Source organism: Scardinius erythrophthalmus, assembly GCF_964197995.2.
Source record: "Scardinius erythrophthalmus genome assembly, chromosome: 22".
Taxonomy (NCBI): Eukaryota; Metazoa; Chordata; class Actinopteri; order Cypriniformes; family Leuciscidae; genus Scardinius; species Scardinius erythrophthalmus.
In genome coordinates, this window is record NC_138242.1 from 27,700,043 (window position 1) to 27,951,795 (window position 251,753).

The following is a 251,753-nucleotide window of genomic DNA, read 5'->3' on the forward strand; positions in this document are numbered from 1 at the left end:
AATAATGTATCGTAAATAAATAAATGTTCTTCCTTAAAATACAGGGTGCATAAGTTTGGACACCCCTATGTTAAATTCCCATAGAGGCAGGCAGATTTTTATTTTTAAGTATTTTTTTTATTTTATTTTTTAGGATACTATGCATCCTGATAAAGTTCCCTTGGCCTTTGGAATTAAAATAGCCCCATCATCATCATATAGCCTTCACCATACCTAGAGATTGGCATGGGGTACTTTGAGTAAGATCATCTATCAATGCAAATCAAACCAGCTATTAGGCTAACTGAAATAAAACCATGCCAATCTCTAGGTATGGTGAAGGCTATGTGATGACGTGGGGCTATTTTAATTCCAAAGGCCAAGGGAACTTTATCGGGATGAATAGTATCCTGGATCCATGAAGTAACTGGCCTTTAGAAATAAAAATCTGCCTGCCTCTATGGGCATTTAACATAGGGGTGTCCAAACTTATGCACCCTGTATTTTAAGGAAGAACATTTATTTATTTACGATACATTATTCATTCATAAAGAAAATTGGTGTCCTTAAAGGTTGGATTTTTCCTATTTTTTTAAATTAAGGCATTAAGTTCAGTTTCCAAAAGATGATTTTTTATTCCTCTTTTTAGTTAGCTTTAGTATGGGTGTCTAAACTTATGCATAGCACTGTATTTTCACAAACACATTTTACTCTAAAACTGTGAGAAAATCAAAGCCATAGATCTAAACAAGATGTATCCCAAATTTGAGGTTGATATCACAACAAATGAGTTTTCAGTAAGATTTGTTTTGTGCACAGTACTAACCATTTCCAATAGATAAAATTCATCTCCTATTCATTTCCAATTTAAAGCTACAATATGTATTTTTTTCGCCGCTAGGGGACGCTAACCTAGGGCTGGGCGATATGGAGCAAAAAATATATCTCGATATATTTTGCTATATCTCGATATACGATATATATCTCGATATCTTTACAGGAAAAATAACCCCCCAAAAACTACTGCAAAAACAAATATGCCAAATACCACAGTCTTTTTTTATTGAAGTGCAAATAGGTAGGCTGTTCATGTAGGAACAAAGTGCTTCTGCAGCATAAAAAAAAAAAAAATCCCTGTATACAAAAATAATAATTTAACTGTAAAATAAAGGAAGAAATAATACATATTGTACTATTTTTAATAAACCTGTATAGAAATATCATTACTAATTTTGGCAAATAAATAAAAAAAAATGCCATATATCCCCCAAAAACTGCACAACTGTAGAGTAAAACATTAATTAAAAAAAAAAGTGATAAAAATGCATCTAAAAATTGACATGATTGTTACAAAATAACACTGTCTGGGGCCTCTGGGGAACTCAGAACAACTGCTAGCATAAAGTTTAAGGTAAAAATAACTGCCATTAAATTATAGTATCTGACTACTATGCAATTAGATAAACTGTTCATTCATTACATCACTTTACCTCTGTCTTTATCCACCTTTATCTTCTTCTCTTCTTTTCGGCACTGTATATAGCAGAATAGGTAACTTAGGCTAATGCTAATTTATAATGTGTCATGTAAATTCGGCCATCCGTCACAATCAGGAAACTTTCAACGTGTCTAGAGCTGGCGCGAGCTGCCAGGCCCGTTTCTAGGGGAGCATGTTAAGTGTGAGTGTTAAGCGCCCTCAAACAAAAGCAATGCGGCGAGAGGCGACGCTACACAAAAAAATACCAACAACAACTGATCGCGCGCTCACTGTTTCTGACGCACTTCAAGCACTCGCTGGGCGGGAAAAGATTGATGTGCCTGACCGGACTCGGGGGACTTGAATGAGACAACACGCGAGGGCGGGGGCGAGCACAGCACAGAGAAGGCAAACAAGCAAATTGGCGAAATCAGAATTAAATATAAACAATATATCGATATATACGATATGTCAAAATCCATATCGAGTTTAAAAAATATCTCGATATATCGTAAATATCGAGATATCGCCCACCCCTACGCTAACCTCTTACAATAACAAAGGCGTAGATTGATGAAGCAGAGATAAGTGGAATCATGGAACTTGCTGTCATGCTGATGGATCTAATAATGTTTATGGATGAGTGAAAACATTCATGTTTGCTAATGAGAGACAGATATCAGCGCAACACGCGAGTCCCGCGGAAATAAAGGAATAAGGACATTTAATTCTACCGAACTACCCGCAAGTGCTGAATTACTAGTTTATTTGACTAATTAAACTTGTGAGGTAACGCAGCGGTGTGTCACTTGGTCTAACGTTACACTATCATACTAAACAGCATTTGAGTGTGTTGAAAGTTATAATGTTATTCTATGTGTTAGCTTGTTGGCTATATGAGACTAGCAGTAAGCCACGCCTATTGACCCTCATTTTAGTTCTCCCTTTGTCCCAAAGTCTGCTTGCCATGATCCACAATGTTTGAACGAAACAGCGTACCGCTAAACATTACGCAGTTGTCCACATCTGTCGCCATGGTTACTACGGCAGTACAAGCAAACGCGGATATTAAGTCATTGACAGGCGACCAGGGACGGGCACTATTTAAAATTGTAAATTTCTCTGAATTTACAAATTCTTGGAAATATTTAGGATAATGTAAGTACACAATTGAAAGAAATATAACACTGTGCAAGTGTTTTTTAGATATTTTGATACAAAATTTTTACATGTTGTACCTTTAACCTTTTTGAACCATGTTCATGATTGTTTCTTCTTCAAATAACAAGTGCCAAAACCTTTACCAAGTTTTATACCATTCCGATGAAGTAAAAAAAAAAAAAAAAAAAAAAACACGTTAAATTTTTCGTAAAATTGACGAACCGAACAGCACTAGAGGGTTTAAAACCAAAAGAAGAAGAAGAAAAAGAGGAAGAAGAACAATGATAATAAGAAGAACTATCTAGACCGTGTTTTGGGGATCATTGTGTGCTGCCAACCCAGACAGCATGGCATGTGATGTTCAGCCCATAGCGCCCTGTCTACTTCAAGAATCAGCATCAGTGAGCTGCCTACCTTAGCAACAATTCTGGGCATCACGTTAAAAACAAGCACATTTATGATTTACGAGTTGATTATTTAGGCAGTTGTGAAGGTTTTGAGACACGGCTGGCGAGTGGCACGCGTGTCTGCAGCAGTACCTGCTCTTTTCTCTTCTGCCAGCGGCCACACGGACTCTCCTCCACGATCTCACTCTCATCCTCGCTCTCGTCCTCCTTCTCCTCAGATCCAGAGTTTCTCTCCGGGACCGACATGGTCATTGTATGTCACAGAATGAATGACAGGCACACAAACGCAGCGCAGCGTCGCGAAGGAAACAGCGTTGAAGTGACGCGCTGCTTTGTGGACGTCCGCGCGAGATGACTCGACGCTTGTTAATACGCCTCCGTCTATTGACATTATTTTCTGTCAGGAACAACTGATGTCTGTGTCGATGATTTCCTGCGTGCCGCGTTCATTTTAATATTCAATGAAATGCAAAAGAAATTACAAGCTGGTTTCCATAATCAAAATAAGAGTTGACAATAAGATGTCCTTTTGCAGACAGTTTACCGCTTTAAAACACGACACACGCGCACACACTCACACCGAGCGCAACTGTTGGCTCAGATTACCGTAATGACTGGAGACAACACGACCATATATATCCACATCAGAATGAACAGACATCATATTATGCAGACATCCCAACCTGCAAAAGTTCATTTCAGGGAGGTACCCCCCCCCCCAAGCCCCCCCCCCCAACCCCCCCCCCCCCCCCCCCCCCCCAAAAAAAAATGGAAGGAGGACAAGGATATGACATTTCACCACAGAGTTGTTGTCCCTAAAATATATAAAAGCATAATACATAATGTCTATAGGCTATAGGCCTATGCATTTATTTGTTCATAATGTTACAATTTGTAGATTACTTTTACTATTTATAAGCTGCTTATACTATTCATGTAAACTGCTTTTATTTATATTCCATTGCAGCTTTAAACAGGTCTAAGGAATAGGCTAATATGCACATGAATGAAATGAAAGTTGTTGAACTCACCTCAACATGTCTTTTACAATCATTTAACCCGCCATGGGCAATGCTGAAGTCACTGTTACAAACTTTACAGCGTGCAAGACTATCATTATGTTTTACTCTTATAAGACAGGGGTACACTTTCATGTAGTCTGCCGTAAAATGTATCTTATACTTTCGTTTTTTGCATGTTTTTTTGTGGCACTCTCCCGTTGCCATGGCGCTCCTGTTTCTAGATACACTGAACTGATTAATTCGGTTCGGGAGAAGCGATAAAACCCGCCCACACTGACAATTGATTGGTTGATTTACCGAAACAGGCCAATCAGATGCTCTCTATCTTACGTGCGCACACACGCACACACGCAAGGTCTCTCGCTCCCTCTCCCTCTCTGCTGTGCACGCGCGCTCTGGCTCGCTCGCTCTAGATTCCGGGAGATTTTAACTCATTTGCGGGTATCAGGGAGCCGCTATCAATATGCGGGAGACTCCCGGAACTTCCGGGAGACTTGGGATGTCTGTATTATGTAAAATAATACATACTATTATACCGTAGTATAGTATATTACTATCAAATGGCACAGTATAGTATACTCAAAAATGGCTGCATTTCATGTTTAATGTGAAAAGGCTTTGTTAATAACAAACGAATATTGGACAATTCTGCACACAAATTTGACTTCAGCTCATTTTAAATATTAATAATATGCATATACACGATACAACAATACACGATTTAACAATTTTACAAACCCCATATAGGGTGGGATCTTATGCTTTCAAAGCTAGCTCGCTATTGCTAGCCTCTCTGAAAATTGCCTATCCTACCTTTAATCCTTCCTCAGCATCTTCAACATCTAACATCATTGTTTGTCAATTGAAAAATGTAAGAATTTTCAAGCATATCGTTGATGTCTGACTGCATTAACTCTATCAAAACATTGTGAAAAAGCCTGTTTGAGGACGGAAAATCTCAGCATAAGCAACTAAATCTGCTAAAGTCACCTTCACCATCTATAAAAGGCATATATAAACTTATTAATAATGTCACAGGTTTGCAGAAAGGTGCTGTCCAGGGTTCTGATCAACCGCTGAATGTTATTTCTGATTACTTTGGCTTATATAAATCAATGGAAACAACCAAATTTCCTAAATGTGCACAAGATGCACTCAAACCTAGTTTCTAAACAGGCATCTAGAGCACAGAATGACCCTAAAGAGAGACAAACCATGCCAGAACATGGTTACAAAAGAGCAACAGTTCAGCCAAGGGCTAAGCAAATGCCTTACTAAAAATTGCACTTGTTATTGTTACATTTCATAAATGATGATCTGAATTGTCAAAGCACTTTGGGGTCAAAGCAGTCTCCTCTCATTAACATTACTGGAGTGCTGGAAGACATGGTTTGTGTCTGAATAAAGCCATAATTTGATACTGGCTTCAACTGTGGTTGCTATAACAGTGAGTGCATTCAAAAATAATGTTTTTTAAGAAAACATTGCTCATTATTGGAAACTTTGACCCTCAAACACTGTAGTTGTAGCTGAGACTGAAGAGTTTGGTTTGTGTTGTCGATATGTCGAGAAGACGCTGTTTTCTGCGTTGCGAAAGTAAATCCACTTTGCTGCACTTCCAAAGGATGAGGACTTGGGCTTGAATTGATACGGTAAAACAGACGGCATCTTTACTGTTCATATCACTGTGTATCAAGCGCTGAGGAAGATCCGGAGCTGAAATTCAGATATGGTAATGGTTGTTTCGTTTCCAACGCCCACTGTAAGCAGTTGACCATTTTAGACACTATGAGAAAAAAGTTGATTGTGCAATGTATATTATGAGAAAATTCAATAATATTTTGACCTAGGATGCATGTAAACCTATCGAAGCAGATCTCCAAAAAAAATTGGGAACTTTAAACGTATACACTATGTAATTTTTTTCGCCCCTAGGCGTCGCTAACCTCTTACAATAACAAAGGCGGAGTTTGATGACGCAACACTTGCTAAGAACTATGGATCTTGTCGTCAACGTCAAGCCGACCGATCTAATAATGTTTATGGATGAGTGAATACATCGATGTTTTTATCATGACTGTGATATGAAGCAGTTTGGGATTGCTAAGAGACAGCTGTCAGCTCCACACGCGACGCGAGTCCTTCTACTGAACTACACGCAAGTGCAGAATTACAACTCACAGGCCAGTTTATTAGACAAATTAAACTTGTGAGGTAACGCAGCGCTGTTTCACTTTGTCTAACATTACACTATCACACTAAACTGCATTTAAATGTGTTAAAATTTATGTTATTCTATGTTAGTTTGTCTGTATGAGACTAGCAGTAAGCTAGATCAACATTAGAATAACATACAGATCATATTCTAACATCTTATCAATGTTGAACTATATAACATTGATTAGTTTTATGTAAATGTGCTCACCTGTTTAAAAAAGTACATGAAGCTTATATACGTTATTGTCTATAGGAGCTCTCTAGGCATCTCGAAAACACCGCGCTGATATTGATTCTCGTTTTAGTTCTCCTTTTTTATCCAAAGTCAACAACAGCGTGCAAATAGACATTCCGAACTAATGTTGTCCACGTCTGTCGCCTTGGTTACTATCAGAGGGCTCTGCTTGCTATGGCAGTACGAGCGGAAACCAGGGATAACGTGGATATAACGTCATTGGTGGCGACAAAACGGAAATAAAGAAACGGGACGTGTCTTCGAATTAAATTACAAATTTCTCCTGGTTTGAAAGTTGTTGGAAACAGTCGGGATAATGTAAGTACACAACTAAAATACATACATAACATAGATATAGTGATTTTTGCTATTTTTAAAGCAAAAAAGTAACATATTGTACCTTTAAAATAGCATAGGAGCACTTTAAGAATTCTGATGGTGTTTACTGAATAAAAGAAACAAACAAATGGCATCATTCATATGATTGACGACAAGAGTACAATATCCACCGCACTAATTTTAGATGCACAGAGAAGTGAAGAATGTTGTCTATTTCCGATAGTTATGACTGATACCTATAACTGAATACGTAAACATTATTAACAGAAAGTGATGTTAAAGTGTGATAGTATGTTTAGTCCTCAACAGACACCATTAATGCCACAAGAGTGGAATATCCATTTTCAGAAAAGTCCACACAAAAACATTTTACAAATGTTTACCTCTTACAAAAAAAACAATCATTAGCCATGTATGACACAAAAATATTTCTTTATTTGAAATAGAGCATAAAATACACCATTTTTACCCAACTACCAAACCAAATTACCTTGTGGTCACTGTGAATATTAAATGAATGAAAAAAATCAACGTCTTATGTAATCCTGTAGTAAAATCATATTAAAAAAGTCTACTATTTAAGAATGTTTATGTTTTTTATGATTAAATGAAACAAACAGCATCATTCATAATTTCTACTGACACAGAGAAGTGAAGAATGTTGTCTATTTCTCATTATAATAAACAGTGCAAAGTTACTCTTTAGTGTGACTGATGCCGATTACTGAATTTGTAAAATTAATAACAAAAAGTGATATTAAAGATATGTGATATGTTTCCTCCTCTAAGGCTTCCTCGCTGCCAGGAGAGATGGAGATCCATTAGAGTAGCTCTCTTTTTTGCAGTGTTCAACTCTCGTATTCAACAATTCCTGAAATGAGAATAACAATGCATTTTCAAAGATTTCAAGAGTTTGAATAGTAATAAAAAATAATATGATACACACATCATCACACTATTTTCTTTTTTTATCATGTCAGTAGTATTATTATAATACTGTATGCACAGAACACAGAGTGAAATCAGGGCACAAAAATATTTTTTTTGCATTTTCACAAAGGTGTGGGATGAGGGAGCAGATTTCCTAAAAATTGCATTACAAGGTTATTTTATTATCAGAGATACTAAAATGTATTTATTTATTTATTATTACATTGAGATTTTTATAATTTTTTCACTTAAAGGTGCTGTATGTAATTACTAAATGAAAATGAGAAATGTTGCTTTGGCAACTAGAAGATATTAAATAAGTTTAAGGGTTTTTTAAGGGTTTATTTTATTTTATTTCAGTTAACTTCATTATAACTTTTTTTATGGTTTTAGTTTTGGTTAACTAAATAACCCTGCGTTGCATTTCTTTGAAAATGGGATCTTTCTCGGTTTCATCAAATGTGCCTGATTTCAGTTTCTATTCTTTGCTTTCAGCTCGTCTTATTTCTTGTAAATCAACAGATTTTGTTTGAGATAGAAAAGCTCTTGTTCAAAAGTTCACTGTGAAAAACAGCACAACATGATTGGTATCAAGTCCAACAGTTCACAGCCTGTTTACAGTGTTGATTTTGGAGTAAATGGCAGTAGGTGGTGGTGGTGACATGTTTGTGGGATGAATGACCTGTGTGAGCTGCGGTTTGTGAACACAGTGCACGTAAGGCTTCGGTTCACTCTGGATCTCTCCACCGAAGGTCTTATAGCAGATACCACAGTCAATCAGAGGCTACAACATACAAACGAGAAACATATGATCGATCATATTCATGCTAACACATTTGAAGCTCAATTTAAGACTGTTGAGATGGGTTAAAATTAGAAACAACTTGAGTAGAAATTATTTCACATGTGCATTCCCAGCTAACAGGGAACATTCCCACAATTTTCACTAACGTTTTGTAAAGGTTATGAACAAGATAAAACATTCTTTAAAGGTATGCTACGTTACTTTATTTTGTTAAGTATCACAATTTAAATAATGAGTCAATTACATAGCCTACTTTTTTTTTTTTTTTTTTTTTTTTTGTCTAACCCTGATGATTCACTGGTAAGCCTATTATAAATAAATGTTCATTTTAGACCTGTCGGGATGGTTTTCGTGGGAAATCGCGTGCATACGTCACTCGCCGGTGCGTGTCTTGTCATATCCGTAAATAGAGAAAAGGTGCTCCGGCTCTTTTGACGCGTGTCTTATGTTTGAGTTTGAGTGGCAGAGGTTGTCACAATGAGCGAGAAAGATTGACATAGGTCGATAAATCTGCAACCTCCGTAGTCTGGCAAAAAAAAAATGCGACAGAGCTCGTAATAAATCAAGAATCAACGCTTTTCGGAGATGGTGAGAACAAAGGGATTTGAAATGTTGTAAAAGCGACGCGAAGATGGCATTGTTATTACTCAACTGGTGAGTAAAGTATTTTATTCAAGGTATGGCCTACATTGCTTTAGAGGGGCGATAGTAGTCGAATACATTTTCTTTCTTTTATTGCAAATTATTTTGTATGCTTTTTTAAAAAATAAAAAACACTAAAATACAACAACAAAAATTGTTCTCTAACAGAGTCATATTCGTCCGTACAGTCAGGCAGAGCCGAAGCACAACCAAAATTTCTTCCGCATATGTTCTACCTGTAGCCTACCGGTAAGGTTAAATTACATTTATAGATGATATTGAGAGAAAATGTTCTTAGAACAATCAATTTTGGAACATACTTATAATGTTATTTGTACTGGATGAATGTTCTCTTAATGTCCTTACCTTACGATGTAATTGATATTTGCTGTTATCATAAGAAAACAGGACATTTTAAAGTTTTAGAAACATTGCAAATCACTGTTCACACAATAGTTTTAGAACATACATTTGTTAGCTTGACATCATGAATTTTTAAAGGAACAACATAAACCAATATAATCATGTGAAGTGCATTTCAAGTTATGAAAAACTTACTCTGTCATTTCTGAAAGCACATTTAGTCGGGTTTGCATTTGCAGTTCCTTTAGGGCATTTGGTGGCTTTGAGGTAGAAGTGATGGTAGATATAACTCACTCCAAACCCACCCTAGAATAAACCGGGTTATTGAATATCATAACTTCAGTGTACATTAAAACTCAGCATTTATTAAAAAAAAAAAAAAATCATAGGGCTGTTAATCCTTTGCAGTTTAAATGTTTCTGTGACTCAGACTTGAACATCTCCAAGTAATGCAATTAACTTAATAAATGTAAAAAAAGAAATAAATTAGCCATTTGAAATGATTTAAAGATCTGCAAAGAATGTAAGTTATAGAATGCTTTACATTGTAAAGTGTTGCCTTTTAATGACACTATTAAAACATACTGATTAATGCAAAAAAGTTTATTTGAAGCTGATATGTATGAGGCATTTAAAGGTATATTGATTGGAATGCATGTGTAATGCCTTATATTTCACTTAATAGTCATTTGTATGTTCTTTTCAAGTGAATATACTTACATCAATGTCAGATTTGTCCAAACTCTTGAAGAAAAGAAAAACGCTCTTGATTGTCTGGTGTGAGTTGAGTTGTTCCAGAGCCAGTTCAACACCTTTCCTGTAATTATCTGGAAGTTTGTTGAGATCCTCCTGCGCCTCCGACGTGTCCAGAAAGACTCCAGCGCTGACCAGGACGAGCAGCAGAAACACAGCCATCTTACACAATCCAGAAAATCCCTATCTTTAGGTTACACACAGTTATGTACCGCAAAAATTCCGAAGAATGTAAACACTGAGAGATGTGTTGTCTAATCCCAGTACACGAGGGAGTGAGAGGCGAGAGGGAGAGATTGTGCAATGATGGGATGTTTTTGTGGGGTGAGTCCTCTTCCTTTCTGTCTTTGTGTGTGTTTTTACTTTCACATACAGAGGGAATGAATGTGAAATCATGGTCTGAGCGAGCGGACTGCCATCCAGTGGAGAACAGACACTAAAAACTAGGATTTTGGTTTAATTGGAGAGAACACTATATGTAGGTCACCTTTTTTTTTTTTTTTAACAAAGTGTTATCTTGTGTTTCAGGCCAATTCTAATCTAAATACAAGTCAGTGAAGTGTAAACAGAGCGGATTTGATCCAGTTTAATGATGAACGAAAGGGGAAACAATGGTCTTAACAGAAGAGATTTCACTTGATAAGTTTCTTCATAATATTTATTTGTATTAATTCATCTATGCAGTTACAAAGACATAAGAAATCCAGTGGACGCTCTTTAGCTTCAGGTCATTTGTAGGTGTATATTTTTATTATTTTGAAAAAGCAACAACTCCAAAACAAAAAAACAACAGTTAGCAATGTAAATCTCTACATATTTTTTATTATTATGAAAAAAGTATAGAAAAGTCATTTTTAATGGTAATGCATTGCAAGGTGTCATTAATACATTAGTTAACTATAAGCAATATAGCTAAATGTCTAACATTCATTAACCTTTGTTGATGTTAGTTAATACAAATATAATTGTGTTCATTGTTTGTTCATGTTAATTCACAGTGCATGTTAACAGATACAACTTGTAATATATTAGTAAGTAGAAATTAACGTTATCTAAGGTTAATAAATGCTGTAGAAGTATTGTTTATCATTAGTTCATGTTAAATGTACACTGTAACGTTCTGTAACGCCCTCTAGCTCATCTGTTGAAACGTAATCTTCGCGTCACTTTTACAACATTTCAAATCCATCAGTTCTCACCATCTCTGAAAAGCCAAGCCAATGTTAAGTCTAGTTTCATTACGAGACTCTCCTCTGCGTTTGTTTAAAATGGGTAATTCCCTGAAAATTTGAGGTTTAGCTGCTCTATGTCAATCTTTCTCGCACGTGACAACTAACCTCTGCCACTCACACACCATACACGCATAGGAGCTGGAGCAACTTTTCTCCATTTATGGATATGACGAGACATTTCACATAGTGAATCAGGGTAAGCCAAAATACATTTTGAAAGAAGGATTGACGATGCATTGACTCATTTATTATTCAATTATTCGAATTTTGAACTGGTACATAGTGTACCTTTAACTCTATGTAGTTAGTTAACAAAACCTTATTGTAAAGTGTTACCTTTTTGAATAAGACACTATTAAAGCATTGAATAATGTTAAAAGGCTGGTATGTATACTGCATATAAAGGTGTATATACATCGAAATGCATTTAAATGCTTTATAATTCACTTTATAGTCATTTGTATGTTCTTTACTTGTAATCAATACATTGTAACATTTACCTATGGTTGTAGCTTTAAAGACTATACAGTATGATCATGTCTTATAATGCAAGATGCATCCATTTATAGGTATGCAATTTAAAATGTATAACTGTGAAAACCTAAAGTTAAGAAAAGTTAGGGTCACAGTGATGCTTGATTGTGATAATTAAAGTAGTAAATGTTACCTTTACTATCACTTCTGTTCTTGTGAAGTAAATATGCATGAAGAAAGAAGATTTGGCACTAAAGACCAGTCAAAAAAACAGTTAAGATCATTGACACGGTGTTCTTCAAACCCTGAACATCCAACCGTCTCCAGCGGTTCATTCACCTTTGGTGGCCAGCAGGGTGGGGGATCCGCTACTGTAACCCATCTTATTACAGTGATCCATTCTCTCTTTCTGCATGACCTTGGGTTCAAAACAATGAAATAGTGTTAGTTCATGATGAACATAGATCATGCAAAACACAGCAAAGATCATTTCATGATCTTCTCTGGCATACTTATATTTAGAATAAAAGCTAAATTACAATCTTACTGTCTTAATGAAAAAAAAAAGAAGTTTGATGGGGTTTGTTAAAGAACTCTAGGGTTCTTGCCTCAATTTCTATGCCAAAAAGGTTCTATATAAGGAGAAATGCCTTAAATGATTGCATAATACTGTCATGTTTAACGGGTTATTTAATTTTTTTTCTAGTGATACATTGTTTAAAGATGTGTAATTCATAAAATTTAATTAAAAATGAATCGAAACAAATGTAATGAATTAAAAATAAATCCATAAAATGATCCCACGATAGGAACCTATGATTCTTCATGGAATCAATGCCAATAAAGAACCTTTATTTTGAAGTGTGTAAAAGCCAGGTAATAAAGGCCTGACAGAACTGTTGAATCTTTTCTTCTAAGAGTGAGTATGTGCAATGTTTACCAGAAGGAATGGATTTTAATATCAGTGGTCAGGTCTGTATTACTTGAGCAGATGATGTACAGAGAATATGAAGCATAGAGGCCAATTCTGCACAGACAAAACGCCAACAAACACGTTTGTTGGGTTTTGTCGGATCAGTGTGTTACCCCTGTCGGGGTTTGTTTGCACCTGACTGAGCATGTTCGATCTGTGTATGTTTGTGCCTGCTGGGGAAGTGTACGCATGACAAGTTATTTTTCATAAATTTCTAAATCCAAACGGCCAACTTGTTTGCTGGCGTTTGTCTGTGCGGTGTGAACTGGCCTTGTGACACACCTCGGTGAGAGCAGGTTTATGCACACAGTTCACATATGGTTTGGGTTCTGCCTCAATCGCTCCAGCGTAGGTCTTATAGCAGATGGCACAGTCAATCAGAGGCTGTAGGGATTAATAAACACAAGTTTAATTGTATTCCACATTGAGAAATGATTTCCATCATAAGGTACAATAACACGCTCTTATTGAATTGCGTGTATGTTATGCATATAACCGCAGTTGTTTGTGCGATGTTAAAGCCTCAGGCTCTGTTCACGAATTAAACCGGTATGTGCCGAGGTGGAGCAAATCATTTTCTGTTATTTTACACGATGTAAACCTCACTTACCCGATCATTTCTGAACGCACACGTGGTTGTATCAGCGTTCTCAGTTCCTCTTTGGCACTGGGTGGCTTTCAGAAAAAAGTTATGGTAGATGTAGGTGACATCAAACCCTGCCTACAAAGATGATATTCGTTCAGTTAGCAGAACATACATCAGGGTTATTATTGTTAACTAAAACTAAAACCATATAATAATAATAAAAAAACATTTCCATTACGTGAAATAAACATCAATTGAAATAAAATATAAACGAAATAAAAACTTAAACTTATTTTATTCAAATTGTATTAAATTTATTAAAAATGAACAGAAATATAGTAATAAAATTAGAATATTTAGAAAATGCTTATGTAAACTTACAATATCTGATAAATTGGGGTGTTTTTGGCTTTCAACCAATTCCATTTCCCAGCACTATCATGGTTATGATATTGTATATTCAAACTAGGCATTTCCCACTTTATGTGCTCTTCTGGAAGCACGTTACTTATACTTTACATCCTACAAAATTCAATTTTAGCTTAGACTTTTTGACCTAAAAAACAATTATGACATGACGTCATGCCGAGCAGTGTTGCCAGAAGTGCGATAATTATCGTATTTGTACGATAATTTTGACCTATGTAGCCTACGATAAATAATGGAAAAAAATCCCATAATGTACGATAATTTCAAGAATTGTGTGACACTTCAAATGATGGTCGTACATTTTTTTCCCATTATTGATGGTACATAGGTCAAAATTTTCGTACAAATACGATACCGTGAGAAGAACGTGTTACGGTACAGTATCTTCCATCTCATCGTTATGTCTTCTCGGCCAGTGATCGTGGAGAATGACTCTCTCATAAGCACAAGTTAATGTTCTTTTTGTATATTGTATACAAAGTTGTATATCATTAACATATCATCTCTATGTTTTGCAAGAAGAAGAAAAAAAGTTAAATAAATAAAAGCGTTAACTCCGCGGGGCTGAGGTCAGTTTTTTTTTCCCAATCTGAGGTCGATATTTTAGCAATAAAGTCATTTTCATGTCATGTCAAAAAGTTGTTGGTCAATAAATAGCTGTATTCTGAACGTTTGACTCGATCATTTTCTTCCAAATACCGATAATTTTGAGTGTACGATACTTGGACATTTCCAATCTGGCAACACTGATGCAAGTTAGGCTACATCTTGGAAAAGACAGTCAGTCAAAGAAACAAAGAGAGAAAGTCTTAGTTACAGTAGCCTACCTCGATTTGCGACTTCTGAATGGTTTTAAAGAAGAGAAAATGCTGCTGGACGCCTCCGTGCGCATTGACATTTTGCAGAGCGAGCTCCACTCCTTTCTTGAAGGAGTCTGGGAGTTTGCTGAAGGAGCTTTGCGCCTCAGCGGAGGTCAGGAAGACTCCAGCGAGAAACAGCAGAGCAAACGGCAGAGACATCTTCAACCAGTCTGAGCAACACCTCCCGCTGCTCTCACTGAAAAACACACTCTTCCAGGAAGCCTGCCTTGTTTTTGTGCCGTTGTTGGGTAACACGGTGTAAAATGGCTGATTAGTGAGGTAAATCACGAGTTTGGCAGGCCTGTTCAGTTGCATTTATTTGCCAAAGGGGTTTAGTTTCTGGTATAAAACGACCAGTGTGCGAAATACGGGGGGGTCCGGGGGGGCTCGACCCCCCCGATTAACCCATGAGACCCCCTGAAAGCCTCAAAAGCAAAATTTGAAGGGGGTCTCAAATTTTACTTAAAAAAATTTAACTGAAAAAAACACCTACTGAAATGTGTTTTTTTTTTAAATAATAACTTGACCAAAACCACTTTTTTGTCAAATAAAGGAGGAGACAACATATTACAGACTGTTTTTACGAGCGTTCATGCTTAAGGTTGCCAGATTTCAATAATTTAAACACCTGTCAGTGGTTTTCTGTTAAAAGAACACGTTTTCTACTCGGTCTTTTCAATAGTATCTGGCAACCATGCGCGCGCTTTCTACGCTGCTGAGGAAGTGCGGATGATCTGAAAACACCAAGGGTGCTTCTCAATTCTTATTTGTGTATCCTCGTTTCCTCTCCTCGCTTCCTTTCCTCGCGTCTCAGCTCCGCCCCCTGTAGGATGCGAGGGAAGGCTGCAAGGAAAAGACGCGAGGACAGAGGAATCGAATGAAAGCTTTTTATATATATTGGAATCCTTGATCACTCGAGCGTCACTTGACCGCGTCATCAGCAGCGCTCAGAGGATCTGCCCTCATGTTGTTGAAATTTGTTTATTTAAGAAATTCATAATAAATAATAATAAAGCAAGATACCCTGTTGAAATATGTGAGGTGTGAGGTTTATATAAACTGCAAAAGTAAAGTATAAATTAAAATTGTCGTGACCGATGTGAAGGGGGAGGAGAATTTATACGTGCGTCACGTTTTAGTCGATAAAACTCTTCCGCATAGGATGCACCTGTGTATCCTCGCTCATGACTCCTCTGGAAGCCTCCTCACTCCTCGATCCTCGACTCCTCGCAGTGCAATTAGAGAATTGAGATGTCCTTCAAGATGGCTGTGCTCGATCGGTTTCCGGGTCATAGGATGGAGGACGGAGGAGAGAGGAGACGAGGAGGGATATTGAGAAGCACCCCAAGTGTGCTGAGTTCAGGGGCGGACTTTACCATTAGGCAAAGGTCGGCAATTGCCTTGGGCCCCGAGCTACCTAGGGGCCCCCAAAATGCCCTATTAACTTATGCTTAAGTTTTTTTTTTTTTTTTTCAAATTATATATTTCTAAAACTCCATTTGCGAAAAATGGCATCAATCATTAGTGTCGCAGACAGGAGGGGGCCCCCCCGCCTCACTACATTGGACTATTCCATTATCTCACTTTTACTGCACATCTGTGAAAGTGACAAGGCTGTGCCAAAAAAACTGACGGAGAAAAAGAAGTGATTGACAGACAGAGTGTACATAGTAGACAGAGTAAAAATGAAGCGAAGCTAGCTACCCAAGCGGTGCTGAAAAAAGGAGGAAGCGGGAGGAAAGCAAAAAGTCAGAAAAAGTGCGCGGCGCGAAAGATAAACAACACGCAGTAACAGGAGAACTGGGAAATAGAGCAATTGATCCCCAGAGCAAGACGAGTCTAAACGCGAAAATTTAAAGTTTCGAAGTTACCCAAGCGGCTCAAATAAAAGAAAAAAAGTGAAAAGATGCTGATAAGTATTTGGGAACGCTGCCAAAGATGACAAACTTTTTTACGGCTACTGTGGGGGATACAGATCAGGAACAACAACGTCCAACGCACAGAAAAATCGTGAAGCAAAGAAGATCGACAGACAAAACTGAGCAGTTTATGAATCATGATATTTAAAAAAATCTCAGCTCTCAGATTCTGTCAATTCTATTACGAAATTCAAATAATACCGTTTTGCCGTTTTAATGTGATGTGACAGATTCCTATAGCGGCACGTGAACTGATCTAATTCTAAAAACTACCTAATAGTAAATAAACATGAATTAACAATGTTGAAAGATACCGTATAACTTACCGAAATGTATATTCCTTATTCATAATATCGATCAATAAGTGTTTTTCAACCGCGGAAAGAGGTAAAACAGCTGGAGAACAATCGTCACATAACATTTACCTCAGGAAAGCCATTTAATTGGCTAGAAAAAAGAGCTATAGAGAGTATTTGGCTAAATATGTGTACTATAGGCCTATTACTTATTTTAACCTTAAATTATACCAGCTGATAGTTTTTTGGTTTTTTTTTTTTATAAAAAGTAACGCCTGTCTTGTGAAACGTTACCTAATATTTATCCAAATGAGTCAATATTGAATCAAATCACAAGAATTGAATCGAAATGGTGAAATTTGCCAAGCAAAAAAAAAAAAAAAAAAAAACATAGCTTACCAGAAATTGTACCATGTAAACATTGTAACATGTTTCTGTTTAGGAGTAAAGAAGTGTAGCCTATGCAGGGTTTAAAGGGGACGTTTTTTCTCCTCTCTAATCTTCACCTACCCGTAGATTAGCTTTACCTCCCTATCCACCATTCAGTCGGTACATATTTTTTTCTTTCTCTTTTAAAGATTGGATGGGTAGGGGCCCATAGCCTACCTTCGCCTTGGGCCCCCGATTTGCTAAATCCGCCACTGGCTGAGTTCAATTCCATCAGAGTTCCACGATCTTCATTTCAGATTTTCTACTTAAATTAAAGTGTCATTCAGTCGGTTTCCGTTCTGTCACGAGCCGCTTGGGTTGTTTGTGTGACTAAATCGGCGAACAAAATGCAGGCTGATATTGTCACATCACGATCGGTCATTCATACTGCAGGCTCTCATTTACAAGTGCACTGATTGCGTGCCATGCTCGATAGACTATATTACCTTAATTATTATTATTTTTTTCTCGATAGGCTATACCTGGCATGCATGAAGTTGATTGCTCTTGTAAGTGCGCCAGATGTGCAAATTATTGTCATGTCTGCATTGTAATGCACAACTTTACCTCACCTTGTTATAAAACAATGTGCATTCAAACAACTTTAGCCAATGTAACCTCCTATGTCAGTGTTGCTTATATAGCATATGATATTGCATTTGCGTTTGTTTGAAATGTAACATCTATGCAAAATAATCCTTGAATAATTTCTTAAGGCCATTCCCGTTTCGAATATGTGATTTGTGTATTGTCAACAATAAGCATAAACATTATGCATTTCCATTTTGTAGTGTGGATCATTCATTGCAACAAAAATCAGTTTTCTTATAAAAAAACCTTCATGCTACTGCCCACTGACATGCTTTTAAAGCTACTGTTGTCCCTTTTTTTGGCCTTCAAAACTCCTTAAAATGCACATGTCGAGATCGGGAAAATCTAAAATTTTTCGGGGGGGCATGCCCCCGAACCACCCTAGCAAGATCATTTTTGGGACATATGTATTTATACAACTCTAGCTGCATCGGCCCTGCACCAAGTAAAGACAGTGATGCAGTGATCCCTTGAAATATTGTAATGTTATAGGCCTACTGTATATTGAGAAAATTTAGATCGGTATTGCGAAACAATCGGGAGACGGGGACCCCCCCGAATATTGACGGGTATTTCGCACACTGAAAACGACGAATAATAAAAACAAATATGCAACAAGCTTAAAGTCTGCGTTATTTACAGTGTTGTAAATTAGCTAGAAATATTATTTTTGTATGTTCAAAACTGAAAGGAAAGAGTCTGAATTCACATTGAAAAGTGCTGCTCTATGATCAGATTTACTGTTTACTCACCATTTTTTTTTTTTATGGAATATTGCAGTATTTATTATAAATGATTTATCTGTCATTCACATGTGATCAACAAATCAAAGCAAACCACAACCATCCAATCAATTCCCCATGGATAAAAGCATGTCTCACCCTACATTTTTTCTTGTTCGAGAAGCCGTTTCACATGGACATGTAGGCTATGGAATAAAACAATTTAAAAGATAATTGTGACTTTATATCTCACAATTCTGACTTTTTTTCTCTCACAATTGCGAGTTAAAAAGGCAGAATTGTGGTAAACTCGTAATTCTGAGAAAAAATACAAAAATGTACAAAATGCTGCGATTGAAACGTAGGGCCTGATATACTAAACATCATTAATCATTAGTGCATAATAAAACAAAAACAGACATAATATGCACTATGACGTTCTAATCGTAAATAATCACAGAAAAACTGAAACGTATTATTTTGTAAAGTATTTTATTGCACTGACAAACTAAATCACTTTATTGGATAGTGTAATCGGCACTAATATTATTTATTTATTTATTTATAATGACATTCATTAATATTTGAGAGGTTAAAGGAGTTTTAGGAAACTCTGCTTTGTTGTTTGCAAAAAATCTTCTGCCGTTGAACAAACATGGAATGTTCTTATGCAACAAACATCCCGTATTGATTTACTGTAGAAAATGTGACTAAAACAGTGCAATGCTCTCTTTAGTGCTTGACAATCAGATGAACCGTGATGCAAGAGTTGATATGGAACAGAGCAGACATGCTAAAACATGCTGTGTTTCAGATTCCTTCACATGAGATGTCAGATGAAGCTTCTCTAGGATCCAGTGTATGCCACAGGAGTCGGGGTCAGGCTGCCAAAACCCGCCTGGTAACAGCCAATCTCTCGCTCTCTCTTGCTTTCCTTGAGTTCAAACAATCAGACAAAGGGTCACTTCTACATCCTGGGGTTCTACTGCATTAAATATGTTGGGAAAAACATTTGCAAAGATGGACATTATTTTAGCATTAATGATAAAATCAAGTGTATTTCCAGCTAATTAACTGAATCATTAAAAATGAAGAACATGAAGAGGGAATACCTTCGAGAGCGTTTGTCGATACATACAGTTTAAATAAGGTTTGCCACCAATTTCTCCAGCAGAGATCTTGTAGCAGATCACACAGTCAATGAGAGGCTGGAGGAATATGGAAATTGACTCAGTAAGTTTAATTTAATCTGCATTAAATTTTGAGTGCTGTGGTGTAACTATATATATATATATACAAATATATATACCCGCCAGATATCACGTGACTGCAAAGTATCAATACTTACATACATGCTTGTGTGTGTGTGTGTGTGTGTGTGTGTGTGTGTGTATATATATATATATATACACACACACACACACAAGCATGTATGTAAGTATTGATACTTTGCAGTCACGTGATATCTGGCGGGCAACAAACGCGGTTAGTGCATCCAATCGCACAACAACTATCTGACATGTCGTGTACACCTCAAAACACCAACTTTTGTATATTAAAACTGGCAACGTCCTGGCAAGATCCTTGATTAGTTTACTGGTTTTCGTTGCTAGAGAATGACGTTCTTGCCCGCCAGCCAGTACAACTGACGTCACGTGCAAAGTATCAATATTCTCTGTATTAAACCTGGCAACACTGCATGATAGTGTACAGTACTATCATAACCCTACTTTCAGACATATTTATTTCAGCTACAATATTGCTGAAAAGTTTGGGTTCAGAAAATTAATACTTTTATGTACTAATACTTTAACGGTGACAGTAAAGACACTTATAATTTTACAAAAGATTTCTATTAGTTAAAAAAAATGCTGTTCTTTTGAACTTTATATTGAAAGAATCCACAAATATATTAAGCAGCACAACTGTTTTCAACAATGATAATAATAAGAAATATTTCTTGAGCAGCAAATCAGAATATTATAATGATTTCTGAAGAATCATCACAGCCATAACAGGAATATATTATATTTTTAAATATATTAAAATATTGGAATATATTAAGAAAAGTTATTTTAAACTGTAATTTTTCACAATATTGGTGTTTTTACTCCTTTTTGGATCAAATAAATCATCCTTAGTGAGCAAAAGAGACTTTTCAAAAACATCTTACTGATCCCAAACTTTTGAATGTTAGTTATGTAACTATTAGAAATTGGAGATTGCAACATGCAACAAAATATAGATGGTTCTTTAAAGCACCCCTTATTTAGATTTAATAAGTGTTTGGAAAATGTAATTTACTCTAGACATGAAAAACAGCTGATCTTCATATTATGACCATCTATGGGTTTCTAAAATGCGTATGTGCTTTAAATGAACACACTTACCCGATCATTCCTGAACGCACACGTGGTTGTATCAGCGTTCTCAGTTCCTCTTTGGCATGTTGTGGCTTTCAGATAAAAGTTATGGTAGATGTAGGTGACACCAAACCCTGCCTACAGATAGAGGATTTATTCATCCACAGTAAATGAACACAGACATTTCCACCAAGTCTAAATTTAGCAACTCCATTCTGTCCTCTTTTTTTTTTTTTTTTTGGGGTCTCCGGAGATGTTGATATTCGATTTCTGACCTAAAAATGACTTGGCATCAAGAGTGTTTAGAATATCTGACCTACTCCTGCCATTCAGTTTGGGTTATAATAGCTTAAACTACTACCAAATCATGCAGTTAGTTTTCAGACCATCTTTTCCCTGAAAAGAGGATGAAAAGCGGAAAGAGAAGAATGCAGTTACCTGAATTTCTGCCTGATGAATAGTTTTAAAGAAGAGAAAATGGTGCTTGATGGAGTGACGGGCATTGATCTGATGTAAAGCCAGCTCCACTCCTTTCTTGTAGATATCTGGGAGCTGTTGTGCGTCATTCGGTGAGACTCCAGCAGTGAGCAGCACGACCAACAGAAGCAGAGCCATCTTTAACACAGTCTGAACTTCAACTCCTCCTGCAAATGTCTGCTTGCCCAAAAAAACCAGGTTAAACATTCTCTAAAACAGTCACTGTTCATGTGGAGCCCTGGCATGATGCCTAGAAGTCAGGGACTAAATGATGAGAAGAACATTGGCACAATTATTAATTGCTTTGAAATTCAGCTGTAGTAATGAGGATTTGTTTGTCGTTACCGCACACACTAGAACCAGAATATAAGTCTAATTAATTCAATTCAATTTGCACATTGCTCAACTAGTCATTTTGGGCCATGGCAGAAAAGTTCATTGACATGTATCTGCCAAATGGCTAATGATAGCTGTGTGTGTATTTTATATATATATATATATATATATATATATATATATATATATATATATATATATATATATATATATATATATATATATATATAAAATGCGTATGTGCTTTAAATGAACACAATACAAGTCACACTTACCCGATCATATATATATATATATATATATATATATAGCTATTATTGAGTTATTAGCTTTTTTGTTGCTCAAATGACATTTCTATTAGCATATTTAAATGTTTTAAAATTAAATTTATTCCTGTGATCAAAGCTGAATTTTCAGCATCATTACTCCAGTCTTCAGTGTCACATGATCCTTCAGAAATCATTCTAATATGCTGATTTGCTGCTCGAAAAAAAAATTATTACTTTATACTTTGTGGAAACGGTGATACTTTTTTCTTTCTGGATTCTCTGATGAATATAGTTGAAAAGAACAGCATTTATTGGAAATAAAAATATTTTGTAACATTAGAAACGTATTTACTGATTCACTTCTGATCAATTCTTATGCATCCTTGCGGAATGAAATATGAATTTCTTTCAAGAACAAATCTTACGGACCGCAAACTTGTTTTCTTTTTTTGCAGTACTGTTTAAGTCACTTGCACTTTTTTCCCTAAAGTTCCAATAAATAAAAAAGTAAACCAAAGCAATTTTAAAAACTGAAATATAAACACAAAAACACAAAAAATATGAATAGCCAATTTAAATAGAAAAATCAACTTTATTGGCAATATTTGGAATTTACTGTAAATATTGCATTATGTACAGTGGAACATTTAAAAATCAAATATTTAACAAATAAAAACAAAATGCATTAAAAAAAGATGTCCACAGATGGTAAATGACCTTCACTTCCCTTTGCCATACTTTTGTAACAAATATCACCAGACTTTAAAATGACCAGAATGTTCCAGCATTAACCTTCATGAACAGTCTTCATGAACCCCGTAAAGCATCCATAATAAATACCATCTTCAAAAGTGCTGCAGAGAATCCACACAGTAAAGATCCAGAAGCAGAACAAAACCTGCATTCACACAGAACCTCAAAGTGCTGCTCTACCATCTGATTTCCCAGAGTTCTGCAGGCCTAAACGTGTCTAGACGCGAAACCTGGAACCAGTCGCTGAACACGGGCAGAGGGAATGTCCAAGATCAACAACGGTGACAAAGTACAACGTACTGAAGGTCCTGATTCACTAAACGACGACACAGACAACATTTTATAAAAATATTCTCAAATCAATCGCATGTACGCTAACCAATTCCTAGTCGAATAAAAATAATCTCTACACAATTTCATTTTCAGTCATTAGTTAAGCGTATACATAAGCTAATGCAACATAAAACTTGCATAATAAGTTCCTATAATTAAAATATCCTAACATACATCCGATTCTGGAATGTAAATAGCGCTCAAATGAGCTAAAGCACTTGTTTTGTAGCATGTTTAAAGCACAATGGTGTGATCAAATCCAGGAATTAAAGAAAGCCAGAACAGTCCAAATAAATGTGTACTAAAATAACAAACATAACACATGATTAACTGAATTATTTAACCGTAACCAAATAATTAAACTTGTTAATTTCATTCCTGATGGTATTTGCGCACCAAATATTGTGAAAGTGAAAGTGCAATGGTTGAATCTTATTAGTGCAGATTCACCATCTAACTGACCAAATAGTGAATCAGTGGGATGTTAGTGAACGGTGGGGGAAAATTAGTGATATTATACAGGAATTCTGTGGCAAAATCCCTCATGAACTGACATAAATAATACGGTTCCCCTGTTAAACGCATAAATAATTAGTAATTAATCAAAATCTATACGGTGTATCTGCTGAGAACTGGTGTTGAAAAGAACATGATTCTGTTTTAGTGTTAATTCAACGTTGTATGTGGAAAGACTTTAAAAATGTGCATTAACCAAAGCATTGTTAGCCAAATATGGACACAAGTTCAGTTGAAATGTGTTGGTAACGATGGAACTTGTGTGGCTTATCAGGTCAACATGTTTAGTTCTTACAAACGAACCGTTATAAACTGAATGCTACAGTTTTGGGATCATCTGTAGGGACGCTCCCGTTCTTTTTCTTAAAATGGGTTTTAGGACCCCAAACTAGGTCGCTAGTGAATGCATCTGGGATTCACTAAAACTAATCTGAAAACCGCTCATGATCACCAAAATTGACACCAAATTCATCCTCTAAAACAGAGTTCACTCACTCTGATCACGTTTGCTCCATGTAACGGTCAATATAACATATACTACAACTGAACATTTAGAGTTTTTGTGAGAGTGTGACTTTCATGCATTATAAAAGTGAAAACTACTGTTTAGAAATAGAAAAAAAAAGCTGTGAATGCACAGCAACAATAGACAAAAATACTGTCGGTTGTGATTGTGTTGGGTCATAATCACAACAATAAAAAATAAGTCAGTAAAACTATTAAAAGCACAGACATACATGATATAAGATGAAAATGGGCCTTGGCAATCTTCCTTGATCATGAATATATACTAAAAACTACATAAAATATTGCATGGGCCCTGAATGGTGCTGGGAATGTCCAGTTAACCCCATACGATACATTCGTTTTCCTCATAGGCGACAAATGCACTTGGTAAAGGCTAAACGGTGTGATAGCAGCTCAAACCCTCTAAAACAAGTGAAATGATTCTCTGGAAATGCCAGATTTCACATAATATTTCTCTCCTCTACAGCATGTCAAGACTCACTGTGCGATTTGGTTTGTCAAAGTTTAAAAAGCAACTGTCCTATTGGCCAATAGCCTGACTGACAGGAAGACAGGTGAGAGACGGACAGCTGTGGTCGTGGCTCAGACTGGCATGTGCATCTCTGTGTATTCGTCGTGTCCCTCCTTCTCGTCAAAAGTGGGCTCTGCATCATCAGCGTCCAACTGGAGAGAAGGGAGAAAAGTTACAAAAATAGTATGTTAACATGAATTTGAAAATGACCTACTTTCTTAATGGCTTTTTGTGCATATTCATCTGTTCATATTATTCCAAAGGGGAAAAATAACACTCCGTCTCCAAGACGTCATCAAGTCCTCTCAAAATATATATATTTTTAAAAATTTAGGAATTAAAATGGGGTTGTGAACACCATTTCAAATGGAATTTAAAAGACATTTTATGTTTCCTAGCTATATATAATTTTGTTAGTTCACTAGAAGACAGTAAGATTTTTTTAAATGTTTTTGAAAAAAAGTTTATAGAAACTGTTTTCTATAGTAATATATTATAAAATGTAATTTATTCCTGTGATCAAAGCTGAGTTTCCAGTATCATTATTCCAGTCTTCAGTGTCACATGATCACTTCAGAAATCATTCTAATAGGCTGATTTGTTGCTCAAGAAACTATTTATAATCGATGTTGGAAATAGTTAATATTTTTTTTGAAAATGTGATGCATGTTTCTCAGGAATCTTTGATGAATAGAAATGTCAAAAAAGACCAGTATTTATATGGAACAGAAATCTTTAGGAACACAAATAAATGTCTTTACTGTCACAATAAAAGTTTTTTTTTTTTTTTTTTTTTTTTTTTTACAAATCTTACTGACCACAAACCGATAGTGTATCCCTAAGAAGCAAGAATGTCTTTGTGTGTGCAAAGATCCTTACACACTGCATTTCCCGAGCGCTAAAGATGCGTGACAGAAAAAACATCTTGACAGGGACGGTCATGATGAGAACGAATGGGAAAGCCAGCGACGCCACGGTGGACATGACCACCCAGAGGACAGCGAGACACACCACCTGTATCGCTGTGTACAGATGCATACGCATGGTCCGCACCTGAGGAACAGAGATTTAGTCAACATATACAGTACAAAAGATTTCTTTACAATATCTGATACCATTACATGTTACAGCCAGTCCTTTTTAAGAGCATTATTAATAGCAAAAACCAGCTTGGGGTCCTGACCTTGCGCACGTAAATGTGGTCGGGGTGGTATTTTGGGGGCATCAGCAGGAGCAGGATCCGTTCTGTCAGCTGGATGCCATTCAGTGACATCACACCCATGTACAGGAAGATGCCAAACAGCACAGCGATTGGGATTTGACGGAGCAGATCACCAATTACTATTGAGAGACCTACAGCCAACAAAATTTGCAGAATGACTACATTTATAGGCCTGTACTTCATTAAACTCATGTTAACACATACAACAGTCATTTACACGGATTTATTGTGCATGTAATAAAATATTACGCATCTTAAAACAACAAGATACTACGCTTTACCTTGATTGTACCATGGGTAAAGGGTGTTTTTACCCATTTAAATTGTGTTAAAAATCACTGTAATGCTCGGAGTCAGGTTGCATATTGTTTTTCTAAAACGGTGGCAACAGCAATATGATAAAATACACAAATTTCCAATATATAATTACATTTACCTGTTTGATGATGAGAAAAATGTATTTTAAATAAATAAATAAAAATGTATTCCAACTATCCATATCGGTAGCACTTTATTTTGATGGTCCACTTTAGGCATTCTACTGACTATAAGTAACTTTGCAACTACATGTCAACTAGCAGTCATTAGAGTATTAGTAGACTGTCTGTTTAATATCTGCTAACACTTTATTTTGATGCAAAGTTACTTCTAGTCAGTAGAATGTCTGTTCAAGTACTGTACATATCAACTTATTGCATTAACCCTAACCTTAACAAGTCTACTAATACTCTAATGTGAGAGTTAGTTGACATTATTTGAAAAGCTACTTACATTATACATCTACTTTATCTGACAATTCACTATTCATCAAGATTGTATTAATCGTTAATGAGATTTATTGATCTTATCAGTAGTTTGTGTTAATCAGGTTGCAATAAAATTGATAATGTTTGGAATTGTCATTGTTGAAACACACCTACAAGTATCGCCACCAGTAACCCGGTCACCCTCTGCTCCTTGACCTCCTGGATTCGAGGTTTGTCTCCTGGGGCGACGGCTTTGCTCATCACGGTGAGGGCGTTGGCATGGGTTACGGAGCGCACGGTGGCCGCGGCCATCCACGGCAGGCCGAACAGAGCGCTGGTGCCGCCCAGAGTCACGATGATCAACAGGTCCAGATGGAAACCAGAACCCTTGACCAGCATGCGCTCTTTCTTACTGACTATCAACCTAGAAGAAGAGAGCGTCTTTAATACTGCCATGATTTAAACGTGGAAAAAAAACAGCAGCATTGCAGTTAGATTGCAGCTTTATTACAAATTAAAACCTATAAATAAATGAAAACATGAAACACCACATTTTGAGATTAAAAACTAATGTGAAAAGATTTTTTCTAACACAAAAAATACATTGCTAAAAATATTTTTTGAGCTCTATAAACGTAATTATAATGAAACAAAGCATGACGATGGACTCACGTGGTGATTTGCGTCTCCATAAAGATGAGGATGAAGACGAGCAGAGCGGGAAGGATACTGGCAAACATCATCCAGATGGGGAACTGACCATCACTGCCCAAAGGATTGACTATCCAACCACGCTTATCAGGACTAGTCACTGAAAAACCTCGTGGGACACTAAGTTTCTGTAGGGTGGAGCATTCATAAGGTTATAAATAAATTAATAACAATAAAAAACATGATTATTAATTATTTATAATTTACAGAGCCCCTAAAGGAACATTGTGATGAAAAAAAAAAAAATAGATATTTTTTGTCAAAGCTTTTGCGTTCTCTTGCAAATGTTTTGCGTTCCCCCGAGAACCTTGGTGTTCAGTCGCAGAACCTTTTGAGAGGGAACGCAAAAGCATCGACTTCCCTCCCATCTCATAATTTTTTTCCACCACCATGTCCCTTTAGGGGCTCTGTAGTAATTTGTTATTTATAACAAGTAAAAAAGAAAATAATAATAATAATAATAATAATAATAATAATAATAAATAGAATAATGAAAAAAGTATTCATAAAATAATAATAATAATAATAATAATTAAATAAAAAAATATGGCTGGAGCATTAAAAATGCACATATAAATTAATAATAAAGATAAAATAAAATATGAATAATTAAAAAGAATAGATAATAAAGTATGTGTGTGTGTGTGTGTGTGTATTTGTATTTATTGTATTTTTTATTTTACTTTAGTTCTTATTTTCTTCTTCAGTAGCACAAATAGTGTAAGTTTATGCAACAAAGCTTAATATTTAGGGTCCCTAGCCTGAAATGTGCAATAGTAATAGAGTTGCTTGACTTAGCAAGCACTATTAATAAATTCAAATCATCTGCTAATTGCTAACTGTCCATCATCACCTGTGAGTACGTGTCTTGAATGCTGTAATCTACCAGAACCATGATGAGGATGGCAATAGGAACTCCAAAATCTCCAATAACTCTTCTCAACTGTAAAAAATTAGACTTCTTTTAGACAGAAGATGATACATTTCAACCACATTTTTCTTTGCAATGTGTTAATCACTCAACACTGAGTCAGACGGCATCTTACCCTGCCAGGGAAGAAGGCACTGTTTTTGAACTTGCGCAGGTAGAAGGCGATGAAGAAGGTCCCAGACATGAGCACAAAGGACAGCAGAGCAGTATTAGGTTCACCGACCACCTTCAGCGTCTCCGGCGTGCTGCTGTTCGCCACTAATGGACTTAAAGTGCTTGAGTTGTACATGGAATCATTCACATCAACCACCATAGCAGAGCAGCGTCTCAGAGGATGTTCCTGGAATATCTGTGGGATACATCAGCAGTCAAGAGGACTTCATGATTATATACGCAGACAAAACACAATCAAAAGACGATACCTTGATCAGTTTTGAGAAGGTCTCGTAGATGAAGATGAGAGAGATAAGGAATGAGAAGATCTCCTGGGTGAAACGCGAGACAAATCGAACCATGAAGCTGCCTTCAAAGGCCACCATCAACACCACGATGATGATGAGCCAAAAACCGATCCAAACGCGACCTGTCAGGTACTCCATATTATTGCCCTTACAGAACTGGAGAAGAAGAGGACAGAGCGTTTAGTTTTGGGTGAACTTAAACTGAATTAAATAAACACTAAACTAACTTGAGCTGAATAATAACTATTATTATTATATTCTGTAGATCTGCTTTACAGTTGAACTGATTTTGCTTCATAACTGATGAACTTTGCAACATTCACACAAATAGTGCTGGTTTATGCATCAAATTTCATTATTTATGGTCCCTAACCTCAAATATGAACAACAGTATTGACTTGGTTTGAAATCATTTGCTAACTGATTACTATCCATTGTTATCTTTGAGTATGTGTAAAAAAAAAAAAAATCAAACTTGACCTTTAACAGCAGGGGTCGTATCTGGTTTAAGGAACAGCATTATAAACTCACAGAGAAGAAGGCTTCTTCAAACACCAGGATTGGTCCGGAAAAGCCCACCACCAGAAGAGGCTGGGCTCCGAGCAGACAGAACAACACACCCTGAACACATGTGGCCACTATCAGCTCCGACACGCCAATGAGCCCTTCAGTCTTCTCACCTGTACACATAAGACAGACCAGAGCTCCTGAGTCATGAATTATTGAACATCGATGTCAGACACATATGCCGTCTGGAGTTCAGGGCATCTAATTTAAAATGCTTATCAGAATCAGAGCCACTAATAGTGTTTATCATGATGAACCTTTTGTTAAATTAAATTACATCTTCATGGTCACTTACTGGTTACTTACAGTACATCTTCATGGTGACTAATTTAAGTCAGTTCTGGATGAAATTTTTTCAAACAATGTCCGAAACTTCTCATCTTAAAAATTCTGCTCAACCGTGACTGATCACATGCATTTAAAATGATTATTTTGGATGCATTTAAGATCTTAATCAATACGTTTCTCTCAGCAAAAGAACATCATCATAACTGACCCAGAAGGCCTCCAAACGTGATGGCAGGAGAAAGAGCAGCAAAATAGATAAAGATGACAGCAGCCATGCACTGGGGGTTCAGCGCATCCTTGAAGTCACTGATGTACTTTGGGTAACGGCGCTGGGCGTCACGGATCAGTCCACCAAATAGACGGCCTGTGCGTCTTAAAGGGTCGTCTTCTGGTTTAAACGGCGCCAGCAAGGCCTCTGATTTACACATAAAGAGAGAATTTGTGATATTATTAATAAATATAAATTATTAGTAAAGAAAAAAAGAAAAAAAAAGCACAAAAAAGAAAAGAAAAGAAAAGAAAAAACTAAACACTGACAGCACAAAACAAAAAAAAAACAAAATAAATCAAAACAAACACAGAAAAGACAGAAAAGCAATAAGGTAAAAAAAAAAAAAAAAAGTCTTCATAAAATAAAAAAATTAAAAATAATAAAAGACAAGGCCAGATAAAAAAAGCACACTAATAAAAATCTAAATAATCAAAAGAAGAAAACAAATTTGAAAAAAAAAGCACAAAAGAGAGAAAAAGAAAAAAACAAACAAACAAACAAACAAATAAACTCAAAACAAAAGCTCTGCTTAAAATAAAAAACCTAAATGAAAGCACATAAAACAAAACAAGTACACACAAAAAAAACCTAAACAGCAATAAGGTAAAAAAAAAAAAACACTGAAAAGTGTCTAAAAAAAAAAAAAAAAAAAAAAACTAAACAATAAAAAAGACAAAATAAAAACAAAAATCAAACAAATCAAAAAAGAAAACAAATACAAACAAAAATATAAAAAATGAAATAAAACAAGCACAAAAAAAAAAAAAAAAAAAAAAATCAATAAAACATCAATCTCAAAAAAAAAAAAACAGATCGAAATAACAAAGAGACCAAATAAACCAAAACCAAAGCTTAACTGGAACTAGTCAGCCCAGACTGAATCTACCCGGGCCGATGCAGACCTTTGTCTTCGAGGCTCTTGGGCTCTTTGGACAGCATGGCCCCCCCCTGCTCCTCTCTCTTGCGGAGCATCTCTCTTTGGAAGTGAGCGACGGAGCGCAGGAGCTCTTCCCCGCCCAGCTCTGATGGAGGGAGCACGATACTGAGGTCCAGGAAGCCGTTGATGGCGTTGAGCAGGTCCTGGCGATCGTCTGCCAGATATGCAGCTTCGTGAAATTGCTGGAGAAACATCACATCAAGTTAACACTGGAAATAGGCATTATAGGCAATATATGTTTATGATCTTGTGGGTTGGTGAGCTGTCATTTTATTATTTGTAGTCAATTGTATGCTAGACCGAGAACAGTCTTCCTCACTTTGTCAGACATGAGTGTGGAAATGGAACGTCCGATCTGGTGGTAGTCCATGTCAGTGCTGGGAGGACCAAGCAGCACAAAGAGAAACCGAACAGGAACTGATACTTCCAACACTGAGTCCAGCTCTACAGCCTCCTGCAGTCGAACAAATGCCATGGTGGGCTGCTCCAGGAAGTCCACACTGCCTAAGGGAGCAATGCATTTCATTTCCTGCTGCTTTGTGAAATTATGTGCTGATTGTGTCAACTCTATGATAGTCATGTTAGTTCCTGATGCATTTCGTTAATTCGGAATTCATCATTATTAGCAGCCGGTTCAAATGGGATGAACGGAAATTAATAATTTTCCAAATTCCGTATAATCTAGATTCTAAAATGATTTAGGACTGGTTCCAATGTAGCGATCCGACGGGATTCCAATAGGATTCTTTAACAAGAGAACAACTGCTTACCAACGAGTACGACGGTGGCTTCAGCATTTTCAGGAATTTTCTCCAGAAGCTTAAGTTCATGTTTGGACTTGGATTTGTGCATGCCTATAGGTGGAGCTGAATCTTTCTGCAAATAGTGAAACATAAGACGAATCAGAAAAAAAGACCCAAAAATATTTTATGTTGAGCAGCGACTGAAAAATTCGAAAGAAAATTTCACATTTGATATCACGGCACTTCACTATTTTACAGAACGTGCAGTTGCGTGTACTTACCTAAGAAAGTACTGGTTAATATAAGGTTACTACATGGGTTAAGTTTAGGTTTAGGGGTAGGTTCAGGTTAGTACACAGTTATTACCCAGTTATTGTATTTACTATAATAAGTACATAGTACATGGGGAACAGGACTGTAATATAAAGTGCTACCAACGTCACCAAAACACATTCAATCGTTAGACAAGAAGCAAAAACATGATTGGTGAATGAAAGATTTTTCACCAAAAAAATGAATGAATAAATGAATGAATAGTGAATGAAAACGTGGCCTAGGAACTTTAAGATAAAAAATTGTGGGCTATTATCTGTAAATAGATACAGGCTGCCCTCCTCTTCAACTAAAAACATTATCTAATTGAGACACTTCAATCCAATTACCTCGTTCTTCTCTATGTCAATATGAAGAGTGCTGTCTTGACTGGCCCTTGAGGAGCCCATGAGCGGCTCTGTGACGGAGGGTTCGGGGACGGACAGGTGGTTATTGCTGCTCTGGTGATGGGTGATCAGGGAGCCCAGACTGGCAGCCGAGATGTTCCTGGGGAACGGGGAGCTGTGCTCTTTCTCATCGCTCGGGTGACTAAGGGAGGGAGAGCAAGGGAGCCAGCGGGTAAGAGACACTAGAACAGACTGTGAAGGGTCACGTGTGGATCTATATATGGATGGGTGATGTTATGGCGAACAGAAACCATTAGATTATATGAGAATAAAAAAAAAATCATATGTGGCATAAAAGAAATTCAAATGGAAACCAACATCCTTCTGTTATTTCTTACACCATGTCTACACCAGATGCGAGCGTGGCAATATGACAAAACCAAGTAAAACCAATTATAATCAGTGATGCTGTCTACACTGGATGTGGCGCGAGATGACCTAAATCCCGACAGTTAACTGATGCCCCGTTCTATTTCTGACACAGAGCTGGCACAACTTCTGATACGAAGAACAAATAGATTTGCAATGGTCACTTTGTCATGCCTGGAGTAGACATGGTGTTAGATATTGCTTATTGTACAAACATCTGAGATCTACCTGTGCTTGAGTAAGAGAGCGCGGAGGACATTGGCTCTGTCCTCAGCTTTGATCTGGTCTGAGATGATCATCTGTTCCACCACCTGATGGGAGATACCAGGTAGTGTCTTCTGGTCCAAGTCCAAAAGCACAGCTCCTAATGGGAGGAATAAAAAAAGGCCATTTCATTTTAATGACAAAATCAATGCAATCAATATATATATATATATATATATATATATATATATATATATATATATATATATATATATATATATATATATATATATATATATATATATATTTTAGTGTATATATATATATATATATATATATATATATATTTTAGTATATATATATATATATATATATATATATATATATATATATTTTAGTGTATATATATATATATATATATATATATATATATTTTAGTATATATATATATATATATATATATATATATATATATATATATATATATATATTTTAGTATATATATATATATATATATATATATATATATATATATATATATTAGTATACACACATACATCAGCAATTATTAATCTACATTCATGTTTATGAATATACAGCTAACTTTTTTGTTCACAATACATGAAAATACATAAAACAATTAACATTGTACTTAGGTAGTAGATCCATAATACGCATGTTTTATTTATCTATCTATCTATCTATCTATCTATCTATCTATCTATCTATCTATCTATCTATCTATCTATCTATCTATTTATTTATTTATTTATTTATTTATTTATTTATTTATTTATTTATTTATTTATTTATTTATTTATTTATTTATTTATATATATATATATATATATATATATATATATATATATATATATATATATATATATATAATAACGTATAAGCGATGTGCAGATTTTAGATTTTGGGACTAAATTATATTTTATCCATAATCCATATTATTGCTCACTTTTCTGAAGTACATTTAAATAGCAAATTCATTTTTTACAGAAATATTCCCTTAGTAAAGTAATTATATATATATATATATATAAAACCATAGTATACCATAGCAAATCACACTGTAAGATTGGTCATGTAATGATATTGCAATATAAAATGTCACAGCTAACCTGACATATGCTAAACAGAGTTTTATGGAGGTTTGAGCAGGATCTCACCGTGAGAGATGGTCTTCCTCAGCTCCAGCAGACTGCGGAATGACAGCGAGGCGACGTGTGGTTTCCCCCAGCGGTCCGTTTCCTCCTCCACGTCCTCTTCAAACTTGATCCAGCGGGCTGTTTCTCTCCACTGCATCTCCTGGTTTTTATCGATGATCAACTCATTCAGCTCCACAAACACCTGAGGCCAAAGAACATGCAATAAATGAGTGGAGAACATGCAATTAAACCACCTTCTGAATCTGATGAAAACTCCTAAAACACAAATTCATTAAGGGCTTTCCTTTAGAGGAATTTAAGTAGTTAAAGCAACAGACATCATTAAAACGGTACCAACTATGCATTTAAACCTAGCTAACATTGGTTTGATCAGCCCAAAATGTGATATCACACACCAATCGATGCATCCAGCATGTGCATGTACATCAACAGACCATTCCCTGACCTTCTGGTGTTGAGCAAGCCGCCTGGAAAAGTCTAAAAGGACCATGCTGTTCGTCCAGACAGAACAGCGTCAGAGCGCGACTGGGCAACGAGACGTCAGGCAGCGGTGTGAACACTGGTGTTGTTTAGAAGAGGGTCCATGAGTACACTCATTTACCCTAATACGTAGCTGGTTTACCTGTCTGGAGGGGAATCTGAGGGCGTTAATAAAACATGACTGACTCTGAAGGCTTGCGGTGTCCAGTTACCCGAGCTGATCTTTTCTTTATTCTTAGGTGTGTGAAAGGGAAGAAGTTCATTCATTATTAATCAGGTTCTGCCCCCCCAAAATCCTCCTTTTATTTGTTGTGAAGGACAGCGGGCTTGTCAGAAATAATTGGAAATGCAGTGAGCGAGTCTCAATCTGGGAAAAAGGGCTAAACGCGCTGAAAGAACTCATCAGGACTTTCTGAAGGCATCTGTAGAGACATCCGAAACCTAGCTAGTCTTGCGCATTGCAACAACTTTGTCTTAAAATCACAGCCAGAGGGAATGGTGTTGAAAAATGTCCACAGAACTTTTAGCTTAAGCTTAAACAAGCATTTATGTTGACTAAATAGAGACCACATTTCAATAGTGACCAGGATTCCCACAGTGTTTGATAAATCAATAACCATGACTTTTCAATGATCCTTCTGGTTGTTCATGATTACTAGATAAGGATTTATTTAATTAATTAAGGAGATTTTATATACTACTACTAATAATAATAATAATGGCCGATATATTAAAGCAAATAATGGATTATTTCCTTCAGCTGAGACACTTCAGATGTACACTGTTCACCATGATGGTTTTGAATTGCTTGAAATATGATTGGAATCACTTCAAAAAAGGAAAATACAGTCAAGTGCAACATGTGCAGCACAAGTCTGTCATAAAGGCTACATATAATTATAAGGAGAACATTATAATAGTGTGCTTGGGACATGGCATTTAATGGTGAGACTTTTGTTTTTGTAATCAGGCTCTCAAAAATTATATAAAAATTGGAATTTAGATTTATTGGTTATCAGCTTTCAAATATACTGTAAGAATCATCGGCCCAAATTTTCATATCAATGCATCCCTATTATTATTATATAAAAATAAAACAATATTTTTCTAAATAAATTTTAAATAATTAATTTCAATAATTTCAAGAAATTCCTTTCTTTTACTTTAACACAAACATATTTTATAATTTTGCAAAGCAGAAGCAGAAAGATGGACGTTAACTATAGAAATTCCCATGATGACTTTCCAAATTTGTATTAATAGACTTTTTAATCAATTTTATTTTTGGGAACCTTGGGTTCAGACTAGGTTAATACACTAGCTTCAACCAAAGTTCTCACATCAGCTAGTCAAACTCAGACTGTATCACAAATCTCACCTCATGTGGCGTTCGGTCCAGTTTGCGAGTGCGTGTGCTGGGTTCTTTGTGATCTTTGCTGATGTGCACTACTTGACCCTTTGTGCTTTTCCTGACCAGGTGTCGACGCACTCCAGGAACATCTTCAAAACGATGGCCTGGAAGAATTAAACAAAAACATATTATTTGTTAACATTGGTTAATACATTAACATGAACTAACAAGAACTAACAATGATAAATATATTCTTACAGCATTCATTAACCTTTGTCAATGTTAGGTAATACAAAATGTTCATATTAGTTCACAGTGCGTTAACTAATGTTAACAGATACAACTTTTGATCTTAAAAATGTATTAGTAAATGTTGAGATTAACATTATGAGTATTGTTCATTGTTAGTTCATTTTAACTACTTTAGCAAACTTATGTTAACAAATAAAACCTTATTGTGAAGTGTTTCTCAAATAATTGAGGAACATGTTCCAAAATTTTACAACCAATCTTAAGTTTAGGGCTGGTAAGATTTATTTTTTCTTAATGTTTATGGATAAAGTCTCTTATGTTCACCAATGCTGCATTTATTTAATACAAATTTTTTAATTTTTAAAAATTCCTGTGACCAAAGCTGAATTTTCAGCATCATTACTCCAGTCTTCAGTGTCACATGATCCTTCAGAAATCATTCTAATATGCTGATTTGCTGCTCAAGAAACATTTCTGGTTATTATCAATGTTGAAAACAGTTGTGCTGCTTAATACTTTTGTGGAAACGATGATACACTTGTACTCAAGATTCTTTGATAAATAGAAAGTTCAAAAGAACAGCATTTATTTGAAATATATATATATTTTTTAAATAAAAATATGTATATAAAAAAAAAACTTCACCGATCCCAAACTTTTGAATGGTAGAAAGAACTTATCAGATATGGAGATTAACCTGGAATTTATTATATGCCACATTCATGAATACTAAACATGCACTATGACTATACTATAAAATATTTGATCAAATTTCCATGGTTTAAGATTTCCCCAAGGTGCATGTATTCCTCAAATCTGTCAAATGACCACACTCACTAGGTAAAATCATCTTGGCAGAGTTGAGAAGCAGGTCATCGTCTTTGTTCATAACAAGCTCATCAGGGTGAAATTACAGGATGGGCCAGTTGCCAAAGACATTCAGGGTAAAAAGGTCAGGGCGGGACCTGAAGGGGATTTGACTAATTGGGTGATTGTAGGAACAAACCCCAATCAAGAAAAGAGGCCAAAGCCTTTTCCCACACAGCTACTTCAAGCTGCAAGTTGAAACTCACTAACATTCTTAAGAAAACATCTAAAAAAGCGTTCACACCGACAGTGAATTGCAACAACAGATGAGAGCTGACAGCGACTAAAACCGCTGATGATGCAACAAAGTCAAGCAGAGTTTAACATATTATTGTCTGTTAACTGCTGTCAGACATGTATTTGCTTATGAACTGATGTGCCAAAATTTTATAGGTTAAACTAAATGGTAGACAGCAACCGTTTAAGTCCTGTCGTTGAGCATATGCAGCAGATGGGCCGAATTAGTGGCCAGCATAGGAAAACGGAGAAAGCTGATGAGGTATATTACAGGAACCGCTGATATACAACTGACGTCTGAGAAAGGTTTGTCTCTCTGGGGCACAAAAGACTCTTGCCGTGAAACATAGCAGGATGCATGGTACAAATCATTTGAGAGACCATGAAACCAGTGAAAACTCGATCTCACAGAAGACCAGATCATGGATTTTAGTTTACTAGTGCAAAGTGCTCGTGATTTGATTATAACGATAAATTCGGCCAAAAAGAATAGTAGGCTACTAAACTATGTATAAGAAAAAGATGTCTTACTTTCTTTGTTGTTTAATAGGGGCCGACCGCCAAGACTTGAGAGAACCATTTTATAAAGTCAAAAATGTTAGCCATTAATGTTTTGTGTGTAAATAACATTTAAATAAAGTGAGACTCAATTTCCACTGTAATGTAGAAAAAACAAAGACAGTATATTTTAAATAATTGTTTAATGGCATCTTTTTATCACGATTGATGATATTTATCACGATATTTTATCATCAATATCAAGTATCACTGATATTAATATAGCTACTGATGTCTCAATGAAAATTATTTTCCAATTTGGAACATTTATTAGGCTTAAAAAATATAACAAGTTTTAATTTAAGTGAACTTAAAACAATCCTCACATAAACCCATAATTAATGTCATATTTATCCTGTCTAACAGCTATGAAATACAGAAAAATTTGTTCCAAAAGCATTTTTTTGTTATGCTGGTTGAAGGTCTCTTTACATCCTGATAGCAATCAATAAGTTAAGTGGTCTAAATGGTGTAGGACCATAAAATGGCCGTCCAATCGTTGCCCTTGTTCCGTTCCATCAGTCACCGAGCACCACAACCGAAACAGCAGCCGCCTTTTACAGTTCCTCCTGAACCAAAACAACGAGCTTATGCTACATTCATGCCATAACTACTGTAATTTGGAAGAGATGGAAACCCATGACTTGGAATACACGGAACGGTTTGTGACTCAAATTTATGCGTTTTAATGTCAACACTATCAACGCCCAAATGAATCTGCAGCAGTCAGGCGGTACAGGTCAGGGCTCTTTAAGTTGTTTATGTTCATTATTATTTTAATGTTATGTGCTTTGAGACGTAAGGAAGTTTAACACCGTCTCTTGTGATGCTTTTGTTTGCTCCCTGCTGTGTGTGTGTGTGTGTTTTGGAGGAGGCGTGGCTTTGGAGACGCTCTGAAGGGAGGGTGGGATCTTATGCTTTCAAAGCTAGCTCGCTATTGCTAGCCTCTCTGAAAATTGCCTACCCTACCTTTAAAGTGAATTAGAAATCATTCTTTATACATTTTTTGTTAGTTTGGGCTTGTACATACCTCAAGATTTCCTATTATAGCAGTTATTCACCAAACCTGCAAAAGCAAGGTGGAGATTAACTCACTTTTAATGCCATCCAGGTCGGCCGAGGCCAGGGTCCGAGCCTCAAACTCATCAGTGGGGATCCGCTGGTATTTGGCCTGCTCGGTCCCCGTCATGTTGCCCGTGCGACGTCTCTCCTGAAGGTCGTAGCTGCGACTCGACACGCGGGGCAGAGAGCTGGGCTCAGTGGCGCTAGGGGTCGGAGGAGCAGTTTCAGGAGTTCTACAAGAGACAAAACAAGACTGTTTTCATGCCATTAAACAAACAGTTTTCTTTTAGTTTATTGATATTTTGAAATGGCTTTTATTTTTATATTTTAAGTTAATTTTAGTAAAATTTTCAGTCATTTCGTAGTTTTTTTCCATTTTATTTTACTTTTTAAATAGTGCTATTTAGGTAAAAAAAATTATTTCAGTTTTAAGGTACTTTTATACAACTGCGAAAAAGACTAAAATCACTGTATTCTGCTGCCAGGCCACTAGTTGGCAATGTCACTTTGTAAACAAACACTATGCGCTTATTGTTCAGTCTCACATAATATGCATGCACATGACATCACAGTTTTCAAAAATTCACGTTTTTGTGGTTTACAATGAGACGATAATGGTATCGTTTAAAAAAACTTGCACTTTAAAACCCGTTTTGTTTTGTAAGTTTGCATTTCCAAAATGCCACAGTCGTGTAAATGAATGGCCAAAACACATAAAAAGTGTCTGTTTTTAGTTTAAATGTTTTAAGTTTAAATAATGAATTATTTTAGTGCTTCAGCTTCAACTTCAATTTCAGTTCTAATAGCAAAATTTTTGTTTAGTTTAAGTTTTCCAGGTAATATTTATATTTTATTTTAGCTTTATTTCCATTAACATAAACGATAATAACCCTGATTAAAAACAATCCACGAAAGGAGTAAAAACTGCTTTGTGCTCACAATTTTTAAAAAGTGCTAGTGTTTGACTATGATAAATATCTTTTGGTAGCTTTTTATTAATTAGCTCAATAACATGCAGACAAAATATTGCATTTTGTCTGTCCACAACAAAAATAAGATGCATGTCACTAAATTGCTTGAAGAAATACAATATAACTTAGACACACTCAATCATAACTTCACTATAGAGTACGCACTAATTTTCTTATGACATAAAAATCTTTACAGATTTACAGGTTAATTGAAAAGTATTTTGCACTCAATTTTGCAACAAATACAAAATCTTCTTGAGCACTTACCTTTCGTTTAAAATGAATCGTTTTTAAAAGCTTATTAGACCAAAAACATAAAGGACAAAATCCATGTCATTGTTAATGTTACTAAAGAACAGAAATTATATTGACAATGAATCCTGTTGTTTGTAAAGACACTCCTGCATTTAAAAGATGAGAAGGCAGAAAGGAAAGGTGGAGAGCGCTTTATAAAAGCAAAGTGCGGTTGCTAGTAGCAACGGGTGAATGATGTAGACAGCGGTGATCGAGGTCTGGAGAGAGACTGATACCCTGCTGGTCTCTGAAATATCTCGTCCTAGGTAACGAACAGGGTGTGCTGTGCACTGGCATCTAATGATTCAATTTACAGTAAACCAAGAACAGAGAGGGGGACACAAGCTGGAAGTGCATGCTTTATAGCTTGTGCTACGCAACCTGCAATGTCCACCACTTCAGCTGAGCAAATAACAAAACTGAAGACACTGAGAACTTCCCTTAAACAAATGGTGACACAGTTTCCACCAAAATACCACAATTACACAAAAACTTTTACAGGTCACATTTCACAACAAAATGAATGAAACAAAATTGCATGAAGTGCATTATTTTCTCATTATTTTCATGCTCACCCAAGAATGAAAATTCTGTCATTTACGCAAGTTGTTCCAAACCTGCATGAATTTCTTTCTTCTGCTGAACAAAAACAAAGATATTTTGAAAAATGTTGGAAACTAAACCGTTGATGTTTCCCATTGACTTTTATAGTTTGGGAAAAAATAATACTATTGAAGTCAATGGTGTCCATCAAATGTTTGGTTACCCATGTTCTTTAAAATATCTTCTTTTGTGTTCAGCAAAAGAAAGAAATTAATGCAGGTTTGGAAGAACTTGAGGGTGAGTAAATGATGACAGAATTTATCAGCATATTTACACTAAACGCTTGTTGCATATGGAAAGCTAAAGCAAGCGGACTCACTCAGTGGATGTGCTGTCCTGGGGCTCCGAACACACCGCAGACGAGGGGACGATCAGGATTCCTCGTGCAGGGAGAGGATCTGAAGTCTCAGGGGTGGACACATGAGGGTCATCATCGCACACGAAGAACTGGACAAGAGATAAAATGATAGAAATAATGATCTATCTATTATATTGAGCATTTATATACAAGTTTGTGTTCTGAAGATGAATGAAAGTCTTATGGGTTTGGAACGACATGAAGTACTCGACTTCATGTCGTTCCAAACCCATAAGACTTTCATTCAGAATTAAATGATTTTAATTTTTGAGTGAATTATCCCTTTATGTTTACAGAGTATCCATTTACACTAAGTGCAAATAGCCTGTTTTGTTGGCAGAGGCTATTTAAACTAACTCTGCCCATATTTGTCCGGTTGGGCCAGAAAAAAAGTACAAAAAAATGCAGCAGCAATGGCGTAAAGGCGCATTATAGATACTTTTTGATGCCTTTTGCCGAACTTGTTCTTCTCCCTTTTCCCATCGCGTATCAGATTGGAAAGGCATTTATTTTCAATAAATATAAAGAAAATATGTGAAAAGGGGAATTAAAGTGCCTAAGGATATTTATTAATAAAGAGTTTATCGGGTAGGGTTAGGTTTAGGTTTAGGAAGGAAACATTTATTTAATTTACACTTATGTTATTACTCATTTATGTTATTACTGCATGCTGTTTTATAATGTACTAAAACAATGAGGTGCAAATAGTATCTAAGTAGGCTACTATTTACACTCATTGCAAAGAAAATACTGCCATTTTTACATAGTGTAAATAGAATATATCATTAGGCGCTGCCTTACGTTTTTGCCAGTATTTCAGTATGCTGTTTACATTATTATTTATTGTCTTGGATAAAGTTCATTAGATGGAAGAGCTTTCACTAAATTAATAAGACATTCAATTAAATCATACATATAGGATATAAATCCGGTTACCTGAACATTGTCTTTCCTCTCAGCGTCTGTTGTGAGAGTTGGGGTGGCGCTCTGGCCTTCTGAAGCTTCTTCCTCTTCCTCCTCCTCTTCATCTTCACCCTCCTCGATGGCCAAAGCACCGCTGGGGCTTGAACACGCTCTGTGCTCTTTACTGCTGCTGCTCCTCCTCCTCTTCCTCCCACTCTTCTTCCTCCTTCCATCTCCTGGGAGTTTGGACAGAGGATGGTGGATGTGATGGGAGGAGTGACGGTGATCTGAGAATGATTACAGACGAGTTTCAGGTCTGCATTTTCACATTTATGGCTTCCAAACTATTTTCATGTGGAAAATTGTAAAATTGGAATATTTTATTTCGAAATGAGGAAACAAGATTGAAACGTCTTGTGAAATGTGCTCCTGTGACAATGTTGTTATTACTAATACTTTTGTATATTACAACTGTACTATTGCTGGCTCCGCCATAAAAACATTATATGTATCAATGTATATATGTGAAAAAAAAAAAATTATATATATATATATATATACACACACACACACACACACACACACACACTCTAGAAACACTTGAAAAGCATCGAAAAAATAAATAATATTTTTCTAATAAATTTTTTTGAGAAAAAAAAAAAAATGCGAAAAGATGAACTTACACTCAAAATCATCCTCATTGTAGGTGCGGTGCTGCTCGCCGGGAACTCTGGGAGTGGGGCTCAGAATCTGCTGGAAGCGCTGAACACCTAATGCTTTGTTCAGGTCACCATCCTCCTCTTCCTCCCTCTGTGGCACTCGGACAGATGAGGTCGATGACTCGGGCTGCAGGACGACACACAGGATGAGGTCAATGAGGAAAAATGAATTCAAAAGCAAAAGCAAAGTAAAGTCAAATAAATGTATATTTATAGTATGTTTTCCTGATGGCCAACTGTTCCCGGTGGTGCAGTAACAGTATGAATCCTGCTATTAAGGAGTGATAAATCTCTGCACTGCTAACAGCGTCCTTAAACGATCACTAGAGGGAGTCATGGTCAAAATCATTAACCGTCACAGAACACCACGCAGAGTTAAATGAACCCTGTCAGAGTTCCCAGTGATCCAGATTCAGTAGTAAATCTCTTTCTAAATTAAATGGGAATCATGATATAATGTAAAACAAATGCAAACACTAGAGGCTTCACAGCTCATTGGTGCGCTTATTGCAATAACATGAGCAAATATCCTCAAGTCAAAAACAAGCAATCTTATTAGCTCCACCTCAATGGAGCGTTCACATTTACTCAATAATCACCCAAACAAACATATGGAAAGAGACAGGGATAAAACTAATTCACTGTAAATCCTTGCCTGCAATATCTGTCATTTTGCAAATTCACAAAATCTGTTTCCTACATGCAATAAAAATATCTGACACAACAAACCTTTTCCATTCAAAATTTGTTGCAAAATCAAAAATTTGATTAACATCTCATCTAAACCAGTTCTTGCACGTCCACACCACGAGAGGTTTGCGTAGTCTTCCTACTCATGTGCTCACTCACACGGTACATTACACAAGGAGAATTTCTGCCATTCAGCAGTGCTAGATATTGCATTTATATGACGTATGCATGCATTCCACGGCACACAAAGACTTTATTGTTTGTGATATATCCTTCAGTGACTAGAGTAACTGGTCATCAGTTGTTCTGGATTAAATTACCATGCCAGCATAAATTTTCTGTAGGACATCATCTGGGTCTGATGTAGGGCTGCAAATACATTTTATTTTATGTGCAGAATCAGATTCATTCCCCAACAACATTTCCCCAATCATTCTAGAATTAATTTCCCCCAAATTTAACTATTCAAGTCATCCTCAGAAAATTGCTGCAATTTTTATATTGCAGAAAAAAACAACCTTTTTATTATTATTATTATTAAAATAAAATAAAATAAGAACTGATAGAAATGTCTCTTTTTCTTTTACTGATAAAAAAAATTGTGACTGAAATTTAAAGTTTTGCTGTGCTTGTTTGTAGGGCTGCACAATTTGGCCAAAATTTTTGGGATTATATATCAATAAATATATATATATATATATATATATATATATATATATATAATACTACTGCTACTACTACTACTACTACTACTAATAATAATAATAATAATGATAATGATGATAATATCATAATTATACCTTAATGGATCATACAGTATTACTATTTTACTGTTAAAAAAAAAGTATAAAGTATTTAAGATAGTTAATGTAAAATGTTATTTTGACCAAAAACCACTGGGGGTCCTTAAAGAACAGAATAGAGTAGAGATAGAGAATAGAATAAAACATTTGTAATAAAAATTTAATTAAATACAAAATTTAATTAAAATAAAATAAAAAAATAAGTAAAAATGTAATTACATTAAAATAAATAAAATAAAATAAAATAAAATAAGTCATGATTTTTGGTATTAGTTTAATAAATACTGCAGCCCTAGTCTGACAAGTGGTTGATCAAATGGTGCTGGATAACAGCAATGACCCAAGTCACTCAAATAATTGAAACTTTTTTCAATTAAACAAAAGAAAAGAGAACATAAGAGTCTGCACATGCTAACTAGAGTCCACCAATGTAAAGCTTACCATGGTTGCTAGAGCTGGCGAAAGAATCAGTCAGTGCTCACAAAGCTGTGCAGAAGAGCTCATGAGAAAGCCGTTCTTCCCGTATGTCCTCAAGAACAACAAAGTGAGAGAAAACTCATTGTGTTCTCGCTGTCATCGGAGGGCTGTTAGTCTTTCTCCGCAGGGCGATTAAAAACAAACACGATTTGGAAGAAAGGCGCATGGATTCGATTGTTCAGAACAATATAATCTCCTCAGCCACACTTCAACATTTTCCACAGGCAAATATTGACACTCTCCAGAAAACATCCGTCATCTTATGGTCACCTTGCGTCGCCGAGGCTTCAAATCTGCTTTCATTCGTTCTGAGACTTTACGTGGGCGCCTTAAATGCTGTTATTGGCATGTGGGAACAACAGATTGACCAGTCTCAACCAAATCTTCTGAGCAAAACCAGTTACATTTGGTTTTATACAGTTATACCAACTTTCACCAATTACACAAAGGCGATTTGCGCTTCGTAACATCACAGGACAAAGATTATACACTTGAAAGTCCCATTAATAGTCTTTGGTGCTTTGGCTCAACTTATGACTTAAACCATAAAAAAACAAATCTGATTCATTTCAAAGATTGTGGGTAAATCCCTTAAAATGACATTGCTTACATGTTTATATTATGTATCCTTATACTACTGTATTTACATTATTATTATTTTAGTATTAGTATTATTTTTTTTTTACATGTTTATGTACCACTAACCACCAGCCTGTACTCTCAATTATGTCATACAAAAAAAACAAAGAACATTTGTTATTTTAAATAAAAATCGAAACAACCTTAATTTTTTTGCCCTCAGCTTGTTGCCAAGATTTATCATTTTCATTTAGTTTAACTTAATAAAATTAAAAATGATATAGAGATTTAAAAGAAAAATGAATAAAATGACAAACACAGAACAAAAGCACTTAACATTTAACTAAATTAAATTGAAAACAAGATATAAAATAAAATCAAAATATTAATAAAAATTATAGTGTCTCAATGATACTAAAAAAACGTAATTTTTTTAATTTCATATAGTTTCCAATATAACTTTTATCATTTTCATTTAGTTTAACTTGATATACTAAAATAATTACAACTAAAATAAAATTAATTATTATATAAACATTTTAAAAAGCTAATAAAAATGTCAAACACAGAGCAAAATCACAAAAAAATCGATTAAAATTAAACATAAGATAAAAACTAATTTAACTTATTAATAAAAACTGTTATAGTGTCTCAATGGTACTAAAAAAAACATTTATTATTTTATTATTATTTTATGCATTTAATTTTTACGTTTATACTTCATCACATGGCTTTACTCTCAATGCTGATTATTCTGAAAATGCAATAAAATAATTAAATACAACAACAAAAAAATGTATTTGAAATAAAATAAAAATGTAAAAATCTATTTATAATTTATTATATTTCAGCTAGTTAACAAGATAACATTTATCATTTTCATTTAGTTTTTGATATACAGTACTAAAATAAAATCAATAATTATATAGAGATTATAAAAAAGACACAGAACAAAGTTACTAAAAAAATTAAATGGAAAACATAAAATAAAAACAAATATAAAATATTAATAAAAACTATAATAGTGTCTCAATGATACGAAAACAAAACACTGTTATAACTCCTATTATCCTGTTATAACTCCACTGTTATAACTCCTATTGGTTAAGACAAACTTCTTAGTAGATGAAAAGAGACAAATCAAAGTTTTCCTCAAAAGACTTGTGGTCAATATCTACCCACAAGAAATACACTTTCTCTACAGTGAAATCACACTGAGGTTTGGCTCTTCGCCCAGTAATGGACGCACACATACGACATGAACCAACGCTCACAGACCCACAATGCTCAGGCCAACAAGACAGCGAGCTGAACCCAAAGTAAACCATATAACGTCCCACAAGCCCACTCCAGACCAGCAGAATTCTTTGAGGAGAAGCAGTGGCTTACATGGCGGTACAGCGTCTCCTATGCAGCATTAGAGTCAGTTCACACAAAGAGCCAGTGGCCAAAGCAAAGTCTCCTTCACGCGAGCGCATGGCCAGCGAGAGATTAGCCACACAGATCTGTGAGGTTTCTGAAATCCCGCCGACTCAGCAAGACACACACACGCGACACAGGAGGGAGCATTATGGAGAGCTGTGGGTAGAGATGTCCTTACAGAGCTGCAAATCTTGTTTTTACATGCATCTAATAATATGAAGCCCTATATGCTGACTTAACATAAAATAAGCTAAACACTTAAGATAAGCAATATTACTTTTTGCATGATATGAATATGCACATATGTGAGCCTTGATAACTTGTAGAAAAACCTCCTTTTAATATTTACTCAAAACGATGAGGCAAGATCCACCAGCCCTCAGCCTTCCAAAATTACCCTTCTCTCAAACTTTGTTTGCCAAGTATTGATTTACAAGAACTGACCATGAAATATTGCAAAAAATGCATCAATAACAACTCATATCAGAGGGCCATCGACTATTACGCAGCATACCACTACGAGGATGTATGGTCATCCTCAACAGGTAATGCATTTAATACTATAGCTAATTTAGGAAGTCTTTAACTCAATAAATGACTGACCGTAAACGCGTACAGGAAGTCCATTGGTCATCTAAACATGAGGGCGTCCCACAGAGCGAGAAAAATTATCTATTTTTCAAAGCAAATCTAAAAGATGAGCAAACAGAAGCTGTACGCTCCTCCGCAACCTGTCGTCACGTGACCGCAGCAGGAAGAGGATATGGAATAACCCACTTTCGCAATACCAGGTCTCGCTCGAACTCCAATCGCTGATAGTTTAGTCTTCCCCAAAACACACCCCCACATCCACACACCCAAAACCAGCAGTCGTGTCGTTGGGTTGATCATTAACCTTGTGGGTCAACAGTTGCCTGCCATCAAGAGGCCAGCCAATGTCAGTTAACCAGTTATGCTCTGTACTTCTACTGAATTACACTAACTAGCTATGAGAAATTCGGGATTTTTATCGGGATGCACCGAAATTTCGGCCGCTGAAAATCATTTACTGTTCACTGATCCGCTACGCTCTGCTCACATGCTCTGATAATAATAGCTTTGTAGGACTATACATTATTTGGATAACTGGTCAAAAAAGTAAATCTGTTAAATCTGATTCTGTGGCATAGAACTGAATAAAGAATAATATATTGATATTTAATATAAGTATATTTTCTGTCCAATTTTAGAGTTACTTTCAATAAAATTGTTGTTATATTATTTTATTGGCTTGTATTTTTTAAATTCAGTATCATTAAAATGATTGAATTTCATTAAAACGTCTTATATTAATACAATACAATACAAAAAAAGCTATAAAAAAGGAGAGTATTTAAATGATTCATACAAGGTGATTTACCTAATTTACTGATATTTGCACCATGTCTTGCTAAATTGCGCTGGAAATGATCCGGCTGCATCGGTATCGGCAGAACTTTCCACTCCCATCAGCGCTTTTATAATTGGTTTTGAAGCTAAATGATATAAAATAAATGTCAATAAAAATGGTAATGGGAAGGATCAAGCACACCGACAACTATTTGAACTGCAGGCCCAACATAGTGAAGCAGAACTAGACTGAAGAGACTGGATTTGTGTCGGAAGGGAGCTGGCTCTTTAACAGCAAAACCCTGGGAACGCTGACTCAGCAGTGTGGGTTTGGAGAGGATGCAAATCAAGTCACACAAAGTTGCTGCGTATCACTGCAAACAGCTGCAGGAGAAAGAAAAAAAGAGTCAATTTTGCGGGTGAGAAGGTCTTTGAGTTTCCTTCGAGTTGCCTGAGTGAGTTTTATAGTATCTGTTAGTGATACTGGGCCATTAAAGACAGACCGCACAGATAATTACAACGCAGATGTTTGTTTAGGAAGTCTGCCTGGATCTTAAATGCTGCACTCTTTCAAAGAATAAAAAACATGAAAGATCTTTCTCTTGTAAAAAGTGAATGAATGAGGCCACTACAGATGGAAATCTAGGAAAAAAATATTAATAAATGTGCACAAATACCTTACAAAAGAGAACCAAGATTTTTTTGGATACTATGGTTATTCCATGAAATACCAATCAATTTCTCAATATTTATTGGCATCTTTTTATAAAGTACTAGCTTCCTTTACCCTAAAATGGCCATACTTTAGTGCAATTAAAATGCTTAGTTTACAGTTTAAATTGTTACATCTCAGCATATGTATATATCAATTGCTATAAGTATTTGTATTATTAACCTATATCATATGTAAATCTCTTATCAGCCATTTAAAAAAGCCTTTTTGATCAGTTCCTATGAGAGAATCATGTGAATGCCATGGTAATTATTCAATATGTTGCATAAAAAAAGTATATACATTATATACAGTATATATATATATATTAAATATACATACACACACACTACCAGTCAAAAGTATGCAATAAATGATTTTCTTTTTATGTTTCTTATGCTCAACACAGTAAAATCAGAAATATTTTAAACTTCTGCTATTTAAAATAGCTTTTGCTAATAGGCAAGGCAAGGCAAGTTTATTTATTTTTATTTATAGAATAAAGAACATGTAGTTCTACTTAAATGTCCTTGTAAACTTTGCCTTGCCTCATTTAACTATAGCATAATCCCGGCTTAATCTAAGCCCTGTCTGTGAAACCGGGCTTCGAACCAATGAAGCACTTGACTTACGTTGTGAACGAATGACGCCACGGCATTGGTGAGTTCATCTGAAGACACGGGGTCACTCATGGTCGACGTCAGGAGACTGGGGTGATGCAGCACAGGAGACGCTGAACAACACTTAGATCTGCAGAGGCTTTAGCCTTTCTCTTTCTCACTGAGACTCAAGCAGGAGTTTATAGGCAGCATAACCTGTGAACAGTTTGAAATGTTAAATAATTTGTTAGTTGCACATTATTATATTCATGTTACAATGGTGTGTTAAATAGTATGCTCCTCCATTTATGGCATAACATTACAGTCCCCTTCATATCCAAGGGCTGATAACAACCAGATTAAAAAGCTGCTACTGTAAGGACACGCCGATAAGAGACTCATGCTTGAAATAAATAACCATAAAATATTGGATGTGACTGCAATAGTAGATAAAGGTTTGTTCAACTATCATTTATTTAACTGAACGCCATACAGAGATTACAACAGTCGTCTCAAGAGCTTTACTTAAGAAACCCTTCAGGCTGAAGTCAAAACAAAAATGTTGCACTTTACAATAAGGTTAACTTTTGCTAACTACATTACACTGATAAAACCAAACCCTTAATCTGTTCTTTCAGAGGAGTTTCACTCAACAAGTTGAAATGGTCAGTAATACCATAATAAGAGACAATTACACAGAATAAGAATTCTCTAATAGTCAATTTAGCCTACTAATAATACAAAAATGTAATAATCAAATGTAAAAATCAGTATTGTTTTTATTGTATGAATTAAATATAAAATGATTATTACTCAAGTTACTGAAGTTATTCAGAGAAGAGCAGTGGATGATTCTCATTTTATTTTGTTGTTTAGTTAACATTGAATGACAGACAGCAGAAGGTTTATTAGGCTGCTGTCACTTTAAGACCATATACTGACAATAATTAGATACTTTCCTAATTGTTTGTTTAAGCAACTTTAGGTGCACAGAAAACTGCCCGGGAAACCGCTCCTCTTTCGCAGCTCAATACGCTTATCTCTTTTTCTTTCTTTTTTTTTGTATCGAGCACGTCCGGCAGGAGAAATTATATTATATTAAAATTATATTAACTGTATTTATAGTCAATAAACCATCTTTGAGAGCAAGGGTTGTGGTTCAGGGGCCCTACACAACTTACATACTTTGCATTAGGGGAGGACCGGCACTGGTAGTTAACATGAACAATACTGCAAAGCAGCATTTATTAATCTTAATTTCAACATTTACTAATATATTTTTGACATCTGAAGTTATCTTTAACACAGTATCTATTAACAGTTATTGCAACTAACTAATGAACAATGGTCCACTAAAATGAACAAGAAATGTATTTTGCTCTGTTAGTTTATGTTAGCTAATGTATTAACTAATGTTAAAGATCTTACTGTAAATTGTAACCAACAAAATATATTACCTTTAATACTTCCAATTAACCATTGATTTTCAATAGAAAGACATACTTTTTTTAAAAGCATTCTTTTTAATTGCTAATGTGGACACCCTTTAATTAGTCCTGTGTGGAAGTATCCTTTGCTTTGATGCAGAAGTATGTGCAAAAATACAATTCTTCAATTGAGTTGAGGTTTGACCACTAACTGGAACTTCAAGGACGTCAGCATTCGTTTTTCAAGTCTTGCCTTTGTTGATTCATTTAGGTGCTTCCTTTCACTGAAAGCAACAATTGTGTTTTAATCCACGCTCTCTGGCAAAAGGAGGTTGTGTGGCAAAACTTCTTGATATGTGGAGCAGTTTACCCTTTATCGGCCCTGATTTAGTTCCTGTTAAAAAGAAACATCCTAACAGCATGATGCTGAAGTTGTGGTCTTGCATCAAACATGTAAAAGTTCAGCGACAATCTTATCAGACCATAAGAAATCCTTCCACATGGTTTTAAAAGACGATGTATATTCCAACCAAAAAAATAATATACGTTTTTATCATAAGAAAAATGTCAAAATGTCAAATGTCAAAAGAAAGTAATCAGAGAATAAGGCAATGCAACCTCAAATAACTTGACCTTGTTTAAAAGAGACACATGACCTAGAGAAGGACCAAAACTATGGTAAAGTTAATGCAGCTGACAATAGTCACATTTGTATAAAATGTTGGGCCGTGCCCAGTTACTCAAGTTCTAAGTTCAATGCACCCTTATATATATATAAAAAAAAAAATCGTTCTTGCATATAAATATGTTCTCTGCATTATCTTATATTCTTCTTGCAACACAGTTCTAAGAAACTGGACCGCTATATCTTTAAGAGTTATCTAAATATAGAGTGCACTATATTGTAATGTTGCAATGTCTCATTAGATGCTAAATTTAGATATAGGCTGTTCCTCAGTACAGTTACATCAACTTTGTTGGAAGGTTTCTAACAAAGCTTTTCCGGACCAGTTGAATTCTCATAAACTGCATGATTCAACTGCTCTGTGAGTGGCACATTGATCAACATTTCTAAGCTTTCTAAAAAGAAATAAAAAAAATCTAACTTTGCTCAGTTATGAAACTTCCCCACGGTTTCACAGACAAGGCTTAAGCCTCAAGCTGTTTTACCTGAAAGCAACTTTCACTTACTTTTTTTTTTCTCTAAGGCATGTTCATAAAAGATACTTAAGTGCCCTAATGGAACTAAGGCCTAATCTTGGCTTAATCTAAGCCCTGCCTGTGAAACCGGGCCTTTGATATGTATATTTAGATATTTTACAGAGAAAACTGATTTAATAGGGAAAAAAAAAAAAGATTGTCCTTTGATTCATAAGAAAGGTCACTGCACTGTATAAAGAAAGTTGAAATTTAGACTTTGCTAATTGCTTAACTTATTTTGATTAGTCAGATTAATGTAATTTAAGTTGAAATGACTTAAACATCCAAGTTGATTGTACTTAAAATGTAGCAACTTTTTTTTTACAGTGTTCTTTTAGAACAAAGTGCCTATTTTCAAGTAGCTAGAGGTCAAAAATTATTATGCTAAACCAACAAATGTAAACTGGTTTATAATAATGAGAAAAAGTGTTACAATAATAGTGACAAAATATCACAAATTATGCGAGATTGCAAGTGTCTCCAAGTATCCTAATAGCAAACAACCTAATAATCATTTAAACACATTTGATATTAAAAGATGAAGTTTACACATTTGAGATCAGAAACTTTTTTTTTAATTTTGAAGAAGAAAAAAAAAAAGTTAAGAGTGAAGTATGTACATTTTTGGGCCTCTAGCAACACTATTAATGACTGTTTTCAAACTGGTTTCCTGAACACGTATTTTAACATTTTGAAAATTGCACTAAGTTTCTTTGTTCCAAAAAGGAAGTGTTTTTAAAACAGGAAGTATCTATGATTGCACAATGAAAGATGATAAGAGAATTCAGAGAATCCATTCTATGCTCTTTGGCTCACAGTTTTGATTTTGTTAATCAAAAACAACATCTAATGCTTAACCAGGTGTGCATCTGCACATAGTGTATCAGTCTCTATTAAATGGTGTGCACATACCACGTTTGCATTGATAATTACATGGATGTATATTTTCTACAACTAAAAAACTAGTTAATGACTGAGTAAAGGAATCATGTTGTTTGTTCATTCTATTTCCCTCTCAATTTCTTAACTTTGTAACCACTTCAACAATTGAGAAGCAGATACCCACAAATGTCTTATCCACTTTAACTGGTGTGCATATTTTGCTTCTAGCAACGCCAAATTATGTTATCGTCTACTAAACTTAACCATGTACCTTGAATGTGAACCCAAAACAGGATTAGCTCTTGGGTGACATGGACTAACCTGGAAAGAATAAAGAAAGTGGGGTAAATGACACTAATTTCTTGTCAGACAGGTATGCAATTCAATCCACTGGACGAGTAACTTGTAGGTTGTCTAATCTAACTTAAAGTTATCCCACTAACTTCCACTGGAATCCCTGAACGGTCCAAAACAGAGAGCTAAGGACCATGCATCATTCCCAGTTTGGAAAATCCTTTTGCTTTTGTGAAAGGCAAACAGGCTTACTGGATTATTTTCAAGTATGTCCATAAAATATAATTTCAGACAAAGCAAAGACTGCCAATAAAGATGCCATTCTGCAAATAGACTTTCAATCACAATGTGGAAACCTCACCGTAAAAATATAAAACGCTCAATGACTGAGTAGGTCAGCAAATATAGAATTTCTAGTTTACTAGTGACCAACGGCTCGTCCACATGAAAGACATGTTTGTCAGTTGAATTTAAACCTCATACAGAAAAATGTTGAAAAATTGGTTTGGATCAAGAATTATATGGTGCCGCCTTAAAGATCTGGGCTGGTAACTGAAAGGTTGCAGGTTCAAAGCTCCAAACAACTCCCTTTAATAATGTCAAAACACATCTGGGAAAAATGTTGGATAAATCAAGCCTAAAACTAATTTCCAAAATTGTAAAAATTTATTACAACAATAAAACAAACAAAACAAAATGTGAATAAGATGCACTTATAATTGAAGTCTATGGGACTGTTTTATGGATTTTTTTAAAGTTGTTTTACCAAAGTACAATTATAAATGATTAACTCAATAAGTCACAAGTTCATATTAATAGCCAATCAGATGTTTCTAATAGTGCACTGATTTGCAATTTTTATTCAAAGACGCTTTGTTGCGTTGCGTTTCGTCCTTGTTGCAAAAACAGCTAAACAGAACGCAGCCAACTGGAAAAATGCTGAAATGTTTTTAAAGGTTGAACAATTTTTTAGCGTGATGCAGCAGATTCTGGCATGGTGCAAAGTTATTTGGCCAAAGACGTTCATCTGAATATCTGAATGTCAACATCGATAACAACTAGAGCTGCACGATTCTGGATAAATTGAAAATCATGATTTTTTTGTTTCAAACAGAGATCACGACTCTCCCACGATTCTGAACAGACAAACTAAACAAAATGACAATTTACTAGGGGTTCTGACAAAATGTTAATTGCTTTAATCTATTTAAAGGGATAGTTCACTTTGAAATTAAATTTTGGTATGTTTTAGCTTACCTCAAGGGCATTCAAGATGTAGGTGTCTTTGTTTCCGCAGTAGTTTCAATTTTGATATTTTTAAGTCAAACCGTTCTTGTCTGTCAGTCATATAATACAGGTCTATGGTCACTGTCTCAAAGAGCATGCACAGAGAAGTCCAATTTAAACAATTCCCAATCGTAAGTACACATTGATGGCCTAAGACACGAAACGAGCGGTTTGTGTGAGAAAACGAACAGTATTTATATCGTTTTTACCTCTTGTACACTTTCCGGCGCTTGCACAGACTAAGCCAGAATGCACGCACACTTCACACACCAGGAAGCGCGCGCCCTCAGATCACTTGGACGTGGTTGTGTACAAGAGGTAAAAACGATATAAATACTGTTCGTTTTCTCACACAAACCGCTCGTTTCGTGTCTTAGGCCATCAATGTGTACTTACGATGGGGAATGGTTTAATTTGGACTTCTCTGTGCATGCTCTTTGAGATAGTGACCATAGACCTGCATTATATGACTGACAGACAAGAACGGTTTGACTTAAAAATATCAAAATTGAAACTACTGCGGAAACAAAGACACCTACATCTTGAATGCCCTTGAGGTAAGCTAAAACATACCAAAATTTAATTTCAAAGTGAACTATCCCTTTAAAGTGTTTAATTAATTTGAATGAAAAAAAAAAAGAGAAAAAAAGACTCTCATAAATGTATTTTTCGCTAATCCATTTTTAACAGTCACTTGTCGCCACCTACTGGTGTAACGATGAAATTGATACAATCGTTATTTGAAGTGTCAAGTTACTTTCAAAAGGTATTTTGAACGCTTCCATAGACATCAGTGTTTATATCCAAACTATAAACTATTCTCAGTACTTGAATATAATCGAAAAAACCTGAAAGCTGCTAAATATAAATAGTAATGAAAGCTGCTTCATACCTATACATGACAAACTGCTCTCTCTGGATCAACGGCAGCGCCAACACAGATATGAATGGTCCGTTGTGATTTTGTCCAAGGTTTAATAGACATGAACAAATCATTGTCATTTAGGAATGAGATCGTGTAGGTGTTTAAATTGAGATTGTGATCTTTTAACAATTAATCATGCAGCTCTAATAACAACTATTCAACTGTTGGACGACTAGTCGACTTGACCAAACACAATGATTTACAATTATTCCTCTAGCAAAAGGTTTTACACAAGCAACTTGATAATACAGATAGTGCAACTGTATCAAATATCAATTAAGTACTATCATCTACAAAACTATACTTTTGGAAAACAATCATAAAAGCTTTTTTTCATTTTTGTATAACGAAACTTAAACACACTATGGTGCTGAACACTAGAGATGCTCATTGCTGTCATGTTTAATGACTTTATCAAACTCACAAGACACGCCACACAGCCTCTGGGCTGAAAACACACAGACCATTTCTCTAGATCATTAACCAATTAGATTCAAAAGTTACTTAAGTGGAAAAATAAAAGTACACACTGTATGATGACTAGACAATATCAGCAAAACAGTGGACTTTTCACTGTTGACTTGTGATCCGTCATGATATGCTGACTTTTGAATTTCACTTCTAGATGCAAAGTTAGAAATTAATCATCTGGTACATTGAATCTAAACAGTTCGTTTAGAAAAGTTTTATTAATAAAAAAAAAAATAACAATAACTTTACGTATATGTACTCACCATTTAAAGTGATAAAAAGTAATACAATTTAAAGGGAAACTAGTATTTACCAAACCGCATCTAATTTAGATATTCTTAGAAAAAAATTATATGGAAAAACATCTAAAACAAAATTCTGTTTCATCAATTAAAATTACAGAATGACCAGCAACTTTAGTTAACTACACAAAAATAGTCAGTACTGACTTTAAAGAAGCATGATGCAAATCCATTGAAACTCAAAAACATACCTCAAAGTGCTTACTGCAGAGAAGCCGCCGCTGACATCTTAGTGTAAAGCCAACAGCCACTGTGTACAGACCGCCAGAGAGAGAGAGAGAGACACAGTCAGAGAGCTGAGTGAGAATTTATAAAGCACTGCAGCCTTGCCTTCACACACTCAAACTCTAGTCCTGATGGGTCAAACGCTTCCTCTGCTGGATTAGGTTTCCTCCCCTAAACCTCTGACAGCCTGCCATGTGACCGCTGCTCAACAGTGAGTCAACTGTGACACACACACACACACCCATATCCCCACATATACAGTACACTCTCACACCCCTCATACCCATCTGGGTTTTAAATGATTAATAAAGCAGTAAACAGTAAATCTCTCATGTAAGGAATTGTTCACCATGACAAGGACACTTGGTAGACAACACTATCTTTTCATCGCCATAGGAGGAGTAATCAGCACTGTATAATATGAGCAAAAAATAATAATTTATTTAGTATTTACCAATGGTTGATTTCACCAAAAGATTTTGTTGAAATAAAAAAAGTGCCATTACTTGATATTCATGACTAAAATTTAATAGATATGTTGAATTGAATCTTAACCTGAGTGACATATTATTGATAAGGCATTAAGGATTTATTTTTATTCTTAAGCATGATGACCAAAAAATTATTTGCAAAAAATTATTTTTAATTGTTTTATGTATGTATACATTTTGTTATGTATATATGCATTATGTTTACATTATGATGCTTATTTATTATTATTAAAAATAACATATTATAAATAATAACAAAATATAATTATATAATCATTAAAAAATAAAAATAGTAACAGTGTTATTTATGCTAATTTGTTTTGTGAATCAAAAATTTATTTACATTTTTTTTTTAAATCCCACAGACTCAAAGCCACATCTGAAAAAAAAAAAACACCCTAAAATAAATAGAGGAATAAAGTGTCCCAGGCCCTCCTATAGAGTGATTTTTACATCTTCTTCAATAAACTGTGCAACTGTAGAACTAAATATCAGTGGATTCATGGGCACATGTGTACAATACAAAACACTGAAATTGCCTAAAACCTTAAAGTCAAGCTCTGAAGTTGCCATATATGTCTGCAAGTATTTGTTTGAACCAACAGCCAAGTGTGTGTGTGAGTGTGTGTGAGTGTACCAGCATGAGTATGTGTCAGTGGGAGTCACATGGTCTTGGATCAGCCCAAAGGCCACCGAGAATTAAAACTTTAGTCTGCTTCAAAGCTTGGGTTTTCCTCAATCCCAAAAAAGCTTAAGAATAGAAGAACTTGGATTGGTAAGTGAACTTTATGGAGTGTACTTTCAAATCCAAAACCTCCAATTTTACAAGTGCGCACAAGACAAGACAAGACCATACAAAAATGAGAATTCCTCACTGATTCTGATGGATGCGACTCCCTCATGATTGGAACAGTCTGCTAACAAAGGGTTTCCAAACTGTGTCGTCATAAAAGTTAGGCTACGTCATTTAAATAGGTTTGTCATACCATAAGAATGACAAACAGAAGGGTCTCCATTCACAACACTAGCGCTGTAACTCCCACGATATAGGGTGAGGCTAGATACCGAGGAATCTGTGTTAACTAATGGTCAATAGTCCATCTGACTAATCTCTACTATAGTCAACATTTGAAGTGGATCAAACAAGTTAATCAAAGTTGTCCTAAGACAAGAACGGGTATTGTTCAAAATGTATGTCTAATGTTTTGATCCACTTCAAATGTTGACTACTGTAGTATAACCATACTAGACCTTCTACAGGGACTTTTAAATTGTACAGTATGAACATACAACTAAAAACCTGGGGATGCACCAATATTAAAATGTCTGATAGCCAATAATTATTTGCATGCTATGGCCATTAACTGATAAATGGCTTAGATTCAATTCTATACTACTTTGTTGAAATAAATTAAAATCAATCATTTGAATTTAGGCATCACAACACTATATTGCAGAGAATGACAAATGGATATTTAGATTAACATTGTTATTAAATTAGTGGTGTTTTTTTATTAGTTTATCTTTGCCATTACTCGTTACTTTTTACACTCACTTAATCTAAAAGTAAAAAGTTAATTATCTTAAAAACAATTATAAAAAAGTAATGATTTGTACAGCAGAAATCTGATAACACATGCAGAAGTGATTTATGCTTTATTTAAACTTTGACAATTAATAACTAAATGATCATTAGACTACAACAAAAATGTATATGTATATGTATATGCATAAGTTTAGACACCCATACTAAAGTTGACTAAAAAGAGGAATAAAAAATCATCTTTTGGAAACTGAACTTAATGCCTTAATTAAAAAAAATAGGAAAAATCCAACCTTTAAGGACACCAATTTTCTTTGTGAATGAATAATGTATCGTAAATAAATAAATGTTCTTCCTTAAAATACAGGGTGCATAAGTTTGGACACCCATATGTTAAATTCCCATAGAGGCAGGTAGATTTTTATTTTTAAAGGCCAGTTACTTCATGGATCCAGGATACTATTCATCCTGATAAAGTTCCCTTGGCCTTTGGAATTAAAATAGCCCCACATCATCAGATAGCCTTCACCATACCTAGAGATCGGCATGGAGTACTTTCCATAAGATCATCTCTCAATGCAAATCAAACTAGCTATTAGGCTAACTGAAATGAAACCATGCCAATCTCTAGGTATGGTGAAGGCTATGTGATGATGTGGGGCTATTTTAATTCCAAAGGCCACGAGAACTTTATCAGGATGCATAGTATCCTGGATCCATGAAGTAACTGGCCTTTAAAAATAAAAATCTGCCTGCCTCTATGGGAATTTAACATAGGGGTGTCCAGACTTATGCACCCTGTATTTTAAGGAAGAACATTTATTTATTTACGATACATTATTCATTCACAAAGAAAATTGGTGTCCTTAAAGGTTGGATTTTTCCTCATTTTTTAAATTAAGGCATTAAGTTCAATTTCCAAAAGATGATTTTTTATTCCTCTTTTTAGTCAACTTTAGTATGGGTGTCTAAACTTATGCATATCACTGTATATATGTATATGTATATAAGTTCTGGCTAATATGCCAAATAGGTGTCAAAATAATTTATTTATTTATTTTAATTAAAATAAAATCAATACATTTCAATCAGGCAGGGTATGCCTAATCTCAGACAGACCACTGAAAAACCAGCAGTGGCAATCTGATTGGATGGCTGCTACGTACTTTCCAGGACTCAGGGCACATGGGATTTCATCAGTCCACAGGGAGTCTGTTTACAAGTTCCCAGGCCGCTACAATTAGCACCTCCGAGGAATTACTAGCCACTGGATGTGTCAAAGTTTGTGGTTACTGTGAAAAATACTGATGAATGGGACAATATAAAAAGAAAGCAGGTGTTATATGATATATTCAGGGCTTTAGTATTTAAATATGCTAATTCCATTACATGCATTGGATACTTAGGCGAATCATAATAAGACACTTTACTAGCAAGCAAACATGATACATAAAAAAAAAAAAAAATTATTTCCTTTTTCTTTAATCCTCCCTTATCGGGCTTATGCTACTCTGAATGAACTTCGTATTTTGAGCACTTCTTGCGTTGTTTTTGCCTCTTCACGATGACTCGCTTAATTTAGTCCTAATTTGTAAGTTGCTTTGGACAAAAGCGTCTGCTAAATGACTAAATGTAAATGTTAATGCACACCAGCGAGTGAGGTTCAATTAGGTTGGGATGGACATCTATGATGCCAAACGGTCATTTTACGATTTCTTTAGATTTTCAAGTTTGGTCTTGACTTGCATATCTTGGCTGCACGTTACATAATTTCCTAACAACAATCTACCTTTGACACATCAATCTTTAGTCAACACATTTAAAGCTCTGGAAGTAACAACAAGCCCACGATTCAGCAAGAAAAAGTGAGTAAAAACCTGCTGAAAACAGCACATCCTTCATGGTTTTCCTGTCACATTAACTTTTCGTTGTCAGCAACTGCTCTGGTCATGATAAACAGGGAAGTAAGTTCAAGCAAATGCAGGAGAGTGTCAAAACATTGGGAAAGGAAGAGAATCTATTGCCTAACCAGGCAGCGGCACGCATAATGCAAAAGATTGCAGCGGCAAAACATGATCACATCGCCTCTCGAATCTCGATTGCACGAAGACGACAGCATCCAAAACTCCACATTACGGAAGATATTACTGCATTTCTCAATGCTGGTTTTTAAACAATATATTAAAGCAAAGTGAGTTCCCTCCTACAGTCCAGTGCCAGTCACGGTTCGCAGTGCTCCGTAAACAGATTTCACAGTGACCTGGTACTTGGCTAGACTTGTCTTTGGCACAACAGTGTAAAGTTCTACATTGGGAATGTTTGAGAAACATCTCCATAGCCACAAACCGACAAACCACTAACACTGGGAAAGTGGATTAAAATGTAACAAACAAAGAGATTATGGAGAATGCATGAATTCAACTGGGTTTCGCTACTTGAGATAGCCTAGAAATAGATTCACGCTCAATGAGCTATAGCAAAAACAACGACTTGAAGCCACTGTTTTGGCATAAACACTATGTAAACTTGCAACAGATTTTACAATGCGTGGCGGATCGTGACCCAGCCATAATCAAAACCTCACAAACATCTGGGTTAGATGTTCTGTGAATAGTTACGTTTGCTAAGCTATTTCCCGAGGGTTCAGTTTTCAATTACATGGAACATGAGATTTAAATTTTATAATTCCTCAAAATTAGCCTTATAATTAGTTTAAAGGCCCACTGAAGTGGAAACACACAGCCTTATTCAATGTGTTGACGTAATTTCCACTGAAACAGGAAGATGGGGCGGGACATATCGAACAGCTCCTCCCCTTTTTAAAAATAGCCAATAGCGTTTTGTTTCTATCACAGCTCAGCCAGAGCCGTTGAGCTCAGTAAAGCTAAAGTTTCATCCTAATGTCCTTGTGTCGCTTTCAAATATAGCATTCTGTGCAGAATTCAAACAGGTTTGTATGTTTTCTGGTCTGCGCCGACTCACGCATCTGATCCTCTCTATGCATTTGCCCAATTTGTCATGACACCGGCAGCATCCCCCTGCATTTTCTTCTGGTGTTTGGGAAAGAAAATTAGTGCGGACACCCCCTTTAAACGAGTGTCGTTCTCACTTAACTTAATGCTGCTAGAAAGGGATAGAGATTGCAGAAAATTGTTGAAACTTGTGTGTGCGCGTGTAAAAATGTTAAGAGGCACATGGATTTACGCCGGTATTTCAGTTCTACTCAGCCAAAAAAGACAGATCAGGATGAAGAAGGGACAGCCAAAGAAAAGCAGACCGCCACAAAGCGAAAGGAGTTAGTAAAATCTGACTATGAGGTTTCATGGACAAAGGAATTTCTGTGGCTAGAACATGACGAGGTAAACGACACAATGTTCTGCTGGGTGTGTCGTCAATTCCCCACAATTTCTCACTCGATGAGTGCTTTAGTCACTGGAACAGAAATTGTAATTTGTTCATACAAGTTCATAGAAATTTCAGTTAGAACCAAATGCATATTGTATTGATGATTGTAATTTGATTATTTTATATACGATCGTTGATATTTGAGTTTTGAAATTATTTGATGTTTCGACTCCTATACGATTTTCTACTTAATAAAAAAAAATTAATAATTGGGTTAGTTAAATTTATTTCGGGCTACCAAACTCTGAAGAGTGCCTGAAGGGCTATCAGGAATTTGGATATTTTGTGAGCCCTGCAAGTGACAAAAACACAACAGAGAGGTAGCGAAGTCTGAAGTGTCTGAAGCGATGTCTTTATGAACAAATCATTTTTCATGAATCCGACTGATCTGGTTCAACTTACTCAACCCAGTTGAAGAGGCTAACACCTTACCTGAAGAAAAGATTATTAATAAAAATGACTTTTTTTTTAAGCCTGTTCATCACAAAAAGCTATATTTTCATGATGCTTTCATGTCATTTTTTTATCTAGTAGGCGTCAGTGCCAGTTCATTGTAATTTAATAAAAAACAGCATGGAAATCAGTCAACACATGTTCTTCTTTTCTGTTTCATGGAAGAAAAAAAACATGAGGGTGAGTAAAGGATGACAAAGTTTACATTTTTAGGTGAGCGATTCCTTTAGCACCTTTTTCCTTCACCTTCAATTCCTTTTTTTGTTCCGGACCAAACAAACCAAGCGAACCGAACTACAAGTGTGAACACACCCTAAATCTAAACCAAAGCCACTTGAAGGAAAGCAAGCAATGTGAGCCAAAAAAAGCGTAACGCCTGCTAATGCTGCAGTACGCAGGGAAAGAGACAAGAGGCCGTTTTTTTAATGGATGTCAATGGAGGAGAGGCTTCACTACGCCGAATAAACTGTTTTTGTGAGGAAATAGTTTATTCAATGGCTTGACAGCACATCAGCTAATTTTGTAAAACATGTTTGCTCTTAAACATTCGTTTTGGATCGATCAATTTTAAAAAATTCTGTTTTATAAGAGAAGTCACGAACAATTGCGTGACAGGTATGATTCAGTTTACAGTATCATTTCTATGGCATCTGCAAACAGTGATTGACTGTCACACAACTCAACAAGATTAAATGACCATTAGTTATCAATGCACATGTGATCCAAGTTAGCCGTTACGCTTTTTCCAATGAGCCACGGATCCTCGTATCTCCCAACAAGAGTAAGACCATCTTTGTCTGAGATGTCGACCCAGGACGAGCTATAGGACTGTGAAACTTTGGGGGTGTTGATTGACGGGACGCGTTCTACTCCATCTGTGTGTTTTGATTATCATTCTGAATCCGATCCACACACAGTCTTTGTTGCTTTTTTTTTTATGAAACTTGCCTACATTCAAGCATTGAAAAAAAAAAGGAAAATTTTGGAAATTAATTTTTTTTTAAAGCAGAGGCTCTGTTCTTTCTTTTGATTTATCGTATGTTCACAAAATATTCTGGGGGCCATGAAAATTTTGTGAAAATGATCAAAAATGCTGGTGCTGGCAACTTTTTTTAAAAACAATGCACTGTAAAAAATGATTGCTGTGGTTATTTATCACAACTTAAAATTCAACATTAGAATTAGGGATGGGCGATATATCGCATCACATGTTATGCGCGTCTCATCAGTAAAGCCGGTTCCTTGATTAGTGGTAAATCGCCATCACCTGCTTTCAGATGGAGCGGCATTGACTACAAAGAGCCGTAGTTAACTGACAAGCTGAGCCATATCGCATTAATTATAGCTGGCGATACGTCCGCGATATTAATGCGATATGGCTCAGCTTGTCAGTTAACTACGGCTCTTTGTAGTCAATGCCGCTCCATCTGAAAGCAGGTGATGGCGATTTACTACTAATCAAGGGAACCGGCTTTACTGACGAGATGCGCATAACAATATTGTGCGATATATCGCCCATCCCTAATTAGAATAAGAAATAATGCGCTGTTTCAACTTTAAAAAATATGTGTTCATGCTTGACTTAAAATATTAAGTTCAGTTAACTTTAGTTTGATATTTAAGTTCTCAACAAATTTTAAGTTGTTATAACTAATTGCCGTCAGTTAATCGATTATTACTTTCGGTAACACTTTAGTTTAGGGTCCAATTCTCACTATTAAGTAGTTGCTTATTAGCATGCATATTATTAGGATATTGGCTGTTTATTAAAGCCCATATTAATGCCTTATTCTGTATAACCATATTCTACATCACTTAATCCTACCCAATACCTAAACTTAACAACTACCTTATTTTATTGAAGTACAATAAGAGTTTATAGAAGCAAAAGTCTTAGTAAATAGTTAGTTAAAAGTGATAATTGGACCCTAAACTAAAGTGTGACCTTACTTTCAGGCCTACATGATTTTACAGCTTCATAAAACAGATGGAAGTGCTGCGCTACAAAAAAAAAACGTGTTTACGAATGATTCCTGACGTGCAAGACAGAAACTACAGGAGCACAGGTGAAATTCAAACAGCGGTGCGCTAAGATCATTTAATTATCACTTCAAGACTAAACAGCCCTGGGACAACTGTTTAAAGGGTAAAGGAGTTTTCTCTGCACACCGTCAGCAGGGGTTTCACAGACTCAGGTTACCAACACACAAAAGCTCCGTCTGAGTTTCTCACACTCTTTATGTTTAACTTGGAGCAGACAATCACATCTTTGTAATATGACAGCAGTGAACTAACCCAACAAAGCAAGTTCTGACCAGAGGAACACTGTCATTCATACCTTCAGTCACACCAAAATCAACAATCACAATGAAATATCGAACCAGCTCACGACAATGCGAGTACAATAACACATATCCTGGGAAACACAGTACTGTAAAAACCATATAGCAGCCCCTGGTCAAGTGTTAAGTCACGCTACCTGAGGAGGACCAATTCGCAAAAGAGCCATGTAAGATTTGGTATACGTGAGAACAACGGTCTTAAAAATATTTTTCAGGTGATTAGCGTCACCAGCTGGGCACACAATTACAAAAACACAATGCAGAACTTTTGAAAATAACCTTGACCCTGTAGAAGAATAGCAGCCTACGATGTGTGTTTTTTTTTTTTTACGTAATCCAGAAGGGCTAAAGAAACCAGTTTCCAGCTGATCTGCTCTGGAATGCTAGCAGGAATAAAGCTCATTTCATTTTATCATTACTAGTATTTTTTTACATATTAAGAGTCTAGAGTTTGTAAAACCAACCAGCATTTCAGATGAAAAACAGATTTAATAAAGAAAGAATTGCATCTTCCTCTAATAATGTTGACCTGTTTAAAGAAAAGAAAATGAATAAATAAACAAATTAGAGGTTCAAAATTCACAGATGACATTCCATCCTTATTGCACTGAGGATTTTGAAATATTGTTCATGCTCTGGTAAGCACAGATAAAGAAAGTAGTAAAAAGATGGGGCTTGGCAGTATGATGATAAATATAGTTACCACAACAATATAAAATGTCTATCGTTGGAGAATTAAGTGATATCGTGAATTAAAATTTCTCATATTGAGAAATAAGAATTTGGTCATGTCGCCCATCCCTAGAAATATATTTCTTTTTTTCGCTCTACGCTGCTGTAATTAATCTGCACCAATTTTACTGGCCTCAGGCATTATGGCTTAATCACACTGCAAAAACAAAGGCAAATTTGCACATTTAAAGCTTGCAAATACTGGTTCGACCAAGTCATTGCTTTGTTCCTCTAAGAAATCTGACTCCTTGATGGTTTTACAATACTGATCTGACCTAAATCCAGCTGACCCACGGTAACAAGCACAAACCAACCACAGCAGCTTAAAGCTTCAAGGTTTATAAACAAATGATTGTGCCATTCTTCTGACTTACAATTACACTACAAATTGACTACAAATCTTCAACCTGTTGCCTAAATGAATTTATCCTATGTGTGTCAAAAAAAGAATACATTCACATATCAAACCATAGTAGGCTGTATCTAAATATAATATATAAAAAATATGACGAAGTTGAACCATAGACAGATAGATAGATGGATATAGACACATAGTCAAGAAAGATGGATAGACAGATAGAACGATAGAACGATAGATAGATAGAACGATAGATAGAACGATAGATAGAACGATAGATAGATAGATAGATAGATTGATAGATAGATAGATAGATAGATAGATAGATAGATAGATAGTCAAGAAAGATAGACAGATAAATAGATAGATAGATAGATAAACACAGTCAAGAAAGATGGATGGACAGACAGACATAGATAGATAGATAGATAGATAGATAGATAGATAGATAGATAGATAGATAGATAGATAGATAGATAGATAGATAGATAGATAGATAGATAGACACAGTCAAGAAAGATGGATGGACAGACAGACAGATAGAAAGAGTCAGTAGGCTATGTTTTGCGAAATATAGATATAAATATACTTTTCCATACTATATAAACGGTGTCTGTACTCAAATGTACTATATTTAAATGTGAAGTCACTGGACGACTTGGCGGCTTTAGTTCCTTTTCAGCGGTGTTTCAGTAACTGAATATTTTCCCCGTGGATGTCACGTGGCAGTGTGGCTTTTCATGCGTATGTCTGTTCACTCGCGTTTGACAGCAGTCCAGCGACGACCACTCACAGAAACGAGCACACGATACGGAAGCAGAAAGTTTGGTCATTAGAGGACACCGTTTTCTCATCCCATGTTCATTTAAAATTTCCCGGTTTAAAAGTTATTTTACATGAGCGCTAGCGCAAGCTAACTGTTCCCCCGCGCCGACTCGCGTGCACGCGAACCGGTCAGAAAACCACTTTTCATGCGCCCGGACACTTTAAACGTGGGAAATGTGAGCGGAATCCCTGATGTTTCTTATAGTCTGCTCATATATAAGTGTATAAAACACTAAACATGTGTGAAATGTGTCTTACCTCAACCGAACCGATCTCCCCTTAGCGTTCATGGATGAACCACATCTGATCTGATGCGCGCGCGCGCCTGCGTATCGTACATATTTCGGCTGGGGATCTCCTTCCCTTTTCACAAAAAATAAAATAAAAATAAAAATGCAACAGGCTTTTATTTTCATTTTATGCATGCCTGCACACGTCAAATGACAGATACATGTGTAAAATTAATGAACCTAACCCAATTTCTTGGAAATTCCTAAAGCCAACATTTTACTCATGCAACCAATATCTGGTAACGTTAAATTACTAAATTGATAATGATAAAAATGAATAAGACGGATGATGCTTAAATATTACTGCATGTGAAATAAATGCAGCATGTCCCAAGCTATTGTAAAATAAATTGACCAAACAACAAATTTTCTTCAATTTATGGGAACTTAATGTGTTTCAAAAACGTAAAACCAACATCAAATTTTGGTGCAGAATCATACAAATATCTAAACTGTATTTTGACGTATCCCACATTTTAGTAAAATTGTTGCAAATAAGCCTGGCTCATGTAAGATTAAGTTTGACAGTTAACATTTTCTAAATTTAAACACATCGATCCTTGACTGGCCATCTGTTCAAAAAGAAAATAAATTACTTATATTATATTATATTATATTACATTATATTATATTATATTATTATTTACTTATCATTTTATCATTTTATTCCCAACATGGCCTTGTTGACCAAATATTGACATCTGCCGGACACTAATACTTATTGCATGTCAGAAATAAAATTAACCTCATAGCAAAATGGAAATGAGTTGCTTTAGTAGACAAACGATAACTGTGTTTCGTTAACAGAGCGTGTGAATGATTGTTTGTGAGCTTCACTCTAGGTAAAGACGCGCCTGCTCCTTTAACACATTCAGACGACCTGTGATTGACAGGTACAGCTACAGTGGGGGCGGTCCTTAAGAGGCGTTTCCGAATGTCAGTCATCCAATCAGCGTCGAGCGTACAGTCAGGACGGAAAAAACCCTGTGACGTAAGCGGTCACCATTCTACTGTGCGGACAATCAGTAAACACCGTCTGCAAAGTGACAACAAACCGCAATATCGAGTATTTTTGAGGATATTGAATACAATTATGGACTCCACATCGGTAAGCGGAAACTATGGTTAATTGTGAATTGACAATGTTTTTGTAAAGCTTATTGCATTGCTATATTAGCTTGTCCGACATGGATAAAACATGATAAACTGTGATAAGTACATTAGTTTCAATAGAACAGCATCAAGTACAACCTTTTATTATAGTCTCGTTCAGCTTTTAGCTATACAGTCATTGTTACTGTAACTCTAAGTTATAAGATTACAAGGAAATGAAAAGTAGGCCTAGGTCTGCGAGGAAAGCCTCTTGAGACCGTTATTGAAAGCATTGAAAACAATATGCATGCACGTGCATGGCCTTCTCAGATATATAGATTAAGGACAAATGCAATCAAATAATATAAACATTTCTAATTTTTAAGTGTTCTTCAAGTAGCAAAAACTAAGTCGACACACACAGTCGAATATTTAAATGCACAATAACTATTTTGTTAAGCGTTGCGCACTTTAATAATATTTGTTGTTATGAAGAAAGCTTCTTGCTTTCAGAGTACAGTAGCTTAATAAATCAATCGTATATAAATAGCATTTTACGTTGCCTCAGACTGTGTCATGATATCAAACTATAAGAGGTAAAGTCCACTGTGATATATCTGTGGTGACAGCATTAGTACCATGTGCATGATCAATGCTATGAGACTATGAAGTGTTGGTGTTTGTTCTCTGCATGAATAAAGAATACCTTTGCAATGGAGTTCATAATGTTTTCTTGTTATCTAGACCATAGGAGGCTTCATCAGCACTCTCACTGAGATGGGCTTCAGTGGGGACCAGATACAGGCAGCGATGCAGGCAGGATTCTTCTCTGTATCAGAAGCGGCTGAATGGTAAATGTTTTTCAGGATGTCATTGTGAAATAGGTTTAATTGGTTATTGTATCCCCAAAAAAGAATGTGCTTAGTTATATAATAGCTTTCTTTAAATATGTAGTAGTAGTCATAATATAAATACTCACCTGTCTGGATATATTCAGTGGCTTTAAGGAATATTGGAAGTGTTATTAGACGGCATTGTGTTTGGTTATTAAGCAAAAGCTTCACCAGCCCTTGAATTTATTCTCACATTTGCTCTGAAGGCTTTTGCAAGGTGGGAGTCCACGACATAAACTAGTCAAGCAGCCTTCGGGTCCTGTAGAAACACCGTTTTCTGCATTCAACCCTCCCAAAGATGCTCTTTGCTACAACAACAACTCACAGTCTGAAGCAACAGGTAAAAAACAGCAGTTTGTTCATTTACTCTTTTGTATGACAAACGGACTTCTTTCACAAGAGGGTTAAGATTCTGCTGGGAAGGAAAATGTGATTTACTGTGTAAATAAACTGTGACTCACAGTGATTTTGTGCATAGTGCGCTGCAGATCATTAGCAGACTGCATTGAATGTTATGCAATGCAGAGGAATGCATGAACAGCTTTTTTTCTGCTTTTAGGTCCTTCTTTAGTCTTGGCCCCCCCTTCAGCAAACACTCCCGGAGCGAAAGAGCATCCACCCCTGGAAACACGGATCAAGCAGGATAAGAGTAATTTCCACGAGCAGCAGAGACAACGAGTGGCCCAAGAGGCACAGCTAGAGAAGAGACAAAAGAAGCAGGTGAATCAGTGAAAGCTTTCATATTTTTACAATGAAACTCCATAAACACGGGTTAGTTCACCCAAAAATTTAAATAAATAATTATATACAGTACTATGCAAAAGTCTTAGGCATGTTAATACCCCCCCCCCCCCCAAAAATGGTTTTAAGTCAGTTATTTATATCTTTTGCTGTAGTGTGTCAGTAGGAAATAGCAGTTTACATTTATTAATTGTAATAATCCAGTGAGATTTCTGTATGCACAAGGAGTCTGACAACAGCCGGTGTGATCTGATCTCACCATCATCGAGTCCGTCTGTGATTACATGAAGAAACTGAGACAGACTAAATCCAGAAGAACTGCGGGAACGTCTCCGAGATGCTTGAAGAAACCTTCCTGCAAAGCTACCTGAAGAACTATGCGCAAGTGTACCTGTACAAAAGCCGTTCTAAATGCAAAGGGGTCGTTCCACCATATATTGATTTGAATTAGTTAATAGAAGTTAAATCATAAATAAATTCAATTTGTGATTTAAGCATTCTCACTTTACAGCATTTTAACACAAGTGCCAGTACTTTTCACAGAACTGTAGCTTTGCAGGAAGGTTTCTAGCTTTGCGATCAGATCATACCGGCTGTTGTCAGATTCCTTGTGCATACAGAAATCTCACTGGATTATTACAATTAATGGCAAAAAGAGTGTTTGGACATGTAAACTGATGTTTCCTACTGACACACTACAGCAAAAGATATAAATAACTGACTTAAAACCATTTTTAATACCATAAAGAAGTCCCCATAGGAAAACAACCTCAAGCAACCAAGAGCATCTGAGTTTTTAAACATCTTAGTACTATCTGTGCTCCATCTGCTCTCACATTTTCTTGCTCTACAAGGTCATTTTTGGTTCCCAGTGCAGTAACAGTTTGTCCTCTGATCAGGAGCGTGAGTTGGTATTGAAGAGGATAGCAGAGGACCGGCGCAGTCAGCAGGAAAAGGCCCAAACTGAAGCCATAGCCGAGACCTCTCCATCCAGTGCACAGAGACTGGGTGGACGTGTGGAGACGAGCGTGGACAACCACTGCATCCTCATGGTGCGAGATTACTTGTGTTTTTTAACTGCTGTTAGTGGTATTTAGTATGATCTGTCTGATATGTTTGTACTTGTTTCGTGTTATAGATCCGTCTCCCTTCTGGGGAATCAATGCGTGAGCGTTTCCCTGCAGACACTCCCTTAAGTCACGTCGTCGAGTACATTTCCGGTCGCCACCCTTCACTACCCGCCTTCTCCCTCCTGCAAGGGTTCCCTCGCAAGCGCTTCGGTGAAACTGAGCTAACCTGCTCTCTCCGGTCTCTGGGACTGACCCCCAACGCTGCACTTTGCATACAGACCACGCCCCCTGAGACGCCTCAGGACCCGCCCAGTCCAGCGTCCGGATTGGCTGTTGTAGGACCGCCGGAGGTGGAGCCACAGGAAGAGCTGGTGGCACCGCTCAATGAGCCACCACAAGTGGAGGCGGAAGCTTTAGAGGAACTGGAGGTGCCGCCACCACTGCCCCATCAGCTGTGGGAGGAAGCAGTGGGGTATGCTGGGATTCCTGGGGTCGAACCTCCACTGTCAGGACCCTCTCACTTCTGGGGTAAGATTTACTTTACTTTAACTCATTTGTGAATGCACCACTCAGTGTTATTTTAGTATTATTTATTTACTATTAAAATTCTCATTTTCAGTTTTTGTTTTAATTTTAGTTTAATATTTAGTAATTTTATGTGTTTTTGTCATTTTTATTATTTTTTAAATATTATAATTTATCAACAGAAATCAACAAAAATGTTTTTAATAGTTTTAGCTTTCCAATCAAAGCACTCACTGCTCTCTCCCAGCGAATTAGCTTGAACCTTCTAAAATTATTTGTGCAGACCTTTTTTGCATTTGAATAGTTTTAGTTGATGATAATAACCCTGCTCTACACAAATATTCTGTAATTAGATATTTTCATCCGATCTGATAGGACGAGGCCAGAAACTGGTGCAAGGTGATGCAGAAGATGAGGAACATTTAGAAAATGATGAGCAACCAGAAGAAGAAGTTGTACCTCCATTTCATCTCAACGGTATATAATGGTTGTTCTGGGTGGTTTCTTGATGGTTTTGCCCTGGTAAAAAAAGAGTCCAAAGTCTCTATGACATACTGGTCTTTAGGTATGGTTTGAGCTTCCCCCGTAAATCTATGAGATTTTTCCAACTTTTATATTGTTTGATTGCTTAGAATAAGTCTGATCGCTTAGAAAAGTTATAGCTGCATCATTTTTAGGTATTATTTATGTTTGTAGCACGCTGCAGGATGAGTTAGGTGCCCAAGTTAAATACTTATGGTTTGGGGTTTGTTCAAGTATGAGAATTAATAATAATAGTGACGGCTTGCAATGTGAGTAGTTAATAAAACATGTGAAAAGTCGTTTCCCACTAATTGAATCATTACAATTAGCATTGGCTTGATTACAGTCAACTCTGCTTTGGATGAAACTCCACAAACCATTAAAGATAAAACTAGCACTTTAAACCACAACCGAAGGGAATTCCTTACGAGGCCATAAACCAAAGATGTTGATATGAACGGGCTAAAAAAGCCATGCACGCTGCTTTTTGGACTCCAGTGAAGCAGAAAAGGCCATAATCTCTCAACTGAAACAGAAGGAGGACAGGAATGGTAATGAATGGACAGTCTGCCAACATTTCTCTAATCACAAAGACCCAAAGAACTGGCTTTATCAGCTCTCATTGAAGGTCACCGTTCATGATTTTGCCAAAGCTTAGTTGTTGAAATAAATGGAAGTAGATGCCTGACTAAAAATACTAGTTTAGCTGTTTTTTTAATCATATAGACACGCTACGCTCTCAGTCCAGCTTTGATTCACATAACGTTCTGAGAATGTTAGTTTTTGGTTGTTTAAATATAAAACCTAACATTAATTCTTACGTTAGGAGAATGTTCTGTGTTTGCTGGGATGTAACAGATCACATAATGCGTATTATTGATCTGAAACAATCACAGTATTGCTCAGCTGTGCTCGATTTAGTCTGAATCACAGATCTTTGTTCAGTAACCCTGTGGAAGTCCATATCGGGTAAGGTGAATGCCCTTACTTGTCCTAGTTTAGACCCGGTTATAAATAAAAAGCCATTCACCTCGTTCAAATAATGAAAAACGCAACAATTAAGCAAGCCAGTTCTCATGTGTTAGAACTGCTTATCCTCTTTAATTTGGGGGATTTCAGACACGCTGGGAGAGAAAGCAGCTTTGGACATCATTTTGAGATGTTGTGAAGTCGACAGGAGATCTTATGTTAATTTGTACACGAGAGACACACGGGAATTAATTGCAGCTGGATTGGTTTAGCGGGCCGGCCTGTGAACATGCTAATATACGGTAATTAGCTTAATATGCGGTTCCTTCCAGTGCAACTCTTGTGATATTGAGGCTGTGTAATTGAATGCTTGCTTAATTTGGTAGTAACAAGGTGCAATTGAAATTTTATTTGTTTACTTGATGTGCTTATGGGTCGTACAAGTAAGTAATTGTAAATAGTTTTTTAAAGATACATCAACATAGTCATGAAAGACATGGAAATATTAGGGTTTTTTTTATTAGTTTTTTCATTGTGATTTCCAGGCTTGAAATAATTATTGAAATGAATACAATCCTTAAAAGTAATGGATTTTTAAATTTTAATTTATGTAATCTTAAAAAGATATGTAAATGTTTGTTCATATGTAACAAACATTTATAATATACTATATATATTGCACTATACATGTAACTATTATCTTCATGATCCTTCAGAAATGAATTTGATGCTCAAGAAACATTTACTATTATTATTATTCTATAATTTATATTTTTGTGGCAACCCTGATACATTTTTTCAGTACTTTTGGATGAATAGAAAGTTCAAAAGAACTGCATTTATTTGATTTCTTTTTTTTTTTTACAATTTAAAAGTATTTACTGCTACTTGATATGCTATGTTATGTTCATCTCCAAAATATTTGTATATCTGATATATCTAAAATATATGCTAGAAACTGCGCTTTTAGAGCTCTTTTATAAAAATAAATGCCAAATTTCTTATCCAGTAATCATGAAAGATTGAAAAAGTCATGGAAAAGATGTGGGAAACCTGTTTTCTTGTTCTGATAGGGGAAAATGCTATTCGAATATAACGCTTTTGTGGGGTTTTAACCATATGCTAAATAAAAATAAATGTATAAAACTCAAAATACTTGATACAGATTGTAAATGTTCTCCTCCTCGCTCTGGCAGGAATGCCACAGTTGCCCTTCTTCCTGGAGAACAGGGCAAGAGGAGGACTTGGGCCGAGACATCACTGGCCGGAGCAGGGCAACAGACTCCGGTAGGACATGTGATAAATAAAAAGACCACAATTCAGTATGCAAAAAACTATAAGAAAGAAAATCCTTTTGCAATTCTACGTCAATATGTCTCTCTTTCATCATTACGACTGTCAGTTGCTTTGCTCGATTTGTTTCCCAGCCAAAATGTTAGATACTGTACATTTGCTTTAGCATTTAGAAAACTTGAGCAGTTTGCTTTGTCCTTAAAAAAGATGAAGTTTGTGATTCAGTGTAATTGGTTGTGTGTTGAAGGGAGGCGGAGCCTGAAGTCCCAGCAGACCCTGAGGAAGCCCGTGCGTTGCGTGGAGCTGCGGGTCAAGCAGCGGTAGAGCGTCTGCAGAGAGCCGCCCATCACGACGAGCAGCATTCCCCACACGGGCAGCCCTCACCCCCCAAAAAAGCCTTCAAGACCCCCCGCGTGCCCTCTCTCTGCTCCATGGCCACCAGGGCCACCGTTTCCCTCATGACAGGTCAGAAAGACACCAACTAGTGTTGTTTACTAATCACATTAGAGTTAATCCAAGACAAACTGTTAATCTTGCTCTCTCAGCTCCCAGCATGCAGTACAGCAGTAGCCTGGCGTGTCTGACCCCAGAGCTGGCCGAACTCTTGTTGGCTCACATGGCACGTGAGCGTTCACTCCGACCACGTACACTAGAGCTGTTCTTCGGATGCCCGCTGCAGAGGTTTGTCCTAAACTGCTACCCGTACACCACCAACGAGCTTCTGCGGCAACTGAGGGCGTTTTCCTGTCTCAAGCATCTCAGCTTTGTCAACTCTCCACTTATCACAGGTGTGTGAGAATCTCACTAAAAAAAAATGGCCAGACCCTAAAAAAAAAAAAATTGTTTATTATTATTGTTTTGCAGTTTTTATTTCATTAAGAATTTTTACATTACGTTGAATGGTAATGTGTATATATGTGTATGTGTGTGCACACACACACACACACACAAATATTTATATCATTTTTAAAGATAGATTATCAAAGATATATCATTAAAATATCTTTATAACATAATAAAAGAATAAATACTACATTAATGTGAATAAATATTTATTAGTAATAATACTAATACAAATTCTAATGCTAATCTAATACAAATACTATTCTAATAAAACATTTTTACTAATATACCATGTTGTTATTCATAAATAATAATTATTTTTTAAACTTGTAATATGAATAAAGCACAATTTATATTAAATTATACTACAGTCATCGTATTTGTTGTAAAGAAATGTCTGAACAAGATGATATTCATTACTTTAAACACATGGTGACTTTCTGTAACAAAGTCATGAGATTTTTTTGCATTATGGTAATGTGAATTTAGGGGTTAATGTGCTTAATTGTCAGAAACTATTGCCATAATAAAAACAATAATGTAAAAAAACGTAAAGTAGGCTTCACCAAAATCACCAAAATTGAGGGGGTGAAATATGACCAAATATGGCATTTCTTTCTTAAAAAAGTTCTATATGACACATTTTTTAATTCATCAGTGTGTTGGATTGCTTGTTGAGATCCTCTTTTCCTTTTTCACATTGCAGATGCCGGTCTTTCTGTTTTGTCCAACCTCTCAAAACTGCAGCATCTCAACCTGTCATCCTGTAGCAAACTAACAGACAGCTGCATGCAGCATATCACAGGTGAGACGGTATGCCGCGTTGAATGAGCACCCTTCTGAAACCTAAAATGACAAATGGGACACCCTACTGTCTTGTGGACTTATCAGACACACGCATACGTCAGCCATTGTAAGTCCACAAGACTGCAAGTGCACATGAAGTGTGGTATTTGGGACAGGGCCTTGCTGTAGCATCTATAAGAGATCGTCATGTAGAAATGCGTGCTCTCGTTCTGTCTGATCTCAGGACTCCGCAGTCTGACGTTCCTGGCTCTGGACCAGACCAAAGTAAGCGATGCAGGTCTGCTGATGTATCTGCAGTCAGGTTCCTCTGCGCTGTGTCAGCTCAGCCTGAATCAGACGGCCATCACGGAGATCACACTGAGAGCGCTGCCCTCATGCGTGCCACAACTGCGAATGCTCAGTATTAAACACACAAAGGTAATTACACAGATTGTTTATATCATAATATATGTTTATTTTATCAATTTTTTTATAGATAATTTTTTTAAATAAAGAGGTTGCAGTTTTAATCTTAGAGTTTGTTTTGGATTTTACATGCCTTTTATGGACAGGATTATCTAAAATAGACTATATCACAATAATAGACTAATAATAGACTTCTGCTGCAGTCTCTGTGAAAAGTATGCAAAAGAAGAAAAAATATCACCCAATGTGTATATACTAGGATTTATGAATTTCTGTCTATCCAAAAGTATAGTTTATTCTACAAGAAATAAGTGACATATTTTATATTTATCTGATCTGTTGATTAAATATTAATGTTGATGTTAATATATTATTTACACACACACTACAGTGCAAAAGTTTGGGGTCGGTAAGATTTTTAAAATGTTTTGGAAAGAAGCCTCTCCTGCTCAACAAACCTGCAATTATTTGATTAAAAATACAGTAAAACATTAATATTGTGAGATATCACAATTTAAAATAACTGTATAAATGACTTTAAATATGTTCAAATGTAATTTATTCCTTTGATCAAAGATGAATTTTCAGCATCTTCAGTGTCACATGATCCTTCAGAAATCATTCTGATATGCTGATTTGGTGCTCAAGAAACTATTATTTTTATCATCAATGTTTAAAAAACTTGAGCTGATTAATATTTTTGTGGGAACCGTAATAAAAGTTTTCAAGGTTTTTTTTTAAATAATGTTAAACTTTCACTTTTGATCAATTTAATGCATGCTTACTAAATTAAAAGTATATATTTCTTTAGAAAAGAAAAATCTTACTGACCCCAAACGTTTGAACTATAGTGTAAATATACACGGTATACTGTGTTTGTCTCTCCAAACTAGCCTAAATTAAAGCCGTTACAGGGCTTGTTTTTAAGGCTTATTTTGGACCCCACTATATGTTTCCCCTATATTTAGCTTTTGTCTCTTTTTGCCTTCAGGTGAGTGATGTGTCTGCACTCGCAGAGCTCCGAAACCTGCAGACGCTTCACCTGGACGGCACAGGTGTACGGGAAAATTCTCTCCAGTGCCTAGCGACCCACCCTAGCCTATCAGCTCTCAGCCTGGCTGGCATACCTGTCACAGATGGAAACCACGCGCTGGAGATCATTTCAGGTGCAGACAAATAGAATTTAATTTCAGTAAAGTTGTTTAGTCCTCTATGGGGCTTTAGTGTCTACATTGTTTGATTCCTCCGTGCAGGCCTGAGGCTCACCCAGCTCACCCTTCCTGGCAGACACTGTGTGACGGACGCTGGACTTTCATTTCTCTCCAGACAGACTTTGCTCTTAGAGCTCGACCTGACCGACTACACTCAGCTCACCGACCACGGCATTACGCAGCTTGCCAACATGAACAGGTAGAGCTTTAAGCAAAGCCGTGAGTCCAAAGATGTCTAAGCAGGAGATCAAAAGACGAAAGCAGCCCTTGTTCTGGTTTAATTTGGTGTAATGCAAACTTGCAAATCTGGTAATGCTGAAATGAATGTGCAAATTAGCCCCGCCTCCACTCACTCACACCAGCTCGGACATCCACTCGCTGACGATCACACGATGACCTGATTGGTTACTAGGTAGTTATGTCAGAAACAGCAGCGATTTCAAACCGCGTCTTTGGTTCGCTGCAGTTTTAAGGAGAAAATACTCAGCAATGGTGTTGACTTACGAATTTGCACATGGTTTGTCTTAAAGCACATTAAAAACACCACATAGACACATAAACAACATTAAAAACTTGATTTTCACCACAGGGGGACTTTAAAGGGATAGTTCACCCAAAAATTTAAATTCTATCATCACTTACTCACCAACATGTTGTTCCAAACCTGTATGAGTTTCTTTCTTCTGCTGAACACAAAAGATATTATGAAGAATGTTGGTAACCAGAGAGTTGTTGGACCCCATTGACTTCCAAAGCATTTTTTTATCCAACTATGGAAGTCAGTAGCTACTGTCAAATGTTTGATTACCAACATTCTTGTAAATATCTTCTTTTATGTTCAACAAAAGAAACAAACTCATACAGGTTTGGAACAACTTGAGGTTGAGTAAATAATTTTTGGGTGAACTAAGTCACCAGCCATCGGCAGGTGTGGCAAAAAGTTAGTTTTAGGCCCTGGTGGTAGTCCATTTCATAAGGTTCCTGAAAGTCCTGGAAATATTAGAAAATTTCAAAAGTGTGATTTCCAGGAATGGAAAAGTCATGGAAACACATCTAATCTAATTGTGATTGGCTCTTTCTTCAGCTAGAATTTACTAGAATTTAAAAAATCCTTTGTTCATTGGAAAAGGCATGGAAAATCATGGAAATTCTTTGTTCAGAAATTGTGGAAACTGTGATAATTTATGTGTAACAATCTATTCATAATCTATATTTGTTTGGAGATAAAACTCAAAGACCTATACAAATTATTTTCGGCATTCTGAGCGAAAACAAGTGATTATACTACAATATATTGCTATGCCTCTGCATTAAAGCAAGTGAAATTTGTATCGTCTAACAGATTGTATCCTTTAGTAAAACAATTGACTTGTGCTTTTTCGTTTCGCTGTTGGTAGAACCTTAGACCTTTTATTTGCAACTAATGTCGCTATTTCAAAGATGGTAATGAAAACCACGCCCCTTTTTACCTGATAGGCTGAAGAAGCTGTCTCTTAGCAACACTCAAGTGAGTGACATTGGGCTGCAAGGACTGATCAGTCTAAAAGAACTCCAGGAACTGTGTCTCGACCGGACAGCCGTCACTAGCAGGGGCGTTTCAGCCTTGATCACACACTTACCACATCTGCAGGTACAGGATTTAAATACGAAAAATTCTTTTTGATGCATTTAAATTGATCAAAAGTGACAGTAAAGAAAATTTTGTTATGCATTTAGAAATTCAACTTCCATGTTGTTTTTGTAGGTGATGGGTTTGGCCAGTACACAGGTTGGCGATACAGTGATCAGACAAGGTCTAGTACACTGTCCGCAGCTGCTGAAACTCAACCTCAGCAGAACCAGAATCACAGATCACGGTACGTTGCATATTGGTATCCCCTCCAAAATCATGTTCTAGTATAAAGAAACATCTCTAACATCATGTGTTTATTATCTCAGGTCTGAAGTTCCTGTGTCGTATGCAGTTGAGCCAAGTGAACCTAGACGGCACAGGTGTGACTCTCGTTGGCATTGCCAACCTGATCTCCGCCTGCCCTCAACTGACCAGCGTACGAGCCAGCCAAACCCGCGCCATACCCCCGGACCAGCAGTCTGACGACGACGATTACGATAATGGCAACAACTCCGCACGATCCTAGTTTTATGTTTGTTAGTGCCCTTCAGCTGTTTCTCAATGGAAAGAGTATTCAGAGCTTCCTTTTTCCATAAAGTAGCACTACAATCTCACTTGGGTTCGACAATCAAGTTGATTTTGTTTTTGTCAAGTTTTTTTTTTAAATGTGGTTACACAACTTGTTAGTGTTATGAACAAAAAGTTCATATTTAATCTGCGTCTTGTCTGTAAAAGGAACTTTAAATGTGCCATGATATGCACACTTCAAATTTCTATTTTCTGTGGACATTTTGCATTTTTTGTAAAATAAAGTGAATGAAATATCATTAAAAAATATTGACCACTTGTAATACAGTGCAAAAATACATTATGAGGTATACAGCGGTATTAATTTAGTAACGATGATGCTCAAATATTGATAATCAACATTATGCATGACAAATGTAGAAGTATCCTAATCTTTTACATTGAGGATTCATGCATGACCACAATGCTATTTTTATTTTCTAAAAATGAATGACACTTACACTTAGATCTATGTTGGATAAGTGGATTGAAGTGGAAAGTCATTTTAGACTCGGTTGCAATGAAAGTGCATTTAAAGGTGCAGTAAGCGATTTCTGAGAAATGCTGTTGATATTTAAAAATCACCAAAACAAACACACCCCTATCTCGATAGCCCCGCCCCCAAATTCACCAACACGCTATGCAACACAGGCACCTCCCTCTAAAGAATGGACACGCCCCCTACTGCTGATTGGCTAATAGTGTTTTGGTGCTCAGTCCGATCCACTCTCAACAGTTTCTCAGAAATTGCTTACTGTACCTTTAAGTGTTTTTTTATTTTATTTTATTTAGTTAGGAAATTACATGCCAAAGTCTGTCATGTTACTGAATCTAGCAGAAGTTTCATTCCGGATCTTACATGCATATGCATGTTGGACTTATTAGTTTATTAGCATATCTCTAAAATAGAAAACTAAAATATTTATTAGTCTAGTGGCATTAACTGGATCCAGGTTTACACTAACATACTGTACATCTGTCTTTAACTTGCACAGTTTTAAAATGCTACCGATACAATTATAAAGCGAATAGTGAAAAACAAAACCAATGAAGAGCATCATCACAGGCGTATCGAAGCATTGGCGTTCGACTGTTTCTGTATGCATTTGTGTTGTACCTTTATGCGTTTGAATGCAATAACATTTGAAAATATGAAAGCAAAGATCTCGACTATATCTGGAGGTCTAAAAGGTCTATGTATTAAAGAAACATTGTCAAGTTCTAAATTATAAACATACCTTTAATGCTTGATGCTGTTCTGTCTTGACGTGATGCGAGGGTTTGTTTGTCGAAAACCGTCAAAAGCATTCTTGTTTATAACAGTTGTCTAATCTGAATTGAAATGGAAATAGACACAAAACCCTGGTTTTTACATTCAGAACTCAGGAGCCAGTCAATGGTGCATCATAAACATAGTAGCGTCTTTTTCATGTTTATTTAAAATGCTGACATTAACTCAGTGAATGCTGTTTAAAGTTTTAGAAAAAGTTAGTTCTGTACATCCTGTATAGGTAACGTAGTGATGTGCAAGTATACAAACATTTAACAACAATCCATTAGGGAAGCAACTAACAAATTCACAGAATACCACTTCTGATGTGTGTATGTAAGACAGATCGTGTGATGCATGTACAGGTCATGCATTCATTCTGCTCCACATAGTTTGAAGTCTACATGTGCTTGTACAGTTTATTTTACAGGCAACTAGGATGGTTCACAGCATTAATAAAAAATACATTTTGAAATGGTTTATTTAACCTTTTCATTTCATTTTATGGCAACCCTATATATACATATTTAACTCACTTTTTTTTGTATAATGTAAAATGAACACATTACTAAACTGTTATACAACTACCCTGTAATAATAAGCAACATGTAGGCCTACTTAAATGTCATTATTTTGTAAAGTTAGTTAAGTAATGTTTTAAAAAATTTAAACATCTTTAAATCAGGCCAAGGAGATTTTGATGGACCATTTAAATACTTTAAAAATGAGTTGGCGAGTTACCGTGTCATGAATTGAGAAATCAATATTTCCTCCTTCTTTTGACATATAAGAGGTCATTGTACTATAAAAACATCCTGTAAGTTTCAGAACTTCCTCGTTAATCCAAAAACAGCCTTTATTGCAACCACGCTGCCAGACCGACTCGACTTTACATTACATTGTCACATTATTACGTCGTACTGTGATGAAAGATCAACGCTTAATTCTACATCAATGTTTAGTTTAAGTTAAGTTAAGCTTAATACAGTATTTTTGTTTATAGCATATTTTCATTTTGTCCACAAAACTTAATAATTGGGAGACCTCTGTTGATGCACTTAAGTATGCATTTTTTACATTCACAAAACAATAATGATGCTAAAAACTACAAAAATAGTACAAATAGTGACTATTAATGCTGAGTCTTTACAAGCTGTCAAAGGACAAGGGTGTGAACTTGTAGCCGGATCCCTCGTAAAACTTGTTCTGAAATTCAACCCTAAAAACAAACACATAAAAAAAGTCACTTTAACTACATTCATATCACTGTCCCATTTTGTATAATATTTAAACATGCTTTATAAATAGATCTTTTATTATTGTTAGTAACAGTACACTGAACCTCACACTATTAATGCGACATTTGGACACACTTCAAGTACAGAGACATTTGACCTTTGGGCCAGATATACTGTATGTAAACTTAAAAGATTAAAAACAGACAGACAAACATGCCCTAAGTCAAGGGTCACGAACAAGTCAAATACCTTGACTAACACGCAACTTACAAGTGCAAGGTGCAAGCTTGTCATATGTATGATAAAGCACAGAGGGTGAGACTAGGTTTTCTTTGTTAAAGGAATCAGTGGAATCTCGTTGCTTATGAATAATGTGTTGTTCTTACCAATGCAGTCGTAAAGCATGCAGAAAGGCAGACAGGCCCTCCATAATCAGAAGAATGGTCACGGTGAGAACAGCAAAAGCAGCAAACTGCAGAACCAGCATGAGCGAACCCACACCGGAGGAGAGCTTCAGCCCCACCTGGAGAACCATCCGCCAAAGCACCTCCGACAGCTCTACAGGAATAATTCACACAAAAATCAAAGCGATCACATAATTTACTCCCCCTCAAGCCCGTCCTAGGTGTATATGACTTTCTTTCAGCCGAACACAATCAGAGTTATATTATAAAATATCCTGGCTCTTCCTAGCTTTATAATGGCAGTGAATTGCAACCAACAGTTTGAAGCTCAAAAAAGCACATCCATCCATCATAAAAGTAATACAGCCGTTGCTGGAAGCCAGTGATTATAGTTTATAAAGTTTTAAATATGTCCTTACACAATCGCAGAAGGCATTTACTAACCCCCTGCAGTCGTATGGATTACTTTTATGATGGATGGATGCACTTTTTTGGAACCATTCACTCCCATTATAAAGCTGGGAAGAGCCAGGATATTTTTTAATATAACTCTGATTGTGTTTGGCTGAAAGTGGAAAGTCATATACACCTAGGATGACTTGAAGGCGAGTAAATTATTGGATAATTTTAATTTTTGAAAAATTCCTTTAAAAATGTAACTTTGCCGATTCTCAATCCGTGTTGTATTGTTTTTACAATGTCGACAGTATATGTAAATGAGCAATGTTTACTCGTTCTCTGTGTTACCCGGACTGAGAAATTTACAATTATTTATCAGCAAAAACTAAAGAAAATAGATTTTTTTAATGTCTTTGAAAAAAGCTCACCAACGCTGCATTTATTTGATAAAAAAATACAGTAAAAATAGCAATATTGTGACATAATATCACTTACGGTTAATAACCATTTAATCTATTTTAAAATATAATTTATTCCTGTGATGGCAACGGTGAATTTTCAGCAGCTCTTCGGTACATTTTTTCTGTCATGTATACTGTCAAATTGAGATGTAGAGTTATAATGCTAAATAATACCACATAGGGAAGGTAAAAGTAAAAGTTTAAAACATGCTCTGGTGTCGTTGAGCTTTGTACAGAAGGTGTCCTCATAAACTGCACACCTTCATTTTCTCATAAATCATTTCACTGTTGATTCAATCAGTCACTGAGTAACTAATGAAAACTCAAAGAACGGCATGATAGAGTTATTTTTATTACTGTGCCGGGACAAACCTGCGTGAGCCAGACTGAGCGCCCAGAGCCGAAGGTACGAGGCCGTGTTGGAGATGCAGCCCAGGCAGAACTCGATCGTGTGGATGGCCTGATTCACAAACACGTCACCTATGCTCACCTGAGGAAAAACACAGATCAAACCATCCGCCCTCATTTCTTGTTCAACATACTTCATGTAAAGAGCATTTTGTATTTCAAATGTTTATAACATTTAAAGACTTTCCATACAACACAAGCTTACCATCTCATCTTTCTGATGTGAGGAGAAACCCTTATCTGATCCATGCTGATCATTGTTTCCAAACACCTGCAGAGAGACCTTGTTAGTCACTATCACAATCACTAAATATATTATTATAGACACAAAATATATAGATTATTTTTATATGCATTTCAAATTAGAAATATGCCCAAATGTGCCAAATTGAAAATGTAAAATAAATAAAAAGAAAAAAGAAAAATAATAATATTGCTGTATTGAGATATAACATTTAAAAATAAAATAAAACCACTAATAAATCTAAAGACTGTAAAAAATTACATAATCAATAAACAATTTTCTACTTTTTTGATAAGTTATACAAGATTCAACTCATTTTATTAAAGTCAGTTTGATGTAGTCTAAGATGAATGACTTAAACATTTAAGTTGATTGTACTTAAAAATGTAAGGCAGCATCTTTTTTTTAAAGTGATAATCTAAATATTAAAATTCAAATAAAATGTTATAGACTACTGAACTTAAGTACTATTTATGTACTTATACTGATTTTTTTTATATTTATGTATGTTATACACATACAGAATCAGTATATGATGTAATTGCATTTATTTTAAATCATTTTAAATTTAATTATAAATAATCTATCTATCTAAACAGCATTTTTTTAATCAATGTTTCCTAAATCGAGGGCCACACGTTAATATTTTTTATGTATGTAAGGATTTAATTTGCATTTAAATTTAGTTTAATTCCAAATTGAAAACAGTGTTATTTTAGTATCAAGATATTATTATAAATCATAATTTTTATTTATTTATTTTTTACATTTTGGTTAGTTTTAGTAATTTTGTTGTGTATTCTGTCTTTTTTTCAGCTTTAGTTTGACTTATTTTACAACATTAAGCCCTTTGCAACTAAAGCTTTAAAGGTTTTAGTCTTAGTTTTTACCATAATAACCCTGGCTGGTTGAAAGAAGCATTAGCTGATCTTGGGCCAGGTTTGCTCTGTTCTGCTCACCCACCTGGTGTCTGGCTTTCATTCGGGTCCTGTAGATGAGGAGGGGTTTGGCCAGGAGCAGCACAGGAACCATGAGCACAGCCGTCACAACCAAGAAGATCTGAACAGCTTTCTGTAGAGGATAACAGCATCGCTCATAATCTGTCATGCTTTGGCTATGTGAAGCCAGTCAAACCAAACAATGAATCCAAACCTGTCCTCTGAAAAGAAACTTGTGTTCTGGCTGGTAATCAAACATCATCATGTTGATGAAGAGCAGAAGGATGCTGGGAGCCATTTCAGAGCGCAGGGTGATGCACCATTTGTAGAGGATGAGGAAGATCAGGTATCCAAAGAGAGAGAGCATGAAGATCAGCTGTGGAACAAACTGAAGTAAAATGTCCTGGAATTTCCCCAAATGTCTGTTAAAAGGAAATGAGGACAACAAAACAAGATTTCTGACTAACAACTCATTGATCTGGAATTTAAGACAGTACTTTTAAAAATATCAAATACTGTACGACTACCTTTTTAATAATAACTACTTAGATTTATATACAAGTAACTATCTTCTCATTTTTCTTCATTAGACAAAATAAACAAAGCTACATTTCCATATCATAAAATGTTTGTTCTTATAAAACATTAGTATTTTGCCTTTGCATTTGACAATCTAATTGATTTAAAAATGTAACTTTGCCTTAGTTTATATGAGATAATCAAATACTCACACAAAGTTGACCAAACTCAGGGTCACTCCGAGGAGCATATGACTGACTCCCAGTATGACCGACATCTTCATCTTGAAGGAGTTTAGAAAGGATAGCTTATTTGATGCAATATTCCAAACCTAAAACAAAAATGAATTTAACATAGGCTTGTTATGATGTGAATGTAAGTTATCAGGTTTACACAGACTTGATGAATATTAAAGCATAAATTAACATCCCAACCAGACAGTTGACAGCAACCATTGACTTCCATTGTATTTTTTTCCTTCTATGGAAGTCAATGGGTGCCGTCAACTGTCTGATTACCAACATTCTTCAAAATAACTTATTTTGTGTTCAACAGAAGTAAGAAATTCATACAGGTTTGGAACAACTTAAGGGTGATTAAGTATATGATGGCAAAAATTAAATTTTGGGGTGAATTATCCCTTTAATGTACGCATCAGAACAGCTAAATCCCACCACCTAGTGGATGAAACACAGTCAGACAACCAACTTCAATTCTTTTCAATCTATAATTTCATTGTAAAAACACACCAGGATTACATGTAATATGTAAAAAACAAATAAAAAGTGATCACGGAAAGAAATCCTGTATGTAATGTTGAACAAACAAGGTTTTATATGCACTGACCGGGTCAATACCAAACACGTACGGGCGACCAGAATAAACTCCGGGCACAGTTGGGTTCAGCTGAAGATGGTGATTTTCATGCAGTGTTTTGTTTCTGAGATAAAGCAAAAAAATGATCAAAATGGAAAACGACAAAGTAACTTTAAATCCTGCAAGCGTACGTACTGCCAAGGCCCGTGAGGAAAGAACATGGGCCGCACACGCCAGGAAGAGCCAAAAATGTTGAAGGACTTGGAGAAGCAGTCATTGTAAATCAGTCCAGTATATATGGAGAACATTCCCATGAGCAAGATAATGTAGCGTCCACCGACCAGGACATCTGTAATCTGGGAGGAAATCAAAGCTTACAAGACTCTAACCAGGGTTAAAAAGTGATGTTATTATGACACATTGACATTTCATGCCATTCAATACCTCATTTTTCATCTTTCGTAAACATTCGGTCTGTGTAATGAGCCAGACTGCGAACAGTGTCATCACCAGTCCATGACCACAATCTCCAAACATCACCGCAAACAGGAAGGGGAAGGTTACAATAGTGTATGGAGCTGAGAAAATAAAGGAGGCAAAAAAATATTAAATAAATAATAACACACATTTTATACATATATATACACAGTATATACACACACACACACACACACACATTCTTGTACATTTATCTTTATGAGGACATTCATTGACACAATGCAATCTCTAGCCACTTAACCTAACCTTACCCATCACAACTAAGTGCCTAACCCGAACCCTGACCCTAAACCGACCCTTAACCTAATTATAACCTTATCCCTAAAACCAAGTCTTGACCCTCAAACAGGCCTTTAAAGGCTCTCAGAAAGTGAGGACCGGCCAAAATGTCCTCACTTTACTCTCTTTGTCCTCACTCCAATGGTCTAAAACTCAAACTGGTCCTCACAAAGATAGTTGTACAAGTACACACACACACACACACACACACACACACACACACACACACACAGACAGATATATAGATAGATGATTTATAGATAGATAGATAGATAGATAGATAGATAGATAGATAGATAGATAGATAGATAGATAGATAGATAGATAGATAGATAGATAGATAGATAGATAGATAGATAGATAGATGGATGGATGGATGGATGGATGGATGGATGGATGGATGGATGGATGGATGGATGGATGGATGGATGGATGGATGGATGGATGGATGGATGGATGGATGGATGGATGGATGGATGGATGGATGGATGGATGGATGGATGGATGGATGGATGGATGGATGGATGGATGGATGGATGGATGGATGGATAGATAGATAGATAGATAGATAGATAGATAGATAGATAGATAGATAACAGCCAATCACCTGGATTGATCTCCTGATAGGTACCGACTCCATAGGCGTCAATAATGGCCTGGAATCCTTCAGTAAATGTGTTGGTTCTGTTGAAGGTTGGAGGAGTTTGCTGGGTTTGGATGCGGTTCAGGACTGGGGTCACACTGGAACCACTCTGCTCCTAAAAAAACACATGTGAAAATCACACATATATGAGAAACTTGCACGACTTGAGGTATAATTCATGTCTGCAGTACAAACAGTTTGAGTTAAGAGTATGAAACTACGTGCAAAGTGTAAAATTTACAGTATTAATATTTAAAAATATCCCATTCAAGTAAAGTACATAATTTGTAATTAAGATCAGTTTAACTTTAACATTTATATTCAATGTACATATACGATTTAGAATTTTTTTTTTTTACAAATCATTTTTTGCAATATTTAAGATAATTATTTTGTTTAACTTTTTTATTTCTATCTTTTAAACTACTCGCAAAGGGACAAAATTGCTCAGACATTAACTTTAACATGCGACTCACTTTCCTTTGCAGACTTTTAAATAGAACTTTTGAATTATTAGTGATGGTGGTCTGCAGAAACTTTCTTCAAGGCAGTGTATAAACATACATACTGATCCCATAATCAGGGCGTTTTGAACTAAAGCGAGATCTGACACGGGACACCAGATCTCTGCCACGATCAACTTCTGCGTGATGTCTATGTTGCAGAGATTCAGTGTGTAGTAGATGGCCTTCATCTTCTTCACTTTGCTGCTCCACTCCTGGACGTGGTCGGCCGCTCTGGTCAAGACACCACCGCGATATTCTTCAGTTCTTCTCAGGATCTTTAGAAAAAAACACGGACATAGCCATTCCCTATGTTTATTTTTGAATATCGATCATTGGTGGAAAAACACATTTGAAAAGACACGTGGCAAGCAAAAATAATCAGTCATTTGACCCACCATTCGAAGATCTTCCATTCGTGACTTTACGTTGTTGCTCATCCTCTTGCGCTCATACAAACTTTTGGGGCATGAGTACAAGCTGGCGTGAAACCTTTAAGGATTGTAAGGATTTGATGAGGTCATTTCACAGAATTCAAAACAAATCAAGAAAATGCAAATAAGGCCATCAGATAAAATCAGTCATTCATATTTATATATGCATGGATTGTCTTGACCAAGTTAAACTGTCATTCTCTAAATATGGTGACAAACATATCATTAAAAAAATTCAATTAGTCAAGAAACTGAGTGAAACAAGATTGTCTGCCCATGTTGAAAAAGTTATACATTCTTTAGTTCATTTACAGATGTTATTTGTGTTAATATTGGTGAGAACAATTTTCGATTCATTTTATGTTATTGTTAGTGATATTACAACTCTTTTTTCATTTGTAAAATAAAATGAAATATTAAAATAAAGACTTCTAATAAGAAAAATGATTGAATTTTATTTGAATTACAGTTGTTTTTAAAGAATATTTCTACTGCTATATATATTTCGTGTGTGGAAATACCATGTCTCTCACCCTTCACACACTTTTCTGATCTTTTCTCGCACATGTTCTCCCTGGACAAATATGATGAACACGTCCTTCTTCACAGATCCTCTCTGTTTAAAAGAAACATACTTCCTGATCACTTAAGATAAACTGAACACAGACTGTGCATTAGTTTATTCATCATACATAGAGAAATATATATTTCACATATAGTCTGTGTGGTGTGAACTGATAATCTGAGAGCAAGCTTGTATGAGCAGTGAGCACATATTGATAGACATAGATAATGGATTCTGGATTCTGGTGTTGGAGAATAAAGAATAGCATCATGCACTTATGTTGCAGAAGTGTTAAGCAACAATAAAAATAGCCTAACTACAGTCAATCCCTTAAAACTCATCTTTAATAATCCAAATAACAAATGTTTTTCCCTCTCAGAATAATTTATTCATGCCTTAAAATAGCTTGAATGTAACTACACATAGAACTAAACATCACATAGACATATACAGTAAACAACATTAAAAACTTTAAAATACCCATTAAAAATATGATAGTCTCACCACCACTTGGAGTTCCTCTGTGGTCTGTATCTCTGCGTGCCGAAGGACGAAATTTCCATGAAAAAGGCGCCAAAGAACCTTTTCAAAAGCAGGAAACCTGTCTTGTTTGATAACACCTGCAACAAAACTTAAAATGCGTACAGATATGCCTATGGCATTAGCAGTACAATTAGGTTAGGCTGAAAACAAAAATTGTGTTCTAACTGGAATCTTTATTTTAAAGCGTGTGTGTATCAGTTGGACAAAATCTTTTAAATGTACCCTAGATTTAAAGGTCCGGAGGTGCTGGAACTGCTGATTCTGCGGCAGGTTATGTAGGACGAGACAGTCATATACACCGAGTCTTCAGAAGGAGGCTCAGAGTATAGCAGTGACTCGGCCTGCACACAAGCAATTGTCAACACAACTTTAGTACATCAGGCTGTCCATGGTAACCTTTCGCTTTTATTGCATGGAAATGAGTAACTCCTTTCAATCCCATGCAAGTTTGGAACAACATGAAGGCTAGTAAATGATGAAAGAATTTGCATTTTTTAGGTAAACTATCACCTCAAGCATTTGAAATAATGTTAAAAATTGTCCATTTGACTCTTTTCAAAAAGATGACATGGTCATGCAGTGGAGGTGAAACGCCCTGAAGATCAAGCTTAAATCAAATTGATAAATTTAGTTGACTAAATATGCAAATGTTTGAATATTAAGCATTAACTGAGGCCTTAAATTCAGCATGAAACTTTTCTTCACTATTGTGATGTATATTTGAGTGAAACAGATTACTACTCTTACTATTTCTGCCATAGAAATATATAAAAATTAGAAATATTTTTATTTAAAATCATTATTTATAAATATTTTTAAGCTGAAGTACTAAAATTACTGAAACTAAAACTGAAATTTAATCAAAACATTAAAAAGAAACTAATAAAAATGTCAAAAGCACAAAAAACAACCTAAAACTGAAATGAAAAATGCAAATATAAAAATAGCATTTCAAAATAAAAATAAATACTATAATAGCAGGGCTACATAAATATATAAAGTTAAAGGGCTCTGAGATGTCAAGATCTTCACCTCCTCAAAGAAGTCTTCAGTCATCCTCAGCAGAGAGTCGATGTCCATCAGCTCAATGAGGTTCTGTCTGAGTGTGTCGTGGTTACAGTTGATTTCTCGCAGTTCCTGCTCCAACTTCTCAAATGTGGACTAAAGGTTTGAAGACAATCATTATGTCACAGTATAACTTTCTGAATTTCTGTTTCTGTGTCAAATTGTTATACAGAGTAAGAGAGAAGGGGTTTATTTGGTCAATGCCATGATTGACCAATCAGAATCAAGTATTCCAAATAAAAATAGCAGACAAGAGTTGTTTTCACCTCCAGCTCCAGAACATCTCTGGAACAGGGAACCATCTCCTTCTCCTTTGTTGCAGCAATTACGATGTTAGATTTCATCATCTCCTTCTCAAGATATCCTAAATAATGTAGAATTTCAAGAGAAAGCAACATGACTATCTTTGAAGTAAGATAAATATATCCAAAGGGTTTCAAATTAATCTAGGGAACAGTGTTGAGGAAAGTTACGTTTAAAAGTAATGCGTTACAATATTGTGTTACTCCCTAAAAAAGTAACTAAATTAGTTACTTAGTTACTTTTTCTGGAAAGTAATGCATTACGTTACTTTTTCTCACCTGGGCTGGGCTCACTTGCTTGTTACAAAAATAAAAGTTTGTTAAACCTCAAAAAGTTATTTTTGCTTATTAGTATTGTTGAATTGGATCATCAAAATAACTTGCATTATTTGAAAAAGGAAGTCAGATATTGTAATGCATTACTTGAAAAAAGTGCACGTAACTCACGTTACTTGTGATGTGTAACACTACCTGGGAATATGATTCAAGTGTAAATCAAAGTTTTATTGTTAGATCACATCTGCACAATATGTAAAACAGAGAAGATATAGCCTACATTTTTGCAATATTAAATGCTTAAAAATAAATGAAATTTACAGCACAAATGTTTATTTGTGAGATCAGAATATATCATAAGTGTTCAGTATATCAATAAATACAGTAAACCAGCTTGTTATAATAAAGTATACATTCTTACTCAGAATTCTCTCCATTTCTTCACATTTCTTCACTTCCTTCACAAAATGCCTCTGAAATGCTGATACACCAGGATTCAGCTGAAAGATCATTAAAAAAATAATACACATATGAATTCTAACATGGTTTTGGTTTATTTTAGATGACTTAGGATTAATTTACCAACATAATGTACACAACCAGTTGTTCTTGCTCTGCAGTGTTATGCATTGATCGATTCAGCCAATGGTGAGAAATCAAATTCTGTGACAATACAAGCTAAATATATAAACTGAAGAATGATGTAGTAAGTATGCACTAGAAAGTGTGCATGCTGCTAAAATCAGCACACATTTAGAAATCAACAGATCATGCTATTAATGTTATTTGACAATCTGACAAATTTATCTTCCAACATAACATTTAAACTACAAAATAAACCAGAACTTAAAGAGCATTTAGCAGCTCATGGCCTGATGCTCAAACAATGTAATTTCAGTTCAACAACACAGATTTTGTGGTCACTAGACAGTCGAAAGAAGTTACACTCACACATCAAGGTTACTTACATCTTTAAACTGAACCAAGCCAAGATGGCCAAGTTCATTGATGCAATTGTGGGCCGATTCTGTTTGAAAGAACAGCTGCACGAGGCACATCTCCTCACTGCGAAATAAAGAACCCATTCTGAAATGCTTCAGAGAGCTGGAGATTGTTCTAAATAGTTTGGAGGAAAACTGCTCACATACTGCTGGTTGAGCGGCAGTGATTGTCTGGTTTTTGAACTCTGTCTATTAAATGTCTGTATTTGAGATCAATAGTGTGCTTGTGTGGCCTCAGGATCAATATCGACACCACTAGCGCAGCTGGAGCATCCAGAGCGAATTATGATTAGTAACCCTGCAGCAAAGCACACATTTAAAAATACTGTATGTATGATGTAGTGCAAATGACCTCAGAGGACTAGTATCTATAAATTACAGAAACGTCTAGTCTGTCTGTGTGTATGTGTCTGTTATTCGTGTAACTCTCGAACCGTTAGTTCGATGGATTTCAAACTTGACAGGTGTCTTGCTACAGGCACGAGTAAGTGCAGTGCCAAGTTTGACGTTGTTTGGATTAGAAATGCAAAATATATCGTTAAATATCTCAGTAAAAGAAGCACACATTGGCTTTTGCCGCTCTAGCCGCTGGCCACTACCCCTCTCACACTGCACACTGATGAGCACAGTGTGCACTAGAAAGTTTGCATGCCGCTAAAAGCACCACACATTTAGAAATCAATAGATCATGCTATTAAGGTTATTTGAAAATCTGACAAATTAATCTTCCATCATAACACTTAAAATAAACCATAATGTTTTCTCAAGTGTAGCCTGCTCCCTGAATCGTCACGCTTATTCATTTGTGGATGTTAACTGAATATGTAAGTCAGCTACACTGTTTACTTCTGAATATTATATATTATTCTGGTGCGCTTAACGTTATCGCTACAGTGCAATAGTAGCCTATGCTATCCACCAACTAAACATATCCTATTTAATGCGTTCACAGTCTCTTTCCATCATTTGTAGTAGCCTATTCACAAACTGTTTGCTCAAGCGTAGCGTTTTCTCTGTGTAGTGAACCTGCTCCCTGAATCGTGTAGTTCAATTTTCCATATTTATTGTATGTCATTATGTCAGTATCAGTATGTGCTTTCTACCGATTTTTATGAATATGAATTGCAAAATAAACCCTGACGGGGTATTCGATAAACTGTACACTATGGCTAAGAAAACATTTCTATTTTATTGAATTTCTTCTTCTATGACATTAAAGGTGGTGTCAGTGATTTCAGGCCCAAAAATATTTTTATCACATTCATCTAATCTTTCCTAACGATCCGTTATCTGCCCGCCCCATAAGCATGCCGTCAAAAAAACGCGTCTCTGCAGCCTCGGCTCTGAGATCTGCACACAAAAACAAATGGTTTAGCCAAACACTCAAAACCAAAACAAATAGTGTTCCAACCAATCACCGACAGGGGGGGTAGGGGGGTAGGGGTGTGTGTGTGTGGGGGGGGGGTGTTGTGAGGTTTTGAGCCAGCTTTTTCTTCAGCTCTGACTTCGCGTGCAGCCGTGCACGAGCACAAAACCTCACAACACCCTCCCCCTGTCAGTGATTGGTTGGAACACTATTTGTTTTGGTTTTGAGTGTTTGGCTAAACCATTTGTTTTTGTGTGCAGATGTCAGAGCCTAGGCTGCCTACAGAGACGCGTTTTTTTGATGGCATGCTTATGGGGCGGGCAGCTAGCGGATCGTTAGGAAAGATTAGATGAATGTGATACAAATATTTTTGGGCCTGAAATCACTGATACCACCTTTAAGATTAAGGCCTTGGTTTCACAAAAATAGGCTTAGATTAAGCCAGGATTAGGCCTTAGTTCAATTAGGACATGGTTTTTAAAAATGTTTTTTTTTTTTATACATATATGTAAGTAAATGGTGCCCCACAACTGTTTGGTAACCCATATTCTTCAAAATATCTTCTTTTGTGTTCAACAGAGGAAAGAAACTGATACAGGTTTGGAACAACCTGAGGGTGAGTAAATGATGACAGAAATTTCTTTTTTGTGTGTGTTTATCAATGTTAACAACTATACTATTCTCTCATCTATGGATCAGAAGGGGCTGCTAAACGTAGGATTGGCTGTTAAGATGACTAGTTTGGAGAGGGAGACTCGACTGTATCTGGTAGACTTATGCAGCAAATAAATAAGTAAGCCATCCATAGTCTCTCGAAGAACCCTTTTCTCCTCTTGCCATTTGTATGTTTCTCTAAAGTGAGGAAAGAGAAAAAGAAAATTGAACAAAAATAATGTGCCTTATTCTGTCAGATGCATATTTGTATTGTTTTAAATTCTCCCAAAGATGGCTCTTCAGTAACAGGCACTTCATTTGGCAAAGTGTAGGCCTACATATACACTGAAAAGCCGTTTGATTGGATAAGTTCTCATTACCCCATAAATCTTGTCTGTAAATATTGATAATTTCCAGAGAGCTTGTTCTATTAGCCTACTTGCCTTCTTTCTCATCTATGTCCTCAGAGAGGAACGAAGAGATTTCGGATATGTTGTCCGGTGTAGAGCTGATAGAGACGGACTGGAAATCTGCGGAATGATGATTATGATGATAGATGAGGAACGATGGATCCACACACACACACACACACTGCGGTGTTTCCTCTATGTAGATTAGTTAATGGCGGCCCGCCACGGCAAAATTTTTGCCGCCACGGTAACGTTAGGGCTCTACAGTGCGACCATTTCACTCGCATTTGCGCCTAAATATGTCTGTGTGCGATGATCATGAAAAGATATTTAGGCGCACTTTTGCGACTGACCCGATCGAAGATATTTTTTTTTTGGCGGCCGCCAAAGCGTTTTTTTCGTCCCGCCAAAGTCTTATTTGACCGGTGTGTAATGTAGATAAACTGCTGCGCTTGTGACAGCTGGGCGCATGTTTAAAAGAACGAGAGAGCGAGAGCGAGAGCGCGCGCCCTCTGGTCGCGTGCGCGCGAGCACTCTCTTTGCGAAGCAAGGTTCCACTTCCACGTTTTAATGAATGGTTTAACGACTGATCTTTCCAACACTGAACTCACGAGACGTCTGAATCGGTGTATAACAGATCGGTAACACTTTACAATAAGGTTCCATTTATTAAACTCTAGTTATAACTACATTAGTTAACATGAACTTTTAATAAACTGCACTTCTACAGAATGTATTAATCTTTGCTAATGTTCATTTCAACATTTAATAGCCTACATTATTGACATCAAAAGTTGTATTTGTTAACATTTAGTTAATGCACTCAAACAGCTGTATTTTTTATTAAGATTAATAAAGATGAATACATTCAGTAACATGTATTGCTCATGGTTCATGTTAGTAATAAACTAATGTTAAAACATATTGTAAAGTGTTTCAAAAAAATAATTTACAGAACAAATAAGAACCTAAGGTGTGCTTACCCCCTTTAGTACAGCCTATATGGTTAGCAAGATTTAGCCTTAATAAACTACAGCATTTACAACTGAATGGTAGCCTATTCAATTGTAGATGGTAGAAAATAAGACTATTAGTTAAAATAAACTTTTTAATGCTACTTTTTTTTCCCTGCTTTTTTATATTGATATAATTATATACCAAAATAATCTGTTAAAGAAGGATTTTATCTTACAAAGCTATGAAATCCGGAGGTAAAATCACAGCTTTTTTTTTTTTTTTAAAGTGTTGGCCACCGAAGACCATTTTTGACCCAGGTAAAACCCGGCAGGGCCAACCATGTTTGTGTGCGGACATTCACACTTCAAGCAAGAATCGCTAGTGAGGCACGAAATGTATGAATTTAGGTTTTTTTTTATGCAATTTATTTATGACAGCCAGTGTAATTGTTTTTCTAAAACTGAAAATATTTAATGTTCATAAGGTAAACTTTTGTCACACAATGTGGCACAGTAATATTGTGTCGTTAAAGGAAAAAAAAAATTTGGACTGTGCTCCTAAATTTTTTTAATTAGGAGCACAAGTGCTCCTAATAAAACAAGTTTCCATAAAGCCCGGGCTGTACGAAAGCCGTCTATCAGCAGTGATTGTTAAAGTGCATGTCGGATAATCGCGCAGTTGTTCGGACAGACCTGCCCCCACTGCTAAAAAAAATCCTAAAGGAAACACTGCACTGTATAGCCTTAGCCCATACAAATAAGTCAAGAATATACTTTTTATAAAATACAGTAGCCTATATACAATTTTATGGGTGTTGTGGGACTCCATTATCACAGTGGGCCCTGGTCAATTTGTCAATGTTGTGTATCACAGTCTCGAATTGAATCTCAATCTCACCTGCTGAGATGTTGACCTCTAGAGAAATCTTCATGCTAACGTTACCCTGAGCAAGTGGGCTTAGTGATTTCGTCTTATTGACCGTTTTACCTATACTGTCCATAAGGGTGTTATTATGTCTGGCGTAAAGCTGTCAAATATGAACACGCTTTCTCTCACACTAATATGAAACTAGATTGACACTCGGATCTCTTCCGCGGGCACCCTCTTTCACTCAGGTAATTATTATCTGATCAACTGAGAGTTTGCCGGTGTGAGCTTTAAAATAATTAAACTATTAAAGTCTGTGCTGTCGTGTGATAAGTCCATGAGACGAAGAGCAGAGTGTATTTTTTAAAAGTTGAGCCGTTGAATTTGCTTAGCCTACATTAAAATATATCAAATAAATATGGTTGTACTGTATGATAAAACGCCAAATAGGACTACGGCTCTGACAAATACATGAAACTTTGAAATAAAAAAAATAAAAAATCGTGTATACTGTCTTATAAGTTTTACACAATAGAAGAGCAATTGAATTTACATGTGACGTCACATGGCCGCTTGCTCGTCACATGACTGCCTCACGCTTGACGGACGCGGAAGTGGAAACACTAGCTAAAGTAAAAACACAACGCTGCGGATTAATAAAGGACTCTTTATTAAACGAAATGAGTGACGAATATTATCTAGAGCTCAGTGAAAACCCCGTGCAGTTTGAGAACGCGTCGAGCGTCAACAATGTGTTTTTTGACGAGGCGAATAAACAGGTGAGAACACGTTTAATAATTTGAAGTGTAATAATTACATGACAATATAAAGAGATATCAATGCTGTGTCGATAGGCTATGTTTTCCTTTGCAGTGTTAATCATATTCACTGCACGTAGATTAACTAATGCATAACTGGATTAGCCTTTTTAGTTTACGAATATACTAATATTTAGATTAATGTTAACTCTTTCACTGTAACTGTATTATGTGCAATAACTTTGTCATGTATTGTAGTCATCAGGTTTATTGTTTTATAAGTTGATAATACCATAGTCCTTTTGCATATACTTTGGTATTTGATATAATTATATTCATGTATAAAAGTATTTACAATATGCTTCAATTAATATCATGGTACTTCCATGGAACACATTTACAACACATTTTGGTATAAGGGTAAATGATCACATAAGTGTATGTTAGTTATCTGTCATGATGAGTTATGCTTTATGAGTATAATATTGGATGTTTGATGTGATGTAGGTGTTTGCTGTACGGTCTGGTGGGGCCACAGGTGTTGTGGTTAAAGGACCAGATGACAAGAGCTCAGTGGCTTTCAGGTAAGTCAACTTGACTCTTCATTTTTCTATATTCTCATTTGCATGATTTTATTTTTTGTTGTTTTTTTACTTTTACTATTATTAAGTATAGTAATTGTTAATATTTGAATTAGCTGTTATTTTTATTTAGTTTAAATTTTATTATTTCTATATAGCTTTAATAATTTTTTATTTCAGTTTAATAATTTAATGCTTAAACTGAAATTTATTTCAATTAGTTGTCAAAGCAACATTTCTAATTTTCATTTAAGTTTTCCTCTAATATTTTATTTTATTTTATATCAGCTTTATTTTAGTTACTGAAAACTATTTTCAATAGTTTTAGTTAACTATAACAACACTAGAAATGATCCTTAAATTGTGTTTTGTTGGACAGAATGGATGACAAAGGAGAGGTGAAGTGCATCAAATTCTCATTGGGGAACAAAATCTTAGCTGTGCAGCGCACTACAAAATCAGTTGTGAGTATCATTCATCGGTGGTTGCTGTCGCAATAAATGCATCTATTGTTTGCAGGTTCCCTTTAACAGAAATTCTTTCTTTCCTTTTTTTTAGGATTTCATAAACTTTATTCCTGACTATCCACACTTGGAATTCTCCCATGAGTGCAAGGTATATCCCTAAACAAACAAAGATTGACGTTAACAAGTGCTGTTTTCATTTGCTTTCTTTATTTATATGTATTTATTTATGTATATACAGTACCGTTCAAAAGTTTGGGATCATTGTTTAAAAAAAAAAACTTTTATTCAGCAAGGATGCATTAAATTGATCAAAAGTGACATTTTTAATGTTACAAAAATATTTCTATTAAAAAATCAAAGAATTGAAGATTATTCATCAAAGAATCCTGAAAAAAGTATCATGATTTCAGCAAAAATATTAAGCAGCACATTGTTTTAAACGTTGATGGTAATATGAGATGTTTCTTGAGCTCCAAATCAGCATATTAGAATGATTTCTGAAGGATCAGAATTCAGCTTGACATCACAGCAATAAATTACATTTTAAAAGCTATAAAACATTTTTTTTAAATAATTATTTTATTATTAAATAATTTAATTGAATAATGTTAAATTGTTCAAATATTTCATAAAATAACTGTTTTTACTGTTGTTTTGATCAAATAAATGCAGCCTTGGTAAAACTTTTTTCAAAAACATTTAAAAATCGAACCGGCACCGACCAGACATTTTGAATACATAATACATATTTTTGCTATTTTCATTTACCATCCTCAGACAAAGAATGCCAGTATTCTCGGGTTTTGTTGGACCAACTGGAATGAGATTGTATTCGTCACTGACCAGGGAATAGAATTCTATCAGGTGAGGTCTTACATCAAATCAGTAAATTAACTGAAGTAGTTTTTTTAAACAAAATAAGTCATACAGAATCCCTGTGTTTCCTCTGTTCAGGTGCTGCCTGATAAACGAACCCTGAAGCTCTTAAAGAGCCAGAGCATCAATGTGAACTGGTACATGTATTGCCCAGAGACGGCCGTTCTTCTCCTTTCCACCACCGTACAGGGCAATGTGCTGCAGCCATTTGCTTTCAAGGTGAGTTTGGTCTCTTTTTGTTTATTGTTATTTTCAAGCATGAAGAGTTTTGCATCTGCAGATTTGAACCACAAGAGGGCAACAGTAAAACAGATTGACTTCAGTTGTACCCAAACTGTATAAAGTGTTTCTCAGTAACTTTAGGGCTTTCACACTTGAAAGAGTTAACCCTGGGTCATTCTTTGGGTTATCTTACTTCACGTTTCACTTGTTTGTAATTTACCCTGGATTAACAATTAATCGTGGATATTCATAAGCTGCTGTTTCACACTATACACTGCTAAACCTTGGGTTAACGTTCTTTTATTTGCGGTGTCATTGATTGGATGAACACAGCACACATCCTGTTTAAATAAAGGCTCTGCGCATCCTCACATTATATATTGCTGACTGTACTATCATGTTTAGGGCTTTTCGGACTATAAAGGTAATAATAAAATGTTACCTTCTTCCTTCCGTTTGTTGAGTTTTCTGTCACTATTGACCTTTTTCCCCTCAACTTTACTTTTATACTTTATTGTCAGACAAGTCTGAAATGTTTACAACATCCGACATACATTCTACATCGACATACACTTAAACCTCACACATTATGCACAAAATAGCGCAAAAATAGTGCTAACCTCACTCTAAAGCAGGGTTTCATAATCCCGGGTAAAAAGCGATGCTTTTAAATTACAAGTGTGTAACGTTCCTTTACCCGGGGTTAAAAGCAGGGTTTAGAATGGCGATAACCTGGGGTTAAACACAGTGTGAAAAGCCCCTTTGAGTTTCTGATACTGGATTGTTATATCATAAAACTTGCTTCTCTAATCTTAACATGATTTTCTTTAGAGTGCGACCATGTCAAAGATGTCCAAGTTTGAGATTGAGCTGCCAGCCGTTCCCAAACCAGCCAAGCTCAGCCTCTCTGAACGTGACATCGCTGTGGCCACAATGTGTGTATGAGCACTTGAGCCGACAATTGACATGTTGGATTATGAAATAAAATGCAATAATGCATGAAGCCCAGTAGTCACACTCTTTCTCTCAACTGTAGTTATGATCAGCTGTATGTGATGTACCTGAAGCATCACTCCAGAACCACTAACAGTCCTGGAGCAGAAGTGGTCCTCTATCATCTGCCCAGGTCACAATGAGCTAAACAATATCACTGGCCTTCTTTTTTTCCATGTTCAGATCTGTTTTTAAGCATTTTTGTTTTTCTAACCTGTTCCTGCTTTGTTTTAATTGTAGAGAAGGCACCTGTAAGAAGACTCATGTGCTCAAACTAAACACCACGGGCAAGTTTGCACTGAACGTGGTGGATAATCTAGTTGTGGTGCACCATCAGAGCTCACAGGTGAGTTTCACAAGTGCTCAAACTTTAATCAGATGATATTAAAGTGCCCCATTATGCTTTTCTGACATTACCTTTCATGGAGTGTGTAATATAGCTGTTTGTGAATGTAAAGGGTCTGCAAAGTTACAAAGATTAAAGTGCAGATAAATTGAGTTATTGTCTCCCAAAAGAAAGAACTGATTCTGAACTGCTTGAAACGAGTTGTCAGTAATTCTAGTCTTACTTCCTGTATGAACTAATGCAGGTTTGTAACAAATTTGCATAATGCCAGTGTATGGTCTTCATTGGCTGCCTGTGAACAATGTCCACTTTGACCCTCAAACACTGTAGTTGTAGCTGAGACTAGAAGAGTTTAGTTCGTGTTATCAGACATCGTATTCAGCGCTGCGAAAGCAAATCCACTTTGTTGCACTTCCAAAGGATTAGGACTCAGTCTTGAATTGAAACTGTAAAACCGACGCCATCTTTATTGTGTGTATCACTGTGTATCAAGTGCTGAGGAAGATCCAGAGCTGAAATTCAGAAATGCTAATAGGCGTTTAGATAACGAAACATGCTATAAGCGGTCGACCAATCACAACAGACTGTGACATCTGACCAATCAGAGCAGAGTAGGCTCTTGGAGAAGAGGGGTTTAAAGAGACCGAATTCAGACACTGTGAGAAAACAGGTAATGCTACAGTGTATATTATGAGAAAATTGAAGTGGTTTTTTTTTTGTTTTTGTTTTTTAACTTGGATGCATGTGAACCTATTGTAGGAGACTCCAAAACAAAATTAGGAACCTTTAAAATAACATAATAGGGGCACTTTAACCCATTATAATGTACATAATGAACTTGTCACTAACAATGTGCTTTGCTTTACTAATCCTCTGGTATTCAACCAATACAAATAAGAAAAAAATCTCTAATATCTGCCAAGATTGTAATGATGTATTGTGTTTCCCTAATAAATACCAAAGTACTACATAACCTTATTAGCAAACCTGCATAAAATAAAGAACTGATCTGTTCTGTAACTTGTTTGTAATTCTTGTGTCTTTCTGCATTTCAGACATCACTCATTTATGATATAAAACTAAGGGAATTAGATGGTAATGTAAATGTGCATCAGCCTGTGCTTCCTGCGCGATCCATCAACCCCTTCAAGATCCCTCTCACAGGTGAGGAGAGTTTCAGCAAGAGACTTAATTCATTTTCAAAGCGACACCTTTACCTATTTGGTTTCTTCTCTGAAAGTGCAAAGAAGGTAATTTCTCTTTCCACACCCTTACAGGACCTGCGGCCGCTCCAAGTCAGGCCCCTGTGCCCTGTGAACTTTGTATCCTTGCGGGCGAACTGTAAACTGAAACTGAAATGCACAAAACCATATTTACCTTCTCAAATTTTTCCTTAACATTCAAGATTCATCTTCCTGGAGTGTTTTTCAACCAGATATCATCATCAGTGCTAGCGAAGGTACTTTACTAAACAATGCACAAATCAAATCAAAACTATGTTGTGATTGAGAGTAATGATATGTTCTCTGTGCGTCAGGATATCTGTGGTACCTCCAGGTGAAGCTCCAGCCCACGCTGAATCTCCTGCAGGATAAAGGCAAACTCATGGACTTCCTGTTGCGGAGGCGAGACTGCAAAATGGTCATCTTGTCTGTGTGCTCACAAAGTAAGCATCAGACCACTGTAGTAAAAATACCTTATAATAGTTATTTTAGAATAAATTATTTTAAAGTGCCCTTAATATGCTGTTTTAAAGGTTCCTAATTTTGTTTTGGAGGTCTCCTAATAGGAATAATTATTTTCTCTTAATATACATTGCAGCATCACCTCTTTTCTCAGTGTCTGAAACGGTTCGATAAAGGATTCAGTTTCTCTAAACGCTTACTTTCCACGAGCCTACTCTGCTCTGATTGGTCAGATGTCACATTCTGTTGTGATTGGTCTACTCTGCTCTGATTGGTCAGATGTCACATTCTGTTGTGATTGGTCTACTCTGCTCTGATTGGTCAGATGTCACATTCTGTTGTGATTGGTCTACTCTCTTCTGATTGGTCAGATGGCCCAGTCTGTTGTGATTGGTCTACTCTCTTCTGATTGGTCAGATGGCCCAGTCTGTTGTGATTGGTCTACTCTCTTCTGATTGGTCAGATGGCCCAGTCTGTTGTGATTGGTCTACTCTCTTCTGATTGGTCAGATGGCCCAGTCTGTTGTGATTGGTCTACTCTCTTCTGATTGGTCAGATGGCCCAGTCTGTTGTGATTGGTCTACTCTCTTCTGATTGGTCAGATGGCCCAGTCTGTTGTGATTGGTCTACTCTCTTCTGATTGGTCAGATGGCCCAGTCTGTTGTGATTGGTCTACTCTGCTCTGATTGGTTTACTCTGCTCTGAATGGCCCAGTCTGTTGTGATTGGTCTACTCTGCTCTGATTGGTCAGATGTCACATTCTGTTGTGATTGGTCTACTCTGCTCTGATTGGTCAGATGTCACATTCTGTTGTGATTGGTCTACTCTGCTCTGATTGGTCAGATGTCACATTCTGTTGTGATTGGTCTAATCTCTTCTGATTGGTCAGATGGCCCAGTCTGTTGTGATTGGTCTACTCTCTTCTGATTGGTCAGATGGCCCAGTCTGTTGTGATTGGTCTACTCTCTTCTGATTGGTCAGATGGCCCAGTCTGTTGTGATTGGTCTACTCTCTTCTGATTGGTCAGATGGCCCAGTCTGTTGTGATTGGTCTACTCTCTTCTGATTGGTCAGATGGCCCAGTCTGTTGTGATTGGTCTACTCTCTTCTGATTGGTCAGATGGCCCAGTCTGTTGTGATTGGTCTACTCTCTTCTGATTGGTCAGATGGCCCAGTCTGTTGTGATTGGTCTACTCTGCTCTGATTGGTTTACTCTGCTCTGAATGGCCCAGTCTGTTGTGACTGGTCGACTGCTTATAGTACGTGTCAGAAACTAAATGCCAATTTCTATATCTGAATTACAGCTCTGGATTTTCCTCAGCACTTGATACACAGTGATAAGACCATGGTGTTGGTTTTACCATAAGTCTCATACTTTGGAAGAGCAGCAAAGTAGATTTCACAGAGCAGAAAACAGCGTCTTCTCGACATGGTGACAACATGAACCAAACTCTTCCAGACCTCAGCTACAACAACTACAGTGTTTGAGGGCGTGTCTTTGTTCACGGGCAGCCAATAAAAAACATCAGCTGGCATTATGCAAATTTGCTACAAACCTTAGTTGGTTTAACAGGAAGTAAAACTGATGGCTTGTTTCAGGCAGTTCAGAATTGGTTCTTTTGACTCCTTTTATTGTGCATTTTGAAAGTTTGCAGATCTTTACATTCACAAGCAGCTAAATTACACACTACATGAAAGATAATATCTGAAAAGGCATAATAGGGGCACTTTAACCATCTTTTAATCTACTATTACAAAATTAGCAAATATTTTGGTTTTGAACCTGATATGCATTTAAAGACCAATGCATAGCAAGAGTGATTACGGTTAAAGTGTGTAAAGTGGTAAAAAATTGGATGGACATCTAAACTGCATAATTGTTGCAGTTATCTCAGACAATTGCTGTTAGATCGATTGACCAATAATCACGACAGAGCAGGCCCAATGACAATATATGTTAGATATAAAGGGGTGGTTGATTATGATTTCACTTTTTTAACTTCAGTTAGTGTGTAGTGTTGCTGTTTGAGCATAAACAACATCTGCAAAGTTACTACGCTCAAAGTTCAAAGCAAAGGGAGATATTTGCTTTTAAAGAAATCATTTTTTAAGGACTACAACAAACGGCTGGTAGAGACTACACAACATTCCTCCCGGGTTAGTGACATCACCAACCCTAAAATTTACATAAACCCCGCCCCCGGAACACGATTTATAGATTATCAAGACAGAATATGCTAATCAATGACTAGAAGATAACTACACATAAGCTACATAAAATCATCAACTAACCATTCAGAAATGTTGTCTACATGTTGTCACTTCTTCTTGAGTCTCTCCATCATTGTCTGACTCCGGTTTGAACATAAAAGGCTAAAAGGTTTTGAAATTTTCAGTGCATGTCTGTGTGAGGTAAAAGGACACAAGCTGTTGTAGCTCCGCCCTCTGTGCCGGGAGCCGCAGCTCATTTGCATTTAAAGGGACAGACACAAAAACGGTGTGTTTTTGCTCACCCTCAAAAAGAGACAACTTTAACATGCCATATAAAAATATCTGTGGGGTATTTTGAGCTAAAACTTCACATACACACTCTGGGGACATCAGAGATTTATTTACATCTTGTGAAAAGGAGATTATACCACCCCTTTAATAAATGCATTTCTTGGTCTTCAGTGCTTATAGGTGGCGATAAAGGGAACCTTTCTGTGGTGGCTACAGTGTTTGATAAACTCAACCAAGTGTACAAAGAATACCTGGACGCAGAGCAAGCGTACACTGCGGTCAGTATATTCCATGTATGTATGTGTGACTGTGGTGTTCATAGAAAATGTTATTTTTGTGTGAAATGTTAGTTTTTTCTCTCTCCTCAGGCTATTGAGTCAGGGCCCAGCCGCTCCAGCACTACTTATAAAAGGCCCGTCCGGACACAGGCGGTGATAGACCAGTCAGACATGTACACACACGTGCTGTCGGACTTCACCGAGAAGAAGGTAAACGAGGATTTTATTTCGTTTCAGAAGGCAATTGTGTGCACTTTTTCTTTAGTTCTATAGGTCTCAAAAATCTCAGTCTAAAGGAAAGCTAATGTTGTGATAATGTTCTAATGCTCTAAATTGTCTTCTTTGAACAGGACGTGAAGCATAAATTCATCATCGCCGTTCTCATGGAGTACATTCGCTCCCTTAACCAGTGTCAAATCCCCGTTCAGGTATAAACAACACAATTAGGTCTTTAGGAAAATCACTTTTTTACCTAGTAACATCTCATACCTACAAACCAATTTAGAGTACCAGCTATAAATCTTGAATGGATCTGTTACATGTAAACATTGCTAAACATTAATCGTAGCTAGTAGTTTCATACAGTATGTTGGTATGTCCCTCGGAACCATTCATTTCATTTATAAGCTCTGGTATAACTGTAAGTTGTATCTCCGGTTCACCTTAAACTGACCCTCAGGTGTTTGTTGGATGTTTTGCTAGGCGTTGCAGTTGCTTAGACACATTCTCCCTTGAGCTTCTTCAGTAACTGATAATAATCTTTGCTGTGGCCTCCAGCGTTACGCTTAACCCTTCAACATCTTTTATATTGGGGGCGTTCCATAAATAAACTATGCCTTTGAACATAATATGAATGACTATTACTGTCATTTGGAGAAACTTGGAGACACAAACCGCAGGTTCAGCCCCATTGGAACAAATTGGGTTTCGGTGCAATAATTGAACATAGCTTAAGGCTTAACTTTTTTTTATGAGCATTTTAGACTTTATTTGTAGGACAGTGGAGGGAGCAAAAAAGTGGTGGGAGAGAGAGGCTTTACTATTGCTAACAGTTCTTGTTCATTAAAATAAAGCTGAAATAAAATTAAGTATTAGATGAAAAACTTGAACATTAGAAAAGTATCAACTAAATAAAACAAGTTTAAGTTAAAGTAAAACCTAACTTCAAAAGTTACTAAGCTTGATTTCTTTTCATCTATTTGGGTTGGATATGTTTGATTTTTGTCAATCTGTTCAACTTCTTCCTGAATTTAATCTTAAATTTGCGTTATTTAGTAAAGAATCATAATTGAGTCAAATTGCCTAGTTGTCACAGCAAGATTTTTTGTGTGTCGTTTGTGTAATATACAGTGACTCTTTCTTTATCTTTCGTTTCCAGCACTATTTGTATGAGCTGGTTATCAAAACTTTGGTCCAGCACAATCTTTTCTACATGCTGCACCAGTTTCTCCAGTATCACGTCCTGAGCGACTCCAAACCACTGGTGAGGTTTCCATGTTCCAAACTCAATGTCTTAAATTATTGTTCTTAAATATGCTTCAATAATGGCTTCTCATTGATGTTGCTGGCTCACGTTTTCTGCTTTTCTAGGCCTGTCTGCTGCTGTCTCTGGAGAGCACGTATCCTCCTGCTCACCAGCTTTCTCTGGACATGCTCAAGGTATGGAAACCGCTTTATACTCGCATACATGTTCAGTTTAGATGATTTACAGTGTAAGTTCGCTGAACTGGTTCCGGAACAGCAGTTTCTTTTAGTTTTCCCCCCTTTGTTTGGCCTAGAACACTTCACAGTCATCCAGTTTAAAATAGAGACCACAAACATGGAGGTTTTCCAGATTTCCGTCAGTGTTCTCTCCATATTTATGATTCTTTGCCGTCTTTAGCCACTGCCTACAACCCGCTGGATCCTACGGAGCGCCACAAGAAACTTTGCATTCGCTCGCAAAATGTTTGCGTTCCCCCAAGAGAGTTTGGGAGAGTTTTACAGAGTTTTACAGAGTTTAGAGAGTTGACATTATTTTTTTTACTCCATCTCATATTCTTTTCCACCAGCATGTCCCTTTAGGGGCTCTGTAGGATTCTTCACTGGAAACCAAAAGTAACTCACTCCCACTGAAAGTTTACTAAGAGTATTTCCTACTAAAGCAAGGCGGTATTAGAGTATCATAGCAGACTGGTGAGCGTGGCCTCAGACGGCAACATGACAAGTGCATTATGGGTGTTGAAGTTTTCCTATCTATTTGGCAAAAGGCAAGACAACAGCCCGTTCTCTCTGTTTTCTGTGTCAGGTAGCACTGATTTCAATTTTGTTCCACCTTTCTACTTGCATAGACAGCCAAGTTTTATTGAAAGCCCGTTTTGCCAGCGGTGAATCAAGCTTCATTTTGGCTTTCTCTGAGTGATTGACGTGTGTTTTTGTGTGTATCACAGAGGCTGTCCACCGCTAACGATGAGATTGTGGAAGTTCTTCTGTCCAAGCAGCAGGTTTTAGCCGCTCTGCGCTTCATCCGAAGCGTTGGTGGCCACGACAACGTCTCCGCTCGGAAGTTTCTGGACGCTGCACGGCAAACAAACAACACAATGTTGTTCTACACCATCTTCCGCTTCTTCGAGCAGAGGAATATGCGATTACGTGGTAATCCTGGTTTTAACCAAGGTAGGTGGTTTTGATGAATGATTGATGCGTGCTCACGAAATGGGACTAAACTTGATTAGAGCAGATATCAGCACATGATTGGAATTCATTTGACATCATCTTCCTGTTCCAGGAGAGCACTGTGAGGAGCATGTTATCTTCTTTAAGGAAACGTTTGGGGAGAACGCTTTGATGAAGCAAGCCACGGCGTGAAGGACCACGGTAACCGCTAAAACGATGGTCTAACCAGAAGGAATCTGTATTCCATTGAGTAGCAAAATGAAAACCAACCGTATGAAGCTCTAGAGCAAGTCAAGTGTTAAAAAGAGACACTTAACTGTCTTTTCTATGCATGTTTGCCATGAAGTACAGATGGGTTTAGGAGGATAACGCTGTAACAGATTGGTTTCAATGGAGAGTTACTAAAATCGCCAAGTTGCAAGAGTCAACTTAATGATCTGTATGTGAAGCTTAATCATGTAAATATTTGGGGGAAAAAAATGTCTAGCTTTTACAGTATATATAATAAATATATGTTAATAGTGACTATTTGTTCATTTTATTTGCTTTTTGAGATTTTACTGGTCAATTGATTGTTTTAGGTTTAACATTTTTGCTATCGTTAAACCCTACCACCTACAGATCTTTGGGATTTGTAATTAGTATCTTATCTGCCCTACCTGTGAGTTGCCATAGCATTCTGTCTACACAGACTTCCTCTGGCAATCATATATTAAATAACTGAATTGAGCCCACATCACAAGACTTCATTATCACATTTCAACACAATTTAATTTAATAACACTGAGATGTAACAAAGTGTCTATACAGATTGAAACCACATTGATGTTGCTAAATTTCTAAAACAATTGACATTCACAGGTGCATAATGCAGTAGATCTGCACAGATCTCATGAAGATTGAGCTACATGAAGTATGTTTACATACTAAAATAATGCAGATGTTTTTGTGGGCTCTCGCAGTGGATGCAGGTTTGAAGTTTAATCGCTTTCACAGTCAAATTTGCATTAAGACTTCGGTTTTCAATAGTCCACTTTAGACATTCTACTAACTATAAGTGACTTTGCAACTACATGTCAACTTATTCTACTAACCCTAAAAGTCTCCTACTCCTAGTTAGTTGACGTAGTTGCAAAGTTACTTCTAGTTAGTAGTTGAATGTCTAAAGTGGACTATCAAAATAAAGTGTAACAAAAATGTATTCAGCGTTTTCTGAACATTTCCTGTCATTTAAAATGTAGTGGGTGTTTCAATTCAATATTGATGGGACCCTGCAGAGTTAAAATATCATAATGGCCTGTTTTTCCCCCTGAAATGTAAAAGTAGATCGTCTGATAAGTGCACACTTGTGAGAATGTGTCTCAGGGGACAGAAAACAAGCAGTCTGATTTGTTAACTCAGCGGTTTAAAGCAGAATGAAAAACATCAAAAAGCCTTTTAGCCCTTTAGCATTTCTTTCAATTAATATTAAGTGTTTTTCTCTAAGGCCTAGGTGTTAAATTATTAAAACCAAATGTAGATGGTCAGTTGAAATATTCATTTGAGAGTCCATTAAGTACAGTCCAGGGTTCAAGGGTCCTTAATTGAGAGGGTAGCATTTATGCATTGTGTCTGTGAATTTTACTTTTAGACATAATTACATATTTCTTAACTGTTCAAAGCGTATGTTATATTTACAAGCTTTTCTGTTGTTACCCAGACAGTTCTGGTACATGAGAGGGGTTTTCACACAGAATTATGAATATTTGTATTGTCTCAGAAGTCAACATGACGGCCAAATTGATGTTCACACTATTCAAATCATTTGTGCAGTTTATTCTTAATAAAAACATGCCTGTTTTTGTAATCTTTTCATCAAAATTTGACCAAATTGGCTCAGCCTCTAAAACAACTTTCCTTTTCAGCCGACATCTGACTAACCTTTTCCTTTCCAGTCATCAAGAGATCCTCCTTTCCAACCTTCTGACTCAATTCTGGTATGTAACGCACAATTTTTCACAATCAATCAATCAATCAATGACAGTGTAATGAGTTTCTGCCACACATTTTTCACACGTTATTCAAGATTTACACTACCTTTCAAAAGTTTGGGGTTGGTTAGATTGTTTTTCTCTTCTGCTCACCAAGGTTGCATTTATCTGATCAAAAATACATTAAAAACATTTTTATATATATATATAAAAAACAATTCCTAATTACTCCAGTCTTCAGTGTCACATTAAATCATTCTAATATGCTGATTAAGAAACATTTCTTGTTATTATCAATGTTGCTTAATATTGTAGAGGAAACTGATACATTTGCTTAAGATTCTTTAATGAATGTAAAAAAAATGCATTTACAAATCTTTTGTAACATCATATCCATACATGTCTTTACTGTCTGATCAATTTGATCAATTTAATGTTTTTAATTATCTTAAAAATAATTTCTTTAAAAAAAAAAATCGTACTGACCCCACACTTTTGAAAGATAGTGTATATCTCAGAAGTAAAATGGGGGTTGCGAGCACCATTTCATGTTGATATTCTTTAATTGACAGCAATTAAAACCGGTCGTGTGCTTTTCACATTCTCAACTTGTCCAATCCCTGTTATTTAGCTAGTTTAATGTTAACCCAGCGTTTACAAATACTACCCAGGGTTAATTACTAAATCACATTAAAAATGACAACAGTTAAACAGTATGAAGTGTTAAAAGCTGATTTGGGTTCAATAAATTAAGTTATGCTACATCAGACGGCAACATTCATCAAAAGCATTAATTACTCACATTCTAGAGAAATACTGAAATGTGCTCTAGCTTGACATTCAACACATTACTCACAGCTTAATGTCTCATACATTCTTCCTTTCGAGAAGAAGTTCATTACGGCAGTCGCCTTCAAGCATTTCCGGACGTCCTCACAGCGACGTGACTTGCTGATGTTCTCTAGCTGCAATACTAACACATGTTGTGTGTGAGTCCTAGAAGTTCAGGCAGTGCAATTCATATTTTCGTCCCGTTTATCTAACGTACGTGAGACTGCATGGCTTTGCTAAGTCCCAGGTAGTTCAAGTTCTCGGTTGCTGGAAGGAAAAAGACGTCGCTGGTGGAAGAGGGTAGGAAGCTCTGCTGGTAGTCGGGGTTATCGAGACTGGCACACGGGGATCGTGGTAGAGTAGAGCAGGACGTGTTCAGGTACTCCGGACCCTCGGGTTTACAGCGGTACGTGTCTACATATCCGTTTTCTGTCTGTCTACGGTCGTAGTTTGGGTTGATCATATTGCTTGCTATAGTCACGTCCTGGTTCATGTACTCTGTGGGAAAGAGAAGATGAAATGTGCCGATGAAACAACAATATTAATTGCATATAAAGGCAAAAATAAAATGATGAGATTAGAACTTTAATTGCCTAATATATGGGACATGGAGTGTAACCATCTATATAGTATTCTTATTGTTAACAAAAACTTAAGCTAAAACAATTAAATTTGTTTCGGTAACTAAAATAAAGTATAAAATATAAAAATTAGGAAATAAATTTAAATTAAACTGAAAATTGGAAATGTTGCCTTGGCATTAACTGAAAAGTTGTAGTAAAAAAAATTACTAAAAGAGATTTTTTTTTATTAAAGTTATATATAAATATTAAAAAAATGACAAGCCCAAAATTACTATATTAAATTAAAAACTTAAAATATAATTAAAAATATTAATGAATACTATATATATTATATATATATATATATATATATATATATATATATATATATATATATATATATATATATATATATATATATATTACAACTTTTATCTATATTCCCTCAGTTTGGTTTCATAAATCATTTTTAAAGATTATTAAATAACATGACAAGCATAAGAGTAATTCAACATAATACCTGGCAGCATAAGGTCTTTATGCGTGGGGTCCATAATGTAGCGCAACATCACACCATTCGTATAGTTGTCCTTAAAACAATACACAAAATATGAATGAATCATCTTGCATCACGTCTAATGAAGGGTAATTGCCTTATATAGATAATGATGCATTGTCCAGGTGTGAGACAGAGATACTGACGGCTGAATTGTGATACTCAGACACGGGTTGTGTCGACTGGTTGAAGAATCTCTTGTTGGGCAGCAGGTATTCCTCTGCATCTACCACACCATCCATATCCTCTGTGCTGATCCACGACCGGAAGAACTTGGAATCCGTCGGGCTGGGCAGGTATGTGGGATCATCTCCCTGGGTCAAATGGAAAATTGATAGCATCAAAAACTGGTTAATGATCAATCTTCTTATGTGAATTAATTTATTTCTTCTTATGTGAATAAATTTTTTAAATATTTACACTTTTAAAATTCAGTTCAAACTTATAAATATAAAAATATCAATTATTGATATTGAAGCAATTTTTAATATATTTAAACTTTTAAAATTAAGCTCAAAATTGTCAAAAGCATTTTCAAAAATTATAATTATTGAGATAAAACAATAAATGGCAAAAACTGGTTAATGATAAAACTGTTTCTTATGTGAATTATTTTTTTCTAAATATTTAAACTTAAAATTCAGTTTAAATTTAAATATAAAAAATATAAATTATTGGAAAAACAATAATTGGCAAACACTGGTTAATAAACCTTTCTTATTTGAATATATTTAAACTTATAATTAAGTTCAAAATTATAACTAATAGTTTAAATAAATAATCGTAATTATTGAAAAAAAAAATTGACAAAAATTGGTTAATGATAAGACTATTATGCGAATTCATTTAATATATATATTTAAACTTTTCAAATTTAGTTTAAAAGTCTCATAAATATTTTAAATAATTTATCATAGTGATTGAAAATACAATAATCATAAAGTCAAGAAAATATGTATTGCTGCTTTTTTCAGAAACTGTATATTACTGTACAATACATTAAATAAAAAGTAGAAAACCTATTAAATAAATTTCATTTTAATATAATTTTCTTGCATTTTTATTTTTAGTACGTTTTATGCATTTTATTAAATTGCAAAAATAGTCAGTTAAATAAGATTATATTTTTTTTTCATTCCCAGGAGGAAAGCGTTTGTGAAAACTACCTGAACGACAAGGTAGCGAGACGGATCTCGGGCCATTTTTGAAAACTCTGCCACAAGTTCGCGGAAGGGAGGTCTGCTGTCAGCGTCAATCATCCAACCTAGATGTAGATAGAAATGTATGTTCTTTCATGTCAACTGACCTTCAAATGCTGTTATATATTATGCAATTGTTACATACAAATCATGTTCATCTGAAATGTTTATATTTGGGTTAATTTCAATAGTCCACTGTCAACATTACACTAACTATAAGTAACTTTGCAACTACATGTCAACTGACTCTCAGAGTATCAGTAGACTGTTAGGGTTAGTAGAATAAGTTGACATGTATTAGTAGAATGTCTAAAGTGGACCATCAAAATAAGGTGTTACCTATATTTGTAATGTCTATGACAGGATTTTTCAATACTTGTATTTATAGCCACATTATAGCTTCCATATGACATTCTGAATTATGATTGCAACATTAGCACTCACATTTGACCATGATCATATACACGTCTATAGTGCAGATGGATGGCTGCGGTAAACGCTCTCCCTTCTCCAGAATATCTGCAATCTCTCTGGCTGGGATTCCATCGTACGGTTTGGATCCAAATGTCATTAACTCCCAGACAGTGACCCCTGAAGAGGACAGGTAAATATATCAATAAACACTTTACAATATAGTTGAATTTGTTAATGCATTGGATATTAAAAGGATATTTTACCGCTGGAAAGATGAATGTGCATTTAAATTTGGGTCATTTTTGTAGTAGAAATGTGAAATTATTTTAGAAGTTGGTGCCTTCTAGACTGAGAAAAGCCAGAAAATGTGGATGAAAGACAACAACTCCCAGAATGCACTTGCTTCGCTGCCCTACGTGGCCACTCCCAAGCCACGCCTACCGGTTACAGAGGGCAGTATCGGAAGAACTAGGCTACTAGTTGACTCGAAACTGAAAAGACACCGTTTTATGGTGAGATTCCACTGTGGGCGGGTTGAAAACATGAAGGACGAGCTCCTCCTACTGGCTGTAGTCTCTAGAATCTGGCCAAAAAAGCCTCCGATGACGCAAAATGACGATTTTTGCGTCATCTGAGGTTTTTCTCCAGACACACAATTCAGAAATCTCTCGTCTCAGGGGGACATGAGGTTTAACGTAGTGTAGTTCATGATTTGGCAAACACATTTGGCAAAGTGTCCCCAAAAACACAACCGTTTTAGTGGCTATCGGGTAAAAACTGAATTAGCATTAATATTTGAATTGTGGAACCCCTGTATGTTTGCATTGATTTATACCATTTTGCCCATGATCTATGGAAGCTTGTTTCTGGCACAGAATAAAAAAAGATAATTGCGACTTTTTATCTCACAATTCTGACTTGAGAATAATAATGAATGCAGTTCGTATTGTATAATATGTAGAGATAAGCACGTACCGTAACTCCAGACATCACTTTGATGAGTGTAAGTCCAGTGACGAATCGACTCGAGAGCCATCCACTTTATAGGCACCTAAAACATTTAAATTAATACTTTCTTGTAAATATCAACAAATATATACACATGGAAATGCATTTCAGTTTACATGCTTTTTGAATCGGTATTGTTTTCCCGCTGTGAATCAGTGGATTGTTCATGCATGACCTACTTTCCCTCCATCAGCGTGGTATTCCTTCTCGTCTGAACCCAGGAGTCTGGCCAGGCCAAAATCAGTGATCTTCACATGGTTAGGAGTCTTCACCAGCACATTCCTGGCCGCTAAATCACGATGGACCAGGTGACGTTCCTCCAAGTAGGTCATTCCCTGTTGAGAAGGGTCAAAATGTTTTTGAAATTCCAAAGATGTCAATCAATGCTGTGTGCGTCCAATCAGCTGATTCCCAGACACTTTCAGAATCACTAGTTTGCTGTTTTCAAGAGGAAATGCAGGGAATTTATTTATGAGAGTGTTGTGAGCGCAGGACCTTTTAGTTTATTTATACATAATTTAACACATAAATATTTATTTATGCACTTGGTATATGTACGAGGTTTATGCAAGATTTATACACTATTGTTTTTGTTTGAGGTCAGTAAAAAAAAAATTCAAAAGAAATGAACACTTTTATTCAGCAAGGATGCATTAAATGATCAAAAGTGATGGTAAAGACATTTATCATGTAAACAGAGATTTCTATTTTCACACAATTGCTGTTCTTTTGAACTTTATACTCACCAAAGAATCCTGAAAAAAGTATCACAGTTTCTACAAAATTATTAAGCAGCACAACTGTTTTTAACATTGATAATAATCAGAAATGTTTCTTGAGCAGCAAATCATCATATTAGAATGATTTCTGAAGGATCATGTGACACTGAAGACTGGAGTAATGATGCTGGAAATACAGCTTTGATCACAGGAATATATTATATTTTAAAATATATTCAAATAGTTATTTTAAATTGTAATAATATTTAAAAATATAATGTTTTTACTATATTTTTCATCAAATAAATGCAATATTGGTGCAGCATAAGAGACTTCTTTCAAAAACATTAAAACTTTTGAAAACTTTTAAAACACCCTAAATGTAACGGTAACAGTAATGTGACTACAATAGAAATATATTATTATACATTGCAAATATATAGAGCAAACAGATTCATGCATCTTGGAATTTTTATTTGGAGTTACTTTCTAGACTTTAAATAACTATTTCACACAAGTATTTCACACAAATATGTTTCTATCCTGGTTAAATTGAATGGCTGTTACATTAACAATTGCAGTGAAATATGTTTGTATATTGAGGGTAAGCAGCTGACATACAGTAGGACACACACAACTTTGAACTCACCTTGGCGATCTGCACGCACCAGTTTAACAGAGTTTGCGAGCCGATATTATCCTTATTCTCCCGTACGTAATCCAGCAGGCAGCCGAAAGGCATAATCTGGGTTATGAGCTGGACGTTGGACGTGAGGCATATTCCCAACAGACGACACACGTGAGGATGATCCACACCGGCCATCACATATGCCTCCTGAAACATCAAAACACAAGTTTTAAATGCAAGGTTATTTGGGATGATTGTTAATCATTAGTAAACATGGCACGATACCCACATCCAAGATCTCTTTGTTGGCTTTGGGAGATGCGACCTCTCTCAAAACTTTGATAGCAACAGGAATTTTCACACCCTCACCCTCTGGAATCCACAATCCCTAGGAAATTCAGGAGAAAATATAGTGTGTGTGTGAATATGGTCCATTTTGATGTCCTGTTGACTTTAAATGTTTCAGATACACATCCAATACATCAAAGCTTTATTAGGCTGGAGTGTGTTTTTTATTCATAAACGTACCTTAAAGACTGTGCCAAATGCTCCAGACCCGAGGACTTTTATTTTCTTCAGTTCTGTTTCCTTTAGGATGCGAAGGAGAGCCTGGTTGGGAGCTTCACCACTGGGAGTCAACGGTTCCACCAACTGCAGAATCATGTAAATATGGTTAGATTGGGGTTTCATTCAAGTTGTTTAATCTGTTACACACTTTTGGGGCTTACCTCTCTCTCCTGAAGGAGGCGCCGTAGAGTTCTCTTTCGTCGGATGTGTCGTCGGCGGAAGATGATGAAGATGAAAAGGATGAGGACCATAATCATCAGCATGACTCCGACAATGCCAGCCGCCACTACAGGCATGTGAGAGCTAGAGAGAGCATATCAGATCATTTACCTTCATAAAACACATTTCAAATGAAGTCAGCAATTGAAACCGCATTTGCGACCCATTTTGCTTCCATATTTTTGAGTGAAACTCTGATATTCAACAGGTAAAAACTTAATTTTACTCTTACTTTTACATATTTAGCATTTTATCTAATGTATCTTATGTAGTTTATGTAGTCTAGTAACAACAACCCATAAACTACTGTACCCTTTTGGTTTACAACCTTCCAGTCCTGGTCCACTGCACCTATAATAACATGAACATTTTAAAATTAGTGGTAGTCTTTATTTTGTGACCCCATAATTTTATTGTATTTCTGCTTGTTTAAACCAACTGGATTCTGTTAACCATAAACCAAAATATAAATAACAATACAAATCATTTATATTATTTAAATAATAGTTTTAATTCAATTTACTTTAATAATAATTATTAATACTCAGAATTATGTACTTTGTAATGTAATAAAATCTCAATGTTTGTGGAAACACTGGAATAATTCTAATATACCAGTTGTGTAAAAATAATAATAATAGGCTAATTGTTACTAAATAACTGTAATCATTATTATCTAATAAGGATTATCTTGTTCCTACCCTTGCGTGCAGTTAGGATGGCATGGCTGACACTGTCCGGTTTCGTCTGGGTACGTCCACACAAGTCGGTTATTAAGGCCCAGCACACCTTGAGCACACTGTGCGACGCAGTGCGACCCATCTTTGAAGTGAGCGCATTCAGTGCACTGATCGGCTCCCTAGAATGAGAGAAACAGAAAACCACATTCACATTCCAACCCTTTAATAGGTCTGACCTCTTATCATTATTAGTTTACACTCAGATTTGGTCATTTTCTGAGGAAAATGTGAGTGATGATTGTCCTAGTCTTGATGAAAGATTTTTTTGCCAGGCTGAAATTGCAAGTTTGATTTATCAGAAAAGTAATAGCACAACTCCCCTCAACAAGCCGTGTGATTTTAGGTGTCACTCACTGATTATTTACACCATCAAGTTAGGGTTAGGGGTTTGCTCAGATCCCTAGTTTAGATCCCTAGCTAGTGTGAGCAAGCATCATTAATAATAGTTTATATAGGCTTTGAAAGATACATATGACATACCGGCCCAGAGCAGCTTGATGTCCCGTTCAGAATCTTGCATTTAGGGTCACACTCCAAACACACATTCTCTGAGATGAACTCTCGGGGGTCTCTGTGGAAACATTGCATATAGAGTGTGACAGTCGGTTTCCGGTAAGTAAAAAAACAATAAAAATAGATTTTTAACAATAACTCATAAGCCTTTAAAGACAGAATAATTACGCTAATTGAGTTGATTAATTGAATGTGCTCCTCCAGTGTTCATTTGGTTAAGTATCTGAACGTGCTTCTCCCTAAAACATCATACTGTGAGCTACGAGATTGTAAATCAATGGTATATGATTTTGTTGAAGCCATTATTTCAACTTATTTTTAAATAATGATTAACAGCTGAACTTATGGTGAAAAACTATATTACCCATGATGCTGTACAGAAAATTCCACCAATCAGAGAGTTGCTGCAAGCAAATAGAACCAAAAGAGCTTGCAGAAAATGGGAACTCTCATGAACTGCAGAAAAGTACATAATCGTACAAAATAATTGTCTTGGTTCATGTTCTCAAAATGCTTTAACAAAGACTTTTATCAAATTCCTATGGAAAAATAGAAAGGAAAAAATACTTCCGGCGTTGTTGGCGAGCACTAATGCACTATTAACCCACCAAGGAACATGCAAACCCATAGATCTGATATTATGCATATTAAATTTAATTTAACAATGAATAGACTTTCTACTTTTTTTAATCATAAGAAAACAACTTATCAATAGTCAATATTTAATTTGTAAATGAGCAGCATTTGTGCAAAAAACCTTAGGGAGATGTTAAATGAGCTAAATGTTGGACACTTACCCATCCAGCAGGTTGCAGTGACTGACACAGCGCTCCCTACGGCTTACATGCTGACAGGAGACACACATGGACGGCCCCGGACCCCAACAGCCTTCCTCTCCACACATGCGGTCACAGGTATTGTTCTGCTGCTCTGAAGAGCAAACAAGAGATTCTGTGACCTGACATGACCGAACCCAAAACTGCTTGCCAACAAATGAGTTGAAAATTGAAAAACAAAATATGTGAATACTGTCCCGCACCACAGGTGTGCACTGCTGCGTTGTTTCCAGTTCGTATGCGTTGTTTATCAGATCTGAACAGCTTTGGCCAGTAGCTGCCATCAACGTAACAGAGTTGGCGGTTGTTTTTGATCACCACGTCGCCATCACTGATCTCCTTCAACAAACGCAGGCCGAGATACTCCAGGTGTGTAATGTCTATGGCGGCAAAACTGACGGTGTTGCTGCATTTGTGGGAGGTGTAAAGAGAGGAACACTGGTTAAAGGTGAAGTGTGTCATTTATATGATAGAAACATGTTTGATATGCAGAGAACATTAGTTATTTGTAAGTTGACATGATTGAACTAACTGTTTTGTTCTTCCTCTGATGATCTCCAGGTTCTCAAAGGAACTGAGGGATTTGAGGTGTTTAGGCCAGTCTTGGATTAACAGAAACCCTGAGAAAAATTAAATAAATAAGTTTGCTAAATTGCTAAATAAGGTTTTATCTACCTTTCCTCAAAGACATATTCAAATTGTGTGTGTGTGTGTGTGTGTGTGTGTGTGTGTGTGTTATGTACGTATATATATAATTGTGTGTATATATATATGTGTGTGTGTGTGTGTGTGTGTGTGTGTGTGTGTGTGTGTGTGTGTGTGTGTGTGTGTGTGTGTGTGTGTGTGTGTGTGTGTGTGTGTGTGTGTGTGTGTGTGTGTGTGTGTGTGTGTGTGTGTGTGTGTGTGTGTGTGTGTGTGTGTGTGTGTGTGTGTGTGTGTGTGTGTGTGTGTGTGTGTGTGTACATGTCTGTGTATATACACATACACATACACACATATGTATATGTGTGTGTGTGTGTGTGTGTGTGTGTGTGTGTGTGTGTGTGTGTGTGTGTACATGTCTGTGTATATACACATACACACACACACGTATATGTATATGTATATGTATATGTATATGCATGCATGCATGCATGCATGCATGCATACATACATACATACATACATACATACATATACATACATATACATACATACATATGTGTGTGTATGTATATGTGTATATACACAGACATGTACACACACACACACACATATATATATATAATATATACACAATTATATACATACGTACATAATACACACACACACAATATATATATATTTATATATATTATTTAAAAATGTTTATTTGTATAATTATGTATACATTATATTTAATATATAAAGATATATATATTTTATATATGTATATAGTTGTGTAGTCTACCTGATATTTCTTTGACTGTTTTGAAATAGTCGAGTTTCACAGGGTCCATGCTTGGAGTATTTGTGAAAACATCCCTTTAAAAACATTTGTTAAAAAAGACATTAGATTTATTAATGCAGTACATTCAGAGTTTGGTTGATTTTGTCACAGGTAGTCCATAAAATCTCACCCTTGAAAAGTCGTCTTCATTATTGTAATGTGCCCATTTATTTTGGTGCAGTTGATAAATGAATCAATGTTGGTCGCGTTGACTGCGATGGTGTTAACAAGCGCCCCCGTTCCGAGACCATTACAGACTGAACCAAAACACACAGGGTCAACTCATTTCACATTTCATGTAAATACTGTATTTCAGAAATTATTTAATAATGATGTTGCTGACCTTTTGGGCACAAGCCGTCACATTGTTTGCACTTCCTTATTCCGTTCTGCTCCACTTCATGCATGTTACTGCTGCAGGTTCGAACGCAGGCATCGTGATCAGTCACCACAAAGTTGTCTGGAGCAGAGAGAGGAGTTTGCAGTCATGTTTCAGTTAAATATCAATACTGCTCCTACTTAAATAAAACAAACAAAATAAAACGCACACAAATTAGACAACTGGCATACAGTAAGAGCTGTAAAATGAACATGGATAGTATAGCTTAGATCATTATTGTCTTGAACACATGGGATGGAAATGCTTCTTTATTCGCAAATGTTTTATGCGATTTTCCAATTTTTCACAGAAGTTAAATTCGCAACTTTGAATGAATACATGGTGCTGACATCTCTTCTAAAATTACAGAGGAGACACGTGAGATTGCTGTGGTCTTTTGCAATATATGTTTTATTAATACATTATATATATATATATATATATGTATTAATAGCTACACAATTCATTTTAGGTCTACAGCTTTTTTCTAAAGTGTTTCCCTTAAATAAACCTTGACTTAGAATAGAACTTAAAGTACTTCTTTGTTTACATAGTGCATAACCTCTGGGTGTGTCTTTGTTTATATTTGCAAACATAACTGATTAAAGACTAGTGTTATTTTTTGCCTCTGGATAATGCTGATGGTTGTTATACACAATAGCAATAAGCCAGTATACCTCCATGACTTTTGAGGCTCTCATATTTACAAACTAAAGGTTTTAATTAGGGATGCACCGATGTGAAAATTGTGGCCGATACCGATAACCGATATTAATATTGCTGTTATGGCCGATACCGATATTTACCGATGTCGATATCTCTGTATAGAAAACAAATTTTAATGATTATCAAATAAAGAGCTATTTTCCAAAACACTTTTTTTTTTTTTTTTACTTTAGAAATGACTGATATTGGGCACCTTTACCTGTATGCAAAATATGTCACACATACGACACACATGCATTATATTGCATTGCATATAATGTGTGCTGGTCAACTTGTCTAAAATTATGAAACCCTTAGAAAACAGGAAAAAAAAAACCAGGAACATTGTGTACAATTAAGATAGGCTACTTAATTTATTATTCCAATATCCAAATATGATACTAAATAGCACAGGGAAAAGGGCTTCTATTTGTGACGTGCTGTCTTTGCCTTTGAACATTGCACATTTTAAACAGGACACGCATTAGCTGAATAAATGTTAGCCAATACAAACATATTTATAGAAAACAGTTGACAATGATTAGACAGGAGTCCAATAATAGGATAACGAATCACTTATTCTAAAAATAATAACAAGTAGGCTATAAGACGAATCCGACATATGGGCTGTGTTAACAGTAAAACATCCGTCATTTAACGAATTTTAAAAACACGGATCGGATGGATAATACAAAATGCTTTCTGACATTTTGAAAGAAAAAAAAACAAGCAAGAACAAAATTTAAACTTAGCCCGTCAATTTTTCATTTTACAATTATCTTCTCTCTCTCTCTGTGTGCGCGCGTCCGTGTTTGTGAGGGACAGCTCGCGCAGCACTGATACATCGGTAGCCTACTTTTTAATCCATAAGTAACGAACGCGCTAGTTTTCATACAAAATAAATATGTAACATAATTAGGTAGGCTACTTTAGTTATTATCAACACAATAACGTAACACATGAAGGTACGCTTCTCAACACAGAATGAATAATAAACGCCTGTTTCTCCACTCGCGCTTATCAGTAATCCACAAATCACACGTGCGGTCACTTTTGAGAAAAAATCAAATTCGAACGGGTATCAAATATCAAGCAATATTCAAATATCTACGAGTCAAAAAACGATCAATCAAAAATGTGTCATGAGGGAAAAATCATAAGTCGCACTGAACTGCGTTAACAATGTTACTGACGGGACAGTTCTCTGTAATGCACGTCCAAAGACTGCTTTAAAACTTTCACAGAGACCTCAAACAGAAAGCACAAAGACTGTCTTTAAATTTAATTTCGTTTTGTATTAATTGTATCTTAATTTTGATCAATGTTTCATCAAAAATAAACAAAGTAAATATTAGAAAATATTTAATCAGGACATGGAGGCGAAAGCGCGTGAACTGAAGCGCGTCTCAAATGAACCGAAACCTACCTGCCTCACAGACCTGAGACATAGCCTATATAGAAAGCTTTAACATCTATTTTTAAACAGAACAATTCAAAATGAAAGAAAACAGACTGTTCTCTGCTTATGTCATCTGTATGAAATGTGTATTTCTCTCAGGCGCGTTCACTGCACGAGTCAGCATCAGTAACTTAATCTTCAACTTCACACGTCAAATATCGGCCTGTTCACATCGGCCCTATTTTGACATCGGACCGATACCGATGTGAAAAAAAAATGACCATATCGGCCGATATTATATCGGCGGCCGATATATCGTGCACCCCTAGTTTTAATGGAAAGAAGTATCTCCTCTTGTTAAAGTGATCTTAATGATCTCAGGCGTACTTACAGGGGCACTTCTTCACACAGGTGGCACCAAAGTTGTACTTCCCGTTGGGATTGGGAACAAGTTGGTGATTGTTGGGGTCATACAGCATTAGACGTGGACACGCATCCTTGCACGTCCCGTCATCCTGGAAGTCTCTGCAGGCCTGCGGAAGAAGAGACCGTACACAGTTACATACAGTACACAAAATATGACAAGGTACTGAATAACTGTAAATTGATTTTAAAAATGAAATTAAAAAGTTTATTGCACAATTGGTGATTAGAATTGATGATTAGAATTTGGCAGAAATAAGTGTGAATTCCCAAAATATTAAGAATAACACAAATAAAATAAATATTTCAACTGTTAAATAAGTCAATATAATAATAATAACAAAATACATAATACAATTATATCAAACAACAAAAGTTTTTAATGTATTTTAAATCATTTTAAATATTAAAATAAAGTATAAAACATATTTTCTTTGTAGGTTGAACCCAATCAGCAGGTAAGATTGGTAAATATGCACTCAGTATGTTTATTTTTCACGTATCTTGTGTTAAACTTACAAAATGCTTCATTTAAAATGTTAGACCTTTATCTTTTATGATTGTAAGAGATGTTTGACCACTCACCAGGCAGTCTGTGGCTCGGGGTCCAGTGCAGCCCGCAGCGCAGTGTTCACTGCAGCAGTCAGAGGGTTTGGGACCCCTGCACCTCCGCGAGCACTGCTCAGCACAGTTCAACCGAGTCACTGACAAAGAAGACCTTAGTTAGGACATTGTTCACTCACACATTTGCCTTTGGAGAATTACATAAACAATTGAATTTACAGGTCTGGCAGTTCTCTGGTCCTGGAGCCCAACACGATCCATTAAAGCACGCCGAGTCACATCGTATGCCTGAGGTAATGAAGAAAGTGTTTTATTGAAGTGAAGAATTTTATTTTGTGTTACATTTAATATACATTTAAAATAAACAAGTCTTTTATGCTCACCAAGGCTGCATTTATTGGATCAAAAATACAGTAAAAACAGAATTATTCTGAAGTATTACAAATTCAAATAACTGTTTTCTTTTGTAATATTTTTAAAATGTGATTTATTCCTGTAATCAAAACTGAATTTTTAGCATCATTACTTCAGCCTTCAGTGTCACATGATCTTTCAGAAATCATTCTAGTATGCTATAAAACTTTAAATACTTACACTGAGGGTTAGTCCCTCTCGATACATTGACATCCCTGTCGTCCTGCACAATGTCCAACCACTGTATGGTATCCACATTGCAAAGCAAAGGATTGTGAGATATTTTAACCCCGCCTTTAAGAATTTCTGCCAGATAAAGAGAAAAAAACGGTTCTCTGTAAATAGAAAATGTAACTTCACATACAGCTCTAGGGCAGAAACAGCAATGAGCCTATGTATTGCAAGCTGTTTACAACACAATGTGGTGCTTATCGATGCGTAAATGTGCTTTTCATTTGTACTGTAAGTCGATATGGATAAAAGCATCTGCTAAAATAGTAAATAAAATGCGCTTCTACCTGTGAGGCTGCTCATGCGCAGCTCTCTGAGGCCGTTGATGCTGCTGTTCTCTAAAGAGTCATTCCTGTGGAAGTTTGCCAGCACAGCAAGGGCGTACTTGCCATCAAAGAGAGAATGTCCTCGAATGAGGCGTAGGTTTCCCAATGGTATCACATCCACGTAGTTTATTCCTATTAGAACGTAGCCACCAACTTCTTCAATACTCTGTGGGTATGAAACAGAACGAATATTGTAGTCAGGCCCCTTAAATCCCATTTAAAAAGTCTCAGATTTGTTTGTTCTTCCTTCAGACTGTAAGGAAACCTATAATGCCCTTTTTCAAAGCCTTGATTTTGTTTTGGGGTCTACTAGAATGGGTTTTCAAGCTTGATTTTTCTAAAAACATTCACATATTTTACATTATTGCAGCAGCTCTCTTCCCAGCCTGTCTGTAACGCTCTGGGCTGCGTTTCCCAAAAGCATCGTAAGCCTAAGTCGATCGTAGAGAGCATTGGTGGAAATTGTTCTTCGATCAACTTAGGTTTTATGATGCTTTTGGGAAACGCAGCCCTGTTTATTTCCGGTCTCTATGAAGCTTCTCCTTCCAAAAAGCAAAGTTTGTTTTGGTAATGTCACATATGCCTTAAACAGGAATTATTTAAATGAGGAATATTGTGACGTGTTCATTCCCGTAAGATAACTCAAGACTACAATAGCCTTTATGCCCAGCTGCACTACTTCCTGAACTTCAGCCAGCTCCTTTGTTTCCTGTCTGCCATTATTGGACAAACTGATTAATACAGGTGTGTCTGACCTCAGTAACAATAATCAGACACACCTGGATTAATCAGTTTGTCCAATAATGGCAGACAGGAAACAAAGGAGCTGGCTGAAGTTCAGGAAGTAGTGCAGCTGGGCATAAAGCCAATTGAGGTGAGATCAGTGATCATACTAATAGTGATATTTAACACATTTTAGGCTTAAAATGAAGAAATGTGCAATAAAGACGTACTCCAAATAAAGTTTAATTATAATATTTATATCAGTAAGTTGGCATTTGTTTGGTTTTTCTCTAGGGGACCCTTTTAATCAATAATTAGATCTTATTTAACATAAAAAGCAGCCTTGTTCATTTAACCAATTAGCAGTCTATAACTAATTAGTAATCAATGATCTAGTCTCATAATTGTATATTTAGGTTGCTATTTTATTATACCGGCACGTGATGTCACTCACCGTGAGAAAAGAGAGGTCTTGGTACTCCTGAATGTTGGTTATCTCCAGGTTCTCCAGCACTATTGTGCAGTTACTATACATCCGCACCATGGCCCTGTAGTGGTCGTCTGGCTGTGCCAGCTGAGTCAGCTTATTATTGGTTCCCTGACATACTGGAGAATAAAGCAGAGGTGAAATCAATCAATACTCAGATAGTGAAGGTGATATGACAGAAAATACACAAAATGAGCAAAAAAATTGTAATCCTTCAATTTCAATTCAATTGTATTTGTATAGGGCTCTTCACAATGCATATCGTTTCAAAGCAGCTTTACAGAAAATGCATGTGTCTAAATTACAAGAGTGATCTGCTATCAGATGTGAGTGTGTCCAAGTAATGCATTTCAGAAATGTACAGTACATATACAAATCACACAGTTTACACCATGTATTCATATTTTAGGCAGAAACAGTGTGCTCATTGAAATAATGATTACAAGTTGTGGACATAATGGTTACAGTATAGAAAATTTTGCATTGCTGCATGTTGATTCAGATATGATCCTTCATATATCCACTTTCATCCATTGCTATGTTAATCTTGGTTATTGAATGCTGTTTATTGCATGTGTCTGTGACTCAATCATTTCCGATAAGGTGTAATATTTCAGGAATACAGGCCACTAAAATAGAGGTTGATGTGGTAAATGCTAAAATGATTCCTTTGTACCATGTTTTGAATTAGCTGAAATAGATGTTACAAACAGCAGTTGTTTTATTACTATTTGTGAAATATACTAAGTCAAATCATTATGGTTTTCTTATTTTTCTCATGTTAAATTAATAAAAAAATGCCTCCTTTGTCTAGATTCCAGCTCTGCTTGTTCACTTGTTAAATGCCACTGGAGTTTACAGGTATATGCTGCACATTTGATGACACTTTTCATCTACTATCTGGTCCAAGTCATTCATTATAAATGCTTAAATTAGAAGTATACATAGGCACAATTTATATTTGTCTAGAAAACTAAATTCAATTCAATTCCTTCAAAAAGAGTAACATAAATTAATACAAGTGTGTCCAAACTTTGGACTGGTAGTGCAGTATAGCAATCTTTTTGGAAGGAATCATATCAGTCATCAGCCGATATTATAAAATAAGATAAAAACGTAAAAACTGACTGATATTTTATATTTATATTTAATATTTTCAGGCCTTCTCACTTTTAGGTCTCTCCAGCGCTAGAAAGCTTTCCGTGGGTCCACCATAACCAGTGATATTCCTCTGACCTGTTCTCTTTTGTAATGTCTCTCGGCCATCTCTCTTTTTACAGTCTTCAAATCTCCCACCTCTTACTCACTCTCTCTCTCCTCCCCCATTATGAGTGGACACGCCCCCCTACTGCTGATTGGCTACGAATGTGTTTTGATGCTCGGTCAGATCCATATTTACAGCTTTTTACTTTACTTTTAGAAATCGCTGATCTTTTAAAGTGAGTGTATGTTTCACAGAACTGAGATATGCTGTTGTTGTAATGTTAGCTGAAGTAACAGGACAGTTTTGAGTGTCATTGTTTGTCTGGAGCTGCGTGTGCTGTTGGCGACTAACAACCAACTCTGGCTTGTGTACCATATGTAAAAAATTTTGTTCCTCCTTGTCGTTTGTCATCTTCGCTTTTTTCCTACGAAGCATTATTTTGCTTCGCTTCAGCTATGATAAAGAAACATCCACTCTTGCATTGCGTGTTCGTGCTTTTTGGGGGCGGAGCAATAAAGGGTGGGGTGTGTTTGCTTGGGTTCATTTCAAACATTCAACAAGATTCTCAGAAATCACTTACTGTTAATCTCAAAATGAATATCCATGTTTTCCATCATTCAACAAGATGATATGAATGTTTAAAATGAAAATGAATGAAAAGCATCAGTTAATGTGTCAATATTTGTAGAATCGCTTTGAGTCATGACATATTACCCACTTACCCAAATAACTAATCACTTGCAACACCATGAACCTCTAACTGTAATATCAGACTAGTCCATGTGTCAAAATATCTTTTTTTTGTGTTCCACAGAAAAATTGTCATACAAGTTTGAACAGACATGAGGGTGATTCTTCATTTGTTGGTGAACTATACCTTTAAGACACGGCCTAAAGCTGTTCCACTTTAGTGCCCTTGTCATTGTTCACAGTAACATGAGCTCATCTAACACACTAAACCTAGACATTTCAATGATCACTTGTTTAGGGTTTCCTAAACTTAAAAGTTCATATTACCCTGTTTGCATATTGTGTGATCTTCTAATTATGAAAATACAGTACTTTCCAAAACTCATTGTGCATCATAGTGGAAAACAAGTGTTTGTTTTGTCTCTGCTGTCTTTCTCATGTCATACAGGTGTTGAATTCCTGCAGTCATCGTTAGGTGTCTCATCTCTAGAGGAAGAGCAAATTCAATGGGCGGGAACTCCGTGATCAAGAATGTGGTTCTCAAAGGGTGAGACTCAAATATTGCACACAAGTGTTGCTCAACATAAGATCCGGTTGAATTCTTGCCTGCCAAATGCAAGAGGCATGGATTGTATTCCCAGTCAGTGCCGGTAACAACCCAATTATCATATATTTTCCCTCAGGGATTGATAAAGTTTCTAAAGTGAGGCCAGGGGACTAATAAAAAGGAAATGCGCAGATTTGTTTTAGACACTGGCTCTGTTCCAAAAACTAGCGTGCATCCTAACTATATAGCACTTGACGTCATCTGAGGCATGCTTCTGACGGGCTGTTCCAAAAAGTAGCCGCATAATTATGTTGTGTTCTGATAATGCATTCACGTCATTACGTGTTTCCGTTCACTTCTTTGTCGTTCCGCTAATAACAAGTTGGAATTTGATCAAATCTCTGATTTGACCGTCATGATGTCATGTATAAAGAACCATAATGGCAGCAGCCGCTACTCATATTTTTAAAGTAAAATGTAAATTGTATTATACTCCGTGTTACCTGGTGCACTTTTTTGTTCTTAAACAATTTGCAAGAGCATATAGAGGTAAATCTGTTTTATAATTATTTTACAATGTTTATTTGTACAACTTATTAAATATATATAAAAAATGCATTGGCACATGTAGAAATGTAATGTTTTTGCTCTTCTGCTCACCAAGGCTGCATTTATTTGATCAAAAACAGTAATATTGCGAACTATTATTACAGTTTTTTCTATATTAAATACATTTTAAAATGTAATTTATTTCTGTGATTGCAAAGTTGAATTTTCAGCATTTTCATCATTACTCTAGTTGTCAGTGTCACATGATCCTTCAAAAATCATTATAATATGCTGATTTAGTGCTGTTAAATAAAAAATGTACAGACCCCAAACCTCTGACCATGTATATATATTTTAGTTAGTTTAGTTAGTTTTAACATGCAAATGTGAAACTCTATTGGAATCAATAGTAAGTCCAGTCTCACATGCTCAAGGAGTGTTATTTTTGAGTTGCCGCCAATAGTGTGTTCCAATTTAATCATCCACGAGGGTGTTTCAATGTGGTCTTTGAAGACATCTGCCTATGTAGACAGTAGACAGACAGGCAGCTCACTGGGTTTTGGAACAGAGCTATTGTGTAGTAAAAAAGTCACTTTGAAATGGGGTTGAATATTTGACTTTAATTCTGTCTTAAAACTGAAATTGTTGAAAGCTTGTTCACAAAATAACAATGAAGCTGTACAAATAATATTATAATGAAAGTGCAAGCATGGTGTTTTTGTTTTTATTCTTCCTTCTTCCTTACATGACAGCGCATATGAAGGGTATTTCCACTTTTGCAAAATTAGCATTTTTGACATCAGTCAACACTTTGACAACATAGTCTGTGGACATAGTCCAACATAGTCCTGTTTTGTGAGATGTGATGTTCAGGACCAACAAACATTTTCAACCCATGCATGCAGCTCTTGCATAAATTACTTTCTGAAAATCCAGCTTGCCTAAATTCATCAGTGTTGTGGCATTAGTTAGTTGTCAAAAAACAAAGAAAGCATCAGGCCCTAGAGCATCCAGATATCTGCTCTAGGGTAGATTTCAACTAAAGATTAAGGTCAGGCATGAAGTAGATTTAGGTTTTAGCCCTTAACGATCCCTTCCCAAGCCCCTAAAATGTGTGATTGTTAACAGATTGCAAAACGTGCAGCTGTTTTCTACGGGCGGCTGTTTAGCAGCGGTGCCTCAGGCTTGAGCCCGAACCAAGGGATGTGACTGAACAGGTTGCTCCTTGAAAAAAATGTTTATGAAGGAACATCTTAACTCCCTCATTACGTCACATCAAACCATCAGGAACAACATTCTGATGATTATAAACTCAAGTTTCAAGTTTGGTTTATTTATATAACACCATTGAAAAAGCAGCAGGTGACCAATGTGCTTTACAACGCAAGTGTTTTATCCTTTGCAACCGAAGCAAAGCATGCACAAGAGTTATCAAGACTCCATCAGTGCAAAGAAACACAATACTTGAGAAGTCCAGTAATGCAAAGTAATTAATCAACCTGTCATTTCCTGACGGAAACATAACCGTCTTTCATATTTTAGCCACAAAATGTACACTAGTACTGTTAAAAAGTTTGGGTTCAATAAGATTTTTTTAAAAGAAACTAATACTTTAAATGAGCATGGATGCATAAAAGTTACAGTCAGCACATTTATAAAGTTAAAAGATTTCTAATTCAAATGAATGCTGTTCTTTTGTACTTTCTATTCATTAAAGACTTCTCACGCATGGCTTATCTACTTAAGTACAGGGATGCACAGGGTAGAAATAATGATGATAGATTAATTATGAGATAACCTGGGATCATCTCAAGGCTGTCAACGCATATAATTTATTTTTACAAGGCCATGCAGTTGTTCCCATGCTTTCCCATCCTTACTTTATTACCTACGGCTTTCTTTGCTCTATTTTTTCTTTTTCTTATGCCTCATTTTCTCACTGTTTATAATTGTATATGCTTTGGGTGACAGGACTTTGGATGACTATACCATGTAACTAGTTTTAAGGTAAAACATTGAAATGATGTATTTCCTTTTGAAACCACTGTTATTAAATAGATACTGCTACTGTTTCACAAAAATCAAATCTGATGCTTCCGATATATAGCACACTTCAATCACGTTGAAAGTATTAACTTGATTAAAAAAAAACATTTAATGTCTTTATTCTCTTCTTCTTTTCCCCCTCAGGGTACAATGCATAATGCAATAATTTCTTGGGCAGAATCTACTAGATTTTTGTGCCAGTGAGTAGTAGTTTAGAGTTTGGTCTACAACCTAAATGCACTGTAACCTTGTTTTCTGACAGATGTCAGTGTATCTGGATGTCCTTTCGATGGCTAAGTTTGATTGTGGGCAGACAACTGGATCAACTGTTTGTAGAGTAAGTTTGCACTGTTGCAAAAAGTATCGATCCATATGAGCACAAAAAGTCAACAGCATTTGTCATGACGCATCCTGTTTTCCATTTGATAGTCTTTCCAGGAATACACCTAAAGGGAAATCTCATTTCTGTGTTGGAACATGTGCTCTGCTTTTATTGTAAATATTCAAATATTTAGCCTGGAAACCCAAATTTTCACATATCTTGAATTTTATACATAAAATATGTGTTTACCTCATAATGGGTAATTAAATGAATGTTTTTTAATGGGTTGATCTGAAGTTAGCGACGACAAAAGTTATTTTTGAATCTTCAAAAAAATCTTCAGAAAAACATATTTTTGTTTTTGTTTGTTATTCCCCAAGTTACAGCTTCACGCTTGTGTTTTACCGATTTTAAGACACAAGATCTGATCCAATGACATAATCATAATAGTGGTATTTACAGTACAAAATTAATGTTTAAATATTCTTGAAAAGCAATATAAATGGTTATCAATTTGAGAGTAGCAGTTTCACATGATTGTGCTTCTTACATCTTCTGTTTTTCTTTACCGTGCAATAGTGCGTGACCGTTCACTGTTGTCACCCTAAATGAGAGACATGTGGATAAAATACCTTCTAACTGAATTGTAGTAAATACAATTTACAGAGTGAAACAAAGACGTCTCACTCCATGGCTGTGTGCTTTTTATACAAACAACCATCTGTCTAAATCAAATAAGTAACATATTGTCTATTTGTGACCTATCCATCAAAATTCACCCATTGGATGAATTCAGCTCTTTGTCTATGGGGCAATTTGCTGACTGCATGAGTAAAAACATGGCATGACCACTGCATTTGGTAAACAACATGAGACCGGCATTTTAGTATATTAAAATATTTTGATGAAGAAGACACAAATTAATGAAATGTAAGTAAACACTTTATTTAGATAGTCCACATTCTACTAACTATAAGTAACTTTGCAACTACATGTAACTAGCAGTCATTAGAATATTAGTAGACTGTTTGCTTAATATGTGCTAACACTTTATTTTGATGCTTCACAAAAGACATTCTACTGACTATAGGTAACTTTGTAACTTCTGGTACGTTTACATGACAACAATTTACTAAAAATGGATACGTTTTTCCTTTGTGTTTTTTTTTTTTTTTTTTTTGGCATACATACGACAACATTGTCAAATCGATCCCCGTTCACACCTATCCGCAAAAACTACTAAAAATGCTGTATTATACATGGCATGCCAGTAGTTGGTGATGTCACTTTGTAAAGGAACACTTCGTGCCTCTAGACTGAACACGTAATTCGCATGCGCATATGTCACCGGTTTCACAAAATCGTGTTTTTCTAGTTTACACTCAGATGATAACGGTATTGGTTTCAAAAACGTGCAAAACTCGCTTTCAATAGTTTGCAGGCCCCCAAAACGCCTTTGTTGTGTAAATGAACGGCCAGTTTCTATTTTCCACCAGGCGAGAAAATGCTAATTTGAATGCTCAGAAAAGTAACACCACACCTCTCCTGAACAAGTCTTATGATTTAAGTTTGATCTTCATTGGCTGCTGTTTTCAAAATAAACACGCTTGCGTAAAACCTCAAGGCAATGGCCTTGGTTAATCGTGGTCTGTAAACTATAACATCTCATAATCCGACTGTACTTGCAGTTTGACGATGGACTTAAAACACAAATCTTTAAAATTGGTTTTGAAAGAAGTCTCTTCTGCTCACCAAGGCTGCATTTATTTGATCAAAAATACAGTAAAAACAGTAATATTGTGAAACGTTATTACAATTTAAAACAACTGTTTTCTCTTCTGACATACTTTAAAACGCCATTTATTCTTGTGATGGAAAAGCTGAATTTTCAGCATCATCCAGTTTTAAATGTCACATGATCCTTCAGAAATCATTCTGATATGCTGATTTGCTGCTCAGTATTTTTGTGGAAACTGATACATTTTTTCAGGATTATTCGATTAATAGAAATTTCAAAAGAACAGCATTTATTGAAAATAGAACAATGTAAAAGTCTTAAGTGTGACTTTTAATGCATCCTTGCTGAATAAAAGTGTTATTTTCTTTTAAAAAAATTTAAACAGTAATGTATGTGTAAAAATGAATATCTAAAATGAATATCATATATAAAAAATGAATATCTAAAATGAATATCATATATAAAAATGAATATCTAAAATAATTTCCCTGCTTTTCTGAACAGTGTTCATTCATTCTTTTTAAAAAACAAATAACGTAAGCCAGAGATAACCTCTACCTAAGACATTATTGACTAAATATACTGGCATCTCACAGACTATAATTGATTTTGACCATATATTTTAAACGAGAATCAATGAAACATTTCATACCACTTAGCAGATCAATGAAATATGAGGTTTAAATGGATGACAAAAACTTATTTTGACATTTTGAACAATAGATTGCAGTTATGTGTTCATTTCCATTGATTACTTTACTTTCCATTCAATTTACCCTTGTAGCTGGTGGTCAGAGGGTGTGATGCAGGAGAACAGGAGTTCTAGTCTTTAGTAAATAACAGCGGTCATAGTGACCCTGGATATTTAAGAGTTTCAAGACAATTAGATTTAGAACAAATAGTGATGTCTACACCAAATTACAGCACAGAACACTGGGTAGAATATGAGCACACGAATATCTTTAGTGATTAGCACATAGGTGTGGACTAAGAAAGGGATGTGTATTTAGATACCGTGTATTTATACCAGCTCACACTGTATGTGTCAGATGCATAATGACAGTCTGGATATTTCTGAATCTATAATTGTTGTTTTGTTTCCATTCCTTTAAAACAAACTACATGAGAATATTAAAGGGATAGTTCACCCAAAAATGACCCTCAGGTTGCTCCAAACCTGTATGAATTTCTTTCTTCTGCTGAACACAAAAGAAGATATTTTGAAGTATATGGTTAACCCAACATTTGATGGACCCCGTTGACTTCCATATATGTAAAAAACACTCTCAAGTCAATTGGGTCCATCAACTATTTGTTTTCCGACATTCTTCAAAACACCATCTTTCATGTTCAGCAGAAGAAAGAAATTCATACAGGTTTGGAACAACTTGAGGTTGAGTAAATGATGACAGTATTTTCATTTTTTGGTGAATTAACCCTTTAAGTACAAAAATATTAATCACAATTGAGATGAATCAGGATTATTTTCTGTGAATACATTTTCCTTAAAGGAAACTTCCTTTTGTTTTACAATGGAACCAGTTTTATGTTATTCATCACATGTTCAAAAAATATGCATCTTACAGGTATTTGTTCTCGAACAAAGTTATCTGATATCTAGAGACGAGTATGCTTCTGGCCTAATGGTCTGCAGAAAACATTGCCAAATAAATGTTGTGACATAATTTGTCAAACTCTGGGCCTGACTCTGCATGCCACAGATTGTAAATGATGAAATCCTCCATGCACAAATGCAAGTTCAGATAGTGAAAGAGTAACCCTATCACAATATCTAGCTTTGTTGCATGTACATTTAAAAGGAAGTCTTATTAATCTTAGGAGAGTAATCCACACCTACGCAAACCCACATTCATGATTCACATGAATGGATGCTGGTCCATTCCTGTTAACGCTTCAAATACATGTATCTACATTCCAATAAGCAATAACCCTTCTAACCTATTTTTCTCGTTTTTTTCTGCCATAGGCTGTGGGAATGAAACAAAGTATGAGATGCCGCTGAAACGGTACTGACTGACAGGTTTTGCTGACACATGCATACCAAAGGTCCATCGCCAGAAGGCTTTCCACACCTAAATTGACAGGTCATTAAAGGCGAAGTGTGTAATTTAACCAAAAAGACTTGTAAGAAATAATGACTGTTTTCTCAAACACTGCCATTGGTCACAAAACAGATAGTCCCGCCTCAAACTCACACCATTGGTGGAGCCAATGTTGCTGTGTATAGGGCCGATCGGGATGCTTAAACAAATAGTGCAATGTTTTGATAGAGTGACAGTGTTTGCATTTCTCAGAAGAAAGTCTTTGCTGGGACAGGAGAAACTTTTTTAAAGGGATAGTCAATCAAAAGTTGTGAATATTCATTATCTTTCTAAAGTTTTTTTTAAAGCAGGACTGTCACATTCATTTGATATTTCTCATTATAAAATGTGCATCAACACTTTCTGTGTGAATCTGTCAGAAAGGCTGATTTAATTGCAATACTGCTAAAGCCACAATAATGTATTGGCTTTAAAATATCTTCATTATGTGACTTTTCTAAGCTAATATTGTGAATAAGATGACCAATCTTGTGATTAGGCCTAATTCAACACTTTAATTGATTGATTTTTCCTAGAAAACAGCATTCTTGTCATTAGGCCATGAATGATATGGGGCAAAAGTGAAATGAGTGAAGTTAGTATCTGTCTTTAATATTGAAATGCAAGAACAAATTTAATAACAGGAAGTAGAAAAATAAAAATAGAATCATGAACAGTGCTTTTCCTCAGACAGTAGCACAAGTCTGCATAATGGTACTGTACAATTCAACGATCCAATGTTGTTAACCTACATTCAGTTATTCAGTTTTCCCTGCTGTCTTCAAACTGTTAATAGAAACGCAGATGAAATCTGTCATTGGATTCTCTGCAGAAGGTATGATCAGAATTTCCTGACAACACGCAACCTTCTTTTGTGTATGAAAGGTGTGCTGCTTATCAAATAACAACAGTTTGACAAAAGTGTATATCCATTTTTTTTTTTTTAAATAAATAAAGCCAATAAGCCAATTTCAGAGCCAGATCTGTCCATTTTATACTTGTATACAAAACCAAAACCAGTTTTTGCCTGGTTTGCTCTGGGACAGTGTTGGTAGCCCCCATCTGCTGTTAATTTCTCAACTGGCAAGAAACCTCAAACAGCATGTTAAACACAGTCTGTTCGGGTAGAGACTGGACCACAAACAGAGGGCCCAGACCCCACTCAGTGGGGCAGCTGTCTAGCGATACCATCTGCTGGTGTTGAACTCTTGGCCCTCATCCTGTGGTCACCCGTCTCAAAAGTTCATCAAGTATTTTTAAATATATTTCAGATTTAATTACCTTCATTACACTTTTAGCAACATGAAAGACTCCTTGTCATGGGGTCACTTGTTGGGGTTAAAGACAATCCTTCCGTTTGTGTTGTACAGATGATTAATAATGTCACCTCAGCTCTCTGATCTTATAACTAATGCTTTTCAGATCATTAGATTTTAATCACATTTTTACTCATATTTGTACATGAACTATTGATCTATGAAACGTCATATAATTGTAATTATTATATGTCTGTCTATCTCTCTAATCTCATCTAATGCTTTTCAGATCATTATATTTTTATCATATTTTATTAATACATGAACTATTGATCTATGAAACAATAAAATTGTTATATTATTATATTTTACATAATATCTATCTATCTGTTTGTTTACACTAAAAGTCAAAAGTGTGGGCACACTTGACTAAAATTATGTAGCCTAATATATATCTTATTTTCTACTCATATGTTTTAAAAGACGTTATGTTTGTGTAGATAAGGAAAAATAAATCGATCTGAGACGTTTGTTAGTGTCCGTTAAAGTTAAAACTTCACTCACCTTTCCTCTCAGAAACGGAGCACCACACCGCACTTATCAGCACAAGACAGACGATTCCCAATTCACGGAACAGAGACGGCTTCGTAAACCTCATGTTCAACAGTGGATTCATTCTAAAGCATTGTTTTTGTTTAGATATTCCCACGAACAGACAATATGTAGCTCGTAAAATAGATAGTTTTCCAGCGGCAGGTCCTGTTCAGTGTCCAGTTCCTCAACGTGTCTGAGCGCTTCAGTACAGCTGTGACGTGACGCAGGCAGCTCACCTTCACTGCACGCGAGACGCGACTGAACTGAACCACTGTGTGCGTGCGCGCGCGTGCGTGTGTGTGTGTGTGTGTGTGTTAACAAATGTCCCCACAAGGAGTAATACCAGGAAATTTAGACTTTTTTGATTTTTGGTCCTCATGAGGAAAACAGCTTAATACATAAAACTAAATTAAGTTTTGAAAATGAAAAGATGCAGAAAGTTTTTTGTGATGGGTAGGTTTAGGGGTAGGGTTAGTGTAAGGGGATAGAATATGCATTTTGTACAGTATAGAAATCATTATGTCAATGGAAAGTCCCCTTAAAACCAGGAAACCAGTATGTGTGTTTATGTGTGTGTTACAGATTGTGTAATTTGTGTTATGTCGTTTGACTGCATGTACTTTACTAATTCTAATGTCAGAAAGGATTTTTAGGTAGGCTATTTTTTCAAAATGTCAAAATTATATTTTGTTTTGAAAAATGCCCCAATTTGTGTGTGTGTGTGTGAATTAAACACAAATTATGATAATATGAAAAGTTCTGCATACTGAATTAGATAACTAAGAAGCTTCCAGAAACTCAAACTGTACGAGTCTCATGTTTCCGCCACATAATGTAAAAAAGAAATTGCGAATTTTTATCACACAATTCTGACTTTTTTTCTCTCGCAATTGCGAGTTTAAATCTGACTTCTCAGCATTACATGATATAAAGTCACAATTGCAAGTTATAAAGTCACAATTGTGAGATAAACTCGCAATTCAGAGAAAAAAATCAGTCTTTTCTTCCTCAGAATTGGACTATATCTTGCGATTGCGAGTTTTTATCTCATAATTCTGAGAAAAGAAGAATTGCGAGATGTAAACATGCAATTCGGAGAAAGAAAGTCATGATTATCTTTTTAAAAAAAATATTCTTTGGCGTAAACAAGCTTCCATACGTTTCTCTCATCAAATTATTTTTTTTGTTTTCTTTTTTGTGACTTTCCTTTTGCCAGAGCCTGTTTATAAAACTTTAAAAACAATTTTTCGTGTATCTAAGTGAATGTAAAATACAAAATGCCCCCAATATTGTAACGTTGAAAACATAGCATTCAAAACCCCTCAAATACCATCAATTTAATAATATATTATGAAATACGATATTGCATTTACTAAATGTTTATTCATTATATAGTGTCTGTTTTTTATTTATTTTTATTTAAGTAAATTAATGCGTAATTTACAGTTAACTCTTTTTTTATTTCCGGGTTTCTCAAAAGCGGAACTCGTCATAGTTGAGTAAACTTCTCTAAATAAGAGAATATTTGTGTGTGTGTGTGTGTGTGAGAGATGGGCATAAATACATGGAAATGTATTTAAAATACCAATACAAAATACTGTGTGAACAAATGTATTTAAATACAAATACAGTATTTTGTATTTTGAAAATACACAAAATACATGTGAAATTGGCCATCCAGGTACAGGCCACAGTGAATGAAGAAACTACATAGGCCTACTGACTTTTCATTCCTAACCTCATCTCTGCCCTCTCTGTCTTTCTTTCTGTCTTTCTTTCTGTCTTTCTTTCTTTCTTTCTGTCTTTCTTTCTTTCTTTCTTTCTTTCTTTCTTTCTTTCTTTCTTTCTTTCTTTCTTTCTTTCTTTCTTTCTTTCTTTCTTTCTTTCTTTCTTGCAATTACAAATAAACATGCAAAATAGCAGCCATTTATATACTCATTTCTGGTTACAATGTAGTCTATTACTTGTGGTGAACACTATTAAAAAAATCATACTGTATGTAAAACTGTGGGAACCTTTTCTGCTATCTAGCAAAGAATATGGATGGGCGATGACCAAAATCTCAATTTTACTTTACAGTAACAATATCATGGTTTCACAATTCTCAATATCAGGTTTGATTCCACAGCATAAACTGAATTTCAAACTCTTTTTGCAGGTAGTCCAATGCTTTTTAAGTAATTTTATGTTTATTTTATGTAAAGTTAGAATTAGAATTAATTTAGATTCATTTGACACTATTTACCCCTTTTTGATTATTATTGTTTATGTACAATAAAACTAAAAGCTGAAGATTTTTGTGGTGTATCATTCATCAGTGTTTGTTTTTCCACTCCAACGTTCCAATAATTCCTGCCCACTAAAAGCTGCACGGATAAATTTGCTTACCCCACAAATAGGCCCATCTATGTAAACGATTTAGAAAACGTTCCATCAATTCACACTTTATATCATCGCTATGATATGTAGTGTCATATCACCCAGCCCTAACATGCAGTAATGCTTTAAAGGGGTCATATAATGCCATTTTTGTACAAGCTAATATGATTCTTTAGGGTCTAAATTAAAAGTTTGTAATATACTTTAATTAAAAATTCTCATTAGTATTGAAAAAAACACTCATTTCACCTGGTTAAAAACAGCTCTGTTTTCAGCACGCCGTTAAAGTGCATGTGTCTTTAAATGATAATGAGCTTTGCTCACCCCGCCCCTCTGTTCTGTGCGTACTGCATACACAGTTTTAATAACACAATAACCATAACGTGTTGTTCATTATAAACGTGGGATTATGAATTATGTTGAGAACGTCGTACATAGAAAACATGCCGTAATGTCCCTGAGTGTAAACAGCCGCATTCATCGTGAAGCGTGCTAGCTATTTGCAAAGATTACTATAAATATTAATATAAAGGTTAATAAAACGTTACACTCACTTCTTCTTCTGGAGGTGCAGCAGGAACACGAATAGTTGGTACCGATCCTTTTTTCAGGAGCAGCATCTTAGCAAAACCAGCTTTTTTAACGTTACCTCGTTTGTAAAGTAGTCTGGTGTGTAAAATGATTCGCACAAACATGAAAGCATTGACGTTGATCGTGGGGAATATTCCCTTCGAAAACAAACTCAGCCACTGCGTCTTCAGTGGTTCGGATTTAGGAACATCAATATGATGCTGTGTTCGTTATTACACCCGAGAATAGAACACCACAATCGCTTAGACGCCATTCTGCTCATAGACAGTGCTCCAGCGTATCAACAATGAACGCGCCGGTCTGCGCGGACTATGATTGACAGCTCGCTCACGAGTGAGGGCAGGTCTGTGTTGAAATGCTGCTGTCAATCAACAATCGTGGGAGGGGCGCCGATTTTGTGACGTCACAAAATCGAATGGCTTGATTTGAGATGGGGGGAAACATATAAGAAGATAAAACAAGTAATAAAAACTCAGTGAGTGTTTTAGCGCAATTTTCTGCCGTCATGGGAACACAACACTAAGAGATAGTAAATCTTTTTATGTTTTTTGTTTTGTTTTTGTTTTTTGTGCGTTCCCGAGATTAGACCTTCTAATCGGGTTTTCGGCACATAATGCCGAAAACCCGAAGTCTCTAGGTGGTCTGGTTGAGGAGGAGATAGAAGTGCAAGATTGGTGCGCACAGACAGAACAGAAATCATGAGTTAACAATCGCCATTTTGTCCGTTGGAAAATTGCGCTAAAAAAAACACTGGATGGATTTTTAGCATTTTATGATGGTTGTGTACAGGCACTGACAACACACATTTGTAAAAGTGCATGTAACCTAGCATTTTATGACCCCTTTAAACACATTTGAAAAGCTAGTTGATAAAAATCAACAACCGGTCAAGACTGATGGCTTACACAATTGTCCCACTTGTCTGTGCTCTTTTATTCTTTCAAGTGAATAATGCACTATTTTAACTTTAATCAACAAGTATTGATCATGACATTCTCACCTTATAAAAGAAAAAAAGAAAAGAAAAAAATCGCTGATCCAATGCTGAGCTAGTGAATGTCTGAACTAGTTGATGCACAAAATCAATACCCTTATAAAGAGGTTGACTGGCAAAAAGTATTTTATGTATTTTGAAAATACAAAAATACTCATCTTAAATGTATTTAAATACAAAATACATTTGATTTTTTCCAAAGGCTTTAAAATACAAAATAGTATTTTGTATTTAAAATACGTATTTAAAATACATGTATCTGAAATACTGCCCATCCCTGTGTGTGTGTGTGTGTGTGTGTGTGTGTGTGTGTGTGTGTGTGTGTGTGTGTGTGTGTGTGTGTGTTCTCATTTAATCAAACAGCTAAATAAAAACTCAACAATAGTGTTTTCACAACTTTCAAAAAGAGGGAAAAAAAGAGAGATTGATAAAGGCAGTCAGGAGAGAGAAAGATATCAACTTTACTGTCACACCATATACTAATATACATAGCCTATCTATGCGTCACACACCCTCAAAGTAGCGTAGTTTTTTGTAATTTGATGCAAAAGTAATATAATTCAAAGTACAGTGTTATAAATATAAAACATATACATATATATATGTGAAAAATGCTGATGACCGTTTAAACGCGTCCTCAAAGTCTGTGAAAAGCGTCCAAATGTTCCGTTAAACAGGCTCATGTTTCTATTTGTGCAAGTCTCATGCACGCGCGTCAGTTGCTGTAGTAACAAACTTTTTCTCAGGCTTTCAGTTTGTACTGACGACCCTCGAGCAAGGTGAGTGCTCTAAATTAGCTGCAAAGGGAAGATAATATGGTGATTTATTCTAAATATGTGTTTAAAGTTAACTTTAAAGTTAATTTGAGTTAAATTATTCCACTAATTGTACAAAAAGAACGTTTAAAACCTTCGCTAGTTTAACGTTAGTCGTTTGACGCAGCCGAAACGTCTTGCTAACGTTACTAAGGAGCTATTTTGCGACAAAGGAAATACTATTTAATTTTTTAATAGAGGATTTATTGATAAAATATGTAATTTCCCCTGTTATTATGATGGCCTGTCAAAGCTGACGACCAGAAATCCCCAAAAGTCCCATAAACGAGCATTTGCAGCTGACCAAGAGCTTTCAAACCACCAAACTTGGCATAGCTTTTTAGTTTGATCTGACTAAGTATTCTACAATTTTCCTAAATTAATTGGAAGTAGTACAGTTTTCGTTTATGGCATGATTCCCAAATAAGTCCCATTGATTAACACTAAATGTTCGTTATGTCCGTTAAGACAAACACCAGCTGACAAACGGTTCTAAATTTAAACGAAGAAATTACGTTAACTGTAACCAGTAAATATGTTTGCTATCCATATGACAACCAATGATTCCATTCTGATTTAAATACTGAAAGTGTCCTTGAATGATGATTCATTTGAATTTCCTGACTTTTAACTCCTAGGAGGAGAAAACAAACAAAAAATGTCAGAAAATGAAGCATCTGATCCTGGATCAGATGTACCTGGTGTATCCCAAGAGGAGAAACGCACTATGTCAACTCATGAAAAAGAGAATGATGACATAGCAAACCCACTCACCTCCTCACATCTGGATCTAGAAGTAAAACCACCTCTAACCACCATAAAAAGGGGTAACGTTATGATTAATTATTTGTGTGTAGATAGACAGTTTACAATGACTTGATAAATATTGATATGTATTGATAAATAGGATTCTTAAGGTGACCATACACAAAACTTTTTTGACGAATGTTGCCAGGCAATGTTGCAGAGCGATGTTGCTTGGGCACTTTCCCATTGAGAATGGGCAACAAATTTCTATCTAGATACCTTAGATCGGTCATGGGCCCTGTGTCTCACCTGGTTGCCCGTTGACGGCAACATTGTTTAAAAAGTTTCCCGTGTATATCATCACCTTAAGCATTGTTTATTGGTAACATTTTACAATAAGATTTCAACATTCAAAAGTTGTAGCCTATATGTTAATATTATATAATGGACCTAAGCTAACAAGAACAATGTACGGCTGTAGTTTTATTAACTAATGTTGACAGAAGGAATAAATACAGTAACAAATACATTGTTCATTGCAAGTTAATATTAGTAATGCATTAACTAATGTTAACTAATGGGACCTTATTGTAAAGAGTTACCATATTATTGTAGGTGGTGGTAGACACAGAAGAATTGGAATGCAAAATGAAAAAACCATCAATCAAACAACAACAGCTGCTATATCACCCATGGTCAACACTGCTGTGAGTAATTATCTTTATTTTATTTTATTATTTTATTTTATATTTTTGATGGGTTATTTATAGTCTGTTCCACACTTTTGCCTGTCAACAAAACTAGGTTATTGATAATTATTCTATTTATTTTGTTAAATTTAACTGAACATACTGCGTGCATATCAATTAATAGGGGCTTTCATACCAGGTAGTTATAGGAGCTCAGTTATTTATTTATATATATATATATATATACATATTGTTGTATATGTTCACACAGCTTTTTGAAAATGGTGGGTGCCACTGTTTCACATGGCATGCGTTCGGCCAATCAATGTACACTTATATCACTGGTAGTTTCTATAGTGCTGGTTTAGACCCTACCCTGCACATAAGCTGACTTTATTTGCCCTTCTCTCTCAGGTGCCGGGAAAGCGCACTGGGTTACTGTTAAATGAAGCCCAGAAGGATAAAGGTAAACAGCTCAAAGCCCTCAAAGATGAGCGCAGAGCAGCTCTTGATGGCCGACACAGGTACCTTATCTCAATCATTGCAGAGGTGATTAGCCTGGGGGAAATGGATGTCGAGGAGGCTATCCTCTCCGATGATCAGGTGTGTAAAATATGACACTATTGACATGCTCAAAATCACAGAATATTGTGATTGCCATATATAAATGTGTGTATGTGTATTCTACAGTTCAACATGATTGAGAAATTCTTCTCAGCAAATGGTTCAAAGAGTCTGATGTTCTCCTACCAAGTCAAAGTATAGTAAAACACAACTTCCGTGACTTTGAAATATCCTTTAAGCATTTTCCCACCATGATACTAACAAGCCAATACCTGCCTGTATTTCTCTATAGCCCCCTTCTTTGATTGATACCTCAAATGCAGCCACTGGACAGAAGAAACTGTTAATCAACACAGACACTACTGAGGTACAACACTTGTACATTGTAGGGCAATTAATCACTGTTGCTTCAAATCACTTGGACTGCATTGTATAGTTATTAATTATTAGCATTTGTATATCAAGGGCTAAGCTAAGCATAGCCATTACTGTTACTCTTTTAACGAAGCCCTAACTCTAGATATACTACCGTAAAAAAGCCTGGGGTCTATAAGATTATTTTTTTTTTTTAAATCATACAAAGATTTCATATTTCATACAAGATTCATACTTATTCAACAAAGACACATTAAATTGATCAAAAGTAGAATGTAAAGACTGTTACATTGTTACAAAAAAAAATCTATTTCAAATAAATCTTTTGAACTTTTTTCAGCAAAGAATTCTGAAAAAAATGACCACAATTTCCACAAAATTTTAAGCAGCACAACATTGATAATAATAGAATAATAAGGCCAGATATTAATAATAGAATCATATAAATATTTCTTGAGCTCCAAATCAGCATATTATAATAATTTATTAACACTGAAGACTGGAATAATGATGCTAAAAAATTAAGATTTATTTAGATTTTTATTATACATGATATACAGTATGTGTACAGGCAGAACAAGACCAGTCAGAAAGACAAGTTGTTCTAGTGGGACCGCCCCTGCAATTAGTGTAGATTAAGTAGCTTTGGATGGACAGCATGTCCTAAATGGCGAGTGACTAAGTAACTATGTATGCATGTTGCTAAGTAGAAAAACAATGAACTGGGCTACTCTTCACTCACTGATTGCAGGGTCTTACCGGGCCGTGTTTGTTTTTCATGAGAATCACGGACAAGGCCATAACAACTACAAACATATCGCAGGTCAGTGTGGGAGTTTGTTTGTTGTTGTTTTTTTTAGTGTAACTTGGCCTGTTGGTTATTGTATATCAGTCATCCGAATGTCTTACGTCATTCTCTGCAGGAAGTGAATTTTGCAAAACTTGACTGCTCAGAGACAAGTGTCCATCAACGTTTGGATTTTCTTTTTACTCAAGCCATGAGCCAAGCCTTAAAGTCGCAAGAGGTATGATATAAAGTATAATTCCATGAATTTGATGAATGATGCTGGGAAATAGGCCTGTACCGTATATCTAAATTATTGCTTTCTTTGTTGGACCTTAGGCTAATATAAAAAGTAATCCTTTGAATAAATAATTGTTTACATTAATAAATAATTTTTGGTTATTTATTTAAGCAAGTACAGTTTTAAAGGGTCTATGAAATCACATTGCATCTATATGCTGGTGTACTGGAAAACTTTTTCCAGATTTCCAGATTTTCTGGCTTCTGGATCTTTTTATCTTCTCTTCCTGGAAAATGGAAACATTTTGAAGACCTGTCTTCTCCACAGAGGCCTATACAAACTTTTGTCCAGTAAAAGGCTTTAAAGAATGCAAATGTCTATTTCCCCTTATTCATAAATACCAATTTTCTATTGTAACAGAACATCTTGTGAAAGGAAAATGAATTTGTGACAATTAAATGTATTTGGTGTATATAGCATTTATATACATAATTGAAGTTACAGAATTCTACAGACTGGGACTACGAAACTATCAGAACCAAAACACATGACATATTAATCCAAAATTTCCTTTAGGACTGGGGAGCTATAAAAGATGGCCAAACGTTCCCAGATGTGCAAGACCTCCTGAGATCTGTGGATAAGTTCACCTCCAACCTCTCTTTAGTGACAAGGAACATGGAGGAAAAGTTTAAGCTTCATAACATCCCATCAGCCCCTGATCTGAGTCACATACAGAAGGCCGAAGACTATAGTAATGCAGGTAAAGGGTCAAATATTGGGAAAAGAGAAATAAATCATAACTATTCTATAATCATAACAACACTTTCTTTGATGTCAAAGTAATAATGTTTATTAAAATGCCAAATGATAACATAATTGCATAGCAATTCTCCCAAGGCCACATTTTTGGTGCACAAAAAATAACATGCTTCCCTTTAAAAATACATAGTACACTCATAAATATTGGGTAAAACAGATGGCAAAATATTTTCCACACATTTGTGAAAATTACAAGCTAGTCCCAAACCTTAATGTTAATTAACTAAACCTTAATTGTTGTATTCTTCTTTTTTTATTTTGGGCTCTAAGCTAAAAACTTTGAGCTGGTAGAAGTTCTAGAAACAGTGCTGTTACACTGGGCCAAGCAGATAGAACAAGTGCTTACAGAGAGTGAATGCATTAGGAAAGAATCAGATGATGTTGGACCCTCGGCAGAGCTGGTACACTGGAAGCGCAGGATGGTCACCTTCAGCAGGTACCATGCCATCCAGCAGTGTCTTTTTCTTCAGTAATAGCATGAAAGATTGGTATTTAATTTAGTGATTATCTTTCTATATGTATATTTATTAGATTTACTGTGTATTCATGCTTTTTCAGCCTCATGGATGAAATCAAGGACCCTTATGTGAAGATGGTCATTGGTATATTGCATGCGAGCAAGTCCAAGACATTGAGTAAATGGAAAGAACTGGTCAGTTTAGTGGATGTTATGTTCTGCTTTGCTTTTTTAGACATTTTAATAAATAGCTATTACTTGAAGAATTTACATATTTTAAAATCATGCAGTCTATTTTTAAAGTCATTAACATTTGTTGCATTAAAATTTATTTTCCAAATTCTCACTGTACTATAAATCTCACTCTCATTACTGTACTACTGTAATGAAAATGATCCTGTTTGGTTATAATGATTTTTGTCTTTAAATTAATATTAATTAACATCAATTATGATTAATCACTGAATACACATAACATACAAGTACTGTAACATTTTTATAATATTTATTTTTCAAGGAGATTTTTTTCGTATTACTGGAATAAGAATTTTAGAACTGTTATGAACTGTGTACATTTAATAACTGATTTACATGTTGTTTGTATTATGCTGTTTTCTATCTATAGGATGCAAATATTACGGTTGTGGCCAATGAGGCTAAAAATAATGTGAAATATCTATCTACTCTGGACAAGTTCTTTGACCTTTCGGAAAAAAGCACTCCAGTAAGCTCCGAACTTTTATTTTGTACATTCTTCAGGAAAAAATTTATATAACCAAGAGTGTCATTTATGGGACACTCTAAGGGTCACAATTTTAACTGGAGTATTTCAGTTATACTGTATGTATTTTTACTCTGTTTCAGACTACCATGCTGAAACAAGTTCCTAAACTGGTGAACAAAATATACATGATTCAGAGTGTGTCTCGATATTACAACACCTCAGAACACATGACATCGCTTTTTGTGAAGGTCACTAATCAAATGGTGACAACCAGCAAGGCTTATCTCTGTCAAGGGGTGACGAAAGTCTGGGACTTTGACAGGTCGGACGTAAAATGCTGCTAAAGTTCTTTTTAACTGTGTCTCTAAATTTGAATATAAATATATAATACATAGGTCTATATTCCCATTTAGAAAGGAACTGCTCAAGAGGATGAAAGAATGTATTCAGTTGAACCAGGAGTACCAGAAATGCTTCCACCAAATGAAAGAAAATATACAGCAGAACCCTCTTGAACAGAAATTTGAATTGAGGTCGGTAAACCACAGCTTTAAAGTCACCTTGAAATCAAACTGACACTATATTTAGTGTTTTTAACTCAGCTCTGCTGTGTCATACCAACAGTGAAAATTACATCTTCGGAAAGTTTGACACATTATGCAGACGTCTGGAGAAGATAACAGACATGGCCACAACTCTTGAAGATTTTTCAGCCCTGCAGTTTATGAAAGTTGAAGGTGTCGAGAAAATATACATGCGCTACCAAACGATTGTGTCCACCATCAAATCCAAGACCTACAATGTGCTTGATCATCGCAAATTAGAGGTAAGATCTCTCATTACTGTATATTCTTTGATTTAGTCTTGAAAGAAAAGACATGAACCATCTCTCATGACATTATGTTTCTTTTAGTTTGACAATGACTACACTGAGTTCAGAAAACAAATCCAGGTCCTGTATCAGTCTCTAGATGCACTGATTGACACTTGGCTTCAACGACCACTCACTGTAAGGCCATTTTAGTTGTATTATTAATTAAACATTTGAATGACTGAACCATTCATTATAGCGCAGGACCAATATATTGTGTAAATATATCCCTCCTACACTGAAAGAAAATGTATTTACCAACTGTTATGTACCAACAGACTGAGCAGGTCCTTGACCTGTTGTCCAAATTTGAGAACGGTGTGGGCAGACAAATGGACCTCAACCAGAAGTATATGGTAGTTCTGCAACGGTATGAAAATGACCTTGAGTTTGTACGCAAATGCTACCAAAGAGAGAAGGACAATCCATATTGTTTCCAGCTGACCCCTGTAAGTTCCCTGTTGAGTGATTAGTAAACTGTTCAGCCCTCATTTATATTTAAATCATTTAATAAACAATACAAACATGCCCACAACTTATTTTACATTTATGCAGAATATACAACACAAGAAAGCAGTGTTACTGAGACTAAAATGTTATAGTGTTTTACATTTTCTGTTGCAGCTGGCTAGGAAAATTGCATGGTCACAACAACTGTTTAAAAAAATTGATGTGCCAATGCAAATCCTAAAAGACAAATTGCACATTATGCAGGTAATTTGCAAAGACAAGATGAACACAGTTTATTTTCATTTTGATGTAGTTTGAGTTTGATGAATTTTGAGTTTGTTCCTAAAAAAAGATATTTGAAGAAACTCATTTATTTTGTCTTGACCTTTAGATGGCAGACAGGAGGAAGATTATTCGATCATACAACAGACTTGCTGCCGTACTCCTGGAGTATGAAATGATACATCACAAAGCTTGGATTGATGGTGTAGATCGTTTACTTTATGGTCTCAATGCTTCATTGCTGACCATACACCCAAAAACAAAGGTTTGCATTTACTTTTCATTACAAGTTAATCACCTCAAGCCAGAATTTCAAAAGACATTATTCTTTGGCAAAATGTATCAGTACTGTGAATGTATTTAGTTTAAATGTTTTTTGTTTGTTTGTTTTTGAAAGCAATGAAATTAATTACAAATTAAAAATTTTTACCTGTTATTATGTATAAAACCCAAACTGTACACTTTAATTAACTCTTTAATTACCTTGAACATTATTTGTGGCTAGGAGTTCTATGTGAATCTTGACCCTCTTGTCCTGGAGGTATTGCAAGAGGCAAATAGCATGTATCAAACGGGTGCAGATGTACCCGATGCTATCCGCAACATGGCTACCAAACAACCTCAGCTGAAGGAGTATCGTGACAAGTGAGTGCATTAAAGACATTTAACTTACACTAAAATGTATCATCTTATTTACGCTAAAAATATTGCACAAAGGAGCACTATTTATGTGGCATGTATACTTGCTGTGCACTTTATGAAGAGTTCCAAATCAGGTTTGTAAGAGATTCTATGACGGATAGACAGAGAGGCATCACGTATGGTTTTGGGATAAAGCTACTGTAAAAAAAAATCAACAAACAAGCATTAATTATTGTTCTGAATTAAAATGTAAAGTTAATACTTTTATTAATATGAAGTGGAATTTCACTGGTTTCAGATTACAGGGTATGCTGAGAAAATTTGACACAGCAGTCAGGAGGATACCCAGTGTGCTAAAGTCCCCGATGCAGCCCTTTATCAAATCTGTGAAGACTGCCCTCTACCCTGGACTGACCATCCTCTCATGGACTTCCCTCAATATTGACTACTGTAAAACAATTATTACATGAATAAATTACATTAGATCAGTTCAATTTTAGTTCAGAGTTGTTGCACTAAAACCTTTCATCATCCATGCTAATTTTAGTGTGCAAAATGTTTACAGAGGCCCCAAAAAGTATTTGAACAATTTAAAAATATTTTAATTTTATTACGTTAGATAACAAAATATCAATATCACTCCCCATAATAATCAAACTTTGCATATATAGAATGAGATTAAGTACACATTGACCCAGAGCATATTAACCTGCAGTGTGTATGTGTCAAATGAAAAGTCATGCACTAAATGCAGTATACACTGTCTTAGAGTTTAAGTCACTTTTTAGAAATATTATGAGGTTAAAGGCCTGTTCACACCAAGAACGATAACTATATTAGGGTCCACACCAGCGGAAGATTTCGTTCTGTTTATTGTAAGGGCGTGCTTGTCTGTCACTTTAAATGGTCAAGCTCGTTGCTGCAGGATGGATTCTGATTGGCTGTCAATGTTTTTATCGTTCATCAGCTGGATAACATCATTCTGAAAGTGATTCCAACGATATCGTTTCTCTGTGCCGTTATCGTTATAGAATGAATGAATGAATGAATGAATGGGTAAATAAAGTTAATAGTACTAATGTCATTCAGTTAATATAACTTAAATCTATGAAGTACACTGTAAACCCAAGTAAGTTGGCAGAACTCAAAACATTTAAGGCAATCAATTGTTTAAGTAAGCAGAACTAGCAGATTTTTATTTTGTACTTAAACATTTCAAGTTAAGAACAATTAAAATGTATGAATACATTAATTCAAACAATTAACTTAAACTTTCATGTAATCTCAATGTGAACACTTTTATTAGTATGAATTTAGTTAGCTTTAAAAAGCTAATCTGCTAGTGCTAACATACTAATTTGCTAACATATTTACAATAGTATGATATATAGAAGCACTTGCTGTATGAGCGCAAAAATATAAAGGGATTATTTGCTCTCAAATCAAGCTGCATGCACCACTTGTCACCATGATGGTAACTATCCTAAAGCAAACATTAACAGAAATTCTTCTAAAAAAGCATAACAAAACATTAATCACTACTAAATCTCACACTTAACATTAATCTTACACAAAAAAAACCCACATTATATTACACTTCTCTTTATATTATATTACAGTCTCCCTTTCGAGTGCCATCGGCAAAGCATGCTGGGAAATAGACATCCCAGCCGTTTCAGTTAAACTTAAGTTTGTCTAAATTAAATAAAATAATTTCATAAAACTCAAAACAATGAAACAGTTCAGTTTACTTAAAATATATCAAAAGAAAGTGCTAAATACTCATAAAAGTTAATTTGACTGAACTAATTTGTTTAATTTAAGTTGGTCCTACTCAAACCAATAATTATTTTGAGCGTTAGGGTTTACAGTGTATTCTTTACTATTGAGGTTGATTTTTTTAAACTATATCTTTATAGTTATCGTCCTTGGTATGAACGGGCCTTAATTTTATTCAATTTCTAATCCTAACTTATCAAGACTTTTGTATTAAGGCTTAATATCTTATGTATGTATTAAGTCTTTTCTCAATGTTTCAGTCATAGAGTGTGTGTACAAGGCACTGCAAGAGCTGGAACTAGTAGTGAAAGTTGCTATGGATATTCTGGAATGCCGAATTGATAGTGTCTTAAATTCCATGAGTTCCACTCATCTGATGACACTGCCCAATGACGAGCCAGTTACACCCGAGACATTACTTGCCAATACAGAGACCACCATCAGCACTGCGAGAGAAATGCTGAAGATGTGAGTGACACTTTTAAAATATATTGGTGAAAACAGTCGTATTTAATTTGACGAGAAAACAAAGCTGCGAGGGCTGTAAATGCAGACAGTTCAAAAGGTTCCTCTGACTTAAACTCTAGGATTATGTCTTCATTTCACGCATATTCTGTTCAAAAGGTGATTTTTCGATGTTTCCTCGACTAAGCGAACAGCTAAATAGGCATAAAACTCTAAAAGACCTTGAACAGAACATACTTCTATTCCTCAAAGCCTTGCTTTCATGCATGTCTAATTAAATTGGATATCCTGACTGACGTTCATAGTTAAATGTGATTTCAAATAATTTGAGGATTCCTTTGTTTTCATTCAAGTGCAAGCCAGCAGGTGGAGGACTCAATTTTTGAGATGGTTGGGGAACTGAATAGAATGCTGAAACCTTCAGAAAGAGTCAACTTGGAGGTGCTATAAACATATCAATTATGTTATCAATTATGCTTTTTAGCACTTGATTAGAAAATTTGTTGCTCATTAAGGCCAAATCACATTGCACCGACAGACGGCAACAGACACTTTCGGGTCGGGTTTTGAATCAGGATTAGAATGTCTTAGAAGTGACATGCTGTAATCTGGTAACTGTCGGCATTGGTCTACATCTGTCGGTGCAGTGTGAATTGGCCTTTATAATGTGTAATATTACTGTTATAAACTCAACTACGACACATACTGTAAGTAGTTTTGTGAGAAAATCTTTACGTCTATGTTCAGAACTGCCAATGTCTGCATCCTGATGCTAAGCAGAGGACACGTTGTCTACAATGTCAGCCATGTATTTTCTACATCATGATAGGACATATGTGTCAGAGGAACACAGACGCTTTGGTCAAAGGTATACATGCATTATGGAATCATGCGTCACAGTTTCATCTAAAAAAGGGTCACATATTAATGTTTTTGTGCTCTTCATTTAAAAGCTACCAAATGCTCTCTGGATGCTCTGCGACGTCGGCTGCTTGGTGTGAGATACACACAACTTTCTTCATCTCAAAGAGAAGCTACCCCTCTGTTACCTATCTTAAGGACTTCAGTTGAGTTGGCCATTCCCAAAATCGTCATCAGACCAAGTTTAGAGCACATACAGGTACTGATGTGAAAACGGCAAGGAGCATATTATCACAATATAAAGTATTGTTACACTTCTGTACAAAAATTTAGGGTCTGTAAGATTTTTATTTATTTTTATAAAAAAAAATTATTGAAGGAAATTAAAGCTTTTTTTCAGAATTTAGCAGTATCTTCAGATGCATTAAATTGATTCAAAGTGATGGTAAATACATTTAGGTATTACATTTCTTTTTAAGATAAATGCAGGAATTTTGAACTTTCTATTCATCAAAGGATCCTGATTTTTTTTTTTTTTAAATCAGTTTCCACAAAAATATACAGCACAACTGTTTTCAACATTTGTAATAATAAGAAATGTTTCTTGAGCACAAATCAGCATATTAAAATGATTTCTGAAGGATCATATGACACTGAAGACTGGAGTAATGATGCTGAAAATTCTGCTTTGCATCACAGGAATAAATGGCATTTTAAAATATATTAGAATAATTATATATAATTATAATTATTATTATAATATTTCACAATATTACTCTTTTCACTGTAAACCTTCATGCCTTCATAAAATGCACATATATTAATTTAAATGCTAAGACATTCTTAAACACTCACTTGTCCTTGTTGTGCAGGGCATTCTCAATAAAGCAGTGAACATGGTGCTTTCAATGGCAAAGGATATTCCACTCTGGAAATTTTCCAACGTCCAACTGGAACAGTGGGAGGTAACAGAATTAAAGGAATGATCCAGATTCAAAACAAGTTAAACTTAACAATACTGCACATTGCCTCATTGACTTCCATTGTCCATGGAAAGTGCATCACTGTACACTTGATTTTTGCTTGATTTTTTCCCAGAAATTATCATGTGGTAATCAATAGCATGCCACAGATGCTTTATAAACTTTATCAGAGGTTAGTTGACTAGAAGTCTTGTGACTCAACAGGCAGAGCAGCAAGCATTGCGGGAGAATGGAGACGACGCTCTGGTGACTAAACCACTTACGCTGAGGTCTCTGGACAGACAGGTGATAGAACATAAGGATGTGAACAAGGCTCTGGCCCAGCTTGTCCCTGTGATGTCCTCCCTCAAAGTAGATCCTGGGGACATCCTGGAAGGGTTGTCTCAATTTTCAGCCCTGTGGAATCAGGTACTTAGACAAAAAAGGTTTGGTGATTTGAGTGATTTGTTGTACCTCCTCATTTTCCTGAAGGTTCACTTTGCTAATTTCTCCGTGTTATTTCCAAGTTTTATAGTCCTAAAACGAATAAAACGTGCCACATGTGTAAAATACAAAACCTGTCTAGAGTATGTCCGTGTCATATTTTACCCCAAAAAGAAAAAGTGATTTTTGAATTAAAAATATTGAAGCCTGTCTTGAACTCCAGGACCAGGAGGATATCTAAATTCTCATTACTGTAAATGCATATGAATGTTTAATGAGTTTAATGAGAAATGAGTTTTTCTCATTACATTTTCATTGAGGTTTCATTATAGTATTTTAATGGTATTTTAATAAAATATCACAGTATTTTATTAATTTTTTGTATTAAAATAAGTCAAAATTACAGGCAGCATGATAAATACAACCAGGCTGCATTAACACTTTACAATTAAAATCGTGTATTATTAGACTGTGATTGACATGGAAATAATGTCACAAAGCAAAAAATATGAATGGTCCTAAACATATAATATAAATATGTAATAATAATAATAAAACAATTATATACAAATATAATACAATATAATTTATATACAATAGTATATATACTGTTTTTTTTTTTTCAGTACGTCAAAAATTTGACTTTTTCAGCAAGATCTTGCAACACGTACCGCTTTCCCTGTGATTTCTTGCACCACACACATACAGAAGAGAGAAACATCTCTGATGCACTTTATAATATGCCATTAACAACTAGATGTTTAGTTCGGTTGCCTACACACTGCATAGAATGTTTGTAAATGCGGATGCCACTACTTGCATTTTTGGAAAGTTATTTCAGTTGTAGAATGTGGTTGTCACAACAGGATCATCAGGATATCAAAATATGTGACATTTCATGCTTTCCTCCAAACCAGGACCCAGCAGAACAAGTGAAAGCATTTTTGGCGACCAACCCATTTTTGGCTGAATTCAGTGGCCAACTGTCTCAGTACTCTGTACGTAATTGTTAAATAAGTCTTATTAAGTTTGAAGACAGATTCATTTTAACTGAGAGTGATACTAACTTCCTCTACATATAATTGATCAGAAATCTGAGACCCAGATTCAAGAGCTACCTTCCACATGCATTGCGGGCCCCATCCTCTACGAAACTGACTCCCTCAAACGGTCCCTCATTGAAGAGTGTCGCATCTGGAAACGTGCGTTCGGGGCGGCTCTAAACCAGAAGGCATCTGTGAGCATGGCAGAGATTAGCTCATTTGTGGATGGGGTGAGCAGGCAGCTGCAGCGGCCCATCTCTGACCTGGATGATGTGAGGGAAACTATGACTGCCCTGCAGGAGGTACAGCAGGCAGAGATACGGATAGACACACTCATTGGACCGGTGGAGGAGTCGTTCACTCTGCTGAATCGCCATGATCTGTTCTTCAGTGATGGAAATGCGGAAAAGATTGATGGGGTTATGTATGCTTGGAAGGAACTTCATGTGATGGTGAGGGAAGTGTTTTTTGAGACCCCATGAAATAGTGTTAAAATAAATAGCAGTTTATTTTCTTTAATTTTTCTACTTTACATCTCATGAAGGAAGTAGAAAATCATCTTTACCTTGTCTTCTTGGGTTTTCATTTTGTAAGCATTTGCTTGTAAATTTATAATGATCTGTTTTTATTTTAAAGGTGAAAGGAACACAGGATAAGCTCTTGGAAGTTCAGCCTCAAATGAAGGCTGAGCTTGTATCTGGAGTTGAGATCTTCCAGAAATCTGTGCAAGATTACTATGCTGACTATGACATTAAGTAACTTAATTTGCATATTCTCTTTATGTAGTCTCTTATGAATATATATCAGTGATTACAGTGTCTTATTAAATCCTCTGTGTGTGTTCAGTGGTCCTGGAGTAACAGGTTTGCCTCCACGTGAAGCCAGTGACAGGTTGCAAGTTTATCAGGCTAAGTTTGATGAACTGTGGAGGAAATATGTCACCTTTTCCAGTGGCGAAGAACTGTTTGGCCTCCCTGTTAAAGGTACTTATGTTTTTTCCCTTGATAATATGAGTTTATGTTCAGAAAGGTCAAGGTAGACACCATTTTTTTTATGTTTCTGGAAAAAAGTCCATTATGCTCACCAAGGCTGAATTTATTTGATCAGAAATATAGTAGAAATAGTAATATTGTGAAATATTATTACAATGTAATGTAATTTATTCCTGTGATGGCGAAACTTAAGTCTTTATTGTCACATGATCCTTCAGAAATCATTCTAATATGTTGATTTGGTGCTCAAAAAACATGTCTTATTATTACCAATCAGTTGTGCTGCTTAACATTTTTTATGGAAACCATTAAATATTTTTTAATGATCCTTTGATGAATAGAATGTTCAAAGGAACAGCATTTATTTGAAATATTTGAAATATTTTTGTAACATAAATTACTTTACTGTCACTTTTGATTAATTAATCCATCCATGCTGAATAAAAGTATTAATTAATTTTTTTTTCAAACTTAAGGCGGGCGTACACGGTGCGATTTTTGCTGTTTTACGAGCTCGCAGATGATCGTGTGGAAATCGGTGATGCTCGTATGGTCGCCGCGTGTGAGAGGAATTACGAGCCGAGCCAAGCACGATACGAGCACTTTTTGTTGAAAGGAATGGCTACTGTTCTCTGCTTTTCAACAAATCATTTGCTCACACATTTCTGTCATTTTTCTATCTGAAGCTATAGTTGCCTGCAACATTGAAAGCTCCAGTACTGTTTAGCGCGAAAGCTTACGTGATTGCCGCCGGCTCGGGATAAAATTCGTGCAGGACAGTCGTGCCGTGTACCAGCTGCTTTGACGCGATTATTAGGTTAACTGACTCGTAACGTGTGCAATATCTCACAACCTCCCGAGTGTCCGATCTCGCACCGTGTACTCCCGCCTTTACTGATCCCAAACTTTTGAATGGAAGTGTACACTCAGTTGTTAGGACTATTATTTTTTTGACTTTTCATTCTCTCATTTTTTTCTTTCAGAATATCCTGATCTTCACAGAATCAAACGAGAGCTCAATCTTTTGTCTAAGCTGTACACCCTCTACAATTCTGTCACTGATAGCGTTACTGGATATTACGACATATTATGGACCGACCTCAATATAGAAAAGATCAATACTGAACTGCTGGATTTTCAGAATAGGTTTTTATGATTCTCACTTTCTTAAAATGTAACAAATATGATATGAACTAAATTTGAGAGCTTATTTTGTAATTCTTTTCAAGGATCCGTAAACTACCTGCGGCCCTGAAAGAGTGGCAAGCTTTCAATGACCTGAAAAAAACCATTGATGACTTTAATGAAACCTGTCCTCTGCTCTACATGATGGCAAATAAGGTGCCGTTAAGCAAGCAGCTGTTCATTGACATCATATTGCATTTATACACAGCAAACAAACACGTGAATCTTGTATTAACATACACATTCACGACTAGGCAATGATGTCCCGACATTGGCAGCGCTTGACTGATATTACCGGCCACAAGTTTGAAGTGGAAGCTGTGAATTTTAGCCTAAGAAATGTCATGGAAGCACCTCTGCTAAAAGCCAAAGAAGATATTGAGGTATTGTGCAGGCTAAATATTCCATTACATCTATGTACAATACCATGAAACATATCCTTAATGGTTGGAACCAGATTGATTGCATAAAAAGACAAGGCTGTCAGTACCTTAAAAATCTTCTGGGTACCAGGATGTGTGTATCAGCGCAGTGAAGGAGCGAGACATTGAGGCCAAACTCAAAGATGTTGTGACAGAATGGAGCAGCCATCAGTTCACATTTGCATCATTCAGGTCAGAGAAAGAATTAAATTTGTGATTAAATTCATTCATTTGATATAAAATCAATTAATTTTTACAAAAGGCAAATAATCCTTTCAGGAATCGCGGAGAGCTGCTGCTAAAGGGATCAGACACTTCAGAGAAGGTGGCGTTAATAGAGGATAGTCTCATGGTGCTTGGGTCTTTAATGAGTAACAGGTATTTTGTTGAATACAGTTATACAATATTTTACATTTTTGTACTATTTTTTTCAAATAATTTAGATATGATTCTTTGATTTCCAAATATATATATATATATATAATATATATAATGTAAATTTAATACTGTATTTTATTACAGTGGAATGTAAATTTGACTAAATTCTTGTCTTAGATACAATGCTCCCTTTAAGCCCTCCATCCAGCAGTGGGTGCAGAAGTTGTCAAACAGTTCAGAGGTGATTGAGAAGTGGCTGACTGTGCAGAATCTGTGGCTGTACCTGGAGGCTGTGTTTGTGGGTGGAGACATTGCCAAACAACTGCCGCAGGTAGCTTGAATCCAAATACATTAACCCTTTTTGGTACCTTGTGAGTTGTCAATTGTCTACATAGGCAGCTACCTTCTAAGGCAGATTCCTCTCTTCAGGTCGTGTGTCCACCAAAGCGTAATTTCCTAATACTCACTCACATACATTGCACAAATATTGCTCCTTATATGAAGTACACAAGAGTGCAACATGATACATCAGTAGGGCGCAAATAATAGATGGCTAACCCCCAGCCCCAAAAATTGTGGAATAGCCAATTTTGTTAATTTAAACTATTAAACTATTTTTGTATTTAACGTTTCTGAAAATGTTCTCTCTGCAGGAAGCTAAACGCTTCCAAAACATTGATAAGTCATGGCAGAGGATAATGCAGCGAGCACACGAGATTCCTGGTGTGATTCAATGCTGTGTTGGGGACGAGACACTGCAACAGCTGCTGCCACACCTTTTGGAACAGCTGGAAGTGTGTCAGAAATCTCTGAGTGGATACCTGGAAAAGAAACGTCTCGTCTTCCCACGGTTCTTTTTCGTCTCTGACCCTGTCTTGCTGGAGATACTGGGTCAGGCATCTGACTCCCACACCATACAAGTGCGTTTATCTAACTTTGGGATTTTAACATAATGTCATAGAGCCACACAACAGTTCTCACATCAGTATGGTTACCATAAGCAGCATTTAGTAAATATTAAATGTTACATGGGTTGGTCAGATAGCCCGATAAATGGGTTTTATTTTTATCATCAAACTTTATTAGAATACAGCAGGTATTAAATGAACCAATTGTGTTTTATTTATTTATTTATTTGTGTCTTTCAGGCTCACCTGTTGAACCTATTTGATAATGTGAACAGAGTTGTGTTTCACGAGAAAAACTATGACCAGATACTTAGTTTTCAGTCACAGGAAGGGGAAACAGTGGATCTGAGTGAACCATTCAATGCCCAGGTACATTATTTCTGAGATTACCTTTAAATACCTTAAAAGGCATAAAAAAAAACCCCTCAATTGTAGCATAAAAAATGAAAATTCTACTGTCCATAAGTCCATAGAATAACGATCCACTGATAATGAAGATAGTTACTGATCTCACACCACAGGGTAATGTAGAAGCTTGGCTGGGTCTGTTACTGAATGGAGTCAAGAAGACCATTCACAACATTATACGACAGGCCAACATGATTATTAGTGACCAGGACTTTAAACTGGTGGAGTTCCAGTCAATGTTCCCTGCTCAGGTTGGACTGCTCGGCATACAGTTCATCTGGACCAGAGATGCTGAGCAAGCTCTCCAGCATAGCAAGTCTGACAAGAAGGTTCAAACTTTGTCATTACTTAGGCGTTTCATGTCATATTTAAAATCAGGAGTTCTATATAAATGTTCTATTACAGTCTGACATTGTTTTGTAAGATGTTTCCCATATTTGTTGATTATTTTGTATTTTTTTGAGCAGATAATGCAGACTACTAACCAGAAATTCCTGGATCTTTTGAACGAACTAATTGATATGACTACTCATGATCTGACCAAGATGGACAGAACCAAATATGAGACGCTCATCACCATACATGTTCACCAGAAGGACATTTTTGATGACTTGGTGATTGATTTTTGGGTTCTTCAGTATAAAACGGTTGCTAAGCATCACTCTTTTGAAACACCTTGACACTTGCAGACCAAACTGAACACAGTCCTTATACACCATTGGTATTCAAATGGCGGCTCCATCCGGACCGCGCCATTTTACCGTTTCTACAGTTTAAAGCACATCACAAGTGCTCAGGGTTGTTTATGGTAATGAATGATCTTTCGTCACTACATCCCCTAATATTTTTATCTAGAGCCAAAGGCACTTCATTCAAGCCTTTTCCACTTCCTGCACGTTGCTTTTCTCTCACTAAAGACGTAAAGCGCCACATTAAGAGCTGCAGATGACACGGTTATTTTAACAACAGTAGCAGAAACATGGTAAGCAGAAAAATAGATATTTCTGCTAAAACACTGCAGAAAATGAGAATGCAGCAAATACAATTATTTTTATTTGTCATACAGATGATTCAGACCGTTTAACTACAGCAGGTTTGTGACATGCTGGTAAATGTTGGTAAAAACTCTTAGACATCACTGTTTTGGCTCTCGGGCCCAAGATTCTCATCTTTGATGACTATTTTAAAACAGTTTTTGATGAATAGAAAGTTCAATAAAACAGCATTTATTTGATATAGAAATCTTTTGTAACATTATCATTTCTTTATCTTTGCTCAATTCAATACATCCTTGCTAAAAAACAAAAAAAACATACTGACCCCAAACTTTTGAACGGTAGTGTGTATTTCTTGAAAGTTCACAATCATATTGATTAAGTGACCTTAATCTAAACTTCACATTGCCTTTGCTTCTCCCCCTCAAGGTACGAATGAACATCCGGTCACCTTTAGACTTTGAATGGCAGAAACAGTCCCGCTTCTACTTCATAGAGGACACGGACAGATGCATAATCCAAATCACAGACGTGGAGTTTGATTACTGTAATGAATATCTGGGCTGCACTGATCGTCTGGTTATTACACCTCTAACTGACAGGCGAGTGTAGAGACATTGAAGAGGCCAGGTTCTAGAAACTAAGACAGCGTCAGCAAAAATGGCTCTTAATGAGTAGCACCCATTGTCTGGTGTATTAACCACTTGTTTATTTTTGGTTGGTTCCTCGCAGATGTTATATCACATTGTCCCAGGCTTTAGGGATGAGTATGGGAGGGGCCCCTGCTGGCCCTGCTGGCACAGGAAAAACCGAAACCACCAAAGACATGGGCCGCTGCCTGGGAAAATATGTGGTTGTCTTCAATTGCTCTGACCAGATGGACTTCCGTGGACTGGGCCGCATCTATAAAGGTTGAGTGCACCTTAACTAACTTCTCAATCTGCTCTCTTCTCTTCCACCTCTAAAATAATCTTAACAGAGCACCTGTTTGACCCTTAATCAGAATAGTGGATGCATATTTAAAGTGTGACCTTTTTCATTGGCACTTCATGTTTATAATGTTTGTCAAACAGGATTAGCCCAATCTGGCGCATGGGGCTGTTTTGATGAGTTTAACCGCATTGAGCTTCCTGTGCTCTCAGTAGCTGCTCAACAAATCTACATCGTCCTGCAGTGCAAGAAGAACAAAAAAACTCAGTTCATATTCACAGATGGAGATTTGGTGGATATGGATAAAGAGTTTGGCATCTTCCTTACTATGGTAAAGTGATAAAAAATTGACCCACCTTCATGTAATTCATTTGCAGTCATCAAAGTAGCCTGCTGGGAAAACACCTAACATGTATTTGATATACATGAATTTTCATTCATATTATTTCTTCAATATTTTCCCCTCCATTCATTTGTTGTTTTTTAATCACAGAACCCAGGTTATGCTGGTCGGCAGGAGTTGCCCGAGAATTTGAAAATTCAGTTCCGCACAGTGGCCATGATGGTGCCTGACCGAGCCATCATCATGAGAGTGAAACTTGCCAGCGCAGGTTTTCGTGAAAATCAAGTCCTCAGCCGTAAATTTTATACTCTGTACAAACTGTGTGAGGAACAGCTTTCTAAACAGGTACCCACAATATATTACTAACTAAATCTAGTGGCTTTTTAATGTGTCACAAAGCCCTCCCATTTCAGTCAAGTCACACTTATTTATATAGTGCTTTATATAAGCACCTTCACAGTAACAATTAGGGAAATAACAGTGTTAATGCAGCAAACATCAACTGACAAAGACAGTGGAGAAAACTGAGGTCTACTCAGCTTTATTTAACTTAGGTGGAGTTATAATTAACTTAAAACTAAATGTGTTTTAGTGTTGTATGACCCTATAAGTGTTTCTTATATTCTGTTTCAAGTTATATCAGGGAATGTTTTTATTAATAAATTACATTAATGTACTTTTTTACATTTTAATCTTGGGGAAAATATTAGAATTCCAAAAAATCAAATTAACATACTTTTTTAAAACTATTTTATTATTTTTATTTATTAGTTGTATGTTTTTTATATGTTTACATTGTTATTGTTGTTGTTATTTATTTATTTTTTTGTGAAGATCATGTTTTTAAATTATCACTTATTTTAAATTATTATTTAAAATGTATCACTTTTCGGTTTACCACGAATATAACCTTTGATGTTGGTATGGCGTAAAGTGATAGATAAATAAATAAATAGTAAATACATTAGATGTTTTCTTTGTTGATTGTCATGGCTTAGATCTTCCTGATAATATTCATAATTTTTTTATTGTTTAACAGGTTCATTATGACTTTGGCTTGAGGAACATCTTGTCTGTTTTGAGAACACTGGGTGCTGTAAAGAGATCCAACCCAAATGAGCCAGAAAAGACTGTGGTCATGAGAGTTCTGCGTGACATGAACCTCTCCAAACTGGTGATTATGATTGATCCAAATCTAAATAAAAACAGCACCTTGAAGCAATAGGATAAATGTGTCAGTGTGTCACAGACATTCTTAGCAACTGACTCTATTCCTGCCTCTTCCTCCATACAGGTGGATGAAGATGAGCCCCTGTTCATGAGTCTGATAAACGACTTGTTTCCGGGCATCATGCTGGATAAAGCTGGTTATCCTGAGCTGGAAGGGGCTATCACAAAACAAGCTGAAGAAGCCGGACTGATTGCACACCCACCCTGGATTCTCAAACTTGTACAACTATATGAGACTCAGAGAGTGAGACATGGTTAGTCTTTATCCATTTTACTTCTATTAAAGTTATAAGAATGAGATTTTGTCAAATGCCCAGACTGAAGGCATGCACATTTTGACAACGTTATCCTTGCACTCAACCATCGATATCTTCTCTGTGCGTAGGTATGATGGCCCTTGGCCCCAGTGGAACAGGAAAGACAACATGTATCCACACTCTAATGAAAGCCATGACAGATTGTGGAAATCCACACAAAGAAATGAGGATGAATCCCAAGGCCATTACTGCCTCCCAGATGTTTGGCACATTGGATGTGGCCACAAATGACTGGACAGATGGTATATTCTCCACACTTTGGAGGAAAACTTTAAAGGCCAAGAAGGTGAGAGAGTTGTGTCATAAGCAATTTACGGGATTGAATGTCATGCTTAATCTTTAACTTTGACTCTATTGGTAATAAGCAATTTTCTTTCATTTGTTTGTCATTAGTCACATTTTTATGGGTCCAACCCCAACTGATGAATATGTCTTTGGCAATTGAACAAGTTATTAGAGATTTAAATTAATATACATTTGATTGCAGTTTGATTGCACTGTCAATAAATGACCTGGTGCTCATGACTTTCACTTGTAAGTAATTAAAAATTCCAATTATATTACTCCTTGGTAAAACATTTCACAGGGAGAACACATATGGATTGTTCTTGATGGTCCAGTTGATGCCATCTGGATAGAAAATCTCAACTCCGTCTTAGACGACAACAAAACCCTCACCCTTGCAAATGGAGACAGAATACCAATGGCTCCCAACTGCAAGGTGGTATTTGAGCCACACAACATTGACAATGCATCTCCTGCCACTGTGTCCCGCAATGGAATGGTCTTCATGAGCTCCTCTGTTCTGGACTGGCAACCCATACTGCAGGCCTGGCTGCAAAAGATCCCAGCAGCACAATCTGAAATGCTACTGGCCTCCTTCAACTCTATCTATCAGGTGACAGACATTAGGGCAGTATTTTGCATGCTCTCTTGTACATAGGTTATTTGAGTATAGCTTAACTGATACAACAAGAATATTTTGCTTCATTTTGATGAGGTATCTAGAGACAAAAGATGAAACCATCAATATAAAAAAGATCAATACAATGCTTTTTTACCATTAAGCTTCTAAGCCATTTAGGGCTTTATGAATGAAAAGTTCTATTGATTCTTTGACATTGCCTAGGGAAAGGTCAGATAATTTTGTACACAGTTTTGAAGAGCTTTCACAGACTGTTGATCCTATGAAACTGAGATATCTGAAACTAATTGCATTATTAATTTACACACCTTTCCCTGCTAACTTCTACATTTTTCACAGGATTTGATTAATTTTGTCTCCACTGCGGTTTCCCCCAAAATGCAGCTGCTTGAATGTATGTACATCAAGCAGACCATTGATTTGTTAAAGGTAAACTGTGATGCACAGACACAATTATTTTCAAGAATGATTAAATGGCGTAACAAGCCAAATGAGGCAGTAAAGCTTGAGTAGCGTGTTATATTAATATAAACTAACAATGTATATATGTATGCATAAGATCTTAAAAATATAATGATCGCGAGATATAATCTTGAAATTCAAGTAAAAGATTGTTTATTTATTTAACACAGGGTCTATTGCCAGACGTTGAAGAGAAGCACCTAACAGAGGCATACATCAACCGTCTCTTCCTCTTTGCTGTGATGTGGTCTGTTGGTGCTTTGCTGGAATTGGAAGATCGAGTCAAGATGGAGGTGTTCCTTAAAAACCACAAAGCCAGGTTGGACCTGCCCTACACAGAGGGGGACCAGACCATCTTTGAATTTGTAGTCAGTGCGACTGGAGAGTGGGATCTCTGGTCTACAAGGGTAAGATCATTCAAAGGTTAGTTCACCCAAAAGTGAAAATTCTGTCATTAATTACTCACCCTTTCCGATTTCATCAAAAGTAACTTAATTTGTGTTCCGAAGATGAACAAAGGTCTTACGGGTTTGGAACGACATGAGTTATTAATGACATCATTTTCTATAATGTTTAATGTTAAGTATAGATTGAAACCCATTAGTGATCTTTAATTATAGTCAGTCGCATGCCACAAGTTCATGAATTAGCTTCTCTAATTTTCCTTAGTTTTTTTTTTTGCCAAACCTCTTGTTTATCTTTTTATTCAGAGCATGAATGGTTTGTCATACCTTTTTCATGATTTGTCATAATACCTTTTAATTGCAATGTCATCATTAGGTGCCAGAGTATAACTACCCCAAAGACACGGTTCCTGACTATGCCTCCATTCTCGTGCCTAATGTCGACAATATACGGACAGACTTTCTCATGCAAACCATTATGAAGCAAGGCAAAGCTGTTCTGCTCATTGGTGAACAGGGAACAGCCAAGACAGTCATGATCAAGGTTCGTGTCTGTTTCAGTTAAAGGTGCTCTAAGTGATGTCACGCGTTTTTTAGGCCAAAACATTTTTTGTCACATACAGCAAACATCTCCTCACTATCCGCTAGCTGGCTGTCCCCTGAACACACTGTAAAAAAACGCGGTCTCTGTAGACACCACAGGCTCCACAAACGGCAACAAAAACAAACTGGGCTCACCCGCACCACGAAACATAACAAACAGTGTTCCAGCCAATAACTGGCAAGAAGTATTTGAGGGTGGGGTTTGCGGGGTTAGTGCGCGTACACATGAAGGGGGTGTGGAGGAGAGAGAAGCATGAAGAGGGAAGTTTGAATTATGGCCGACACACGACCAAAGAGACAACGTTCCGATTAACAAATTGCAAAGAAGAGGCACAAGGATAAGGAACGCGTGAAGTACCGAATTTACATAGGAAAAACCTTCGAAAGGTGGCGAGAACTCTGCCGGCAGAAGGGATTCCAATCCGACATTCAGTTGCTCTGTTTTTGCTGGACAGGTGGGTAAATCCATTTTTCTTTCTAAATTGACATTCATGTTCGCCAAACAAACACAAGGATGTAATTAGCTAGAACTATGCAGTCAGCGTTAACTTTGGTGAATACAACATATATGTTTCTAGCAGCTAGCAATCAATCTCTATTGTAAATAATCAAGCAAATTCACAGTAGGGCGACAATTTGTGTGAATGATTGTTTTCATCCATTGTTTGTTATGAATTTGAATGTTCATTTATAGGCTATTGACGCCGCCGTTGTTTATGCTCACTGGGAAACGCGAAGCTATTGTTATCTTGCTATTATTGCGTCCATGTATGGGAGCTATAGTTATAACCTCAGGTGGCGAAACGATTTTAAGATAAAAAATTTAAGATAAAAAATCGTTTCTCTTTTTCTGCATTCTGTTCTGCAATATATAAAAGCATTTATCTAACTTGGCGACATTACACATTGAATGAAGTATCAGTAAAACTTAACTTTGTAGTGTCTGTAGTGACTACTTTGACTTTCCTTTATGTCGGAAGGGAGGGGAGGAGGGAGGAGATGGGATGAGGAGGAGGGAGGGTCTAGCTAGCCTCCGTTTTGTTTGACAACAATTCCAATGTCAACAAGAAGTTACATCTCCCGGCATCGCTTAGAGCACCTTTAATCCATGCTATTATTAGCAGCATAACACAATTGCCTGTAAAATATGTACTATGAATGTATTACGAATAATTTAAAACTATTATAATTATTTTAAATTGTAATAATATTTGCAAAATATTACCGTCTTTACTGTATTTTTGATCGAATCAATGCAGCCTTGGTGTATTAAAAAAATTGTACCGACCCCAAACTTTTCAACTTTAGTATATAGCTTAACTTAATTAAAGGTGAATAGAATTGAATCTATTTTAAGAGTTCTGCAAGTCATGCTATCCAAACCTTTCCACAGGGCTACACCAGCAAGTATGACCCAGAAACACAACTGAGCAAAAGCCTAAACTTCTCCTCGGCTACCCTGCCTGGCATGTTTCAGCAGACCATCGAAAGCTATATAGACAAACGCATGGGCACCACCTACGGACCTCCCGGAGGGAAGAAGATGACTGTCTTCATTGACGACATCAACATGCCAGTTATCAATGAGTGGGGCGATCAGGTAAGGAGTCACATGTTCCTTTTGTCAATTTCTTTGAGCACAATGTATATTATATAGATAGCCTCAACAGACATGGACTCTGATTTTGGATTTTAATTTTGTGGGGTCTGTCAAATAACAAACATTCTAAAGTTCAACTAGAATCCCAGAAAAAATGTACGTTGAATTACGCTACCATCTTATCATGGCATAATAAATCTAATAAAAGGGCCAACATTTTATTAAGTAAACAATAATAGCATCCTATTTCTTATTCTCCTTGACTGAGCCTCTAGTGTTTTTGTTCACCCCTCAGATCACTAATGAGATTGTTCGTCAGCTGATGGTGCAAGGAGGTTTCTACAGCCTGGAACGGCCTGGGGAATTCGTCAGCGTAGTCGACTTGCAGCTGGCGGCTGCCATGATCCACCCTGGAGGTGGCCGCAATGATATCCCCCAGCGACTCAAACGCCAGTTCTGTGTGTTTAACTGCACTCTCCCATCCAACTCCTCTATAGATAAAATCTTCCACACACTGGCCAGTGGGTATTTTTGCTCAGAAAGAGGCTTTCCGGGAGAGGTGTGCTCACTGGCTGCCGCCTTGGTTCCTACCGCCAGGAGAGTGTGGCAAGCGGTCAAAGCAAAGGTACTGCTTTGGTAATTTTATCAAAATAGTTATTATTTGCTGTACATGAAACGTAGGGGTGGGGCTCTGTATTGTAGGCTCCTCAAAATTAGATTTCTATTTCAGGAAATCTTTAAGTTTTTTGATCGTTTTTAAACATGCATGCTTTTTGTCACAGCACAAGGTGATCCAAATTATTAGAGAATGGTGTCCTCTTGTGGTCAGTATGCTTCAATGTAAGCTGTAAGCTGTAAACTTGATTCTGTAGCAGTTGATCAACATGAACGACATTTATCTTTTGGGCCTATATTGACAATAGAACATTATATTCATATCCTGTAAATAATTTATGTGAAAATTATGATATTATGGTAGCTATGTAATATATTTTATATACTTTAATGTTAAAAAGTTTGAGGTCAGTAAGATTTTTTTTTTAATTCATACTTTTATTTAGCAAGGATGCATTAATATTTATAATGTAAATATATATATATATATATATATATATATATATATATATATATATATATATATATATATATATATATATATATACTATAAATAGTATAAATATATATTATAAAAAAAAAAATATATATATATATATATTTATTTTTTCAATTCATTAAAGAATCCTAAAAAATGAATGGTTTCCACAAAAATATTAAGCAGCACAACTGTTTTCAAAATTGATAATAATAAATTGTTTCTTGAGCAACAAATCAGCATCATAGAAGGATTTCTGAAGGATCATGTGACACCGATGGAGTAATGATGCTGAAAATTAAAAAAAAAAATCATAATATGAAATTAAATAATTTTTGTAATTTCATAATGTTATAATATTTGACAATATTAAAGTTTTTACTGTATTTTTACTATCACATAAGCACTAAAAAAATCTTACCAACCCCAAACTTTTAAACGGTTGTAAATATTAATAAAATAATTATTTTAATTTAATGTTGTTTTCAGATGCTGCCTTCCCCAGCTAAGTTCCACTACATTTTTAATCTGCGTGATCTGAGCAGGATATGGCAGGGAATTCTCACTGTGGGATCAGAAGTGTGTAAGACGCCTCAAATGATGGCATCTCTTTTCCGCCACGAGTGCTCACGGGTCATCGCCGACCGCTTCATTGATCAGAAAGACAGAGAGACATTCGATGCGATTTTGGAGAGGGTGTGTCAACTAAATCCTTACAGGCTTCATGATCTGTTACCTCATGCACAGGATGTTTACTTATATTGAAACAAATTTTGTTTTTAATTCTATCTATTGGATTTAGTAAAAGAATCATAGATTTTATGCAAGTAATATGCATTTTTTTACATATATCATCTGATTTCTCTTGTTATCTATGCTCTGTAGATCACAGTACAGGATCATGGTCCTAGTCTTTTGGAGCAGGGGCCATGGGAAGGGTACTTTGTGGACTTCCTGCGGGACGCTCCAGAGGTGACAGGAGATGAACCTGAAGATACAGAGGTTGAGATACCAAAGATCTATGAGCCCATTCCTTCCTTCAAGGCCCTATCGGAGCGCCTGACTTTTTTTCAAGATCAGTATAATGATACTGTTAAAGGAGCAGGCATGGATCTGGTCTTCTTTGAGGTTAGTGGAACAAAAATGTTAACATGTTGCCAAAAGTGGACAGTGCTCTGGAATATGGCACAGCTGCTCCCCTGGCAGCCCAAGTTAGAGTCCCGACTTGAGGTCATTTACCGATCATGTTACGCTCATACACGGTGGCAAAGTGGGTAGCACTGTCGCCTCACAGCAAGAAGGTCCCCGGTTCAAGCCATGGCTGAACCAGGAGTCCTTTCTGTGTGGAGTTTGCATGTTCTCCCTGTGTCAGCATGGCTTTCCCCCACACAGTCCAAAGACGTATGTGTGTGTGTGAGTCCCAAGCCATGCAATGGGGAGGGTTGGGGAAAGACCTTGCAAACTACCCTGGAAAAAACATTCCCAAGAAAATTCATGGACAGTTTCTCGCGTTTGTTGAGCGATGGCCATAGGATCACTAGAGTCCGATACAACTGAAATTGTAATATAGATAGATAGATATACATTTTTAATTCATCTCGCATTGAACTCTATACACTCTCACAGGATGCCATGGTCCATTTGATGAAAATCTCGCGGATAATCCGGACAGCTCGTGGTAATGCCCTATTGGTTGGAGTCGGCGGTTCTGGGAAACAGAGTCTCACCCGACTTTCATCCTTCATTGCTGGATACCAGAGCTTTCAAATCACAATGACAAGGTGAGAATATTATAATTCTTCTCAAATTTGTTTGATTTCACAATGTTGTCATAAGGGCTTTTCACAATTTAAATAGTTAAAGGTGCTCTAAGCGATCCCGGGAGTCGTAACTTCTTGTTGACATTCGAATTGTTGTCAAACAAAACGGAGGCTAGCTAGACCCTCCCTCCTCCTCATCCCGTCTCCTCCCTCCTCCCCTCCCTTCCGGCATAATGGAAAGTCAAAGTAGTCACTACAAACAAAGTTAAGTTTTACTGATACTTCATTCAATGTGTAATAGGGCTGTTTTCGACTAAGGATTTTCATAGTCGAATCTGATTCGTTAGATTTTGCCATAGTCGACTGATAGTCGAACCTTTTTTTTTTTTTTTTTTTTTTAGATAGCAGCTAGATTTTTTCCATTTCAAACAAAAGAGCTAAAAAACACATATATATCACACATATATCATAACATTTCATAAACATGAGGAGCAATATGAGAGAGAAATTTGGTGATGGTTGTTTAGGTACATTAAACCACGTAAAGCTTTTTCACGCCCATGAGAACCGCGTGGAGTCAACTCACAGCCGCTCCGCTGCCCTGCTGAAAATGTGAAGCAGAAACGCTTAATATCAGATAACGTCCATAATAATTGGACTCTGGGTTCGATTTTTTGACCATTTCAGTGGTTATGAGGAGCAATATGAGAGGGAAATTTGGTAATCGTTGTTTAGGTACATTAAACAACGTAAAGCTTTTTAACGCACATGAGAACCGTGTGGAGTCAGCTTTTTAACGCACATGAGAACCGTGTGGAGTCAACTCACAGCCGCTCCGCAGCCCTGCTGAAAATGTGAAGCAGAAACGCTTAATATCAGATAACGTCCATAATAATTGGACTCTGGGTTCGATTTTTTTTTATCATTTTAAGTGGTTATGTGGAGCAACATGAGAGGGGAATTTGGTAATCATTGTTTAGGTACATTAAACCATGTAAAGCTTTTTAACGCACATGAGAACCGTGTGGAGTCAACTCACAGCCGCTCCGCAGCCCTGCTGAAAATGTGAAGCAGATTTTTGAATACATTTTTATTTATTTACATTAGTAAGCTACAGGACATCGTCTTTCAAAACATGACCTGAAAAAATAAAATAAAAATGGTACCCAGCCCTTCTGAAAATGCGAATGCGTCTCTGTCCCCAGCACATTTCAAACCAAACCATGTATTCGACTATGAGGTTCATAGTCGAATCAGACCTCTCCGAATCGAATCGTCGAATCCTCGACTATTAGAAGTCAGCCCTAATGTGTAATATCGCCAAGTTAGATAAATGCTTTTATATATTGCAGAACAGAATGCAGAAAAAGAGAAACATTATCTTAAAATCATTTCGCCACCTGATGTTATAAAGAGCTCCCATACAAGGACGCAATAATAGCATGATAACATTAGCTTCGCGTTTCCCAGTGAGCATCAACAACGACGGCGTCGTAAACAAATTTAGTCAAAGTTGTCAATAGCCTATAAATGAACATTCAAATTCAAAACAAACAGTGGGTGAAAACAATCATTCACACAAATTGTCGCCCTACTGTGAATTTGCTTGATCATTACAATAGAGATTGATCGCTAGCTGCTAGAAACATATGTTGTATTCACCAAAGTTAACGCTGACTGCATAGTTCTAGTTAATTACATCCTTGTGTTGGTTTGGCGAACATGAACGTCTGTTTAGAAATAAAAATGGATTTACCTGTTCTGCAACAACAGAGCAACTGAATGTCGGACTGAAATCCCTTCTGCCGGCAGAGTTCTCGCCACCTTTCGAAGGTTTTTCCTATGTAAATTCGGTACTTCGTGCGTTTCTTATCCTTGTCACTCTTTTTTGCAATTTGTTCATCGGAACGTCGTCTCTTTGGTCGTGTGTCGGCCATAATTCAAACTTCCCTCTTCATGCTTCTCTCTCCTCCACACCCCCTTCATGTGTACGTACACTAACCCCCCCAAACCCCACCCTCAAATACTTCTTGCCAGTTATTGGCTGGAACACTGTTTGTTGTGTTTCGTGGTGCGGGTGAGCCCAGTTTGTTTTTGTTGCCGTTTGTGGAGCCTGTGGTGTCTAGAGAGACCGCGTTTTTTTGAAGTGTGTTCAGGAGACAGACAGCTAGCGGATAGTGAGGAGATGTTTGCTGTATTTGACAAAAAATGTTTTGGCCTAAAAAACGCGTGGCATCGCTTAGAGCACCTTTAAATAGTGCCCTGGGTCATTTTAAACTCATTGTAAACTTTCTATCAAAGGTGTGTAAATTTACTTTGGTGAATATTAATTATTTCCTTTGACAAGATTTAACATAATTTCTCATCTTACAGAACATACAATGTGAGTAATCTAATTGAGGACCTGAAAGCCCTGTACAGAATTGCAGGTTTGGAAGGGAAGGGCGTGACCTTCATCTTTACAGACAATGACATCAAGGATGAAGCTTTTCTGGAGTACATGAACAACGTTCTGGCATCTGGAGAAGTCTCAAACCTGTTTGCTCGAGATGAGGTGGATGAGATCACCCAAAGTCTTATTCCCATCATGAAGAACGATCTCCCACGCTGCCCACCCACCATCGACAACCTCTACAACTACTTCCTGTCCAGGGTGCGCAGTAACCTCCATGTGGCTCTTTGCTTCTCACCAGTTGGCGAGAAACTGCGTTCTCGTGCCCTAAAGTTCCCCGGCCTCATCTCAGGCTGTACTGTGGACTGGTTCCAGCGATGGCCACGGGATGCTTTAGTAGCTGTGGCTCAGCACTTCCTCTCTAAATATCCACTGCGTTGTTCAGACGAGGTGAAGAAGAGTGTGGTGGAAACAATGGGAATGTTCCAAGACATGGTGGCTGAGATCTGCACCGAGTACTTCCAGCGCTTCAGGCGTCAGACCTATGTGACGCCAAAATCCTACTTGTCATTTATTACGGGATACAAAATGGTTTACACAGAAAAAATTGAACATGTGGGGGTGCTTGCAGAGCGAATGAACACAGGTTTGCAATTACATTTGTTTTTGATTCAGAATTTTAGATTTGTTGCTGTTCTTTACATTTGGATTAAACAAAAGTGAAAATTCTCTCAGCCTGGTATTTAGCATTACCATGGTCAGTATTTAGTCTAGAGAGGTAAATGTATGATCAGTTTTAAAAAAAGATTTTCCAGAAGACTTTCCACCCATCCAAATTATTTAAAAATAAATAAATGCATACAAAAAGTCAAATTTATGTTCAACAAAGGGTCAGTGAAAGAAGGTGAAAGAAACCTTCAGAAAAAAATGTAAACCTTGATTATGTGATTTTTTATGTTCTGGCAAAAATGTAAAACATTTAATGAAACTGAAAATTTTAAATTAAAGGACATTAAAGGAAGCGTTTCAACATCTAAGTGGAAAACATTTTTAGATGTTAACGTGTGTGTATATATATATATATATATATATATATATATAAATCATGTTTTCAATTATTTTGGTGATAGTTGGTTTAACTGATCTAATATAATGTGAATGATTGTTAAAAAACAAAAAGAATGTTACTTTTTTTTCTCATAGAAAGCTGAATCACAAGGACATAAACTGTCTGAAAATGAACCTAATTATGGAAAGAACGATCTACTATGTAGCAGCAAAGCATCTGTTTATACTCTAAACTATTTAATCTCATCTGCAGGTCTCAAGCGCCTCATGGAGGCCGAGCAGTCTGTTAATGTGCTTCGTGGGGAGCTGAAAGAGAAGGAGAAGGTGTTAGAGGTGGCTAAACTGAAAGCAGGTGAAGTTCTGCAGGAGGTCACTGCCAAGGCACAAGCTGCCGAAAAGGTGAAGGCTCAGGTACAGAAGGTGAAAGATAAGGCCCAGGCGATTGTGGATGAGATAGAGCAGGAAAAAAAGGTGGCTGAGTCCAAACTTGAGGCGGCCAAACCAGCATTAGAGGCAGCTGAGGGTGCACTAAAGGTAGATGTCCGGAGCACGCCAAATCACCCCTAAAACATGAATTAATTAAATGCTTTGTGAACAGTATTTCATTTTTGCACTTGAAGACCTTACATGAATTTAGTTAACTTTAAGCTTTATACCATTTTGTGGTTTCTAGACCATAAAGCCTGCCGACATCGCTGCAGTTCGTAAACTAGGAAAGCCTCCACATCTGATCATGCGGATCATGGACTGTGTACTGCTGCTGTTCCAGCGACGGGTGGATATGGTCACCCAGGACCCCGAAAGACCCTGTGTGAAACCTTCATGGAGTGAAGCTCTTAAATTGATGAACAATTCTGCATTCCTCGGCACGCTGCTGAACTTTAACAAGGTCAGGCAAAACATTGTAATACTGATACACAAATCTTCATTTTAGGTCTTTATTAAATTGATAGGTCTGGCTCTGAAATCTTATTGGATGAGCCATGTTATTGTAAAGTAACTGATGTACACACCTGTGACTACACATCACTTGATTTCGATATTAACTCTCTAAAACCTACTGTATTATTTTGATATGCAAATTTCTATGGCCTCTAAATTATCAACATGATAAAAACTTTGTTAAAAACATGGTACATGTACCTTTTGCTTTCTTTTTGATTTTTATAAAGTAAACGTAAGAGGAGGGATAATATTAATATTATATTCAGTATGGACATGATTTTAAAAGAGCACTAATTGTGAAATCTGCCACAACAATTTTACTCATGTAACACTAGTAGTAAATCACTCCATCTCTCCAAGTTATTAATGCCATCTATATGAAACTCCCATCAATGTTTTGTGTTCTGCCATTTGAACTCTTCATAGCTGTTCAAGTGGAAACCCCCACATACATATATTCACTGTATATGATTAATATAGACTTTCTGTCATTCATTCTATTACTGATGGAGTGCCCTTTGGGATGCGGGTCGTTGGTTGCTGCAACATGCATCTGTTCAGGCTATGTAAACAGGAATATAGTGTCCCTGTAATGATCCAAGTTTAGAGCAGCCTGAGGCCAAGAGAAGTCAAATAGTTAGCATAGTCACAGTGGAATCAACACTAGGACAGAAATAAATTAAACATATGAATTTCTATCTGACCTTATTTGACCCTTCCCTTTGGGTCAAAGTGATTAGATGCATTAAAGTCATTAATGCATCATGGTTACTAATGAAATTCTGAGTTAGACTCAGAATGTGACAGTATATGTTTTCACAGTGCAACAGCATCACATTTTCTTTGACATTTTTGTTATTCTTTAAAGGACACTATTACAGAGGAGATGGTCGAACTGCTTGCTCCTTATCTGGAAATGGAAGACTATAACCTAGAATCAGCTAAGAGGACCTGTGGTAGTGTAGCAGGGCTCTGTTCCTGGACTCAAGCAATGGTGGAGTTCTTTGGCATCAATAAGGAAGTTCTGCCCCTAAAGGTGATGAAATATTCCACAGTCTCATTCATTACTGGGTATATACAGAAGTAAAGAATTACACCACTGTTCAAAGGTTTGGGGTCAGTTTTTTCTTTTTATGTTACAATGAATTAAATGTTGTAAATAAGTCTCTTATGCTAACCAAGTCTAAATTTATTTGATCAAAATACAGTAAAAACAGTAATATTGTCAAATATTATTACTATTTAAAATAACTTTTTTTAATAACTCTATTTTAATATATTTTTAATGTACTGTAATTTATTCCTGATGCAAAGCTGAATTGTTTAGCATCATTACTAATAATAATGTGTTCAGTGTCACATGATCCTTCAGAAATCATTAGAATATGCTGATTTAGAGCTGAAGAAACATTTCTCATTGTTATGTATTGTATTGAAAACAGTTGTGCTACTTACTTATATCTCATTCTAAACCTTTTTTTTTCTTAAATGGAACCGAAAAGAAGATTTTAAGCAGATTATCTTACATATGTTTCTAGCTTTTTGAACAGAATTAATGTATTCCTTTCCTGTATATGTGTGGATCGCAGGCCAACTTAAAGCTTCAAGAGGCTCGTTTGACTGTGGCACAGGATGAACTATCAAATGCTCAGCAACAACTGGACTCGAAGCAGAGAGAGCTGGACGAGGCTCAGGTTTGATATATATTTTTAAGGCTGGGAACCAATTACCATTTTTAAGTAAATTATCTTCATGGCTCGATTACATTAACAGGTCTCAAATGTGCATTCTTCTGCAGACACGGGCAGAACACCTCTTTAAATTCTCTGACTGAAGGAAAAAATTAATGAAATATGTTAGCATTTCTTAAGTATTTATGTTTAATATATAGTTGACACCAATGTTTGTATTTGCATTCAGAATTTTCAAAAATTTCTTCAACTGAAGTTCAAGTTTATGTGAATTTCCAGAGGTTTAAAATCTCAGATGTTTATGCACATTTTTACACAGGCAACGTATGACACCGCCATGAAGGAGAAGCAAGACCTGCTGGATGATGCTGAGGCATGCAAGAAGAAAATGTCCAATGCCGTGACTCTTATAGATGGTCTTGGTGGAGAAAAGGTTTGAACATTCCTTGCAGGATTTAGATCTTTAAGTTATAGAGTAGAGTGAGAGCTACACTCAGGCTCTAAAATTAACACTCGCGTGTAAAAAATCGGGTGTGCAACTATATGAAGCGGTGTCAATCGCCAGTTGGCCGGTAACATTTTTATGAATTCTAACAATACAATGTTGTGAGAACGTCAAGTCAAGTCAAGTCAAGTCAAGTCAAATTTATTTATATAGCGCTTTTCACAACATAGGATGTATCAAAGCAGCTTCACAGTAATAAATTAAAACAATACATCAATGTTTGTTTCTAGTGGAACGTCCACGTTTGGTAATGCTGATCAATAGTATTGTTGATTGATTAATTAAATTAAATATCCCCAAATATCCCCAACTGAGCAAGCCAAAGGCAACAGTGGCAAGGAACCGAAAAACTCCATCAGGTGACCTAATGGAGAAAAAAAAAAAACCTTGGGAGAACCCAGGCTCAGTTGGGGGCCAGTTCTCCTCTGGCGTTTATAAACTAGAGGTCAGATTTACCTGTCAGATTAAAATAATTATATGAATGCCTGGCTGAAGAGATGCGTCTTTAATCTAGTTTTAAACTGGGAGAGCGAGTCTGAGCAACGAACAGTATCAGGAAGGCTATTCCAGAGTTTTGGAGCTAAATGTGAAAATGATCTCCCTCCTTTGGTGGATCTGGATATCCTAGGTATGACCAGAAGCCTCGAATTTAGTGATCTTAAAGAGTGCGATGGATTATAGGGCGATAGAAGATCGGTTAAATAGACTGGAGCTAAGCCGTTTAGGGCTTTATAAGTCAGTAGCAATACCTTGTAATTAATACGGAACTTTATAGGTAACCAATGTAGTGATGATAAAATTGGTGTTATATGATCATATTTTCTTGATCTAGTTAGAACTCTTGCGGCGGCATTTTGGACTAACTGTAGCTTGTTTATTGAGGTTGCAGGACAACCAGCTAATAAAGCATTACAGTAATCTAGTCTCGATGTCATGAATGCATGAACTAACTTTTCTGCATCAGAAACAGATAGCATATAACGTAGCTTAGCAATGTTTCTAAGGTGGAAAAAGGCGGTTCTTGTAACATATGAAATATGATTTTCAAAAGACAGGTTGCAGTCAAGTATAACACCCAGGTCTTTAACTGTAGAGGATGAAGTAACAGGACATCCTACTATGTTAAAGTTGTATTGTGAGAGGTTTTGTGGGTGGTTTTTTGAACCGATGATTAGTACCTCTGTCTTGTCTGGATTTAATAAAAGAAAATTGCGCGTCATCCAATCTTTTATACCTTTAACACACTCTGTCAATTTGGATAATTTAGCGTTTTCATCTGGCCGTGATGAAATATAGATTTGAGTGTCATCAGCGTAACAATGGAAACTAATTCCATGTTTCCTTATAATATTTCCAAGTGGCAGCATATATATTGAGAATAACAGAGGACCTAACACAGATCCCTGCGGCACTCCATAGTTTACTGGAGTTATGATCGATTTTTCTCCATTTAAATAAACAAAATGGTAGCGGTCAGATAAATACGATCTAAACCAGCTTAATGCTTGAACGTGAACGTGAACGATGCTTGGGACAGTTGAGGGTCAAGTCCTGCACCGTCACGAAAGTTTAAACCTTGCCAATTTAAATATTTAACTGCGAGAAAGACGCGAAAGGGAGCTCACTTCATTACTCGTGTGCAGTGTGAAAAGTTTTCTGTGTGCAAATATCCGAAGCATGTGCCCAGAAAACTGCTTCTCAGACAGCACTCAAATACTGAATTGAGCTCTCTTTCACGTCTTCTTGCGCTTGAACTGACAAATTCGAAGAAAATTATGTAAAAAAATGCTTGTGTCAGTGAGTATCCTCGTAAACATTGTAAGTTATGGCTTAAGTTAACAAACAGTTGTGTACAAAAAAATGCATTTGTGTTGAATTGGTATGTTGAATTGGTATGCACATCTTAAAGTGATAGCAGCATAATAAACCTGCTGCCGTCTATTTTTAATGTTAATCAAACAAAGGATAAAGAGAAAATCATTCACTACTATTGTCTGAATAACATTTTTACCTTTAATTAGGATTAATCTAATTTTAATTTATACATTGAAGTATGCAGTGATTATTTTACATTTGATTACTTTATTAAATTTCTGTACCCGAAAACCTGCCTGAAAAATCTACCTGAAAAGCATTGTTTATTTCATTTGTATCTTTGTTCTATGGTATTTATTTGTGCTATTGCTTGTAATTTGATTATTTGTTCTTATTTTATTACTGACTGTTAATTTGTCTTTAATCATGTTTTAAATTTATATAGTTAGGCTTGTAGTTTTAGCTGTGGTATCAAAATTGAAATAGAGAATTGTGAATTTTCACTGGTATCTAAGTATAAAAGTATGGCCATTACATTTTCTTAAGGCACCGGCTACAGGCAGGTGTGGCAAAAAGTTTGCTTTAGGCCCTGGCTACACTACAGATGTTTGACTGTGAGCCATGAAATGACACACTTTAAAAACATCCAAAGAGTAAAACTGTGTATGTGCACGTTCTTATGTTCGTCTTAGGTTCGCTGGACAGAGAGCAGTGCTCAGTTCGAGAAGCAAATCAACGATTTGGTGGGGGATGTGTTACTAGCCACTGGATTTCTGTCCTACTCTGGGCCTTTCAACCAGGAGTATCGCAGCCTTATCATGCAACAGTGGAAGAAAGAGATGAATATCCGCCACATCCCTTACAGTGAGGTATGTAGTCTTTTGTGTGTAAGAGTTGTACTACAACAACTACAAAAATCTATTATTCCTTCAAACTTTTTTGTGTACAGTATATATATATATATATATATATATATATATATATATATATATATATATTTTTTTTTTTTTTGTTTTTGTTTTTGTTTTTTACAGTTTATTAATCTTATAAAATTGTTTTCCGGCACAGAACCTGAATTTGATCAATATGCTGGTGGATAATGCAACTATAGGAGAATGGAACCTGCAGGGTCTCCCCAATGATGACCTGTCCATTCAAAACGGCATCATCGTAACAAAGGCTTCTCGTTATCCTCTGCTCATTGACCCACAAGGCCAAGGCAAGATCTGGATCAAGAACCGTGAAAACAATAATGACCTACAGGTACTGATTGATACCAGTTTTATTCTTAATTCTGTAATATGTATTTTTGTTGCATTATCATATTATCTTTACTATAATTATTATGTAATTATGTAAATCACTTTAATTAAATCATTAAATGTAGCTACTTTGAACAAAAGTGTTGGATTTGGGCTTTACCTGTCAATTGAGCAAAGAGACATCAGCTTTTCTTTTTTTGCCACCAGGTTACATCTCTAAACCACAAATATTTCCGAACTCATCTGGAAGACTGCCTGTCCCAGGGTAAACCTTTGCTCTTAGAGGATGTTGGGGAAGAGCTTGATCCAGTGCTGGATAACGTTCTGGAGAAGAACTTCATGAAGTCTGGAACAACTGTTAAAGTAAGAATATTTACTTTAAGAATATTTTTTTTTCTTTTTAACATTTCTAAACTTTATATAATCAGTCTCAAACTTCTCAGGGATTTAGTAGACCAAGCTAAGAAAGTTTCTCTTGTGTTAGGTTAAAGTCGGGGACAAAGAAGTGGATGTAATGGAGACATTTACATTGTACATTACAACGAAACTAGCCAACCCTGCATACAGTCCAGAGATCAACGCTAAAACAGCAGTGGTGGATTTTACTGTCACTATGAAGGGTTTGGAAGACCAATTACTCGGCAGAGTCATTCTCATAGAGAAAAAGGCAAGTAGAGAGTGTTATTTTAGTATCATTAATATACCCTTATAGTTTTTATTAATATTTTGAATATTTTTATATTTTCCATTTTCAGTTGAATTTTTGTTACATGTTTAATAATTTGGTTGTGTTTTTGTCTCTCTCTTTTTTATCCATATATTTTTTATTTATATTTATTCCAGTTTAGTCTTCTTTTTCTTCTTCTAATTTTAGTTATTTTTTTCATTCAACACTTTTTTTTTTTTTTCAATTAACGAAAATGTTTTAGTAGTTTTAATTAAAAATAATTACCCCTTTCTGACACACAGGTTTTAAATTTTGTATTCTGTGCGAAATATAATACAGCTTTCAAATCAAATGTTGATTTAATCATTAATTTTCCAATCAAGGAAATGGAGGCTGAACGTGTAAAGCTCTTGGAGGAAGTGACATCAAACAAGAGGAAGATGCAGGAGTTGGAGAGCAATCTTCTATACAAGTTAACCAGCATTCAGGGCTCTCTAGTAGAGGATGAGTCTCTTATCGAGGTGCTCAAAGTCACCAAGAATATAGCACAGGAGGTACTTTCTTCATTTATAGTCATGTGCTTGTATGCTGACTCATAAAACTGACAATGATGCTTACTCAACCTTATTGTTTTCCTCTGAAGTTAAATTGTGTTTTGATAGCTGAAATCTTATGCCATCCCTTAGGTGAGTCAAAAGCTAACAGTTGCGGCAGAGACAGAAATTAACATCAACCTCACTCGAGAGGAATACCGTCCAGTGGCCACCAGGGGGAGTATCCTCTATTTCCTGATTGTGGAGATGAGCCTGGTCAACATGATGTACCAAACCTCACTTCGTCAGTTCTTGGGCATCTTTGACATGTCGATGGACAAGTCTCCAAAGTCCCCGATTACAGCTAAAAGACTAGACAACATCATGGAGTACCTCACTTTCGAAGTGTTTCGTTACACCGCTCGAGGACTCTATGAAGATCACAAATTTATTTTTACCCTGCTTCTGACTTTAAAAATAGATCTACAAGCTAAAAACATTTCCCACAGCGATTTTCAGACCTTCATCAAAGGTTTGAACCATATTGTTTTGAAAATAACATGTTGTCCACTTTTAGTTTTAGTCTAATTCTAAGAGTAGTTATACTCAATATGTTTAAAGTAGGCCTATGTCTTGAAATCTCCCACAGTTCCCTGTTATACAGCACTTTGGAATCCCTTTATGAACTTATTTGAGGCCAAGTAATTCATGTTCTTCAATCTTTACCCTCTTTCAGGCGGAGCATCTCTGGACCTAAACTCTGTTGAGCCCAAGCCAAGGCGCTGGATCCTGGACACAACGTGGCTAAACCTGGTGCAACTGTCCACCCTGCCCCAATTCACTGCTCTCCTAACCCAGGTGGCCCGCAATGACCGTGCCTGGAAGAGCTGGTTTGATGAAGCCACTCCAGAGGAGACACCTCTTCCTGATGGTTATGATAGCCAACTGGATGCATTCCGCAAACTGCTGCTGATACGAAGCTGGTGTCCTGACCGTACCATTGCACAGGTGCAGGAAAACCTATTTTCTGGCATAAAATACTTAGTTTTAGTTTAATATGCAGAGCAGCGTTATTTTAGTATCATTACTATAATGTCTTTTATCTATTAGTTATGTTTTTTGGAATATTAATGTTTTATTTTTATATTTCACATTTTAGTTTTAATTTTAGTTAAAGATTTAGTCATTTTTATTCGTTTTTGTTATTAAGTACCTCCATTCACTCTTTGTTGAAAAAGGAAAAAAAAATTTTTGTTGTAATGATCGAGTCCCTTCTAACCTTGACAATACACCAGATTCATTTTGTATTTTGACATTAGGGTTTTAAAAAACATCTAACTTTGTTGTCTGATATCCAAACCTGATAAATGAAAAGAGGAGAGTGTCTTCTGTGAGATCTTAGAAGCAACTAACTAGACCCTCCAGTCTATTAAAAGATCCTGTGAAGTGAATTTGAACTGATCGGCCAACAAGATTGTCACTTAACATTCCATTATCACAGCTGCCTGTTATGATGTTTAACGCTCTTGGGTTAAAAGTAATAGCAAAAAAAGATACATTATATTTGCATTAAGAAAGTAGTTGTGTGGTGACATGTAATTGACTGGCCATCCATCTAGGGTGTTTTCCTGTCTACTGCCATGAAACTGGAGTACACACTTTGATTTCCTGCCAAATTTCAACCAGCAGAAAAGTAGTTTTACATGTTGCACTTTAAATTTGTATTACTTTTGTTTAGCATAAAGAGACACTGACAATCATAGATTCAACCACTTTGCTCCTAAAATGAGCTAAGGATTATACACATGCTGTAGATTTCCCAGTACACCTGTTCACCCTCCGTCACTCACTGGGTTATGTGTGAGATACTATTTTAACAACAGCACTCGCATGTTGTACTGTAGTGTAATAATAATTTAACAAAGATTTACTTTTACATGTAAATACAAGATTTACAAATTTAATCTTAGTGCAGTACGATTCTTAATGTCCAACTATTGGCAATCTAAATATCACATTTGAATATTATGTGATTTAGCCACCAAATTAAAAATGTGTATGATCTTAATTTATATATATATATAGCATTACAGCTGCTGAGCAAATTCAAAGCAGTGACAAGAAATCACTGACCTCTGACCGTATACGGGTGTGTGTTATTGACAACACTATATATATTTATATAACATTATTTAGGGAGATTATGTTAGGATGTCTAATTATAATTTCTATAAAACTTCCGTTTGAGCTAATTGGTAATTTAACAGGTTATCTCAAGTATTTAAAATGACAAAATGTATTTAAAATGGCCATTTTTGTCATATTTTGTTGAATTTGAATATAAGCAAATTTTATCATTTGCTCCTTGTTGTTCGGTGCTAGGCACGTAAATACATCGCCGAGTCAATGGGGGTGAAGTATGCAGAAGGAGTGATTCTGGATATGGAGGCCATGTGTTCAGAAGCTGAGAAGAGGGTACCTCTAGTCTGCTTCCTGTCTATGGGTTCTGATCCCACGGAGAACATAGAGAGACTCGCCAAGTCGAAGGTATGAATAATTATTATCAATTATTACGTGCTTTTCTATAATACTTGATTCTTATTGGTCAGTTGAGGCAGTCTGAAGTCAAATATTTGTATATTTGACTGTTGCCCCAGTCAAACAATTTCTACAGACTGTTACCACCTTTGTATCACCCCACATTGAAACTATAATATAGCTTCATGTGAAGCTTTAATGACTTCTGAGTTCCGGACATTTCTCAACAGTTTTCTTGTTATATTGCAGGGTGTTCCTTGCCGGCCAATCTCCATGGGACAGGGACAGGAAGTGCATGCAAGAAGGCTTCTGGCCCAGAGCATGTCTGATGGGGGCTGGTTACTTCTGCAGAACTGCCATCTAGGGCTGGACTTCCTGGATGAAGGTCTAGAGACAGTCACCACAGCAGAGAACATCGAAGACAGTTTCAGGTTTTGGGTGACTACAGAGGCGCACCCCAAGTTCCCTATTAACTTCTTGCAGTCTGCGATTAAATTCACCAATGAGCCTCCGCAAGGTAGAGAAGGGGAAAATTCTGTTTTTATTCATTCTATTATTACTAGAAGTTAATTTTTACATTTTGCTGTTGTTACTTCCTTTTGCTATATTTATTATTATCGTTATCAAAATAGTTTTCTGAATTTTCACAACTTAAAATTTAAATATAAAAAATAAAATAAAATGGGAAATAAAATGCTAAGCACACAGATGACAGATAATGTGTGGTTAACGATCTGTGATGATGCAGGGGTGAAGGCCGGACTCAAGCGGACATACAATAGTGTGACTCAAGAACAGCTGGACATCACCAACATGCCCCAGTGGAGACCTCTGTTCTATGCTGTAGCCTTCCTCCACACCACAGTCCAGGTCAGGACAGCTCTTAGTTAAACCATGTCACTCTCTGCCCGCAGGTCCTGAGTCCTGACATGCTTTAAAGTTTATTAGTTCATAGACATTTTTAATATTGCATTAGAGCTAAAATGCAGGCCATGTGTCAGTTCTTTATTAAACATTAGTTCACAAATGACCAAAAGCATTTGTTAGTAATGTAATTAAAATAGCAACATTTGGCAGATGCAAATAGATTGTTTTTTATTACTCTGTCAGCTAAACTTCTTAGATGTGAAATATTTACTTGAAATACCCCTTGAGATTTTAAGTTAGCATTTAAAAAATGTAAAGACACATTAATGTTCATAGTTGTCTGATGTTGGTTACTGTTCACATGACATGCAAGGAAACAGATACAAATTTAATATTTTTGGTAGACTTTAAAGCGGACTCAACCCTCTTTTTAGTTGTGATAATAACCCAGTCCATATTACATTTACACTAGTGTTTTAGTGAAAACATTGTAAGCTGCTAACGTGTAAATGAATACAGTGCCATGCTTCACTCTGAAACGTGCATCGCAATGGACTATATATACTTTTACTATATAATTTAAATCTCAGCCCCATTTTTTATTTTTATTTTACATTCAAACTTTTCATTTCATTAATTATTAGCTTTTCATAAACTTACAAACTCCCTGCAGTTGCCTCACTAACATGTATGATTTTAGTTCATAGCGATTTTGTTGTTGTCCTCACTGTCATATTCCCACTAAAGGAGAGACGCAAATTTGGTCCTCTTGGCTGGAATATTCCCTATGAGTTCAACCAGGCTGATTTCACATCCAGTGTCCAGTTTGTACAGAACCACCTGGATGATATGGACATCAAGAGAGGAGTGAACTGGAATTGCCTGCGGTACATGCTGGGAGAGGTACAATATTAGCATGCCACTGTGTTTTTGTACCTCTTTTATTTGACACATCCAAACTTTTGGCAACATATTTTTACTATCTGCTCTGTAGGTGCAGTATGGTGGGCGTGTCACGGATGATATGGACAAACGCCTGCTCAATACGTTCGCCCGTATCTGGTTTAGTGAAACCATGTTTGGGGACAAGTTCTGCTTCTATAAGGGATATACTATACCACAGGCCAGGTTGCTACAGGATTACCATGAGCATATTGATACCCTGCCATTGGGTGATACACCTGAGGTGATACAGATAGATTTTTATTATTTTTCTGTGGGGTTTGATGGGACAGCTGGGTGGTCGCATATTCTATAACCTATTGTAACCTAATGTTATTGTCCTGCACTTGTTTCTATGACCTGAGCCTTGTCTTAAGCATTTCAATGCCCTGTTTACCAGTGTAAGCTGAGCAAATGACAAATTAACTACTTGAACTTGAACTATTGATTCTAATTCTAATAGGTATTTGGCCTCCACGCCAATGCTGACATCACTTATCAGACCAACATGGCTAATGAAACCCTGAGTACCATCCTCAACATCCAGCCCAAAGACAGCAGCAGCGGGGAAGGCGAGACCAGGGAGGAGTCCGTCCAGAAAATGGCCAATGAGATGTTAGAAAAACTTCCTGCTGACTATGTGCCACATGAGGTGAAGATGAAGTTATTGGGCCACCTTTTTATTAGGGTGTTCTCACACTAGGTGATCTGAACTGTGCACAAGCACATTTGACCCCCAAAGTCCAGTTTGTTTGACTAGTGTGATCGCTCCCTATTGTTCGGGCATAGTTCGGTTGGACTCAGATGCGGTACGCATGTAGTGTGATCGCTAACTATATGATAACGACTACTATATTTTTTCTATATGTGCTATTATACTCATCATTTCACTGTATTAATCATTACAACAACAAACATCTTCTTTTACTACTTGGATAGTACACTTTTTAATTAATTCAATGCATATTTATATTTATTCAGACTATGATTCCATCAAGTTGGAGGATATCAATACCTGCTTGATATTATGAGCTGATTGTGTTGTGTATGACGCATTGCTACTTAAACTGAAGCTGTCCTCTATCTGCCAGTGTTGCAATAAAATACAATACAAATACAATAGCAATGCAAAATAAATTAACAGAAAACACTTAACAAATTAGCCTCAATATTTGACTCGTCAGCATAGATAAAACAACTGACTTGCGCCACTCACCTCTAACTCCTGTTGTAATCTGTAGAGTCCATACTGACCGCGTCTACCCACCCAGTACCGCATCCAAATGTGCTTGGCTCGTTTTTTCTTTTGTAACTCAGCACAAAGTCGCTACAACAACTACTGCAGTCATATCCTGCACATCCATGATTGTTTCATCTTTTTGCAGGTGAGGAATTGTCTAAAAAAAATGGGTGCATTCCAGCCCATGACTATATTCCTTCGTCAAGAGCTTGACAGAATGCAACGCGTCATTGGTCGTGTGCGCAGTACCCTCACCGACCTTAAACTTGCCATTGATGGTGAGCTTCAGAAACTTTCACCCACAGTACAGAAAACACGTTCAAATTTTATTATTATGATAAACATCAACAAAATCATCAGAAAAAGTACAAAAAACTTGCTTTTGTATTGTAAACAATGATTTTGTAATCCCAAAGGGACTATAATAATGTCAGAGGATCTCCGCGATGCTCTGGACAGCATGTATGATGCTCGTATACCAAATACATGGCAAAAGATCTCTTGGGATGCGGCGTCTCTGGGTTTCTGGTTCACTGAACTCCTTGAGAGGAACCAGCAGTTTCACACCTGGACGTTTAATGGTCGACCTCATCAGTTTTGGCTCACAGGGTTTTTCAATCCACAGGTGGGGCAAAAGATTTGAGGACCTCATCTTGTGTTTCATTTGACTCTTTCATTTCATGCAAATGATCAGGTTTCTCAAGTAACATACTTAATTAGTGTCTGTTCTTCATTGAAGGGGTTCTTAACAGCAATGCGTCAAGAGACAACTCGAGTAAATGTGTCTAAAGGCTGGGCCCTAGACACAGTCGTCCTACTCAACGACGTCACTCGTATGATGAAGGAAGATGTTACAGGCCCCCCTCCAGGAGACGTGGGCGGCGTCTACATCTACGGCCTCTTTCTGGATGGTGCTGGATGGGACAAGCGAAATACAAAACTGACAGAATCATCACCAAAGGTATTCAGGGGAAGGATTTATTATAAGACAATACATGTCCAAAACTATGTGGATAACTGGTCTGGTTTCAACTACAAATGTTGCACAGACCCACATAGTCTTCTCAGTCAGACAGACTTCCTGTGAGCCCTTTTCTGTTTCAGCATAAAAATGCTCCAGTGCACAAAGTGAGTTGGTTTTCTGAGCCTGGTGTGCACATGTTTTTGACCATGTAGTTTAGCTGTCAATGAAATGGCTTAATCGTATAAGACCACAACATTAAACGCCCACTTTCTCAGCAGTCTTAATTTCTGTAGAGTTGTTCCCATTCGATATATGTATAACGTCTTTTATGAACTGGATATCCCATGAAGCACTGCAAATGACATAATAATTAATCATACAAAAGATTATAAAATGCATATATTTGAAGTTAATTACAAAATAGATTCAATTAATTTGACTATTCTACCCATAAAAAAAAAAATTCTACAGAAGCAAATACCATCATGCAGTGCTAACCCAAAGTCAACTAATCTGTCATGTATGACTGTCTTCATTTGCAAAGCCATGATATACAGTATGTATGTGTATAATCTTGTTTGGTAGGTTCTCTTCACACCGTTGCCAGTTGTGCATGTGTATGCGGTGAGCAGCACCACAGAAACCAAGACGACACCCATGAATCTGTACTCCTGCCCAGTGTACAAGAAACCAAGACGAACTGACCTGACATTCATCTTTTCTCTGTTGCTCAAGAGCAGCCAAAACCCAGACCATTGGACTATGAGGGGAGTCGCTTTGCTTTGTGACTGTAAATAAATCCATAATATGCTCCAAGAGTCCAAAGCTATTTTGACACATGAAGCTAGTTAGAAAAAAAAAATGCAAATCAATAAATAAAACCAGGATATTGGTTCGTGGAGTGAGAATTTATGCTAAATTTATTATTATTAATAATACGACTATTCTTGTTATTGATTTTACAGTTGAATTTTGTATCTAATGGCAATTATTTTGCCATTTTGTAGGACTCGCACATGAATTTCTTATTGAGATGGCAAGGATTTTAGTGTAAAAAAAGTTTTTCTTGTTTGAAAGCTGCAATAAACAAGTTGAAATATGCGCAATTATTTTGCACAAACATGCAATAGAATGTATCTATGTTTTTATGTATTGAAGAAACATAATTGTTCCATTACAACTAGTGTTCTTGAGTGACGTTCTTTATTCACACATGAACATTTTCATATAGAGCTCAAAGTGTGATTAAAACAAACAGGAAAGACAATCTCATGGTAGCAGTCTAGCCTTTTTATCATCATTACAACTATGTGGCCTCTGACTTTTCTTTCTCCATTTGGCCACAATAAAAAAAATTGGACACCTGCATGATAGGAAATAACATGTCATACAGCAGCATTTGTTTTTTACTACTGAGATCTTTAAACAACAGACTGATTGCAAATCTCTTATAATAAATCTTGATGACTAGTTATACATGATTTCTTCCACAAACTCTTCAGAAACCAGCTGATTGAGTTAACATGTTTATTTAAAAATACTACAACTGAATGGTGATGGTTCATCACCAAAATTAGTTTTTTAGAGTTTACATGAACAACACAGAAAGGCACAGAAAAATATTGTTATAAATGACTTGTCTGCACAGTTAATGTTATATTCCAAAAACAACAACAACAACAACATCTGAATTGAAAAATGTAATTCTAAACTCATTCATTGTTGACATGCTGGATGTCAGTCAACACCATAATATATTTATAGTTCTCAAGATAAAGTCCAAAATGCACTTCTGTTATCCATCTTAGTACATTTTTTTTTTTAATAAATTCAGCTAATTAAAGTAATTTTACACACGCCTAACAAATAAAATGCTAATTAAATAAAATGTAATTCTTAAAAGGTGCACTCAGTAATTTTCCTCAAAAACATTTTACTCCTTAATAAAGAATAGCGAGAGACAGCAGTGTCTTACAAAAAGATGTTTCCCATCATGGGGGGTGCCATATTGAGATCACATGACCACTGCTCACTATAGTGTATGACATCAAAGAACCGCGATATGGCGATACTTTGATCTCATAGATAAGTCGGTTCAAGTCGAACACACCGTATATCTATTAGTAGTATTGTAGGACACATCTGTGTGAGTGGAGTATTTGTTTCCAGAAACCTATTTTGCATGATGTGTCACCCATAGGTGGCAAAAAAAAAAAAAAAAAAAGAAACAGTGAGTGCACCCTAATTTTAGCTGATTTTAAATTAAAACCATAGCCTAGTCACCTCAGTACATTGGTTTAACATTCATAACCCTTCATACTGTAGTCCGTAACAGATGTAAACAACAAAATCAAAAGAAAAAAAATTCTACGTATATTGTTTGTAGTGTACAACTTCCTCAATTCGCTCATTCAATTGTCGTAAGCACAATCCGCTGATCCATATGCTCAGAAGCAAGATCTCTGATCTTCCCAATCTTTCCACCTTCAAGTTCTCCATAATCTAATTTATATCTGTACATTAGTCTTTCCTGATTGTGATTGTCAGACTCGCCTTTTAAGAAAGCTGCTTCATATCATACATCGGCACTTCCGATTCCTCGCCCTTGCCCTCCTCTGGACCTTCTTGTTTCTCCGTCGGCTCAGTGTAGGCCACATCAGGGCTGGCCTTGCGACCCTTGGGTGGTGGGACGGGTGCCGTTCCTTCCGTGGTCCCTTCTGCTCCTTCCTGACCTTCAGCCACCGTCCTTTCCTTCTTCAGGTTCAGCTTTGCTGGCACGGTTTTCGTGATGGTTTCCTTGAAACGTTCCCCAGACTGTTTCAGCCGTTCCCCGGACTGGCGGATTCTCTCACGTCGTTCGGTCGATACTATGCGCTGACCCAGGTTGCTGACCTTGGTGCCCAGGTTCTCTTTGGTCTTAGTCATGTTCTCACGCGAGAAGGTCTGCTTCAGGCTTTCGATACGCTTCAGGCCGGTCTTCTTCATTTTGGCAGCAGTAGATGAGTCGGCCTCCTCAACGACCATGTATTCCTCATCTGAGTCTGGGAGCAGGGCCTCCGGTGCATCTGGGTCTGTGGGAGCATCTCCGCCCGTTGCTCCCTTCAGAGAGGCTTTGGAGCCAGCTACAGCTGGGACCTCATTATCTCCCTGTGGAAAGAAGATACATTTAACATAAACATACCATATATAGCAGATCTAAGACCTTTACTCAAATGGTTTAGGCTTCAAAGAAAAAAGTAGGCCTACATTCTGAACAACCCCCTTTGCACAGTTTATAGTTATCTATAGTTTGTTAAAATGTTTTACTTTGAAATATATATTGCCATTAACATATTTGGATTATTATGTGATGTTTGTGATTATGTGTTTTACAAAAATGTTCCATTATAGCTCTATACAAAACAAATATAATTAAGCAATCATTTAAGAGTCTTGGAACTAAGTGGTCACAAATTCTCCCAAAAAAAAAAAAATCGCATAATTATGATAGCAAAAGAAAGTGAATGATAATGTGACCAACTAGTTTCAAGAGATACGTGAAATTATTGTATGTTCACTTAAACACAATCGCTAACTGATACATACGCGGAATGATACGACAGAGACGTGAAAGAAGCGCGGTCGTCAGTTACCCGCTGAATTCGCGACTGACCAATCAGAATCAAGTATTCCAGAAAGCCGTTTAATAATTTTAGGAAAAAAGTGTTCTTGACAGGCTATTTTATTTTTTAAATTTTATTAATAAATGCTTCTTTCTTTTGGTGTTTTTCGATATCGAATTTAATGTAATGTAAAATCGGGGTTTACAACTACACCAGTTGATCACAACCGAATTAATATAGCGTTGTGAGTCTGCTACTAAGTTACTTCTCCTGGCCGCAAATAAAGATCAGGTACGTTTGTAAAAAAGTTTTGGACGGGATGTGCTGTTGCATAACTACTCACACATAACATTCACCTACAGTATCATACCCAGTTGGCTATAATTCATATTGCTATGAATATAATATAAGTGAAAGTTACGTTTCACTGTCAGTCGTTATGGGCTATAAGCCAGTTAAGGTTGAACCCTGCTTTGCATGTCCACACTTCTGATAACGAGTCGCAAAACAAAATGCGCACTTTTATAGCCTAAGAAAAACACTATTGATAACAAACTGCCATTTTTCAATCGTTATTAATCACTCTGTCGGCAGCTTTTTAAACCATCACTCTGTCAGAGGCGAAAACACTATATTAGGACATGAAGCTTCAGCGCAGCTCTCAGAATAACCCTGAACAAATCTGTCAGCTGTTCTGCTCAGGGTACAAGAGACGATCAAACCCATGGGCAGGAGACTAATCAAAAGTATTGTTCGAGAAGGAAAATATGAGTTAATTTACGTGCATGGGCAGCCCTTCCGTTTTCCAGAAAATTCTCTATGTTAAGGCAAATGGAGAACATTTCCTATGATAAACCTTCAAAAGATGTAGACAGCAACAAATACATTTTTATTGTATTTAAATTTTAGGCATAATTGTCCCATAATTATGACTCTGGTTTATAAATATAGACAGGCTAAGTCAAATTTTATTTTGCGCTTTTGTACACAGTAATTGAATTTTCCAAATACAAGCTACGCCAAATGATTCTCAAGCTATAAATGTAAGATCTATTGCAGATGAAACAATATTTCCAGATTTAGCAATGAAGCATTCCTCTATGATGTCATAACTTCTGTAATCGATCTTAATCTCATTTCAGACCTCTAGCCTCATTTACATCCACAGCAATATTCCGAACAAGGCTTCATAGTTCAGTCTCTAAAACATTCAAGAGTGAATATTAATTCATTTTTACTCTTTCATGGATCACATTACATGGTTTATTTGCTTAATACTCCAGACATCCTATCAGATAAAATGGCCGCCAACCTAATCCTCCAATCTCAGTGGGGCCTGGCAGAACATTCCTACTGTATTGCTTTTGGCTGTAGGCCACATGACCTTCTAGTGTATCGTGATTTATCTTGGATCATGCAAGACCATGTATCTCATAATAATCTGTCTATCTTTGACGGACCCGTTTCATAAGTTTGAAATGTTGTAGGACGAGCTCAGAGTCAAAAAATAATCGATGCATGGTGTCCACTATTCTAAGGTTGTACTTTTCCAAAATTAGACCTGCCTTAGGAATCCAAACTCCAGATGGAACCCATAAAAACCCAGTCCGAAGAAAACATGCCACAAAAAGCAACAAGATAGTTTTTAGTCTTACCTGGTAGATGACGACACGGAACTTGTTCTTGTTCAGCAGCTCGACTTGGGTTTCCTCCACCTTCTTGACACGTACGTTCTGCTTCTCCACCCGCACACGGACATCCTTGATGTGGCAGCTGACCTTGCGCGTTTTCTCCAGAAGTTTCTCCACGCTGCCACTTGTTGCTGTGTGCTCCTTCGTCAGCTTCACCACATCTGTCTGGATGGTCTTCACAGCGTTCTCCAGCTCCAGCTGCCTCTCCTCCATGCGCTGCTGGCACGCCTGCACATTGTCTATGATCCCGGACACCCTCTCCAGCAGAGAGAAGATGTTCAGGGCGCTGGGCTCGTCCGCCACACCAGCCAGTCCTAGTTTGTCAGCCATGCTTGTCCTTGTAACACAGTGAGGACCCTAGACTAGAACTGCCGAAGGTCTCAGGTCCCGCTTTGGTGTATTTGCTGTTGGTGCACAGGTTTATCGTTTGGGACGCTGTATTGTGGGGCCGTGGTGGGCCCTGGAAGACTCTCGGATGAGACGGACTCGCCCTCTGACTGGAGCTTCATTAACGTTCTGGAGAATATAGAAGCTCCTCCCTTCTTGTATATAGGGAACACAAGGTTCAAAGGCCAGACACAACTGGAAAAGAGCGCAGAGGGATTGGAAGGGGGCATCAAACCAACTCACCATGAATTCAGCGTTATAAATATCCACAGTAAACTGACACCTTGTCATTTTTAGAAGATGCGTGTACAGCTGAGATAATGGAAACCCCCTTGATTCTTAACCACACCATTTTTTTTTACATGGAGATGAGTTTCCTCAAAGAATAACTAATGATACAGTCAGATTTTGTCAAAAAGAATAGCACAAACAATACGTTCTACCAACAATAGGCAAATGATTGTCCTACTTCGGACAAAAGGTTCCAGCTTTACAATTAACAAATTTGAGAAGTTTCACAACTCTTTAAGTTCGGCCTCAAGCATGACTTGACTGCCATGTTGCAACCTGGGGAAGATGATCCACCTTAAGATGGGACTGTACAAACTTGTGAAATGATGCCACCAGCTGCAGTCTATTCTTAAACCCTGGGCCGCCTAGAATTACTCATCACTCATATCGTAGCTGACCTAGGCTTACTTAATTCTCCAGAACTCTTCATTCACCACTTTCTTACACACAAAATCTCACGTGAGCAAACTTTTGCGATCAGATCTTGTTTTTGTTCAAAGAGCTGCTTCTCAATGCAATCTGTTAATTGAATAACTCGATAACCCAAGATGTCACTCTTAAAGGGATAGTTCACCCAAAAATCATTTACTCATGTTGTTCTGAACTTTCTTTCTTCTGTTGAACACGTTTTTGTCCATACAATGAAAGTCAATACGTTTTTCAAAATATTTTCATGTTTCATAGAAGGACTAAAGTTAGGCACCACATTCAATTTTTAAATGATTTTGGGCAAACTATCCCTTTAAGACATTTTGTAAAGTTGTAAAGATGATGCTAATGATTTTAACTGGTCAAATTACATGAAATGCATTCCTATAATTAGATTACTCTGAGAGATCGTATTACTTAGGACCGAACCACATCCGAATGACTCAAGGTTTTCCAATGAACTTTACACTGTGTGCATGAGTACAGGCAACAAAAATATCTGTAAGACTGAGAATTAAATTTTATTAAATCTACAGCACTGGACACAGTTTCACAGGTCATGCGATATGCAGTTCATAGAATTAAATTAATGTCAATAATGTTCATTTCAACATTAACAACACCGATAACATTAGAACATAAAAACTACAAACATTTCAACATTGATAAGATTAGCTAGTCAAACACATTGCATTTCATTCTCTGGAATTCCCTTCAAAAGAAACTGTAAACGTCATCACTTCGTCGGCGTACTTGTTCGTGTCCAATTAAATTTGGTGTTCAGCTATGTTAGACTTGAGGAAATAAAAATGAAATCAAAGGGGGGAGTTGAAGACAGTTAATATTTTCAGTAAAGAAGAACATTCCATGAAAATTGAGGACGTCCGTTTTTGTGGTACAGTTTGTGTGCCGAGAGTTACATTTAACAATACGTTAAAAAATTAAATTAAATAAAAACCTGGCACCACAACCTAAAGGAAAAATAAAAACAAAAAAAAAATCGACAAAAAAAAAAAAAAAGAGCTGGCTTTTATCATTCATTTGACAGTGTTTGTCACTGACATCAAGTACCTAAAATGTCCTGAAAACAAAAAAACAATAAGGCACCATCCAAGAAAATAATGAAATAAAATAAAAAAGAACCTATTTGTCCAGAGTTAAGAAAGCACAAAACAAAAAAGCACATTAAAACTGTAATCCACTTGGTACAAAAAGTATAAAAAAATAAAATAAAAACAAGCTACATCATCCTTGAAGTGTTGTTTGATGAAAAGTTCTGCTTTTGCCGTCTTCCACGATTATTCTTAGGACATTTCCTGTAAAAAAACAAAAACAAAATGATATTACACACACACACACCAACAAAAATCATATAAACAGAGTTAAACTGAGAATTATTCATTCAATATTAAGAAAGTGCATTAATGCATGCTTTTGGAAGATGCTAAAATGTTCATTTTTATCTACCAAACGCGATTGTATTCCCTTGTTTGTTTCTTCCAGCACTCACCTGGTAATGCACATGACCACTGCCACAATAATGGCGATCTGCACGGCTCCAATGATAGCAGCTATAAGCACATAATGAAGTTTCTGGCCACTGGGTACCACATACAGGATGTTAAAGTCGGCGATCTCCTCACACTGTGTCCCCGTGTAACCCGAATCACACCTGTGGAAATACAAGAAACCATCGGAAACTCATTTTCCAAGAAATGTCATTTTTTTAATGAACACCTGATAGGATGTACGCAGTTCTGTGCAAGCAAACACCAGACGCTCACCGGCAGGAGGCGATGCCGTAATTGAATTCACACTGGCCGTGGACGCAGAAGTTGGCGTAGTCGTCTGTGCAGGGAACGGGCATCCAGCCGTATCCTTTTCCATCACCGGCTTTTGCCGGATCTAAAATACAACAATCTACTTTTACCTCTCTATTGCTGAAAGTAGCACATTTAACTCCCAGATTTAGCTTTGTTTAAACTTAATTATGCAGAACTATATAGTTGAGCAGTGCAATTTATGAAGGGTATGTGACAGTTTTGCAGCACAGTTAAAAAGCTACATTATTACAAACATACATCATTCTAGATTAAAGGGTTAGTTCACCCAAAAATGAAAATTATGTCATTAATGACTCACCCTCATGTAGTTCCAAGCCCGTAAGACCTCCGTTCATCTTCGGAACACAGTTTAAGATATTTTAGATTTAGTCCGAGAGCTTTCTGTTCCTCCATTGAAAGTCAATGGACGGCATACTGTCCATGTCCAGAAAGGCAATACAGACATCATCAAAGTAGTCCATGTGACATCAGTGGCTCAATCTTAAGTTTATCAAGCGACGAGAATACTTTTTGTGCGCAAAAAGTAAACAAAAATAACGACTTTATTCCACTATTCATTTCCTTCTCTCTGAAGTTCACGTAGTGTTTTTGCGTAGCGCGTCTGTGTTGTACGTCACACACATCACACATGACCAGCGTCAGCCAATAGTGAGCCTACGTGTGACGTACAACATAGACGCGTTGCGCAAAAACACTACGTGAAATAGCTCGAGGCCCAGAGAGCAGGAAATGAATAGTGGAATAAAGTCGTTATTTTTGTTTACTTTTTGCGCACAAAAAGTATTCTCGTCGCTTGATAAACTTAAGATTGAGCCACTGATGTCACATGGACTACTTTGATGATGTCTGTACTGCCTTTCTGGACATGGACAGTATGCCGTCCATTGACTTTCAATGGAGGAACAGAAAGCTCTCGGACTAAATCTAAAATATCTTAAACTGTGTTCCGAAGATGAACGGAGGTCTTACGTGCTTGGAACGACATGAGGGTGAGTCATTAATGACATAATTTTCATTTTTGGGTGAACTAACCCTTTAAAGGCAACATGCATTTAACATTACAAGTCCAAAATTCACAGTAAAGCTTTTGCAGTGGGTTTTTATAAGTGAATTTTGATCAACTGAACTGACTTAAAATATGTTGACTACATGACTACATAATTGCAATAACAACACGAATCTGATCGTTTTTGGTCAACGTGAGCTCAAAATTGTTCTTATTGGGAACAACTCACAGGTATACCATTTAAAGGTTTTGAGTCAGAATGTGTTTTTTTCAGCAAGGATGCATTAAATTGATCAAAAGTGACATTAAAGTAAAGACATTAATAATGTTACAAAAGATAATTAAATGCTGTTCTTTTCAAAGAATCATGAAAAAAGATCCTGAAATGAAGCAGCACAACTGTTTTCAACATAAGAAATGCAGCAAATCATCATATCAGAATGATTTCTGAAGGATCATGTGACACTGAAGACTGGAGTAATGATGCTGAAAATTCAGCTTTGATCACAGGAATAAATTACATTTTAAGACATATTCAAACAGAAAACAGTTATTTAAAATGGTAATGTTTCACAATATTACTGTGTTACTGTATTTTTGATCAAATAAATGCAGCCTTGGTGAGCATATACTATATATTAATATACAATAATACCCCTCCAACCACGTCATATAGAGACACATTTCACTATCCAATCAATACAAAATAGATAAAGACGTTTTTTTTTTCTCATTAGATATTCTTCACAATGAAATATTTCACATTATGGAAGTAAAATTGTGAACACCATTTTAAAGTGACTTTAGTGATTATGATTAGAGATGCACTGACCAGTAAATTCTGGCTTGTAGGGAAGTCCAGCTTCAGTTTTCTTAGCTTTGTCTTTATCTGAGTGATGAAAAAACAAACACGGATTGGCTCTGGTAGACAAACTATTTCAAAACTTCACGTAAAGCAAATAAAGGAACTATAGATAAAATAGTGAGTTATCTTAGACTATGTGTCTATCAGTGCTGTTACTGTGACGGGCTCTGACCTGGGCATCTGCCTAAATGCTTCACATCAATCTGTTCCTGCTTCATACAGGACGCCTCTCGCACCAGGCAGGGGTTGTGGTAGGAGTTTCCGTCTGTGCCACACACTGGATTCTCATTGTGTCCACTGCAGTCGATTTTACACGAACAGCTGCAACAACAGGCACATTTAAACAGGAGAGTCTCATTTGTGCTATGAATTATTCAAAGGCATAAACAAACGTTTTGCTGGTACAAAAAGCACTTCACCAGTAACAAATGCTTTTGATAAAGCACTGAACGACGTCTATCAGGGTTATTTTCATTAACTAAAACCATTAAAACCATTTTCATTAATTTAAATAAAATCAATTTTACCTGAAAAAACAAGGCAAGGCAACAAGTTTTAACTAATGAAAACTAAAACTGAAAAAAAAAGCAAATCAAAAACACAAAAAATTCTAAATCTTTAAAGCCACACCGTGGACTTTGTGACCTAAAGAGTTGACACATACGAGTTATTTTAAATGATTCCTCAGGCCAATATACAGCGTTTGACACTATTAATGCTCCGAGCGGGGCTGCCCTCTTGAAATACCGCCTATGTAAGTTTGGAGGAGACGGACCGTCGTTGAACAGGTCATGTGACCTGGAGAACGTATCGCTTTACGGCCGTCACGTGACCATAGGCTCTGATATACTGTCTTCTAGACTTTTGCGACAGTGCTGCGGCGCTTGTGGCCTCTAGGGGCGCTAGACGTGAAAGTTCCAGGTCTAGTGCCCCTAGCGCCCGCAAAAGTTCCGCGGTGTGGCTTTAACTAAAAAAAATATATAATACAAAATTTTAACAAAAACTATAATAGCTATGTTTCCATCCACCTATTTGTATGTGCATTTTGGGATATCGCATACAAAACGCTGAATGGAAACGTCAAGATGCGCATAAATTTGACAAATTCTGAAATGGATAAATTGTTTATCATATAAGAAGATGTGCGTAAACTACGATGGAAACACATTTATCGAGTAAATCCCTCGATTCGCAAGAAAGAATGGATGAATGATGTCGGTAACCAAACAGTTGACGTTCCCCATTGACTTCCATAGTAGGAAAATAAATACTATGGGGTTCATCAAATGTTTGATTACCAACATTCTCTAAAATATCTTAATTTGTGTTCAGCAGAAGAAAGAAACTCATACAGTTTTGAAACAACTTTTGACAGAATTTTCATTTTTAAGTGAACTATTCCTTTAAATGTGCAACTTTTAATGGAAACATGATATTAAATAACACGGCTACCAATATGTTTTGATGCCTGTTAAATCGATCACTCAGAGCTGCAGTTGTGCTCTATTGATCAGTTGTAGATCTCACACACTATCTTGGCCACACTGTATCAATCCTGAAACGCGCTTAGACGTGTCCTGTGTGTAATCGTCTCCCCCTGCTGGTTCATGAAATCTAACTCTAATTAGCAGTGAGAGTTTGAGAGCTGACACAGGAATATTTCTTTCCCTGGGATCCCTGAATCTCATGTGGCTCCTGGAGTTAGTCCATACCCTTCATTAGCGCTTGGCATGAAAATGCAAAAGTAAAACGAACCAGGCAGAAAAACTTTTGATACAAAAAAAGTACTGCAATGCTTCCCTGTCTCATGGGAGCGATGTTATTTCCTCGGCTTTGATAGAGCTGAATTCTTTCCAACATTCATGCTTTTATATTATACACAATGGCAGTTGTTTCCAATTGTGAACTTCATACATTCATTACTTTAAAGTGCTGGCATGAAGTAGCATAGGACTCTTTAATTACCAACTCCTGGGTACTCTGCTAAATTTGTCCAGACAACATAAGCAGAAATCACAGAGAAATGAATCAATACGTACGAGTCCTCGTCCTCCGCGTCTTCGTCACATTCAGCGCCGTACTTGCAGTTGCTGCATTTTGTGACTTTCTTGCCCGAATCTGCGCCTGATCCCTCATATTCTGTAAGAGTGATAACACAAATTAAATTACATTTAAAAAAAAAAAAATAGTCATGGCTAACTTTAGAAGAGATACTATGAAACAGTTCGGAATATCTGTTGTTGCCTTATTTACATTATATATTATTCCTGTACTTTAAAGATGTAACTGCTTTTTAACCGTTTCCCCCCTATTTGCCCTTCACAGCAGAATTATTATCATTAACTAAAACTATCAAAAACAGTTCTGTGAATTGAAATAAAATAAAATAAAATATAAATATTCGTTGAAAAACTTAAACTAAATGAAAATTAGAAATGGCAATAAACTGAAATAAGCTGAATCACTACAATTGTTAACTGGACATAGATAAAAAATTTAAAATATTACTAAAATAAAAATAAATTAAACCTAATTATCAATATTAAAAAAAACTAATAAAATGACAAAAGCACAAAATGACAAAAAAATAAAATTAACATGAAAGCAATGTATATATATATATATATATATATATACATATATATATATATATATATATATATATATATATATATATATATATATATATATATATATATACACACATACATACATACATATATATACATATACACATATATATATACACACATTATATATATATATAAGAAGCTAATTTAAAATATAAATAAAACTAAAATAACACTGCTTCAAAGCTGTCCACATGATTATAAATCATAATTTTTAGCTGACTCTTTAATTAACAGCACTTTTGATTGCTTGAAATCTTTAAAAAATAAACTTGAAAATATGAAAGAAGCATTTGTTTTTATATGCTAGGTATGATGATAATTTCATGATTGTAGAAAGTGATTTTTGTTATACAAAATAACAAATTGAACAAAGAAAGTTCTGAAGTTCTTAGTAAAAAGTTTAAAGTAGAAATCCCCTGATATATATTCACTTTATATTTCTAGCCTATTTAATTATATTTTTATTGCTTTAAAAAATATGATATAATATATTATTATTATAAATACAGATTTTGTTTTTAAATATTCATATACACTATAAAAGTCTGTAGCGGGCAAGCTCAAATAGAGCAATTCTGGCAACTGAAAATGAGGAACGAGACTATTATAATCTACACTTTAAAGAAGACTGATTGTTTTTTTTGTTTTTGTAAGTAAAAGAATGATTAAAAATACTCAGCGGCATAACATGCATTTCAGAAGTGGCCACTGAGCGAGAACACACTCAACAGCACTTGAGCTGCGTTCCTGCAGCGCTCTGTAATTTACAGTAATGACAGCTCTACAGCGGCCCGAACACACAAGCCTTCATCTTTAAACCGAGCACAGCGCGGGGTCACTCTTTTATCACACAACTGGCAACTTCAGCATGAGGAGGATAAAAATAACCTCAGATGGCATGTTTTGGATGATCTACAGAGCTCTCGAGTGCTGGGAGGTGACCCATTTCTGATGTCATTTGAAGTCTGGAGGTCAAAATCCTAGAAATGACCAGGTTTCAATTTCCTTGATATTACTCGGGGTCAAAAAAAAAACTATTAAGAAAAGAATACAAACCTCCATCTCCAGATCCTGAGCTGCTATCTGGAACAAAACAAATAGGGAGAACTTATTAGATCTATATATACATCATAAAACATTTGCCATGTGAAGAGTTCACACAGTGGGAGCAGGAGCGTATTATCATGGTCCTTGTATAATGCATTATTAACACGCATATCAAATTATTATGAGCCATGGCATGTAATTTGTGGATGAAAGGAAATCATGAGATTAATTAGAGCTAAAAATAAAGGTTGTCATGTATCAAATCACACTGCTCATTAGAGTCTGTAAAATAAGCCTCTTCATATAAACAGGGAGTTAAAATAGAATTTCTGTTCATTTAGACTTAGCAAAGGCAGTCCATCTATTGTCCCTTGAAGGCAAGTTTGTCACCAGTGGCCCGTCAGAGGCCCGCAAAAATATTTTTTCTAAATAAAAACAGATCAAATGAACTTTTATTTGAATGAATATCTTGATAATTTGCATCACAGAGTATATACAAATTAATCATATTTGCATTCACAATCAAATATAAAAAAAAATGATTTTATACAGTTAATTCACATAATGAAGTTTCATGTCAAAAATTAAGGAAAATGTCACTGAAGATGACAGAAATGTATGGAAGCTTGTTTCCATATTTAAAAGATCATTTCAAAATTGGTCTTATTGGGAGTAACTCACAGATAAACCATTTAAAAGCTTGTGGTCAGTGTGCTTTTTTCCAGCAAGGACGCATTAAATTGATCAAAAGTGACAGTAAAGACAATTCAGACTTTTTTCTTTTTTCAGTAGAGAGAAAAAAAAGTCAGAATACTTTATTTTTTTTCAGCGGAGGAAACAAGCTTCCATAGAAATGCTCCTGAAATCCATAATGTTGGGACAAAAAAAAAAAAAAAAAAGCCCCTGTATGAGTTTCTCTGTTTTATTATTATGAAATTTTATGGGTTAATCAATTCTCAATCTTATTATTAAGATTGCAAATTTGTAAATTTTTTAAATTATTAAAAAAAAAATATAAAAAATTTGTGTTAATAACTTGATTATATTTAAATACTTGACATAAAAGGATGCTAAAGTTTTCTAACATCCAAAATTCTCCTCTATTGCGAAAAATCAAATTGACATGCAAATGATGCATGGTCCTTGGATTCTAAAAAACATATATATATATATATGAAGAGTTCAGATGCAAAAGCCTCTAAGTGCCATCTGAAATTTTCCTCTAGAATGATCATTTTTGTCAAGCTCGTATATTTATGTTCAATAATTTAACTTAAATGACAATGCAAATTACCTATTAATTGTCATTTAAGTGAAATTACTGAACTTAAATATACAAGCTTTATAAAAATGATCATTCTAGAAGAAATTTTCAGATGGCATGGCACTTAGAGGCTTTTGCATCTGAACTCTTCATATGTATATATATATATATATTTAATTTATACACCAGTCACCCCCAAAAAAAAATCCCCTCACAGACCAACACTAATTATTGCAGCATCTCAAAAAAATAAAAAAGCCTGTGATTTGTGTTCTAATAAAATGAGCACAGTCAGTGTAATGTGAACTAAGGCAGAAGATGTCAGGTTTTCATTTCAGGAAGTGGAGGAGACAGTGTGGACTCACCAGGATAGCAGGGGCCCTCAGAGGCCAGAGAGATGGGTCTCTGCTGGGTACAGGCTGCTTGTTTCAGATAGCACTCGTTCTGATAGGTGTCTCCGTTCGTACCGCACACGGGGACGTAGCTCTTAGAGCACTGCGGCAAACACGATACAAGACAGGCTTCTCAGACACAACAAGACATTTGGTGCTTTTGAAGAGCTGGGTGCGGTATTGAGTTGAGTTGAGCCACTTCTGACGGGATTTTTCACATTAATATGCCTTAGATGGCTCACTGATCAATGAGGGGGAAAATGAATGCAGGTAAATGCTAAACCATCGATTCAGACTTATAATTTGAGAGATTTTCTGAAGAACAATCACATAAAAAATTCTCAAATGTTCAACGATTTTTTCTCAGAGGACCAGAAGCCATTAAACCAGCAGCAAGTCCACAATAGGAGAACAATGGCTATAATCATAAAAGTTTTTTAAAAAATCAATGCATCTCTAAAGGCCTGTTCACAGCAAGGACAGTTACTATAACGATAGAGAGTATAGTTTGAAAATAGTTCTAAATATAAAAGAATAGCAGAGTCCAATGCACAACTACAACGATATCGGCACAGAGAAACGATATCACTGGAATTAATTTCAGAACAATTTTTCCAGCAGACGAACGATAAAAACAACGACAGCCAATCAGAATCCACCCTGCTTTACAGAGCTTGAGCATTTAAATCAGCAGGCGACTAAAGTTTAGATATGGTTGCAGAGCAAAGGCTTCATATGCGATTTATTCCCATTGGAATTTAGAATCGGAAGGTTTTCATAAAAACAGTGTTGCAAAGTAATAAATAAAAGAAGTAAAAAGTGTACCTGAAACTGGCATACGCATTTGATGTCAGCGCCATTGTTTTGGCAGATCCCGCTGTAACGACATGTGGTGGCGTCGCATACACGCAGGTCGCTCTTCTTCTCTGACAGATCTGAAGACACACAACAGACGCTGATTAAACACCAAACACTGACAAACATGTTGGTCAACCATTTTGCAAGGTATAAAAGCATTTTACTTGTAGGTTTCTTTTCAACTTTCTCATAGAGCAAATAGCTGCACTTTTACATTCAGCGAAAATGCATGATTATCACATTAAGTGCAGTTCAAGTAGGAATTTCATGCTGAACAAAAAGTGTAGCACTAACCTATTCTGTCTTATACTTAAAGAAAAAAGTTTTTTCTTTCCTTTGATTGTTTTATCTCGCCTAGTCAAGACTGGACTGTTTCCACCACAGAATAATGGCAACGTTTTCTCACAATTCTGCCTTTTTTCTTGCAAATGTGTTTATAATTGGGAGTTATAAACTCGAAATAGCTAGTTATAAAGTCTAAATTGTGCGATATAAACGACTTTTCAAGCAAAAAAGTCTGGATTGTGAGTTAAAAAGTCGCAAACCTTTTTTTATTGTGAGTTTAAATCTCACAATTCTGACATTTTTCTCAAAATTGTGAGATGTCAACTCACAATTGAGCGTTATAAAGTCTGAATTATGGGATATAAACTCAAGAAACAAGTAAAAAAAAAAAAAAAAGTTCCATAGAACTCAGGTGGCAAACAAATGTGTTTAATGAGTCTGCATGTGGTTATACTGTGTTAATGAGGGTCTATATGAATGTTCATCCATATACCATAAACCAACCTTCTATAATGGGACCAGGAAGTTATTTTATAGTTCTTGCCCAGGAACAGCTTCATCCACCCATTATCAAAGATGTGAAACATACTGATCTGAAATCAGACTGCTGGAAGAAAGCAGCTGTAAAAAGCATGTGTCCAACAGCTGTCAACTGTCATTCATATTTCAGACCACTAGCTGCGAGTATGAAGCCTATTAACAGAAATTAAGAAAGGCCAGATCCTCCATCTGACACACAGCTGGGACTGACAAAACCTTAGAGACTGGGCTAAAGAAACCGTTCACCCAAAAATGTACTCTCCCTCATTCCAATCCTGAGCTTCTTTCTTCTGTGGAACATCAAAGAATATTTTTTGACAGTGTTTGTTTGTCTATATGAAAGTCAATAAGGTCCAGGGTTGTTTTGGACCCCATTGACTTTCATTATTTGGCCAAAAACTTCAAAAATATCTTCTTTTGTGCTCCACAGAAAAAAGAAAGTCATTCAGGTTTGGAATAACATATTACCACTAAACCTGGACAACCGACGATAACACTATATCAAAATATATTCAGTTTTTGAAAAAATGGTTATAGTTAATCGATGTGACAACCGGTTTGTATTATAAGTGTTGCGAATATTAGACTTTGAATGGATGTTCAGAATCTTTTCATTTGACTTAATTCTCAACACTCTCTAAACAAAGCTCTTCAAAGCGAGCTAGATTGCCCATAATAATAATGTCCCATATGACTGAAAATTTTATTTAAATTAAAAGCAAAGCATCCCAAAGCAGGTCATCGGCCATGCAAATGAAGGGCACCGGGCAGCCGTAACCCTTGTGTAAATTCAGGCGGATGAGACGAGGCGTAAGACAGCCCGTTAATGAGGAGCAGACACTTAAAGCCACTACAGACGCTTGCTGGCATGTGGCCGAGCCGCGCATGCATTTGGAAAATGGCACAAATGCTGCGGCCACAGAAACCCAGCCAAGTGGTTTTGGAGAGAGAGGAAGTATTCCAGATAAAACCAATGCGCAGACTTTAGACAAGTGAAGTTTGGAGGAGCAGCTTGAGAAGTTAATTAATAAGGCTGTTTAAATCAGACGAGAGGTTAATCTGTGGAGGTGTTAAAGTGTTGTGATAAATTATGTGTTGGTCTGGCACCTGTGGGAATAGAGCGATAGTGCTAATAAATTCACTGTCAAAGTGAGCTGGATTTCACAGCTTCAGTACAGTAATGCCTTTATAGTAATAAACGTAAAAGTGATCAAAGTAATGAAACTTTCACAAGAAATATGATATAGGATACCCTGCATAGACTCAAAAGAGTAGGACAATGTTACATCGGAGATAATACCATGGTGATACTTTGATATATACCATGGTAAGGAATGATCTTGGCAGACTGGATCTACTACTCATGCTGACTCATGAGTGAATGCCGAAACATGCACATAAATACAGGGAATAGAATACCACAGCAAAAACAACTGGATTAATTCATATAAATTTCAAACATTATTAAAAACAAGTAAACAGTAAAAAAAAATTATAATAATTAGCCATAAGCCAAATAAATACATCTGAACAAAGTTCAGGTACACAATTTGTCAATGCCAACAGATTTGGCTGTTAATTTTGCTGTCCATTTCACACTTATAAGATCCATATAGCAGTGTAAGCAATATTTAAGGTTGTTGTGAAAAATGCTCTAAATAATCTGCTGTTTTTTACTTCAGTTTAAGTTTTCAGTGCACTACTGTAAAAAAAATTCACTACTGTATTCACTTTACAATGAACTATTCATGCCAGTCTATTTCACCAATAGAAAACAACTTGAACTCGCTGAGATGCACAAATGATAAATACACCAACTGATAAGGCCTAACCTTCACAACAAACCTCATTCAACTAGTTCCTTAATGGGACATTCCTTAAACGTCTCTCATCTGAACTGACCCAGTTCCAAGTGTACATCTCCAAACAAATACAATGCACAGTGTGTGTGGGGCAGAGGGGAGACCCAGATCTCACACTGCGCAAAGAGAATCAGAGCAGCGACAGGAATCAATGCCATTTGAAAGATAAGGACATCAGTCCATTGCCTGAAGCCAAACAGCTCATCCGCTCAAGACCAGTCGATACTCATCTCCTCAATGGGTCAATAGACCCCGCAAAGTGTCCCTTATTAAAAAGGAGGAAGCTGTGACGTTATATCTTAACTTTAGACGTCTAAAGGACTATTTAACTGAATCCTATCCTAGTAGAAGTTCATAACATTTCACACATTAAAGATTTTTTTGAAAGAAGTTCAATACAAGTATCATATAAATTTGAGTCCAAGGCTACATAAACACTGCGAGCCTTAGCGCTCAATTACGATTTATTGCTCAGATCCGATTTTTTTTTTATAGTTGTTCAAATTGTTGTTAGAATGTGGCCAATATCAGATTCCAGTGTGAACAGAGCATCGACCTGAATGGTAATGCAGCACGCTCTCATATGGAAGTAAATACGGAGGACATTAAAGTAAGTGATAACATGTCTATTTATAGTGTGATCTGCCGCCTAAGCAAATTTATGCACAGGCCAAATAGAAAAACAAAGACGAGGATGTGTAAAAAGAGCAGTTTTTAAACACTTATGATGTGAGCCCTTGTGTTTTGCTTGTATATACAGTAGAGCTGTCACTGTAATACTTATGAGTCCTGACACATCACTGTCCTTCACTGACTACCTTTAGCAACTGTCTTGATAACCTCGCGTATGTAAAATCTTTGAAGTGACTCCCATGAGCGCAGAATTGTGATGAATGTTGATTTAGAAGTTGCATGAATTCCGATATGACTGTTTAGACTGAGGTCGCATTGCAAAAAATCTGACCTGTCTCTGATTTAGGACCACATATGGAAGTGGCCCAAATCAGAATTGAAAAGATCACATTCCATGTGGTTTGTGCCGTTCACATTGTCATGACAAAAACCTATCTGAGTCGCATATGAGCAGAAAAATTGGATTTGGGCCGCATTTACCTGAACGTAGTCTAAAGGGAGCTTTTCTGCTCTAGCCATTATGCAAATGCACCTTTAATGACTCTGCTAGACCAGCAACATAAACCAGCTTGTACCAGTATGGAAATTCAAGTGTGTCAGTCCAGCACTGTGAAAACAGACCCAGCATAAGAGCACAGCATGTGGACACAATGGGTCAACATATAACTTTACATAGAATCATAGATGGGTTTATATACACACTACCCTAACAAAAAAAAAAAGTCTCAATCTTCTTTACATTTTTTTAAGAACAATTATAGATCACATATGATTCACAAAACTACACATTATCAACAGTTTCTTCTTACTGACACTGATACACGATTTTACCTAGATACTCAAGTTTGGCTTAAACTTGCTTTAAGAAGAATAAAGTAACCCTATCTCTCAGAGTGTGTGTGCTCCGGGCTGTGCTTTAATTGTACAACTGTAAACTGCTGTGAGGGTTGAGAGCATTATACGGGTTTTCTCCATTCTGTAGTGCCTCTTTGCCTCCGGCATATTAGGGACACACACACACACACAAAAAAGACAATACATGTATTAAGAAGGAGAGAAAGACCTATAGAGGACAGGCATTAAAGACATAGGTGGGTGATGGGTATAGCTAAAGTATAAAGACGCTTAAAGGACTTCAAAGAAGCCAAATGTATATCATGACCAGTAATGATTGCTTGACAGTTGTGGTAAACATCCTAAAAAGAGAGTGGATGACTAGAGCTTCTTGCTGTTAATGACTACCAACCAGAATCCACTGCAGTCGAGCTGTACCGTTATAATTAGTTTGAGGTCTTTGAGATCAAACAAGTCGTGATACAGATCTCTTAGTCTAAGGCTGCGAGATCAAAGACTCAAAGGTATGAAGCCATCAGCCGTTACGGTTAAGGAGTACAACATTCGTGCGGTCTAGTGGTTAGAAACCACCGCGGCTTTGATCTGCAACACTATTAGCAACATTAATTTAGTTTAATAAACTTGATTCAACCTCAATTTTGCAGTCAATTACCTACAGGGATACATAATTAACATCTTTATAATATCAATGCAATCCCGACAAGTTATAGTCTTGTGGTAAAGAATACCACAACTATACTAGAACCATCAGTATGACTAGAGGTAGGAACCGGTTCTTCATTGAGATCTTCTGAAGTAGATTTAGTTTAAGCATCAAAGTGATGGTATAACTACAGATGAAGAAGGAAACAAAGGACTACCAGCATGGTCAATTTGGCAGTGTCTTTGGGTGGGAGTAATTGTGGTTTATGTGGGCTGGGCCTCTTTGAAGGCACCATCTGTGACGGGCTTCCTTAAAATAATTGCCTCTTAATTATACGCCAGTGTGGAACTGACAGAATCCACAAGCGTGACATCAGAGTCAAACATTTCAGGACCAAAACACACCTTGATGGAATGACGGAAAATGTTACATGACAAAAACACTAAATTCAAGTAAATATAAAGCGAAGTATCAAAAATATGTTAGATGAGCTCATCCAAAAAGTTTGCTTTAAAATGTTCTTTCCCATCCCAGCTTAATATTCAAAGACAAAACTCAGTAGCTGATACAAGCTGACATCCTACAAGCCCCAAATAGCAACACTAGCTCAAGCAATGGTGTGAGTATGAGGCGGGGCTATCTGTCAGCTCTACTAAGCATAGAACAATATTTCAGTATCTAAATAAAAGCAACCAAGGAATTTCTAATCCCAATCTCAGTTTAATATACAAAGCCAAATCTAAGTAAACCATTATTTAAAAAAATTTGTTAAAGCATTCGGACCAGCCCCACATAGCAACACGGGGCTCAACCAACGGCGTGAGTTTGAAGGCGGGGCTATCGGTTTGTCTGACCAATGGCAGAAGGGGAGTGTTTGGGAAACCTGATTGAAAACAATTATTTCTGTGACTCCAGTGGTGCAGAAAACCAGCTAAACAATTAAAGAAAGTTATATCTGCTAAAATAAACATTTTCAGCTTTAATTCTACTAAGCAGCACAATATTCCGGCGTCTAAAGCAGAAGCCACTCAGGATTTACTAAAAGAGCGTGACAGCATGCAGGGTGAGCATATTGCCTTAAATGGGTTCACAAGCGCTCGCTGCATCCACACACATGCATTATGCAAAGCTTTGCAATACCGCTTCCCTCCGGTCGACCCCTCGCCCTGTCACGGTGGACTCCATTGATTTCAGACCTATGGGCTACGGCGAAGCTATGTGCATAAAGCATCTCCCTCACACTGGAGTGATTTAGAGGCCGTTTGTCTGTTCAATGGAAAGCCATTAAATTGACTGATGACTATAAGAGTTGGGTTTTCATATCCAGCCTTGCTTTAGAACCTCGGCATCCTTGAATACAAAACGCTGGTTGCATGTCAATTGATGTTCTCTCAGATGTGTGAGCAATGTGTGTTTCCAGAGCGGTCAGGAAATGGGTAGAAGACTACTTAAAGAAATCATTCTATGCAGCTTCAGAGCTATGAGCCAGCATAACTGTCCAGATGAGGCAACGATTAGAGCTCTGATAAGTAGCTAAATTTAAATGGCTTTTTCAAAGAACAATAGATTGGATCGAGATTAGATCAGCCTTAATGTTAACAACTAACATTTCAGTTCTCCTGCTGAAGTCAGAGATTGTGATTTAATTTTGGGTCACAGAATTACAATGGTATGTATGCACGTACATCGACATATAAATATTATATTTAATAATCATTATTTCTATATATATAAATATATTAATAATATTTACTTGTACAATTCTCTATGAAAAAACATGGGGTAAAATATGCATTAAAAAGATTGAGGGTACATTTGCACAACAACAAAGTGCTAAAAACGGAAAAGTTTCTCTTTTTTGTTTTACGTGTACAGATGACAACATTGTTAAAATGATCCCGTTCACACGGATCCGCGAAAAAACTTTGTATTCTGCTGACAGGCCACTAGTTGGCGATGTCAATTTGCACAAAGAAACACTACGCGCTTATAGACTGAACATGTAATACGTATGTGCATGGTGTTACTATTTTCATAAATTCACGTTTTTGTGGTTTACACGGAGACGATAACAGTATCGTTTTCAAAAACGCAAAGCTTGAGATTTCAAGCCCCCAAAATAATGTTGTCATGTAAATGAACAGCCAAAACGTATAAAAAGTTCCATTAATAGTTGAAAACTGTGTCGTGTAAAGGCCCCTAAATTATGTCGCTCTAAGCATGAAGTGGTGGGCTACAGATCTGTTCCCATCTGAAAGGGTCTTGACCAGAAAAAACAATGCTTAATGCAAATAACAAAAAAGCAACTGATAATATAATCATACCTGGATAGGATACCAAAATAAATTGGCTTATAAAATTTGAAAGCGATGAGAAAACACTTCTCATGTCAATTAAACTATACAGTAATTTGGTGCCAATTCATGTCACTTGGAAGCAAACTAATATAATATTTGGCCTAGTGTTTTTGTGTTAGTCTGGTTACACTTCTGCTGTTATATAACACATTTGCAAGTTTTCCTATTCCCCTCATGTCAGGTCAATAATTTAACAGTGTTGGGCTTACACAGATGATTTTTAAAGAAAGTTATATTTTGTTCCTTCGGTACAATAAACAATGTTGATAATGCATTGCATCACAAATGCAAATGTAAAAAAATCAAGTTCCTGAGGCAAAACCAGTTGACACCACTGCTCTAAATCAGGTAAACCCTTTAATTCGAGGGTGAAATAATTGTGTTGTTACTTATTATTTACTGATGAGTAAAAGCAAGATATGAGAGCAGAGACTCAAGCACAAATATTGATTTACTGAGATCCAGGATCAAATTCTAGTAACATTATCAATACAGAAATCAAAGCTGGGGTTTTGATATGACAATTTAATGCAGCTTTTGAGGTTTGCAAAATTACCAACTTGCCCTTTAATAAAAGAAACACCATTAATGCAGCGGTCAAAAATAGGATGTCTTGTGAATTAGTGACACTAAGGAGAAGGGCATCAATAAAGGGGCTTTTTCTGGTTGTGGTCAGTACTATCCAACTGCTGAGGGCAATTCTGATGCCCCTGAGACTCGCTCCATTGTGTTCCTGCCTTTTACAAAACCAGCCCGGCGCTTATGCAGGACGGCCACTGATTAAACCACTGGTGCCTGGAGCTTTGAATCTGAAAACACTGGCGCACAATGGCCGCTATTGTCAGCTGCTTTTCCTTCTATTAATTCTAGGTGACAAAAAGGGTGTCAGGATTTAAAAAAGAAAGACAGCCAGGAAAAAAAGCCCATCTGGAGAGTTTACATTATATATAATGCCCCAAAAGACGAAGATGAGCATTATGTTAAAAGGTTACATTTTAAACAGCTACTTATTGTGATATTTTGCATGCAGTCAGTGTGTAAATGTCATCAGGTGAAAGCATACTACTAGCTGAGTCAACAGTTTGTACAAAAAAAAAAAAAAAAAGGTCAACAAAGCCTAAAAATGTGCATTAATAACCAATTATATCCATAACTATACTAACAAACAAGTTAAGCAATTCAGCTATTATGACAAGGCTTTAACTGCACTAGTCTTCACTTGGATAAGGTTGGAAACACCAATTATCCAATCCAAAAACAATGAACATGTTTCTAAAGGTCTGGTAGGACGTACAAGACAATAAATAAGATCACAACACCATGCAAGGCTTTTCAAACAGGCCTTGAGCCTGAGAGCCCCCCATTGGTCACCATACGGGACAGTACAAACAGCAGGGCTCGCATGGATTAACATGTGGCTTAAAACATTACAATTGGCTTATCATTGCCCATAGAGAAATATCCATACACATAGCTGTAAAAACCAAGCAGAATCTCATTTATCAAAACCAGTTTCCCTAGTTTATGAGAATTTGTGGTCACCACAGACCCCTGACGAGAGTGATGTTATAGGGTGGGGTTCACGCTTCCCTTTATATTGTCTCACCTGATCTGGTGCATCAAAAGATGGACGCCTGCCTTCAGCCCGAGCAAAGTGCAAACCCATTCAAAGAGGAGTTAATATATGCACACACATCAAAATAACCCCATGCATCAGTTTATTTGACAGGAACACATCGGTAGTTTCATTTTAGCATCCCTACACTGCCTGCATCTCGTAAGCCTCCAGAGGCCATGCTTGAATCTCCATCTTCAAGATGCACACAGCAAATGTGCAATATCTGCAACAAAGATACAAAGTGAGCATGCTTTTATTTCCATGCAACATAATAAATAGTGAATGCATACCTAAACAGCCTTTTCCTTTGCCGGACACACAGTCAGTGTTCTGCGGGTGGGATGACTGGACGGATCCCAGCGCTGGGCTGATGATGATGGTCAGCAGGCAGAACACAGACAGTTCTGGTCCGGTCCTCCTTATCAGTCCGGTGCCCACCGACATGATGTATCTGTATCTCCTCTTTGACCTGTTAAATAAAGGTGCAGGGGAACAAAAGAGGAGCAATATGTGGATGTTGCGGAAAATATTCCAATGTTTCCCTTTTAAAACGTGTTAGTGTCCCAGAAAGGCCGAGTGAGCCTTGTGAGCATCACTCCGGTTAAAACCAGCCTTGCATTTCGATCACAAGCACATTTGCACGGATTCGCTGTTGTGTGTGTTGCATGAGCTCGTGCGCGTCTCAATAACAGCTCGCGGATGCCTCTCGTTCTGTCTTTGTGTGCATCTCTCGCGCGTCTGTTTTGCGAGGTGAGAGAAAAGCCGACGCGTATCGACTGTTTTCCGTCCTTTAGAAAGCGTTCGCTCTTCAATCCTTTCGTTTCGGGGCAATATCGCGAATCTCCTTGCCCAAAATCCCAACAACAAAGGGTCGGCACGGATGGGTTGCAGTCACGTGACTCCTGAACCACCTCCCCCAATTCCCAGAGGAAATGCAGGACCCCTGAAAATCTGAAAGACTACAGTTGGGTCATTATTAGTATGCAGTTCAGTTCATTTTCATTTTGCAATCATATGTCTCAATCAATTTGTGACTTGTGAAATTAGTTTTATTAGGCTAATATTAATTAATAGTTTCATTTTCCATTTGATACACAGCAGTGTTATCTTAGTATCATTGCCCATTATAATTTTTTTATTGAATATTTTGTATAATGTTTCATTTTAATTTGAGCTCAAATTTAGGTAGGCTATTTTGTTGTGCTTTAGTATTTTATTTTGTATTTTTTACGATTTCTGTTTTTTCTTTATGAGCAATGTTGCTTGAAATGAAATATGTTTAAGTTACTTTATTTTATTTATGTTAATGTTTATTTTATTTAGTTTAAGTAAGTAATGAAATGTTTTTTTAAAAGCTTTTTAGTTTTAGTATTTTAGTAGTTTTAGTAACGATGATAACCATATTGCACAGATAGATAAATACCCATCCCCCTATTTAACCTCAGAATGTTTTATGTATTTCCATACATAACCATAGCATATACCTATTTTTCATAATTTTGTCACTGAAATACTTTCAAATTACTATTGTTAGCCTATATATAAACTATGTTTTAAAAATAATTTTCTATAATAGTTTTTTTTCTATAATAATCATGTAATTATAATTTCTGTCATTTTTATTATTTTTTTTTTCTGTTTTTTTTTTCTTCCCCCCCCCCCCCCCCCCCCCCCCCCCCCCCTCACCATGAGCTGTCACTGTACAGAAAAGAGCTGTAAAAAAGCCAGGATTAACAAAATAGCTCTGCTGCAAATCAAATGTTGTGATTTGGCGACAGTCATGATGCAATAGGCAAACGCTTTCTATAATTTGTTTTGAAATGCAGATTAATGGATTATTTTCCACAGATGCACTAAACATCATCTACGTTAAAACTGTGAGCTATTATGATATTTTATGTTGTTTAATGACAGCTCCATTTAAATGCAGTTTGTCGAGTTATACACACAAGAGGCCATTAAAGGATTTAAATTCAAATACACAGTAAAATCCTCATGAAATGTGGTTGGTTTTTAATAACCTTTATATATATATATGTAATTGCAGATGCACCATATCTCAAAGCTTTGCTGCAGGGTTACTAATCATAATTATGTCTGGATGCTCCAGCTGCGCTAGTGGTGTCGATATTGATCCTGAGGCCACACAAGCACACTATTGATCTCACAGACAGACATTTAATAGACTGAGTTACAAAAACCAGACAATCACTGCCGCTCAACCAGCAGTATGTGAACGATTTTTTTTTTTTTTTTCAAATTGTGAGCGATCATTTTTCATATTCACAATCATATTCTCTTCTGATGTCTATTTTTCCCTAACTGAGGATCAGTTTTTGGAGTAATGCATTACAAGTAACGTGAGTAATGTAATCAGATTACTTTTCCAAGTAACTAGCAAAGTAATGCATTTCTTTTAAATGTACATAAAAATATCTGAGTTACTTTTTCAAGTTACGCAAGTTACTTTGTTTTCCCTGACAGCTCTTCTGTCCCCATGTTGAGAGAAAGCGGGAGTAAGTACGGAGGCGTTGTGTCCATTGTAAACATGATGCTTATTTTAGTTTTAGAATAAATGTGAGAATCTCCTCACTTGCACAAAAACAGATTCAGCATTCATCGAAATGAATAAAATTAATCTCACTTTGTCTTTGCAGCTGACTTTTGATGATCCAATTCAACCATATGAATATGAAAAAATGACTTTAGATAAACATCACATTTGTGTTTCATTATTTTTTTATTGCTGAAATAATAGTGTTGAACATACTTCTGCAATCCAGAATGGCAGCAGAGCTGAAAGGTTTGTTTGAGCTGCACTTTTACTGAACAGGCGTGAACTAGCATTTCCTTCAGTCTGACGCTTATTCATTTCACTTCTGGTGTGAAAGGGCCTTTACTTTTGACCAAAAATAGAGCTTTTTTGTTATAAAAAACAAACAAACAAGCCCAGTTTGGGGTTTTAAATAATTTGAATCATTACATATTATGAAATGCATAAATAAAAGGATATGTAAAACAATCAAATACAAGATAAATATGCAATATTTCAGAATATATGTTTTTATAGACTTACAGGTTACTGAGAAGTTGTTGAAAACCGCTGATTTTCACATCATCAAACACAGTGCAGAGAGTGAATAATGTAGTTCCAGGAAGCAAAGGGCAGTCTGTGTCTGTCACTGTAGAGGATTGGTCATAAAAACCTGATAGGAATCTCAAAGACTCCATATTTCAGAATATATCTGTATCTGAAGTCATTGTTCACACTGTACCACATCAGTCTTATGTTTCCATCATATAATTGTGACACAGTCACATAGTCAACATTCAATAGAGCTGAAAAAGAGAAGTAAAGAGTCTAGTGATGTTGTGAAGATTTCAAGCCCAAAGTAGAAGAAACAAAAGAAAATAAGCTATTTTGTTAAGTCTTAGGCGAACATCAGTTTTGAACGTCCTTTGGACCATCTGAAAAAAAAGTAGTAAGTAGAACTAGACTAATGCACAAATAAAAGGTTTCAGAAAAAAAAAAAAACGTTCCATGAATGATGTATAAATAACATTTTTGTGCTAATGTTCTGATAACTTTGAACCAACATTAATTACCATTGCTGGAAGAACGTTTGTTCATAACTTAGAGAGAACTGAGAAAGATCCCTAATAGCTGGGACAAACAATACAAGACATTTCTGAGACATTTTCATCTCATCCAGACATATTTTTGTTTTCTATCTTACAAAATACCTTATCCCTTTATAAGACAGAAACCTTTGCAAACGATTCTGTGCATTAGTGAACTGTCCGAACGAATCAAACTGAATTTGGAAACTATTTCAGACTTTCGATCAATAGTGATTCTATTGCTAAGCTTCTGATTCCAAACAGCTGAGAGAAACACGCATGACACGATTGCTGAAATATTATCAGGGGAAATGGTTACCAGGTCATCTGACAAGGATTTATCAGTAATATTTAAGCAATATTTCACTCGGATCTATTGACACCCCTGATTACATCACATCAAACCTCATCAAAATGAAAAACATTTCATATTGTTCAGAAACAAACTGTCATGTTACCTGACATAGGCCTTATATTCTAAAAGAAAAGGAAATAGCAGTTAGAGATCACCATCACTGAAAATATGCTATATCATCTTTGAAATATATGTTGAATTCAGATATAAATGAACACTGGTACAGTGTGCAGAAGAATTACAGTAACTCACACATGAAGGAAGAACAAACAGCACCAGCACAACTCTCTCCATCATCAGACAGATCAAACACACTACTAACAAAGATCCACCTGCTCCCATACACATGAAACACAGCAGGAAAACATTTAAATCTGTTTCCTCCTCCTAGATTAAACAGAGAAATATATGTGCAAACATAAGCAGATTTACAGTTGAGGAAACAGTATTAGTCAAAGAAGTCATTCAAGTTACAAGGCATCACCGTATGCAATATCACATTGCTTTTTGTTTGATTAGATAACTGACTACCGTAAAATATCAAAATTGCCAATAGTTTGGTTATTAATCCCACCACAAAAACCCTGACCCTATTTATACAACTGCCAATAGTGTACATTTCTGTAATAAAACATCTGTTAAGAATGTATGGTTTTCCATTTCAGAGGGGAAAAAATGAGAAAATATAATTGTGAGATAACGTTTAAAATACATCACAAAACGTTTAAAATAGTCACAATGTGAGCTATAAAGTTACTCTGAGGCAGAAACAGACTTCAATAGTGATGCCTATATCATCTAGTTACATAGAAAGTTCAGTAATATCATGAAACTCATTATTAACAATATATCATGAAACTCATAATTACCAATGTATCATATTTGATACAAATTTCTAAGGCCTCTAAATTATCAGCATGATCAAAACTGAAAATTGCAGGAAAACCTGTTGTACAATCAACTGAGAGTTAATACTGATAGTTTATTAAAAAAAAAAAAAAGACATCCGCCTTCAGGTTGAGGTACTTGTGTCTTTTTGAGTATCAAATATGATCCATCAGGGCTTTTGAGGAACATTCATTGTATTGCATTGCATTATGTTTTGCCCACAGAGATTTGATCATAAAACTAATCATTTACACATGATCTTACTAAGGAATAGGCCTACTATGTTGTGAGATATGGAGTGACAACTGATTTTCATAGATATTTTATATAAGTAGCCTGTTATACTGTTATAAAAATCTCATTGATTTACATTACAATCAGAATTTCATCTTACTTTTTGGCCATATAAATATCGGCACCAAACTGGGCCTCTGAATAGATATGAGCTATTTTTCTGATTAAATTATTTAATGTCAGGCTTTACAGGGTTAATGGTTGAATGAATATTAAGCAATATATTTGCATTGTTTTAAGAGTAGGTATGGACGTAAAAAAAAAAAAAAGCCTCAGAACACATTAATATGATGCTGATAGCGCAATCAAATAAGTAGCATTTTTCGCTAGCAATTTGTGCTGCTAGGCCTACATGTTTGTTTTAATAGGGGGTAGTAGCACAAACCGTCAGAACACTGGCTAATGGATTTAATCACAAGACAATTTAGCAAGTATACAGCGCCACCAGCAGGTCCTCAACTAAATCTATGAAGCCAGCTTAACCCTTATCACACAGAGGACAGCAAGCCATGATGGGGCATGTTACCTTGTTTGCTCTCTTGGGAAGGAAATCCAATAAAGGTTGACAAAGTTGCAGTAATCCAGAACAATAGCCTACAAGAACCCAAGCAAGGTGCTTAATTAGTACAAGCTGGGTGGTATATTTGACAAGTTTGGACATTTGATAAGATTACCACCACCAAATAAGACAGAGAAATAGCCTTTACAACCGTGAAGGTTTACCTGTGGAGTCCTTCAGTGGATGCCAAATCCTCCACAACATTAAAGGTGCAGTAAGAGATTTCTGAGAAAGCTGTTGAACGTGAATTGGACCAAGCACCAAAACACACATGTAGCCAATCAGCATTAGGGGGCATGTCCAATCATTAGGGGGGAGGTGCCTGCATAGCCTGTTCGTGAATTTTGGCGCGAGGCTATCATAATAGTGGATTGTTTGTTTGTTAATTCAAATTTTCTCCGAAATCAAGAGTATTCAAGTTTAACATCTGCGCAACAGCTCATCTTTCCAGATTTCATTCATGCTGGACACGTATGAGACTTTGTTTAGAGAAAACATTTTTAATAAATTGGTGCACAGTTCTGTATACAGTAACAAATTTTACATATGGTTTACAGATGATCATAAAGTAAAAATCTGTGTTGTCTTGATGGAGGGTTGCAAACAGAATTCTGCTACATTCTTGATAACAACATATAAGAAACTTACAAGCCTGTTGCTAATATCCTATTTGCTGTATAGCAACTTTTATTTTTGTCTCCATAACAAATCTTACATTGTTTATAATAATTATAATAAAAGTGTTTAGTATGCTAGGTTTATCATGAAAGATCTATCCACATGTCAGGAATGGTCCCTCACCGAGCCTCCAAATCCACTTGATTTGAAACTTAAGCCTATTGATAGATCAAATATTATATAAATAAATAAAAGCATTTTCACACAGTGTTTAAAAAAACGGAAAAATGCAACCACTATCTCAAAGAAATCTAAACCATTTTCAGATAATTATAGTACTTCAAATCAATGGAATAAAATCATTATGAAAGGCCTGAAAGTTAAAATGTGGATTTATGTTCTCTAACAATATACATCTACTACAGCTGACGAGAGAAGCAAAGCAAAAGAAGGGAAAAATGTAAGTTTGATCTTATATTTCACAGACTTCAGGGCCATCTGGACGTAAATTATCCAATGACCCAACTCTTCCATAAGGTACACGTGCAACATCACATGTGTAATGACAACACTGGCATGCATTGAAAAACTATTCCAGGCAATTTTTGTGGTCCACTATACAAAATAAGTTTTCTTAACACCCTTTCTTATTCTATGTGAACGCATTTGTATCCAAGCAGCTTATTCTATTGAAAAACAAAAGTCTGTTTGAAATACTAGATTTGCTTAAATTTGAGGGGAGAAAAAAAAAACCCAAAATCAAGAGTCAACAATTCTGATAATGGTTTAAAATTACCACTAAAATATCATTCATAGAAAATGGCAAAATTAGTCACACAATAAGAACTACTCTTTCTTTCCTATAGCCTTACCAAATGTACAACACAAAAGTAAATTTTGAAATGCTATATATTGTAACATGCTAAATCAAGTATGTGTGCTGTACCTTATTAAATGATACAGCTGATTTGATCTTTAACACATAAAAAAAGAAAACGCTGCTTTCAGTAGTCTTCATGGCAGCACTTTGTAAACGATTAAAGACCTATGAAGCACATTTGGCAATCAACTAAATGGCGTAGAGCCACGACTGAAATTTTGGTGACTAAAAGTGATGATCAGCATCTTAAACAGTGGTTCACCCAAAAATGAAAATCTGGTTTTCATTTACTCGCGCTCAAGCTGTGGTAGTATGTGGAGGAATATTCATGCAGCTTACTTCCATGTTCATTTTTGGGTGAACTGTTAGACTAATATAATAAAGGTATTTTGGAGAATCTAGTCAAACACAGGGTTTCTGTAGGATAATAGCACCACACTCTTTCATTATCATATCCGTATGATCAAATCATAAACGTTAAGGGGGAGGAGTGTTTCACGGTCCCTCTTTTTAGCAGGTGTGAGCGGAACTGAAAGCTGGAGGTGTTGAAGGGGTTTGACGAGGTAAGACTGGCCCATCATCTGTGATCTGACATTTAGGGTGGGCAGAAATCTGCAAAGTAAGGGTGCTGTAGGGCTTCCTCTGCTGAAATTCGCTGTACTGGATTGCATTTCAGAAGATTCTGCAAACACAGAAAAGTCCAGCTTAACCATGAGGCGTGAAAGCATGAAGTAATTGTTTCCACGATGAGAATACAGTACCTGTAGAAGGTCTCTGCCAGTGCTGCTGAGTTTCGGGACCACATTCACAAGTGATGTAGTAGCTGGGTACATAGGGTACGGCTATCAAAACATCGAAAAGAGACGGGGAAAGGAATGCAGAATAAATGTATGAAAATAAAGCAAGGCCTTTCATTCTTTAAGAAAGTATTTCTTAAAACTCAAAATTGATTTGGTTTATTTGTACATTCTAACACTTGTTATTTTGTTCTTGCAATGGATATCTTTGTGCCGGCATTTAGACGAATACATTTTGTACCTTATAATCTGGAAGTTTATTCATAGTCTGCCATTGTTCTTCTGTCGGTGTTCCCAGCAATGTGCCAAAATGTTAAAGTTAATCAGCTCAATGGCAACTTGGCTTGATGTGCCAAGTTTCTACACGCATTGCTTGGCAACTTCATTATATTACTTATAATTACATTACTACGGAGCCCCTAAAGGGACATGGTGATGGAAAAAATATGAGATGGGAGGAAACATTAAATACAGTATCAATGTTTTTGGGTTCCCCCCCAAAAAAACTTTTTTCAGTTGTTTGCGAGCGAGTTTCTCAGGGGAACAAAAAAAAGATTTTAAATACATTTTTCCTCATATTTTTTTCCACCATTACGTCCCTTTAGGGGCACACATACATACACATATAAATATATATGAATGAGTTCACTCAAAATGAAAATTCTGTCATTAATTACTCACCCTCATGTCGTTCCAAACCTGTAAGACTTTCGTTCATCTTCAGAACACAAATGAAGATCTTTTTAATTAATCTGAGAGCTTTCTGTCCCTCCATTGACAGCTCCGCAACTACCACTTTGACTCATCAAAAAGTTCATAAAGAGATGGTAAAACTAATCCATATGAATTAAGCAGTTTAGTCCAAATTTTCTAAAGAGACTCGATCGCTTTATATGATGAACAGAATTTAATATTCACAAATAAACATTGATCAGCAAACATAAACAGAAGCTCAACCGAACCTGCTTGACGCATGAGAACAAACCTCTCGCTGAAGCTCAAACGTGCTGCGTAACACGAGAATGAACCTCATTGGTTAGTGTCAAGTGGTAGTTGCGTAGCTGACATTGGAGGGACAGAAAGCTCTCAGATCTTCATTTGTTTTCCGAAGATGAACAAAAGTCTTAAAGGTTTGAAATTACATGAAGGTGAGTAAATGAATATATTATGTACATATAAATTACATTAAAATGTACCATCCTGCACTAAAAGTATCAACAATATGAAACTTCAAGATTACATTTCTATCCAAAAGTATAAACCCAACATAAATCTTAAACAGATCAACTGTATAAATGGATGTAAAGGATATCTAAAGATCCTCTTTAGCTGGTCGTCCACGTCATTGCCAGGAAATAAGGGTCGTCCTGCATTTGCCAGTTCTAAAAATAAATAAATAATAATAATACAGAAAAACATTCACAAACTACAAGAAAAAAAATTAATTGTTAAATGGAGCTTTTCCTACCAGCAAATATACACCCTGCAGACCACATGTCGATAGAGGTAGAGTATAGCTTAGCACCAAACAGCACATCCGGTGGCCTGTACCACAACGTCACCACCTGAAGCCAATCAACATGAAGTGAGGAACAGGGAAACGCTGATATAGTCCAAGCTGCATCTGAAGCCGTGAAGCTTACCTCAGCAGAATAACATCGGACAGGAATTCCAAACGCTCTGGCCAAGCCAAAGTCAGCTAACTTCAGTTCCCCGTTCTGATGACAACAAAATAATACAGCTTTTAAAAAGTGTTTTTGGGAGTACAGCAGAAATAAAAGGAACATGGAGCATTTTGTTTGAGTTTGGGCTTCACCAACATATTTCAATCTTATAGTCATATATAACACACACCTGCTACACTAAGGGTGAATAATGAATATCCAATATCAAGCACTTTCAGTCATTTACTTACTCTGTTGATGAGCAAATTTTGTGGTTTGAGGTCTCGATGGAGAACATTTCGGCTGTGGCAGAAGGCAAGACCCTTCAATAACTGGTACATAAAGGACTGCAAAGAGAATTAAAACGGCATTATCTGATACCTAAAACATTAAACATGCCATCAAGAGATGCTCTTCCGTGACACATTCTTTTCAGGGCTTTATGCAGATTTAAAAAAAACAAATCAAACCTTGACAATCTCTGGATCCAAGTCACCATTACAGCTGTCAAAGTATTTCTTCAAATCCTGTTTGAATGAAAATCATTCTACAAGTTACAAAACACACTGATCTCACAAGACTCGTTTGAGCAGCAAGATCATTGGAAACAGGGTAAATAATGATGCAGGAACTTGCTCCTACCTGATCGCAGAACTCAAACACTAATGTGAGCTTCTTATCACTGTGAAGGACATCATGCAACCTACAAGAACAAGTAGCTGTTGTTAAAGGTATAGTTCACCCAAAAAATTATATATATATATATATATATATATATATATATATATATATATATATATATATATATATATATATATATATATAATATGTGTATATGACTTTCTTCTTTCAGCCAAACACAATCAGAGTTATATAAAAAAAAATATCCTGGCTCTTCCAAGCTTTATAATAGATTTAATGGTATCTTTGTTTTTGAAGCCCCAAAAAGGCCATCCATCCATCATAAAAGTAATCCATACGGCTCCAGGGGGTTAATAAAGGCCTTCTGAAGCGTCAGGTCAGAGGTCACTTTTCCGCCGGAACTAGACTCGCATACGGTCGTTACCAGAAGCTAATGATTATAGATTCTAAAGTTATAAATGCAAATACAAATATAGCTGCGAGCAGCGATTACGGGCCCAAGCGCAACCCCTTACGAAAACAATAGGGCCTTCGCCCTTTCAGGGCTTGGGCCCTAAAAATGCATCGCTTCACTTCAGAAGGCCTTCATTAGCTTGGAAGAGCCAGGATATTTTTTTAATATAACTCTGGTTTGGCTGAAAGAAGAAAGTCATATACACTTAGGATGGGCTTGAGGGTGAGTAAATTATGGGATAATTTAAATTTTTTGGGTGACCTACAGTAGCCCAAGACAAGCACAATTTCTATTTCATCACTATTTATTTATTTATTTATCAATAATTATTTTGAAATGCTTCTTTAAAAAAATACTTGCAACCAACCAAAACTGATTTTACATGGTTAAATATATAAAATATGCAATAATAATAAAAATAATACTTATTACATATATACTTATTACACCTATATAATAAAACATAATACAAAATAGGAAATATAAATGCAAACTCCATGCATGCTGTAAGCTTAAATATACTGAATATGCAAACAAACATACCTTACAATGTTTTTATGTTTCAGTTCTTTCAGGAGGCAAATTTCTCGTAAAGCTGAACTTGGAACACCCTGTCGTAGGATTGAAAATTAATGTGACAGTTTGCTTTAATATGACTTGCTTGTGCTTCACATCCCAGTCTTACCTCATCATCATCATCTAATCTCACACGTTTGAGGGCCACAATCTCATGTGTTTCTCTGTTTTTAGCTTTGAAAACGGTCCCATATGTACCTGGGGACAGGGTACAAAAATCAAGTAAGCAGAGGGTACAAAACAAGTCAGTGCCTCAAGGCATGAATTATAAAAATCACTATAGAAATAGGATAAGTTGGCAAAACGTCAATAAGAATAAAAACAAATCTCAAATGTGCGTGGTCTAGCAGCAAAACATGTCTTTAAATTGTCAGGCAGAACAAGTTTAAAATAATACTCATATTGTGTATAATCTCGCAGACAGTGTTGTCACGATGTAACTGTTACTTTTCTCAGCATACTTCAGAACAGACCAATCACTGTCCTTTTTGATAAATAGATGAGGATTAAAAAAAAAAGATTTACTGAAGATTCTTGCTGCTTTATCTATAACTCAAGTACTCATTCGATTAAATTAGCCTAGTATATATTTAAATTAATATATTTTTTTCAGTGTGTAAAATCTCGCCAAGAATTACCAATAATAATCGTTCTGCGATTTGAATGTTGTCAAAGTGGGCTGCGTCTGAAATCGCATGCTCTCTTGAGTAGGTACTTATTCTGAATAAGTAATTACTTCACGAACACTAAAAAAAAATTGTGTTCTATATAGTATGAGTGTGTGTCGTATGCATGCATCCCAAATCGCATACTTCCCTACTATATAGGCTAGTAGGCAAAAAACAGTATGTACTCATAAAATAGTTGACAAAAAGTACTTGACCCACTACTTCAGGCGAGATTCTGAAGTGACGCAACTGACGGTCACATGATAATGACAACATGGCGAATATAGTATGCCCAGATTACATTTATATTACGCACATTCATACTTTACAGAACATACGTTTTTAGTGGTCGTGAAGTAATACTTATTCAGAATAAGTACCTACTCAAGCGAGTATGCGATTTCTGACACAGCCATAATCCACACATACTACATCTGCCATGTTGTCACTATCATGTCAGTTGTGTCGCTTCACTGCCATTCATAAATCCTCTCCCGTGGCCTCATGGGATATTAAGTGTCCATCGTATGCACACTTCAGAATCTCGCCACAAGTAGTAGGTCATCCGAGTACTTTTTTATGAGCACTGTGAATTCGGACATACTTCTTTTGTGTTGACACATATATTTTTTCGCCCACTATATAGTAGGGAAGTATGTGATTTCGGATGCAGACTTTGAGCCTCCATGCGCCCCCTGGAGGAAGAAACACTTTATGCCTCATAGGAATCAGCTACTAACTAACATTTGCAGCTCAGTGAGAATCAAAGAAAAGCTGCTAATGATACTGCTATGAATGAACGATCAGTTTGACTCGAAATAATCAATGCAACCCCTCCATTTCTCGGAACAATAGCGACGGCATCATTTAACAGGTGCGCAAATGCCGTTTTGATTTATTTAAAGCCAAGTGCATCCTCTCAATAGCTCAGTATGAGCTTGCTAGCTCTAGCTTAGACTTTAATCTCAACACAAGCTTACGAAGGCATAATTCACAGCAGACTGTCAGACGCTTTAAGATTTATAACAGCAAACCTTCATGATTGTTAATACTCTATAAATCTCCAATGCAGATAACGTTATGCCAGTCAGGCCAGACAATCCATAAACGTTACTCACCCTCTCCTATCTTCTCCAACTTCTCATACTTTTGCATGGTTTTAGCCAGCTACAATAGCTTTTAAATAAAGCGTCCTGGCTCCTTAATTTCCTACGTTTTAAAATAAATAATACGGTTTAAATAATACAGCTGATTACTGTCGTTTTTTTTATCAACAAGGGGCGTAGTACGCAACATGAAGAGAGCAATGAGGGTTTCAAGATGGCGATTTACTGAGTCACACTTCAAAATAAAAGTATCGTTTGTAAACGGCCTTCTGGGTGGATAATACATACTTTAAACCGCAATAAAAAATGTAATAAAACATTTTAGTTTAATATTTCATCATTTATTAAACATTCGTTAAACATATTTTCTAACTAACAGACAAACTAAAGAGTAAGGGGAATGCAGGAAGAAAATACTTATTTACTTTTATTATACCCCGATTTTAATGAAAGACAGGCAGAGTATCATCACAATGGTATTGATAAATAATACATCTTTCAAAATAAATCTCACTTTATTGAAACCTTTTCATTTAAAAAAAATTAAAATACTTAAAATATCAGTCTAGAGTTTGGGGAAATAAAGCAGTTTTTAAAAACAGGATGGCTACCATTACACAACACTGTCATTATTCTATGATACATACACAGAATATTCACTAAAACCCATTCGCTATGGCAGCGCACCAAATTAAATGTCATCTTTAAAACAATTAAAAAATGTAAATAACTTCAGATAAAAAAAGATTTAAAATAACTGGTAGTGAAATATGCTCAGTAATACAGTATTTTATTTGTGACCATCTGACCGTTGTCTCTTTATAAGTTCAGCATACAGCCCTCCTTTGCTCAGTAAATCCAGGTGTGTTCCAGCCTTTGAAAACATAAATAATAAAACAAACATTAAACATCACAGGTTTCAGGCATTCAGTATGCAAGTACATTCTTTGTAAAGTCCTTCCTAACCTCAACAATACGTCCATTGCTCATGACACAGATGAGATCGGCCGCCTGTATGGTGCTGAGACGGTGAGCGATGATCAGAACGGTGCGACCCGTTGTGGCTCTGTCCAAAGCCTCCTGAACCACACGCTCAGACTCCGCATCCAACGCACTGGTGGCCTCATCCAGAATCAAGATGCTGGGGTTTTTAATCAGGGCACGAGCGATTGCGATCCGCTGCTTTTGGCCCCCAGATAGAGTGACTCCACGTTCACCTAAAAATATATGAAAATTAATTTATTGTATTGTAAAATGTATTTTATTTGAGAAAATCTGAAGAAAAAGTTGTTTTATTCACACTTCAAAATTACATCTTTCATCTCACTTTATTGAAACTTTTTCCTTTAAAAAAGAAAGTATTAAAATACTTTCAGCCTAGAGTTTGGGGAAATAAAAGTGTTTATTTTATTTCAGAAAACTGAAGTCATTTTATTTTCGAATTTATTTTCTGATTTAGTTTTTAACCGTGCTTACCAACCACTGTGTTGTATCCATCTGGGAATCCTGTGATGAAATTATGAGCATTGGCTTGTTTGGCAGCAGACGTGACCTCAGCGTCTGTTGCACTGGGTTTTCCAAACCTGATATTCTCCATCACAGAGGTTCCAAAAAGAACAGGTTCCTGTGATAAGGACAAAAAAAGAATGATAAAACTGGTGTTTAATCTATTTCACACATATATAACAAACTGAAGCAGAAACGTTAGAGTGAAGCAAGGTCCAGAATAATATGTACCTGACTGATGAACCCAATGACGTGTCCTCTTAACCAGGACGGGTCCAGTGTTCTGATGTCCAGCCCATCCAGCATTACCACTCCACTGCTGGGGTCATAGAACCGCTCCAGTAAGGCGGCCACTGTGGATTTGCCTGAATTTAGAGGTAAATAAATGACTAATATAATAACAATAACAACAACAACAATAATATATTCACATGTGATGGATGCGATTATTAGTATTTTGTGTTTCTGGTGGATAGAAAGATAGATAGACAGACGGATAGATAGATAGATAGACGGATAGATAGATAGATAGACGGATAGATAGATAGATAGACAGATAGACAGATAGATAGATAGATAGATAGATAGATAGATAGATAGATAGATAGATAGATAGATAGATAGATAGATAGATAGATAGATAGATAGATAGATAGATAGACAGACAGGCGGATAGATAGATAGATAGACAGACAGACAGACAGACAGACAGGCGGATAGATAGATAGATAGATAGATAGATAGATAGATAGATAGATAGATAGGCAGATAGATAGATAGATAGATAGACAGACAGACAGACAGACAGACAGACAGACAGACAGACAGACAGATAGATAGACAGACAGACAGACAGACAGACAGACAGACAGACAGACAGACAGACAGACAGGCAGATAGATAGATAGACAGACAGACAGACAGACAGACAGACAGACAGACAGACAGACAGATAGATAGATAGATAGACGGATAGATAGATAGACAGACGGATAGATAGATAGATAGACGGATAGATAGATAGATAGACGGATAGATAGATAGACAGATAGACAGATAGATAGATAGATAGATAGATAGATAGATAGATAGATAGACAGACAGACAGACAGACAGATAGACAGACAGACAGACAGACAGACAGACAGACAGACAGACAGACAGACAGACAGATAGATAGATAGATAGATAGATAGATAGATAGATAGATAGATAGATAGATAGATAGATAGATAGATAGATAGATAGATAGATAGATAGATAGATAGATAGATAGACAGACATCTTACCTCCGCCTGACTCTCCAACGATAGCCACAGTTTTACAGGGAGGCAGAGTCAGGTTGAAGTTTTTAAGGATCTGGTTTCCTGGTCTTGTTGGGTAACTGAGAAACATGCCGGACACATCAAATAACAGAGAATGGAACTTTTTAGATTAAATAGTCTAAATAGTCTTGTCATGTTTGCATGAGGCCTACCTGAAGTCGATGTTCATGAAGTCAACTCTTCCAGTCAGAGACTTGAGAGGAATACGACCTCCTCCGGTGAGTGGAACGCTGGGCTCTAGAGTCAAGTACTCAAACACACGGGCCCCTGCACTCATACCCCGAACCATCTGACACAAAACACTCGTCAATATATATATTTATATATATATTACATACAATATGTAAAGTAAAGTGTCTTCCACTCACCTGTCCAAACAGAATAGAAATGCTGGCAAGAGATCTACAGAGACAGATGTAAGGTGATTCTGTTACATGTGTATTTACTGTGGTTTGCTTCTATAATATGTGCAGAGAAAAAAATTCACCTCTGAACTGTTTGAGAGGCGACCAAAAATGACATTAGATCACCAGGTGACATGTCATTACGGGCCATCAAAGACCCACCAGCAAATATAGTGCCTAGAACAATGCCTGTCGAATAAGGAAAATATTGAACAGCTCTAGTTCATGTAGTAATTGGATGCAAATCAGTAAAACATGCATAATTACTCACAGTTCAGGACAATATTAGACAGGCCCTGAAATACGGCAATTCCTGTGCCCAACGTTTCATTCATGGCAGCTGATTTCTGGACCTCGACGGCAAACATCCTGTGAAAGAATGGGTTATATCAGAACTTTTAGATTTTGATGAATAATAAAGAGCTTTGTTTATGCATGGCCTGTTTAGTTTTAATTTCCAAAAAATAATAATGATCAAAAAAGACCATACACTGGAAGAGATGTCTGTAACTTACAGAAAAAAAACTGTATAAATATTATAATAAAAACCTGGGTAACACTTTAACTTAAGATGAAGTAGTTACATGTTCTTACTATATTAATAACAGTAAATTATGCATAATGACAAGTAACTAACCCCAAATAAAATGTCATCCCATGAGACCATAATAACATTTTACAGTGTAGTATTATCAACATTTCCAAAGAACTCAATATTTTCCTCTCAAAATTAACAGAAAATGTGAAAAAAAGTCTAAATTCTGAAGTCGTACTCTAGTTCTCGATCCTCCATGGCAAAAGCCCTCACTGTTCGTACGTTACCAAGAGCCTCGTCGGCCACTCCTGTAGCTTTAGCAACCTAAAAGAGGAAAATGGGTTTAGCAGTTAGCATAGAAAGAGTCGCTAAAACTAAACTCTTCTCCATCAGTGTCGTTACCTGTTCCTGCGCTTTCCGTGAAAGTTTACGGAGAAAAGAACCGATGAGAGCACCAGCCCCCACGAGACATGGAAGAACGACCACAGTGAGACCCGTGAGCTTGGGGGAGATGACGTACAGCGAGACAAAACAGCCCACGGTCTGTGTGGCACTTCGCAAACCCTGTAAAACACAACACATAATCAGATGACTGTGATATAGCTGCACATTCTCCCTGGGGCTTTTTAGACGCACTTGCTCATAACATTTGCTCCTTGATTATTGAAAATGCTTTGTTACTTGTGCCAAATATTATAATTTAAAGGGATTTTGTTTTGTTTTGGGGTTTTTTGAATGTTCAAAAATTCACATTTTCACATATTATACATTGTTGCAGCTCCTCTCTTTCCAGTCTGTCAGTAACACTCTGTTTAGTTCCTGTCTCTAGGAAGCCCCTCCTTCTGAAAAGCACACTGTGCTCTGATTGGTCGGTTGGACCAGTGTGTTGTGATTGGTCAACCACTTCGAGTGTGTTTTGGAAATGTTCCGCCTCTTACCATAACTGCGAGTTTCAACACCCTACTAACTAACTCAACCAGGCCTCGTCCCTTTATTTAGCGTATGCCTTGGCCAGGAATTATTTAATTGAGAAATAATGTGACATGTTCGTTCCTGGAAGAAAACTCAAGACTACAGGGAGTTCGGACACGGATATAAACAATAACTTTGTGCTTTGGAGTGACATTTTTCATGCTCAAACAGCAACTTACATACAAAAGCTAGTTGAAAAAGTAAAAAAAAAAACACATATAGGACACCTTTAAAGGTGATGCAAAAGCATGCATTTCATGCGCACATATTGCAAACCACACAATAGGCAAATAATGCATAAAAACTGGTGTATAAAACATCCTACCTGGGAAATAACCAGCTTGAAGGAAGATTTAAACTCCTGGATGTCTGACGTGAGGCGATTAACCAGCTGCCCAGTCTTGTTTGCATCAAAAAACGCAACATCTTGCCTGTAACATGACATTTACACAAGATAATTAGAATTATGAGTGCCTCTACAGCAAATATAGCACATTTGTACTTTAATTTCTTTAAAAAAAAGTAAAAACCTAAGCAAAGACATGAAGAGAGTTGTTCTCATGTCAGCAGCCACTCTCTCTCCAACTCTAGACAGCAGAATGATGTAGCCACTGGTCAACAGACCCTGAAGGACAAATAAACAACAGATTTTACATTTACACTACCATTAAAAAGTTTAGGGTTGGTTACATTTTGTAATGTTTATGAAAGAAGTCTCTTCTGCTCACCAAGGCTGCATTTATTTGATCAAAAATACATTAAAACGGTAAAACTGTGAAATATTATTACAATTTAAAATAACTGTTTTCTATTTGAATATATTTTAAAATGCAATTTATCTCTGGGATGCAAAGCTGAATTTTCAGCATCATTACTCCAGTCTTCAGTGTCACATGATCCTTCAGAAATCTGATTTGCTGCTCAAGAAACATTTCAGATTATTATCAATGATGAAAACAGTTGTGCTGCTTCATATATTTATAAAAACCGTAATACATTTTTCAGGATTCTTTGATTAATAGAAAGTTCAAAAGAAATTTATGTGAAATAGAAATCTTTTGTAACATTATAAATGTCTTTACTGTCACTTTTGATCAATTTAATGTATCCTTGCTGAATAAAAAGGTTTAATTTCTTTTAAAAATCTTACTCACCCCAAATGTTTGAATGCTATTGTAATAGTGAGAGTTTTTTTTAATAATCAGAAGCAAGTCAAATGTTGCTCATAGTTTCAATATGTGACCTAAAGTACCTGTAAACCATACAGTCCAAGCAGCTTCATTGCAGGCGCTTGAATATCTCTCACGTAGTGACCTGTGTGTTCTCTCATGTGGCGGGCGACGACATTTACCAGATCCCCCAAAATCAGAGGAATCTGAATATTAAGGGCTGCTGCTCCAAACGCAAGCTGAAAGAGAACATCATATGGTTAAAAAAAAAAAAGCCAAAACTGATATTAAATTCAATTTAGCATAACAGTTTAAATGTTTACTGACGATAACGGCTCCTATTAGAGCAAGAAGTTGGGGTCGAACAAACTCCCACAGGATGGCCCAGCTGAATTCAGGAATCTTCTCTTTCACCTGAACTTCCACTGGGACATTATTGTTCACATCTGCTTCACAATGAGCTACAGTACTAAGCAAGCATGCTGTCACTGTCAAAGCAGCTGGTCCTAATATGAGTTTCAGAGTGACGTTTGGTGTTCTCGGCTGCCGTCTGGATGCTAGACGGAGCACTTTTTGAGCTTGTCTCCATATGCGAACAGGAGCGCTGACAGTGAACTGTGCGAATGGGATTTGTGAACCGCTCCATGGTACTGTGTGCTGGCCACGTCTACAATACAAGAGATAAAGGAAAATGGCAGTATGAAAAAAGTCATTGGTTTTACTTTAAAGTAAGTTTTAAATCAATGTGGTTGTTGTGCTTTAAAGTACACTAATTCTGAAGTGTTGACTAACATACTAAATCAGCTCCTGATTATAATTTTCAATGTGTGTTATTTGATATTCCATTTAAAGATAATATATTTTAAATGCATTCAATTGTAACTTCATAAATGATAAATATATTTAAATACATGACTGCATTTTATTAATTTTACCATAAATGCTTGTCTTTACACTTAGCAGTACACTTACACCATGTTTTAAAGGCAATAGAAGTTAGAATGAAATTACATTTAAAGATGTTCTTAAATATGTTAAAAAAGCACTCTTAAGTTTAACTAATTGCATTTAATATAAATTTAAATATATATATTTCAATTGCACAAATGCAATTACTTGTCTGAAGACACTACATTCAGTTTGCACTTTTACATATATAACTATATTATTTTAAAGTATATATTTTCCATAATAAGTACTCTTTCAAAAGTATGCTAAAGTGTACTTGTTTTTCACAAGGGACATACCACGACTATTACGCAATATTTTTTTCTTAGTAAGGCCATATGAATCACCTTTGACGTGTATACATAACACACTTCTATGTCAACAAAAGCAATGTCTACTTGATTACAGACCACCTCGTGACTTCAACCAGATCAACATGGAAATGAATGTGCTGTGTAGACAGTTAGTTTCAAGCCAAAATAATAAATATAAAGAAATATTGTGTACCTATTGAGGTGGTGGATCAAGAAATCTCTTGTTTTTTGGGAGCTCAAAAGTCGATCAGACGTGACAGTGCCGCGTGTCAATCGACTGCAACGTGCAAAATGAAACATGTTTTAGTAGTGTTTTGTAATGACAGCAGGAAGAAGAAAGAAAGATTGTTCATGAGACTAAATGCACTCAAGGATTAACATGTAGGCCGCCATGTTTACGCAATCCCAGCGTGACCACGCTTGCCCCATACGTCATCGCTGCGTAAATAAACGTTAGCTTGTTTTATTGAACTTTTTACATACATAAATAGTGGAATGTATATGACAATTTGGCATTATATCATTGTGGTTATTTTTAATAACTTGGCTTTTGTTTTATTCGGTATTTATTTTAGTCTGAAATTTGTGTATGTTTGATTCTTTCATTTCTTCAGATTTTTATTTAAATAAACATTTTATATTTTATTATTGGTTATAAAGGCTAATAATGTATTAATACATGCAAACAATATTTTAAATGGTCTATTTTTGTTTAAAACAGTCATCTGGTCTACGATTTACCTAGTTTAGAAATTACTTAGATTAAACAGAACTTAAATAGAATTATCAAGAACATAAGGTCGGACATAGAGAAAACAGTATACACTTCTTGGCAAACTCCATATTTAATATTTAATATATGTAGCGAATAAAAGTCCCGGAAGTGACGCTAATAGAAACCAAAGTGACGATAGGCGATATTTGTTGTCATATCTGTTTTTGTTGTGAAGAGCAAAGGCGAGGATCATCTTTGCTCGGATGGTGAGGCTCATTTTGCGCTTTACATATTTAAATCATTTCAGGTTTCTTTTAATACAAGTGTTTTCAGTAATAAAATCTCAACTAGACAAAAAAACAGACGATATAAGCAAATAATGAGCAGTTTTGCCAGGATGAGGTTGATGTGTGTTGGTCATGTTAAACTCACCCCCGTTAGGAGACACTTCATAAAAAAATGGTTTAATCTAATGATCAGTTATGTTGTCATTAATAATCGTTGCATCGTGATTTATAATGACAACATGTGTCTTTGTCTGTTTGTAATGATGCAATCAAGTCTGGCCATGACTCAACTGAACATAAACTGAGCATGTGGTTGGGGTTTAATCAGAAACATAGAGACAATAACAGTCTCGTGAGTACAGTGAACTTGGTCAGTTTGAGCTGGTTTTGCACTTGTTTATGGTGTGAGATGGTGTGTTGTGAATTGCCATAACTAATCCCACTATCATTATACCTGTTGTTCAGGACCTAAGGTGAATATTATAGAGAGGTAGAATGTAAAACACGATGGCTGGTTTTGAAACGTACCAAGAGTATCATCGGATAGAAGACTGTGATGAAGACTCACCCCCAGGAGAGGAAGATTTACTCATCCATGTTTCAGAGGGAAGAGGGGGTAAGTATCGTTCATATTCAGGTGTCTAATATGTTATTTTGTATATATAAAATACTACAGACTGTTCCATTTTTTGTCATTTGAATTATGTCTTTGTTACATTGCAGACCCATGGCATCATATCAAGAACCTCGACAATTTCTTTACAAGAATATCCTTTAAAAAAGATTACATTTTGCAATATTATTTACATACATTTTAAAGGCTGAATGGAAAAATTGGCAATTTTGTCAATGCATGAATCTCCCAGCACTGTTCCGGTATCATTTTCTCTTTTTCATGAGAACACACTGCCTCTATTCATCATTAGCCGATGATATTTTATGCTCTGGCTACATAAATGCTAAACAAAGCTGTAATTCTTTAAAACTGTGTCAACTTTTATTGGAATGCAAGAGGCCTTAATCAACATGCTCACATATATCATTTTCATCAGAAGAATGGATTCGCCTGTATGGTGTTATCAGAATTTTTTGAGCTTGTGTAAGTCATATTTATTTTTTGCATGAAGCTTTAAATATTTATGGCAGGTTTGGATATATATTACTTAAGAACTAATCATGTCTGCTTTTGCATTTTCCATTTTCAGGCAATTCCTGTTTGTGGTCACGTTTACAACTTTCCTCTTCAACTGTGTGGAATATGATGTTCTCTTTGCCAACCGAGTGGTCAACCACACGGGTCAGAGCCTCGGTCCTCTGGACAGGAACAAGGTCACCCTTCCTGATGCTATTTTACCCAGCGAGCAGTGCACTGAGAGGTCAGTGTGTCTCCGGTTTATACAGGCGTATGCACTGAGAGATGCTGAACGTCCTGCTATTGCCAATTGAAATTGGCTTTGCTTGTAGAAATCTGTGGTTACACTGAATTTTATTTGTTTGTTTGTTTAGTTTATTTATTTAGGAATACTCGGAACAATTCATAATTGAACAATTTCTACAAAATCAGTCTTTATTTACACTGATATTATTAATCAATCAATGAATTAATTACATCTTTGACTAGAACACTTGATTGTTCTTGTCATATAAATTTCTATTTATTGGAATAAAGCTATAATAAAATAAATAAATATTAGATAAAAAAAACTTTGCACTCGAAAAACTTGTAAAAAGTAGAAATATTGAAATAATATTCAGTTGAAGTACTAAAATTAATAAAACTAAATAAATTAGAACTAAATAGAAATATATATAAAAAATAATAAGAGCATAATAAAACTACTGAAAAGCTCATTCTAAATATTAATAAATACTATGATGGTGTATAAATAATATTAAAATAACACTGAACCAATTTCAAATACGTTTTATTTATACAGAATTTTTTTTTACAGTTCAGTTTACAGTCAAAATTAGTATTTTCACTGAATCAAGCAAAGTTCAGAATAGGGCTGTCATGAGCTATTGTTCACTTCAATTTATCGGTTTACGCGATTAATTGTCAAAATAATTGACTGATTACTTGATTACCAAAGTAATCGTTAGTGACAGCCCTAGTTTAGAATTAAAACCAGGTTTTAGCGCTTTTGTAATATTTTAAATATTATATTTTAGAAAAGAACAAATAGGTAAACTTTTTACAACCTGCATTGTAATATTTTCATATTGCTTGTGAACTTCATCATAATGCACCACTCAAGGTTTATCACGTTTTGTGTTCAGTTTTCAAAGTTGTACGTTGATTTATTATTGCGGTTTTCCTGTCACGTCTAGCTGGACTTTCATAGTTGCCTGAGTTCAAACGTGCCCTGGAAATCTGGGTGAGAATGCCGTTTTGCTCTATAGATTGCGTCACACGTCATTCAAAACCTCGAACTGATTGGTTTCCTACTTCTCAGACAGTGGCTCCAAAATAAGCAGGCTGTAAACAAGCACCCGTTGGGATGATCTGCTCCTCAGAACCTGTTATTCTATTTCTGTGACCGTTGATGATACTGAAACGTTGTATGACGTAGAGCTCATGTGTTTTAAATAGAAACCGAGTGTGCGATGTTTTGGTCCTTTTGGCGTTGGATTTTTACTTGGTACCCCTTATCATGGACACCTAATGTTCTATAGACATAGTCAGAAGAAGTATAAATCAATTCACAAATGTGTTGTTTACAGACAACACATGTATGCAACACAAACATATTAATATCACAGTTGACGCACTTCATTCAGGAACATCTTGTGCTTTCATAAAGTAATTAAGACTTGCCAAACATTCTCATTTGGTTGGTCATATTATTTTCGATATCTGCTTTCATTCTGTTTTGCAACTAACTGTATTTGGAAGAGAGTATTAGTTTAGTTATTCAAGCCACAAACGTTTGCGCTCGCAAATCTAACATTTCTAACATTTTTGAAAGTCTCTTATGCTCACCTGTAAAAACAGTAAACTTGTGACATATTATATAATTACAAATTTAAATAATTTCTCTATGAATATATTTAAAAATGTAATTTATTCCTGTGATCAAAGCTGAATTTTTCAGCATCATTACTCCAGTCTTCAGTGTCACATGATCCTTCAGAAATCATTCTAATATGATGATTTAGAGCTGAAGAAACATTTCTTAATATTATCAGTGTTGAAAACGTTGCGATTTTTGTTTTCAAGATAACAGCATTTATTTGAATTATAAATCTTTTGTAACATTATACATTTTCTTTAACTTGTTTAATGCATCCTTGCTGAATAAAAACAACATTTTTGAATGGTAGTATAGATTTTATAGATATTATATATACAATTTATATGTGCATCTTATAACGAACCATGAGCGATCCCATAATCATCTGTTGTCAAATCATAATAGTGATGATCTTTCTTCCTCAATCAGGATTCAAGGAAACAGCTGGATAATCTTTCTCTTGATAATGGCGGCCATTTTCTGGCTCTATCGGCTTGTGAAGGTGATCTTTAACGTCCTCAGCTACTGGGAGATCCGGCAGTTTTATATTAAAGCTCTGAAAATACAGATGGTAAGAGACGCATTCATGATAGACACATTACATAAGTTTATCAAACAACAAAATTTTAGATTAAAGTGCAAATGTAACATGCTGTGTCTGGTTTTACATAATTTTTTTACATTTGTTATCAATTTAGTGGTCCGATGGTGTGATAAATTAATTTTTAAAAGTACAAATATTCCATGTTGTCTCTCAGTTAATGAAGTCATAAAACTGCATGTATATTAATAATAATCATAAAATGATGCACAATGTGCAGATTAATCTAAAACTAATCTATAAAAGGTTGTCGAATTTATCTTCTTTTAAAATAAATAAATAAGCACACTATTAACCACATTCATTGGTCACACCTATATATAAATATTTATATCATTTAATAAGTAAATAAATTAAATATTTAGTAGTTAATAAGTAAATTCATTTTTTTGTAAATAATTTGACGAATTATAAATTGTTTCTATTATACTACACTGTTTAACACACTGTTTTGTGTTTTTATGAATGTTAGGATGAGTTGTGCAACTTCACATGGCAAGAAGTTCAAGGGCGTTTGATTCACCTGCAGCGCGAGCATCCCATGTGCGTCCAGAAGCGCGAACTTTCCGAACTAGACATCTACCACCGCATCCTGCGCTTTAAAAACTACACGGTGGCCATGATCAACAAGTCCCTGCTGCCCGTCAGACTGCGTGCGCCCTTCTTCGGCGACATGATTTTCCTCACGCAGGGCCTAAAATACAACTTTGAGCTCATTCTGTTCTGGGGACCTCTCTCGCTCTTCCAGAACAAATGGAGCTTGCATCCTAAATACAAACGGGCGGCAAACCGGCAGGACCTCGCCAAGCAGCTGAGCCGCGTCATACTGTTGACGGGGCTGGTCAATCTGCTGCTGTGCCCCTTCGTGCTGGTGTGGCAGGTGCTGTATGCGTTCTTTAGCTACGCTGAGGTCATCAAGCGGGAGCCGGGGAGTCTGGGGGCCCGGCGCTGGTCGCTGTACGGCCGGCTCTACCTACGCCACTTCAACGAGTTGGATCACGAGCTGCAAGGCAGGATGGGCCGTGGGTACAAACCCGCGGCCAAGTACATGAATGTCTTTGTTTCTCCTATGTTGGCGGTGCTGGCCAAGAACGTGGCGTTCTTCTCCGGCTCGGTGTTCGCCGTGCTCATCGCTCTGACGGTGTACGATGAAGACGTGCTGACCGTGCAACACATCCTCACGGCCATCACCGTGCTTGGCGTGGTCATCACCATCACCAGGTATGGCAAGACTTTTGCATTTATTCATCTAGCAGACGTGACCTACTGTAATGTTTAAAATGTTTAAGAGCAAACAATACTCATAGTAGACAGTAAAAAAATCAAATAAGATACAGTACAGTGACTATCTTTGTTTAAAGAAAACCAGTTAGAGCAGCTATAGACCACCTTGAATTGATCAAATTGTATTTATTAAATGTTTTGATTGGTTTCATATGAATCAAATCCAGGTATTATTAGATTGTGAAGACAATAGCTTGTATTATTTACAAAATATACAATCATTTCTAGTTGTCATAGACAAACTGTTCTTAAAGGTAGGCTACAACAGTTATGTTGCCTTTTAAGGCGCCTTCTTTTAAGCCAAAAGCTAAGGCAGCACTGCATGTCTCCACCTCAGAAAATACAATCCCATAATGCACTGCTCTTTGAAAAAAAAAATCATCCAAGAAGTGGTGTTTCTAAAACAGTGTTATTTTAGCATTATTTATGCTGTTATAGTATTTGTTAATAGCTTTTATTTTTATATTTTCAGTTTTCATTTTAACTCTATTTTTGTGAGAACGGAATATATTTGTGAAGATAATGGCTTTAAATTATTTTTTTTTAAAGTGTTTTTAAGAGTTTGAAGCATTTAGTTAAAAATATGTGTTCACATGTTTACCCATGGGAAATGGGAAAAGTACTATTTTTCCAAGCTTGGCTGATCTTTTAGATTCCTGAGTGATTTTATTTTATTAGTTGTGACATTGTAAATGGAAGATCAGGTGAAGTACTTCACTGAGAAGGGAATATCTGCGGCATATGCAGGTAAACATGAAATCATGTGTCCAAGAAATTAGTTCTGTTATTGTAGCTAAACATGACATTGAACAAAACAAAGCTGTGAAAGGTTTACATGTAAGTCAAGCCGCTGAATAAGTGGCTGGTCCTTGGGCAATTGCAGAGGCTAAACAGCCCTGACCGGCCTACATAGGCACCAAAGGATGCTGCCTATGTAGACAACGAGGCAGGTCTGTCCGGGCTAATGTGTAAAATGATACTGCTGTGCACCTTGATATAAAACATATTGGTCCAGCTACTTAAAGTAAAAGACAATTGCTCTCCGCAGCTCTTCCCAGCTGGCATCAGGTCAAAGAACAAGTGCTGTCTCGTGTGCTCTGCTGACCTTGTTCCACCTAAGCATTGTAATTCTGACCTGAACACTCTCAGCACCTGTTAATCTGACCTGGTCTTCAGTAACGCCATCTGAATCTCTTACAGGTCGTTTATTCCTGATGAACATATGGTGTGGTGTCCTGAACAGTTGCTTCAGTGTGTCCTGGCCCACATTCACTACATGCCCGACCACTGGAAGGGCAACGCCAACAAGAGCGAGACCCGGGATGAGATGGCACAGCTTTTCCAGTATAAAGCGGTGAGATTATGCCTTTTGTTCATTCATTAATATACACTACCGTTAAAAAAATTGGGGTTTGGCAAGATTTATTTTTAAAGAAATTAATACTTTTATTCAGCAACGACACATTAAAGGGATAGTTCACTTTGAAAATAAATTTTGGTATGTTTTAGCTTACCTCAAGGGCATCCAAGATGTAGGTGTCTTTTTTTCCGCAGTAGTTTCAATTTTGATATTTTTAGGTCAAACCGTTCTTGTCTGTCAGTCATATAATGCAGGTCGATGGACACTGTCTCAAAACACAAGCACAGAGTCCAAATTAAAACAATTCCCCATCGTCCAAATTAAACAATTCCCCATCGTAAGTACACATTGATGGCCTAAGACACGAAACGAGTGGTTTGTGTGAGAAAATGAACAGTATTTATATCGTTTTTACCTCTTGTAACACAGAACACGTCCAAATGATCTGACGGCGCGGGCGGGTATAGATATATACACTAGATGTCGCTTGGCTACAGTTTCGTTCCATTGAACTGCAGTAGCCAATGCGACATCGAAGTATTACCTCTGTCTTGTCTGGATTTAATAAAAGAAAATTGCGCGTCATCCAATCTTTTATATCTTTAACACACTCTGTCAATTTGGATAATTTAGCGTTTTCATCTGGCCGTGATGAAATATAGATTTGAGTGTCATCAGCATAACAATGGAAACTAATTCCATGTTTCCTTATAATATTTCCAAGTGGCAGCATATATATTGAGAATAATAAAGGGCCTAAGACAGATCCCTGCGGCACTCCATAGTTTACTGGAGTTATGATCGATTTTTCTCCATTTAAATAAACAAAATGGTAGCGGTCAGATAAATACGATCTAAACCAGCTTAATGCTTGTCCTTGAACACCAGTATAATTTTGTAGTCGATCTAAGAGTATTGTATGATCTATAGTATCGAACGCAGCACTAAGATCAAGTAAAACTAGTATTGAGATACAGCCTTGGTCAGAAGCTAAAAGTAAATCATTTGTGATTTTAACGAGCGCAGTTTCAGTGCTATGGTGCGGCCTGAACCCAGACTGAAACTTTTCATAGGTGTCATTTTCTTGCAAGAAAGAGCCCAGTTGAGCGGACACAACTTTTTCTAGTATTTTAGACATAAAAGGTAGATTTGAAATGGGTCTATAATTTGCTAGATTATGTGGATCTAATTGTGGTTTCTTAATGAGAGGTTTTATAACTGCCAGTTTAAATGTTCTTGGAACATGACCTAATGATAAAGACGAGTTAATAATATTGAGGAGAGGCTCTTCCACTACAGGTAACACTTCTTTCAATAGTTTAGTTGGTATAGGATCTAGTAAACATGTTGTTGTTTTAGATGAAGTGATAAGTTTATTTAACTCTTTTTGTTCTATAGTTGTAAAGCACTGTAATTGTTCTTGCGGGGTGATAGTTGAGGCTGAGTTATAAGGCGCGATTGAGGATTGAACGTTTACAATTGTGGTTCTGATGTTTTCTATTTTCTCAGTGAAGAACTTCATGAAATCATTACTACTAAACTGTAACAGAATATTTTGTTCAGGAGACATCTGTTTATTTGTTAGTCTAGCCACGGTGTTAAATAAGAACCTAGGATTGTTATGGTTGTTTTCTATTAGTTTGTGGAGATGCTCAACTCTGGCCTCTTTTAGGGCCTTTTTATAGCGTGACGTACTGTCTTTCCATGCGATTCTAAAGACCTCTAAGTTAGTTTTTTTCCATTTACGCTCTAAATTACGGGTTTCTCTCTTTAGAACATGCGTAGTATTGTTGTACCATGGTGCTTTACTTTTCTCTCTGACCTTTTTTAGTCTAATGGGTGCAACAATATCCAATTTTCCAGAGAGAATGGTGCTCATAATGCTAGTTAATTCCTCAAGTTCATCTGTTTGTTTGGGTTCAGGCAGCAGCTGAGACAGATCAGATAAGCTATTTGAAAAATTATCTATGGTGGATGGAAGGATTGTTCTGCCTAATCGATAACGCGGCGCAGCATGATATATTACAGGGGTACGTAATATGCAATGGCTCTAAATAATATTTCATAGTTAAAAAAACCCTCTTAGGTAGCATATACTAAAAGACAGAAAAACAAACATGACTAAATGATAAATAATTAATTATTTAACTAACATGGTTGTTGAAATTAGCCTATATATAAATTATTTATTATGGTGAAAACAAATGATTCAAATAATATCAATAGTCTGGACTTGACTTTATAGTCTGTATCTTACTTTTATAATACAGAGAGACAAAAAACGTGATGTCTGACAGCTGAAAACGAGTAAGGCTGATGGTTTACCGCAGGAACAGTTGAGTTTTCAGTTCTTTCAAGTGTGAAATGATACCTCACCCCTCTGCACCTGTGGTCTAAGAGTTTGTCTGATTTTGCACACCTGTTCTTTACATTAGACACCTGTGCAGCTGTTTTTAGGAGTTCCACTCACTGAGTTTCTCTCTGTCCTGCAGGTCTTTATCTTGGAGGAGCTTCTCAGTCCCATAATTACCCCCTTCATCCTCATCTTCCCCCTGCGGAGCAAGTCTTTAGAAATCATCGACTTCTTCCGTAACTTCACCGTGGATGTGGCAGGGGTGGGAGACATTTGCTCATTCGCCCAGATGGACATCAGGCGCCATGGCAATCCACAGGTAAATGCACATCAAAGATCACATGCCTGTAATTCGGTGGGTAAAGCTTCATGGTGCAAACCCAGATGTTTGTTTTCTCCCGTCTCGCTCAGTGGATGTCTGAAGGCCAGACGGAGGCCTCGGTGTACCAGCAGGCTGAGAACGGCAAGACGGAGCTTTCTCTGATGCACTTCACCATCAAAAACCCTCGCTGGCAGCCCCCGCAGGAGAGCTCAGTGTTCATCAGTCACCTGATGGAGAAGGTGCAACAGGACGCTCAGACGGGACCGTCTCCTCAGCTGCTGCTGTCCGAGGCTCCCCTCTGCACCTCGCTGCTGTCCAATGAGTCCGGCACTGGGGTAAGGCGCACTTTATCATGTTCACCATTACCTTAGACTGTATTAGGATCTCTATCATGTTCCAATCAATGCATTCACAACACTGATAGATATAATGTAGGGCAGAACTGTATGCATCAGGATTTGATTAGATCGTGTATCTCACAGATCTTGTCCAAGGTTATATTTCACCTTAAAACACACTTACAAAAATAAGAGAGATTTTAGGATTTTTTTTTTTTGCATTGGGACATTATTTTTAAGAGTATTAAGCACAATGATTTTTTAAAACTTAAAACAGCATATGTTAGAGGCAATAAATATTGACCTGATTTATAAATACTTAATTTATATAAACATTTACAATATATATTGCAATAACGAGAATGAGTATTATTATTATAATGAGAGATGGAGATTAGATGGCAAAAGTGCTTAATTGCACCAAAAAAAAAATCAGTTTTTTTAAATAGTCTTTTTTTTTACTATTTAAAACTACAAAAAAATGTATAAATACATTAAAAAATAATTATATATATGTTATATTTAAAAATATTACAATATAAAAATATGACTTTTTTGTAAATAATAGATAAATCATGCAAAATCATATTAGGGATACTTATTATAATATTAAAGATAAAAACATACCATTTCAAAGATTTTTGAGTAGTCTCTTATGCTCACCAAGGCTGCAATTAATTAAATACTGTTACAATGTAAAATAACTTACTGACCCCAAACTTTTGAACAGTAGTGTTAAAATTATTATCAACAACAATATAATATTATTAAATAGTTACTTCTATCAGAAAAAAAAATGTAATAAAAAAACTAAAAAAAAAACTGAGTGTGTTTACCTAAAGCTTCGGTTTTGTCTTTTTACAGTCCACACACACAAAAAAAAATTATGTGAAAATGTTATGATTTTTGGGGTAGGAATGTGAGGTAAACATTGTGATGTGCTGTGTATTTTACGGTCTAGTTTCGGTAGTTCAGTGGTTAAACCTACAGAGTAGAGATTTATTTTATTTATTGAGTGGGACACACTTAGAAACACTCCATTCCGAAAGGAAATCGAAAAAGAAAAAAAAACATTTCCTGTGGCGTTCAGGATATTAAAAAACCTGCCAGGAAAGACAAGAAATATTGACATTTAATTTTTTGCCTCTGCATTGTTTCTGCACTCGCTGCCAGATTGGTTATTTCACAGATCATAATCCAGACTTCAGCCATCTGTGTCTGCAGGGTTACATTTGCCAGCTCATTTTTCACATCCCTCAATGAGATGCATGTGTTTTTGCATTATTCTTGTTCCTCAGCCTGATAACCTGTTAGCCAGTGTGTTGGCTCACCCTGTACTGACTGCCTCTGGACTGCCTGGAAGGAACCGGCGCTTCATCGCTCCGAGCAGTGCGGCTTCAGCCGCGGCTAGCGTCCTGGCGTCCCTCTCGTCGTCCCAGCAGCCCCACGCAGGACGATCCCGCTCACACTCACTTCTGCCATCCCGACAGCAGCACGACGGCCTCATGTACTACAGCGACCACACTGTGGCCGACAGGTAACCAGCATAAAACCTCGCAATTTGTGTCTGAATCATTCAGATCTGTGTAAGACTCAAGTTATCCATGTTACCTTTTCTTTAGCATGTCCGCTAGTGACTCCAAGATGCTCAGCCAGTCTCATTCAGCCCTGGTGTCAGAGTTTGCATCAGCCGAGATGAGCCTGCACGCTATATACATGCATGAGGTGAGTACACGCTACTCGCAGTGGCCCCAATATACTCAAATATTAATAACAATCCTTCATAGTGGTTTTTGGTCTTTCCCTCAGGTGCATCAGCAGAAGACCCAGCATGTGCCAATGAGGGACTTGAGCGCCAACAGTGGTGAGTGAACCAGACTCGTCTTACCAACAGTCTGAACAAAAATTGATAGTTCAAAGCGCATCAGATAGTGGTGGCCACGTTGAGTAATTAGTCAAATTAACAGCACTAAAAAGAATCAAGTAAGATTTAATTAGAATTGAAATGTTGCTCTTTGGCGGCACCTGAAAGCCCAATGCTTTTATTAAAGATGAGACTGATAAGAGATTCGGTGAGAAAAATATATTTCACATGTGCCTAAGGTAGACGAAGTCACGGTGAAAAATGTATTTGAAAAATGTTTGATGACACTTTACAATATGGTTACTTTTCCTAGCATTAGTTAATGCATTTGGTATCAAACAAACAATCATTTACAGCATCTTTTAATATATTTTCATCTTATGCTTTAAATATTGTTAATTTATAAATAAATACTTCTTTATTGTTAATTCAATATACTATTATATATTTTATTGTTTATCATTTTAAACAACTCAATGTTAACAATGTGTTAGCAAATATAGAAATTAACATTAATTTCTAAAAAATAAAAGCTGTATTATTATTTATTTTTATTTTTTTGCTAGTTCCTGATACCAAATGCATCAGCTAATGTTGACAAATTTAACTGTATTGTAAAATGCAACCATTATACTAGGGAATGGGGTAATTATTAATAAACATTAATTAGCAATATTCTCTAAAAACTTACTTTACAATATTCTAACACTTTGCAATAAGAATACATTTGTAAGAATTAGGAATCAAACAACTTTTTACAGCACATATTAATCTAATTTCATGTTTAAAATCATATTGTTTTTGTAGAATTTTAGATACATTGCAGATTTTTTTAAATGTTTAATATAATTTAATAAATCTGAATAATTAATGAATTAAAACAGCATATATTGTCAATCTATACATCTTTTAGCATATGTAGAAATTACACAAACACACATTTATATATACAGTGTATACAGAATGCATTAACTAATATTCACGAATTGAACCTGTGCTCTTAGAGAATGGGACTAATAAATGAATTTTCAGATTGTGTCTGGTCAGTCAAGTTATTCAGTCAATAAGTGAGCGTGTCTTAGCCAGAATAAGCTGTCAACGGGTCTATGATATCAAATGTTGAATCTTTGAGTTAATCAATCATTTGAGAGACCTGCTCATGGTATAACTCTGGTATAAAAGCATCATGAGCCGCCTCTTCCTCTCAGCTCAAGGTCTCGAGACACAGTCCACACAGACGGTCACCCTGGAGTCGCCCGCTTCTGTCCGTCTAGGTGGCTGGGCTGAAGAGGAAGAGGAGGAGCAGGGGGACGAGGAAGAGATAAACATCAACCCTGTGCCAGATCAGACCAGCAGAGGGAGCAGCTGAAGTGCCTTCAACCTGTACGGTGCCTTTCACACATCAACGACATCGCTCATACCATATTATATTCATATAGCATTCCATAGGATTAGACTTTTGACTCAAACTACTCAATATCGCTGTATATAAAGTGCAAAATGAATCAAATTCCATATTGCTAATGGTTAACATCTGTTTTTTTGCAGGTTTTGTGTTGATTTCTGGGAGTTGTGGCCTTGCTTTGAAACCTTTTGATAAAGCATGCTGGGACGCCACACCAAGCATGCCGTTCCAGGGGCCGTCGGGTTCTCTGGACACACCGTCTTCCAGTTCAGAGGAACTGATGTAATGGACTGCAAGAGTATGTCTGCCACTTTCCCTCCATCCTCACATCATTACATTTACATTTAAGACTGCTGTGTACGTGTGTGTGTGTGTTTGTTTTGTTTATGACACGACAGGATAACACTTGTTTTACAGTATTTATTTCCATTTCATTTTTTCTCATGCAATGTTTGATTCATATGGGTTAGGGCAAGTTACTTTCTCCGCGCCGCCTCGCGTTTGAGGGATGAAAACATCCTTTTATCGTAGGATTGCTAGTTTCACTTTAGCGTTACAGCACCGGCGGACAGAGGAAACTTCACTGAATGTAAAATCATCCCAGTTGCCTCATAAGAAAAACATACTATTCAATATAAAATTATACTTTTTTTTTTCCTTAAAGAAAATATAATATATAGAAAAAAAAAGATTTTAGCAATAAAATTCATCAAATTTTACCAAAAAGAGTTGATTTGCAGGGGAATAGAGTTCAAATTAAGTCATGAGCGTGTGAACATGCACTGACAAATGTGCTTGTTTTAATCTTTAGATGATCATACGACTGCATTAAATGATTTTTGTTATCATTTAAATGATGCTAATGCTATAAGAATGAAACAAGCTAAAGATATGTTCGAGTGAATGTCTTAAAAAATATTTAAATTAATAAAATGATAGGATTTTTTTTATTAGTCACAGTTCAGATCCATTTAAATCAACTTGTAAACAACATTTCTAACCACTCAAAAAGTTACAAATAGTGACTATTCAAGGTTAAACTGACAAAATCATTTTGCAGCCGTTAATGGTGTCATGTTTTTAAGGTTGGTTTGGGATTTGTACTTAGTACCCAACCGATAACAGTCTCCTCCAGTGTGATGAACTAAATATTACACATCTGACAGAAGATCCTTCAAGCCGTGTCCCAGAATTCATCCGTTCGAGCAGTTAATGTCTCGTGTCCGAGTCCGTGTAAGGTTAAGATTTTAGTGTGGTGCCTACGGTAAAAGAGTTCAATCCGTTATTAAACTAGAATCCGCCATAGAACAAATAGTTTTTAATGAATGTGTTCTCAAAAGGTCTGCCTCTGTAATATATCAGCATCACGAGAGCCTGCGGGCTTTTTGACAGTTTACACATGGCATATAAAGAGCTTTCAGAAATCACCTACTTGAAATACTGCAGTAAATGGATGTTAGAGAGTAGTTTATAAGGGTAACGGCATCAATATCATACCCACCGAAATACCTCCCAGTGTACCTTAAGACCGCATATGTACAGTATTTATTTGTGTGGGTGTGACGTCATTGAACGAACACAATCAGGATGAAGCTATTGCAGACGCAGTTCGCAGTGTTACGGGATTCTGGGTTTTTTCCACACGATACTGAACTGCGCTAGTGAAACACTTTGTTTTACAGCTCTGTTATCTTAAAGTTCTGTTTAAACAGTCTGGGGTCGGACTGTGCCAGGTGCTATATATTTGTATATTTAATTTGTTTCGATATTTGTCTCTTTTTGTTGGGATTTTGACTTGTTTTGTCTGATCGAAATAACACTATCAAAAAATAAATAAACCACACCAAAACCTGTATTTGCTGTCTTGGTTGATCATTTCAGGCACCGGTGCTATTTTAGCATTACTTTTATATGATTATGGCATTTCTTAATATTTTGAATTTGCTTTTATTTTTATATTTTCAGTTTTCATTTGTTAGTAATTTTGTGTTTAGAGTTAGTTTGTCATTATTATTTTAGATTTGTATAGCTTTTATTTTAATTTCAGTTTTAGTAATTTACACAAAAAAAAAAAAAAATTAAAATGACAAAATACTTAATTAGGATTGTTTCCTTGGGAATAAAGTGACTATGTTTAAAGTGTTTAATACTTGTATATAATTATTATATTAATATTTTGAATTGACTTTTATTTTTATATTTTCAGTTTATTTTATTATTTCATCAATATAGTTAATAATTTTATTATGTGCTTGGGGTTAGTTTGTCTTTTTTTTTTATTAGCATTTTTGGCTATATATGATTTCATAGCTTAGTCATTTTTATTATCATGTTTTAGATTTGTAAAGCTGTTTTATTTCAGTTTTAGTAATTTGCTAAAATTATTTAAAAATGGCAAAATGCTTGGCTATAAACTGAAACAAGTTTAAGTCTCTCCATCTAATATTTGTATTTTATTTTAACTATTTCAATGACTGAAAACAATAGTTTTATAGTTTTAGTCAACAATAACATCACCATATACACAGACAAAAGCAGCGCTGATATTACTCAGAATCAACAGACAAACAACATGTTAAGAGATGGTTAAATATATTGTTTATTATACTGGATCATTTACATGTCACATCCCTCCATTTTAAAATTGTGATACCTGTACTAGAAATCCCATTGTGGTTTATATAAAACAATACAATAATACATTGTTGCTGAGTGCAGAAAACATGATGGAAGATGATATCTTGCCTTTAGCCACATTGCAATGCACTGTAGTGAAGCTGAAGCTCCCCAAAATGTACTTGGACACTTAAATTACACTTAAAATGTCAGAACTGACAAGCCGTTTTTCAACCAACAGGCCTCAAGGTGATTCACATCAACTATAAACATGATCCACTAAGATTTGAAATATCTTTTTACATTTTGCACTGTATATCTAACTCTATGTGTGCTTGTGCTTTTTTTTTAAACAAAAAACGCCATTCGGTTTGATATTTTGTATCGGTAAAATGTTATTTTGACACTCCACTTTAGACATTCTACTGACTATAAGTAACTTTGCAACTACATGTCAACTAGCAGTCATTAGAGTATTAGCAGACTGTCTTTAATATCTGCTAACACTTTATTTTGCCGTCAGAAGGATTGGACGCTATAGCAGGTTTCACTGGCCAATGAGCGCCCAGAGGCCGTCTGAGTCTGATTGACACGTAAAGCAACCAATCACAGTTCATTTTGTTCCGCATCATGTTTAGTGGTGTGAAAATGTAACGTCAATATCCCTACAATATCAGACTGGTGTGTAAAACTCTTAGACGTATATTAAAGAGGCTATGCCGTGAACTTTACATACTTCGCATATATTTGAAAATCCAGCGTTTAGATGATCCTGATAAGCGCTCATTGTCACAGTTATAAACACGACAGCTTTCTTTTTCCATGAGGGGGTTTGGCGTCACGGCATCCAGAGGATGTCTAATAAGGGGAGAACTTCCACTCTCAGTAAGCTTCCGGCTTCTGAACTGGTTGCAGTTCCACTCTGGTTCCATATGAGGGCGCTCACAGGACGAGTGCAGAATGAATGGAGGTCTATGGCGCTATAACCATCAAAATCCACTTTTCTCAGGATATAATATTTAGTCTAGTAATTTGAATGTTGTATTCAAAAGGAGATGCAAAGAAATTACACATTGCTGGGTGTTAGATTTTTTTAGAGTCACTTATTTGCTTTAAAAAGTCTTTTAAAATGTCAATGACGTCATGCACATCGTACGACCAGAGAGACTGCTTTACGGCAACTCTTCAGTCGCTTTGGTGTTTTCATGCTCTGCACTTTCTTTTCTCTCGAGGCATCGACAACACTGCTGACACGGGTAAATACACGTGCTAGAAGAGTTTTTGTTTTGTTGTTTTAAAAGACCACGCCGAAAATACACACACACACACACACACACACACAATGCCATCTCTGGTTGTAGTCAGTCCTTCACTGACCAATCAGTGTCCATTAGCAGAATGCTAGCGTGTTATGGGCAACAACTCAACCTGTAAAAGAATTGAAAGGACATAAGTACTCGTTCATTCAACTTTCGACCTATAACCCATGTTGAACTTGCAAAACCTACAATCAAATCTGAGATTTCTCAACAGCAATTGGGTTAAAGAGACACATTTAGCCGTCTTGCTCCATAGACTCTCATTCATTTTGCACTCATGGGCGAACGCCCCCAGTGGAACTCTGGTGGAACTACAACCAAAATTCGGTACAATAGGACTTATAGGACGGAGTGGCCAGGCTCTCCGTAGACGGGCTCTGACACAACACACACGTCTCCCGGAAGTCCTGTAGGATTCAACCAATCAGATGACCTCGAACGAGACGTTCAGCCAGCGGCCCGTGACGTCTGAGGCTGAGACTACACTATACATGTCAACTCGTTCTATTAAACCTAACCCTAGTCTCAGCCTCAGACGTCACGCCCACGGAACGTTGGCTAAACGTCTGATGCATATGGCACACTTTTCTGGAAACACTTCAGGAGTTTCGAAGTCGCGACCTGATTGGTTGAATTCTACAGGATGTCCGCGAGATGTGTGTGTCGCGTTCTCTAACGGTCCGTCTGGAAACAAATGCCATGACGCCAAAACCCCTCGTGGAAGAAGAAAGCCGTTGTGTTTACAACTGAGACAAATGAGCGCTTACCAGGATCAACTAAACGCTGGATTTTCAAAGTATGTGAAGTTTGCGGCTCCATTGTTGCAGTAAACTTGCACAACGTTCTTGAATGAATAATTTATTAAATGCACACCGGTCTGTTATTGTAGGGACATCGACATTATATTGGCACGCCCCTAAACATGACGCGGAACAAAACGAACTGTGATTGGTTGCGTTATATGTCAGTCAAACGTCCTCTTGGCCAAGAAAAGCTGCGATAGATTCCAGACCTTCTGCCGTCAGTCTGAAGGTCTGGCTACGCGAGACTAACCTAACCCTAACACAACAGTCTACTGATACTCTAATGAGAGTTAGTTGACATGTAGTTGCAAATGAACGAGTGTTGGTTGACATGTAGTTAGCAGAATGTCTAAAGTGGACTATTGAATAAAGTGGAACCTTTGTATCTAATGCAATGGCATTCAGAAATGTGTAAGTGTTGCTTAAGTGTCCAAATACTTTTCTGGGGTGTTTTTGAACGCGTGTGTGTATATATATGGCAGAAAAAGGAAGACACCTGTAACTTCTAGGTAGACCCCCAAAACATAAAAGAATCAAATCAAACTGTTTGAGTAATGCGTCAAGTTTTCAGCTGTATCATCTGAATATTTTCCAGTGGATGGAGAATCATGATCTATATTATCATTATAACTAAAATGAGCGTTTAACTCTTTAAGACGCGTACAGTCTTTGCCACTTAAAATAACGAACTATCTCCCAGAGGAAACAATCTACTGAATGGCTTCACGTGTTGTCTGAAGTCATGGGATTGGATGGGAAGAGTAGTGAAGCTTTCATT

The 251,753-nt window shown here is 36.2% G+C and overlaps 15 protein-coding genes across 16 annotated transcripts in view; 4 read left to right on the forward strand and 11 right to left on the reverse strand.

Moving 5' to 3' along the window:
• nrbp2b (nuclear receptor binding protein 2b) overlaps positions 1-3,675 on the reverse strand; it is a 27,920-nt gene extending 24,245 nt beyond the window's left edge. Inside the window, exon 1 of the mRNA XM_081353384.1 lies at positions 3,157-3,675. Within this exon, the coding sequence (XP_081209510.1) occupies positions 3,157-3,276 (120 nt within the window). The 5' untranslated portion in view covers positions 3,277-3,675. The remainder of the gene's footprint in view (positions 1-3,156) is intronic.
• Positions 3,676-7,252: 3,577 nt separating this feature from the next.
• LOC308682492 (uncharacterized protein) lies at positions 7,253-10,712 on the reverse strand. Its single transcript, XM_081352240.1, has 4 exons — positions 10,298-10,712; positions 9,773-9,883; positions 8,450-8,551; positions 7,253-7,708 (listed from the first exon to the last, which is right to left on the reverse strand). Exons 1-4 carry the CDS (start codon positions 10,490-10,492, stop codon positions 7,622-7,624), a joined length of 495 nt encoding a protein of 164 aa, XP_081208366.1. The 5' UTR covers positions 10,493-10,712; the 3' UTR covers positions 7,253-7,621.
• Positions 10,713-11,133: 421 nt separating this feature from the next.
• On the reverse strand, positions 11,134-15,405 carry LOC308683042 (uncharacterized protein). Its single transcript, XM_081353188.1, has 4 exons — positions 14,852-15,405; positions 13,620-13,730; positions 13,292-13,393; positions 11,134-12,454 (listed from the first exon to the last, which is right to left on the reverse strand). Exons 1-4 carry the CDS (start codon positions 15,197-15,199, stop codon positions 12,368-12,370), a joined length of 648 nt encoding a protein of 215 aa, XP_081209314.1. The 5' UTR covers positions 15,200-15,405; the 3' UTR covers positions 11,134-12,367.
• Positions 15,406-18,885: 3,480 nt separating this feature from the next.
• Positions 18,886-21,854, reverse strand: LOC308682439 (uncharacterized protein). Its single transcript, XM_081352157.1, has 4 exons — positions 21,643-21,854; positions 21,232-21,342; positions 19,954-20,049; positions 18,886-19,775 (listed from the first exon to the last, which is right to left on the reverse strand). Exons 1-4 carry the CDS (start codon positions 21,817-21,819, stop codon positions 19,689-19,691), a joined length of 471 nt encoding a protein of 156 aa, XP_081208283.1. The 5' UTR covers positions 21,820-21,854; the 3' UTR covers positions 18,886-19,688.
• Positions 21,855-22,858: 1,004 nt separating this feature from the next.
• Positions 22,859-67,051, reverse strand: slc4a2b (solute carrier family 4 member 2b). Of its 2 annotated transcripts, XM_081352107.1 has the most exons (24): positions 67,000-67,051; positions 56,559-56,617; positions 49,613-49,795; positions 42,894-43,056; positions 42,244-42,497; positions 41,269-41,396; positions 39,115-39,314; positions 36,133-36,269; positions 34,275-34,455; positions 33,121-33,256; positions 32,467-32,665; positions 31,832-31,937; positions 31,381-31,565; positions 31,027-31,243; positions 30,062-30,268; positions 29,530-29,678; positions 28,960-29,154; positions 28,653-28,886; positions 28,460-28,549; positions 27,568-27,734; positions 27,066-27,319; positions 26,111-26,280; positions 25,807-25,980; positions 22,859-25,079 (listed from the first exon to the last, which is right to left on the reverse strand). In XM_081352107.1, exons 3-24 carry the CDS (start codon positions 49,670-49,672, stop codon positions 24,999-25,001), a joined length of 3,687 nt encoding a protein of 1,228 aa, XP_081208233.1. In that variant the 5' UTR covers positions 49,673-49,795; positions 56,559-56,617; positions 67,000-67,051; the 3' UTR covers positions 22,859-24,998. The 2 variants fall into 2 exon arrangements, with proteins under 2 accessions (XP_081208233.1, XP_081208232.1); XM_081352106.1 differs by lacking the exon at positions 67,000-67,051 and having other exon boundaries at positions 56,559-56,716.
• Positions 67,052-67,984: 933 nt separating this feature from the next.
• LOC308682803 (uncharacterized protein) lies at positions 67,985-81,332 on the forward strand. The gene is made up of 17 exons (XM_081352746.1): positions 67,985-68,139; positions 68,868-68,974; positions 69,223-69,356; positions 69,576-69,736; positions 70,657-70,809; positions 70,896-71,355; positions 71,728-71,829; positions 74,040-74,130; positions 74,384-74,601; positions 74,682-74,924; positions 75,686-75,784; positions 76,010-76,203; positions 77,183-77,357; positions 77,445-77,601; positions 78,879-79,032; positions 79,147-79,258; positions 79,341-81,332. Exons 1-17 carry the CDS (start codon positions 68,125-68,127, stop codon positions 79,538-79,540), a joined length of 2,775 nt encoding a protein of 924 aa, XP_081208872.1. The 5' UTR covers positions 67,985-68,124; the 3' UTR covers positions 79,541-81,332.
• A 665-nt stretch (positions 81,333-81,997) lies between these two features.
• LOC308682843 (V-type proton ATPase 116 kDa subunit a 1) lies at positions 81,998-92,471 on the reverse strand (the record flags this gene model as incomplete). The annotated part of the gene is made up of 19 exons (XM_081352785.1): positions 81,998-82,070; positions 82,476-82,647; positions 83,726-83,843; positions 84,969-85,076; positions 85,158-85,365; positions 85,675-85,793; positions 86,309-86,402; positions 86,474-86,634; positions 86,723-86,856; positions 87,663-87,813; positions 88,267-88,479; positions 88,600-88,693; positions 89,169-89,251; positions 89,705-89,831; positions 89,966-90,084; positions 90,776-90,904; positions 91,075-91,172; positions 91,808-91,886; positions 92,355-92,471. 19 exons carry the CDS (start codon positions 92,469-92,471, stop codon positions 81,998-82,000), a joined length of 2,397 nt encoding a protein of 798 aa, XP_081208911.1.
• Positions 92,472-97,192: 4,721 nt separating this feature from the next.
• Positions 97,193-109,841, forward strand: rmc1 (regulator of MON1-CCZ1). The gene is made up of 20 exons (XM_081352132.1): positions 97,193-97,420; positions 97,907-97,983; positions 98,360-98,444; positions 98,539-98,595; positions 99,225-99,311; positions 99,402-99,542; positions 100,377-100,480; positions 100,582-100,671; positions 100,779-100,884; positions 101,940-102,048; positions 102,162-102,206; positions 102,290-102,343; positions 102,422-102,550; positions 105,241-105,347; positions 105,438-105,557; positions 105,698-105,775; positions 106,726-106,830; positions 106,938-107,006; positions 107,777-108,002; positions 108,115-109,841. Exons 1-20 carry the CDS (start codon positions 97,226-97,228, stop codon positions 108,192-108,194), a joined length of 2,064 nt encoding a protein of 687 aa, XP_081208258.1. The 5' UTR covers positions 97,193-97,225; the 3' UTR covers positions 108,195-109,841.
• A 463-nt stretch (positions 109,842-110,304) lies between these two features.
• On the reverse strand, positions 110,305-137,221 carry LOC308683162 (epidermal growth factor receptor). The gene is made up of 27 exons (XM_081353474.1): positions 136,903-137,221; positions 125,852-126,003; positions 124,636-124,840; positions 124,298-124,423; positions 123,923-123,991; positions 123,725-123,843; positions 123,108-123,249; positions 120,577-120,693; positions 120,364-120,490; positions 120,195-120,268; positions 119,298-119,385; positions 118,969-119,171; positions 118,727-118,859; positions 117,897-117,987; positions 117,378-117,535; positions 116,989-117,027; positions 116,619-116,760; positions 116,419-116,541; positions 116,180-116,278; positions 115,912-116,097; positions 114,723-114,878; positions 114,511-114,586; positions 113,566-113,712; positions 113,089-113,186; positions 112,069-112,236; positions 111,887-111,956; positions 110,305-111,301 (listed from the first exon to the last, which is right to left on the reverse strand). Exons 1-27 carry the CDS (start codon positions 137,012-137,014, stop codon positions 111,012-111,014), a joined length of 3,510 nt encoding a protein of 1,169 aa, XP_081209600.1. The 5' UTR covers positions 137,015-137,221; the 3' UTR covers positions 110,305-111,011.
• A 5,148-nt stretch (positions 137,222-142,369) lies between these two features.
• On the forward strand, positions 142,370-188,191 carry dnah5l (dynein, axonemal, heavy chain 5 like; the record flags this gene model as incomplete). The annotated part of the gene is made up of 79 exons (XM_081352786.1): positions 142,370-142,538; positions 143,074-143,165; positions 143,562-143,750; positions 143,838-143,906; positions 144,004-144,078; positions 144,838-144,909; positions 145,010-145,111; positions 145,688-145,874; positions 146,204-146,369; positions 146,492-146,585; positions 147,016-147,114; positions 147,255-147,436; positions 147,528-147,647; positions 147,739-147,940; positions 148,028-148,123; positions 148,264-148,434; positions 148,610-148,699; positions 148,827-148,982; positions 149,223-149,362; positions 149,658-149,809; positions 151,399-151,606; positions 151,957-152,044; positions 152,351-152,471; positions 152,557-152,723; positions 153,337-153,429; positions 153,652-153,855; positions 154,788-154,868; positions 154,961-155,365; positions 155,550-155,668; positions 155,760-155,896; positions 156,889-157,051; positions 157,135-157,246; positions 157,345-157,473; positions 157,604-157,704; positions 157,792-157,890; positions 158,068-158,221; positions 158,544-158,810; positions 159,039-159,167; positions 159,320-159,535; positions 159,674-159,820; positions 160,631-160,809; positions 160,934-161,112; positions 161,275-161,462; positions 161,625-161,819; positions 162,514-162,648; positions 162,769-162,958; positions 163,090-163,307; positions 163,608-163,919; positions 164,286-164,375; positions 164,579-164,815; positions 165,189-165,356; positions 166,809-167,015; positions 167,311-167,640; positions 168,598-168,804; positions 168,994-169,236; positions 169,735-169,889; positions 172,242-172,906; positions 173,582-173,862; positions 174,002-174,217; positions 175,142-175,309; positions 175,863-175,967; positions 176,284-176,397; positions 178,977-179,153; positions 179,353-179,547; positions 179,754-179,909; positions 180,031-180,213; positions 180,597-180,767; positions 180,900-181,278; positions 181,483-181,754; positions 183,129-183,293; positions 183,534-183,801; positions 184,033-184,154; positions 184,899-185,054; positions 185,146-185,337; positions 185,557-185,745; positions 186,479-186,611; positions 186,750-186,958; positions 187,073-187,294; positions 187,883-188,191. The coding sequence occupies 79 exons, from the start codon at positions 142,370-142,372 to the stop codon at positions 188,093-188,095; spliced, it is 13,947 nt and encodes a 4,648-aa protein (XP_081208912.1). The 3' UTR covers positions 188,096-188,191.
• A 1,522-nt stretch (positions 188,192-189,713) lies between these two features.
• cavin4b (caveolae associated protein 4b) lies at positions 189,714-193,054 on the reverse strand. The gene is made up of 2 exons (XM_081353455.1): positions 192,555-193,054; positions 189,714-190,444 (listed from the first exon to the last, which is right to left on the reverse strand). The coding sequence occupies exons 1-2, from the start codon at positions 192,918-192,920 to the stop codon at positions 189,854-189,856; spliced, it is 957 nt and encodes a 318-aa protein (XP_081209581.1). The 5' UTR covers positions 192,921-193,054; the 3' UTR covers positions 189,714-189,853.
• Positions 193,055-194,194: 1,140 nt separating this feature from the next.
• Positions 194,195-213,382, reverse strand: tmeff1b (transmembrane protein with EGF-like and two follistatin-like domains 1b). Its single transcript, XM_081353454.1, has 10 exons — positions 212,690-213,382; positions 203,574-203,683; positions 202,722-202,851; positions 201,102-201,128; positions 199,452-199,551; positions 197,585-197,733; positions 197,380-197,436; positions 195,482-195,602; positions 195,208-195,369; positions 194,195-195,013 (listed from the first exon to the last, which is right to left on the reverse strand). Exons 1-10 carry the CDS (start codon positions 212,841-212,843, stop codon positions 194,938-194,940), a joined length of 1,086 nt encoding a protein of 361 aa, XP_081209580.1. The 5' UTR covers positions 212,844-213,382; the 3' UTR covers positions 194,195-194,937.
• A 5,211-nt stretch (positions 213,383-218,593) lies between these two features.
• Positions 218,594-225,774, reverse strand: cdk5 (cyclin dependent kinase 5). The gene is made up of 12 exons (XM_081353329.1): positions 225,534-225,774; positions 223,857-223,945; positions 223,715-223,782; positions 222,718-222,778; positions 222,546-222,602; positions 222,327-222,422; positions 222,055-222,129; positions 221,880-221,976; positions 221,724-221,793; positions 220,653-220,713; positions 220,376-220,456; positions 218,594-220,296 (listed from the first exon to the last, which is right to left on the reverse strand). Exons 1-12 carry the CDS (start codon positions 225,568-225,570, stop codon positions 220,210-220,212), a joined length of 879 nt encoding a protein of 292 aa, XP_081209455.1. The 5' UTR covers positions 225,571-225,774; the 3' UTR covers positions 218,594-220,209.
• Positions 225,775-225,824: 50 nt separating this feature from the next.
• abcb8 (ATP-binding cassette, sub-family B (MDR/TAP), member 8) lies at positions 225,825-233,112 on the reverse strand. The gene is made up of 16 exons (XM_081353330.1): positions 232,888-233,112; positions 231,760-232,099; positions 231,516-231,671; positions 230,794-230,888; positions 230,589-230,694; positions 229,694-229,855; positions 229,530-229,615; positions 229,028-229,125; positions 228,840-228,945; positions 228,721-228,754; positions 228,505-228,641; positions 228,317-228,411; positions 227,259-227,392; positions 226,998-227,145; positions 226,488-226,738; positions 225,825-226,395 (listed from the first exon to the last, which is right to left on the reverse strand). Exons 1-16 carry the CDS (start codon positions 232,992-232,994, stop codon positions 226,312-226,314), a joined length of 2,139 nt encoding a protein of 712 aa, XP_081209456.1. The 5' UTR covers positions 232,995-233,112; the 3' UTR covers positions 225,825-226,311.
• Positions 233,113-233,592: 480 nt separating this feature from the next.
• On the forward strand, positions 233,593-248,092 carry atg9b (autophagy related 9B). The gene is made up of 15 exons (XM_081353471.1): positions 233,593-233,675; positions 234,162-234,312; positions 234,420-234,463; positions 234,731-234,795; positions 234,902-235,072; positions 237,140-237,281; positions 237,784-238,532; positions 239,796-239,949; positions 242,448-242,627; positions 242,720-242,965; positions 244,267-244,505; positions 244,591-244,693; positions 244,778-244,832; positions 246,041-246,215; positions 246,381-248,092. Exons 2-14 carry the CDS (start codon positions 234,204-234,206, stop codon positions 246,199-246,201), a joined length of 2,418 nt encoding a protein of 805 aa, XP_081209597.1. The 5' UTR covers positions 233,593-233,675; positions 234,162-234,203; the 3' UTR covers positions 246,202-246,215; positions 246,381-248,092.
• Positions 248,093-251,753: the final 3,661 nt, after the last annotated feature.

Excerpts from the sequence above, each read along its gene's own strand:
- LOC308682492 (XM_081352240.1), bottom strand. The coding sequence starts at position 10,492 with ATGGCTGTGTTTCTGCTGCTCGTCCTGGTCAGCGCTGGAGTCTTTCTG. Across the intron at positions 9,884-10,297 it reads TGGACAAATCTGACATTGAT|GGTGGGTTTGGAGTGAGTTA; the intron begins GTAAGTATATTC and ends GGTTTATTCTAG. Across the intron at positions 7,709-8,449 it reads ACAAACCGCAGCTCACACAG|GAATTGTTGAATACGAGAGT; the intron begins GTCATTCATCCC and ends TTCTCATTTCAG.
- LOC308683042 (XM_081353188.1), bottom strand. The coding sequence starts at position 15,199 with ATGCAACTGAACAGGCCTGCCAAACTCGTGATTTACCTCACTAATCAG. Across the intron at positions 13,731-14,851 it reads TTCAGAAGTCGCAAATCGAG|GCAGGGTTTGATGTCACCTA; the intron begins GTAGGCTACTGT and ends TCATCTTTGTAG. Across the intron at positions 12,455-13,291 it reads ATAAACCTGCTCTCACCGAG|GTCATGCAGAAAGAGAGAAT; the intron begins GTGTGTCACAAG and ends TTTGAACCCAAG.
- LOC308682439 (XM_081352157.1), bottom strand. The coding sequence starts at position 21,819 with ATGGCTCTGCTTCTGTTGGTCGTGCTGCTCACTGCTGGAGTCTCACCG. Across the intron at positions 20,050-21,231 it reads GTGCGTTCAGGAATGATCGG|CCTCTCATTGACTGTGTGAT; the intron begins GTAAGTGTGTTC and ends ATATTCCTCCAG. Across the intron at positions 19,776-19,953 it reads ATCGACAAACGCTCTCGAAG|GAAAGCAAGAGAGAGCGAGA; the intron begins GTATTCCCTCTT and ends TTTGAACTCAAG.
- slc4a2b (XM_081352107.1), bottom strand. The coding sequence starts at position 49,672 with ATGAGTGACCCCGTGTCTTCAGATGAACTCACCAATGCCGTGGCGTCA. Across the intron at positions 36,270-39,114 it reads CGACCTGGATGGCATTAAAA|GCCATCGTTTTGAAGATGTT; the intron begins GTGAGTTAATCT and ends TAATTCTTCCAG. Across the intron at positions 32,666-33,120 it reads GCTCTCTTACTCAAGCACAG|TCACCCGAGCGATGAGAAAG; the intron begins GTAGATCTCAGA and ends TCCCTCCCTTAG.
- LOC308682803 (XM_081352746.1), top strand. Across the intron at positions 70,810-70,895 it reads ACAACCACTGCATCCTCATG|ATCCGTCTCCCTTCTGGGGA; the intron begins GTGCGAGATTAC and ends TTCGTGTTATAG. Across the intron at positions 77,602-78,878 it reads CAGCTTGCCAACATGAACAG|GCTGAAGAAGCTGTCTCTTA; the intron begins GTAGAGCTTTAA and ends TTTACCTGATAG.
- rmc1 (XM_081352132.1), top strand. The coding sequence starts at position 97,226 with ATGACTGCCTCACGCTTGACGGACGCGGAAGTGGAAACACTAGCTAAA. Across the intron at positions 102,207-102,289 it reads CCCTGTGCCCTGTGAACTTT|ATTCATCTTCCTGGAGTGTT; the intron begins GTATCCTTGCGG and ends TTAACATTCAAG. Across the intron at positions 108,003-108,114 it reads TAATCCTGGTTTTAACCAAG|GAGAGCACTGTGAGGAGCAT; the intron begins GTAGGTGGTTTT and ends TTCCTGTTCCAG.
- LOC308683162 (XM_081353474.1), bottom strand. The coding sequence starts at position 137,014 with ATGAATCCACTGTTGAACATGAGGTTTACGAAGCCGTCTCTGTTCCGT. Across the intron at positions 123,992-124,297 it reads GAGAGGGACTAACCCTCAGT|GCATACGATGTGACTCGGCG; the intron begins GTAAGTATTTAA and ends TCATTACCTCAG. Across the intron at positions 116,761-116,988 it reads GAAGGTTGTAAACCAAAAGG|CTCTCACATGCCTGTAGTGG; the intron begins GTACAGTAGTTT and ends TGCTCTCTCTAG.
- cavin4b (XM_081353455.1), bottom strand. The coding sequence starts at position 192,920 with ATGGCTGACAAACTAGGACTGGCTGGTGTGGCGGACGAGCCCAGCGCC. Across the intron at positions 190,445-192,554 it reads TCCGTGTCGTCATCTACCAG|GGAGATAATGAGGTCCCAGC; the intron begins GTAAGACTAAAA and ends TTCTTTCCACAG.
- tmeff1b (XM_081353454.1), bottom strand. The coding sequence starts at position 212,843 with ATGTCGGTGGGCACCGGACTGATAAGGAGGACCGGACCAGAACTGTCT. Across the intron at positions 197,437-197,584 it reads GCATTTAGGCAGATGCCCAG|ATAAAGACAAAGCTAAGAAA; the intron begins GTCAGAGCCCGT and ends TTCATCACTCAG. Across the intron at positions 195,370-195,481 it reads TACGGCATCGCCTCCTGCCG|GTGTGATTCGGGTTACACGG; the intron begins GTGAGCGTCTGG and ends GTATTTCCACAG.
- cdk5 (XM_081353329.1), bottom strand. The coding sequence starts at position 225,570 with ATGCAAAAGTATGAGAAGTTGGAGAAGATAGGAGAGG. Across the intron at positions 220,457-220,652 it reads ATAAACTTCCAGATTATAAG|CCGTACCCTATGTACCCAGC; the intron begins GTACAAAATGTA and ends ATGTTTTGATAG. Across the intron at positions 220,297-220,375 it reads CTGGCAGAGACCTTCTACAG|AATCTTCTGAAATGCAATCC; the intron begins GTACTGTATTCT and ends CTGTGTTTGCAG.
- abcb8 (XM_081353330.1), bottom strand. The coding sequence starts at position 232,994 with ATGTTTCATTTTGCACGTTGCAGTCGATTGACACGCGGCACTGTCACG. Across the intron at positions 230,889-231,515 it reads TTGGACTGTATGGTTTACAG|GGTCTGTTGACCAGTGGCTA; the intron begins GTACTTTAGGTC and ends TTTGTCCTTCAG. Across the intron at positions 228,755-228,839 it reads GCCTCTCAAACAGTTCAGAG|ATCTCTTGCCAGCATTTCTA; the intron begins GTGAATTTTTTT and ends CTGTCTCTGTAG.
- atg9b (XM_081353471.1), top strand. The coding sequence starts at position 234,204 with ATGGCTGGTTTTGAAACGTACCAAGAGTATCATCGGATAGAAGACTGT. Across the intron at positions 234,464-234,730 it reads TCGACAATTTCTTTACAAGA|ATATATCATTTTCATCAGAA; the intron begins ATATCCTTTAAA and ends CAACATGCTCAC. Across the intron at positions 242,966-244,266 it reads CCAATGAGTCCGGCACTGGG|CCTGATAACCTGTTAGCCAG; the intron begins GTAAGGCGCACT and ends CTTGTTCCTCAG.